General features: G+C 42.4%; 8 protein-coding genes and 2 pseudogenes across 30 annotated transcripts; 4 read left to right on the top strand and 6 right to left on the bottom strand.

Moving 5' to 3' along the window:
• The first annotated feature begins 13,700 nt into the window (after nucleotides 1-13,700).
• On the top strand, nucleotides 13,701-32,307 carry LOC134471912 (protein diaphanous homolog 1-like). Its single transcript, XM_063232271.1, has 9 exons — nucleotides 13,701-13,886; nucleotides 17,729-17,823; nucleotides 18,177-18,278; nucleotides 18,868-19,107; nucleotides 19,230-19,359; nucleotides 20,196-21,059; nucleotides 21,143-21,278; nucleotides 23,449-23,535; nucleotides 30,436-32,307. The coding sequence occupies exons 1-6, from the start codon at nucleotides 13,709-13,711 to the stop codon at nucleotides 20,390-20,392; spliced, it is 942 nt and encodes a 313-aa protein (XP_063088341.1). The 5' UTR covers nucleotides 13,701-13,708; the 3' UTR covers nucleotides 20,393-21,059; nucleotides 21,143-21,278; nucleotides 23,449-23,535; nucleotides 30,436-32,307.
• Nucleotides 32,308-34,302: 1,995 nt separating this feature from the next.
• On the bottom strand, nucleotides 34,303-207,989 carry LOC100715635 (protocadherin gamma-C3). Of its 23 annotated transcripts, none has more exons than XM_063232257.1 (4): nucleotides 200,706-207,989; nucleotides 50,616-50,674; nucleotides 41,666-41,754; nucleotides 34,303-36,315 (listed from the first exon to the last, which is right to left on the bottom strand). In XM_063232257.1, exons 1-4 carry the CDS (start codon nucleotides 203,127-203,129, stop codon nucleotides 36,089-36,091), a joined length of 2,799 nt encoding a protein of 932 aa, XP_063088327.1. In that variant the 5' UTR covers nucleotides 203,130-207,989; the 3' UTR covers nucleotides 34,303-36,088. The 23 variants fall into 23 exon arrangements, 22 of the variants coding, with proteins under 22 accessions (XP_063088327.1, XP_012996327.1, XP_063088330.1 ...); XM_013140873.3 differs by lacking the exon at nucleotides 200,706-207,989 and adding an exon at nucleotides 187,862-192,438; XM_063232260.1 differs by lacking the exon at nucleotides 200,706-207,989 and adding an exon at nucleotides 182,882-187,843.
• LOC111753792 (U6 spliceosomal RNA) lies at nucleotides 97,362-97,462 on the bottom strand (annotated as a pseudogene).
• Nucleotides 98,686-103,494, bottom strand: LOC106025109 (ferritin light chain-like). Its single transcript, XM_063232272.1, is given in 2 exon segments — nucleotides 98,686-101,692; nucleotides 101,695-103,494. Coding segments are annotated over 2 exon segments (594 nt in total). The 5' UTR covers nucleotides 101,881-103,494; the 3' UTR covers nucleotides 98,686-101,284.
• On the top strand, nucleotides 103,260-103,604 carry LOC100723856 (elongin-C-like). Its single transcript, XM_063232273.1, has one exon. It carries the CDS (start codon nucleotides 103,275-103,277, stop codon nucleotides 103,560-103,562), a length of 288 nt encoding a protein of 95 aa, XP_063088343.1. The 5' UTR covers nucleotides 103,260-103,274; the 3' UTR covers nucleotides 103,563-103,604.
• LOC100720280 (protocadherin gamma-B1) lies at nucleotides 162,030-163,571 on the bottom strand (the record flags this gene model as incomplete). The annotated part of the gene is given in 4 exon segments (XM_023560499.2): nucleotides 162,030-162,881; nucleotides 162,884-163,086; nucleotides 163,089-163,322; nucleotides 163,325-163,571. Coding segments are annotated over 4 exon segments (879 nt in total), but the record flags the coding sequence as incomplete, so codon positions are not given.
• LOC134471890 (protocadherin gamma-B3-like) lies at nucleotides 162,030-164,452 on the bottom strand (annotated as a pseudogene).
• Nucleotides 175,130-182,875, bottom strand: LOC134471910 (protocadherin gamma-A4-like). The gene is given in 3 exon segments (XM_063232266.1): nucleotides 175,130-175,683; nucleotides 177,955-180,422; nucleotides 180,425-182,875. Coding segments are annotated over 3 exon segments (2,883 nt in total). The 5' UTR covers nucleotides 180,468-182,875; the 3' UTR covers nucleotides 175,130-175,311.
• A 7,344-nt stretch (nucleotides 207,990-215,333) lies between the features above and the next one.
• On the top strand, nucleotides 215,334-217,857 carry Taf7 (TATA-box binding protein associated factor 7). The gene is made up of 2 exons (XM_005006959.4): nucleotides 215,334-215,837; nucleotides 215,980-217,857. The coding sequence occupies exon 2, from the start codon at nucleotides 216,326-216,328 to the stop codon at nucleotides 217,373-217,375; it is 1,050 nt and encodes a 349-aa protein (XP_005007016.1). The 5' UTR covers nucleotides 215,334-215,837; nucleotides 215,980-216,325; the 3' UTR covers nucleotides 217,376-217,857.
• A 4,651-nt stretch (nucleotides 217,858-222,508) lies between these two features.
• On the top strand, nucleotides 222,509-228,839 carry LOC100726504 (mitochondrial ornithine transporter 2). The gene has a single exon (XM_063232251.1). The coding sequence runs from the start codon at nucleotides 222,837-222,839 to the stop codon at nucleotides 223,998-224,000; it is 1,164 nt and encodes a 387-aa protein (XP_063088321.1). The 5' UTR covers nucleotides 222,509-222,836; the 3' UTR covers nucleotides 224,001-228,839.
• Nucleotides 228,840-256,524: the final 27,685 nt, after the last annotated feature.

Below are 256,524 nucleotides of genomic sequence, written 5' to 3'. Positions count from 1 at the left end.
GGAGAGACATTTTTGAACTCCTTAGGAAAATGATTTCAAATGTAGGTCAAAGAAAGCTGGGCCAGTTTTTCATTGCTAGCACGCAAAGAAGTGCTTAGGGATTAATAGGATCATGTCAAAAGGATACAAAGTAAACTTGAAGGAGATCATTTAGGCTATATTATTGGTGTAAAGAGCAAAATGTATTATAATTATATACTAAATGAAAAAATCCATAACAGACTGGGAAAATGAGAACTTGATGAACTCTGGTATGCTTCCCAGTGAAACTGCTGCATTATTTTTTGAAATAGCCATTTAAAGCCTGTAGAGCCATGCATGGTGGTGCATGCCTATAATCCCAGCACTTGGTAGGCTGAAACGGAAAGATCTCTGGGACTTCAAGGCCAGCCTGGCCAACAGTGAATTAAAGGGCTACATAGCATGATCCTGTCTCAAAAAACAAAAGAAAGAAAAAAAGAAAGCCTCAGGAAATGGTCAAAAGGCAAACAGCAAATGAAAAAACATCTATTAAAGAAACTCTACAAAAATTCAATTAAAAAAGTGTCTGTTGATGACTTAAAAAAACACACAAATGCTGGGTGTGGTAGTGCACACCTATAATCCCAGCACTCAGGATGCTCGGGCAGGAGGATTGCTGTGAATTTGAGGCCAGCCTGGGCTATATTATGGACTCAAGGCCATTCTGGACTCTACATAACAATACCCTGTCTCCAAAAAATTAATTAATTATATAAAAACACAAGAAAATATTTATTTAATGATTGAGTCTAGTGATACACATCTGTAGTCACAGCACTCTAGGAACTCTGACAGGAGTTTGAACCCCGGGCTGGGGATTTAGCTTAGAGGCATAAACGCCTGCCTTGCAAGCAGGCAGTCGTGAGTTTGATCCCTGGTACTGATAAAAACGAAAAAGACAAAAAAAAAAAAAGAAAAAAAGAAAGAAAGTTTGAACCCAGTCAGAGCAATTTACTGACTTACCAGGACCCTGTCTCAAAATGTAAAAAGGGCTAGAGGCTCCCTGCAAAGGCCCCGGGGGAGATAAGAGGAAGGGGAAATGTTTTCCTAATGCAAAAGAAAACATTGAAAGAACAATAGAGGAAAAGTCATGGAAAACAAAAACATACAATTATATTGATATATAATGACTTTAAATATGAGTGAATTAATCCAATCAAAAGGCAAGGATTGTCAGATGGGTTAGAAACATGATTAGGCTATGTGTTGTTATAGGAGACACGTTTTAGATTCACACATACAAATAGATTGAAAGTAAAATGCCCAGCTTGCCAATGTTTCTTATTTCATTTATATCAGTGTTTCTTTCTTATGTTTTAAAGGATTGGTGTTTGGTTAAGACTATTTTCCTAGGTGGGCAACCCTTTACTTTTATGTATGTCTTTGTGTCTAGTTACTTTCTTGATACATAGTTTACTAATTTGATATATACTCATTCTGTTTTTTTTAAAAAAATGAATGTTTGCCTGTTTTGTTTTCTTTCAGCCTTTTACTGTCAACTAACTTACATCTTTTTAAAATACATATATAAAACCACTTGATGATTTAAAAATCATTTTAAAAAATGCTCCACAAATAAAATTTTGTTTGAAGGTTTTTATTATGAGTTTTTTTAAATGGGAAAATATGGTAAATATACATATAATTTTGTGGCTGATTTAGAGTCAGTCTCTAATGTTCTAAAACTTTTAAATGTGAACATTATTGGTTGATTCTTAACACTGTCTCACAAGGGTTATTTTGGGCCAGGGAAGGAGGGAGCTAGTTGCACTTTGTTTTGTTTTCTAAAAGTTGTCCACTGTTGGTTTTAGAAAAAACAAGACGTTTTTTCTCTCATACATGGAAATGGGAGAGATTTCTGTAATAAACATTTTAGAAGACAAAACAGTAGCCTCCAATGGGAAATGGTTTTGTTTGTAAATAAAAAGACTTTAAAAACAGAAGCTATGCCTTCTCTGCTTTGGCTCTGTATAGCTGCGGGAGAATGAGTCACAAGGTCATGCTGACTCTGGTGCTGATGGCCAAGGCCATGAGTACTGTACAGCTTTCAGCAGAAGCGGCAAGCAAAGCCCAGGCGGTTTGAGTGTCCTGCTAGCTTTTCAATGTTTCAGTGTCACAGAGTGCCACTTGCTTCTAGGACCACTATGTGTACTTCAAGGCAAACTTGTTTTTCTGAGACAAGATCTCACTAAGTTGCCCAAGCTGGCCTCGAACTGAGGATCAGCTCAGGCAGCTGAGATTTCAGGCCTGCACTACCATACCCAACCTTAAGAACTTTCTAATGGGTTGATATTAACTCACCCATTCCACCTCACCCCCAGAAAAGGTAGTACATAAGAGCACCCTGCAATCATTTGTGACAGTGGCAGAGACCTCAGAGGTGCTCTCCTGAGAATGAGTCTGACATTTCTAATCTACCCAGCCACCGCCAAGCCATTATTCAAGACCAAGCTCCATGCCCCTCCTTGAGGGCAGTGCCTGCTCTAAGTCGCCATGTACATGGGCCACAATTGGCATTTGTTCTTACCTAGTCTCTCTGATGGGCGTTGTCCCCCCCCCCCCGCCCCCGTCCCTGTCCTTAGCATTTGTCATTTGGCACATTAAGAACTAGCGGCCAGCGAATTGAGTAGGTACTCCTTGCCCAAGTACCGTGTTGCAGAAGGACCAAAGTCCCACCTAGGGACTGAGCAGGCTTTCATCACTCCCCTCAGAGAAGCTGGCAGAATCCTACTGCCCCGGACTGACAAGGACCGTCTCTGGTTGTGTTGCACATTCCAGAACTGGACAGAGTAGTAGTAGATGATGGGCTGCTCTGATGTTGGTTTTCCTGAAGATGGGTATGGATGTGGCCTGTTTCAGTGTTCCCAGGAAGGGAAGTGTTAGTTTTGCCTTCCTAGTATTTCAGAAAGCCTCAGGCTCTTGCTACTCATCTCTGTCACCATAGTAGAAGCCACCACTGTCTGGAGCTTCAACTATAGCAACAACTCTCAGTAGTCTGCTACCTTCCTGTCCAACCCATCTCCACATTGGTACATTGAAAGATAACTTTGAATATTTTCGTCTGTTGCTTAAAACTTTAGTGTATTCAATGTCAGGATAAAGTCTAAATGTTGCCTTTAGGCTTTTTCACTCACTTTTGACCCTCTGCTGACAGCTAACCTCAGTTCTGCTGTCTCTGGGCCTTGGACCTTGGTTGTTCTCTTCCTTGTGTGTAGCATACCTTCCTTAATTTACATGTGACTTCCTCTGGGAAGTAACCTCCCACCACTGATTCTAGACTGAATGCTCCCAGTGTCTTCTGGAGTCCAAGGTCAGTGTCCCCACTTAGCCTAGAAACTCTACTGGACAGAAATGAGGCTGGAACCTAGACAGAGCTTGGCACGTAAGAGGCCCAGGAAACACTGAGAAATGTTCCCAGAAGCTCACTGAGATATACAGAGACCCTTCCTCCAGATTAATTCACCTTTTCATCACTACTCTGTTTCTCCCCACTCCCTGGCTGGCTTTGAACCTTTTGTCTCAGCTTCCCAAGGAACCAGGATTATAGCTGTTTGCCACTGCACTGTCTTCTTTGTAGCGAGTGTGGATACTACTTAGGCCTCTCTGTTGGAGGGATGAGGGGGACTCCCCCTCCTTTCAGTACTGAAACATTAAACCCAGGGCTGCATCCCCACCCACCCATTATTTTGAAACAGGCCCTCACTAAGTTGTCCAGGCTGGGTTCAAGCTTGTAATCCTCTTCCCTCAGTTTCCCAGAGGGAATCCACAGGCATGTACCACCACACCTACCTAAAGCCCATTTCTTATCTAGGCAGCATCTAGCATTTAGTTAGGGATTAATTATTCTTGGTTATACACAAAATTCTTTTTTTTTTTTTTTTGGTCTTTTTTCATTTTTATCGGTATCAGGGATCGAACTCTCGACTGCCTGCTTGCAAGGCAGGCACTTATGCCACTGAGCTAAATCCCCAGCCCCTATACACAAAATTCTTAAGTAAACTTCCAGGGGCATCTAAACGCAGAATACGACTATATTGGTATTTGTTTGGTTAATTGTTTCTCTTGCTGTTCAGAAGCTTTTTAATTTGATGTGACCCCATTTGTTTATTCTCAGTACTATATTCCAAGCAATCAAGGTTCTACCTATTTTTTTAAAACCATCTTTATTTATTGATACTTTAGATATATATAGTGGATATTCATCCTGCTACTAGCATCTGTAAAGTACAACCTACATCTTTGAAGTAATTTTTTGTTTGTTTAGGACAAAGTCTGGCTATGTAGTCTAGGCTGTAGTCAAGGCCAAGTTGGCCTCACATTTAGAGATATCCTCCTGCCTCAGCCTCCCAAGTACTGGGTTGAAGTAGATTTCTTTTTTGGAGGAGTAAATGGGGGCTTGAGACAGGATCTCGTCATTGTAATTCACGCTGGCTTTGAACTCACAGGTGATCCTTCTGCTTCAACCTTCCAAGTGCTAGGTTTACTGGACCACCACATCCAACCTAATTTTTTTCTTTTTTGAGACAAGATCTATCTGTGTGGTTCAGAATAGCCTTGAAGTCACTGTGTCGCCCAAATTGGCCTTGAACTCATTCATGGCAGTCAGGCTCCCAAGGGCTGGGATTATAGATTTATACCACTGTGCCCGGTTCTTGGAGTAAATTTCTTATAGAAAACATCGTATTAGTTTTTTCTTTTTCTGATTAATTCATTTAGCCAGTATTGTTCCCTTTGTTTCTGTTTCTTGTTTGCTATGAATTCTTGAAGCATTTGTTAAAATTTTGTTTTGGTTCATTTATACCATTTGAATATATTAGTTTACATAGTTTTCTTGGATGCTACTCTAGATGTTATAATATGTATAAAATATATACCATATAATTGTGTATAGTATATATACATAATTTTTCTTAGTTTACTGATTTCAATGTTTTAGTAATTTGACTATAGAAGTATAGAAGTATAGAAATATAATTTCTAATTATTTAGGTTCTTTTACCCTTTGAGTTTTTTTTTTAATTTTACTTTCAGTGCATTTGTAATACATGTTTATCTTCCTTGTGTACAGTTGGTACATGTGCATAACATAGTTTAGTGACTTTTTTCATCTGCTTTCCCTTTCCTCCATCTCTTGGTCCCCTCCCCCTTTGAGAAAGATCTGTCTCCCTAGTTCCATTATCTATCATTTATTTTGCTCTTTAATTCACTTATATTTTGGGTTTCTCATGTAGGAGAAACCATGAGATACTTAAGCTTGCTTGTCATTTATTTCATTTAACATTATGATCTCAGGGTGCATTAATTTTTCTACAGATTACTCAAGTTCATCTTTCTTTATGGCAAAACAGTGCTCTGTTGTGTCTAAATACCACATTTTCTTTCATTGGTCCATCTATTAATGGACCCACAAGCTTCTTCCAAAGATTTAGATATTATGAATTACATATACTGCTACAAAATGAGTATATCTGCATCTCTGTGATACGATGTCTTTAACTCTTTTGGGAAGATACCTCGCAGGGAAGTAGCTGATTCAAATGGAATTTCAAGTTTCAGTTTTTTGAGGACTCTCCACACTAAGTGCCATAGTGGTTGTATTAGTTGACATTCTCACCAGCAGTGTAGAAGGCTTTCTCTTTCCCCCACAATGTCGACAGTATTTGTTACTATTTTATTTCTTGATGGCCATTTTTTGGGTAGTAAGATGAATCTCAATGTTGTTTTAATTTGCATTTCTCTAATGGCCATCAATTTGAGCATTTCTTTAATGTGTTAATTGGCTATTTGTATGTCTTCTGTGAAGTGTTTCATTTGTCTATTGTTTGATTCTTTCGGGGTGGGTCTAATTTGAGTTCTTTATATAGTCTAAATATGAGTACTCTGTCTGAAGAATGGCTGGCAAAAATTTTTTCCTATTCTGTACGTTGCCTTTTTATTTTATTTTTTTGGTACCAGGGATTGAACTCACGTCCTCATGCTTGCCAGGCAGGTGCTTATGCCGCTGAGCTAAATCCCTTGCTACTGTAGGTTGTCTATTTGCTTGTTTGGTTGTTTGTCTTGCTATTCAGAAGCTTTTTAATTTGACATGACCCCATTTGTTGATTCTTGGTACTATATCCTATACAATTAGGATTCTACCTATTTTTTAAAAACTATCTTTATTTATTGGTACATTTTAGATATATATAGTGATAACATTTGTCATAAGGAATTTGTACCTGTATGTAGATGGTATATCTTGCTTCTCCTTTTTTCCCAAATATGTGTTTAGTTTTTCTTGGGACTAATGTGAATGGTGATTTTCCCTCCTAATTTATCTTTCAGCAGGTTCATTATTAATGTACAGGAATGCTGTTCATTTTTGTGTGTTGACTTTGTATTCTGTTACATTACTGAATTTGGTTCTTAATTCTGAAAGTCTCTGGCAATTTTTTGTATGTTTCCTATGTAGAGGATCATGTCATCTGCAAATAATGATCATTTGACTTTTTCCTGCCTTATATTCTTCAATTTCTTTTTCTTGTCCAATTATCCTTAGTAATGTTTGGACAGCTATGCTGAACAGGAGTAGTAATAGTGGACTCCTTTGTCTTGTTCCTGATTTTAGAGGAAAAGCTTTCAGTTTTTTCCATTTTATTATGATGTCCGGTAGGTTTGTTATAAATGGCTTTTATCAGATTGAGATAATGTCCTTCTGTACCTGGTTTTTTCAGTGTTTTTATTAATGAAAGCATATTGAATTTTGTCAAAGGATTTTTCTGCATCTATTGAGATGGCTTTTGACTTTGCCTCTGTTTATATATGATGTATTGCCTCTTTAGATGATTTTATTTATTTGCACGTGTTGAACCATCCTTGCATACTTGAGATGAAGCCTAATTGGTCATCATGAGTGATCTTTTTGATGATTGTATAGTTCTTTTTTTTTTGTTGTTGGATTCTTTGGTTTGGAATCAAGGTAATGGTAGCCTCCAAGAATGGTTTTGGGAATACTCCTTCCTTTTTAATTTCATTAAAAACCTTGAGTAGTGTTGCTGTTAGAACTTCCCTGAAGTTATTGTAGAGTTTAATGGTGAACCTGTTGGGACCCTGGCTTTTCTTGGTAAGTTTTTTACTACTGTTTTCATCTCTTTGCCTTTTTACTGGATTATTCAGAGTTTTGAAGTCTTTTGGGTCAGTTTTGGTAATTTATAAGTACTAGGAATCTATCAGTTTCCTCTGAATTCTCTAAATTGTTGGCACACAGGTTGGCAAAGTAGTTATTAATAAAGTTTTGTATTTCAGTAGTGTCCCTTGTGAGTTCATGTTTTTCATTTCTAATTGTATTTACTTTCCTTATACCAGCTTTGGGTTTGAATTGTTCTTGTTTTCTAAGACCTTAAGGTGCATCATTAAGTTAAGTTATTTGGCTGTTTTTGAGATAGGGGCATCACAGCCATAAATTTACTTCTTAGGACTGTTTTCATTGTGTTTCAGTTCTAACAGCTGTCTTATTTCTACCTGAGTTTATTTCTTCTGTTATCCATTGTTGAGTTAAGAATATATTGTTTAGTTTCTGGGCATTTGCACAATTTCTGTGTTTTCTTTTATTGTTAATTTCTTCATTGTACTGTGACCTACTAATGTGCATGGTATAATTTCAAGCCTCTTATATTTACTAACTTTGCTTTATTGGCTAGCATGTGGTCTATTTTGGAGAAAGTTCCATGGGCTACTAAAAAGAAAGTAAAAAAGTTTTCAGCGCAATAAAAGACAGAATATAAAGTAGAGATAGCCTTTATTCCAAGGACGTAGAGAAAACTCCATGACCCCTGGTGGCCTGGCTTTCTCTGGCTGGAACATGGGGCATGGGATATATATATATACATATGAAACCTCTGACCAGGAGTGGCATTTAGGGTGGGCATTGATAAGGCGCGAGGAGCTGATTGGAGCTGATTTCTTCATGTGCAAACAGGAGGGGGAGTTGCAATTAAGCCTGAGGAAGAAGCGGGAAGTGATAGGCATTTCCGCTTTGGTCTTCTGCCACATTAGATCGCTGCCATAACCATACAGTAATTTATTCTAGGGCAAGATCCTTTCATTCCCATCTTTTTATTGTTAGGAAAAGGGCGAGGTCTCTCTCTTCCTGCTGAAAGAGGGCACTGTATTGGGGTTTAGGAAAGTTGACGGGATGATGGTTGATGCCCATGCAGAAGCTGATGCCAGGTGTTTCAGCCAGGGACAGCTTTATCGTTGGTGAATGCCCACATCTTAGACTGGAAAAACAGAGAGACAAGATGCTATGAGGAGGCATGCCACTGTCATATTTAAGGACCCAGGTGAGGTAGAAGGAAAGGTGCCTTTGATTTAAATATGCCATTCCATCAGGACCATGGCGAGGTAGAATTCTGAAAAATAAGTGTGGGGTTAGGAGTGAAGTTATGAGAGGTGATTATTCCCCCATCTGAAAGGGTAACAGTTAAAAGTGTAGGTAGGTAGGGCTTGTTTCTGATATAAGAGTTGAGCTGGAAAGAATAACAGGGGTGGGAGGGCCATGGCTGTGTCCCTATAAGGGAGACAAGAGCCTAGGTCCACAGGGATCTCATGTTTAACTAAACAGCTGAGGGTAGAGAGAACTAAGACAGTTGTTACATAGAGCAAACTGAAGACAATTTTATGTATGATGTGGGAGTCTTTAGGAAAGACTGTCAAGAGTCTTGCTGTAAAAAATAGTTAATAGAATATAGGGAATTAGGGACCAGATTGGATAACAAAACATGACTTAGCCTGAGAGTTGTGGCTTTGAGGCCTTGGTGAGACAGAGATGGTGGTAGATAGAAGATGAGATGACCTTTCAGAATGTGTAGGGTCAGGGGAGTTTGGAGTAGGAGGGCACCGCTTAGCTTGAGTGTTGTGGAACCAGGATGGCAGTCCAGTGATCTTGACCACTGTTGAAGTTCTGAGGAAGACCGGGTAGGGGCTGCTCCACCTTGGTTGTAGTCCTTGGGATGATTTTCTGTAACAGGACTTTAGTAACTGCATCAACAGTCTCCCTGGTTGTGGGAAAGGTTTTTATCCATCCTGAAAAAGTACAAACAAAGATGAGAAGATACTTGAGAGTTTTATGGCAGGGCATGTATGTAAAATCTACCTGCCAGTCCTGACCAGGGTTGTGTCTGTGAAATTGATGAATAGGAAAGGAAGGGGTGTTATGTGTCCCTGAGGAGAGGTTTTACTACAGAGATGACAGGAGTAAGTTGTTGAGACCTCAGAGTGTCTGGATCAGTCTACATAAACACAAAGGAATAAATAGGCATTTTTAATGCCTATGACTATAAAGTGAGTGGTGGAGGGAAAGATATGAGAGAGCATGGTATAATGGTTTGGCACCACTGGGTGGATTGGGGTAACGGCACTATTGATTACCGTAAGGTCCTGCACTACACAGTAAGACCCATTAGGCTTGAGTACAGGGAGAATGGGAGTATTGTAGGGTGAATGGGTAGGTTTAAGAAAACCATTGTCTAAAAGGTGCTCAATTATAGGTGTCAGTCCCTGTAAATATTTGTGAGCTATGGGATAATGGGGAACACAGGGAAAAATTGAAGGATTTTTGAGACGAATTAAAATAGGCATGGCATGGGTACCATGGGTGGGATTGGAGGTATCTCAAACTATGGGATCGACCAGAGAAGGAGGAGTCCGGAACCTGCATGGAATTGGCCCTGTCTGTAAAGGCCACGTAGGTTGGCCGTCAACATCCACTATAGAGACTGAGGACCTTATATAGTGGCCTGAAAACTCAGGAAGAACACTGTACATGGCCTCTATGTCCACCAAGTACAGAGAATGTCTTGCCTGAGACCTCCAGTGCGACTTGGGGCTCTGAGAAGGATATCTTAATGGAGGGCTGTGGGCCGCAAGAAAGAACTACATAGTAACCACCGCCATAACCATACAGGTTATGCCTGAAAGGGCAAGAAACTTTCAGAAAGTATATTCTGTTGTTGGGTAGAACACTAGACATCTATTAAGTTCATTTGTTCAAAGGTTGTGTTCAACTCTAATATTTCTTTGTTGATTTTTTTTTTTTTTTGAGGAGGGGAGGAAACAGGGTTTTACTGTGTAGTTCAAGCTGGCCTTGAACTCGCTTTTGTAGCCCAGGCAGGCCTCTTGCAGCTGTCTCAGCCTCCCCAAGTGCTGGGATTACAGATGTGCACCACCACAGCTGGCTTGTGTGCTTCATTTCTTGGGTTTTTTTGTTTAGGTGATCTATTTGTGATGGGGGGGGGTATTGAGGTCACCCAGTATAATTGTGTTTATGTATCTTGTAGTACTTGTTTTATGAAGTTAGTGTACTGTTGTGTGTCATACTTCTTATCTCTTCCCATTGGATGTTCTCTTAACCACTATGTAAGGACCTTCTTTGCCTCTTCTGATCAGTTTTGCCTTGGGGTCAAGGCAAAACTGCCTCCCCCCATACCTACCTACCTACCTACCTTTATTTCTTTCTTTCGTTCGTTCATTCGTTTGTTTCCATTGCATGGAGTATTGTTTTCAATCCTTCAGTTTTTTTAAAGTTTCTTTTTGGGTTAAATATGTTTCCTGGGTACAGTATATTGTTGGAATTTTGTTTCTTGATCATTGTGCCAGTCTACTTCTGACCAGGGAACTGAAACCATTCATACTAAGAGTTCTTACTGCTAAGCATTGTCTTATGGCTGTCGTTGCCCTATTTCCTGTTGCTGATTCCCTATCTTCTGTCTGCTTAACTGCTTGCCCTACCTGTTGTATTCACTCTATTAGACTTCATGATATTGTTCTACGTGGTGTATTCATACTGTTAGACTGTATGTCTTTGTTGGCATCATTGTCTCTAGGATATTCTTGAGAATTATTTGGAGTGCTAGTTTGATGGCCATGAGTTTCTTAGGGTATTTTTATTATGAAAGTATCTTATTACTCCATCAATTTTGAAAGATTTTGCAGGATGTCAGCCTGGGTTGGACTTTTTTTTTTTTAAGGATTTGAAATACTTCACTCTCTGGCCCTTAAGATTTGTGTTGAGAAGTCTGCTAAAATTTTAATGAGTTTTTCTTTATAAGTGACTCACTGCTTTCCTCTAACCACATTTAAGATTCCATTTTTGTGTTGAACTTTTGGGGTTTTGACTATGATGTGTTGTGGAAAAGATTTTTTTCTGACTGTGTCTATTTGGCCTTGATTTTAAAATAGAATTGCCTTAAGATTTTCTTCCTGTGAGGCTACTCCATTTTGATGGAACTGGAAGTCCATGCTTGTCTTTTAATCTGTCAACACTTGCTGGACTATTAATTAGTTCTAGTAGTTTTTCATTGGACTGGGCATATGTTCTGCAAAAATGAGTTTCATTCCTTCCTTTCTTGTATCTGTACCTTTTTATCTTATAACAAACAAATAAAATTGAGCATGGTTTTCCATTTTTCAATATTATTAATGACCAGGCCTGGTGATTCCAGAATTTGGGAAGCTGAGGCTGGAGAATCACTGTGATTTTGAAGTCATCTTGGGCTTCATAGTGAACCTGAGGCCAGCCTGAACTACAAATAGTGAGGCCCTGTCTCAAAAAACAAAAAATTAGAAAGCAAGAAAGAGGCCAGGAATCTCACTCAGTGACTTAAATGCCTGCCTGACAAGCATGAGGTCGTGAGTTCAATCTCTGGTCCAAAAAAATGTAGATTTAAAAAAAAGAAAGAGAGTATATCTTTTTTATACCAAATGAGAAATTTGCTTTGTTTTTCCTGCTTCTGAAGTTTTGTGATATAATCTGAAAGTCTTCAGTCTCTGTAATTTCCATTTTTTTATATGATCTCTTAAAGGAAACTTTATCTCCTACTCTTCTCACACTCCATGTACTGCAGCCAGAGTGACCGTTTACTTTTTCTTCAGCACAGCAAGCATGCCCTGTCTTAACCTTTGTGATTGTTTTTGGAGGTTTTTTTTGTTTTTCTGAGATACGGTCTCACTGTGTAGCCCAGGCTAGCCTCAAACTTAGGGAGATCTTGCCACAGCCTCCAGGTGCTGGGATCACAAGCGTGTGCTACCATGAAAATCTTTGTAATTGTTATCCCTCTGCCTGAAATGCTTCTGTACCCCACCCCAGATATTCTTGGGTTTATTCCCTCACCTTCTGAAAGTTCTCACTCAAATGTCTTAATTATATAACCCTTGACCACTTCTCAAAGTTGTAATCCATTGTGCCGTGTTTGCTTCCCTACTTGATCTTTTTTAGCACTTATTATCATCTGACATCTCTGTAACTGGTTTATTCTCTTTATTAGAATGAAGGCAAATTCTTTCCTTTCTTTTTTTTTAGTTCTTTTGGAGACTTTCTGGAGATTGTTTTAATTTTTGTTTGTTTGAACCAGGTATTACTCTTCACATGGTATAAAAAGGTTTGTGTTGTAAAGTATTTCTTTTGCTTTCATGGTCACGTACTACATTCCTCTGCTCAGGTGCAATGGTCTTCGTCAGTTTTTTGACTTTCCCTTTAGAACTATTCCCCTATGGCTTCCTAAAAAGTTGATAATCAAGTTATAATGTAGGACGAAGTATTTTACACTTTGATCTGTCCAGAACAGTTCCCATTTCCTTTTCTGTTTACTGCTTAACCTTGTCACAAGCCACTGTCAACTATTTTTAGTGAATATTTGCTATTATGGTAACTGCTGAGGAAGTGGTATAATAAAATACTATTTCCCCAAGGTCTTGAAGTTTGAAATCTAGGTTGAATGAGAAAGTATATATATTAGAAAGTAGCAATGCTTTTAAAAGATCCAAATGATATAAATGAAATGCTTTGTAATTGTTGGCATAGATAGCAAATACCATGAGCATTAGTTTATCAAAATAGAAAGTGAGTACATTTATCAGAGGAAACTTCATGTAAAGGGTACTTGTGTTGGCTTTGGCAAGTTAGAAAAAGAAGGAAAAGAATGTATCTTCTGTGTGTTCACCTACATGATACGAGGAATACATTTTTATGCCTTGGGATTTACAGTTACGAATAACAAAGGCCCTATCTGGTAGAGAAGAGAACATGATGTAATGTCAGTGAGAGGAGGTGCTATGAAGTAGCATCATATTAAGCAGAGATTAGCAGAAAAATCATAGGTTGTTGAAGAAATGAAGAAAAATGTTACAGGGCAAGTACAGGGGATGGCAAGCTATTCTTTCTTTCTTTTTTATTTATTTATTACTCACAACCTTGTGCTTAGCAGGCAGGTACCCTTGGCACCCTGCCCTTGGCAAGCCCCCAGGCCTTGGCAAGCTATTCTTCATAGGCTGTTTTTGTGAATAGTTGCAGATAGTTTGCTGATCCTTGTAAGTAGATAGGAGATAGGTAAGGAATCATTGATAACTATTAGAAATATTTAAATGACATATTTATTATATTGGGGAGTGATCAACAACAGAAATGTGGCTAAAGAGAAGTTAGCTTTGAAAGAATACAATGGCAAGACTGTTATAATATAGAGAGAGGGTGAAGGCTCATTTCCAGCCTGAATAATATTAGTTCAGTAAGTAAGGCACAGAGCCAGGTATGGTGGGGCATGCAAGTTATCCCACCACTGGGGAGGCAGGAGGCAGGAAGATCACCATGAGCTCAAGGCCAGCCCAGGCTACATAAGTGAGTTCAAGGCCATCCTGAACTACATACTGCCTCATGAACAAACAAAACAAAAGGCACAGAGGTGGCTTATCTTTACTCATGTTTTTCTTTCTTTCTTTCTTTTTTTGCTTAGCCAAGAAGGATCAGGAAGGTGGAGAAGAAAAAAAATCTGTACAAAAGAAAAAAGTAAAAGAATTAAAGGTGTTGGATTCAAAGACTGCCCAGAATCTCTGTGAGTAACTCTATAATCCCAACTATTTGAAATATGAAGGAATTCTCAGGAATTTAATTCTGTTGCCTCTAGCACTCTATTTGTTGAATTCTTGCTCTGTCCCAGGCATTGCATAGTGAATTTCCAGTTTTGTGTTTTATCCTTCGGTTGTACCACAGGGTTGGTAAGTAACCAGTTTTATGCCAAGGAAACGGGTTAAGACTTTTAGGTCTTTGTCTAGCCATAGAGCTAGTAGAGTTGTGAAAGAAGAAGCTCAGACTTTCTTTCGTTGCATCCACAGCAAAGTATTCTAGCCTCAGTTCATTTTTTCTATCTCATTTTTTGAAAATGAATGCAAGTGATATTTTGGCTTTACTTAAATCTAAAATTACTTTGTAGTTTAGAGTAAATGAGGTAAGTCTTACATTCTGAGTGGGATCAGTAATTCCAGAAGGTTCTGTTGTGAACTTGTCACCTATACTCAGAATTGTGATTGGCAGAAATTTTTCAGATCAGAAATTTCTCTGCACATTTGAAAAATTTATTGATGGTCTAGACGAATGTTAATTTTTGTGGTTGTTGTTCATTTGAACTGTTGATCCACTTATTTTATTTGGAGTAATATAAATTAAAACTTTTTTTTGGTATTGGGAATCGAATCCAGGACCTTGTGTTTGCCATGCAGGTGCTGTGCCACTGAGCTACATCCCTAGTCCCTTTCTTTTATTTTTTGAGGCAGGGTCTCACTATGTAGCTTGGGCTGGCCATCAACTCGCTTATGTACCTTAGGCTGGCCTTCAACTCACGCCAATCCTCCTGCTTCAGCCTTCCAAGTGCTGGGATTACAGGCATGTGCCACCATGCCCAGCATAAGTTTAAATAACTATTCAACAAATATTTGATGGTCTGCTATGTGTCAAGCTCTAATAGGCACACACTGCGCATGTGTTCCCAAGATGAAAGGGTACATATTCTGTAAAACTCACATAAAATCTTGGGATGTAGTTATTGTTCTTATTGTTCCAAATGAGAAACTAAAGTTCAAATGTTGTGATTTGGCCAAAAATACACTAATAAGTATACATACCTATAAGTGAAATCAGTGATATAAAGAAGGCAGTAAGGAACACTGTGATATAGTAATTATTATTTCTCGTGGAGTGATATTGATAGGGAAAAAAGAATTAAGAAAGAGAATTGAAATTAATTTTATAGTAAGATGGCCTGGAAGATGAAGCTGAGTCCACAACGATTCAGTACCTCATACGTGGTTAGGGTATGAAGCTGAGTCAGGCATGGTCCATGTCCTCTTGAACCATGGACATAAAGGCAGATAACAACAGCAGACAAGGGCTATGATCAGAGGCATGCTACAATGCTTATGAGAGTCCTAGAAAAGGGGACATCTAAACCAAGTGCGGAGTATTTTGGAGGGCGAAATCCATAGAGTATTCTCATGGAGATACTTCCTAAACTGACTAGAAAGCACTGTTACGGAGGAGTTAAATGAAGGATGAGGATGGCTTGGGATGGCTCCTCTTCAGGAGAGAGGTCAGCCCTCTGAAGGCTCAGAAGCATTGTGCATTTCAACAACTGCAAGTCATAGAAGGTTGAGTGAAGCTGTAAACAATATTAAAGGAATTTTAATCAGGAAAATAAGCATTCCAGCTCCATGTCTTCTTAGTGGTTTTCTCACTGGGTGCTTACTAAAGGAAGACTCAGCAGAGGCATCAGTTATGTTACTGCTTTTAAATTGGATGAGAGGTGATCAGGGCTAAAACTAATGTGCTGAGAATGAAAAGACACAGAGTAGTAGGAAGACAGAATTAGTGATTGGCTGAGGGATAAAGGAGGTGTTTACTAAGTCTAGATCACTCTATGGAAAGTAGTAGCATTTACTGAAATGGGCGAATGCCCCAAACCAGACTCTCCTTATTAGGGAGCTGTGGCGGTAAGTGAGGCGGCAGGGTGGAGTCTTTACATGCACTCAGTGGATGCCATGTCTTCATTAGCTTTGTGGGGAAAGAATAAATGGAAATTGTGAAAGTGAGAGAAAGTAAGACTGTTTTCAGAATGCTATGAAATAGAAAAGGTAAAGAGAGAGAGGAAAATTGAATGAAGAAAGTTTTGTGGATTTTTTTTGCTTTTTGTGGTACTGAGGATTGAACCCAGGACCTCTGCACTGAGCTGTATCCCCAGCCGTTTAATTTTGATACAGGGTCTTGCTAAGTCACTTAAGTTGCCCAGCTTGGTTCAACCTTTGAATCTCCCATGCCAGCCTGTCACACTGCTGAGATTATAGATATTTGCCACTGTGCTTGGAATCTTTTAAAATAGGAGACTTGATGTGTAAATGCTAAAGAAAAGGGGCATTGGGGCACTTCTTATGTTGAAACATGAGGAAGAAAGGATGAGTCCATGAAGATGCACGCACACCCCCCCACACACACACACACACGTGTGTATGAGTACACAGTGATAAGCTTACAGGAGTATCGACACACTTTCCTTCCAGGTGTTTCTCAAGTCGTCCTTTCTAGATCTTTTCTAGTCTATAGCTAAGAGCACCCAGTGCCCAGTTTTTAAATGGCAGAAGAGAATGCTGGCCATGTAATTTGATAATGTCTTTGGTTTTTCTCAGGGAAGGAGTAAAGTTTTCTTAAAACAAAGGAAGAGGTGGGACAGCTGGGAGATAGGTTGTATTTTGGAGGAGCTGCCAAGATAGGTGGGAGAGAATGGAATTAGGGAAACACAGAAAGGGATTGATACCAAAGCCACAGCTATCTTTGATGTTGGTGCAAATGCATAGACTCTAATCTGCATCAGCCCAGTGTAAGGGCAGAGAAATTAAATATTAAGTTAGCCAGAACTGGAAGGAACCGGCAGCAGAGGGATAGTAGTAGTGGCAGTAAGGGAGTAATAGTGGAGAGCGAGTGAAATGATTAGACCATATGGTCTGATCAGGACAGACAGCTGGCTGGAACTGGTGCGTAGAAAAGGGAACGGTCAGGAGACTAGAGAGCGCCGCTGAGAAGATCAAAGATCGAATAGTCAGAGATTAGAAAATAAGAGAACTTTCTTGAAGGGAAGGTAGGGGATGGGGGAAAAAAAGTCGTTAGGTCATGTACAGGTACAAATTTCCTGTGATGAATGTGATCATTATGTATACTTAAAATGTACCAATAAACAATTAATAAAAAAGGAAATGAAAACAGAGAACTTTGAGGATAAGGATATGTTTGTTAGGAAAGAGGTCATAGCAGTTGAAGATTGGAATAGGTTGGCCAGGCATGGTGGCATGTACCTGTATTCTCGCTGTTTGGGAGGCTGAGGTAGGTGGGTCACAAGTTCAGGACCAGTTGGGCAATTGAGCAAGACCATATCTCAAAAAAATGTGGGGTTGAGATGCAGTTCAGTGGTAGGGCCCTTGCCTACCGAACCTGAAAACTTGGATACAGTCTCCAGCACCACAGAAGAGAAGGAAAGGAAAAAAAAAGGAAGAAAGAAAAGAGAGGGAAGATCAAGGCAGTGGCAGCTTTTAAGGCGGAATCGTGGGAGTGGGGAACTAAAACAGAGTGAGGTTAAAGTCTATACATAGAGAAGATCAAAGACTTCCTCTGTGAGCAAAGGCAGAGTTGTGATGTTTGTGGGATGTGGTGCATGGAACAGTGTAGCTGGTGTGTGACATAAATGTGGAATTGAGGAAGCTTAAATGCTAGGTTTGGGTTTGGAGCTTGGGTTTTAACTGGATAGGCAGAGTGACTTTCAAGCACTTTCTTGGGAAGATTGTCTAGCATAGGCTTGTAGGATGGCTGGGCAATGGGGAAGAGACTGAGAAGAACGTGTCTTACCTCTTCTGGCAGCAATCTTTTTGGGTTCCTTCCGCATGCCCTATCAAGAAATTAAGAATGTCATCCTGGAGGTGAACGAAGCTGTTCTGACCGAGTCTATGATCCAGGTAAGGAGCAGGGTTGACCTGCAGGAGCCGGCTCCCCTTCATAGCTGTGCACTGGCCTCTGCTCCTCCCTCCTTAGATGAGGAGGACCCTCCCTTACCCTTGCTGACTTACAGTACTAGCTTCAGAGAAATTGCCATTTCTCTGGTGGTCAGGTGATTTTAGCGTATTGCTCAAAAGTCTTGCCGTCACATCGTCACATCGGCTGTTCCCCCCACCTGCCACTGCCCCACATTTCCTTTGAAGTAGTTGTTGGCAGACACAGTGTGGGACTGATAAGAAAGTAAAAATGCTTAGACTTGAGTTGAAAGAATGAACCCACAGATGCCCTTTCTTTGTTTCTTTCTTTTGTTTAGAACCTCATTAAACAAATGCCAGAACCAGAGCAGTTAAAAGTGCTCTCTGAACTGAAGGATGAGTACGATGATCTGGCGGAGTCCGAGCAGTTTGGTGTGGTGGTGAGTTTGGCTGTGGTGCTCTGCTCTTCTCTGGCCTCCTGGTTCCCTTTGCTCTAGAGACCAGCTTGCACACTTGCTCCTTACCACTTGTCTGTTTTGAATCTGTCCTTTTCTTTTTCTTTGCACATGTTTGCAGTGTAATAATTAGATTCGTTGCAGGGAGTCGGTATATGTACTGACACATTTAATTCTTTACATCTCATTCCTCCTCCATCTCTTAGTCCCCTTGCCATTTACAAAAGATGTATCTCCTTTTTCTTACTGTCTCTTTTATTTATATCTGGGTTTCTCATATAACAAACCATGCAATATTTAAGCTATGTCTGATTTATTTCACTTAGCATTATTGTCCCAAGGCGCATGCATTTTCCTACAGATGACTTAAGTTTATCCTTCTTTATAACAAAGTGGTAGTTCATTGTGTATAAATATGATGCTTTTTGTATGTTGATAGGCATTCCATTGACTCTATCTTTCTCTCATTCTTTCCCCTGCTCTGCAGCTCATCCTCCCAGAGGAGGCTGCAGCCTGTATGTTTTTCTGACTTCTTTCTCTTAGCTGTAATGGACCTGCTTGTCTTCCCAACTAGATGGGCACAGTACCCCGGCTGCGGCCTCGCCTCAATGCCATCCTCTTCAAGCTACAATTCAGTGAGCAAGTGGAGAATATCAAACCAGAGATCGTGTCTGTCACTGCTGCTTGTGAGGAGTTACGCAAAAGCGAGAGCTTCTCCAGCCTCCTAGAAATTACCCTTCTTGTTGGAAACTATATGAATGCTGGCTCCAGGAATGCTGGTGCTTTTGGCTTCAATATCAGCTTCCTCTGTAAGGTGAGGCATGGGGTTAGACCAGGACACCTGAAAGGAAGGTGTGCAGGCCTGTATGTGACCAATGTGGGCCTTGAGGCAATCTTGGGCGGGTCAGGACTGATGATTTTTCCTCTTGCCCCAAGCTTCGAGATACCAAGTCTACAGATCAGAAGATGACATTGTTACACTTCTTGGCTGAGTTATGTGAGAATGATTATCCTGATGTCCTCAAGTTTCCAGATGAACTTGCCCATGTGGAAAAAGCCAGTCGAGGTGAGGCAGGTCAGGGTGAAGAGTGAAGGTGACTCTGAGCCTCGAAACATTCAGAAATAAAAAAGACACAGTCTGTATTTTTCATTGTTGTTTTTGTTTTTTGAGACAGGGTCTTCCTATGTAGTTCATGTTGTCTTTGAACTTACTAGGCTGGCCTCAAACTTATGGCAGTCCTCCTGCCTCAGCCTCCCAAGTGTTATAGGCATGCACCACCAATAATCTAGATTTTTGAATGATTTTCAATTCAGACTGCAGTAAATAGGAAGGGTTTTGTAAGTGAGAGGGTTTAGTCATAGTTTATAAGCCATAGGGGAAAGAAGTAGGGCTAAAAGAAGATTTCTGTGTGTTGAAATGGAAGCAGTCTTTCTCTTCCTAGAGAAACACTGAAACACTGGAAAGGCAGGTGTTTTCAGTCCATGATTTTTGTGATTCAGAAAAGCACAGACCAAATTAACAAATATCACGTCTGGCTATCCTGGAGTTAGGCAAAGCATTCAGTAGAAATAGGACAGATTTCTAACGTGCCTCTGTAATTCTATGTGTCTCCTTCCTCTAAAATGATGTTCTGTAAAATAAATGAGACCAAGGCCCTAGGGGATTTTTTTAGATTAAACGTCTGTCCTCTGTTCTTAGTATTATGGAGACTGAAAGTTAAGTTACCAAATAGTTTTTCTAGTCTTGCTGCAACGATGAAACCTACGTGTAAAATGATTAGAGGTCGGTAATAAGAGAACTAGTTAAGAAGCAGAATATATATCCAAAATGAAGAGTGAAGCTGGGGGGTCTGATGCCAGAGTTGCTATTACGCTCTTGTGCTATTTTTGTGTTTCCTGTAGTTTCTGCTGAAAACTTGCAAAAGAACCTAGATCAGATGAAGAAACAGATTTCTGATGTAGAACGTGATGTTCAGAATTTTCCTGCAGCCACAGATGAAAAAGACAAGTTTGTTGAAAAAATGACTATATCCTTTCTGGAAAGAAGGGTGTTGCTTCTTAGGGAGGAAAAACTTACCCTAAGGGAACGACTAGGATAGATGTGGCAATGTCCAGCCTCTCTTTTCTCCCAACAGTGATTTTCCATTAAACACATAGTTCCTGAAAGCACTCTCGTTGTTGTGGAAGTGAAAGAAAGCCAGGCGTGCAGATACACTCAAAGCTTCCACTGTTTCCTTTCCCGTCCCCATTGCCACTGCACACACATTAATTATTCTCTCCAGCCTTTTGGGAAATTAACACTGCTACTGGACTTGTGTCTGATTTACCCCCGATGAATTTATTTTAAAGCCTATGTTGCTTTTTACTCAAAACGCCTTCGTCATGCTTCATCCTGTATGTGCTGAGCAGCCTCTTGCTGTTCCTGTTGTGTCAGTGTATCGTAGTTTGTTGCCCACCCTTTCCCTCTTTGGGTACTTAATTGCTTCTGTGTTTGCTGTAATGCATGATGCTGTATTGAAGGTCATTGTGCATGCTCATGCATCTTTGAGTCATTCTCTGGGCTAGGGAACTGGGTCTTCTTCCTTTACTCCTGGGCTGCACAGCTTTGTGAAGGACGCACAGGAACAGTATAATAAGCTGCGGATGATGCATTCAAACATGGAGACTCTCTATAAGGAGCTGGGCGAGTACTTCCTCTTTGATCCCAAGAAGTTGTCTGTGGAGGAATTCTTTATGGATCTGCACAACTTTCGGAATATGTTTTTGGTGAGCATAGGCAACCTGCTGTCTTTGCACAGGGGTCTTGTTTGTTGATGGTGAGTATACACGTGTTCTGCCTCCTCCCCCAGCAAGCAGTCAAGGAGAACCAGAAGCGACGGGAGACAGAAGAAAAGATGCGGCGAGCAAAACTAGCCAAAGAGAAGGCAGAGAAAGAGCGACTGGAGAAGCAGCAGAAGAGAGAGCAACTCATAGACATGAATGCAGGTCCGTGCAGAAAGACTGACAAGCTCAGATAGGAACAGCCATTAAAGTCTCTGACTAGAATCTAGAGGCCGAAAGAAAAGCTTAGGTCTGAGCTTAGCTCTTGGCAGATGATGTTTGGCAGCTTTTCACCTCCAAGATCCTGATGCTGGACTTTAACCCCAGTTCAGTTACATGCTTATTCCAATTTTCCATGTTGAGATCTTTTTCTGTCCTTTGGTAGTTCTTGCATGTCTCCCTCAGCAATTTTAGTATTGTTGTAATATGTATTCTTTCCTTCTGCCTGGCCAGAGCTTCCTCTGCCTGTTCTCATTCTCTCCACTAAATCTTTTGGGTTTTTCCCTTTTCCTGACTCTCCTCCCTTGGTGGCTTGCCTTCCTTTTCTGCTTGTTTCAGTGAGAACCGCATCTCTAGTGCCTTAGCATAGTTGCACACACCTATGAGATCATAACTGGATTGAACTTTGGAGGGGGCGGAAGGCTGGCCAACTTCTTTTCTTCAGCAGAATCTCTCCTTCACTACCAGAAGCATGTCTTTGTTGAAACATGTGGTCTCAATTACTCGGCCTCTGTTTCCTGTGTCTGCTTCTTTCCTGCTGCGGATTCTCTGCCCTCCCCACCCCCACTCACTGGCAGCAGAAATGCACCAATACAGCATATATTGCTCATGGTACAGAAATGAACTTGAGGGGCCATGAACCTTCTGCAAATGAAGGGGTCTTCAGAGCTGTTCAGTCTGGTAAGACTCAGAATGCAGAGCAGGACCATAACTAACAAGCCTCAAGGACTACTCCACTGCCTGTTGCTCCTGGGAACTGTTAATCATACTTTTCTGGAAAGTAGTCTCCTTGCCTTTATGTGAGTAACGAACTTTGTTCCAATAATGCTCTGAAGAACCATATTGAGTATCCTTACCTTCTTTCCCATTCTCCCTGGGCCAGTTTTTCACCTAGGAACTGGCTTTTAGGCAGTGAGGGAAGGTGAAGTCCAGTGGACAAAAATGGGATAAGAACTGTGCCCAGTCAACAGGTGGCGTAGTGGGCCTGGCCCTGTTCCGGTACCTGGGTCAAGCAAGTGAGGTTGGAATGTAGGTCAACTGCACTAGTGATGTTCAGACAGCAGGTGGCGCTGGGATCAATGAGCCCTGCCTTGGAGCTGGCAGCCAGCTGGCTCCTTGGGATTTCACAGTTTCAGATTTCGCTATCCTGAGCTGTTGCCATGGAAACTGAGCCAGGCTAGAACAAGGATTCTACTTAACTCTTTATATTCCAGCCAGGCTGCTGCTTTAAAATACAGAGCTGGCTTCAGGAAGATGCAGCCACTGGAGGTAGCATTTAAGTGAAATGCTTCTTTTGAAGTGATGATAGTAGTTGTCCTGGGGATTGAACCCAGGGCCTTTGCACTGAGCTACACTCCAAGCTACCATCCCTCCTTTCAATTTGAGACAGTCTCACAAAGTCTCTTGATTGCCCAGGCTTTGCTCCAACTTGCAGTCCTCCTGCTTCAGCCTCCCAGTGGGATTACAGATGTATCCCACTGGCCCCAGCTGGAGCACACTTACTTTTAATTAGTACATGTTTGTAATACATAATGCATAAATTTGTCCTGGGGAGTTGGTACATGTACATATAGCATCTTAATTCTTCTTGTCCTTCTCCTTTGCTGCTTTTCCTCTCTCTCTGTCTTGAAATGCTGTCCTTTTTTTTTAAATGCTGTCTTGAGCTGTGTTTTTTATCCCTTAGCCATGCTCTGGAACCTGCACCAGGCTCTGCATGAGTTTGCAGCTGCAGTACAACCCTTTAGGATAAAGAGGGAGTTGTATGGTTGCTTGTTAATTTTAGCATTGCCATCTTGATATTCACTCTGGTCTTGGAGTTGGGTAGTTGTGTAATTCTGTGTGCCTAATCCTGGTTAGTGCAGGGAGGGTGACACTGGAGGAACATAGCCCAGGGTTTGTACTGAATAGTAAGCAAAGAATCTTTTCTTCTGGCCAGTTTTAAACAGACACACCTAAACAGGGGCCTGTAAGATCTGAAGGGGAGCCTTCCTTGTCCTGATTTGTCAGCCCCTGTATGAGGGGGGAATCCAAACAGTGGCTTTGCATTTTGTGGAGCTTGGCCTTTGCTATGCTGTTCTGGTTAAACCATTTGCATATCTATCTTTGTTCCTGACAGAGGGTGATGAGACAGGGGTGATGGACAGTCTTCTGGAAGCTCTGCAGTCAGGGGCAGCGTTCCGACGGAAGAGAGGACCCCGTCAGGGTAAGTAACCAAATGGAGCCCAGCTAGGGTATTGGAGGGTGAGGCTCCTCTGCTGTGGTCCTCCTAGTGTTGAGCAGATAACAGTGCTCTGCAGGGTCAGAATCTTCCTGTATCCCCACATCAAGTGTGACTTAACTTGTTCCTCTAGCCACACTGGGAAGTACTGAAAAACCAGGGTTTGGGGGCTGGGGATTTAGCTCAGTGGCATAAGCACCTGCCTTGCGAGCAGGCAGTCGTGAGTTCGATCCCTGGTACCAATAAAAAGGAAAAAGGCCAAAAAAAACCCCAAAAAAAACCAAAAAAACCACCACACCACCACAAAAAACAAAAAAAAACAGGGTTTGAGGGAATAAAAGCAAATCAGTTATATTTGACTCTTCTTGCATTTCTCTCATTCTCAATCAGAAATTTGGAACAAGGGAACCATGTTGTAAGACACAGGGTTTGAGTGGGCATTTGTGAAAAAGAACTGACCTACAACACACAACTGTATTGTTAGATGTAGATTGAAAAATGAGTCCTTACTCTCAGCTTCACAAGCAGAAGACACAGCAAACATGAGGTGTCATTGTCTTCAGACATAAGAATGTCTTGAGAGCCCTTTCAAGGATTATATTGTATTGGAGCACTGCCTTTCCCTTGTGCACAGTGACACACACACACCCCCCCCCCACTTTCCTTGCCCTCTCGAGACTCCTTTTCCCAACTTGCAGATTTAAGTGGATTACACTGGGCCAGACCCTCTAAAAGGAATTGTGGAGAGAGAAGACAGACGAGCCCCACATTAGGATGGAGAAGGATTAATGAGTAACTTTCTCTTGAAGGAAGGAAGCATGCAGTGACCAAGAGGTAGTTCAAAAGACAGTGTGGCCAACATGGCCCTCATCAGGAGTTGACCTGTACCATGGTGTCTAGCCTCTAGTGAGGCTTTCCCAGGTTGAAGGATAAGACCGCGTTAAAAGATTTCTGCTTCTAAAAGAAGTTAAATCTGTGTTCCCTGTGTTGGCTGGTACACTTTGTAGGCCTGGTTGATAAGAGGTTTCCTTGGAAGTTACTTTAAAGAGATGAAGTTTGATGCCTGGCCTTCGTCATTGCTGAACTGTTAATATGCCAGTGTCTCTGAGGCCTGTGGTAACTGTTAAAGCCTGGGAAAGGAACCTAAGGTTCCAAGTGGAGGGCATACAAGCCCACATAAACTCAGGCTCCTGGCCCATACATCACAGATCACTGGAAGTTTCATCTGTAATGACTGGCTGGCTGCCTACTTCTACCCATACTGAATCCCTCTAGGGAGATTTCCCTTCTGGGGCTCTTCTATATAACCTTAAAACCTTCCCTTAACAGAAAGGTGTATAGTCAAACTTGTCCATTTTGTGGCATCCTTCAGTACAGCCTCTCTAGTCGGAAGAAGAGGTAGTGTGAAGAGTGTATTTCTCTGGGTTAGAGCATTTAGTCTTACTGATACAAGTGCTTGGGTAAGAGTATAGCTATTAGTGCTACTTTGTATTTGGACTCAGAGTTCTCACAGCATTGTTTTCTACTCGGTATATAAGATGATGTAACTCTACATTCAGTACGAAGCCTGACGAAAATACATTACATTATACTTACTGTCTTCTACAAACCCCTTGGTTAAGTGCCAGCCTTCCTCAGACTGATGGGGAATTCCCTTTTGAAGCCTCTTCCTGTGGAACTATGCTCGAATCCCAGATGCTTCCTGTACAGAGGCAGCCAGACAGCAGTGGCTTTCCTCTGCGTGGGAGGTCCCAGTCTCTACCTCTTTCCAGGTGGGAAAACAGGACTTACAGGCGGAGAAAGAAGGAAATTTGTCAGGATTCAATATTTTAGCAAAGACCCAATAATGAGAGTACTGTCTCCAAGTGCAGAGGGAATGCAGGGTTGCTGTTAGGAGATACTGAAATGAAAAGAAGATGAAAACAGGAATTGTGTAATTTTAAATAGCTTCACTTTATCTTTCTGGGTTCTGGATTTGCTAAGTACGCCTGACCATAAGGAGAATCTATCAGGGGAGACATTTTTAGTTACTTTGTGACTTTTTAGACTGTGGCTATGTCACATTATACAAACTTAAGCAGAAGGTCAGGCATCAAAGTAGTGAACAAAGCATGTTAAGACTAATGTGGGATCAAAAGGCACAGTCAGATCAGCAACCGTGTGGTGCCGTCATGTTACCTTAGACAAGTCACTTAAAGTTTCTGAGACTTAGTTTCTTTATATATAAAGTGAGAGTTCATCTAGAAGGGTTTCTTAGGGTCGTTAAATAGTGTTTTTACTTTGTGATTTACAGTGACAGTAAGATTACAAAGAGAAGAGAAAGACTGGAATTAGAAGGCTCCATTCTCAGAATACAGACTTCAGAGGCTTCAGGTTTCTGCTAGGCCTGCTGGACTCAGCTGTTCTGCCCCTTACTTGGCTATCTGTGGCTGCCCCTTCTGGCTGCTTACTAAGAGCCAAAAAACAGAAGTACTGTCAAGCAGATCTGCCCCATAATTCTCCTCATTCCCAACCAAAGCAGCTGGCCCTATTCAAAGACACTAGCCTTTTCCTTAGAATTTAAAGGAATGTTCAAATCTTCCGGTCTTCAGAGACATGAGGGAATAACCAGTATACAAAGACCCATTGAAGAGCTAGAAGAGGAGAGTTACTATCAGGGCTGGTTCATTAAAGGCAACACGTAAACTGCTGTGACCTGCTGAGTGTGGCAGAACAATGGTTTAAGTGTCGGGGAGAAGAATCCATGTGATTGTGTTACAGCTACTATTTCAGGCCCATGATTGAGTCAGCTTGTGGTTTTAATGACTCAACTTTATCTCCATAGCTGAATTATATAGCCTGTTTTACACACAGACCATTTGCTCACTGAGATACAGCCATGCTCCCCTTCCTCCCTTCATCTCTTCCTTTCATTTGCCTATTTATTTAGGTGTTTTGTTTTGGCTTTTTGAGACACAGTTCCGTTATGCAGTTCAGGCTGGCTTGAACTCACTTTGGAGTCCAGGCTTGCCTTGAACTCAGAGTGCTCTTGCCTCAGCACCTCGCAGGCTGGAATTACAGGCATATGCCTCTAAGCCCAGCTTCCCTGTATTTATTACTTTACAACTTCCCAGTGACCTCTACCTATACTATAAAACATTAGTATTGGGAAGACTCTTAAGATTCTTCATGATTAGTTTCTAGCCTGCTAATAGATGAATGGTATTAAGACCCAGGTAAGGTCTTGACCAGCTCTCCATAGCTGGCTAATGATACAGCCAGAATCATAGCCCATTTTTGTGAACCCACATCCAGGACTGTTTCCACTGATCCTGCATACTTCAATATGAGACAAGTGGTTCCTTGTAGGGGCTAGAAATATTGTGTCATGTGGTCTAGCAAGAACAGCCCTGGACATGGTGAAGTTTTTTTCAGGAAGATTTTCCAATGATCATCTGTCTTTTTTTTTTTTTTTTTTTAAGACAGGGTCTCACTGTGTAGTCCAGGCTGGCCTTGCACTCATGGCTGTCCTCCTGCCTCAGCCTCCCAAGTGCTGGGATTATAGATGTTCACTACAATGCCTGATCACCTTCTTGCAAGAGTGATATAAGTATTCCTGAACCACTGTTTCTCTTCTCTCTTTGTAAAAATAGGACAGAAGGTATAATTAGGAGAGCTTTGGATAATAATGAGTTATTTAGAATGGTAATGATTGCCCCATCTGTCCCAGTTTCATCTTCCCTAAGGAAGTTTATTAACAAGAGCATTTCCTCTTAGTAGTGGTTCCTAGCCTGTCTTTTGAAAGTTTTTTTCCCCAAATCATTAACCTTTTCCTATCTAAGTCAACTATACTTCTAGTGCTATGTGATTGGTTTTGCACATATTTTTATCCTAGGCTAATCACAACTTCTGAGAACCTGGCCTCAGACAGCGTTGAACAGTATCCTAAGATTGTTCCCTTCCTCCACAGTCACAGGACCACCTTAGGCCATCAGCCCGTAGATCCCCTCTAGTCAAAGATTGATCAGGTTCCGGGACTTACCTGCTAGTCTTATTAAGTACTCAAGTTCAGGAAAGAAGGGATGGTCAGTTTTTCTTGATTGTTAAAGCTGTGCACCATAATGATGGCAGTACAGATGATGGAAGCTGAGAAGCCTGGGTTTTGTTGGTTATGTTGCCAATTTCAACAAGAGCTTTCCCATCCACCTTTCAATACTTACAAGGGAAATCTCTGCCTACTGACCATCTGCTTCTGATTCCTATGAAATCCATAATATATCAGAAGCTTCTTGAGTCTAGGAAAATCCTAAAATCCTGCTGATTAGTACAAAGGTGTCCCCTTGGTTTACAGAAAGAAACCAAAGAAGGATGCAGCTTAAGACTTGCTACAATAGAACTCTGACTTCTGCGTTGCCAGGACAGTGTCCCCAGAGGCCCATGTTTTTTTCCCAGGGTCCAGAGCCAGAAGTTACATATTTCAACACGTACACTAGATGTACGTTAGTGTCACACACAAAGATGGTTGCAGTATTTTTCAACTGCTTCCTAATTTGAAGAAGTGACGAAGTGGCATTGATGGCCACAAATGTAGCTCAGCCATACAGCACTTGCTTAGCACATGTAAGGCCCTGGGTTCAATTCCCGGTCCATCAGAAAGAAAAAGAAGGGGCCAAAGATGTAGCTTAGTGGTGCAGCACCTGCCTGGCAACCACAAGGTCCTGAGTTCAATTCCTGCCCCCCCCCAAAAAAAAACCCAAAATCAAATCACAACCTTTCTGGGTATGACAAGGGGGGTCCTGGAGCAAGTACTTCAGAAGACAGTGAACATCAAGACGGCTGAGGGAAGGGTTTGCCATTGAGAAGAGACTTAAGGGAGGTGGGAGAAGGGCACACATGTAGAGCATGATAGTCGCAGTTGAGTGCATTCCTTCTCATCACCCGTCACCTCCTGAGGCGATAGTTTGTGTCCCTAACCCAGCGAGTTGCTTGGTGAAGTCCCCAGAGTGTAGGTCACACCCCTCTGATCCCAGTAAGCCCTACTGGGGCTACTGACCATCTGCTTCTGTGGGTGTCGGTCAGCATCTTTACTGTTCTTTCTCCTCTTGGTAGACAGCCCTGTGTGCCCCTGGGAGGAGGAGGAGGAGACCTATAAATTGGTAACCAGCAGGCATGCTGTGCCGTCCCCGTGTGACCTGCGGTAGCCACTGCACATGCAAACAGTGGCTCTGGGGCAGGACTGCAGGGAGACTGATGAGTCCCCGAGAAGACTTGGGCTCTTAGACTCTGTTTGGCTTCTTCTTGCCTAAAGCTTTTCGCTGGTCCAGAGGAGGCCCTCGTTGGCCTCTGTGGACTTGTGTCTGTAGCTGTCCTAGTCCTGTAGCTTTCACTTGAGGAGCATTAGACCCTTTCATCTCCTCTTGCTGCTTTGCAGCACAGGCATGATTTCTCCACTAAAGCTTTTCTGGGTCTTCAAGAAGGTTTAGGTTTGGGGTATATGTGCATGTGTAAATTAAAACACCATTTTAAAGTACAGTATACAATTTACTGATTTTAGTATACTTATACGATTGTGCAACTGTCAGTATTTTCTAATCCCAGAACATTTTTATCATCTCTAAAAGAAACTTTTTAAAAATTAGCAGTCCTTTTTTTTAAACTCATATAAAAAGTATATATTTATAAGGTGATGATATGTGTGCCCATATTGTATAATGTTCAAACCAAGGTAAACGTAGCTACTCAGACATTGAAATCCCTTTAAGATTGCAATCACTTCTTCCCTTCAGCCCCTGGCAACCAGTGTTCCACCATTTCTCTGGAGTTGCTGAGCTGGACATTTTATGGAGAGGGAATTATAACATACATTATCTTTTGTACGTGGCTTTTTTCACCCAGCAACTCTTGTACATATCCAGTGTCAGTGCCACTTCTCAAAGGGCCTGAAAGAGGGGGATGTTATGAGAGGGGCACAGTTACCCCCAAGGAGCTGTCTTCCTGTTGAGGAAACTGGGGCCAAAAGTTTGGATTTTGTGAGCAAATGTGGAAGTTTGGAGGACACATCCCCAGCTGAACAGAGCGCATGGATGAATGGTTCTCTTTGCATGCAGGATGACGGCTGCAACTGCACACTTCCTAGCCAGGGCTTTTTTATAGGGTCCTCCCTTGACCATCCTTAACCCCAGCTCTGCCTTCTCTGACATACACGGACACACTTTCAGGCCCTTTGAAGAGGTGAGAAAGAGTCAGGTGTGTGGGTATTAGTTGGAGGATCACATAGGAGTAAGTGTGCAAGTGATGCCAGTTTCTCTTACCCCAGCAACCGCCAAAGTGTAGTTACAAAATTGCACTGGAAAAAGCTGTCTTGTGGGCAGGCTGAAATGTGTCTTGGCCTAGGACAGTGATGAGGGACTTTGGAGAGCTTCGGTCCTACAAAGAGCGCGCTGCAGCCCGCACGCCTGACAGGTCACCCCCCGCCCCCAGCCTAGGAGTTTCTGAGGACTACCTCAGAAAACAAAAATTACACTATACACTAAGCTTTTGCCTTTTTAATTCCACCAACCCTATGATGAGAAAGGGGATTTTTGAATATCTCATTACACAACCATATTCAGATCTTTGTGCTGTTGTCACCAAGGAGTGAAGGCAAGGCGTGCTTTTTTTTTTTTCTTTCTTTCTTTTTTCTAAGTTATATAAGAGCAGAAGGGCGTGCTTTCCAGTTATACCACATCTTATATTCTTTGCCACCCAAACCTATGTCCTACATGCCTCTTCTTCAAAATAAGGGCCTTTGTGAAGCTGAAAAGGTAGCCATATTTGCATGGCTTTTGGCTTAGTGTCTGCTGTACACTTTTTGAAAGAGATTAAATTAAATGTTCCATGGACGGGATCTCATGTCTTCTCTTGCAGGCAATAGGAAAGTCGGGTGTCTTGCATCTATGCTACCTTCAGACCTGATCAAAGATGACGTCATAGCTGCTGTTCCTACCAAGATACCCAAGAACAATGAAGGAGTCCCCACAATCCTTGAGGAAGCCAAGGAGTTGGTTGGCCGTGCAAGCTAACCTGGATCCCGTGGCCATGGCAGCTCTTAAATGGAGTCCAGACTGTCTTGCCCTGCAGCATATGCTAACGGGTCAGGGATGTTCATCTGGAGCAGCCACTCCTGTCACCCTGACCCTGTCTTTCTGTCTGGCCTGCTGCTCTCTGAACATCACATACATCTTCAGCTGCCCAGAGACCAAAAGGGCAGTACGGGGGAGGCCTGAGCCCAACCCAGCCAGCCCTGACCATTGTGTTACCAAAGCAGGGTCTGTGTTTGCTGCCTTAACCCTGTCTCCTCTGTTACTCGGAGGGCCTTACTCAAACGAGGCCCATCCTGCTTTCCCAGCCCAGCTTTCTAGTGGGCCTTCCCTTGGTCAATCTTGCTGGCTCTGTGCTTTTCTTTTGTGGTTTCTCTGGCCCTGAGAACAGCATGGGGCTTATGAACTTCGGGCTAGAGCCTTCTTTCATTGCTGTCACCTCTGCTTTTTCCCCTGTTGGCCATTGTTATTTATTACTAATGCTGTGGCATTGGGAGCTGCTTCTAAGGAAGCAGGGAGCAAATCCCACCTTACCCACCTTCCTGGGAAGGGGCTCCCAAAACTAAAAGAATCTGGACCGTTCGACTTGTGCCCCAGTGGCCTGTGGGCAGGTGCCTAGGGCATAGTGACAGCGTGGACCATGTCCCCAGCTTGCTGCCATGCTTTGTGCCCCTGCCTCCCTGAAACCTTGGTACCAGCCGCAGGCTGCTGAGCCAGGGTCTTTCCTTATGCCTTTCCCAGAGCTTCGGTGCATCTCATCTGGAGTATGGGCTATAGCGTGACCATCCTACACCTCACCCTCTGTCTCCAAGGAAATGGGAGGTGGAGCCTCCTGGCTGAGAAATTGTTTTGCAAATGGATCTATTTTTGTACAAAAAAAAATTTTTTAAAGAAAAATAACTTCCTTTCCCCTTCCCTCTCCATAATCAAAGAGGCTTTGATGTAAGATTCAGAGTTCCTGGGGTTTCTCTTCATAGGCCTCAATGCTGCGCATGCCCTTGGACCTTGGCCTCAGCAGTCAAAGCCTCTGAACTCTGAGCCCAAGACAGATCCTCTGCAGCATGGGTCCTCGGCAAGAGGAGTCTCTTCTGGTTGGGCTGGGCCAAGCCTACAAGTAACAGGAGCTCTGAGGTCACAGGTTTTATGAATTTAATAAACTACCGCGCCAAATGTACAGATGCTAACTGGATATCCTAAAAGTAGGCCCAGAGGTGCTCACACACTGTACCACACTTCCTTCCACTGAACTGCTTGGTGGCCCTCCACCTCAGTAAGCTTGGGATCGCTGGCTTAGGGTGGCACCTTTACCCGCCATGTCCCTTAGAGCTTCCCACACCAGTTAAGGAGAGAATGACATTGTTAAAGATTGGCCCAGAGGTTCATTTGCTAAGAGCAAGGGGAAGCTTGGGAGGGCCTGGAGGGGGCTTGGGACCAGGAGAGAGGGTTCTGGTTGCTAGAGTTTGTCTCTTAAGGGGCACGGGCAGCGGTGTTGCTCTCTAGGGTCAGCTTCCTCTTGCTCGCAGACGTCTAGGGCTTTGACCCTTCCTTTTTTAATGTACTTTTGCTAAGATGCATTTAATTTAAAAAAACGGGGTTTGGGGACAAGATTCAGAGGTATTCCCTCACCTCTTGGGCTCCTGGGATGTTACCACCTCCAGTTTGACAGGTTTCCAACTGTTAATAAAAACACTGAATAGCACTGCTTTCCAGGCTCCTTTGTGAAGTTTTGCACTGTTTTCACTCTAGTGGAGCGAGCGTCCTCTACTCTTGTACATCACACCCCTGGTTGGCCCGATAAAGCTGTCAAAAAGCTAAAGGTGCCAGGCACTGCCCACAGGGCTAAATTAATCCTTGGTGGCTTCTGCCTGGCCAGAGCGCACCTCAAGGCTGTTGCCTTTCCGTAAAGAAGCAAGATGTCCAGTTGAGCCTCCGCCTCTCCCGCTGCTGCTTGGGGTCCTGTTCTCATTCTCACATCTCACTTCCCGCTTCCTCGTGCCTGAGGTGTGCTGTAGTCTGCCAGCACTATCTGTGCCTTTCTGTCTCATGGAAGTCTGACTCCCATTTTCCTATCCACACCGCTGGCTCGCCGCAGCCCACACAGGGAAGGTAGAGGAGCTTAGGCTGGGCTGGGCACCTCCGCAGCAGAGGTCAGAAGCCGAGGTCAGGCTCCAGACGACCTGCCTCACAGCCCTGCCTGCCTGGCCCCTCCTCTCCAAATTCGGATAAACGGGAATAACAAACCCCCTGAGCAGCCCCTGGAATTAAATGTAAAAACGTTTTAAACAGCCCAAGACCTGGGCAGCTGCCTCCCACGTGGCCGGAGGTGTGGGGGTGGGCTGCCTGCCACCTTCCGTCCTCTCCCCCAGAAGCCATGCGTTTCTGGCTTGCTTTATAGGTGCACGTACCAATTAGGGGACCAACCACAGCTGCTCACGCGCTTGTGCCTGGAATAGAACCCAGACGCCAGGCACCCCGCCCTCCGCAGCGGGCCTTTGAGAAACAAAACCCTGCTCCTGTCTCGACAACCGTGCACACCACCCTTCCTCCCACGCAAGAAGGTCTCTCCCAGATGCTTCACTGGAAGGGTTGGTTTCCATGACAGCAGGCTATAGGAGGTGGCAGGGTGGCTGACCGCCTCGGAGAACCAGAGGAGGAAGCCCAGAGACCGCCCCCTCGCCTCCCTGGTTGAGCTAGTACTTGCTGACCCTTCCGATAATCCCAGTGGGTCTGTTTCGGATCCTTCCGCCCTCGCCCCCCCCCCCTTTCCGGCGGCGGTTTGGGCTGCGGCGACTGCAAATTTGCTGTTGGGAAGCGGGTGGAGGGGGCGAGGAGATGGGAGAAATGGGAGTGAAAGAAGCCAAGAGAAAAAGGAGCGGGGACGTGCTGGACCTACGGGCCACCTTATGTATTGCACACTCTTCGGTCCCCGCAGCCCTCTCAAGAAAGCGAGGTGCCCTCCAGTTTATTAGGCTTTTGCTGAGAAGAGGTGAGGAAGAAGGCAAATTCCAAATGGAGAAACTGAGACCCAGGCTACCTACTCGGCTTCGGAGAATCACCTCCCGTTTCCCCGCCCACTTGCACGGAGATTTCAAAACCTCTAAGCAGCTTGAGTGGGTGGAGGCGGGAAGAGTACGCTCTCCCGGTGGCGAAGCCCCCACCTGGGCGCCTGGGGAAGACGAGATTCGCGGCGGAGGAGCGGGAGGCGGGGGCTGTCCCCGGCACCCGGCCAGGGCTGCCTGCCCGCCCCGCGCCGCCCCGCCCGCTCCGGGTCTCAGCTTCTGCCTGGAGACTGGCGCACAGGGTCCATCGTGGAAGGCAGCAAGCGCAGAAGTGCGCACCCTGTACGTGCACAGGGATACGCCACACTCAAACTCCCCCCCCCCCACAGAGCCGGAGGGCGGACCGCCCACCGGGATATACAGAGCCACCAGCACAGTTACAGCCCACCGCACACTTACAGAGGCGCAGCGCTGTTGCAAGCATGCACAGCCGTATTGCACAGTCATACAGACACGAACGGCAGCCAGCAACACACGCGTGCGCACGCACACTTCGACATGCAGATACTCAGTGACCAAACCAAGGCGCCAACCGCGGCTGCCGCCCAGTTCCACTCTTCCAGCATTCACTTCTCAGCGCGTTTCATTCACACGTACCAGGAGCTCCAGCTCTTAAACAGAAACGTTCAACCCGCTCAGAAGAAACCTTTTTATTATTTTTTTGAAGAAAAAAGCCATATAAATATTAGAGTATAAAACTTGCGTGAGATACAGGAAGGGGGTGGCGTGGGAGCTACGTGACTATGCGAAGAGAAGCGCTTATAGGAGTCAGTATCGGGGAGGGGGTCGCCGCAGGGCGTGGACACAGCACAAAACACAGCACAGGCCGCTGCGGGCAGACTCAAGGACAGACGGCTGCGCCAGCCCGCCCCGATGCCCGCTCGCCATCACGTGAAAGCACACCGCACTAACTATTGGCTACTCTAACCAGCCGGGGCGGGGGACTGAGCTCTACACTACCGAAGGGCCGGGGTGGGGTTCTCCTGCAACCCCACTGGAGAAACAGGACCGCAGGGACAGAAGGGATGGACAGAGGAAGGTCTATGCACAAGGAGGCACTGGGGGATTTTAACCAGGCTCTGGCCACTAGGGGGCGGATTGGGGGCCTGGGCAGTGGCCTTCGCAGAGAAGAAATGGCACCTGGCAAGGTGAAGGGCTGGGGCGTGAGTGCCAGGACCCAGTGGAGAAGCCGGGTCATGGGCTGAGACTTTCTGCCCATTGGTCTGGATCTAGCTCCTTGCCTCCCAACCCAAGGGCCAAGAATGGCCTAACCGGGCCTTCTTTCCTGTTGGGGCTCCTCCAGCCCTTCTACCTGTGGCACCTCTCTGGAGTACCCAGCACCCACAGAGACCAGCCCTTCTGACCTCTCTAGGGGACCTGCTTCTAAACCCCCGCTCAGCGCGTCCTTGCACTGAAATGCCAGTTTAAACCCATTGGTCCTGGTAGCTCAACCCAAAGCTGGCTGCCTGGGCTGAAGCCTATATGCATGTGTGTGGTGAAGGTCCAGCCTACTGTTTGGTTTGTGGCTGGAATTTGGAGATCTGGCCAGTACCCTAGGGACATACAGAAGCTCCTGCAAGACTCTGTTAACTAACTGATGGATCAAGCTTTGTCCATTGCTCCCCACCCACACACACATGCTAGCGCATACTTCTCTTCTGTATGTTACCACCCCCTACCGTCTCAGAACATGCAATGGAGTTTCTCATTTGAGGAGGGGAATAGAGAAGTCACAGCATGCAGTGGGAACATTAAACAATGAAAAACAAAATAAAAGACTGGTCCCCAGGGCCTGGGGAAGAGGCTTGGTAGCAAAATGCCCTCCCCAAATCCAGCAAGCAGTACCATGGAGATGGATGGTGACTTTTTCTCCCAAAACTTGAGCACTGGTCACAGGCTCTAAGGAGATGAAAGGATTGGCACCAAAGCATGCTTTGGGGGAAGACGGAGAACTGAGGGAGAGGCCAACGAGGTCATGATGCTCTTCCAACTCTTCAGAATGATGAGCCTTTTCAGGTCACCTGGTACCTCAACACCCCAACCACCTTACTGGAGAGGAACTTTGAAGGACTGGGGTGGGTGGGATGGATGGGCCTGATTGATTTGGAAGATGAAGGAGTTCAGCTGTAAATAAGGGGGCGTGGCAATGGTTCTTGGTGTTGTACTAACCCCACTACCCCATGGGTACAGCAATTGATTGGATGGGGGTTCCCTGCAGAACTCCCTTTGCATATTCAACCCCCTGGGGGGAGAGGGGGTGTTGACTCTGGGCACTTGTTTCTATTTCTCAAGGGGAGCATGGCCTTGGCCCCTACAGAATCCTGGGAGTGGGCCCTGGAATTCTGAGGCCTGGGTACAGGTAAGGAGAAGCTGGTTGGGGAGAGAGGCTGCTGCACTGTGGCTCTAGGCCTGGCCTCCACGTTACTTCTTTTCCTTCTTCCCAGACTTCTTCTTGTTTCCATTGCCACCTGCTGGGGTCTTGCCATCCCGCTTGCCAGCTGCATTGGTCAGTGTGGCATTGCTGCCAGGGATGTACACGTTCTGGCGATAGTCAGGCACATGCTGCAGGGTGAACTGGGGTCCATAGCGGGCACTCAGGCCCATGGTGCCAGCTCCCCCTCCCAGGGTGGAGCTCCCATCAGCAGCTTCTGCAAAAACAGAGAAAGAGCAGATCATCAGAGTGGGAGCCATGACTTTTCTACCATGAGCAGTTCATGAATGTGTGCAGAGCTCTATGGATCCTGAAGCACTGGGAATACAGTGGTCATCCAGAGAGTCTGTCCACAAGGGTAGAGGTTAAAAGGGAGAAAGCCTCGGTTTGATTCCTGGCTGTCTTTTTCTAATCTGCAAACCAGGAGTGACAGTACCTACCACCTCCGGTTCAAGTGAAAGTCAAACATGAACATGTATGTACTTTAAATAGTGCCTGGTGCATGGTAGGTGCCAAATACATGCCAGCTAGTACTTGTCAAATCCTTGCCCTTCTCAGTCCTTCAAAAGGAGCCTCTGGCTTCCACACTAGGCCATGGTTTCTGTATATGCCTTTCGTTCTCCAACCAGAGCCTAGCACAGGGCGCAGTTCAATAGTTCTGCTACTGGGGTGGGGCAGGGTGTTGGGTATTCATCCATTTCCTGGTACCATTTGACTGCCTACTCTGAGCTGAGCACTTTGCTAGAGGTTTTACATGCATGGACACTTTTAACCTGAGCACAACATGCAGTGAAGTATGTGGAATCTCTTCACTTTACAGGGGACAGAACCAAGGCTAAGGGAATGCAGATAGCACAGAATATGTTATCACAAGATGCAGGTCGGTGTGCCTAGGTGCCTGCTGGAGGGCAGTTACTCTCCTCTACCACCTACATTGGCTTGGACCTTATCCCTACTCTGAGGGCAAAGGAGGTGGGAGGGAATGGAGATTTGCCATGCTTTAGGTGTGAGAAGAGAATGTAGGACCCACTTCCCAGGATACAGGCAATGTCAATTCTGAAAAGTAGGGTCTTAGGAAAGTTAAACTTAACCCCAACCAGGTGATCCCATTTAGGGGAAATTGAAACTTAGAAAACAACAAGCCAGGCATGGTGGTATACACCTGCATTGCCAGCACTTGGGAGGCCAAGGCAGGAAAAATATTGCCAGTTCAAGGCCAGCATGGGCTACATAGTGAGTTCAAAGAGCCTAAGCTGTGTAGCAAGACCCTCTCCTTGGTTAGTATTTCAGGATTACACAGCTCCTCCAGCATTAGCCACCCTCTCTACCCTTTCCAGGGTCCAGGAAAATAAAAAAGAAAAAGAAAACAGAACTCAGTTTAACCTATCAGGTTACCCATTTTTGTTCCCTCCTGCCCAATCACTGGTATCCTTATCTCCTGAATCCAGACCCCCATGTGTGATTCCTCAATCCTGACCACTCTTGGCTGGTGATGACTCCTAGATTTATGAGCCAGGTGTGTGGTTGTTGGAAGCAGTAAACTTCCAATTTAAATTTCCTCCAAGCTGGCTATATTTTTGGTTTCACCACAGGTCTTCTTTGATCTAACACCAGGAGCTTGACATGATGATTCCAGGGATCAGACTTCACTGATGCAGTGCAGGCAGAGGCTCATTGTCCAACCTTGGTGAGATGAGAAAGCATCTCTAGCCCAACAAGCCACTGACCAGAAGAAACTGGGACTCGGATATGTACACGGTCTGGCCCCAGCTTAGCATCATGGGGAACTAGTTTAAAGTGCAGAGTCCCAGGCCAGGGATTTAGCTCAGTGGCTTAAGCGTTTGCCTGCTAAGCGAGAGATTGTTGAGTTTGATTCCTGGCACCAATAAATAAAGTGCAGAGTCTCACAATCTGCATCATAACAAGATCTCCAGGCAATTTAACTTGTATGTGCAACAAAGGCCGAGGCATGGAAGTACACATCAAGGGGCTTTTGGAAGGACTGAACCAGTCAGGGCTTCATGCCAGTTCAGGGACTTGACAAATGCTCAACAATTGCTGTTGTTGTCCTCATTGTCTAATGTGTCACCTTTTTTACTCTACACCATCCCTGTTTCGGTACAGCATGGGGCGGGGAACAGGCCCCAACTCCTAGTGGCAGAGAGGGAGTTAAAGCGTCAGGCATGTCCAGCCCAGCCCTCCCCAGTTAGCAGAAGAGCCTGCATCCCAGTCTCCCTCTGCCCCCGCCCTGGACCCTGGAAAGGGTAGAGAGGGTGACTAAAGCTGGAGAAGCTGCGTAATCCTGGGATGCTAACCAGGGATTGAGAAATAGAGAGGCAGGAAATATTTCAGTGCCCGGGTCGGAGGGGGAGGGCGTAAGAAGAGAACAAAAATGCGCCTCTAGCGCTTGGTTTTCCACAGCTTCTACTCAAATCCTAAATCCTCGCAGCTGTGGCCTTCTGGGGGCGGGGAAGAGAGCCCGGGAGGAGGGAACAGCTGCCCACCTCCTTCCAGCCTTCAATGGCTGCCCCTCCCCCAGCCTTTTCATTCGTCTTGACGTTTCCTTGTGTTCCCTAATTAACTCCAGGACGCAGCCTGGTCCTCGGCGCCTGCCCCACCCCTCCAGCCTTCTAGAGCCTGGGAATGGAAGGAGAAAGGCTCAGATCCGCTTTCAAAGAGCCCGAATTGCAGAGGTGATTTAGGGGCTATGGAGAGAGAGGAGAGAGAGAGAGAGAGAGAGAGAGAGAGAGAGAGAGAGAGAGAGAGAGAGAGAGAGAGACAGAGACAGAGACAGAGAGACAGAGACAGAAAGAGAGACAGAGACAGAGACAGAGAGAGACAGATATATATATATATATATATATATATATATATATATATATAGAGAGAGAGAGAGAGAGAGAGAGAGAGAGAGAGATGCATCAGAAGAGAATGAGGAAGGAATGCCTAGAAAGAAACTGGGAGAAGGGAAGCAGAATTTAAAGATAGAAGTCAAGCCCACCCACACCCTATGTGTACCCAAGATCACTGAGAAGCACCCAGAACGGATGAAAATGACAAAGCAAATTCCTGCTTGCCTTTTGGGGTTCCACAAAATTGGGGTAGGCAGAGAGGAAGAGAAGATGGGGACCTCAGCGTAACTGACAGTGTCTGACCCTGGAGCAATATCTGCCGGGCTCTGCCATTAAGCTTTGTGATCTGGCCCAGGTGCTGGGTCACTCAGGTCTTTTCCCTGTCTATAAATCTGAGAGGAAGAAGTCAGATCACCAGCTTTCACCTGATATAGAATCAGTTCTCCAATGGCCCCTCCCTCTACAATCTCCTGCCTCCAAGACCCACACTGGGCAAGGACCAGGATTTTCTCTAAGTCAAGTCTCTAAGACCATTTAGAGAAGCAGGAGGAACCATTTTCTGGCTGGAGGAGGTGGGGGTAATGCTGGTTTCACCTCCTGTGCCAGCCCCATGGCCACCCCCACAACCCCCAGATGAGCCCAAGGCCAAGTCAAAAACCTTTGGAGTGGCCAGGGAGGCCTGAGGAAGCTAGACTGAGCTGGTCAGCTGCAAACCACAGCTTCCTGGAGAGCACACCTCCTCCAAGTGTTTATTTAAAAAGCCTCCAAGGGTCCCTCTTAGCTGCCTTCAGCGGCCCACAAGACTGGCTGGGCTGAGCTCCAGGAACCTCTCTGGTTCTGGTGCTAGGAAGTGAGTGTGAAAGTGAGAGCAGGGCCTGACCCTGCCACCTCCACCCCAGAGTCCACTCCCTAAGGCCCCCTGTGGGCTGCAGGGGTGGCTGGAGGGCAGGGGGGGAGCCCCACAGGGGAGTGTGCAGCCTTGGCCCTGCTCCAGGGAGACCTTTGGGGAGGATTTTAGGCCATAAATATTGCTTCCGTGTCTGTTTTTAACATCTGGATTTAGGCTCAAAAACTTTTTTTTTGGCTTGGGGTTTAAGGCCACAACAGCTAAATAAACCTGTTTATTTCTCTCAAGGGCTGGACTTGGCTCTCCCCAGGCCCAGCTGCCTGCCTCGTTCATATTCAGTATCGGCCCTCTCTAGGACCACAGCCCCACCAGACCTGGGACAGCCCTGCCCCAGGAGGCTGGCAGCCCCCACCACCTGACATCTACCACAGCCTGGCCCCACAAAGCTACACAGACATCTCAGGAAGGGTTGCCAGATGATAGCAAATAAAAATGCAGGGTGTCCAGTTGTATGTGTATTTCAGGTAAACTACAAATTTTTAGTGTAATCGATCTCATGCAACATTTGAAATTTACTTAGGCTACAGGAACATTTGTTCATCTGAAATTCAAATTTAGCAGGGCATCTTGTATTTTATTTGGCTACCTAAATCTGAAAGAATTAGGAGCATTAGAAGTTCAGCTTCTAGCTCAAATTGGTCAAAAGGGAAAATGAGGCTGGATCAAAATGCAGACCTGTACTAGAAAGGGCACAAGCCTGGGAGTAAAGGTGGGTTAGAATCAGAGCTAAACTAGGGGTCCTGGGAAAAGTGACATCTCACAAGGTGTATCTAGGGTGAGCCCCGACATGATGACAGTGGCACCATGACTTCTCCTGGTTCCTTACCACCAGCCCTCCAGATGTGCTGGACAGCTGGGCTCAGTTCACTGTGTAAGGCCAATGCCTTACCCTCTGCAGGCTTGGCTCGAGGCCTCCAGAATTTAATGTTTATTAATAGGCATTGTTCTAATTCTGCCTTTTACCTGCATCAGTCAATAGATACAATGTTCAATCAATTATAGGCTCTACTCTCTGCCAGTCCTGTGCTGAAGGACTTACATTTGGTCCACACAACATCACAATGAAGTCTACTAATGTGTCCATTTCATACGTGAAACTGAGGCCCAGAGAAGCTTAATAACAGCTGAGTAGTAGCAGCAGGATTCGAATCCATACTGGCCTGCCTCCAAAGCCTGTGCTATGAAGTACTAACGTTATTATTTTGCTTCCCCTGTCCAGGACCAGTGTGACAACCTTCACTGAATCCCTAGTACACGTGAAGTTCTTTGTTAGCTTTGTGAGAAGACTAAAGCCCTGGTGCAGAGGTGTGGGCAGCAAAAAAGCAGTCTTCTCTCTCTTGGGACTACTCATGTCCGCTCCACTGATGGAGGACTTGCTTTGCCAGGCTCAGGACTCTGCGCTTTATGGAAGCTTCTCCTTCACAAAACCTCTCTGGGGTTGTCATCCCCAATTTCTTGACTGAGAAAACCAAGGTTTAGAAAAATTGAGCAGAATGATCCAAGTCACAAGGAAGGTAAGTGGCAGAGCTGGGACCTGACCAGTGCTGCCCCTTCCAGAGCTACATTTGCAACCACTACCCCACATCTCGAGATTATTCCTTGTTCACCCCTCTCTGGGCACTGTAGGACCCTCAGTTCCTCTGCTGTTCTTTAACTCAGCTCTACATCCTGGAATCATGGGTCCTCTTTCAGCAGCTGCAAAATCCAGAGAGACTGTGCCCTTTGACACCCGGTTTCCGGGTACAGCGGTTGAGGGAGACACCTGAGCCCCGCATCTCCAATCCCACCATGCAGTGGGCGCCACTTACCGCTGGCAGAGGCCAAGATCATGGCCTGCAGCATCTCTGTGTCGAACTGGTTGTTGGGCCAGGTGCCGGTTTCATCGCCGTTTTGGGAGCTGGGGAGACAGGGGGATGGTAAGCAGAGTCCCAGCTCAGTCTGGTTTATGCCTCTCCCTAGCTTCTTCCCAAGGTCCCCAAATCTAGTGGACCATGTGCACCTCATGCTGAAAACCTCCCTCTGAGCAAAGTGGTTGCGGGGTGGGGGACTGACTTATACAATCTTTGAGTCCCCCAAACCAGCTCTCTGCTCTCAGGTGCAACTGATAAGCTGCATTCCCACCCCTCCTGAGCAGATAGGATTTGCTGTCACAGAAAAGGACATTAGACTCTCTGGAGGCCAGTATGTGTCAGAACTAGGGAAAGGGGTGGGGACCAGAGAATGTAAGGGAAGACAGAGTCCCCAAGAAACCCTTCAGCATGGAGAAGGAAATAATAACTCAAATCGGATATAAGAACCTGCCTCTTCTATTTCATGAGATGCCCCATCCCTAGCTCCAATCTCAAGCCCTCTCTCATCAAAGCTTTCCCAAACCCCTTCCCTGGCCCTTTCCTTAACAGAAATCCTGGGAAGCTTCTGATTCTTAGAACATCAGCCCTGAAACCTGGACCTTAGTGATGTAAAATTTACCCGCGGGGATCTGTAAGCCCACACTGGCTGGGTCAGTGGTGCCATGTCACCCAGGGACTGCCCTGTCTGCTCCTCCACCCCAGTGACCTCTGTGAGGCAGGGATGATTGTGCCCATTTCCCACTGAGGCATCTGGTGTAAAAGCTGGAACATTGACCTGATTAGGATTCAGAAACTTTGTGTATTGAAAAAGCATAATTTTTAAAAATACTAAACTATAAGAGAGCCCTAAGGAATTCCAAGTAAATTTAGATTTTTTTCCTACCATGACAATTTCTATGCTGCTTCTTCCTTTTCTCCTTCTTTTTTTTTTTTTTTTATCTTTAAGGATCAAATCATTTCACATTGCAGGAGGGAAGCAGCCTGGCACACTTGTGCAGCCTGTCTATTAGGGCCCTGTTGGCACCATCTGGTTCAGAGAGTTCCTCACTATACAGCTGTCTGAGTGGATGGGAAGAGGCTGGAGGAAAGAGCAGAGTCCCTATGATGGAAGGGCTGCAGGGCAGGCCTGGAAGGCAAGAATGTCTGTGAGGGGTGTGTGTGTGTGTGTGTGTGTGTGTGTGTGTGTGTGTGTGGTGGTACGTGAACAGTGCCAAGAACTCCTTTACACTGTGCAAGGTCTGTCTCTGCTTATGGTTCCTCCACTCCCAAGTAGATGTTCGCAGTCTGAATCTCAGAACAAAGGACACAGCTTCTCTGTGTCAACTCCACAGTGTCACAGCAAACATAAAGTTAAGGTTGGAGGGGAAGGCAAGAAGGCCATTCCCGCCTCCCAGGAATGGGAAGAGAGGGTTGTAGGTGTGCGTGGGGCAGAAGTAGTCTGTCTTGATGGTGCATGGCATGAGGTGGATTTAAAAGATTAAGCAGTGGTGACAGGTGCAGAGGAGGCAAAGAGCGCGGCACTGTCGGACTGTGTAAGGAAAATCCGGTGGGTCTAGGCTTCTCCAGAGCAGACAGCAAATTTAAACCTGAGCAAATTGCCCAGGTGACTTTCAGGAGAATGGCAGCAGGAGAATGTGGATGGGAATCACTGAAAGTCACCACTTGGTAACAGTGACGTGAAAACAGATTCAATCTAGGGTCATCAATGAATATTAAATTACTAAAATTGGATGAAGTATCACTCCATAATGCAATGTACATCAACCACAAATACTTTAATGCATCCTTATATAAAGCTGGCAAAGATATAAATAAACAAATAAATAAATAAACCTGGCCACAGTGACGCGTACCTATAGTCCCAGCTATTTGGAAGACTGAGGCAGGAGGAGGTGTTAAGCCCAGGATTCAAGGCCAGCCTGGGCAACATAGGGAGACTTAGTCTCAAAACAATCAATCAAACAAAAAAATGCTGCACTGGGGCTGCAGCTCCATGGCAGAGTGCTCACCCAGCACATAGGAGGCCGTGGGTTCAATTCCCCAGTGCTGCAAAACTAAATAAGTAAACAAACAAAAACCCTTAGAATGGAGAATTTTTTTTAAATTGGGGAATTTTGAGACACTACTTTCACAAGTGAACAAAACTGTACATTGCTCATAATGTGACAAGCTGATGTGGGAAATACATGACATCACACAGTGATAATTCTTTTTTTTTGGTCGTTTTCTTTTTTATCGGTACTGGGGATCGAACCACATACTTACAAAGCAAGGCACCTATGCCGCTGAGCTAAATCCCCAGCCCCACACTGATTATTCTTAACAAGACTGTTCAACTAGACTCTAACCATGAGAGAACTAGCCAGCAAATCCTGTTTGTGGAACATTTTAAAGGACAACTGATCTAGACTATTTTAAAGTATCTATGTCATTAAGAGAGAGAGAGAGAGAGAGAGAGAGAGAGAGAGAGAGAGAGAGAGAATTCTAGATTAAAGGAGAAGTAGCCAGGTGTGGTTGATAAACACCTGTAATCCCGGCACTCAGGAGGCTGACATGGGAGGGTGTCTTTGAGTTTGAGGCTAGTTCGGCTACATGGTGAGTTCAAGGCCAGCCTAATCTACATAGTGAGAACCTATCTTAAAATCCAAAATAATAATAATAATAACAGAGAAGGAAGAGGCAAGGCAACAAAATGCAATTCATACTTATTGATTTGATCCTGGATTAAAAATAAAAGAAGTTGAAAGGTTTTCCTGGGAACACTTATATGATATGCTAGTGGACTATAAATTATTGCATTAATGTTATATTCTTCAAATGTGATCATTCTTGTGCGGTTACATAGATGTCCTAGGGGATTTACACTAAAGTGTCAAATGCTATGATGGCTGCAACTCACTTTCAAATGATCCAGGAAAAATAAAGTGTGTGTGTGTGTGTGTGTGTGTGTGTGTGTGTGTGTGTGTGTGTGCCTGAGAGCACAAAGATAAATGTGCAAACTTTTGGCAATTGATGATGCTAGGTAAAAAGGGTAAAGGGTGTTCAGATGTCCCTCATACAATTCTTTTAGCTTTTTGATAGGTTAGAGGAGGCCCAGTGTCATGGGAGAGACCTTTCCAGGCAGAGGGAGGACCTGTCCCAGCCTTGAGTCCCTGTGGAAGGAGTTCAGAGACTATGAGAGTGTGTGGCTGCCACAGGGCAGGTCAGGGAGGGGCAGCAGACTGGACACTACAGATTTTGCTATCATCCTCAGCACTCTGGAAAGCCACTGAGGTGTTTCCTGCTCCCGTGAGAGGACCCAGGCTGGGGGTTCCTCTAGGAGGGCAGGAGCCCAGAGCTGGGGCCGCAGCTACCTCTGTCTGTGAACATCTGGGAGTCCTCAGTTCCCGTCTGACCGAGCTCCCTGCCAGTGGGCTGAGGCCCAGGGTGGGTGTGATGGCATAGCATAGGGAGAGTGGTCGGTGGGGGTAGCAACGGGGAGAACTTTGGGCTATTGGGGGAGGTGACAGGGCGGGTGGCAGCACAGGTTAGGAGGATGCTGTTGGCGATGAGCACTGAGGGCTAAGGTGACCGAAAGGGTGGCCTGAAAATAGGATGGGCTGGGCTGAGGGAAAAGTTTGGGACAGGATGGGTAAGCTGCCAGCCCTCTGATGCTGGGCAAGAGGTGAGTAGAGAGTTCTATTTTGCTATTTACTGAGAGCTCCCTGTTCTCTGAGTACTGAGTCAACCAGATTATATATTTATCTCCTGTTTCATCCTCAGAACCACCCTGGAGTTGAGGGTTATGACTGTCCTTATTAGCCCTGGTTTCATCTGGGTTCAGAGACTCCAAACACACTCAGCTGGCAAGTGGCTGAGTGGAACCTTAAAGTAGGCCTCCTCTGGCTCCAAAGTCTGTGACCTTAGTCCAACACCAGGCTAGGCCTCAACAAGGAAGCGCTGGGGCCCCCGCAGCAGGTGCAGGGCCTCTTCCAGGGTCTGGGGAAGAGTGCAAAGCGAAGGCACCATTCAGCATTTTCTAGTGAACGCCTGCAGGAGGCCCTGGGATTTAAGAGATACGCTTCTTTCAGGAAAGAATTTATATTCTGGTAGTGTGTGTGAGAAAGAGAGAGAGAGAGACAGAGACAGAGATAGAGACAGAGAGACAGAGACAGACAGAGACAGAGATCTCATGGGCTGAGCTATAATAAAATATTCTCTCTGCATCATGCTCAAAAAAGTGAGAAATCTCAGAAAGTCACCTTGACAACAGTCTGGGTATAACTGTGTTAAATATAAATACACGTGTACCTTTTTTCCTTTTTTGATACAAGGTCTCGTTATGTAGCCCAGGCTGACCTTGAACTCATGGCAATCCTCCTGTCTCAGTCTCCCAATTGTTGGAATTACAGGTAAACACCACCATACAAGGCCAATATGTTTACCTTTTCAACATAGCAAAAGCTTATTAGCATCTAAAAATATACATATATGTCCACATGAGAGGCTATGATGTAATAAATAATTTTATTGATATGTGTAAATCCGACATATATATATTTTTTCTGGTATCAGAAATCGAACTCAGGACCTTGTGCTTGCCAACCAGGCACTGTGCCACTGAGCTATGGTCCTGGGCCTCCTGATACATTTCAAAGAGGAAAAAATAGGCTACAACATTGATAGGCAGGATGACCTCAATTACTATTTAAAAAATAAGAAACTAGTAAGAAATATACCAGCTGACTGTGAGTGCAAATCCTTGGTATTCCAAGTGTGAACAAGCATATGAACAATTTGGGTGAACTAGGTTTTAAAAAAGAAGATGTTTGTGTATTCTGTTTGGTTAAAAAATTGAATATACACATACAAAAATGTTAATGATTCAGTAAATAAGAAGAGAAATTTTTACATTAAAAGGGTTAGGGAAACTTAAGAGACATTCAACCAAATACTAATGTAAATATTAAGAAAGAATTCATCTAAAGCCAAGTGGAGGGGCATATGCCTATAATTCCAGCATCCTGGGGGCTTGAGATAGGAGATCACCATGAATTCAAGGCCAGCCTGGGCTACATAGTGAATTCAAGACCCGTTTATACTACATAGCAAAAAAGCAAAAAAAAAAAAAAAAAAAAAAAAAAAAAAAAAATCATAAGAATAGTAAAAGCACAAATTAAATTATATCTGAGATTTGCTTTAAAAAATCCAAGTTGGGAGGGGGGGCTGGCATAAGTATCTGCCTTGTAAGCAGGTGGTCGTGAGTTCGATCCCTGGTACTGATTAAAAAAAAAAATCCAAGTGGGGTATGAAGGAGGGTTATAATTGACACAAGATAGGATAACAGTTCTGCAGAGGTTCATCACACCATCTCTCTACTTTGTATAGATCTGAAGATTTTAATACTAAAAAGTTAGTAATGGTTCTTATGGGGTTATAGCATGATGGATTATTTTTCTTTCATTTTTTTCTGTGTCTCATATTTCTATAATAAGCATGTAACATTTTATAAACAGAAAATGTAAGCCGCTCTTCAGAGAAGAATGATCAGTTTGAGGGAGGGTGGGGACAGAGGCTGAGGAGGACTGCGGAGCTGGAGAACTGAAGTGCTCACTTGGAGCTACCAGAGGGAACAGGGGGACCAGAAGCCAAAGAGTCTGTAAGCTCCTAGCCTGGCTGGGGTAGGAACAGCTGCGGGACAGGGTGGGGCCCAGGTTACAGCCCAGAATGGGAGATGCTGCCCTGGGCTCTGAGCTGGGGCAACAGCTGTTGGTATCAGAAGCCGAAAGGAAGAACTGGGTTACAAGTCTGTACCCTGGAACTCTAGAGGCTGAGGCAGGAGAGCCACCCTGAGTGCAAGGCCAGCCTAGACTACCTAGCCACGAACACCCTACCTCAAAAAACAAGAGCAAAACAAAACAAAGCCTGAGAAGGAACAGTAAGGAGGAGGCAGAAGCTGGCAAGTACTTGAGAATGTGGGGCTTTTCTTCTCTTTTCTTTTTTTGTCTTTTTCCTTTTTATCAGTACCTGGGATCAAACTCACGGCTGCCTGCTTGCAAGGCAGGCGCTTATGCTGCTGAGCTAAATCCCCAGCCCCTTTTCTTCTTTTCTTCTATGTTTCTATCAGTGTGTCCTAGCTTTGGTTTGATCTAAATTCACTGAAAACCTCAACACTGGCCCTGCTGTAAATTTGGTATGACTGAATGGGATGTACAAAATGGGCTACAGTGCAGTGAGCAAGAAAGTGGGCCAGGGAAGCCATGGAGGGCTGGAACCAGGGTTAGGCTGGATGACAGAAATCTCCCTTCACTCCTATCTGCTCATTGAAATGGCAGCAAAGGGAAAACTCTGCCATTCTGCTAATTCTGAGAAGTCTCTTCCCAGGACCTTTGCATATGTTCCTCCCTCTACAGCATGCTCTTCCCTTGTCTTCAATCAGTTAATTCATATTCATCCTTTAGCTCTCAACAGGGCCTCATTTCCTCTGAGGTGTCCTCTTATTTTCTGGCTAGGTCAAATCCCTTTGTATGCCTTTACCTCCAAGTAAAAGCACTTATGATAATTGTAGCCCTACATTTCTTTTTTTGTGATTATTTGGTTAATATCTGTCTCTCTCAACACACTGCAGACTTTTTGAGAGCAGGGACTATGTCTGATCTCTCGCACACCTGGCCCACAGCCTGGGCTACAGAAGGTGCTCGGTGATGACTGAGTGAAGGAGGGAACTTGCAGGATGAACCCCTGACAGCAGAATCAGAAACATCCCTCTCATCTTTAGCAAGTTAACTAAGGGTGAGAGAGCATGGAGCCTTCTCTCTGTCTCCCCAAGAGCTTCCCCATAGATTCTGGGCTGCTGAGCCTCTCACTGTTGAGAAGGGATTTGAAGCAGAATAAGGTGCTTACCCTATGGGGTGCACGGGAAGCAATTTGTGGGGTTTGCAAGTCCAGGACTTGTGCTGGAGATTCCCCAGGGCTTCTCATAACTGCAGCTCAAATGTCCCTTCCCACTAGGCCTTCCCTGCCCACCCCGTTACACTCACACACGCTCTTGTCCTGCAACTTTGTAATTAGATATGTGTGTGCACATGGGTGATTTGTTGTCAATTTTCTCTCCTCTGCTGGCCTCAAAGGTATGAGTTCAGGGATCCTGTCTGCATGTTCAATTTTAAAACACGAGACCTTGCTCGCAGTAAATGTTTAACATTTGTTGACTGGATGAATCCATGAATGATTTAATGGTAACTATGGGGAGGCAGAGCCTGGGCAGCAGGAGAAGAGAAACAGCTGGGAAGGAGGGAGGGACAAGGGCAGCCTCAGTCTCTTGGTTTGCCACTGCTCAGAGGCCTCATAGGAAGTGCTTGGCATTCCTGCTGCCAGGACAGGACTGGGCCTGCCCAGGAGCTGGAATCTGCATCAAGGGCTCTAGTGCTGTCTTGGCAGGGAGGGATGGCTGGGGAGGGGGGAGAATGGCATCCAGAAGCTCAGCATCTTAGCATCTGGGCAGATCTGGGCAGGGGAGGCAGCCCAAGCCCCTGCCTCTACACCAGCTCATTGGCTGTCTCCTCCCAGCTCTGGAGTTCTACCAGGGAGGCCTAGCCCTGAGCCCACAGCTTTCCTCGACCCACTGAAGCTCTTTCCGCTGAAGTCCCCCACCCCGCAGGGGGTTCCTGTCTCCACAGGAATTCGTAGGGGACTGAAATGAGCAGCTGGGGCAGCTGGGATGGGAGGGGGAGCCGAGGGAGGGGAGCAGCCATCAAAGGCTTGGTGTGTGGGGGCAGGGAGCAAGGGCTGCCGGCTACAAGCACAGAGCGGGAGAGAGGGAGAGAGGCTCAGAGACGGGGATGGGTGGGGAGAGACAGATCAAGTACAGAAGGCAAGAGACTCAGAGAAGCAGAAAGACACAGAAGGCAACAGAGGCACAGGCACAGTAAGACTGAGAGCCCAGCGGAGAGCAGAAATCTTGTGGCAGAAGAACAGGAGACTGGGGAGAGAAAAACAGACCAGGAAATAAAGGGCGGAGAGACAGAAAAGAGGTCCAGGACCAGGACAGGGAAGCAGAACTGAGGCTGAGCCTAAGGAAGAGTCCCATTGATCCACTCCTTCCACAGCTGTGGAGCAGCCCTGAAATCGCCATCCAGGTGGAGCGCGAGGCAGGCGGCCATCAGGGCAAGTAAACACAAATGGCGGGGATGAGGCGCAGCAGAAAGACAGAACCTGAGAGACCAGAGAGGGAGAGGCGGAGATCACTGTAAAGGAGATAGAGACCGAGGGGAGCAGCAGGTGAGACACAGGTGGAGACACAGGCAGGCTGCAGGGCAGGAGCAGCGGGGCCAGGGCCAGCTGGAGGTAGCACCAGACAGGGAGCCTTGCCCTGGCCCTCCCCAGGACGGGTTCCTCCGTCAGCCTCTCCTCCAGCTGTGCTGTCTCTGCACTCCCACAGCTGCCTGTGGGAGTGTCCTGCTGTCTACCATTCCCTTTTTCCTCTCAAAGGTTCCCTGGGTGCTGACTGTGGACAGCTCCCTCCCTCCATCCCTCTTGGCCTCTGTCCCTCTGGCCCAGCCCCAGGTCAGGCTGGAGCCCAGCTCAATTTGGAGCAGGGGATGCTGGCAGCAGGTGGGTATACCCATCCTCCCCTCCATCCGGAGACAATCATAGAGCCCCCAGAAGGTAGGAAAACAGGCAGGTGGTGGGAGAAGGGGAGGAGGAAGACAAGTGTGTGTTTGGCTTCCGAAACAGGGCAGGCACCCCTTCCTTTGGGTTCTGAGCATCAGTCCTCCATACAACAAAAGGTTCCTGAAATCTCAAACTGAACAGAAGCAGCCCGTGCTGAGCCTCCTTTCATCTCTTCCCAGCCCTCTCCTCCCACATCATCGTCATCGCTGAGAAAATGCCGCAGAGAAGAGGGTGGGCTGGAGAAGCAGTCACCTACCCACTGGTGCCGGGTCTCTGGGCCTGAGAGAAACGCCAGTCCGTGTTGGGCGGGGCTTGCTGTGGAGAAAACAGAAGGACAGGGGCTGAGTACTGAGAGGGATCCAAATGTCACCTGAGTCCCTGGGGACAGCCTGGACAGAAGGAACGCAATGCACTCATCTCCAAAGAGAACAGGAAAACAAAACAAAAATACTGTGTGTCTCAGAGTCTCTGACATAGCGTAGCAGAGTCTAACAGAAAATAACGTTTTATCTGTCACAGGGAGCAAGTCTAGATTCTGTTGCTAAAGAAATGACCTCTTCTCCGTTCCCAGACTCCGAGCTTCAGAGCCAGGGACTGAACAGACCCTTTGTGCACTGGAAGGAGGAGCACACAGAAGGCCTCCAAGAGAGCCAGAGGAGGCATTTCCAGGAGAATCCCACCAGTCCTCCATGAAATTATTCAGACCCTCAGTGGGTAACAAAGCATCCTTTGCAGCAAGATGGCTGCTGCTCTGGGTAACCCTTTTCATGCCAAGTTGTGCTGTGACATATTCAGAGGGACATCTCCTCCAGCCCTTGGCTCTCCAGGCTTTCTTCCCACAGCTAAACACATTATTAATTTAGGAGTCATGCCAGCCTGGGCCTTTGCAGGGCATCCAAGCCCCGGGAAGCTTCTCACCCCCAGAACTCCATGCCAGAGAGCGGCCTGTGACTGAGGAGGAGAGAACAAGGCTGCTCTGTCTGGGACAGAGAAATGGCTGGGATAGAGCCCAGAGGATCAAGGGCCCTCAGTCTCCAAGCAGAGCCAACTAAGTCTCCAGGGCTCCAAAGGGGCTGATCTGTTGTCACCCGCAACCAGACTGAAGGTGTGCGGGCTCTGCCAGCTATTTAGTGGCCAAGTCAGTCCCAGGCCTTCTAGGGTGAGAGCTGTCACACTGTCTCAAGGAGCGCTCCACCAGCCATGTCTGCACTGTTTCTGGGTGTGCTGCTAATTGATTCTCAAGTTTGCTCCTGGGAGCAGAGTACGCAAACACATCAGATTACACTGGGGAGAAGGAAGCCCAGGACTGCCAGCAACTCACACACAGACCCACAGGTGACGGATGTGTGCGGAATCCAGAGATCTAACATCCTAAGTGAAAATGGAGCCACGAGCACCATTTGGGGACAGCCATAAAGAAGAGCAGAGGAGCAACCAGGCTGTGGCCACTGTATTCTTTTTTTTTTGTCCTTTTCGTTTTTATCAGGGCCACTGTATTCTTAAACACAGCGGAACCTTCATGGAGGTACAGGGATCATCATGGGAGGAGAGGGCCCATGGTGGGCTGAACACAAGGCACCTGATGACAGGTTGCCAAAGATGAGAAGCCCCAAAGAATAGCCTCCGCAGGAAAGGTCCTAAGAGGGACAGAACTGCACCCTTACCTCTTCCCAGCAGATGCCAACTGTCTCCTGTCCAGCTTTACAAGATCCAAGTGCCAAGCCATTCAAAGCACTCGGAAGTTAGGTTTGGGTTAGTTTAACATTTACTCTGAACTTGAGTAAGTCACTTGACCTCCATGAATTTCAGTTATAAGATGGGGGTTAAGGATCCTCCAGCGATGGTAGTGGGAAGATCAAATAAGATGCTGTGGTTTTCCAGGACAGTATGTGGAGTAATATCTCTCGGTGTTGTTTCAAACTAATCCTGAGTCAGTGAGGGCAGGGTGGGGCACAGATACATTTGCATAAAAGCCCCCAGGGTTGTAGGAACTTGTGCCTTTATTATTGCCCTGACACCTGGCAGAGGCTATGACTTTCCATCTGCCTCAGCAGGAAGGACTTGCCAGCAGTCTCGGATACCTTTTTGTTTTATTTTTAAATGCTGAGGATTGAACCCAGAGTCTCCACATTGAGCTGGTCCCCAGTCCTTCTTGATATTTTTAGTTTGAGACAGAATCTAAGTTACCCAGGTTGGACTCAAACTGGTGATTCTCCTGCCTTGGCCCCCCAGAGTGTCCATACTCTGTATGGTCTCAAATACTTTGGTTACTCCCAAAGCCTGACCCTAGGTCACTGAGCACACTGTGGTCATGACATGCCAAAAGCCTATTTATGTGCATGTAGAATGTGTAACACCCACTTCCTGTGAGAAAGAATTCACTTTCTACAGAGGTCAGGCCTCTGGCTTCAGCACCCTCACTTCCCCGCCCCACCCTGAGCCAAACCAGCTCTGCCTGCCTGTCTGCTCAGCCAAGGCTTCTCGCCTGTTAGAACCCTGCCCTCAGTACTGAGCCCCAGGCCCAGCAGCATCACTGGTCTGAGGGTCACACAATTCTTCTCTCCCTGCACCAAGAAGACCCGGAATCACATTTGTAGTTCAGGAGTCCACACAAGGCTCAGGTCAGCTCAGAGGTGACAGTCTCCACCCTGGGTGCCAGCAGGAGGGTGGGAGGCTTCTGTGCCCACACCAGACCCTGGGCTACTGGGACCTTCAACCCTCACCTGGGCATCACAGTCAACCACCCATGAATGCCTCTGCCATAGGGAGCTGTGAGTGGGTGGGGACAGTCCTGTGACCCTGGCAGTGCCCCAGTGCGCCTGTGTGTTGGCGCAGCTGAGATGAAGGAGCAGGTGCACAGTTTGGGATCCTGGTGTGGCTTGCAGGGAGTGTGCTCCATCAGCCCTGTGCTCAGGTGGGAGCTGTTGAGAGGCAGCTGGGAGTAGTGGGGATAGGGAAGGTTCTGGGAGACTCAGAACTCACAGAGGAACTGAGGAGAAACTAAACCTAAGGACTGGCAGAGAATGCAGAAGCAGGTGCCTTCGAAGCCTCCACCCTGGACCTCATTGAAATCGCTAAAAGTTCACCGGAAGCTCAGGGATCCCCTTTTCTTTTCTGAGCGCCAGGGCGGGAGCAAGGGTCCCATTATACTCTTTGCCCTTTATTACCACCAACTCCCACTGCCAAAGTCCCTAGCTTGCCCTGACCGCTCCTCTGCCTGGACCACTCCGCTGATTCCGCTCCATCAGTCCAAATGCTCCGGTGCATCCGTGGAGCGCAGCCAGCACCCTGAGAAGACAGATGTGAGATCCAGGTCCCTGGGCTGCACCAGTGGCTTCTCCAACACCGCCCCTAGGGGACGCCCTGGCTGGTGCCCAGCCCTCACCTGGTTCCGCTCCCGCAGCGTGTTCGCGCGGGAACGGAAGACCTCTGGCTCCAGCGCCAGAGTCGAGGGCTGCTGCGCGCTGAGCGGCCTGAGGAAGGTGAAGTCACTGCCGTCCGAGGCTGGGGAAAAGCACGTCCTGTAGCAACGGCTCTGGGAGTCCGTGGGCCGCAGCGTCACCTCCATGTACCTGAGCGTGCCATCAGAGCTCACCTGCAGGTTAGGGCTGGACTGCTTATAGAATTCCCGGGAGGGGGAGCTCTGGCGCCTGCAGCACTGCCCCCCATCCCCATCCCCGTCTGCTTGCCCCCGAAGGCACTTAGCTGACAGAAAGGTGAAGGTGACTAAAGACAGGAGACTGACGGTTGCTAGAGCCACAATGAGGTAAAGGGTAAGGTCTGACCGCTCAGGAGGGTTTGTGAGGAAGTCGCTGGATTTGGGCATTTCTTCAGGGTCCTCATTCTCCAGAACCAGCAGCACTGTGGCTGTGGATGACAGTGATGGGTCACCATTGTCCCTCACCAGGACCACCACCTGCTGAGTGTCAGAGTCATCCTCCAGTAAGGCCCGGGCTGTGCGCACCTCACCAGTGTGGGCAGACACAAGGAACAGTTCTGGGGCTGTGGACTGTGGCAACAGTGAGTAAGAAAGCCATGCATTGTGGCCTGCATCAGCATCCACAGCTGTCACCTTGGTGACCAGGGAGCCAGGAGGAGCAGAGCGAGGGAGACGCTGGGGTGTTGAAAACTCCCTGCCTGGCCGTGGGTGCAGCACAGCTGGGGCGTTATCATTCTGGTCAAGGACAAATACATGTAGAGATGTGTTAGCATGTAGTGGGGGAGAGCCAGAGTCTCGGACACCAACCACAATCTGCAGCATCTGCAGCAATTCATAGTCGAAGGTACGCTGGGCGAACACCCTTCCATCCTCAGGGTTGACATACACAAAGGAGGAGGCCGGGGCCCCCTGAATCTGACTGCCCACAATGGAGTAGGTGAGGCGGGCATTGTCCCCAGCATCTGGATCTGAGGCAGCCACAGTGCAGAGAAGGGAGCCTGGAGGCCGGTTTTCTGGAATGTAAGCAGTGTAGAGCTGCTGGGTGAAAAGGGGAGCGTTGTCATTAACATCTGAAATGTTGACCCTGATGGTAAGACGCGTGTGCAGGGGAGGTGAGCCGGCATCGCTGGCCAGCAGCTCGAGGACATAGTGGGGCATAGCCTCTCGGTCCAAGGGCCGGCTGGTTAGCAGAGAGTAGTGGTTCTCAGAAGGCTTAATTTGAAATGGCAGTTCAGGCAAGATAACCAGGCTCACTTGACCATTTCTGCCTGAGTCTCGGTCCCGCACATTAATCAACCCCACTACTGTGCCCACTGGTATATTCTCTGGAACAGGGTTGACTAAGGAGGCCAGCAGCACCTCAGGAGCATTGTCATTGGCATCTCCTATGTCCACCTGAATCACACAGTGGCCTTCCATGGCTGGCTGTCCTTGATCTCTGGCTTTTGCATGAATTTCATAGAAATCTGATTCCTCAAAGTCTACGGGACCCAACACATGGATTGCTCCACTGCTGGGGTCCAGGCCAAAGAGATTCCGCACTGCCTCAGATGTATGGTCTCCAAAAGAATAGTCCAGTTGGCCATTGGTGCCTTCATCTGGATCTGTGGCATTGAGGCGGAGCAGCAGTGTGCCTATGGGTGCGTTCTCTGGGAGTCCCACACGTAGAGCTGAGGACTGGAAGGTTGGAGCGTTGTCATTGATGTCCAGCACAATGATGGAGATAAGGCTGGTCCCTGAGCGGGCTGGGGTGCCCCCATCCATGGCCGTAAGCACCAGCTGATGTTTCGCCTGAGTTTCACGATCCAGCTGCTGCTCTAGCACCAGCTCTGGGAACAGCTTCCCATCTTTTAGGGTCTTCACATTCAGAGAAAAGTGGGTGCTGGGGCTCAGAGTGTACAAGCTCACAGTATTGGTGCCCACGTCCGGATCTTGGGCACTGTCCAGTGGGAATCGTGCCCCAGGTGCTGCTGATTCTGAGATGCGCATCTCCCGCTCAGGAGTGGCAAAGCTAGGAGAGTTGTCATTGAGATCCAGGATCTCTACCTCCACACGGATGAGCTCCAGGGGGTGTTCAGTCACCACCTGCACTGGCAGCAGGCAGCTGGTGCTGGCTCCACAAAGGGTCTCTCGGTCAATCTTTTGATTCACTGCTAGAGCACCACTCATTAAGCTCAGGGAAAAATAACGCCCATTCTCCTCAGAACCCAACCTCAGATGGCGGCTCAGCAGATCTGTCACCTTTAAGCCCAGATCTTGAACAACATTCCCCACCAGCGTCCCCGGCTCAGACTCTTCCACCACTGTGTAACGAAGCTGCCCAGATACCCAGCCCCAGCAGCACAAGGACAACATGCACAGCACTTGCCATTTCCCAGGGAGCTGTGGGGGTGTCTTGAGCCCCATGACCCAGAAGTCCCTTCCTGGAGAGTAACTGTGTGCTGTTCTGTCTCCAGCGTGGACCCAGGGCTTGGAATGCAGCAGCTAAAATCACTTATGCCTCCTTTCAGCCTCTTAAAAACTGCTCCGAGGTTTGCCTGCCTGCAGCAGTTCTTAGTCACCAAATGGCGGGGGTGGGTGGGGGGAAGGGGAGCTAAATGTGAGTGGAGCTGGGGAGCTGGAGGAGAAGAGGCGGGCAGGAAGAGCAGATCCCCCACCTTGGCTCTGAGTTTGATTGGCCAAAAAGTCTGTCTGCTTGCAACCAATTATAAAGTCGCCTCAGCCCTGGAAACCTTGGGAACGGGCATTGCAAATCTGTGTCACAGAAGTCTGTTACCTCCCCACTCATTTCGTGCTGCAGGTTGATTCAGCCCCCTTGGCAGCAAAGTTTGACAGCTCAGATGGTGTTCAACAGGGAAGACAAAGTGATACAAAACTACTCAGTGTTCCGTCCCAGCAACTTCCTGCATGACTTCAGAAGCTTCTACTACTTTGCTTGGACCAACAAAACTTCTTCCTTCTTGGAGAGGCAAAGCCCATGTGTTTCCTCTTTCCCCACCCCCACTGTGCCAGATGCTGCTGGGGTAAGAAAAAAGATTTGTTAGGACCCTCTAAAGTCTTGCTCTGAGACTGAAGCAATGCTTTGAGGAAAATCTCAGTGTCTGCTGATGATTACAAGTCTTAGCTTTTCTGAGATCCCTGACTCAGGATGTAGAATGAGTGTCAGCTTGTGGGGAAGGAAACATTTATGAAGCTGATCTAGGACACCTAGGAAGGTGGCGAGGCATGGCCTCTAAACTTTATGGTCTCACCACATTCAGGAGAGCTTCAGTCTCCTGAATGTACAGTGGATGCCTCTCCACATTCACTCAGAGTGGATGTCTTTGAGTTCCTTAACTGTAAGTCAGTTTTCTGACATCATGATTTCACTCACAAATCCCAGCAGGCATTGGATCCACAGTCCTAAAGACATGGACAAGACTTCTATTCTTACCTTTATTTATACCTCTCTACTCCCTCGGCTTGCTCTCTAGTATTCTTTGTTTTCTGTTGTGTTTCAAAGTAGAGACACCTTTTTCCTACTAGATCAGAGAGTACTCAGTTCTACAAGGCAGATTTCAGGCTCTTCTCAATCCAATGGGAAACTGAAATCCCCAGACTCTGACTCCTTCATTGAGGAGGAGCAGAGGAAGCAGCCCCGGGTTTAGGTGATTACGTGGCTCATCCCACCCTGTGCACTCCAGGGTTCTATGCTCCTGCATCCCACCAGCATTCCTCCCTGACTGCCTGGTTCTTGACCATCAATTACTTTCATTCCTTATGCTCAACAATGGGCATGACCCACCCCCAAGTGGTAACCTGTTACAACTTTCTGATTAACTCACAAAACTTTTAAAACACAGCATCTTATCACATAGTTACTATTCACAAAGACAGTGACATCACTATGAGCTTTTACAAGCAGTCCAGTACTTTCTGGGACGTGGCCCAGCCATCTACCTAAATCAGAACAACACTCAAGCATCTGCTGAGCCTGCAAAGGTCTCACCTCTAGCCCATAGAGAAGATCAGAGGGTGGACAGCTTGGGCGAACAGGCTCCCCTGCCATAGGTGCACTGGGTGACTTCACCATCATGAAGCTATCACTCCGAGTGGGTGCAGAAGCCAAGGGTGTACAGCCATGAGAGTGGCCTCCCACATCAACAAACTTGATAGGATCATCTGACCCTAGTTGGATTCGGAGGATCCCATTGGAAGGAGGAAGTCCCTCCCTCCTCCGAGATCTGGTGAGACAGGCACAGGTGCCAGCAGGAAAGCATGTCACCCCACAGGCAGCTCCACGAAGACACTTGGAGAGTAGTGCCACAAATGAGCCAAAGGACACAAAACAAATTGCCACAAGAGACATAGCCAAGTATAGAGTCAGACGGGATTCTCCTTCCCTGGGAGCTGAAGATTCTCGAAGATCTGGGACAACTGGATGAGTGTCTTCCTCTAAGGACACTAGGAGGGTAACAGAGGTAGAGAGTGGTGGGCTACCACTATCCTTCACCACAATGACCAGCTTCTGTGGTGGAAGATCAGCTGGGATGGGAACAGCTGTCCGTACCTCCCCAGCATAGCGAGAGACTGCAAACAGGCTGGGATCTGGGGCCTCCAGGAGCTGGTAAGAAACCCAAGCATTGTAGCCTGAATCCAAGTCCACAGCAGTCACCTTTGTGACTAGGTGGCCAGCACCAACTGATGGAGGCAGTGCTTGAGGGCATAAGGAACCAGGCCTGGCCCTAGGGCGGAGCACAGCTGGGGCATTGTCATTGAGGTCCAGCACAAATAGACGAACTGTCACAGTGCTGCTAAGGGGTGGGTTGCCTCTGTCCCGGGCCTGCACCTCAAACTGCAGAGTCTGGGTTTGCTCATAATCAAAGGATCGAGTAGCATGAACAGCTCCTGTCTGTGGGTTCAGAGAGATGAATGAGGAAGCTGACACATCTCGATTTCTGGGCTCTAAGAGAGAATAAGAGATAAGTGCATTCAAGCCAGAGTCAGGGTCAGAGGCTGCAAGGGAGCAAAGCAGGTCCCCTGGGCGATTGTTCTCAGGAACAAACACCTCATGTGACCTCTGGAAGAAAGAGGGTGGATTATCATTCACATCAGAAATATTGAGGAAAATGGTCCTGTGAGTACTCAGAGGAGGGTTCCCAGCATCAGAAGCAGTGACCATGATGTCATAACTAGATTTAGTCTCTCGATCCAAGGGCCCAGCAGTCACCAGGGAAAATTGGTTCCTGAAAGCAGACTTGAGGGCAAATGGCAAGTGGTCAGGAATCCGAAGGCTCACATCTCCATTTGACCCAGAGTCAGGGTCCTGCACACTGATAAGTGCCACCACAGTGCCAGGTTCTGCGCTCTCCGGGAGAGTTCCAAGCTCTGAGGTCACCGTGATGTGGGGGGCGTTGTCATTTACATCCAGCAGATCCACCCGAAGGCTGCAATGTTGCTCCATAGCTGGAGAACCCCCATCGCGAGCTCGCACATCAAATTCATAGTAATTCTCACTCTCAAAATCTAGGGGCCCTTGAAGGGTAAGCTTTCCAGTGGTGGGATGCAGGCTAAAGAGGTTTCTCACACGGTCAGGGGTGTGACCACTGAAAGAAAAGGTGACGTTACCACTCGGACCCAGGTCCGGGTCAGAGGCATTGAGCTGGATGAGCACCATCCCAGCAGGCGCGCTCTCCAACACACTAATCCTGTAGCTGGCTTGCTGGAAGGCTGGGGCGTTGTCATTTACGTCCAGTACTGATACCCGGAGCTCTGCAGTGCCAGATCTCGGGGGGTTCCCTCCATCCACAGCGGTTAGCACCAGGCGGTAGTCCGACTGCTTCTCCCGATCCAAAGGCTTCTCCAGGAGCAGCTCTGGGACGAGGCTGCCGTCGCTTCGCTTCTTGACATCCAGGGCAAAGTGTTCATTGGAGCTCAGTCTGTAGCTGCTAATGGAATTGCTCCCCACATCTGCATCCTGAGCCTTTTCCAAGGGGAAACGCTGTCCTGGCGGAGCTGCCTCTCCGATTTCCAAGTCCAGCTGCTGCCGCGGAAATCGGGGGGCGTGATCGTTCACATCTACAATCTCTACCTCGGCGCGGTACATTTCCAAAGGCCCTTCGGTTACAAACTCCAGGGGCACGATACAGCTGGCACTAAGCCCACACAGTGCCTCCCGATCGATTGGATTCTTGATGAGCAGGGCTCCGCTGTCCAAATCCACACGAAAGTGTCTTTGGTTCACCTCTCCAGCGACCTGCAGCCTACGAGCTGACAGACTCTCTGTATCCAGCAGGAAATCTTGGGCGACATTCCCTACAAAAGTCCCTTCCTGTGACTCCTCTGGGACTGGGTAGCGGATCTGCCCACAAACGTAACCCAGGTGGCAAGAGAGGAACAAAAGGGTAGCCCCCCGCCAGACTGCCACCCAGCTTCTCACCTTGCGGAGCATTGCTGCAGCCCGCTAACTCGCTATTTGGTCCTGAGAAGCAGAAGCAGCCGACCCGCCCCAAACAGCCACAGCAGCTGGAGACACCTATCTCCCTTTCCCCCGCCAGCTCTGGCGCGGCTGGGCCGGCGCCGCAAGGGTTACGCGCCGTTTTTTGCTGGTGGCGGGGTAGATTTGTCTGCCTTTCATAACCCGATTGGCAGACAGCGGCTCCTGGGCTCAGCCAATAGGCTGAGCAGAGAACGTCCCAATAGCAGCGGGGTTAATGCGTCGCAGAATTGGTAAGGAAAAAAAAAAAAAAAAAACCAAAATAATAAAATAAAATAAACCCCAACCTATCGTCACCATCCTACGGCTCAACGGCATTTCTTTCCACGAATCATTACCTCTGTGGAGAGGCAGACTACATTTTTTTTTTCCTTACACATCAACCCACCCCGCCCCTTTTCGGCGGGGAAAATAGCGACAGCCCAAGCCCTAGCAACCTGCAGCCCCGGGAGCGCGCAGCCATTCGAGACTGGTCACTTTGCTCAAGCCAATGTTGTCATGAACCAATATTCTAAACGAGTAGACTTTGTGTGTTTGACTGTACGTATTTAAGCAACCGCGAATAAGAAATACTGCCATACACTAAAAAATTGCCCCTCCGCGGATTATTCAGAAGCTTATCTATTTCTGCAAAAAAGCCTTCCACATGGATGTAGCCCGTTAAATTTATGCAGCGCACATTTTCATTGTAACAGAAGGCACAACAAAAGCAGCCCTCTATTATTCAGACATTTGCTAGTGATACACTAAATTACTATTCACTGACTTCAAGAACAGAGAGGAAGCAGGGTGGTGGAAACCAGAATAGAAAGAGGTCCAAATCTGTAAGAATCAGTGTGTCTGGGAGGTGCCAAGGACTAGATCTCATTACCTGGCAGAATGCTAATGTTCACAGAGTTAACAGCCTTCTTGAATAAGATTAGGATCAGCTACCAACAGCATTGTGCCTACAAATCCTCTTTATTTGACACCGCGGTATTCTTGATATGTTGTTAATTACCAACAGAGACCATTTCAAAAGAGCCAGCTTTCACTTAGCCCCAGGGGACGCCTTAGCTGGAGACCTGACCTCACCCCACCCCCACCGTTATCCAGACATCTTGGCAGCCGGCTGCTATCTTGCACGAGCACAGAGACAGCACAGTGTATACAATAGGTAACTGCGTGCTGTAATCTGAGTAGCAACCACACCAGAACACAGAGAAAGAGAAAAATCCAGGCTGATCTGGACATGAGATGTTAATTCATCTAAATTCTTACCTAGGTTACCACTGTTTGCCAAAAAACCAGCAGTGGTGTTCTTACCCTCCCCCAGTTTTTCCTAAATCTTGAATTTCAGGAATATTGTTTTGAGTGTGGTGAAGCAACTAATATTCTAGTCTCAGAAGGAGGGACTTAGCATCCTGTGTTTTTAAAAACATAAACCAAACAACTTGCCCCAAGACTCTCAAACCCTAAACTTTTTGCCATGGAAATGATGGAGGTGGAAATCAGCCCGCCTACCAAGAGGCTCATGTCAATATTTATTATCTTAGTGAACTGTGTCATCATTCACCCAGCTGCCCGAGTCAGAATCCCAGGGTGTCATCCTGACTCATCCCCGTCCCTCACTCCCTATATCATGTCAATCAAGAGGTCCTGTTGATTTTATTGTGGTACCCTCCCTTCACGTGCACTATCACTGTGCCGGGTCAAGCATTTATCAATCTTCTTAAATTTTGCAATAGCTTTCTAAACTGTTTGCTGTCTTGAATGACAAAGTCCCCAATCCATTTTACTAGTGGCGGCCAGAATAATCTTTCTACAGCAAATGAAAATATTCTGATGTCAGCTCAAAATTCTGCAATGACTAATATACATATGGCATAACATACAAATCCCCTGGCATGGTGTAAAGGCAATTTACACCACGGATCTAACTCCTACCTACTTGCATTTGTAAAGACTATTTTACACATACACTATAAGGTTCAGCAATAATGAAACAGCCTTATCCCTTTGCATGGGATTTCTTTCCTTGCCCCTTTACTATCTGACAAGCAACCCCTCAACCTTTAACTCTTAGCTCCAGCACGAGTACCCCTCAATGATGTCTTACTGGTTTCCCTAGGCTGGCTCAGGTATTTCTTCTCTTTTGTGCCCACTGCTTTTGCATAATGCACATCTCATTATCTCTTTGCATGTCTGTCTTCTATGGTACTTTGTGTATCTTAAGGGCAGCATGGGGTCTTTTCATCTTTCATAGTGTCCAGCACATAGGATGCCAATAAATGATATATATTGATATTATCATTTATTAGAGCAATCAAAATTTATTAAATATTTGCGAAGTAAGTATTACCTTTATTTTGTAGGTGAGAAAACTTCAGAGAGGTTAATAAACTTGCCTAAACCTAGACAACTATCTGCAGCACCACACTTACATTTGCAAGTTCACACTAAAACAAGCAAGTATGGTATACTTTACTAGACTTAGAACACCATAAAGCCTTCATTTTACATAACTTTTTCTTGATGTTTTCATGCCAAATGTGTGATTCTTCCTTCTCTAGATTTTTTAACAGCTTTCTTGAGATATAATTAACATAATGTACAATTCACCTATTTAAAGTGGATTTTAGTATATTTATGCATACTTAACTGATGTAATTACCTCCACAACCTAATCATAAAACTTTTTGTCACACCAAAAAGAAATCCAATTTCTACTGCCCAACTCTAGATTTGGGGGAGGGGAAGTTGAGACAAGGTCTCATTCTGTAATCCAGGCTGGCCTTGAACTTGAGCCAATCCTTCTGCATCAGCCTCTTGAGTGCTGGAATTGCAGGTGTACACACCATGCTGGGTTACCCAGCTCTAGAGTTTGAAAAGCAAATTACCCAGAGTTTGAAAATCAAATTACCTAGTTAGGAAGATCTTCTCTTTAGGTGAGACTGAAGTTCCATTTTATGTCCTCCCTACAATGCTCTGCTAGAGTTATTTTGTGTAATACTCTGATGTTGGGAAATGACATTATAGTATATTTTAAATTTGGGCTTGGCCCAAGAAGATTAGCTCTTGGTACTGTGTACACAGTATGGCACTTTGCTTCACAAATATGCTAAATGAAGAGCTGGTAAGTTCTAGCACAGTGTTAGAAAACTGTTGATGCCTGAGATCCCCCAAGAAATTGTGCTTTAAATGTGCATTTGAATTTGCTCATTTCCAAGGTGTGCTTAGGATTCTGACTGGGTGAATAACTACTTAAATAATAGTAATCACTAATAATTTTAGCAGTTATTATATACTAGACACTATACCAATCATCTTATGTACAATATATTCTGTATTACTATTATAAAATCCATAGTATACCCTTTTTGCAAAGGAGAAAGGCTTAAAAAGGAGATTAACTTGGTAAGGTAGGTGGCAGAGCCTCATTTGTATAACTGGTAAATCCAAGATTTGATACCAATAGTGTACTTAGTAACAAAGTAACAGTGGTTCTCCTATAATTGAGAGTATGTGTAGGTTTCTCTCCAACACAAAGGCCCTGTGGTTACCAGCTTGCTATCATGAATAAATTAATTCTTTACTTTGCTAAGGAAAGAGATTTATCTACCTTTTGCATTATATGCTAAGAGAAATAATGCTGGAAGATCAAGAATAACATTAGAGGCACATTTGTGTGTTATGTTCTTGGGTTGGCTACATTTATTTTCAAAATAAATTATTACTTTTTATAATTAAGGGGGTTGTCTTTGAGTTTGGGGATTATAGTTTCATTTTTTTGTTTTTCTGTATTTTTCAAATTTTCTACAATGCTCATGCATTACTATAAAAACAATTAATATTTGGTAACTAATGGGCCATTATTTTCAGCAGTGTGCTCCAAATATATTTTTAAAATGTTAGAATTTTATTTCCTTGCTAGGAAATTATTTGAGATCAAGAAATAGGATTTGTTAAGGAAAGTCATAAAAAAAACCCATTAACTTTAAAGTAGATGGGAAAATCATTGGAAAGGTAGTTTAAAGAGGTAGCTTTCAATGATCCTAGCAGCTGCCACTGGTTAGAGGTACCCAGTGGATTGTTTGCCACAGTGATACGAAGCTAAGCTCCGAGCACTGAGATCTTGGGTTACCGTTCAAGTACCCCCACAGCAAGACATAATAGATGCGGTGGTGAATGAGTGCTGAAGGTGGGAACTGGGGTCACAGGTGAGTCAATGCGACCACAAAGCACACTCTAGTGGGCCACTAAGTTTGATCTAGAAAGGACCAGGTAAAATTGTGGACTCATGATCAGATCAATATCTTCCTCATTAAAGAACAGCTCCATACTTTCCGGAACAGGGTGCAGCAATGAATAAGCACTAGACATTTCAGGATGCCTGCTAACCCTTACCTGTCCGGGAGGGGCGCTCTCCGCACCCAACACTTGCCTATAGAACACCGGATCGCAGCTCCTCAGCGTGTTCTGGCGGCTGGCCAGTGGGCTAGCGGCGCCGGGTTTCTTCAGCAGCGGGTCGCTGCGGCGCGAGTCCGTGGTGAGGTACACCTGATGGTAAAGGTGCGGTGACATCAGGCCCCCCCGCACGGCGTCTGCGTGCAGAGAGGGCCCCGGTGTTCTGTACAAAGAGCTCACCGGGGCTCGGTATAGGTCCCTTGATTGCTTCCACTTGTAAACTTTGAATATGATCACTCCCAACACTGTGGTTGCAAACCCCACAGAAACCAGGATTAAAGAAAGAAGTAGATAAAAGGTGAGATTTTTATTCTGCTCCCGGGAATCAGAGCCAGAGGGGAACTCAGCCCGGGCTTCCGGAGATTCCTCGGTTACAGATACAGTTAGGGTAGCGGTGGTGGACAAAGATGGTTCCCCATTGTCTCTGATCAAGACTGTGAGAGTCTGCCTGGGCGAATCTGTGTCCTGGACTGGGCGAGCAGTGCTGATTTGACCTGTGTGAAGCCCCACGGCAAAAAGGCTGTGGTTGTGAGCTTCCAGGAGGCTGTAGAAGAGCCAGGCGTTGTGTCCTGCATCTGCATCCCAACCTACCACCCGCGAGACCACGTGGCCTGCAGCGGTACCTCGAGGCAGCATCTCCACGGAAGTCTGGCCAGGCCGTGGGTACAGGACTTGAGGGGCATTGTCATTGCGGTCAGTGACAAATATGTTCACACTGATGTTGGTGGCCAGGACGGGGGTGCCCCCGTCACTGACATGAGCTGTTAATTCGAACTCCCTCCGATCTTCATAGTCCAGGGCCACTAAAGATGACAAGACGCCACTGTCACGATTTATGGTGAAATAGCGACCTACTAGCCCGGTTTCAACTCCTGGTTCCCAGAGAAAGAACGAAAGGCGGGCATTCTGCGGGGCATCTGGATCCCAGACACTTAGGTTTAGTATGGGAACCCCAGGGAGGTTATTTTCCTCCACGTAAACGTCATAGGAAGACTGGGAAGACTGCGGAGGGTTGTCGTTGATGTCAGACACTTGGACCCGCACTGTGGTAAGGGCTGAGAGAGAAGGCGACCCTGCGTCTCGAGCGGTGATGCTGAGGTTGTATTCTGGCACGGTCTCCCGGTCCAGGACTTCACTGGTTTTCAGAGTGAAGTAATTCTTGAGGGAAGAAGTAAGGGTGAAGGGGAGACCCGGCGGGACCTCACAGGTCACGAGCCCGTTCTCACCAGCATCCAGATCCGTCACACTGAGAAGCGCGATGACAGTCCCCAGAGGGGCATCCTCGGGGACCGGGGTGTACACGGATGTTACCGCGATTTCCGGGGCATTGTCATTCACGTCCACAACCTCCACCAATACTTTGCAATGTGCTCCTTCGGGATTGGAGCCCTTGTCTTTGGCCTGGATGTAAATCTCGTGGAGTTTTGTGTCTTCAAAGTCCAGGCGACCTTTGATCGTCAGGACCCCCGTTACTAGGTCTAAGGCGAATAATTCTCGCACGCCAGCGCGGTTGTGGCTGCCGAAGGAGTAGACGATTTCTCCGTTGGGGCCTTCATCCAGATCTGTCGCAACAACTTGCGCCACGCGAGTGCCGGGGGGTGCATCCTCCAAGACGCGCGCCCGGTACAAGGACTGGTTGAAGGCGGGCGCATTGTCATTCGCGTCCAGCACGGTGATGCGAATAGGCAGACTTGCGGAACGAGCCGGGGTCCCTCCGTCCAACGCGGTCAGCACTAGCTGGAGACTCTGCTCTCGTTCCCGATCCAGGGCCCGTTCCAACACCAGCTCTGCGTACTTTGTGCTGTCTTCCCGCGTCTGCACGCGGAGCGCAAAGTACTCGTTATGGCTCAGCTCGTAGGTTTGTAAAGAGTTGCTTCCCACATCGGGATCGTGCGCGCTCTCGAGCGGAAAGCGCGTCCCTGGCGCCATGGCCTCGCTAATCTCCAATTTCATTTCCCCGGTGGGGAAAGCGGGATTATTGTCGTTGATGTCCTGGATCACCACTTCCGCGCTGAACAGCTCCAGCGGGTTCTCCACCACCAACTCCAGAGTTACGGTGCAGGAGGGCAGGGTCCCACACAGCTCCTCTCGATCCAGACGATCGTTTACGAACATCTCTCCGGTCTCCCAGTTCACCTCAAAGAACCTACGGCTGGCTCCGGACACCACACGGAGCCTGCGGGCCGACAGGCTGCCAAGATCCAAATCAAGGTCCGCGACCACGTTACCCACAATGAACCCCTTCTCTCTTTCCTCCAGGATCTCATAGTGAATGACGGTGGAAGCCTTGTTCAAGGCACCGAGCAGAAGCAAAACTCCCACCACTCTCCCGGTGCTTACCAGTCCGCCCCTCCAGGCCTCTGGGACCATCTCACACAAAGCAGCTCCTCTTGGCGGGGTCCAGATCGTCCCGGTGATGCCGCGGAGAAACTTTCAGCGGGTTAGCGCTTGGGCGCTGAGCGCCGAGTCGGACATGGCTCTCCGGGTGCCTCTGATTTGCTCGCAGGCTGTTCAGTCTCTGCCTCATCCCGGGGCGCCGAAAGGGGACGGGCCGGGGCCAGATCTCCAGCGTCTTCATTGGCCGACAGCGGCACACAGAGTCCCAGCCAATAACTGCACGAAGAATGCGCTAGCGCCCAATTTTCCAGCTGGACACGCGCTAGCGCCGCGAACTTACTTTTCCTTTGGCCCTTTGCCAGAGTTTCCGGCCAAAGCGCGCCTCCAGGACCGCACGGAGAAACCTACCTCCGCCCGGAAGGCGACTGCGGGCGGTGCGGCCGGCTGTCGACAGTCTCCAAGCCATATCAGGGCCCCCTACACACTTAAATCGCTTTCTTTGATCACAAGGATGGGGATCAGGCCAAAGCAGAAAGACACAACGGTGTCTGGAAAAATGCCAACAAGTCAGGTTTGTCGGAGGACAGCAAGTTGTAAGGAGAAATTAGTACGACGTCGATCTTTGCAGTTTTCTGAGCTGGGAGTGCAGCGCATTGGCAGGCGCTCTAGCCCAGTGGTCACGAGGCTCTGGGTTCGACCTCGGCCCCCCTCCCTCCGATTTTATCTGTCATTTCCTCAGCAGAGCAAATCAGCAGGAGCTATTGTCTGTTTGCTTAATCCTGTCTTACAAAGTTTTTGAAAATAAAATTCAGGGTTTCTTTCCTCTAAAACTGGCTGTCTTTGCTCAGTTTTCATATAAGAACCTGAGAGCACTGTGAAAATTTTTTCCTCCCAATTGATTAGAACATAATTTTTCAAATGTTTTCCTTTATATAATCACCTTTTCTCTGAAACCTTAGGCTTTATGCAAGAAAGCATAAAGCATATTATGCAAGAAAGCATAAAGAAATTCTTTATGCTAATAAAGAATAACACTCCCCCCTCTTTAAATAAACAAGAAAACGATTTCCATGATAGCAGCAAAGTTACAGTAACTTCTTAGAGAAATATAAAGCCATAACCAAGGAATAAAAAGCCTTGATTTTTCTGCATTAAGGGTTGTAATCACCAACCAAACAGCAACGATTAGGATAATAAGAGTAAAGTGCTGTTATTCCAGCACTGGGAAGGCTGAGGCAGGAGGCTCACTGCAAGTTTGAGGCCAGCCTGGGCTACACAGTGAGTTCCAGACAAGCCTGAACTGCATAGTGAGACCCTGCTCAACAAAACAAAACAACCAGTAAGGCATGAAATGAATTGAGTTGTATGTCTCAGACAAAAAATTAACCTTTAAATGTTCCTGGATTTATGTTCTAGTAAATGAATAAGACACATAAAGTGCTTGATGCAGAGTAAATCTCAATTAGTGGTGCATACCTCCCCATTAGATACCATAGAATTTTAGTGCGTCAAGCTCTTCCTGTATAGCTGCCCTGGACATTGCTTTGTATATAATACTTTTCTTTCCTTTCTTTTTTTTTTTGAGACACTCACTAGGTAGTTCAGGCTGGCCTTGAACTTATGGTAGCTCAGGTTGGCCTCAAACTTACGTGGGTCTTCCTGCCTTAGGTTCCCAAATGCTGGAATTATGGGGGTACACCACCATGTCTGGCTTGTTTGTAGCACTTTCTGAACTTAATTTTAAACATAGGGGTGAAAGGAAGCACGCAAGAAAGTGAACATATAGGATGTCTGTGGATGAGGCAAAAGGTCATATGCATCCATGTCCTTAACACTTTAATTCACCTCTTAAGCGCTTCAGTTTTAAATGTTTAAGTTGCTATTTGGCCAAACTAGAATTTAGAACACAGGTCCAGTCACTTGCTATTCGAGGTGTTAGAACCAACAGCAAAGGCATTGGGAACTTGTTAGAAATGAAAACACCTTTTATTTTAAGTCTACTCTACTAGAATTTGCATTTTAATAAAATACTTGGGTGATTTGGAAACACATTACACTTTTTTTTTTTAACTGAGACCATTCAGGGCAGATGGAAACACATTACACTTTAAGAAGCATTAATCTAATGAGTTATTCATAGACATACTAATTCACTGATTGTTTTCTATTTCCCATCGATTCATAATCTGGTTTGTGAAAAACAACTTTAAAAATTTATGTTGTCCTCCCATTAATAATGAAGCCCATAGTTTTTGTAAGTCTTTTACATAAACTAGCAGGAACCTCTGGGATTCACTCTCAATAGTAGCTAAGGTGAACTTTAAAAATTTTAACTAGATCATATAATTCTCCAGCTGTTTCTCAGTACCATACATTGCTGCTTTAGGAATGAAATGCCAAGTCCTTTGCGGCTTACCTGAGGCTTCAGGCCTTCTTCCCTCTCACCGTATTCAGTTTCACAGCTTTCAGTGTGGTCCAAAGCCCAGCCCTTTGGGCCTCAGGGCCTTCCCCCAAGCTGTTTTTTCCTAGGAAAGCTTCTTTCCCCTCTTTCTCTTTGTCTTGCTAATTCCACAGGAGTTTCTCAAGTCTCATCTTAACTATTATTTCCTAACAGAGGTTTTCTATTAGGCCTCAGTTAAAAGCAAGATTTTTTGTTATATTTTCTCAGAGTTCTTTATTCTTAATCAATTCAGCAAAATTTAAAAATTCTTTTTGTGGTACTGGAGATCAAACCCAGGGCCTTTGCATGAAGCTAGCCTTCTTTCGTATTTTAAATTTTAAGACAGACTTCACTAAGTCACCAAACTGCCCAGCCCAGGCTGGGCTCAAACTTGCCATTCTCCTCCTGCCTCAGTCTCCTAGAGTGCTGGAATTATATATATGTGCCACCACATCTGGCTACAATGTGAGAATTCATAATTCTTTTTGTTTAAGCATAATGTCTGCTCTCTCTCTCTCTCTCTCTCTCTCTCTCTCTCACACACACACACACACATACACACACACACACATACACACACACACTCTGGGAGGACAGAGACCATGGCATCTAGATGGTGACTTGTATCTTCACTAAGCACTGAGGACTGAGCTCACTGCCTATGATGTCCCAGTGATTATAGATGCTAACTGAATAGTAACCATAACATGTATGCATGTATGCTGTATATGTGCACTCATTTGTGTGTGTGTGTATCCATTCTCCTTGGGAGTAAACATTTTTGGAAGATATATTCGTTGTTTGCTTTTGGTGCTGGGATTGCGCCCTGGGCCTCCCACATGCTAAGCAAGTGTGCTTCCCTCTGAGCTGTGCACCTAACTTCCCAACTTTTTATTTTTAACTTGTTTGTCTATAAAAAAGGATTAATAACAGTATTCACTGATACTATCACAGGCACCTCATTTTTTAAAATGCATAATAGCTTCATATATAGCATACAATGCACCTATACAATTTGAAGGTTTTTACTAAATTTATATATTCATGTAAGCAACCTTCCAAATCAATATTCTAGTTTTAGAATACTCCCATTCCCCCTAAAAATTCCCTCCTCCCTATTCTTCTCTTCTGCCTCAGGCAAAATCACTGATACACTTTCTATGTAATTTTGTCTTACCTTCTTTTCATTTCTTTCATGGGGCTTGGGATTGAACCCAGGGCCTGATGCAGGCTATGTACGCCAGGCAAGCACTCCATATCTCGCTGCAACTCAGTCCTGTGATTTTGCCTTTTATAGAAATTTTGTTACAAAGAAATTTATAGACCCCACTGCACTGTGCTGAGCTCCACAGAGACAGGCACTGGGTGACTGTGTGCTTGAGTAAGGAAGAGTAATTAAACACGGTCAAAGGAGATCCTAAGAAGCCAAGAAGAAAATGTCCTCATGTTCACTTTTTGTGCAAATTTACCAAGAGAGTACAAGAAGCAGCACTCAGATGCTTAAGTCAACTTCACAGAGCTAAGAAGTGCTCAGAGAGTGGAAGCCACAACTGTTAAGGAGAGAGGAAAATCTGAAAACATAGCAAAAGTAGACAAGGCTCATGATGGACAAAAATCTACTTCCCTCCTAACGGGAAATCAAAGTGAAATTCAAGGATCCCAACACATCAAGAGACACTTTTTTGGTCTTTTTCTGTTGTTGTTCTGTTCTGAGTATCACCCCCAAATCAGTAGAGAACATCCTGACCTTTCCATTGGCAATGTCTCAAAGAAACTGGATGAGAGGTAGAATAAATGGCTGCACATGACAAGCAGCTGTATAGAAAGAAAGCTGCAAAACTGAAGGAAATATATGACAAAGGTATTGCTACACACTGAGCTAAAGCCTAATGCAGAAAAAAAAAAGAGTTAAGGCTGAAAACAGGAAGAAAATGAAGGAGGAAGAAAAGAAAGATGAAGTTGATGAATAAGTTGGTTCATCTTTTTAAAATGACTTCTCCTTTTCTTTTATACCCCCTACACACAACCAACTCCTTTTAAAGAAAATGCTTGAAATGTAAAGCTGTGTAAAAGTTGCTTGTAAATTATGCAGTTTCTTTTTCTGTATTTAACACAATACTGGGTGTGTCTTTCAATATTACTCTAATATTATTTTCAATAACCACTAAACTGCATGGCACAGCATGGAAATTTAAAGCAGGTTCTACTCAGTGAACAGTAAAAATTAGTGTAATAAGAGGAAGGTAGTTTTTTTTATCTTCAGTTGTTCCCGATGTAGCTCAGATGAAATAATTGTTTTGTTAACTAAATACCACTTTGTAATTGCAGAGAAGATCGCTGCTATTCTGTTGACATTCTGAAGGCCTCTAGATAAGAATACTTTTTATTGGAGGAAAAGGGAATTAAAATATGTAGGCTTTCAAATCTGGCTTGTTTCCCTTAGCACTGTCATGGTTTACGTCTGTGTCCCCCAGGCCTCATGAGTTTGAATTGTGCATTTGTGATGGGTTCATTGTTTAGTGCTTGGATTGATGGTGTCAGTGCTCCACCCACATAGGGGTGGAGCCAGGATGTGATGTAATGGCAGGAAGAAGGTGTGTCTTTCTCTTTGCTGGTTGGAGTTTGTTGTTGGCAGCCGCCATGAACTGCAGCCCAGCCATGCCCGCCTGTCTTGGAGCCAACTGAGTGTGGACTGAAACCTCCAAAAACTGTGCCCAGCCATGCCCGCCTGTCTTGGAGCCAACTGAGTGTGGACTGAAACCTCCAAAAACTGTAAGAAATAAACCTTTCCTTTCCCAGCTTTGGGCTTCAGGTATTTTGTCTCAGTGACGAGTAAAAAGTAACTAAGACAAGCACCAAATACACCTCTTTTTTTTTTTTTTTTTTTTGTCTTTTTTATCAGTACCGGGGATTGAACTGACGATTGCCTGCTTGCAAGGCAGGTGCTTATGCCGCTGAACTAAATCCCCAGCCCTCAAATCCACCTCTTGACTACACTCCTAAATCTGTTCCTTCTCCAGATAAGCACTTCGAATCCAGTCTGAAATTCAGAAGCCACTTTTAACATCTTCTGGGTGCAATTAATTACCTACATACAGTTAATTACTAACCTATACCAAGGTTTACTATCTCCAAATTATATTTTGAAACAATTAATTACTTTCTCTGTCTACTGCCACTACCTGAGTCAAAAGCTACATTAAATAAAGTGGTACCTTCCTCTGTGGTATTCTGACTTCCTCATTTGCTTTCATTTTAAATCCACTTTGCACACAGAAACTTAAGGCTTCTTTCAAAAGTGTACATTAGATTATATGTTTTCCTTGGTAAACACAGTGTTTGGCATTAGGACTGGCTAGATGATTTGTGGGTGTAGTGCAGAATAAAAATAGGGGCTTCCTGTTCAATGCTTATTAAGGATTTCAGGATGGTGATAAAAGAACGTTAACCTGCGTACAGGTGCCTCATAAGCAAGAGGACCCAAATGTGTGTGCGTGGCACAGGCCACATGCTCATGGAGCTGGTCCTGCCTGGCACTCTTAAGAAACTCAATGCATATTACCTCATATTATTTTTAGTATTAATTGTCCAATTATTTAATATTTCCCCAGAGAATCCTATTCAAAATACTTTAAAAACACTACACTTATGAGTATATATATATATATATATATATATATATACACACACACACACACACACACACACACACACTCCCTTAAAAACCCTAAATATGGGGCTGGGGATTTAGCTTAGCGGTATAAGCATTTGCCTGACAAGTATGAGGTCGTGAGTTCAATCCCCGGTACCAAAAAACAAAAACAAAAACAAAAACCCTGAGTATCAGAATGGTAAGGTCATATTATGACATCATTGTGGAGTGGTTTTTTTCTCTTTTTCCTTTTTTTTGGTGAGAGACAGGGTTTTTTTGTTTTGTTTTAGACTTGCTATGTAGCTCAGGCTAGCCTTTAACTCACAGAAATCCTCTTGCCTCAATCTCCAAAGTGCTGGGATTACAGGTGTGTGTCACCATGTGACAAGATCTTATTTTAGGAGAAACGGAATATACAGCCCTGTTGTCAAACATCCATCCCAACTTAGGAGATTCAGGATTTGATGAAAAATCTGAATAATTTAGCCTTAATATGTACCTGAAATGCACCTGAATATTTTCCATACTGTAAAAAGTTGATGTTAATCCTAAGTACATACATATACAATCTTCAGTAGAAATTATTTCACGAACAGATTTAGGAGCAACAGTGATTTTAGAGGATAAAACCCATGGAAGAGAGATAGATGTTTATGCTTTGTTCTGTCTGAGTGGTATTTTCTCCTGCTCTTGATCACATTAGGATGCTCTTATTGCTTATTATATCACAAAGCTTAAATGTGGCAGGAAACTACCTGTAAAATAGTTGCTAAAATTTTCCACAGGAAACCTTCCAAGAGGCCTTCATTCTCTTCAAGAGATATAATGTCTTAATTTTGATCCAGCTTGCTACTATTACATTTCTATCTAAATTATTATTAATTCTCACCAGGTGGGTACCCTTGTTTACTTTTTATAGACTAAGTAATTCAGTTCACTACATACTGGTAACTTTGAATAAGAAGAGTAGCTTTTTGATCATTAAAATCTCCTGGCACTATAGAAACTTTGTGAATGATAAAGATGTTATATCACTGGACAAAGAATAAAATTTTAAATAAGTGGTACTGGACAGCCACTTGTAAAACACAAGACAAAATTAGGTCCATACCTCAGCTTATGAAGGAATAAATTTTACATAGATTAAAAATCTACATAAATGTAAAAGCCAAATAAATTAATGTAAATGTAAAAGTAAAAAATACAAATACTAAAGCTAACCAGAGGAACAGTGATGACTGTTTCTATAAACTAGGTATGAGAAAACGTACTTGAACTATGACTCAAGAATTAAATGGAATACAGGAAAAGACTGATTCATCTGATTACACAAAAGTACAGAGCCAGCTGAGGTGGCCCACACCTGTAATTTCAGTTACACCCAAGGTAAAACAGTATGATCACAAGGTCCAGGGCACTCTGGGAAATTTAGCAAGAGTCTGTCTCAAAAGAAAACGTAAAAAGGGCCAGGGATGTAGCTCAGAGGTACAGCATTTGCTTAGCATCTGTCCAATTCTTAGTATCAATAAAATAAAAAAATCTCCAGGGCCAATCCTAATCAAATTACTAAAAATCACTGGCAAAGAGAAAAATTTATTTATTTATTTATTTATTTTTTTTTTTTGGTCTTTTTCTTTTTTATCGGTATCGGGGATTGAACTCATGACTGCCTGCTTGCAAGGCAGGCACTTATGCCACTGAGCTAAACCCTCAGCCCTAAGAGAAAAATTTAGAAGTAATCAGAGGAAAAGATGTATTAAATATAAAAGAACAAAAATAGGAAAAATTGTAGATTTCTAATCAGAAAAAATATAAGGCAGAAAAGGAAAACATTGTTGTAGCATTGGAAAAAAAGTTCGATTTATTAAAAATGAAGGTCAAACTAAGCATGGAGGCACATGTCTGTGATCTCAGCATTCAGGAGGTTGAGGCAGGAGGATCACTGCTCTTCAGTCAGCTATATTGTGAATTCAAGGCCAGCTTGAACTACACAGCAAGACTCTGTCAAACAACGTACCAAGCACAGTGGTGCATGCCTGTGATCTCAGTACTTGGGAGACTTGGGCAAAAGGATTGCTACGAGTTTGAGGCCAGCCTGGGCTACAGAGTAAGTTCAAGGCCTGCCTGAACTTACTTAAGGTGAGCAAGACTCACCTTAAAAGCAAGCAAGCAAGCAAGCAAGCAAGCAAGCAAGAAAGAAAGAAAGAAAGAGAAATGAGCATAGTGGCTCATTTGCAATTCCAGCACTCTTGGAGGCTTAGGCAGGAGAACTGCAAGTTCAGTCAGCCTGTGCACCTCAGCAATTTAGTCTGAAAGAAGAAAAGAAAACGGGGCTGGCTAGGGATGCAGCGCAGTGCCAGCGCCCTCAGTTCAGTTCCTAGTGTTGCAATAATAATAATAGCTATTATCATATAGTTTTTATTACAAAAATGTGAACGTGAAGTAATATGTATACATGTTAAGTGGCTTGATTTAGCTGTGCTACAGTGTATATTTGTCAAAACGCACTGCACACCACAAATGAGAAATTTATGTACACCTTTACAAAGAAACTAGTAGAAACAGGATAAATGTTAGAAGTTGTTCATTTTTTACTTTCTTTTAAACATAATTATTTAAAGCACAAATAATACACTGTAGAGCTTATATTCAGAAGTAAAATGTAACTACAGTAGCACACCAAAAATAAAAGGAAATGAGAGCACATTGTTATAAGGTGTTTACATCATATGTGAAGTGCTATAATAGTATTTGAAGGTAGATGATGATAGTTACAGATGCATATTGTAAATCCTATAGGAAACACAAAGTTAAAGAGAATATCCAATGATTAATACCAGGGACAGAATAAAATACTAAACTATATTCAGTCTAAAAGAAGGTAAGTAAAAGACGAAAAAGGAATCAGTAGAAGATGGGAAAAGATAAAAGGCAAGATGGCTAAACCCCATCATGTCAATATTACATAAATATAAGTGGTCCATCTGCATATTGTAGTTAAAAATTGAATATTTTCAAGCTGAACAAAAACTCAAAACTCAACTATATCCTAGCTATTGAAAATTCATTTTGTATACAAAGAGTGAAAACATGCAAGAACTAAGTATAAGAAGGCAGAGGTGGCTGAGCATGGTGGTGGACACCTGTAATCAGAGAACTCAGGGGACAGAAGCAGGAGGATGGCCATGGGTTCAAGGCTAGCCTGGGCTACACAGGTGAGTTCAAGGCCAGCCTTAACTGCATAGTGAGACCCTGCCTCAAAATAACAACAACAAAAAGAGAAAGCTAGGATGTCAATAATAATAATAATAATAATAATAATAATAATACCAGAATAAAGTAGGTCTTAGTATAAGATATAAAGATATAATAGAAGAAATAAAGAAAAAAACATTTCAAAATGATGAAAAGGTCAGTTCATCAAATCTCAAGAAGATTTAACCATCTTAAATGTCTATATATCCAAAGAAAGTTATCAGTGACAAAGAGGGACATTATGGAATGATAAAAAGGTCAATCCAGCAAGAACATACAGTAATTTCAAATGTGTGTCTGCCAAATAGTAGAGCTTCAAAATACATGAGGCAAAAACTGACAGAATTGAAAAGTACACTAGACAAACCTTCGTCATTATGGTTGGAGACTTCAGCTATTTGACAATTGATAGCACTGCTAGCGAGAGCAGGGCGTGGTGGTGCATGCCTGTGACCCCAGCGCTCAGGAGGCTGAGGCAGAAAGACTGCCGTGAGTTTGAGGTCACTCTAGAGTTCAAGGCCAGCCTGAACTCCATAGGGGGACCCTGTCTCAAACCCCCAGCTCCCAGAAAGTTACTAGTAAGGATGAAGAAAAGGTAACAGAACATGTATTCCCTTCAACATTCTGTGGAGCATTGTGAATGTATCTAGGGTCAGAAAACAAAATTCAACAAACTTAGAAGTGAAACATAAAGAACACACTGTATTCTTTGACCATATTGGAGTTCAACCAAGTATCAGTATTAGAAAGATAATAGGAAACTGTCCCAACCTTGGGGCATAAAACCACACAATTCTAAGTAATTAATGGGTCAAAGAGAAAATCTCAAAGAAAACTTCAAAATACATTGAGTTAAATGAAACTGAAGATACAACATATCAAAATACGTGGTATGTATCACACATGGGTGCAAATTCTTTGTGATGAATGTGATCATTATGTATATCTAAAATGAACCAATAAAATCTGACTGGGAGAAAACTAAAGCATACCTGAGAGGGGAATAAATAGTATTAAAGACAAGAGAAAAGGTCCCTAAAGTTAGAAAAAACAACTATGTTTCTAACTGAAGAAATAGAAAAGAACAAAATAAACATAAAGCAAGCAGAAGCAAGGAAATATAACAGCAGAACTCAATGAAACTGAGTTGCTAGATACATACCCAAGTCAAGTTAAAATATAAGCTCATGCAAATACTTGTAGCAAGTCTCTCAAAGCAACATTTTTATAATAGGTAAAAGCTGGAAACGCTCAATGGATACACATAGAGAAGCAAAAGTTGGACCATCCCAACCATGGAACATTACTGTCAATGGAAGGAAAAAAGTCCTGACACATGATACAACCTGGTTGAACTTCAAAAATATGCCAAAAGAAAAAAGTCAGTTACAAAAATACTATTTTGCATAATTATATTTCTATGAAATTTCTAGAAAAGGTAAAATTATAAAGACAGGAAGCAAATCAGTGATTGTGTGGGGATGGGAGTGCAAACTGACTTAAAACAGGCATGAAGGAAACCTTTGGAATTAACGGAAATTAATGGAAATGTTCTAAAACTGGGTCACGGAGGAGGTTGCACAACTGCTCTAATTTACTAAAACTTGTCTAAATGTTCTCTCTCTCTCTTTTTTTTTTGGGACAAGGTCTTGCTATGCAGTTCAGGCTGGTGTTGAACTCACTATGTAGGCCAAGCTGGCCTCAATCTCATGGCAATTCTCCTGCCTCAACCTCCTGAGTACTGGGATTACAGGAATGTGACATCATGCCCAGCCTTAACTACTCTTAAAATGAGCAAAGTTTATGCTATATTAGTTAGGTATTAAGAAAAGTATGTTTTCCTTTTCTTTTTGGTACTGGGAATTGAACGCATAGATCTTATACTTGCTAGGCAGGCACTTATGCCACTGAACTAAATCCCTGGCCCCAAAATCTGGTACTTTTAAAACCACTTAAATTGGTAAGTCAGTAAATTGACAAAGTCTAGGAAGACTGATAAACCAATATCTAAAGTGAAGTATCACTACAGACCTTACAGACATTAAAATAAAAAACTCCAGAATTTTATCAAAAACTATATTCATAAAAACAATTTATAGATTAAATGGATGAATTACTTGAAAAGCAAAAGCTACCAAAATTTACTCCACATGAACTGGACTGTCTAGGAGACCATCCTATGGAGAGCAGAGAAACTGAGTTCATGGCTTTACCACCACTTATACACATGATTTCCAGAAAATAGAAAACTTTCTAATTCATTTATATGCTCAGTATTACCTTCACATCAAACCCAGAAAAAGCATAAAAAAGAAAACCTACAGACGAATATCTCTCATGAATACCTACAAAAATTCTTTAGAAAAATAAACAATTCAGCAAAACATAAAAAGAAGTATACATTATGAACAGAGGATGTGAAGCTGGTTCAATATCTGAAAATTTATCAGTGTAACCTACCATATCAACAAGATAAGGAAGAAAATCATATGATTATGCACATCGTTATGTCAAAAGCATCTTACAAAATTCAACACCCAGGCCTGGGATTTAGCTCAGTGGTGTAAGCGCCTGCCTGGTGAGTGTGCGGTTGTGAGTTCGATCCCCGGTACAAAAAGAAAAAAAAAAAATCAACACCCATTCAAGATAAAAAACCAATCTGAGCAGTCTATGTATAACATGATCTCCCCAGTTTAAGGAGCACCAAACACACAATTAACATTACACTTTGTGATGGAAAACCATCCCTAAGGTTAGGGACAAGGTAAAGATGTCTGCGCTCACTATTCTCAGTCAACATAATACTGGAAGTTCTGGCCAATTAAAGAAACAAAATAGATTCTAAGGAAGAAATAAAATGGTCCAATTTGCAGATGACTTGATATCATACATAGAAAAAGTTCAAGGAACCTACAGAAAAATTTTAAGAACTAATAAGTAATTTCACCAAGATCACAGAATACTAGATCAATTTGTAAAAACCAATTATATTTCTATATATTAACAATGAATATGTGGAAACTAAAATTAAAGCTACTATCATTTAGAATTGTTCAAACAAAATCAAACACTTAAGTATAACAGAAGTTTCCCAGAACTTTTGGACTGAAACCTACAAAATACTGGTGAAAGAAAAAACTCAAGAATAAATGAGCAGAAAGACAAACATCCAACATTAATGGTTTGGAAGACTTATAACGATGTCAACTCTCCCCATTTTGATTCCAGGTTTAACATGATTCCTATCAAAATATGAGCAAAAAATTTTAGGTAAATATTGACACTCTTATTGTAACATTTATATATAAAACACAGGTCCTAGAATACCTAAAAAATTAAAGGAAATTACTCCTCTAAATTTGAGAATTGTAATAGAGCTATAGTAATCATGACATGGTGGTACTGGCAGAGAAATAGACATAATTCAGTGAAATAGAATAGAAACCCAGAAATAGACCCATCTCAGGAAGGCCAAATGATTTATTAAGTCTTAATGATTTAGTGGCTTACGTAAATTGGAGTCCAAAAGTAAGTTTCATGATTAATTTCATTTCAGGGCATAATTATATTACCGAAGACCTGATTGCTTTTTTCTCTCCTTCCTTCCTTTTTCTTCCCTCTTTCTCCTTTCTTTCCTCTCCTCTCTGTATTTTTTTCTAGTGCTGGAGACTAAACTTCAGGCCTTACACATGTTAGCAACTTCTCTACCACTGACATACATCCCTAGCACCTCCCTACAACACACTTGGCTTAATTGCCGAGGCTGGCCTTGAACTTGCAATCCTTTTGCCTCAGCCTCCCAAATAGCTGGGATTATAGTGTGTGCCACCATACCTGGCTATGATACAGCTTTATGCTAAGGCTACATCATATCCTGTCAACAAGGTTGCCACCAACTTCTGCATACTTTCACTTCCTGAAGAATAAAATTGGATATCTACCCACATCTTTAGCACAACCCCTGCAATATCCTTGTTTGGTCAATTCATTTTGCTTATTTTTTTTTTTTTTTTTTTTTTTTTTTGAGGAAAGGCCTCACTATATAGTGCAGGCTGGTTTTGAACTCTCTTAGGTAGCCCAGGTTGGTTTTGTACTCAAAAAACAATCCTCCTGCCTCAGCCTTCTCAGTGCTGGGATTATAGGTGTGCACCACCACGCCCTGCCTGGTCAACCAATTTTTGACAATAGGCCAAAAGTAGTGTCAATGGAGGAAAGGAAGTCTTCAGCAAAGAGTATTATTGAAGTGACTGGTCATCCATACACAAGCTATTAATTCAAAACAGATGATAAATGCCAATGTGAAATTTAAAATAACTTTTAGAAGGAAAACAGACAAACTTCAGGACTTCAGGAAAATAAAGTTCTTACCAAGCACATGGTCTATAGAGAAAAGAGTTGGCAAGAGAAAAAATCCTAGGTGGGTTTCATTGAAACTGAAACATTTTACAAATGTCCCAGCTGAGTTTCAAACGGGAAGAAGGTATTTCCAAACCGTGTATCTGACTTATGTCTAGAATATACCAAAACCTCCCCAAATTTAACAGTGTCAATAATTTTAAAAATCCAATTAGAAAACAGGCACAAGATACAACGAGGAAGACACACGGATAGAAATAAAGAGACAGTGGACATCACTAGCCATCGTAGGTATGAAATTTGAAGCCACAGATATGGGGGAGGGGTGCAGCTCGCCTGCGGATTATTTGCCACAGCCCTGGGTTCTATTTCCAGCACTGGGAAGGGGCAGACACAATGAGATATTTCATACTCATTAAAAAATTAAAATAAGGTAAAAAATGACCGCATACATTCTGTTGAGAATGTGAGAAACTAGATCTGTCATGTGCTGCTGGTGAGAATGCAAAATGACAGTGCAGTCCTCTGAAACACAGTTTAGGTGCCTCTATGATATCAAACATACACTTACCATGTGACAGCAATTGCACTCCTGGGCATATATGTCAGAGAAATAAAAACTTATGTCACAAAAGCTTGTATGCAATGTTTATAATGGCTTTATTTGTAGTAGCCTATAACTGAAAATAATCCAATTTTTTAAAAGAGGTGGACTAAACTACTTGTGGTATATCCATATAAAGGAATACTACTCAGTAATATGAAGGGGCACATTCTTCATACCTGCAGCAGATTTAGTGGATTTCAAGGGCATTCCACTGACTGAAAAAATGTATGGTATGTCTTCCAAAATAATAAATTACAGGTATGGTGAACAGATTAGTGTTTTTTGGGTTAGCATGAAGAAGGTATTTGTGGGAATGGGACATTCTGGATTTGACTGAGGTGAGAGTTTAGCAAAGCCAATATGTGATAATTTTACAAAGAACAATTCTTCTGCACATGCACACACATGAGTATGTTGCTTGAAATCTTTACTAGGCCTATAGGCTGCAGCAATATAAATTTCTTGGTCTTTGCAGGGGATTTAGCTCAGTGGCATAAGCGCCTGCTTGGCAAGCATGAGGTCATGAGTTCAATTCTTGGAACCAAAAGAAAAATTCTTGGTTTTAACTTTATACCACAATAACATAAGACAGTAAAATGGAATAAGTTAGACACCTGGAACCTCTCTATATTATTTTTGCAATTTCTGAGAGTCTATTGTGATTTTAAAATAAAAATTTCAAAAAGCTTATGCACTTAATAATACATATATAAAACAAAACCAGGATAACTTAAGAGAGAAAGAAAAATCTATAAGAAACAAAAACTAATACAACTGAAAAGAAAAAGAAAAATCCATATTAAAGATTTCAGTTTGAGTCTGCCAGCAATTGATATAACAAGCAGACAAAGAATCAGTAAAATACAAACGGCTTGAACAACACTAACAACTGATCCTGTTAACAACCACCACTAACAGCAGATCACTGACAGCCGATTACAGTTAATATTTTTTTGACATAGGGTCTCACTGTGTAGTCCAGGCTGGCCTTAAGCTGCTAGAATCAATCCTCCTGCCTCAGTTTCCTAAATTCTGGAAATACAGGTATGCACGACCATGCCTGGCAGCAGTATACAGATTTCAAGTGTACTCACCAAGGTAGACCATATTTTCTACCATAAATTTTTTTTAACAAATTAAAAAAATACCAGTAGAAGTCACACAGTACATATTTTTGGATCACAATAAAATGAAAATATAAATCATTGTTAAAAATATATTAGGATAATCTTCAAATATTTGGAAATCAACACATTTTTTTTCTGAGACAAAGTCTCACTATGTAGTGTAGGCTGGACTCGAACTCACTGTGTGGCACAGGCTGGCCTTGGACTTGAGGTGATCCTCCTGCCTCAGCCTCCCAAATGATGGGATAGCAGGCATGCACCACCACACTCAGTTTAATACATTTTAAAATAATCCACATATCAAAGAAGAAATTGCAAAGTGTGTCAGATAAAACTGAATTATAATGGGAACATGACATGTAAAATAAGTTGAATATAGCTAAAATTCAGAGAGAGATTTATTCATATGTTAATATTAGGAAAAAAAGAAAGATAAAAATGAGTAATCTATCCTATAACCCAAAGAAGCAGGAAAAAAAGGGCTGGGCATGTAGCTCAGTGGTATAGTGCTTGCTTAGTGTGCAAAAGGCCCTGGGTTTAATTCCCATTGTTGATAAAATAAAGGAAGTCAGAGAAGTACATTAAAAACAGCCAACAAACAATAGAAAAAATCAATGAAATCAAAAGCTTCCACTTAATAAAACAAGGAAATTATAAGAAAAGTAAACCAACCAGGGTGGGGTACATGTGGCTCCGTGGTACAGCAAGCACTTGTCTAATATGCACAAAACCCTGGGTTTGATTCCCAGTACTGAGTGGAAAAAAGAAAGAAACAAAAGACAAAATAAACTACACACCAGTAGTCTTCATAGACACAGAAGCAGAAGTCACTGTACAATGTTAATATAACAAAACCACTACTATAAAAGGTCCAGTACATTATGATAAAGTTGGGTAAACCAGAACAATGCAAGGCTGTATAATTAACTATATTAGTAGAGTAAAACAGAAAGGTGATATGAGCATCTTAACAGATGTACAAAAGTATCTGACAAAATTTAACACTTATTCATTATAAATACTCTCAATAAATTAAAAAATAGTAGAACTTCCTAAATCTGCTAAACAGTATCTGTAGAAATTTAATGGTGAAAAATTGAATGCTTTTATCAAGTAAAAATTACAAACAAAAACAAGGAATTCCATTTTCATTATTTCTAAAAACAAAACCCTGGCATAGTGGTTCACACATATAATCCCAGCACTCGGAAGACTGAGACAGAAGGATTGCTGTGAGTTCTTGAGGCCAGCCTGGGCTATTGCAAGCTGAAGGCAAGCTTGGAATATATAGAGAGACCTTATCTCAAAAACAAAACAGAAAATAAACTAAAAATTATTCAACTTTGTCCTGGATTTCTTAAGTCCTAGCTAATGCAATAAGGGAGAAAAAAACTGCAGGGCAAGAAAGAAATAAAGTTGCCTTTATTTGCAAAAAACATAATGCTGGACATGGTGGCTCATACCTGTGATCACAACACTTGGGAGGCTGAGGCAAGAGGATCACCAAAATTTCAAGGTTATCCTGGGCTACATAGTGAGTTTGAAGGCAACATGAACTATATAGTGAAACCCTGTCTCAAAAAACCAAAAATGAAACCAAACCAAAACAAAACAAAAACCCATGAAAACATGTTTGTTTGTGTAGCAAATTCTAAAGGGACTACTGAGAAAGGTACTAGAACTAATAAGGCAATTGATTTTTTATTTTTATATTTTTGGTACCAGGGATCGAACTCCTGACTGCGCTTCCAAGACAGGAGCTTATGCCGCTGAGCTAAATCCCCAGCCCATGAGGCAATTTATTAAGGGCTCGTGATGCACAGTCAGTTCCAAAAATCAGTTCTAGTTCTATATAGTAACAATGATCAATTGTAAAGTGAAAAATTTTAAAGTGCAATATAGAATAACAGAAAGCATTTAATGCTAAGCAATACATTTATCAAAACATGAAGGTCTACAAACTGAAAACAAAATCTTGCTAAGATAAAGTAAAGAACACTTGAATAAGAGAAGAGATATACTATATTCATTGACTGGAAAATTCAAAATTGAAAATACCAAAACTGAAGGTATAGCTTCAATGAAAACCTAATTAATATCCAGAAATCTTTTCTTTTGTAAGGAAAGTGACAAGATGTTACCAAAAATTATATGAAAATTATGGACTGTCGAATAGTAAAAATATGTCAAAAATGGAATATGTAGTTGGAGAACTTACACTACTTGATTACAAGATTTTACTACTAACACTACACTAATCAAGATGCTGTACTTATGTGTGTGTGTGCACGCGCGTGTGTGTAAACACAGAGAACCCAGGTAAAGACCCACTATGCATATTCAAATGGTTTTTGATGAAATCACCATGATTATTTAATGAGGAACAGGATAGCCTCTCAGCAACAGGTTAAATATTCCTTTTGAAAAATGTAGATCTTCATTCTTGGTCCATACTACATAGAAATATTAGCTAAAAAAAATCACAGACCACATTATAAATAGTAAACCATTCAACTCGTAGGAGAAAATAACAAGATAAAAATGTTTTCATCAGGAAAAGACTTTTTAAACAGAACAAAGAATAAGGGGCAGGGATGTGGCTCAGTATTAGAGCACTTTCCTAACACATATGAGGACCTGAGTTCAAGCCTCTGCACTGATTGAACTCTTAAGAAAAAAGTAGTAAATTGAGCTTTATCAGAATTATAACTTCTCCTTTTCCAAATAATACTAAGAAAATGAAAAACCAACTCATGTTCGAGGGTAAAATATTCACAAAATATACATATGACAAAGAACTCATATTCAGAATACATTTTTTAAAAAACTCACAAGCTCAGTTTTAGAAGATAATCAACTAACCTGAAAATGAACAAAAACATTTAAGCAGAAAATTCAAGAAAATATACAAGTAGGGGCCAGGGATTTAGCTCAGCGGCTAAGGCATTTGCCTGTTAAGTGCAAGGTCATGAGTTCAAGCCTGGTACAGAAAAAAGAAAATTATACAAGTAAACAGTGAATGCATGAGAAGATAATTGGTATCTTTAGTCAACAAGAAATACAGATTGAGGAGGTGGGGATTTAGCTCAGCGGCATAAGTGCCTGCCTTGCAAGCAGGCAGTCGTGAGTTCCATCCCTGGTACTGATAAAAAAAAAAAAAAAGAAATACAGATTGAAACCACAATGAGATAGTATTACGGACACAACAGAATGACTAACATGTAAAAATTTGATAACAGGAAGCACTGATGAAAATGTGAAGCAAGTGGAAATTGTCATACATTGCCAGTAGGCATATGAAATGACTGGGCATAGTGGCACATGCCTGTAATTCCAGCATTTGGGTGGCTGAGGCTGGATGGTCATTGGGAGCTTGAGGCCACCCAGGGCTCCATAGTGAACTCAAGGCCTAAACTTCACAGTGCGAGCCTGTCTCAAGAAAAAAAATGTCAAATTGTACTAATGTTCTAAAAATAATTTTTAGAGCTTCTTATAAAATTAAACATAAAACATACATTTGCTATTTTACATGAGCCACATATTCTGCTTTTTTTTTTAAGCCCTAGAGATTAAACTAAGGACTTTCTCATTGAGCTACATTCCAGCTCTTTTATTTTTTGAGACAAAGCCTCATTCAATTGCTAAGTTGCCCAGGCTGAGACTGAGTTTGTGATTCTCCTGCCTCAGCCTTCCAGAGTGCTTTGGTAGGATAACAGGCCTGCACCACCACAGCCAGCCTGAAATTGTTTCGAAGCAGTTAAGAGCAATAAAAATGTAAGGCCCCAAAAGCATTTGTACATGATTGCTCATATCACTTTAATTCAGAATAAAGTAGGAATAACTCAAATATGCAGAGCAACTGGAAAGGGCCTGGGCTATTTCCGTATAATGAATAGTGCTCAGCAATCAACAGGAGCAAACTGCTGCACATGTAAGAGCAGGGATGAATTTCAAAATGGGCTGAGAAAAGAAAGTGGACACAAAGTGCATGTTATAGGATTTCATCTTGATGAAATTCTGAAAGGGCAAAACTAATTTATAGTGACATACTGGTTATTGCTTGGAGCTAGGCATGTGGGAAATCAATCGTTAAAAGCGGTTGGGGGAATATTTGAAGGTTACAGAAGTGTGTTGTATTTTGATTGTGGTGGTAGCTACACAGATGTAAACATCAGCATTTATTGACCATATAACTTTAAATGGTAAATTTTAATGCATACAAATTATACTTAAAGTCAATAAGTTTTGAAACACAAAGTGTAAAGTACGTACAGGCAGACCTCACTTGGTACAGTCATACACATCCTAAAAACTCTGCCAGCGAGGTGCAGCAGTGCACACTGTAATCCCAGCTACTCAGGGGGCCTAGGTAAGAGGATTGCAAGTTGGAACCCAGCCAGGGCGATTTACCAAGATGCTATCTCAGAATAAATAATAAAAAGTGCTGTGAGCACCTCAATCAGTGAAGAAAATCATTTGATAAAATTTAATACTTAATTCATTATAAAAAAGCTCAACAAGAGATTGTGGCTTCTCTCACAATTTCCCTCTGGCACTTTTTCTTTTACTTTCTCTCCTAGAAGTTGACTGCCATGTTTTGAGGACAAGAAATTAAGGTAGAACTCCAGCTAATGCCCATAAGAAACTGAAGCCCTCATTCCAGCAACCCACGAGGAACAGAATTTTATCAATAACTATGAGACTGCATTTGGAAGTGTATCCTTCCTTACCCAACCCTTAAAACATAACAGACCTACATGACACTTTCATTCTAGACTTGTGAGAAACTCTGAGGCAGAGGCAGCCAGAAAGACCCTAGAAATGTTCCTGACCCAAAAAACTTATGAAATAATGTTTGCTTTAAGCCATTAGGTTTTACGATAGTTTCTTTTTTTTTTTTTTTTTGTCTTTTTATTTTTTTTATTTAAAGAAAAGGAAACAAATGAATACATGGAGATAAAAAAGGGTAGAAATAATACAAACTTACAGAAAAACAAACGGTAAGAAATTGCTGGTTGATAAGTTACACATTGTCATCTTAGAAATAGCTGTTCATGTTATAGAATTAAAGTATTTAGAATGACATTCATAAAGTGACACTACAAACCCGTTTGCTCTATGATCGAACAAGAGCTCAGTAATATGGTTATCAGTCCTACACATTTGTTTTATATCTCAAAGAAGGTAAGATTAAACATATCAAAACAGAACAAAGCAATGGATAACTCATACACTACTAAAAGTGTGTAGTTTAAATATAATAACGAGGAAACATAACACCACAAGCTAAGGGCATTATATCAAATAAATGACTTACAGCCTATAGAAGTGTCACTTTCATATAAACAAAACAGGACTGAGGGAAAGTCTCAAATTAAAAGAGGACTAACGAGACATAATCTCTAAATGCAATGTGTAATCCTAGACTAAAAATACCACTACAAAATAATGCTAAAGTCTGATTATAGACCATGCATGAGATGATCGTATCACATCAATGATAAGTTTTCTGATTTTCAGTATTAAAATTCAGTTATTTAAAAGAATATGCTGTATCCGATGGCATGGGCAAATATTTCAAAGACAGCAAGATACATTATGGTAGCTATATTGGATTTATTACTGTCTTATTTTGAAGTCCTTTATTGCATTCATTGTTTTGTTTTTACTGGTTCTATTCTGTTCTGTTCTATTTGATTTTTATTAAGTCTGAAGGTATCTGAAGCTATTTTAAAGACAAGAGACATTTTGGTAACTACTGTTGATTTTGTATTGTTTTGAAGTCCTGTGTTACTTATACTAGTTTGTTTTTTATTGGTTTTATTGTTTTATTTTGCTTGGTTTTATTCTCTTTAAAATAAAATAGAAAATACACAATGATAACAGGCACGGTGGCACATGCCCATAATTCCAGGGCACATGAGGTCGAGGCAGGAGGATCACTGCAAGTTCGAGGCCAGCCTGGGCTACAAAGTGAATTCAAGGCTGGCCTGAACTTCATCGTGAAATCCTGTCTCAAAAAGGCAAAACAAACAAACAAACAAACAAAAAAAAAACCCAAGGAAAAAAATACACAATGAAGTATTTAAGAATAAAGAGGCTGGCTGATCCTAGTGCAGTGGTGTTTACAACTAATTGATCACAACCAGTTACAGATTTCTTTGTTCCTTCTCCACTCCCACTGCTTCACTTGACTAGCCTTAAAAAAATAAATAAATAAACAAAAACAAAGAATAAAGAGGCATTATATATATGTGTGTGTGTGTGTGTGTGTGTGTTTTTGTATACTTATATAACTTACTGCCAAGTGGTTTACAAAAAATAACTTGGTATATGCACACAAATATAAATATTACATATATATACACACACAATTGTAGGTAAGCAATACCATACCCAGATATATGCAGCCAGGCCTTTGTACCTGTGGGTTCCATGTCCATAGATTCAGCCAACCACAAATCAAAAATATTTTTATAAAAGTTAGTTATGTCTGCACCAAATATTAAATATTTTTTCATTTCATCATTTCCCAATGTCACAGCATAACAACTATTTACATTTAATTTACATTGTAGTAAATACTATAAACAATCCAGAGGTTTTTAAAAAGTATAGCAGGATAAATGTAGATTATTTGAAAATACTACATCATATTTGAGCATTCCCAGATCTTGGCATCCACTGGGGATCCTGGATGCTGAAGGACAAGAATATATACACATAAAGATATGAATGATACATACATATATGTGTACATGTAAATATGATTGTTTATATACATATATAAGAACAATTCAGCACAACAGATTTGACAATAAATGCATCTGGCTACAGAGCACACAGTTCTTTACGTAGTTCTTGCAACTGTTCTGTAACTTTGAAATCATTTCAAAACTAAAAGTTTAAAACTTCATGTGAAGATATTATTACAATTACAAACCTATTTAATCTTTGACTCAGAAACTCACCAGATAGATATACAGCATATATACAAAATGATGCAGGTAAAAGGCTATTCAGTGCAGTTGCTTGTGATGCCAGAAACGGACTGGAAAATAACCCAATGCAATGCTAAGTAGCTATTAAGAAGAAACTTTCTACGAATATGGAAAATTTTTTGAAGATTACCCTAGAGAAAGCAAGATATATAGCAGTGTATGGTATGCTATTTTTGTGAGAAATATGAAATAATAAAAATATATATGTTCATATTTACATGAAGAAATGAAAGGATTCTTAATACTAATAAAATGTTTACTTATGGGGAGAGGAGAAAATAGGGTAGAATAGGAATAGGATCTGGAGGGAAGTGAGACTTAGCAATAGATCCTTATTATATTACTATTTTGATTTTCAGCCATTTAAATGTCAAAGAATGAAATGAAAATTACCAAAATTGAGATATATGGTAGACCTATAAGGCTTCAAATACAAATGTTCCTTTAGCTTTATTAAGGAATAAATATCTGTATATATTAAGTTGCATGATATTGTATATGCTGTAAAATGATGCCCATTGTACAGAAAAACACACATAGTATATATATGACATATATGTTTGCATAGCCAGATATTAATAGCAGTGATCTCTTGAGGGTGACTGAAACATGAAAAAGGGAGTTTTATTTTATTAAATTTCTTTTAAAATTGAACTACAATGCATAGACAATCAAATGCAAGAGGTTTAAGTTCAGTGAGTTTTAGAAAACACATACACCCACATAACCATAACCTACCTCCATCATGACGTGGGATATTTCTATTTTCTTGGAAGAGAAAAGTTCTACCATTATTTGTGTTATCAGTTTGAACCTTAAAATGCTGAGGACTCCATGGGATGCTTGTTACATGCTGACATACACTCTTTCAAGAGTACTCATAATATTAAACTTCAATAATTTTGTTAGAATTACTATACGCTTTTAACATTCCTCCTTTGAAATTTTACTAGTTGTAAGACAGTAAGACAGTTGTGAGAGAAACTGAGATTAAACATTCCCATGGATAGCTGGGACCGCAGCTCCCTGGTGGAGCACTGGCTTGGCATACACAAGGCCCTGGGTTCAATCCCCAGAACTGGGAAAAGAAATTCTACAGAGCATATGCAATCATGTGAAAGCAGTTTAAATCCAAAAAATAACAATAGCTCAGTAAGTTATGATCCAAACAAAAATACAGAAGGAGAAAATAACCAAGTACTAGGACTAGTCTGTTGAATGGAGTAAATATGAATTAAATACAGTACTAAGGTTGTACGGGTGCTGGAAGTTTTTTGTAGTGAAAAGAAGACCAGAAAGAAAAATAAGAGTTACTCATTCACAAACCCAAACACATACCAATATAGAGCTATCAGGAAGCTTATCATGCTCAGCCTTATAAAGACCTACCCAACTGAATAGGTCATCACACTGGAATAAATCAAATATTAATGAAATTGTAATCATATGTCCAACTACACAATATGTATACAAGCATGTCTCTCAGAATTGCAAATTGGACATGCCTACAACTCAACTTGAGTTCTCTTAAATCCACCCTTCTTTAGTTTTTCACATCTTATTAAATAGTACTTTTAACAACACAGTCACTTAATTTGTAAACTTGGAAATCATTCTTTTGGTTTGTTTTTTGTTTTGGGTTTTTTTTGGTACCGGGGATCAAACTCACAATTTTGCGCTTGTGAGGCAGGTGCTTATGCTGCTGAGCTAAATTCTCAGCCCCCTGGAAATCATTCTTAATACCCTCCTGCATCCACTGTCTTTATTCAGTAGACAATATTTTTTGAGAATATATCACTTAGCAGGCAATGATCTTATCAGACACTGAGGAACATAATAATAAAATAACCCCTGCTTAGAGTTTATATTCCACCTATTCCATCATAAGGTCTTATTGAATCTATGTTCTTTTTTTTTTTTTAATTTTATTTAAGGAGAAAAGAAAAAAAAAAGCAGGGCAAGGGTACAAGTTATACAGATTTACAGAAAAAAAAATGAACAGTAGGAAATCACTAGTTAATGGATTACATATTGTCATCTTAGAAATAATTGTTCAAGTCACAAAATTAAAGCTTGTAAAGTGGACATTCCATCAATGATACTGCAAACAGTTCTGTTCATTGATCCAATAAAACTCTGTGATATCATTTTCTATCTTATACACTTAAATATACATGCAGTTATATAGTTTGGAGCACTTTCTTTTCCTCTCTTTTGTACCATGACTATTACACATTTTGGGTTTCATTGCTCCCACGGTTCTTATTACTTTTTTGGAAGAGAGTAAAACCAAATGTGACATAACAGAACAGAATCGGTCAAGTCAAAAGGGTGGACATAATAGATAATGTAAAAACATAATACAAGGTGATCAACAATGGTTACTACAATGCCTCCCGCTATCTCTAATAGAATTGCCTATATCGTTAGTTATAATACAATTGAACAAAACAGTAAAGAATAAAACCGACAAAACCAAAACATTGGAGACATTGTAGGTCTTCAAAAGTAGATAAAAGTCAACAAGAATGGGCGTCATAATGAATCTCATTATCTTCACAGCTGATGCCTAAACTTTCGAACCTGATACTATCCAGCAAAACAGAATAGGGGAACATCAGTTAAAAACCAGATGGTGAGAGTAATACAGGGCTTTAAATCAAGGTAATGAAAAGTCAAAGTGGGTTACTATAATATATCCTGCTATTTTTTTCCTTTAATTAAAAGGATAAAGATAAAAAAGTAAATAATGGAGTGGAGATTGAGATATAAGAGGGCATAACAACAAAACAGCGCAGATCAAAACATAACCATTTAAGCAGAATAGTGTTTCACCACCAGATAATCCTAACCTAAAAGTAGTTACCATATTGTCTCTTTCTTTGAAATCCTTGAGTACAACTTCGTATACTGTAGCATTAAGTATATCAAAACAATGTAAAACCATTCAAGAGAATGACAGCATTACAGAGTATTTAGAATCGACTAACAGAAAATGAATAATGGTTTCTGTATAATCTCCTTGTCTTTACAAGGTTTTTGCTTATACTATTGTACATAATAAAATCCAGTAAGATACAACCTATTTAGACCATTGGAGACAGAAGGACAAAAGCTAGATGAGACTTCAAAACAAGATGATACTAAATCAGTATTACCTATTAAGATGTCATTTTCTCCAAAATAGCTGTTCCTATCATCCAATCTTCTCTGCCTCATTTCTGTTGAGCTCTTTTTCTGTCAGTAGCTGTCAGTTTGTCTTCTTCATTTTGTTCTCTGCTCCATTCGTTGTGGCCTCTCTGCCATTATTTCTGGATTCTTTGTATTTTTCTTTTTTTAGAATATCCTGCAATGCTCTCTGTAGAGTTGAATTGGTGGTTGCAAATTCCCCCAGTTCCTCTTTATCCTGGAAGCACCTTGTTTTTCCATCAATTTCCAGGGACAGTTGTGCAGGATATCTCAATCTTGGCTGGAGATTATTATCTTTCAAAGCTTGAATTATTTCCCCCCACGCTCTTCGTGATTTGATGGTTTGTGCCGAGAAATCTGCTGTAATTCTGATGGGTGTTCCCTTGTAAGTGGTCTGTTTCTTGTCTCTTACAGCTTTTAATATTCTGTTCTTGTATTGAATTTCTGGAATTTTTATTATTATATGCCTGGGTGTTGCTCTGTTTGGGTTGTAGGTAGCTGGGGTCCTGTATGCCTCATACATCTGAGTATCTTTACCTTTTGCTAAATTAGGAAAATTCTCCTGGATTATTTCTGTGAGTAGCTTTTGTAGTTCACTTGTTTGTGTCCCTACTTCTTCTTTTATGTTCTTAATCCTTAAGTTATGGATCCTCTTATCATCTTCTTGTCTTTGTATTATTGCTGTTTGTTTCTTTGTTATTTTTAAGAAGTTTTTCATTTCATTCTCCCATATTACAAGTCTGCCCTCCAGTTCAGATAGTCTGTCCTTAGTTTCTTTCAAGCTGTTATGCCAGTCTTCTATAGACTTCTTAGTATCTTGGTAGTCCCTTTGAACCTGCTTCACGTATTCTATGCTTTCTCTGTTTTCTCCATCAAACAATTTTCCCCTTTTTTTCTGTTCTTCCATTCCACCGCCTGTTTTTTCTTGGGTGGTACTTAGCATTTCTCTAACTATTCTGCATACTTCTAGCTTCAGGTCGTTGATAACTTCATTCCTGAATTGGTCTATGAGGCTCTCTATATGGTGCCTTATGTATATTGGTGCGGTGTCTGCTATTGCCTGTTTCTCAGAATTGGGGGCCGAGGAGCCTTTCTTGTTGCTGCCTCTTCCCATGCTGCCTCTTCTTCTCTGTTCCTTATATATGCAAGCTTATATAAGAGGCCCAGCTTCTCTCCCAGTCAGCCACAGCCTGATCGAATTGCGCCAGTTAGGTGTTCCCGCTCACCGCTGTGCACCAGGGATTTACGCACCAGGCAGCCTACGCGTCTTCCCTCCCGGCCACCGTCAGGCTCTGGGATCTGGGTTGGGACAGCCTACCAGGTCCGCCGGCAGCGTCACACAGGCCAGGCACTTTTCACCAATCCCGCCCGAGAGGGGGATGTGTGGCTGGAGTCGCCACCGCACCCTGCTCCCGCAGGACTGCTCGGGCCCAGAAAGTCCTCCGCTGGAGTCAAACTGTGGTAGAGTGTCAGCTTCTCTCACTCACCTCACCACAAGTCAGTGCATGCCTCCCTGCCGTTCGCAGATTGCCGTTCTCAGAGCTTCTGCGCGTCTCTCTCCTTGCCGAGCCACTGTAGAGGCAGCTAGCCGACGCGGGAAACCCAAATCGCGGCTTACAATGGCGCGGGGTCCAGCCTCCACACCGAGGCTTTTCTGTTCCTGTTTTAGCACCAGGAATGCATTCCAAGTTGGTTTCTCTCAGCCCAGTTCGTTCCTGAGTCAGCAGAGCATATCTCCACCTGCTTATGTCTCCTTAGTCCGCACCATTCCTGGCTTCTGAGCCGAGTCTTTCAGAGAGCCTCCGGTAGTTGCTGTTATCTGTCCGCCATGTTCTCCCGGAAGTCCGAATCTATGTTCTAAATATATCTCCAACCCATGCATTTATCCCCATATTGGCTCCCTTTCCTGTAATCCAGCACTGCCTTGCACCAGGAACACTGCCATAGTCTCCCATCTGGACTTCCTGTTTCCATTTGTAACTCTCATAAGTCAGTTCTCTATATAGTAGTACAGTAATATTCAAAATTCAAACCATATTTTGTCATTGTCTTACTTAAAAGTCATTAACAGCTCCTAAGTACAAAGATAAATAAAATCCAGAATCTTTAATGTGGTTAACAAGGCTCTACCTTGTCAGTTTTGTCCATTTATTTTCCATTTCCAGCTTCCCTATCCCTTTTCAAGTACTTGAAGTACTTGTTTTTATGACCTTAACACTGCTATTTACCCTGCCTGACAATTTCCTTTTTTACTTTCTTTCTTTCTTTTTTTTTTTTTTTTTTTTTTTTTTTTTTTGGTCTTTTTTGTTTTTATCGGTACCAGGGATCGAACTCACGACTGCCTGCTTGCAAGGCAGGCACTTAAGCCGCTGAGTTAAATCCCCAGCCCCTTTACTTTATTACATAGCTAACTTCTACTCATCCTTTAGTGATTACTCTATGAGGAGTGATCAAAATATACAGTGAATGTTTTGCTATGCAAACAGATGAATGGACCACTGCTAGACGCAGGCAGACATCAATGTTTACTGCTTTAGGAAGGGCTTTGTCAACTATACACCGAAGATAAAGGAAGCCTCAACTTACGCAAAATTGATGTAGGCTTAGCGTACTTTTAAACTATACTCTCACACAATATAGTGTGAAGATAGAGGGCCCTGAATCTTGTATTTTTGACAGCAAACTAATATTTTAAAAATAAATAGCTTTTTCATAAACTAACACAGAAAAATCAGAAAAGGAAACAATACAATACTACTTGTAAGGATACCCAAGAACACCAAATAAGTAGGGATAATTATTGAAAAATATGTAACATCTCTGCACTTTTTACAACAGTAAGGAAATGTAAACAGTCAAAGTGTCCATCAGCTAAAGAGTGGATAAAGGAAATATGGTACATATATACAAGGAAGTACTGTTCAACCATAAAAGGGTAAAATCCGGTTGTCTGTGACAACATAGATGAAACTGTAAATTATATTTGGTGAAATAAACTAGGCACACAAGCTAGGCACTACGTCATCTTACTCTAAAAGGCTGATCTCACGGAAGCTGGGAGAATACTGGTTACCGCAGGCTGGGGAGTGTGGAGGGAGGCGGAACAGTTATAAAGGAACGAGAAGTTCCGCGGGGCTATTACACAGGAAGGCGGCTACAGGTAACAATAAAGGACAACGCAGTTCAGAAAGCTGGAAAGAAGTGCTTTGAAAGTTTTTATAAAGAGACGACAAATGTTAGAGCAGGTGGGTATGTTTGAGCTATTACAAACACTATATAATGTATATGTGTATGTAAACATTATGTAGCATCCCATTAATATATAAAATTTTATTTTTTATATATCCATTGAAAATAAAAGTTTAAAAAGAGGACCTTTTCACTGAAACCTATAAAACATAGTTCAGGGAATTTTAAAAGATCTAATTAAACAGACATATATACCATGTTCATGGACTGAGAAGCCTCAATATTGGTAACATGACCTCTTCCCTCTCTGCTTTAGATTCAGTGCAATCCCATTGAAATCCCTGGAGGATTTATCCCCTGGAAACTGGCAAGATGGCTTTATTTGGAAAGACAAAGGCCCAAAATTGTAAAAGTATTTTTTATATGGAAGAAAAGACTTGCAAGACTTATCTACTGATTTTAAGATTTATTATAAGGTTGTAATAATCAAGAATGTATAATACTGGCAACATAATAGAAAAATAGATCACTGTGTAGACATTGAACCATATATCAATGAAATAATTTTCTTTCTTTTTTTGTCTCTTTCCTTTTTATCGGCACCAGGGATCGAACTCACGACTGCTTGCTTGCAAGGCAGGCGCTTATGTCGCTGAACTAAATCCTCAGCCCCAATGAAATAATTTTCAATGGAGGTATCAGGACAATTCAATAGATAAAGAAAATTTTTCAATAAATGATGTTGAAAAATATAGGGAAAAAAAGACCCTCAATTCCTACCTCATTAAATTGTTACCTGTTCTACAGTGAAAACTACTTTAAATAAGGTAAATACAAAGAAAAAGTCACCAGAGATATTCACTGTCTCTCCTAACATATTGTTAGGATGAGGTATTACACATGCAAATCACACATATTTGTTGAGAAGCTTGCCTTTCTTGAATTACAAACTGTAGCAGAACGTTCAGGTAAGCATCAGAATCCAGATTAAAAACACCAAGTTATCCGATTTCCTGAGTTCCTTTTAGAGACCAAAACGAAGGTAGGATTTTACAATAAAGTTAACATAGTTTAGGCTTCAGAATCCATGACAGTAAGGAAACACATTGCAAATAATCACAATTTTATGTATCTTCCTATTAATATTCTTTTGGTCTTGACTCACAAGTCAGTCTTTCATTTTTTCAGAGTTTCTATATTACTCACTTTACTTAATTTTGTTCTTTAGAAGTAACTGCTTTCTAATTTTTTTGTATGGGGTATCAGACTTATGACCTCAGGCTTGCCAGGCAGGCACTTGTGCCGCTGAGCTATATCCCTTGCGTGGGCAAAACAATCTTTATTGGGTTCAGACCAGGAGAGTCCGTGGGTCTTGAGGACCTCTGAACTTGCTGATTTTCTTCTTTACATTTGTTCAGTCTGTTTCCGTAGCCTCATGATCTGCTTGTTCTCTCAGTAATGGATCTTGGCCTTCTCCTAAAAACATTTTTTAAGAGAAGAATGCTTCACGAATTTGTGTGTCATCTTGCGCAAGGGTTATGTTAATGTACTGTATATTTTTCAAATTTTAACATGTACTGCTGAAGCAAATATTCTAATCTTTTTTGTTTATGTTTTAAGTTTTAAGCTTCTAGTTCACTGGCAGGGAAACAATGGGAAATTTTTTTTTGCAAGAATTATTCTGCAATTTTTGAAGTGTTTGTAAAATGCTAGTTCAGGAAAATGTCATGCTAATACCTGGATGTATTTGTGCAGTTGTCTGATTAGAAGGAATAAAGTTCACATCCAGCATTCTATGCTAACTTGGATTCACTTAAAGCATTTGAATTGGCCTAATTTCCCGCCTCAGGTAGATTATAGGGAGACAGACTTTTTGTACTATACAGAATGATGGATTGGACAGTGGTGGGAGACAGTGCAGTGTCCAGTGATGTTCACAATCTAGTTTGAAAAGCAAAGTTCTGTGTGAAAAGGAGCTGAGCACACTCAGTCGTAAGAGGCTCTTCTGTGGAACGATAATTTCTGAGGCTTAGGTTTAGCAACTTTCAAAGAGTCTTACCCTCACATTTATTGAAACCATTGGCTAACTTTTCAGCCAGAATGTCTACTGATGGTGACAGAATTCTCAAGTACAAAGTGAAAACGTCATGCCTTGAATGAGAAGTGCTAAACAGTGATTCTGAGTTACAAATGTACAACTTGCACAGTGCTATGATCAAAATTTGCCCTTCTGTTTTTGAATCAACACAATTCAAATATCAAAATAAAATTTGAAAGTATAATCAAATATTTAATCAAAATGTTACCTACTTACAAGATCCTAAATACTGAGACTCATCTAATATTGCCATCGAGCTGTATACTGTCCCAACTTAGGACCTTGGATCTTACCACCAGAGAGATTTTTCCCTGAGACCTTTGAAAAGATTTCATGCTAAAAGAAAGCCTGTTTATGATTGAATTTAATTTTATGACGATTTTCTCCCTTTGGAAGGTAGACTCTGGCCCAAGTAATCTGAATCATCCCTGTCTTCAGAGAGGATTCCTGCAGTGAGGCTGCTATTGAGTCCTGAGGAACAGGGCTTCCAAAAGGGGAAGTTACTGAGGCCTGGATTAGTAGGAGTGGCACACACCTCCTAAGAATATGGCATGGCAGAGCTACAGTCACTTTGAAATCTGGGGCGTAGTGTGGGATAAGGTCTGTGGGAAAAGACTTTAAGATATGGCCATTTTTGCGTCTTCACTTCAAAACCAACACAAATAATGCAGGCAGGAGGAATAAAGAAAAAAAACTAAAGCTAAGGAAATCACTAGGTAGAAATTACTTTTGGAATCGGAATATAAATCTGCAGAGCTATCGAAGGAGGTCTGGCAGCGTCTCTTGTAGCAGTCAACGAACACCAGATGCAGCGTGGTGGTGCACGAAAGAAGCAGCCCACCATCACACACAGAGATCAGCAGGCAGAGTCAGGCAGCGCCCTGTCGCGTAAGAAGAGCCCAGGGTCACTGGCCTGCAGCACGCGATAGGACAGCCAGGCACTATGTCGTGAGTCAGCGTCCACTGCCACCATCTTGGTGACCAGGTGACTGGCCGTCATCGCGCAGGGTACAGCACGTTGTCGTGGTTTCCCACCAGCACGCGCAGGCTCAAGCTGGCGCTGAGCGCGGGCGAGCCGTGGCCGTGGGCCTGCAGCGCCGTGGTCGAAGACGCGCTGCTGCGAGACCACCACTCCGTTCCGTGCGCTCTCGGACACGTAGGACAGCAGCGCTCTTGGCTTTATGACGTCATCCAAGACGAAATAGGAGACTAGGCCACCGAGTCCCAAATTCAGGTCGCAGGCTCTGATTTGCACAACTGAGGCTCCAGGTACATTGCTGCCTGCCATGCGGACCATATAGGAGGCCTGCTGAAAAACTGGAGCGTTGTCCTGTGTCAGCAATGTATAACGTGATGCTTGTACTGGAGGAGAGGGAGGGCTTGCTCTTGTCGTGGCAGTGACGATGTTGTACTTCAGGGTCTGTTCAGTGTCCTACGTGTTACAGGCTTAGTAATAATTCTTGGAGGAAGATTCAGTTTTGAAAGGTACATTTTCTTGTTTGAGACACGAAGTCCCCATTTTCTTGTGAATCTCGATCTTGTGTTTTAAACAGAGTGACTTTGGGAACCATTGTGGAACTAGAAGTGAAAATCACCCGTGGGACATTGTCACTATCATCTAGAATTTCTCTGTCCCTTGTTTCCAAAACCATAGACTATTTTTTAATCTCTTTGAAGTCTAATGTATTTAAAGTTTTAGTTTCTGCAATCTTATTATCAAGACCAAAATGGCTATGAGTACTCTGGACTTTGAAGGCATACATGATCTCTGCATTGGTGCCCTCGTCCTGGTGGGTGGCCCTTACCCTCAGATGGAGGTGCTTGGTAGCACATTTCTTGAAGGCTGACCCTATACACATCCTGACTGAACACTGGGGGTGGTCGTTGGCATCAACCACCAGGATCGGGATCTGGGTGGTACCACTTTGTGATGGGTCACCACCATCTAAGGTTATCAGCACTAAGTGAAGGAAGCTGTACTTCTTCTGGCTCAGTGGCTTCACTAAAATAAGAGCAGCATATTTCTTTCCAGAGTTGCTGATAATTTTGTAAGGAATGGTTTCCAACATCAGGATCCTGTGCAGGTTCTATTGCAAATCTTGCTACTGGCTGGAGATCTTCAACTTCAGTAACATTCCTGCTAAACCGTGGAGCCTGAATCTCTATATTAATGTGAAAACCACTACAAGGACTTCCAACTACAGTTCCTGAACATATAGTACAAACTATATCCTGTGGGCATATCTTCTGATCCATCCTGTCAGTCACAAACAGGTCTCCACCTGCTTCACTCAGAGTGAAGTATTTTTGTTCTGAATTAACCTGAAACTTGCAAGTCTGTAAGTGCTAGATGTTTGAGCCCTAGATCCTTGGGAAGGTTTCCCATGAATGAACCCTTGGTCAGCTCCTCAGGGACTAAATACTGGTTCTGCTGGGAGGATACCTGGCAGCCCAAAATCAGCAGAAAGGGAAACAGTACTTGCCTCTATCCCGCCTGGCCTGGTAGACCTGTGCTGTTCTCCATCTCTCCCAGTCAGCATGTCTGCTGGTTCAGCTCAGATCAGGCCCTTTTCAGACTATCTTTGAATTATGGAGCTCCAAACAAACGGGAGCAGAGCTTTCTGCCGAGGCATATTCACATGAGGTCTTGGTTGAAGAATGTTTCTGGTCTGCTTCTGTATTTATATTGAGTTCCATTAAGAAAGTCACCAAGCAAGACGGTTGGAGGGATTTCAGTTATCTTTTTCTGCGTGGGCCAACGTGGAATTTTGAGTTTCTACTCTAGAATTGCAGCCTGAAGAAAGCAGAATACAATGTTCTGCAGTTGAGAGCAGAAAGATGTTTCTCAATGAATTTGCAAGTTGAAAGGTAGTGTACAGTTTTGCTCTGCAATCAAACATTTCTGGGAATTTAAAATCTTAGTTACTGCAGCACAAAAATGGATGGCTTCTTTTTATTTCTTCTGGCCAATGAGTTTTTTTATGTTAACATGTTTTCTATTTATACTCCCATCCCAGTCTTTCCTTGTATTTATGCAACACAGTCTCATGGCCAACTGCTGGCTGAATCTTCAGTGGAAATTATGATGGAAGCATTGAAGAAGTTTCACAGTATGATAATCTTAGAAACAAGTGCATTTATTTGAGAGATCAGAAGTTTGGCTTTCATTAGGGGATTGATATAGACGGAAAGTACATGTAAAACCAGCGGTTTTTTGTTTGTTTGCTGTAAAAGGCTTTATGTTCTTTTAGTCCAAGATTTGGGAGGGGGCTCCAAAGAGGTGAAAAAACTGCCTAGTGGCTGAAGGGAAAGGGTCAAGCCAAAGCCCTGATGCCAGGTGATGCAGTAGCCCCTCCGAGACTGCTAGGCTCTGGGGCCTCCTCATTGTGCTTAAGGATGAGCCTTTCAAAGAGGTATTCGCCCAGCCCAGCCTGGGGGCCCGCCAGCCTTTGGAGGTTAGCGAGGTGGTCACCTATCTTCTTGATGTGCTTCACTTCCTCATCTAGGAAGTGGTTCTCCAGGAAATCACAGACATGGGGGTCTGTCTTGGCAGAGCCCAAGGCATGAAAATCCAGCAGAGCTTGGTTCAGGCTTTTCTCCAGGCCTATGCAGGGCTGCCTGCATAGCATTTTACCCCAATCATCCTCGGAAGGCTTCAGCACGTCTTGGAAGAGAGCCCAGCCACCGCGATGGCTTTGCATCTTTAGGAGATGCTAGGCTAGGCGCCCTCATGTTTCTCCTTGGCCAGCTCATGGAAGAAACGGTCCATGCCCGCCATAGCCACATTGTCGCGGTCGAAGTAGTAGCCCAGAGAGAGGTAGGTATAGGAGGCCTGCAGGTGCAGGTTCACCAGCGGTTGATGGCAGCCTCCACCTCGGGGGGAATAATTCTGACGAATCTGAGAGGTCATGGCTGATCAGTGGGAAAGAGCTACCCTCAAAAGAATGGTGTTGGCTGTCCTGGAAAGAGCAGATGATCAAAAAGATGGTCCCAAACTTTGTGCCTGGAACGTGGATGGGAGATGAAAAAAAAGGGAGTCCCGGGTCTGTTCCATCCAAACACTGTTGAAGCAAGAGACAGATCCGCGGGACCTCCCCTGAACGCACCGCTCAAAACCAGCGATTTTGTAGCATGATTCTTTTCCAAGAAACTGCTTTCTAATCAGTTAGCTCAGGCATTTTATTGAATAACTAAGTGTGCAAACCACTGTATCAAATGCTTTTGAGGTTTAACTACTAGCTAAGAAATTATATGTCCTCAAATAGATTACACACAGTAGATTTCGCTATGAGTTCTCTAAGAGAACTTATGGTGATACCAACTTCTTTTATAAAGTAGATTACTTGATTCAGTGGTCTATTTGATGGGAATTTTCTTCACATTTTCCTGAAGCAGAGTCCTTCTGTTTGGTATCCTGAAATATCACCCTCTGTAAAATTTTTTCCATTTGCTTTCATCATAGGCTACCTTTTGCTATTAGTGACTTATGGATGTGTTACAAAGAGTATGCACTATTTTTGGTACTTGTTATATAGGTTTTCTCAAAAATGCAATATTGGAGAATATATTTTTCCTGAGATATAGACTCATTAGCTTGACCAATCCCTTCATTTGCTTTCTTGAACCTGGTATCTTTTATGATGAAAAAGAAGATTTTTCATCAGAATTATTCAACTCATGATCAGTGGTATTCCATTACACATCACTAAGAAAATTGGGATATAGCACACTAATCGATAGGTAGACTTCCAATTAGTTGAAGAGTGTTTATGATGTGTATAATTTCAGCAAGGTTCAATCTCACCTCTAGGGTGAATGTGGTGAAAGCTGACAGACTACAGTCAAATTTTCACAGAGGCACAACTTCTAAGTTATAGCTGAATGGCTTTGATTTACTTACTAGATGAAATGAATGCACACCCATCAGCCACAACACATAGGAAGGCAGGCAGAGCCCTTAACACAGTGCTTTCATTACTGGCTCCAGAAGAAACATAAAAGGATAAAGAAACATAATTCTTTTTATGAATTAGAAGATGATGTTTATATACATCTAAACCCACTATTCAGTTACTCTCAGAAAACAATCAGCAAGTATCGTAATTATCAATTATCAACAATTATCCTGACGGTTAGAGGGGCGGCCCTGAAGTAGGGGTTGTGGCGGTAGGGGGAGACTTGGCTGCAGTCGTTGTGGGGCCGACAAGAAACTACTAAAGTTCCTGTGGAACCAAAGTAGGATTATATAACAACATAACGGATGGGGAGGAGAAAACCTATGGTGGCTGTGAAAGCCCCGATGCAATGTATGGCAAATTGATATCTTCTGACGGCCATGAGTTTATTGTAAAAAGAGAACACACACTAACATCAGGAACGATAACCATGTTGAGTGGCCCAGGTCAGTTTGCTGAAAACGATACCAGTGAGGTCAATTTTAGAGCGATCCCTTCACATGTACTTTGGAAAGTCTGCATTTATTTTACCTACAAGGTTCCCTACACCAACAGCTCCATCGAGATTCTCGAATTTCCCTTTGCACCTGAGATAGCACTGGAACTGCTGATGGCTGCTAACTTCCTAGATTGTTAAATAAAATAAATTATAATAAACTGTTAATTTTTCAGTATTTAATATTTGTAGTTCAGTTAGTAAGTTTTTCATATGTAGCATGTTGCCTGTATGCAATTGAATTATAAAGTTAATTACAAAGCAGATTATCTTGTTTTTTGCGTAGCAGAGTTGATATTTGTTTTGTCACATCAGCAAATTAAGGATGTTTTCACAAACAAATAAACAGATATGGCAATTCATAGGTGGTTTTGCCTTATCTTTTGGATGTAACTCTAAAAATTAGAACAATGATGTAGCAAATGCTAAAATATAAGCATAAAGGAACATGTTCTACCGGTAAATAATGGGGCTAAGTATTTTTGTTTTTAAAAAATTTGGGTCCCATAGCTGCTGATAAGTATTACTAGTTGTGCAAATAACTGCATGATAAACATTTATAACAATCAAAACATTTTTATAACTCAAAGACTAAAGAGTTTTTCTCAAATTTTTTTTTTATAAACTGCAAAAGACCCCAATTATCCTAAGTATTTTAAAATTAAGATTGGTATTTTGTATACTCATTCACATCAATTCTCATAAGGCCCAAACTTCAACCTGGTTTTGGTGATCCATTTTTCTGTTATATCATCCACAATCCCATTGGGGTAAACTCCTCTTCAAAAATAAGTTTCATAGAATCCTTGTTTAGGTTATACTGTTCAGATGGAGAAAACTTAATGCCCCAAAATTGTCTCATTCCAAATAACATTTCTCCAACATACTATTGTTTATGGCCAGAAACTGTGGTTTCTCAATCAAAAACATGCCTGGGCACGTCAGATTTTAAAATTACCTTCGCAAATGTTTTAGAAAAGTTTCATTTTCACCTTCAAGTCATCCCATAGTACCAACTGGTAAAGCACTCAATCCATTATTTCTTTCCTCAACAGAATGTCAAACATGAATCCTTTTTCTGTCCACCATGAAAAATGACTACAGTTAACTACCGGTAATGAACTAGAAGACATATACATTTTCTGTTGTCCTTAGCACAATCTTTCAAATTAAATATTACCCACATTTCGGTGAAACTCAGAGGTTAAATAACTGGTCAAAGGTGACCCAGTTAGGAAGTTCCTAGTTGCAAATTTACTATCTTCAGAAAGCTGGTACCAGAGAATCCTCAGATCACATTCATGTTCTCTTTCATTAATTAAAGTACTACGTAATCAGAGCTTTACAACCCAAGTTGAAAGCACAGTTGAGATTACTAGTTTTTTGAGATACAGTCTAAGAGTCATGGCTACTCAGTGCCTTATTTCTCAATGATTTGTCCCTAAGTCACCTTAGATAAACAGTAATGAGCATAATCTTACTATGTTAGCGTGGTTTCTCAATTTCTGTTTTCCAGTTATATCTTTAATTTTTCAGTTGCTTCCCACAGTACCATATGAGAACGGGATGTTTGAAAAACATCGTGATAATTCCTATATAAGAGGGATGTGCATTGCCTTCTATTTCTCTTAGTAATGCAGAACATTACAATTAGTAAATGTTATTAGAAACATAATGTAAACATAAATTTTACATTTTTGCCAGGCATGATGGCACATGCCTGTAATCCCAGATGCAGGAGGCTGAGGCAAGAGGACTGTCATGAGTTTGAGCCGGCCTGGGCTACATAGTCAGTTCAAGGACAGCCTGAATTAGATAAGAGAGACCCTATCTCAAAACTTTTTATAAATATTTTTGCATAGGCAAAATATTTCCTTTTAAGAAGCACACAAATATAAACATAAAATCTATGTTTCATTTTGGTTTGTGTGTGAGGGAGTCTCAGTTGTCAAGAAGTCTAATGTAATATGTGAATCGTGGTAGAATTTTGGTCATTAAGTGATTTGTGATCTCTTTTATAAACCTAGGTTTTAACTATTTTGTTTTTATAGGCAGCAAATAAAAAGAAATGAAAAAGAATTATGTTTCTTTATCCCTTTATGAAATTCATGAAAAGAAATCAGGCAATGTTCCTCAATATAATACATTTTTGCATCTGATTCCTAATAAACATTCTATAGCAAGTATGGAGTTTTTAGAAAACACAGTCTGTGTAATTTTAAGAAAAAAATTTTATGTTTGTAAAAGTTAATGGGAAATTTAAGGTACAAAGCAGAAGGACTGCAAATTTTCCCACAGTACCAAAAGTATGCTCAAAACATATGGAAATGTTAAAAAATTATTTCTTCCAAGAAATTGTCAGTGGGATAAATGGCAAAGAATGATTTGTCATCACTGTGGTACATTTTCTTAATTCTGAACATTTCAAAAGCCATCATTAACAGAGGTAAACTGAACAAAAAGGTCTACTATATTATCTAATAGTATTTTACTATTGGAAAGTATAATGACAGTTCTTCACAACAACACACACACACACACACACACACACACACGGTATGTTTGAGAAAATGTCAAATGCGTAAGAAAGGAGCTCACCACATTTGGAAGCTGAATGATTTAAAGACATGAAATGACTTAGGACAGCAAGAAAGTATAAATGACTGTATCCCCAACAACCAGAAAGAAATAGTGTACTTTAAAAAGACAGTTTATAAATTTGCCAACAATCTCAAGTGTATTTAAAGCCATTGTTGTCTATTGAGGCGAGGGATGTACCTAGTGGTAGAGGGCTTAGTATATTCAGGTTCTGAGTTTGATCCCACATCTGTCATACATATATGCATATATATACCATATATCTCACTCTTTTTAAAGGTTTATTAAAATTTTCATTCATTCTATTCATATTTTCCATTAAATTTAATTTTTCTTCTCTAGAAGGATCTGGTTTTTTAACAGATAAATTGGCATCATATGCTTGACACAAAACTGCTGCTAATAAGAAAAAAATTAAAATATGAATATTATAGCTGATAAATTAAACTGGAAAATTATATAGAGTATTTATAAGGTTCTTTAGAGATTGCTTACATATTATGTAGTAGCATAACATCAATAATATGGTAATATTATTTATATTGCTTTTAATATTATGTTTACATACATACATATTTAGAAACATGTATACCTGTATTGGTATCTGCTTTATTAATTGCATATACACACTAATCTATGCTACGGGATATTTGCTTCCAGCTCAGAAAATAATATCTAATATGGACTCACCTGAATCAAAGCATGATTGTCTTTAGAAAACACTGAGTCGCCTGATAACAAAAGAGGCTCGCTTTTCTCGCAGCTCTCCTGGCTGATGAGTGTGTCTGCGTAGTTGGGCTGCGGGAAGATCAAGTGGCTCTTGCGAGAGTCCGCGGTGAGCGAGACTTCATGCGAATAGGTCTGCAGGAAAGCGCGCACCCCGTCCACGCCCACAAAGTGCGAGGCGGGTAAACCGGCCAATCCGTTTCCCGCAGCCTGGAGCAGGCGCGTTGAGTGCCAGCGCCGCAGCTTTAGCGCCAGCAGCACGATGACAAAAGCTAGGAAGACGCACGAAACTGCGGCTACTGCTACCACCAGGTACAGCGTGAGGCCTGAGGTTTCAGAGCTGGCCGGAGACTCTAGGCTGCTCAGACCCGCTAGAACGTCGGGGATGCTGTCGGCCACAGCCACGGTAATAGTGACCGTGGCGGACAGGGGAGGCTGGCCATGGTCCTGCACAGACACCACCAGGCTCTGCTTGAGCGCATCTCGGTCCAGCAGGGCCCTTGCTGTGCTCACCTCGCCCGTGTGCAGCCCCACTGAGAAAAGCCCCGGCTCGCTGGCCTTGAGCAGGCGGTAGGACAGCCAGGCGTTCTGACCTGAGTCTCTGTCCACTGCCACCACTTTGGTCACCAGGTATCCAGGCTCTGCGGAGCGAGGTGCTAGCTCCACCCCAGTGGAACCGTCGAAGGGGATGGCTGGATATAGGATTTCGGGGACATTGTCGTTCTGGTCCTGCACAAACAAGTTCAGTGACACGTTGCTGCTGAGGGGCGGGTCCCCACTGTCACGTGCCAGCACTTGCAGCTGTAGGTGCTGCAACTGTTCATAGTCAAAGGACTGCAGTGCATACAGGACGCCGGTGTCTGAATTGATGGAGACATAAGAGGCCAGAGGTGACCCCTGGAGGGTGTCTTCAACCAAGGAATAAGTGACCTGTGCATTCTCATCACAGTCCGAGTCGTGAGCAGTCACTGAGAAGATTGGGGCGCCTCTGGGGTTGTTCTCTGGGATGTAGGCAGAGTAGGAGGCCTGAGGGAAGACGGGTGCGTTGTCATTGGTGTCCACCACGACCAGAGAGATACGTGTTTCCATTGACAGTGGCGGATTTCCCATGTCAGTGGCGGTTACTGTGATGTTATAGTTAGGAACCTGTTCCCTGTCTAAGATTGTATCTGTGACTAAACTATAGTAATTTCCATAAGACTTTTCTAATTTAAAGGGCATGTCCCCTGGAATGGAACAGACTACCTGTCCATTTTCCCCAGAGTCTTGATCATTGACATGTAAAAGCGCAATTAATGTCCCTTTGGGAGAGTTTTCAGGAATGGAGCTGGTGAGAGAGGTGACAACCACTTCGGGAGCATTGTCATTCACATCAAGCACTGTGATCAGGACTTTGGCTCGTGCGGAATATCCTGCGTTATCCATGGCTTGCACTTCCATCTCGTAAAAACCTGATTCCTCGTGGTTCAACTCGCCTGTTGTTGATATTATCCCTAAATTGCTATCGAGCTTGAAAACTTGGGCCGCCTTGTGGTCCACGTACCGGAAGGAGTACATCACCTCCGCGTTGGCCCCCTCGTCTGGGTCGGTGGCGTTTACCAGGAGCAGCTGAGTGCCCACCGCCACGTCCTCCGGCACACTCACGCGGTACTCGGATCTGGCAAACGCTGGTGCATTGTCGTTCGCGTCAACAACCACTACGCGGATGCGCGCGGTGCCTGTGCGGACCGGGTCGCCCCCGTCCAGAGCCGTGAGGACCAGCTGGTGAGCGGCCTTTTCCTCGCGGTCCAGGGCGCGCTCCAGCACCAATTCCGGGTATTTATTACCATCCGCGCCGTTTTGCACCTCCAGCGAGAAGTGAGTATTCGCGCTGAGCTCGTAGCTCTGGAGAGAGTTCTTCCCAATATCTGGATCCCAAGCGTGGGGAAGAGGGAACCGCATCCCAGGGGCTGCGTTTTCACTCATTTTTATTTCTAATTCGCTTTCACTGAAATAAGGGGCATTGTCATTAATGTCCCTCACCTCTACTTCTACCCCATATATTTTCACTTTATCCTCCATTAGAATCTCTAGATTTAATTGGCACTTGGTGGCCCCCATGCAGAGCTCCTCCCGGTCTATGCGGCCCGCCGTGACTAAGCTGCCGCTTCGCGGGTTCAGGGTGAAAAGTTGCGTCCTACCTCTGGAGACCAGGCGGACCCCGCGCTCCGCCAGCTCGCGGGGCTCCAGCCCCAGGTCCTTGGAGATGTTGCCCACCCTGGAGCCTTTCTCCAGCTCCTCAGGAACTGAATAGCGTATCTGGGTGCCTCCGGCTTCCCACAAGATCCCCAAGAGGATGCCCAGCAGGACCAGCCCTTTGAGGTCTCGGCACAGTCGCACAGGAATCATTGTCACTTTCCTCCAGGATTATTTCCAGTTCAGCCCTTGATCACTGATGTCAGGACCAGCTCTTCAGGCCCTGGAATCGGAGGGTCCGGGGGCGAGGGTCGAGCGTCTCAGCTGATTCCTCACAGAAATAGTTTGTTTCGATCTGCGCTTTGTGCTTCAGACGCATGCAAGGAGAGCAGGATCTCTGCATTTCTCTCCCTGATTGGTGAACAGCGGCGCTCAGAGTCCTAACCAATTACTGCACAATATTGGACTGCCTGAAAGGAATTTTGGTTTTTATACCTCAAAGAGCTCCACCTACTGTTTGTTCTTCAAGTAGGAAGGGAGACTAAACCAGAATTCGTTTGAGTAGAAATCTCTGTAAGCTTCTATTTCCTAATTTTTTTCAGACAGAACCACCTTTTTGAGATTGTTTTCTGTAGATGTCTATATTATGCGATTCTTCTAATCTGATTTTATATGAACTTAGTTTTCATGTACAGTAATTTAAACGCACTTGTTTAAACTACACATCTCTTATGAAGGAGCAACCTCTAGGAACTTCTTGTTTTGAGAATTTATATTATAAAATTAAACTTTTGGCTTCAGCTATAATTTGGGGCAATTTTTCAATAGATTTTTGAACTTGCCTAAATGGAAGACTGATATTTAGCACTTGTTTAAAAATTGAATTTTCATCACAAAATGGAAACCAAAAAATGAGAAATGCGATTGTACACATTATCAGAATGATATCTGGCAAGTGAAGAAGACATATTAACAGGTTTTGAACAAAATTAAAGCATTCCAGTGTGCATTTACTGGAAATAATGGTAGTACTCTACAATGCCACTTGTACATTATGTTTCAAAAGAATGTTTAGTGTTTTGAATACAGTAAAAGAAAATCAACAATACAAAGAATATTACAAATTTACCTTTTCCTAGTTAACTACTGTACCTGTACTTTCATGAATGTAAATATTTATCTTTTGCATAAAAGCACTTTTTTTTTTTGCAAGGGAGAATGCTGGATATTTGGTGGGAGGGGAGTACCAGGGATTGAACTCATGACCTCATGCTTGCCAGGTGGGTAGGTGCTTATGCTGCTGAGCTAAATCCCCAACCCAGAATGCTAGATATTGAACCCTGGACCTCTTTAAAGCTAAGTATGTGTTCTATAACCAAACTACATCTCAGTCCTTGATACACATAAAATAAAAGGTTATCTTCAAAATTGGAAGAAAATTTACACAGCTATGAAAACAATCAAGCCTGAAATTGACTATGAGAGTCCAAGAATCTCTGATAAACCTGAATATTATTAATGTTACCAAATTATTAGTCATTTAAAGTATTTTCTTATGCATTTTATCCCTATTCAGTTAATAAAGAATAAAACATATATGCTCAACACAAACTCCCAAGAAACATTCACAGAAAGAAAAAAATCATAGTTCAATTAAAAATATTTGAATGGTAGCAGCATCATAATATACACTTCTCACTGGAGTGTATTGTTTTTTTCGTGTGTGTGTGTGTGTGTGTGTGTGTGTGTGTGTGTGTGTATAAAATATTTCAAAATACTTAAAGGGTAGGTGAAGTTACAGGGCATCGAAAAAGGGCCAGAAAATATTCAGAGTGGATAGGCAAACCGAAAGCAACCGTAGATATGATTGATGAAAGATTTTTCTTGCCAAAATGTTGGTTTGAAAATGAAACCAAACCATTTCAAATGAGACTCATTGAAACTCACGTGAATAGAAGCAACGGAGTCAAGGTTTATCTTGCTCTTCTCACTGAAGTTTACTGCCAAAGAAGCTTCGTTAGAAGGATCTTGTGGGGTGACCAATTCTGGCATCATGGTGAGAAGATCAAGCCTTGTTTTGTGAGAGTCAGATGCAACGTACAAATTATAGGAATAAGGCAAAGTTCCTTCGCTGTAGTTTAGAGTGGCACCTGGTTTCGTCTTAGAACAGAGATCAGACTGAAAGCAGCCCCAGTAATTGGGACCGGAAGACTGTCGCAGGCGAAGGGCGATGGCCAAAATCACCGCGAGAAGGAAGAGCACTGAAATCGAGGCCAAGGCCACCACCAGATAAAACTGCAGTTCCTCCTGAGGGTCAGAGATCTCCGGACGGTCGCTGATGTCTGGCATCACCTCCTGCAGGCTGTCTGCGAAAACCAGGAGCAGCGTGGCGGTGGCCGAGAGGGGAGGCTGCCCACCATCGCGCACCGCGACCAGCAGGCGGTGTCTGGCAGCGTCCTTATCGCCCAAGGCGCGAGCCGTGCGCACCTCGCCAGTGCGCAGCCCCAGGCTGAAGAGGCCCGGGTCGCTGGCCTGCAGCACGTGGTAGGACAGCCAGGCGTTGTGTCCCGAGTCAGCGTCCACCGCCACCACCTTGGTGACCAGGTAGCCGGGCTCCGCGGCGCGCGGCACCGTGTCGAAGAGCGCCGAGCCGTCGGGCGCCAGCGCGGGGTACAGCACGCGCGGCGCGTTGTCGTTGAGGTCTCCCACCAGCACGCGCAGGCTCACGTTGGCGCTGAGCGCGGGCGAGCCGTGGTCGCGGGCCTGCAGCGTGAGCTGGAAGGCGCGCAGCTGCTCGTGGTCGAAGGCGCGCTGCGCGAACACCACTCCGCTCTGTGAGCTCACGGACACGTAGGACAGCAGCGCTCTAGGCTCCAGGTCGCTGTCCAGGATGGAGTAGGAGACCTGGCCATTGGGTCCCAGGTCAGGGTCAGAGGCTCTGATTTGCGCAATGGAAGCTCCGGGAAGGTTGTTCTCAGCCACGTGGACCGTGTAAGAGGCCTGCTGGAAAACTGGAGCGTTGTCGTTGACGTCAGCAATGTGTAAGGTGACGCTTTTGCTGGAGCATAGAGGGGGCTTGCCCTTGTCTGTAGCGGTGACAGTGACATTATACTCGGGGGTCTTCTCTCGATCCAAGGGTCCATCTGTTACAAGCTTATAATAATTACTGGCAGAAGTTTCTATTCTAAAAGGAACTTTTTCTTTTATGAGGCATGTGACCTTTCCATTTTCTCCGGAATCTTTATCGTATGTTTTGAACAGAGCGATCACCGTTCCCGGTTCTGCGTCCTCCGTTATGGAACTGGACACTGAAGTAAAAACCACTTCTGGGACATTGTCATTCTCATCTAGAATTTCTAGTACAACTTTACACTCAGTGGCCATGCCTCCACCATCCTTCGCTTCTATGCTCATGGTATAACTTCTACTGATTTCGAAGTCTATGAGATCTTTGGATTTAATTTCACCATTTTTATGGTCTAGTATAAACTTTTCTCCAATGCCATCTCTTAGGGACTTGAAGGAGTAGGTGATCTCTGCATTGATGCCCTCATCCTCATCAGTAGCTGTCACCTTTAGCACAGAGGTTCCCGGGGGTACATTCTCTCTAAGGCTGACTCTATACACATCCTGACTGAATACTGGAGGATTATCATTGGCGTCAGTGACCTCGATTTTAATTTGAGCAGTGCCAGTTAGGACAGGGTCTCCCCCATCCACTGCAGTCAGGAACAGGAGATGGGAACTCTGTTGTTCCCGATCCAGTGGCTTCTCCAACACCAATTCTGGGACAGTCTTGTCTTCAGTCTTGTCCTCCACCGTGAGAGAGAAATGCTCACTAGAGCTGAGCTGGTAACTCTGAAGAGAATGAGGTCCTACATCTGCATCAATAGCTGATTCTAAGCCAAATCTAGTGCCTGGAACTGCCAATTCATTGATTTGTAAAACAATGGTATTTTCGGGGAAATGAGGTGGATTGTCATTTATATCTTCTATTATCACATTTATGTGAAAAACATTCAGAGGATTTTCGGCTACAATCTCTAAAGGTATTACACACAGAGGGCTCAGAGGACAGAGCATCTCCCGATCTATTCTGTCACTTACAAGGATGTTCCCATTCTCAGTGTTCACGGAAAAGTACTGTTTCTCTGCACTAACTCTGAGGTTGCGGGCAGGTAAATTCTCAACAGGCAGCCTCAGGTCCTCGGCAAGATTTCCTACCACTGAGCCCTTGGCCATTTCTTCCGGAATAGAATAGCGGATCTGCTCCGAGAGCGCTGCGCTGAACAAAGGCAGAAGAAAGGGAAACAGTACTTGCCGCCACCGGCGCCCCTGCTTTCCTCCGTATCCCATCCTTCTTCAAGGTTGTTGCGGCTTCCGATGTAAGGGAAAGATTCTTCACAAATGGCTTTGAAAGTGTTTACTTCGGCTGCATAGAAATCCAGTGACCCCAGTTTGAGGGTGTCCAAGCCCTGTGGAGTTAGATTTGCCAAGCGGAAAACCCAAGTCCGGGGCACTCTCCTTTCAGCCCGGCGTCTGTGACTGCGCCGATGAGCTCCGGGGATCCTGGGAGCGCAGTTCTTGCAGCGAATTGGTCAACAGCGGCGCTCAGAGACTATTCAGAAAATTGCAGTCTGACGCTTTTGCAAATTCAGTGGGATTCCATATTCCACAGATAAACTGGGTTTATATATAAGGTCTCAGGACCGTTTGTGAGTTTTGAATGTGTCTTTTTTCCAATGTTTAGTATCAAAGAAAGTTTCTTAGAGATGGGATCCATAGTAGAGCCATTAATCTAGTTAAAAGAATTTTGTCTTTTCTTAATCAAAGGAAATGGACAGGTGGAAGAATCAGGGAAAGTCTTCCCTCTAGATTAACAAAGACCACCACGTGGAAAAACAGCCCCACCAAGTGGTATAGAAAAATTTTGACAATGACCAAATGACACCCTGTATTTTCTTCAACTCAATAAGCAAATAATGTTCTTTTATCAAACAAGTACTTCAAGTTATATAATGCATACTCAGAGTAAAGATGGCCATAACAATCTTCCCAATTACTTATAGTAAAGATTTATGAAAATGATTATTATGTGTCTACATGTTCATCATAAACAGAATGTAAATGTATAGCCTCAGAGTTTGTCATAAAATTTTAATGACATGAAATTAAGGGTCTTTTTATCCTTTTATTTAAATAGATTATATATTATATCTTTCCAAAAGTTTATCATTACCTCCAAATCAAAATAACCTTAATACTTAGTTTCAAAGCCAATATTTCTGTTTTGGTCTCCAAGATATTAGTTACCAGCTGTTAGCTCATTCAGACTGTGAATGAGCTAGTCAGCCTTAGAGAGAATTTAAAAATGGAATGACTTACCTCTTGCAGTCTTACATATATTACATATTTTTTACATATTTATCTTACATACTTTCACTAACTTTTCTTCACTTTCAGACAAATTTAGGCATCTGTTGGAAGACTTTCCTTTCCTGCAGCTGCAATTTTTTTGTTCAAGAACTAATCAATTTTCAGTTAATTATATCATGGTTATCTTCAAGGAGATTTGAAAGAGAATATAAACACACACATAATTTCAGTCAAAGACTTAGAAGCCGATAGGAGAGTGCTAAGTTGAATTGATTATGGAAATGATTCCTGTGATCAAAGAGCACATATATGTGTCTGTCTCACCTGGCTTTCCTAAACCTTGCTTCAGATAACATATATATCATTAGATAACCCAAAAGCCTTCAGTAATGAGTAGTTTCTGAATACAATAATTGAATTTACTTATATGTAATACAAAAATTTGCTTATGAAAGAAAGAAATCCATCACTCCTAGGAAAATTGAAAATGAACAAAAAATATTCAAAAGAATACCACTCAGTCGCTTTATCTCCGTGTGTAGTTTGCTTCCAGGACCTCGTGTATGCTAAGCACATGCTCTATCACCGAGCCACACCTCTAGAATTTATATCGGTCTTTTATAAAGTCTGAACACCTTCTCCCACCTCTTATCTTCACAAACTGTTCAGTAGAGAGAAACTGAAAGGTGAAACCATCTTTTTTTTTAAAAACGGTGAAACTATCTTTAAAAGATGTGAAAGTAATTTTTTTATATACTCTGGGTCAAAATGATTTCTACACTTTACTATAATAAAGATTTCTATGAAGACACTAAAGGAAAAGAATGAAAGGAATCCATCATTTCAACAATTCAGTTATTTCTTCAAGACAATCTAATAACTTCACTATAACAATAGAAAAGATACCTGGAATTTTAAAAAAGGCATTATTTTATTATTTTCCCTCCCAAGAAAACCAAGCTAATATGTCTGTTTTGATAGAATAAACAAATGAGATAATGTTGAAAGTCAACAGGATCCCAATATGTTGCCATAAAAATCAAAATAGAATAATTTCATGGTCAGAAAAAAATCTTATATATATACTCATGTGTGTGCAGATAAATAAATCAGAAAGAGCCAAGGAAAGAATACTATGAATCAGGGTTAAATCTGAACATTCGAAGCATGTAATGCTAGGATATAACTACGACTATAAATCAGTGGAGACACGGTAAAACTGAAATAAAAATGTTTGTAAATCATTAGTTTGAGTCGTAGTTTACACTGAGTGATAGAGAGTGATGATAGAAAAATAATACTAGATAGAAAAAATAGAAAAAGATAGAAAAAATAATACAAAATTCACCTTACTACAAAGCAAGCCAGAGTAGTTCAGTTGATCCTTTGAAATCAAAGGAAAATATGCCAGGACTAAAAATATAAATGTGATTTTCATGAAGCCTTTCTGAAAAATGATGATAATCTGATAAAAGATAAAGTACACAAAGGCGCATGCATTACTCAAAATATGTCTGAACTATGTCCACCCAAAACCAAGTTTTCATAACAGGTTCCGCAAAAATCTCCTTTAAAACGCTTGTGACAAGTCATCAAAATTGGGAGGTAGAGAAAGAAATCTCACCTGATTATCTGTTGGCTCATACTTGCCTAAAACGGTAGCTGAATCTATTAAGAGAGGCTCGCTTTTCTCACAGCTCTCCTGGCTGATGAGTGTGTCTGCATAGTTAGGCTGTGGGAAGATCAGGTGGCTCTTCCTTGAATCTGAGGTGAGAGAGACTTCATGGGAATAGGTCTGTAGGAAAGCGTGCACCGCATCCACACCCACAAAGTTTGAGGTGGGCACACCTGCTAACCCACTACCTGCTGCCTGGAGAAATCGAGACGAGTGCCAGCGCCGAAGTCTCAGCGCCAGCAGCATGATGATAAAAATGAGGAAGATGCAGGAGACTGCAGTGATGGCCACAACTAGATAGAGTGTGAGGCCTGATTCATCAGGGTTGGCGGGAGACTCCAGATTCTCTAAGTCAGCCAGAACTTCTGGGATGCTGTCAGCCACAGCCACAGTAAGTGTTATGGTGGCCGACAGGGGGGGCTGGCCGTGATCCTGCACAGACACCACGAGGCTCTGCTTGAGTGCATCTTTGTCCAGCAGTGTCCTGGCTGTGCGAACCTCACCTGTATGCAGCCCTACTATGAAAAGCCCTGGCTCACTGGCCTTGAGCAGGCGGTAGGACAGCCAGGCATTCTGTCCTGAGTCTCTATCCACTGCCACCACTTTGGTCACCAGGTATCCAGGCTCTGCTGAGCGGGGTGCCAGTTCCACACCGGTGGAGCCATCTGTAGGGAGGGTGGGGTACAGGATCTCAGGGATGTTGTCATTTTGGTCCAGCACAAACAAGCTCAGTGAAACATTGCTGCTGAGTGGCGGGTCCCCGCTGTCACGTGCAATCACTCTCAGTTGCAGGTTTTGGAACTGCTCATAGTCGAAGGATTGCAGCGAGTACAGGATGCCAGTGTCTGAATTAATAGATACATAGGAGGATACTGGCACCCCCTGGATAGTGTCCTCTATTAGGGAGTAAGTGATTTGGGCATTTTCTTTGCTGTCCAGATCCACAGCAGTCACTGAAAAAATGGAGGCCCCTCTGGGGTTGTTTTCAGGAATGTAAGCAGAGTAAGATGACTGGGAGAAAACTGGAGGGTTGTCGTTGTCATCTGCCACATTCAGCAAGAGGTGAGCTTCTGTAGACAAGGGCGGACTTCCTTGGTCTGTGGCTGTCAGTGTTATATTGTAGCTCTGGATCTGCTCTCTGTCCAGCTCGTTGTTTGTTATCAACTTGTAATAATTTCCATAAGTTCTTTCTAATTTAAAAGGAAGATTATTAGGAATGAAGCAGGAGACCTGACCATTTTCTCCAGAATCTTGATCTTGCACATTTAGAAGAGCAATTACTGAACCTGGAGGAGAATTTTCTAGCAATGAGCTAATAGAAGAGGTAACAGTTATTTCTGGGGCGTTATCATTCACATCCACAACTGTGATTAAAATTTTAGCAGTAGTCAAAAGACCTCCACCATCTTGGCCTTGAATTTCCATCTCATAGAATCTGTATTTTTCAAAATCCAGAGCTCCTTGTACTAGAACTTCTCCAGTTCTTGAGTTCAACTGGAATATTTCAGAAGCTTTGCTTTCCATATTTCGGAATGAATACGTCACTTCCCCATTAGTCCCCTCATCTGGATCTGTTGCGTTTACCACAAGCACCCGGGTTCCAGAGCTGAGGTTTTCAGGAACACTCACCTGATATACAGATTGTGTGAACTTTGGGGTGTGGTCATTGACGTCAAGGACCACCACACGAATGGGAATGGTGCCCTTGCGAATGGGATCTCCTCCATCTAGGGCTGTGAGGAGGAGGTGGTGAGCTGCTTCCTTCTCCCGGTCCAGGCCTCCCTCCAGCACTAGCTCCGGATTCTTGACCCCATTAGCTCCTTCTCGCACTTGCAAAGAAAAGTAACTATTAGCGCTGAGCTGGTAGCTCTGAAGGGAGTTCGGCCCCACATCCGGATCCCTAGCGTTAGGAAGACGAAATCGCGACCCCGGAGTGGCGTGCTCGCTGACTTTTATCTCCACTTCCTCTTCCCGGAAGCTTGGGGCATTATCGTTAATATCAATTATTTCCACCTCCACGCCATAGATTTTCAAGGTGTCCTCCACGAGAATCTCCATACTTAAAAAGCAGGCGGACACGGTCTCACAGAGCTCCTCCCGGTCTATCCTGCCCGCCGTGACCAAGCTACCGCCTCGCGGATTCAGAGCGAAAAGCTGCGTCTTTCCTCTGGAGACGATGCGGACTCCGCGCTCCGCCAGCTCCCGAGCCTCCAGCCCCAGGTCCTTGGAGATGTTGCCCACAAAGAACCCTTTGTTGGTCTCTTCTAGCACAGAGTATCGGATCTGCCCGGCCCCCAGACCCCACAGAGCTCCCAGGAAAAAGCACAGCAGTAGCAGCCTGGCGCGATCCTGGCGCGGTGACGGATTCGCCATGGCAGGGTCTGAGCAAACAATCCGTAGTGTCTTGAGCCGGTCTGTTTCCCAAACCTTCCGCATACAAAATAAATTAGAAAGCCGAAGACAGCGCCTTTGTTTCCAGCATCAGGATCAGTGAGTATCCATCTCTTTCTGCTTTGTGTGATAGAGGTCGGGAGGGGGACGCAATAGCTCGCTGCCTCCCATTCCCTGATGGTGAATAGCGGCGCCTAGAGCCCAATCTTATTATTGCAACGATTGAGAAAAATCTAGAGTCTTATAACATAAAAAATTATTACTTACCTTTTCGTGAATCATTCGTATTTGTAAAGCTTAAAATCGCGAACAGTAGCTATACAATGTGATGGCATAAGTTTGCCTAGAGCGCTTATGAAAGCAGAGACTGTTAAAAGGGCTTGTTTAATTTTTAAAAAAAGTTTTCAAAAACACTACTGGAACTAATAATTTTGAGGTTAGAAAATTCATTGTACCGAATGAAAGGATCTGGAATTTGTGTTTGTAGAAATATCATGGTACAGATAAGATCGTCAGGTAGTTATTACCAATTTTTTGAGTAATATAAAGATGAAACATTTGATAAAATTTGAATAGCACTGGGGTTGTCATTTGAAATAACGTAAGACTATAACTATATTGTACCCCTAAGTAAATCCATATTTATGACAATTTTCCCGCAGATTTTATGTGCACGCATTCTATGTGTGGTGCTGGGGGTGAAATCCAAGGCCTCGAGCATGCTAAGTGTGTGCTCCATCACTAAGCTACAATCCCAGGCCTCAAAAACTTACCTTGAAATGTTTTTGTACAGTAGGGAGACTGAGCACTGCAAACTTTTGTCTTAACCGTGATACACAAAGGTTTCACTTCGTTTTATATGAGGACTTTACGAATTATTTAATATTTTGCAGTAACAGTACAATATTGGAATACGTTGGCATACTGGAATATAAAAAGCATTATTTTAAATACCTGGTTAAACGTCATCTTGTCTGCTTCAATACTGGGGGTTAAAATGCTAGCCAGTAGCATGGAAGAGTTGTCTTTGTTGAGAATCTCTTGTGCAGCTGGACAATGATCAACAGATGTGAGAAAATTAACTTCTGGATTAGTTTGATTCCCTGGCACACATAAATTATAGGCATAGGGCAAAGTTCCCTCGCTGTAGTTGGGGGGAAGCACAGGTCCAGGCTTTGAGCATAGAACGGATCCAAAGCAACTCCGGGCTGCAGGGCTGGAGCAGTGGCGCAAGCGGAAAGCAACAGCCAGAATCACAGCAAGGAGGAAGAGCACTGAGATCAAGGCCAAAGCTACAACTAGATAAAACTGCAGCTCCTCCTGGGGGCTTGAAGGGACGGGATGATCTGCGAGATCCGGCAGCGCCTCTTGTAGGCTGTCCGCGAAGACTAGGAGCAGCGTGGCGGTGGCCGAGAGGGGAGGCTGCCCACCATCGCGCACCGCGACCAGCAGGCGGTGTCTGGCAGCGTCCTTATCGCCTAAGGCGCGAGCCGTGCGCACCTCGCCAGTGCGCAGCCCCAGGCTGAAGAGGCCCGGGTCGCTGGCCTGCAGCACGTGGTAGGACAGCCAGGCGTTGTGTCCCGAGTCAGCGTCCACCGCCACCACCTTGGTGACCAGGTAGCCGGGCTCCGCGGCGCGCGGCACCGTGTCGAAGAGCGCCGAGCCGTCGGGCGCCAGCGCGGGGTACAGCACGCGCGGCGCGTTGTCGTTGAGGTCTCCCACCAGCACGCGCAGGCTCACGTTGGCGCTGAGCGCGGGCGAGCCGTGGTCGCGGGCCTGCAGCGTGAGCTGGAAGGCGCGCAGCTGCTCGTGGTCGAAGGCGCGCTGCGCGAACACCACTCCGCTCTGTGAGCTCACGGACACGTAGGACAGCAGCGCTCTAGGCTCCAGGTCGCTGTCCAGGATGGAGTAGGAGACCTGGCCATTGGGCCCCAGATCTGGGTCCCGAGCACCGACTTGGATTATGGAGGCACCCGGCTGGTTGTTTTCTGGTAAGTGGACTAAGTAGGCAGACTGTTCAAAAGTGGGAGCGTTGTCGTTAACGTCAGCGATGTGCAGGGTGATGGTTGTGCTGGAGGAGAGAGGAGGCTTCCCCCTGTCGGTGGCTGTGATGGTGATGTTGTACTCTGGAGTCTGCTCTCTGTCCAGGGTCCCATCTGTTACTAGCTTGTAGTAATTACTGGAAGAAGAATGGATCTTAAATGGACCATCTCTACTTAAGCTACATGTGACCTCTGCGTTTTCCCCGGAATCTCGGTCTCGTGTTTTGAAGAGAGCCACAACCATTCCAGGAGGGGAATCCTCCAAAATGGGATCAGAGAGAGAAGTGAGGATTACTTCTGGGCTGTTGTCATTTTCGTCTAGAACTTCTATAATTACTTTACACTGTGTAGAAAGAGAACCGCGGTCTTTTACTTCTATGTACATTGTATATCTTTCTACTTCTTCAAAATCCAGGGGCTGATGGGTTATAATGATGCCTGTGCTGGAATCCAGAGAGAACACATGTTGAGCTTTGTCAGTCACATCAAGGAAGGAGAAGGTGAACTCAGCATTGATGCCTTCATCCTGGTCGGTGGCCCTCACCCTTAGGACAGAGGTCCCTGGAGGAGCATCTTCCCGAAGGCTGACCCTGTAAACGTCCTGGCTAAACACTGGGGCGTTATCATTGGCATCCACCACCTGGACTCGGATCTGAGTGGTGCCACTGAGGGCCGGGTCCCCACCGTCCAAAGCTGTCAGCACTAGGTGATGAGTGCTCTGTGTTTCTCGGTCCAGGGTCTTCTGCAGCACTAATTCTGGGTATGTGCCACCATCAGGATTATCTTTCACCACCAATGAGAAATACTCATTAGGACTTAAGCGGTATTTGCTCAGTGAATTCATATTTATATCGGGATCTTCTGCAGATTCAAGAATTGTTACCATTCCTGGACTAACGGATTCACTTATTTCTAAGTTTATTTCATCTTTACGGAATCGGGGAGCATGGTCATTAATATCCTCAATCACTACAACGATATGAAAAATATTTAAGGGATTTTCCACCACGGCTTCCAACTGCAACTCACACCTTCTCCTCCCCTTGCACATCTGCTCGCGGTCTATGCGGTCCTTCACCAGTAAGTCCCCGCTCTCCGCGTCTACACTGAAGTGCAGCTTCTCTGCGCTGACGCGCAGCTTCCGAGCCGACACGTCCTGGACACTCAGCCCGAGATCCCCGGCCAGGTTCCCCACCACCGAGCCCTGGGCCAGCTCCTCGGGAACGGAGTAGCGGATGGGCTGGCACAGCGCGGGGCAGAACAAAGGCAGCAGCAAGGGAAGCAGTACCTGCCCGCGGCTGGCGCGTCTCCTCTGCGCCTCTCCGCAGCTCCCTCCCATTGCGCGCCGCGGTTCCCGGTTCCCTCTTCACACTTGCAGAAAGTGCGCTGTGCCGCGGTGGAAGAGCATTAGTCCCAGGCCGGGCGGAGCCCCGTTTCGGGGCTGGGAATCCCTGTGTTCAGGGAGGTCCGCGCAGCCCAGAGTCTCAGTGGCTGAGAGGCTTTCCTTGTGTGTGTGTTGGTGTCTGCGCAGGAAACCGTAGGCGAGAGGCTGAAGGATGATCCCAGGCGTCGAGCTTGCTCTGCACTGGCCGACAGCGGCGCCCAGAGGCTCTGTGTGGAACCGCAGGCTAGGTTTTCTATCATGGAAATCTTTCTTTGCAAAGTACAGTTGATAGCCAACATAGTTGTCATTATGAAACTTTTAAAACCTCATCATTATTATTTTTATATATTAAACTTTTAGGGTGATTTTGAGGGAAATATTTCCTTTTAATTTGCAAAATTAAAAAAGGCATGAAAGAATATGAAATGAAGACCTGCAGTTCTCCTATCCCATTGCCCATTGCTTTCAAATTCCTCCATCCAAAGGCAACCACTATTTCTCCTTCCCAGAGAAATTATCTGGTTTAGATGTAGCCCAGTAGTAGAGCTCTTTCCGAATATCTGCAAGGCTCTACATCGCACCCAGCACCACAGCGTAATTTTCTATGAAACTGGGAGTATAGAAGATAAGAAGAAGAAAAAAAAAGTGTTTTGTCTTCAATCTCAGATTATGTTTGGTTAAAAAGTAATTCTTTTCATTTTCCTATTTATAAATATTCCAAGATGTCTTCTATTGCTTTTTAAAGGCTGATATACAGAAGTTTGCTTAAAAGGCAAGAGGGCATTTTAAACTTGTAGTTTTCCAAACAATAGAATTACCTGAGATAGCTCCACAATAATTTTGATTCTCATAGGCAGAAGATTAAAACAGAGTTTCAAAGATTTAAGAACTAATAACTATGGCCCTGGTGTGTGTGTGTGTGTGTGTAATAATTCCACAGACCTATAAATAACCAAATGCTGATTGACATAAAAACTTCACGGTGCCATAAGTATTTTGAGACACTGTTGAGTACTCTTGGATGTTATGCTCCCAAGTTTAGTAGAGTATTAATAAGAGATCTAACCAAATGTATCATTATCTTCATTGAATTAAACACTATCATTAATACCTCCACCGGTCATTTATTTGGAACAATTTAGTGTATTTCTTTAGTTATATTCTAATGTCTTACAGAATAGGTATTCTTCATCCTCAGTTTAAGTTTCACTGTCAGAAGTTTCAGTTTCAGATAGGCTTTCTTCTCTACATTAATGATATAACTTGCCTCAAATCCCTTGCTCCTATTCTTGGGAATACATACAAGTTTTGTTCTCCCAATCTGTATTTATTTTTAGCTTTAGTATTGGAGGATTTAATTTTTAAAAAGAAAACAATAGCAGAACCCCAAATCTCCTCAGTTTAATCCTCTGTTGACTGTTTAAAATCCTTGTTAAGTCAGGTGTGGTGGTGCATGCCTGTGATTATAGCATTCAGAACGTTGAAGCAGAAGGATCTCCATGAGTTTGAGGCCAGCTTGGGCTACACAGTAAGTTCAAGGCCAGCCTGAACCACATAGTGAGACCCCATCCTAAATAACAGAATCCCTGTTGAGCAAGGAAAGTCAAATTCAAAGTTATATCTTTCACTGAGCAGTATGAAGCGACAATCATATGTGAAAAGAATACCAAAGTGTTAATAAGTATGATTACAGTTGGAAAAATCTAAGTATACATTGTAATAGATTAATTAAATATTAACAGAAAATTTGGATATTTAGGAAATGTATTCAGTGGCAGATGTCACTACAAGGTATAGTTTAAAAACTATAGCCGCAAAGACATATTGCTGTTCTCTTTGGGAGGAATATACTGCATAAACTTGAGCTTGATTTGCATTTCCAATGACGCTAATACATTTGGAATTTTTTTCTTGTACCCAGAATTGAACTCACAATTTTGTGCTTGCAGATGCTTGTGCCACTGAGCTAAATCCCCAGCCCTACTTTTTTTTTTTTTGATACCAGGGATCAATCGAACTCACAAACTCATACTTAGTAGGCAAGCGCTTGAACCACTAAGCCCAATCCCCAACCCTACATTTGGTTTTTTGACATTTATCTATTTCTATCAGATCTGCCTTAAAAATGAGAGCTCAGTTTGTCTAAAGGGCCAGTTTCAGCATGTTGCCACCTAAGGAGAAGACACAAATGGACAGATATGTCTGTATGAAAGTCTTTTGTAGGAATTGAGAATACTGTATTCAACAACACTATAAAACCTAAGATTCTGCAAAGCTAATCATAGCAACAGGTATTCACTGGAGTTGGAATGCTTACTAGAAAGTTTAACAAGTCAGTATAAATCATCAGATTCTACTCTTCCATCAATGTTTTAGCTAGAGGCAAATGTCATAGAAACAGAACAAAATGGGTTTTAAAACAGATAAAACAGATTTAAATTTTTAAGGAGACTTTTTTTTTTTTTTTTGGTCTTTTTCATCGGTACCGGGGATCAGGGATTGAACTCATGACCACACACTTGCAATGCAAGGCACTTATGCCACTGAGCTAAATCCCCAGCCCCTAAAACAGATTTAAATTTTTTAACACCATACTGAAAACCTAAAAGTAAAGCCATTCTTACTGTTTAAAAGAAATAGAAAGTAAAAATAAAACTCACTGGAACCAAAGGAGTATCTTCTATAGGAAACTTGGAATCATCTAATAAAGACAAAGGATCCTTTTTCTCACAGCTCTCCTGGCTGATGAGTGTATCTGCATAGTTTGGTTGTGGGAAGATGAGGTGGCTCTTCCTCGAATCAGCAGTGAGGGAGACCTCATGAGAATAGGTCTGCAGGAAGGCATGAACTCCATCCACACCCACAAAGTGGGAGGCAGGTACACTTGCCAATCCATCTCTAGAAGCCTGGAGTTTGTGAGACTTATGCCAGTGCCGAAGTTTGAATGCCAGCAACATGATGACAAAGGCCAGAAAGACACAGGAGACAGCAGCTACAGCTACCACCAGGTACAGAGTGAGGCTGGAGGTGCTGGAGTCCTGAGCAGGCTCCAGGCTGCCTAGGTCGGCCAGAACTTCAGGGATGCTGTCAGCCACAGCCACGGTGAGCATGACAGTTGCTGAGAGAGGAGGCTGGCCGTGGTCCTGCACAGACACCACGAGACTCTGCTTGAGGGCATCTCTGTCCAGCAGGGTCCTTGCGGTTCGCACCTCCCCTGTGTGCAGTCCCACTGAGAAGAGCCCTGGCTCACTGGCCTTAAGCAGGCGGTAGGACAGCCAGGCATTCTGTCCGGAATCTCTATCCACTGCCACTACCTTGGTCACCAGGTATCCGGGTTCTGCAGAGCGCGGTGCCAGCTCTACCCCAGTGGACCCGTCAGTGGGGAAGGTGGGATATAAGATCTCAGGTGTGTTGTCGTTCTGATCCAGCACAAACAGGCTCAGCGATGCATTGCTGCTGAGTGGAGGGTTCCCGCTGTCACTGGCAGTCACCTGAAGGTGCAGTTCATGAAACTGCTCATAGTCGAAGGATTGAAGCGCATACAGGATGCCGGTGTCTGAGTTAATGGATACATAGGAAGATAGTGGTATGCCTTGGATGGTGTCTTCAGCCAGAGAGTAAATGACCTGGGCATTCTCTTTGCTGTCTGGATCATGAGCTGTCACTGAAAAGATGGAGGCACCCCTGGGATTGTTCTCTGGGATATACGTAAAGTAAGAGATTTGAGAGAAGGTGGGTGGGTTGTCGTTGATATCCGCCACTTGCAGGATAAAGTGAGTTTGCACTGACAGAGGCGGACTTCCACCATCTGTGGCTGTTACTGTGATGTTGTAAGAGGATACTTGTTCTCTGTCAAGGATTCTCTGTGTCACTACTCTATAATAATTGTCTATGGACTTTTCTAACTTAAAAGGTAGATTCTCTGGGATGGAACAGGTTATCTCTCCATTCTTACCAGAGTCGAAATCATGCACATTTAAAAGAGCTATGACAGTTCCCACGGGTGAATCTTCTGCCACTGGACTAAAGAGAGATGTGATGGTCACCTCTGGACTGTTGTCATTTACATCTTCTACTGTAATCAGCACTTTTGTAGTTGCAAGATATGCTCCTCCATCTTCTGCTTGTATTTCTATTTCATAAAAACCTGTTTCTTCATAATCCAGATGGTCCGATATTTTTATTTCCCCAGTATTTTTGTTTAGCTGGAATTTCAACAATTGTGTGTCAGGTAATTTTCGGAACGAATATGTCACTTCTCCATTAGCCCCTTCGTCCTTGTCAGTGGCGGTGACTGTTAGCAGCTGAGTGCCTACCGGCAGGTTCTCGGGAACATTCACTCGGTATTCAGGCGAGGTGAAGACCGGCGCGTTGTCATTTGTGTCAAACACAGTCACAGTGATGAGGACAGTGCCGGATCGGAGAGGGGCTCCCCCATCAGAGGCGGTTAGAACCAAGTGGTGCACGGCCTCTTCCTCGCGATCCAGAGCACGCTCCAGCACCAGCTCCGGGTACTTGACGCCACTGGCCCGGCTCTGGACGCCTAAGGAGAAGTGCTTATTGGGGCTGAGCTGGTAGCTCTGTAGGGAGTTCACGCCCACATCCGGATCACTGGCTTCAGGGAGAGGAAAACGCATTCCTGGGGCAACGTTTTCATTGATTTTTACATCTAGATTTTCTGCTTGGAATTTTGGGGCGTTATCATTGATATCAGTTACTTCTATTTCTATCCCGAAAAGTTTCACCCTGTCTTCTACAAGGATGTTAAAGTTCACCAGGCACCGCGCGCTCTGGGCGCACAGCTCCTCCCGGTCTATCCTGCCCGCGGTCACCAAGCTGCCGCTGCGCGGATTCAGAGAGAAAAGCTGCGCCTTACCTCGGGAGACGATGCGGACTCCGCGCTCCGTCAGCTCCCGGGGCTCCAGCCCCAGGTCCTTAGAGATGTTGCCCACGAACGAGCCTTTCTCTAACTCCTCGGGAACAGAGTAGTGGATCTGCCGGGCTCCGGATTCCCCGGGCATCCATAGGAAGAGACACAGGGTGACCAGCTTGGTGCGGTTGGGGAGATTCCTTTGAGAGGCCATTGTTGTCTGATGACGGAATCCTGCCCAAATCCCGGACACGTATGTTGCAACTCTTCCTTTTTTATTTTATCCTCTGGCTGCAGGGATTCTCCGTAGCTTGGGCGCACCTTAGAGTATTCCGGAGTGGGTTTCGTTGCTGCCCAGTAGAGGATTTGTAGGAATTGTGGGGCTTTGTGCGGCTGGAGTCCTGAGAACCTGAACCGAGCTGCGTTCTCTCCCAGTAGGTGAACAGCGGCGCTCAGAGTCCTAAAAAGTTACTGCACCCGTTACAGTCCTAGCAAAGGCTTTTCTGTGTTGGATTATTTTGACATTGATACTCTGGTTTCTCGGCTCATATCTCTTCGGGTTTTTGTTTTTGCAGTTCTGGGGATACAACTCAGGGCTTCACTCTTGCCGCTGTACCACTGAGCCATATCCTCGGCTCTGCTCCCCTCATTATTTTTTTTTTTAAAACATTTACTTCTTTTTCCTTCTTTCTTTCTTTTTTTTTCTTTTTCATTTTTATCGGTACCGGGGATCGAACTCACGACCGCTTGCAAGACAGGTACTTATGTCGCTGAGCTAAATCCCCAGTCCCACCCCTCATATCTTTACTCAATCACCACTTGTAGGTTTCTTACTCGGGTGTGGAATGAACATACTATAATATATTAAATGATAATGCTTGGATAAATATACATTTGCCCAATAGGAACTCATGCACTTAAAACATAAATAATGCTTGTTTATGTTCTTTGAGCTTCTACCCATAGCAGAAAAGTCTTACAGAATGACATGAAATTATGATGTACATGGCTTAATTATGTTTAGTGGAAATTCCTAAAGATTCTATATTATTCTGCTTATCAGCTAAGTGACTTTGAAGTTTTTTATTTTGGATTTATTAGTTTATCTGAAGGTTATCTAAGTGGTTATAAAATATTCTTTGTTAAAATAGTTTCACTGAACCTTAATGAATCTTTTGAAAAGTGTACTTTTTCTTACAGTTGTATATTAAAAGTAATATGACTCATTTAAATGAATTCAATAGGTAATTATAAACTCAAATGTACATGTATTATAGTTGTCTATTAAGCTGTTTGTGTTGTAATGGAAAGATATATATATATATATATATATATATATATATATATGATTTTCAAGTGTGAAGAAATTTAAAAGTAGACACACTGATGTAGGTGTTTTCTTTTTCCTTACACTGAGTATTGAACCCAGGCCTCACACATGCTAGACATGTGCTCTGTCCCTGAGCTACAGCCTCAGCGTGTGCTGTAGATTTTTTGTTTTGAACTAGTATCTCACTGTGTAGATCAGGCTGATCTTGAGTTCACTATGTAGCCCAGGATGGCCTTGAACTCTCCCCCCACTGTGATCCTCCTGCCTCAGCCTCCCTAGTTCTAACATTATAGGCATGTGCCATCACATCTGGTTGTGCTGTAGAGTTTTAACAAATCATTTTTGTGTCAAATAATTTCTTGGTCAAAATATTGGTGTCAATATAGATGATCTCTTAGGCAGTTCATTTGGAAGTTCAAAGTGAAGTGATTCACACATTTTCACCTGTGCATAGCCATCAATCCAATAACAGTTCTTCTCTCAAATATGAAGGATATAGAGCTTTTCATCTTTCACACAGATTGTTCCAAAATGTCTATGTCACGAGCTCACCAAATACCAAAGTTTTCACAGATTTTCTTCCTTGCCTCAAAGAACTTAAAATATTGACAGCAAAGGACAACAGCATTTCATTTGGTTTTTGGAAACTTTTCTTCCAATATAGAGGCAAAAAGATTGAGAAAGAATAAAATTTGAGCTTTAAGAACAGGTAAGGAGCATAAATATAAAAGAAAGCCAAAAAGACCAAAATTAGGTAAAAAAAAAAATCACTGTTGGATTGTTCCTAAGTCTTGAGTACCACAGAAACCTTGGAAATATGGATGAGGTTTTGAATTCTTTCCCAAGAAAAATGGATATATCAACAACTTTGTGCACAATTTCAGATTTCATAGATCTGCTGGCGATCACAGTTGAACAACATTATTAAAATAAATAAAGAGAAATGCTAAATATTATCCAAGAGAATATTTGTAATAAATGATTCTTCAAAGGAGCAACTGTCTGGATATTTAATGCATATCTGAATATTTCAAGCATTAAAACATATAAATAGCATATGGAAAATTCATTTTAAGTCTTAGCAAGTTGAAGTCGGTAAGTTTTTTATTTTTATTTTTATTTTTTTTTTTTTTGAGACAAGGTCTCACTATGTAGTTCAGGCTGGCCTTGAACTCATGGCGATCTTTCTGCCTCAGCTTCCTGAGTGCTGGGATTACAAGTGTGCACCACCATGCCTGGTCCAGTAAATTATTTATTAGGTACAAGAAAGACTACAGCTGGATTTGCTAATCAGAGCTTGACAAGATATTTCCAATTTTTTTCACTCAGTGGCAAAGTAACTTACGAATCAAATAAATCTTGAAAACTATATTCAACAAGAGGTAAACACTAAGAAGACAAGATGACGATTAGCTATGATTTTTCAAATATGGTCGTAGCTATGAAAAATGAAGTGCATACTATAGTGAAATATGAGAAACTAGAACGTTAAAGACAAAAGTGAAACTCACCGCTGTTAGAGTGTCAGGATGGGAGGTTAAGTCATCCCCAACATGAAGCGGAATCAAGGTCCCCGGAGACTTTGTACCTACTGTGTCTTCAGCGGAATTCAAGGGCGCACTACATTTTAAGAAATTAAACTCCGTCTTCCCCATTTGCGCAACACACAGATTGTAGGAATACGGCAAAGTTCCCTCATAGTTGATGGGAATTCTAGGTTCTGACTTGGAACAAAGACCATGCTGTAAGCAACCCCAGGCAATGTGGCTGGAGGAATGTCGCAGGCGCAGAGCAATTGCTAGAATCACAGCAAGGAGGAAGAGCACAGAGATCAAGGCCAAAGCTACCACCAGATAAAACTGCAGCTCGGCCTGGGGGTCAGAGGGCACAGGCTCTTCCCTGAGGTCCGGCAAGACCTCTTGCAGACTATCAGCGAAAACAAGGTGCAGCGTGGCGGTAGCTGAAAGAGGAGGCTGCCCACCATCGCGCACCGCGACCAGCAGGCGGTGTCTGGCAGCGTCCTTATCGCCTAAGGCGCGAGCCGTGCGCACCTCGCCAGTGCGCAGCCCCAGGCTGAAGAGGCCCGGGTCGCTGGCCTGCAGCACGTGGTAGGACAGCCAGGCGTTGTGTCCCGAGTCAGCGTCCACCGCCACCACCTTGGTGACCAGGTAGCCGGGCTCCGCGGCGCGCGGCACCGTGTCGAAGAGCGCCGAGTCCTCGGGCGCCAGCGCGGGGTACAGCACGCGCGGCGCGTTGTCGTTGAGGTCTCCCACCAGCACGCGCAGGCTCACGTTGGCGCTGAGCGCGGGCGAGCCGTGGTCGCGGGCCTGCAGCGTGAGCTGGAAGGCGCGCAGCTGCTCGTGGTCGAAGGCGCGCTGCGCGAACACCACTCCGCTCTGTGAGCTCACGGACACGTAGGACAGCAGCGCTCGAGGCTCCAGGTCGCTGTCCACGATGGAGTAGGAGACCTGGCCGTTGGGCCCTAGGTCAGGGTCAGAGGCTCTGACTTGAGCAATGGAAGCTCCGGGAGGGTTGTTCTCAGCCACGTGGACGGTGTAGGAGGCCTGCTGGAAAGCTGGAGCGTTGTCGTTGACATCGGTTATATGCAGAGTGATGTAGGTACTGGAAGAAAGAGATGGCTTCCCTCTGTCTGTGGCAGTGATGGTGATATTATACTCTGGATCCTGTTCTCTGTCCAAGGCTCCATCTGTCACCAGTTTGTAGTAATTTTTGGAAGAAGAATAAATTTTGAAAGGAAGGTCTCTTTCTATATCACACGTGACTTTTCCATTTTCTCCAGAATCCTGGTCCCGCGTTTTGAAGAGGGCAACAACCATTCCAGGAGGGGAATCCTCCAAGATCTGATCAGAGAGGGAAGTGATGACTATTTGAGGGCTGTTGTCATTTTCATCTAGAATTTCTATGATTACTTTACACTGGGTAGAAAGACCACCTCCGTCCTTTGCTTCCACTTCCATGGTGTATCTTTCTACATCTTCGAAATCTAGTGATTGGTTATTCTTAAGCAGACCTGTTTTCTCATCCAATGAGAACACATCTTTTGTGCTCTGGGGAGTGCTCCGGAAGTAGTAATTTATCTTTGCATTAACTCCCTCATCCGCATCAGTGGCTGTTACTTGCAACACGGAAGATCCAGGGGGCAGATTTTCACTAAGGCTTATTCTATATTCGTCTTTGGTGAATTTCGGGGGGTTGTCATTTGCGTCTCTCACAAAGATTTCTATTTGAACAGTAGCACTTCGTGGCGGGTCCCCTCCATCCAGGGCAGTCAAAATCAAGCGATGAGATCGCTGCTCTTCCCTGTCTAAGGGTTTCTCCAGTGATAACTCTGGGTATTTTTTACCATCGGAATTAACTCTAACTATTAATGAGAAATAAGGGTTGGGGCTTAACTGATAGTCTTTAATTGAGTTTAGGTTTATGTCGGGATCAGTAGCAGGGTCAAGAGATATTCGTGCACCAGGGGATACAGATTCAACAACTTCTAAATGTATTTCCTTTTTATCGAATTGAGGAGCATGGTCATTAATATCCTCAATCACTACAACGATATGAAAAATATTTAAGGGATTTTCCACCACGGCTTCCAACTGCAACTCACACCTTCTCCTCCCCTTGCATATCTGCTCGCGGTCTATGCGGTCCTTCACCAGTAAGTCCCCGCTCTCCGCGTCTACACTGAAGTGCAGCTTCTCTGCGCTGACGCGCAGCTTCCGAGCCGACACGTCCTGGACACTCAGCCCGAGATCCCCGGCCAGGTTCCCCACCACCGAGCCCTGGGCCAGCTCCTCGGGAACGGAGTAGCGGATGGGCTGGCACAGCGCGGGGCAGAACAAAGGCAGCAGCAAGGGAAGCAGTACCTGCCCGCGGCTGGCGCGTCTCCTCTGCGCCTCTCCGCAGCTCCCTCCCATTGCGCGCCGCGGTTCCCGGTTCCCTCTTCACACTTGCAGAAAGTGCGCTGTGCCGCGGTGGAAGAGCATTAGTCCCAGGCCGGGCAGAGCCCCGTCTCGGGGCTGGGAATCCCTGTGTTCAGGGAGGTCCGCGCAGCCCGGAGTCTCTGTGGCTGAGAGGGTTTCCTTGTGTGTGTGCGTTGGTGTCTGCGCAGGAAACCGTAGGCGAGAGGCTGAAGGATGATCCCAGGCGTCGAGCTTGCTCTGCACTGGCCGACAGCGGCGCCCAGAGGCTCTGTGTGGAACCGCAGTCTGTCTTGTTTTGAAATGTTTATTTCCAAAATATATGTATAATCATTTAACAACATAGCTGCCGGTATGTAATTGCCACAAAGCCTAGACTCACAATATCAGTACAGTGGGTACTTATTTTTTTAGTGTCTTAAGGAAATTTATTATCGACATCAAGCATATACAACGATATGGAGTGGTACATATTACACCATGAACTTTCACAAACCCACCCTCCAGCTTCAATAATAATTATCACAAAGCCAATCTCCATTTAAAATATACTGCACTCACCAAATAACTGAGATGAGTCCAAAATATACCATTTGAACAAATACTTAAAAAGATGCAGCATTAAAATAAAAACCTTATATTTCAACCTATTAATGCCCTATAATCTGTTACCAATGGATAGTAAGTCCTATACTGTTTAAGAAAATTAGAAAAAAAAACTAGAATCCAGCTATTTCCCTAATTTTTCCAGTCATCCATCCAGTGTACGCTGTGTTCTGGCTTAAGAGACAGGTGACATTTTTTGTGGAATAGTAGTTACCATGAGATACATTTGTATCTATACTATTGTAGTTTGAAGATTTATGAATACTAAACAAGTTAGGCACCAGGACAGGTATTTAAACAACAGTATTCTTCCTGCATGGTTAAAATATGATCCTGAATGCCAAGTATGGTGGCGCACACCTGTCATCCCAGCGCTCTGGACCCTGAGGCAGAAGAATTGCTGCATGTTTGAAGTCAGCATGGCCTGCAAAAGGAGTTCAAGGACAGTCTGAAGTATTCAATGGGTCCCTGTCTCAAAAGTGTGACCCTAAATGATGCTTTAGTTTTTTTCCTGTTAGCTTAAAAAATATCAAAAATAATTAAAATGTATCTTACTGGTGGATTTCCAAATACATTAGTTCTTATTTTATTATAAATAAAAACATAGAAAAAATAATTATGAAGACAAACAAAATATTACTCTATGTCCATGGAAACTCCTGCCAGGAGTTATGAATCATGCTTAGACTTCTCAGTAGACGTCAAAGTTAGTTTTCAAGAGTCTCCACAAATGTAATTTATTACTCAAAAACAAGCATTATATTTCCAATTACATTCAATAATACAATACTTATAGTTAAAAGTCAGTGAAGCATTTTTAAAATCTCCCAGAAATTCATTCATTTATTCTTTCTTTCTTTCTTCTTCTTCCTTTTTTCTTTTAACTTTTTGACATATGGTCTCACTGCAGTTTGGGCTTGCTTTGAACTTACTATATAGCGAGCAGAGTCTGGCCTCAAACTTGTAGTGAACCTCCAATCTTAGCCTCCCATGTACTGGGATTACAGGCATGTGCCACCATGCCCAGCTTCCTTAACAATTCTTGAGACTATTTTCCTTATTTATATCCTATATAGGTACATTCCTAAGTTTTATCAAAGGAAGAATGGAGCTCAAGATAACATAGATCTGAAGAATAATTTTAATTCCTTTTCTTTTATCCTTTCAGTGTTCAGTCTTAGAAAGTTGTCTCAAGCAATCATATACCTTAGGAAAGAAGAGTGTCAAACTGTTTTTTGTAAATTGCCATTATAGCTTTAGGAAATAAAAACCATTGAGGAAATGAGCATAAAGGGTGCCACACTTTTCACTATTAAAATATTAAAAATGCTTTACTAGGGTTTGGAAATTGATAGCTAGATTTGATTATCCCCAGAACAGATCTTTAAGTGCAAACCATCTCTACAGGCTTGGCATCTGAAAAACATCAGCTCAGTGGGGTGTTTGCTATTAGAGAAACAGAAAAATGCAAACCCAGCATCTGGGCTTTCAGTTGTCTAAGGAAAGAGCATCTACTTTCCTATTAGGTTACACTTGCCAATAGTATTAAAGCTGTAGGAATGCTTTAGTAGTAAGAATTTTACAATGGGCACTGAAGATAACAATAATCAAACTCAGAAGATATAAGTAACTGGAGAACTGGTAGTAAACCACTGCAACAATCAATCAACACCTCTCAAGTCCATGCAGGACAATGAAAGCTGTCCCAGGAAGAATGGTTTCTGTTGACAGGAGGTTAATTTTTGGGAGAAAGCAAAATATATTAGTGAAATAACCAATAAATGCCTATTTAAGATGTTGGGGCAGAAATTAGGCTCATTGAAAACTTAAATGGTAAGAAATATATCAAGTAGTGCTATGTTAAGAAGGAACACTTTATGAGAAAGCCAACTGTTATAGATAGTAAATAAAAGAATACAACTCACAGGAACCAAAGGAGTGTCGTCAATAGGAAACTTGGAATCAACTGAGCTGCACAAAGGCTCGTTTTTCCCACAGCTCTCCTGGCTGATGAGCGTATCTGCATAGTTGGGCTGAGGGAAGATCAGTTGGCTCTTCCTAGAGTCAGCTGTTAAAGAAAACTCCTGGGAATAGGTCTGCAGGAAGGCCTGTACCCCCTCCACGCCTACAAACTGTGAGGTGGCCATGCCAGGCAAGCCGTCACTTTCAGCCTGCAGTAGTCTTGAAGAGTGCCAGTGCTGCAACCGGAGTGCCAGAAGCACAAGCACAAAGGCCAGAAAGACACAGGAGACAATGGCCACGGCCACCACCAGGTAGAGTGTGAGGTCTGAATCATCAGGGTTAGCAGGGGTCTGGATGCTGCTCAGGTCGGCCAGGATATCAGGGATGCTGTCAGCCACAGCCACTGTGAGTGTGACAGTGGCTGAGAGAGGAGGCTGGCCATGGTCCTGCACAGCTACCACGAGGCTCTGCTTGAGTGCATCTCTATCCAACAGGGCTCTTGCAGTGCGCACCTCCCCTGTGCGCAGCCCTACAGAGAAGAGCCCAGGTTCACTGGCTTTGAGTATGTGATATGACAGCCAGGCATTCTGTCCTGAGTCTTTGTCCACTGCCACCACTTTGGTTACCAGGTATCCAGGCTCTGCAGAGCGGGGTGCTAGCTCCACACCAGTGGAACCATCAATGGGGACGGCAGGGTATAAGATCTCAGGTCTGTTGTCATTCTGGTCTAGGATAAACAGGCTCAGTGACACATTGCTGCTGAGTGGTGGGTTCCCGCTGTCACTTGCTCTCACCTGCATTTGCAGATTTTGAAACTGCTCATAGTCAAAAGAGCGCAGTGCATACAGCACGCCAGTGTCAGAGTTAATGGACACATAGGAGGAGAGAGGAGCCCCCTCGATGGTATCCTCTGCCAATGAATAAAAAACTCTAGCATTCTCATTGTCGTCAGGGTCATAGGCAGACACAGAGAAGATGGAGGTGCCCCTTGGATTGTTCTCAGGGAGGTAAACAGAGTACAGGGATTGAGAGAAGGCAGGTGGATTGTCGTTGATGTCCGCCACATACAGGGTGATATGAATTTCTGTGGATAGGGGCGGGATTCCTCTGTCTGTTGCCATCACAGTAATATTATACTCAGAAGTCTTTTCCCGGTCAAGAATTTGGTCCGTCAACAATCTATAGTAATCTTCTACTGAATTTTCTAATTTAAACGATAGATTGTCCTGGATGGAACAGACAACTTGACCATTCTTCCCAGAGTCTCGGTCATGAGCATTGAAAAGAGCTATTACTGTTCCCTGCGGAGCATCTTCCCTCACTGGGCTAAACAGAGATGTAATTGTCACTTCCGGTCTGTTGTCATTTACATCTTCCACCGTAATTAGCACCTTTGTCCGTCCTTTCAGTGCCCCTCCATCTTCAGCCTGAATTTCCATTTCATAAAATGAACATTCTTCATAATCTAGACTTCTTGCGACTGATATTTCCCCGTTGTTTTCATTAAGCTGGAATAAGGAAGATTGTTTTCCATTGATTTTCCGCAATTCATATGTCACCCTCCCGCTGGTTCCTTCATCCGGGTCGCTGGCGCTTACTGTAAGCAGCAGGGTTCCTGGGGGCACGTTCTCAAGGACTTTGACGCGGTAAATCGGTTGAGCAAAAACCGGGGCGTTGTCATTTGTATCCATCACTGTCACCTGGATGTGCACCGTGCTGGAGCGGCGCGGGTCCCCGCCATCGGAGGCGGTGAGGACCAGGTGGTGAGTGGCCTCTTCCTCTCGGTCCAGGGCGTGCTCCAGCACCAGCTCTGGGTTTAGGGTTCCATCATCTCTGGTTTGCACATCCAGAGAGAAGTGGCGACTGGGACTGAGCTGGTAGCTCTGCAAGGAGTTCACGCCCACATCCGGGTCTACAGCTTCTGGGAGTGGATAGCGCGCTCCAGGAGAAGCGATTTCGTTAATTTTTACTTTTAGATTTTCTGCCTCAAATTTTGGCGCATTGTCGTTGATATCAGTTACTTCTATTTCAACTCCGTAAAGTTTCACCCTGTCTTCAACCAAGACTTTAAAGTTCACCAGACACCGCGCGCCCTGGGCGCACAGCTCCTCCCGGTCTATCCTGCCCGCGGTCACCAAGCTGCCGCTGCGCGGATTCAGAGAGAAAAGCTGCGTCCTACCTCGGGAGACGATGCGGACTCCGCGCCCTGCCAGCTCCCGGAGCTCCAATCCCAGGTCCTTGGAGATGTTGCCCACAGTATATCCCAGCTCCCTCTCTTCTGGCACTGAGTAGCTGATCTGACTGGCCCTGGCCTCCCACAGCGTCCCCAGCAGCGCGCACAGCAGGGCCAGTCGTCTGCAGTGCTGGTGTTTGGTGGGAGCAGCCATTGTGCTTTGCCAAGGAATTGTCTCCGAATGCTCTCTGTGCACGCAGACTCTAGATTCTTCTTTTCCTCCTACAAAGCCTGGTTATCCTTTTTCTCAAAGGAAAGCCGGAATGCCTGTTATGAGGTAGAATTTTGTTGCAGCCCGGGATCCAGTTTGTGGGAGAGGAGGGGCTTTACGAAGATGCTGATGCGGATCTGGAGCTCTGTTTTTCTTACAGTTGGTGAACAGCGGCGCTCAGAGTCCTAAAGCGTTACTACACCAACGGAGATATTCAACTTTTGCTTTTTTTCTTCTTTTTGAGATGGAGTCTCGCTCTGTTGTTTCAGCTAGACTCCTTTCTTGAGCTTCCGATGTTTTCGCATCAGCCTTCCCAGTAGCTGGAACTCCCCAGTAGCAGGTGTAAGCGATTGAGCCCCAGCAAAATATACACATTTGATAATAGATGATAAACACCACTCTCTTCTAATTAGGATTTTAGATTTGTCTAAAAGCTTTTTGCATTCATAGCTTAAAAGCGATTATCATTTGTAGATATCTGAGTTGTAAATGAAGTGGAATGAAATTTCCGTAATTATTATATCACCATTTTTTCTTAACATCTACATAATTTATTTTTAGTAAATAATGTTCTCAGTCAACATGTGTAAAATGTTATAATTTTATACTCTTTATTTTATTTATTGTTTTGATCAGGACCTTGCTATGTAGTTCAGGCTGACCTTTAAGTCACTGTTTAATTCATGTTGGTCTCAAATTCATGATGACCCTCCTGCCTCAGCCTTTTCAGTGCTGGAATTACAGGCATGTGCCATCATGACTGGTTGCTATAATTTTGAATGATGTTTCTTTTTTCTGTATATCTTTATCAATCTTCAGAAGTAATCAAGATGTGAAATCCTGTCTGAAAATTCATTCATATTTTCACATTTTTCTTTTGTGCTTGTACATTTTCATATATGTGCAATATATAATTACGTCAAATGAATATATATGAATAGATCACTAACTTTAAATTATTTTATAAAATTAACATTTTGATGGTAAAATTCCAGAAGGAAGTTTCCACTGGGGTAATAAAAATAATTTTAATTAGTCAATAGTTACAGATTTTTTAACCTACTATTGTTAAATTTTATTGTCAAGATTAAGGTTCTAAAAATTCACATTTTTGTCATTATTTCAACTTCCGCTGTTTCAAAGAAAGGCTAGATTTCCGTTTGAATGATGACTTGATGGGTGCCCAGTATATGTCATCTGGAGGACTCAAATGAAGTTATTGGGGAAATGAAATTCCCATTTGAATTCTCTATCAAGGAATTATTATTATTACTTTTGCACTGCTAGGGATCAATTTCTGGGCACACACACACACACACACACACACAGAGTTTCTCCCAAACACAAGAAAAGTAAAAAATAAGTCATGTAAGTTTAAAGTGGTCTTATACTTCTTATCCTACAAGCCATTTAAACTGATGTAATAATTTAGGAAAAAGAATAAAAATATAGAATAAATGATTACTTAAAAAGTACATGATTTTATAAAAATCTTTTCAGCAGTTTTTAAAGAAGCCATTTAGTATATCACATGCTACAGGAAACCATACTTGAACTTAGCCAAAAGGCTGAAAGGCAAACACCAAGGGAAACCATGCAAAAGACTCTGATTGTGTAATGGTAATTTTGTAAGAACACCAGCCTAATAGTTGCCTTAGGAAACAGAAAAAAATCAGGATTCTCCTTCCTTTCTAAGGGGATGATAAGAAAACATTTGATCACGTATATTTAAGATTTAAAATGGTAAAAGTAATCTAGTGTCTCCTCCACCTTTGTTTCTTCAAAGAATGTTTGCCAGGCATTAGAGCAGCAGAAAGGAAACCCCGTAGCATTTGCCTTTTCTCTCTTCTCCTCTCCCTCCTCTTCTCTTTCCCCTCCCTCCTCCTCACCCTATCCTGGGGACTGAACCTGGGCCCTGGAGCATCAAAGCACACGCTCTATCACACCACCAAGCTGCACAACCAGCCCACCATTTCCTCTTTCTTTTTCATTTTCATTGGTACTGGGGATCGAACTCACGACTGCCTGCTTGCAAGGCAGGTGCTTATGCTGCTGAGCTAAATCCCCAGCCCCAGCATTTCCTTTTCTTTAGGAGTCTGCATCCAAACCAAAGTAAAAGAATGTTTTGGTTCTAATGAGTTCAGTGAGTCTCCATCTACGCCTACATAGTATTTTTTATACATTTTCAGAAGAGTCAATATGTCCATTAATGAAGTACAAGGAAGTAGGCCTTTTTTGTGCAGAGCTACCATCTTCTAGGAATTCCCCTAAATGATGAATTCAAAGGGAAAGATAATAGACCTCTGATGCATGTGAATCTACCAGAAGGCTGACATTGTACACTTCACGAGAATGGATAGCATTGAAAAAAGAATCTGGAAGAACCTACAGTGTCACCAGCATGTTGTGGACATTGTTACAAACAGGCAAGTTAAAGACAAGACTATTGCCAAGAGTGCTGTGTACTGAGTACTCTAACAACCCAGATAGCTTTTAGAAATACGTGATGGAAAATGATCAGAAGAAGAAGAAATCCAAAGAGAAAGGTATCTGAGCTTCACTGACGCTCATTCCAGTCAGCATATGTGAAAATGAAAGGGAACACAGCCTGAGTTGCTGGAACCTGTTCCCTATAAATTTCTGGTATAATAGACATAAAAAATCCTAAGGACTATGGAGGACAGAGAGACTACACATAAAGTATAAACACAAGAAAGCAATCTGTCAATGAAATTAGTTTTTTTCTTTAAATGATGAATTAAATGTTTACCTACTCTAAACTTCGTATTTACTTACACAAATGAAATTTAAATATATTTTAAAGAGTGAGGCAGTTAAAGGGTTTCATTGGTTTTGAAAAAAGACACACAAAAAAATCGTCCAGTCCTTTTTCTGCTTGCTAATAACACACGCTTAGTAAATCTGCATGTCTCCCTACTTCACAAATATGTAACCTTTCATTTCCCCTGGAACGTCACACACTCATTCACAAATCATCCTGCCCCATGAAGAATGGCAACACACCTTTTTGATAGTTTATAGTTTTCCAAACACAACTCACTATAGCAGGCAATGCACCGCATTTTCATGTAAGTATAGACAATTGGGTGGGTGACAGGAGTAGACACTGAAACGGAACTCACCGGTGTTAGAGTCTCCGGATGAGAAGTCGACTCACTGGAATTACAAAAGGGAAACAACGCTCCAGATGAATCACCGCAAAGGATATCTTGTCTTGAACTCAATGGATCACTACATTTTTGGAAGTTAAATTCTGTCTTCCCCATATGCTCAACGCACAGATTGAAAGAATAAGGCAGTGTCCCCTCGCTGTAGTTAGGGGGAACTACAGGTACTGGCTTGGAACAGGGACCATTTGGAAAGCAGCCCCAAGTGGTGGGGCTGGAGGTGTGTCGAAGGCGTAAGGCAATAGCCAGAATCACTGCGAGGAGGAAAAGCACTGAGATCAAAGCCAGAGCGACTACCAGGTAGAACTGCAGCTCGGCCTGGGGGTCAGAGGGCACAGGCTCTTCCCTGAGGTCCGGCAAGACCTCTTGCAGACTATCAGCGAAAACAAGGTGCAGCGTGGCGGTAGCTGAAAGAGGAGGCTGCCCACCATCGCGCACCGCGACCAGCAGGCGGTGTCTGGCAGCGTCCTTATCGCCCAAGGCGCGAGCCGTGCGCACCTCGCCAGTGCGCAGCCCCAGGCTGAAGAGGCCCGGGTCGCTGGCCTGCAGCACGTGGTAGGACAGCCAGGCGTTGTGTCCCGAGTCAGCGTCCACCGCCACCACCTTGGTGACCAGGTAGCCGGGCTCCGCGGCGCGCGGCACCGTGTCGAAGAGCGCCGAGTCGTCGGGCGCCAGCGCGGGGTACAGCACGCGCGGCGCGTTGTCGTTGAGGTCTCCCACCAGCACGCGCAGGCTCACGTTGGCGCTGAGCGCGGGCGAGCCGTGGTCGCGGGCCTGCAGCGTGAGCTGGAAGGCGCGCAGCTGCTCGTGGTCGAAGGCGCGCTGCGCGAACACCACTCCGCTCTGTGCGCTCACGGACACGTAGGACAGCAGCGCTCGAGGCTCCAGGTCGCTGTCCACGATGGAGTAGGAGACCTGGCCGTTGGGCCCCAGGTCAGGGTCAGAGGCTCTGACTTGAGCAATGGAAGCTCCGGGAGGGTTGTTCTCAGCCACGTGGACCGTGTAGAAGGCCTGCTGGAAAACTGGAGCGTTGTCGTTGACGTCAGCAATGTGTAAGGTGACGCTTTTGCTGGAGGAGAGGGGTGGTTTGCCCCTATCAGTGGCAATGATGGTGATATTGTACTCTGGAGTCAGCTCTCGATCCAAGTTGTTGTCCGTTACCAACTTGTATGAATTTTTGGAGGAAGAGATGATTTTAAAAGGAATTTCACCTTCCAGCTGACAGTTAACCTCCCCATTTTCCCCAGAATCTTGGTCATGTATTTTTATAAAAGCAATTAGTGTTCCCGGCACGGCGTTTTCCAGAATCATTTCCGGAAGAGAATGGAATGTGACTTCTGGATTGTTGTCATTTTCATCCTGAATAGTAATTTCAACTGTACACTGTGCAACCAGTCCTCCACCATCCCGTCCTTCTACCACTAGAGAATACTCCTTAATTTCTTCAAAATCTAGTGTCTTTTGCAATATAATTTCTCCACTCTTTGCATTCAGGGTAAAGACTTGCCCAGTTCTGTAAAAGGCATAAGTAATTTCCGAGTTGACACCCTCATCTTGGTCAGTGGCTGACACCTGTAGCACAGTGGTGCCCAGGGGCATGCTTTCTGGGAGACTGACTCTGTACACTTTCTGGTTGAATACAGGAGGATTATCATTGGCATCAGTGACCTGGATTCGGAGCTCAGTGGTACCACTGAGGGGTGGATTTCCACCGTCTAAGGCAGTCAGGACTAAACGATGGTAATTTTGTTGTTCTCGGTCTAAGCTTTTGTCCAATACCAGCTCTGGGTATTTGCTACCATCTTGTCTCTCCTTATTTACTAGCGAGAAACTAGGGCTAGGAGACAGCTTATAATTCTGTAGAGAATTTAAGCCAGTATCTGCATCTTCTGCTACTTCTAATATAAATTGTGTGCCCGGCTGTGTCGATTCACTTATTTGGAGCTCAAAGGAAACATGCATGAATTTTGGCGCGTGGTCATTAATGTCCTCGATCTCCACACTCACATGATAAAAGTTCAACGGGTCTTCAGAAACAGCCTCAAATTCCAGCACACACGCCGGCCTCTTCCCACACAGCTGCTCCCTGTCTAGCCGGCTGCTCACAAGCAGCTCCCCGCTCTCTGTGCTCACTGCGAAGGAAGGTTTTTCAGAACTGACGCGCAGTTTCCGAGCCGGTAACTCCTGGACACTGAAGCCCAGGTCCTTGGCGAGATTCCCCACCACCGAGCCCTTGGGCATTTCCTCAGGGATCCTGTAGCGGATCTGCTCTGAGCGCGCCGGGCTGAACAAAGACAGCAGCAGGGCAAAGAGCACTGGCCGCCTCTCAGCCCTGCCCCTCTCCAGAGCGCTGCTCCCCATCCCTCCTGCTCGCCCGGCTTGCTCACCAGCCTGGAGACGCGCGGTCACGAGTATGTGTGTATTGCAGGTATTCGGAGCTCCGCAGGGGCTTTAGTTCTCAGATCCAGTCCAGGAAAAGGTTCCTTTTCCAAGGAGCAAGCGGTGTAAGGGCTGGCCCTGGCGAGTGTGAGGGCTGCCCTGGAAAGCGCGGTGCGGCTGCGCGAGAAGACCGGGAGCGCCCAGCTCTCCTCTTTGGCCAACAGCGGCGCCCAGAGTGCACACTGGGAAACTGCAGCCTCGGCTGTTTTAGCTTAACCAGTCCAATTGTTAGAAATAGCATGTTGGTTTCAGTAAAAGTCTACAGATACTGGGCTACTGTTTCACCATTCTGTATACATTGAGCTCCTACCTATAGCTCTTCTGAGTGGCGAAATCAGATGTAGGTCTTGCCCTTCGATACGTCATGTTCTGCTGAGTTCACAAATTTGTTTCTTTATTAGTTGCCCTACATCGATATGTTACTGATTCCTATGATTTTCACCCAGACATCTCTAACACTATTTCGCGTCACATATATTAAAGGACAACAATACTGTTGAAAATTATTTTATGAAGTTATGCAGTTTGTACCAATCCTCAGATATCTCCTCTTCCTTATAATGTCAACACTTCATAAAATTATTTCTTCATATTCTTCTACTTCAAGGAGTATTTATTCAAGAAAACTGACTCTATGGTGAAGTCAAGATATGATATACCTTTTCAACTCCCTGCTCTTCATATTTCAAAATTAATTGGCTACATCCTGATCTTCATATTGCACAAATTCATTTTAAAAGTCACCAGGGAAATGACTACTCTGCAATACAGAATCACAAAGGGATACTGGAATAGAGTATTTCCATATCTATGAATATTATACTAAAGTAAGACTGGAACTAAAGTAACTGAGTTATGATAATTTAAGCTATACATGTATATACTAGGTAACTTAATATGTGTGATGGATTACTGATTCTTAATTGAATGAGTGATAATAGAAATAGTGGAAAGCTTTAAAAGATTGAGAAAAAAGGTTGAATAATCTTTCCCAAGTCTTTCAAAAGCAAACGAAACAACTATCTATGACTATTAGTGCTCTATTTTAGTGTCACCATTAAAATATACACAGAAATTATTTTTCAACTATTGTCACAATGTGGGTATCAAGACACATGAATTTATATTGAATAAAATTCATCTGAGAGATAAAAGCAAAGAACTGAACTCACCTGAGCACAAGCAGCTTCAGCTTTCAATTCTTGAAAATCTACAGATGTTAATAAAGGATCATGTTTCTCACAGCTCTCTTGGCTAATGAGTGTGTCTGCATAATTTGGTCGAGGAAAGATAAGATTGCTTGTTTGGGAACCTGCAGTGAGGGAGACCTCATGGGAATAGGTCTGCAGAAAAGCTTGTACTCCATCAATGCCCATAAAGCTTGAGGGTGGTACACCCGCCAACCCACCTCCAGAGGCCTGGAGTAGGCGAGACTTCTGCCAGCGCTGAAGCTTGAGCGCCAGCAGCCCAATGACAAAGGCAAGGAAGACACAGGAGACAACGGCCACTGCCACCACCAGGTGGAGCGTGAGGTCAGACTCATCTGGAATCCCAGGGGTCCTGATGTTGCTTAAATCAGCCAATACTTCAGGGATGCTGTCAGCCACTGCCACAGTGAGTGTGACAGTGGCTGAGAGAGGAGGTTGGCCATGGTCCTGCACAACCACCACAAGGCTCTGCTTCAGTGCATCTCTGTCTAGCAGGGTCCGTGTTGTGCGCACTTCACCTGTGTGCAGCCCCACAGAAAAAAGCCCTGGCTCACTGGCCTTGAGCAGGCGGTAGAACAGCCAGGAATTCTGCCCTGAGTCTCTGTCCACTGCCACAACCTTGGTCACCAGATAACCAGGCTCTGCAGATCGGGGAGCCAGCTCTACACCAGTGGATCCATCAGTGTGGAGAGCAGGATACAGGATTTCAGGTGTGTTGTCATTCTGGTCTAGCACATATATGATCAGTGACACATTGCTGCTTAGTGGTGGGTCTCCACTGTCAGTGGCAATCACCAGTAGCTGCAAGTCGTGGATCTTCTCATAGTCAAAAGACTGTAGGGCATACAGGACACCAGTATCAGAATTGATGGAGACATAGGAGGCCAGAGGCACTCCTTGGATGGCATCCTCAGTCACAGAGTAAGTGACTTGTGCATTTTCCTGGCTATCAGGATCATGTGCAGTCAAGGAGAAGATGGAAGCGCCTCTCAGGTTGTTTTCTGGGATGTAAGCTGAGTAGGAGGCAAGAGGGAAAGTAGGTGGGTTGTCATTGGTGTCTGCCACGATCAAGGTGATGTAAGTTTCAGTAGACATGGGTGGGATTCCTAGATCTGAGGCTGTCACTGTGATATTATAGACAGAGACCTTCTCTCGGTCCAAATATTTCCATGTCACCAGTCTATAATAATTATTTATCGATGATTCTAATTTAAAAGGTAAATCATCACGTGTGAAACAGACAACTTGTCCATTCTTTCCAGAGTCTCGATCATGCACATTTAAGAAGGCAATTACTGTACCAGGAAAAGAATTTTCCAACACTGGGTTAAACAAAGATGTAATGATCACTTCGGGTTTATTGTCATTTACATCTTCCACAGAAATGAGCACTTTACTCCCTCCTACAAGTGCCCCAACATCTTCAGCCTGAATTTCCATTTCATAAAATGAACATTCTTCATAATCTAGACTTCTTGCGACTGATATTTCCCCATTGTTTTCATTAAGCTGGAATAAGGAAGATTGTTTTCCATTGATTTTCCGCAATTTGTACGTCACTTTTCCGTTGGTTCCTTCATCCGGGTCGCTGGCGCTTACTGTAAGCAGCAGGGTTCCCGAGGGCACGTTCTCAAGGACTTTGACGCGGTAAATCGGTTGAGCAAAAACCGGGGCGTTGTCATTTGTATCCATCACTGTCACCTGGATGTGCACCGTGCTGGAGCGGCGCGGGTCCCCGCCATCGGAGGCGGTGAGGACCAGGTGGTGAGTGGCCTCTTCCTCTCGGTCCAGGGCGTGCTCCAGCACCAGCTCTGGGTTTATGGTTCCATCATCTCTGGTTTGTACATTCAGGGAGAAGTGGCGATTGGGACTGAGCTGGTAGCTCTGCAAGGAGTTCACGCCCACATCCGGGTCTACAGCTTCTGGGAGTGGATAGCGCGCTCCAGGAGAAGCGATTTCATTAATTTTTACTTCCAGGTTTTCAACATGGAATTTCGGGTTATTATCGTTAATATCAGTTACTTCTATTTCTATCCCAAAGAGTTTTCCTTTCTCCTCAACTAGGATGTTAATATTTAGAAGACACCGCGCGGTCTGGGCGCACAGCTCCTCCCGGTCTATCCTGCCCGCGGTCACCAAGCTGCCGCTGCGCGGATTCAAAGAGAAAAGCTGTGTCCTACCTCGGGAGACGATGCGGACTCCGCGCTCCGTCAGCTCCCGGGGCTCCAGCCCCAGGTCCTTGGAGATGTTTCCCACAAAGGTGCCTCTATCCGTCTCTTCTGGCACGGAGTATTGAATCTGCCCGGTGCCGATGTCCCACAGCGTCCCCAGCAGCGCGCACAGCAGGGCCAGCTCACAGCATCCGTGGTGATTCTTTGGAGCCGCCATTGTTTTTTCGCTACAAAATAGTTTCCAAACCCTAGCTGGGCGTATGTCTCTTGTATACTCGTTTGCAGCACTTATGGAGATCACAATCTCAAGCAAAGCTGGAGAGTCCCAAATTTAGGCAGCGAATTTCTCTGCATCCTAGAAGTTGGTTTAGGAGATCTGCCAGTCTTTGTGATGCGCAAGCCCTGAGAATTGGATAGGCTTTCGCTAGCATTTCTCTCCCAGTGGGTGAACAGCGGCGCTTAGAGTCCCAAGCAGTTACTGCACTTAGGTACAAATTACTTATGTATCATTGCTAGATTAATGTGAAAAAAATGCTACTAGCTTTTTAGTACTTCATTTTGAATTGAATTTGTCACTATATCTATATTTTAAAGTAAGTTTTCAAAGGGTGCAGGATAAAAAGGGGTGAAGGTTTTATAAAATATTAAATATTATCAAATGATCAGATTTGACGGTTAGCATATAAAACTACTCACATTTCTGTTATACATTTGCTTCCCTTATATCAATATGGTAATTATTGTCCATTGTGATTTCATACATTGCAAATGTCTTCGGAATATATGAAGTTCGTTTTAGACTAAAATACACCTATTGACATCATTTAATCATAAATTGTTTTTACTTAAACTCATTAATAATTGCAGTTGTTTACTGTTGAGTTATTTTTAGATTTTCATTCTAGGTATCTTTTCAATTACACACTGGTAACATTCCAAACGAACAGGGTGGCATTTTAACACAACAAATGCTTTTAAAATTCAAGTTTTGTCAGAGATTATATGGTCTGACTATTTTATAGAAAATTTTCATATTTTTCTCAATGAATAGAAAGTACTTGACAGCATTAGTGAATGCGCTACCAAAAGCAAATCTCCCCCATTTCTTTCATCAAAGAGAAATTACTACATTTAAAAGCACACAACTTTTAAAGTAGACATATCCTAAAGTCTATTTTCACTTCCTTATTACTTTGATCAAAAGAACAATGAAAACAAGGAACACATAACTAACTTGAACAATAAGCATTACTACAAAACTCTCTTTCCTTCAAATTGTAAAGCAGCAATTAACTGAAGCAGGTGCTATAGGATACTTAAAGATAGCTGAGAAGATGTATTATAATCTTTAGACTTCATGTGTACATAAGATTGGCAATTTAGCTTAAAAATTGAAGAATTCAAGATTTTTTCTATTTAAGGAAGTACAATGATTAGATTTTTAGATATATTAGCTGAGGGTTGCAAGAGAGTTAAAATTATATGTTAGGAATGTGGAAAGAACAACACAAAGTATTATTTATGTCCTCTTTGATGGAGGAGCCTACTAATGAGCTTCAATACAGACGAATCCTGAAAAACCTATTCTGCCAGCAAGGAGAATCTGCTTTTGATCTTCTGATGAATACAATGGATGTTCTGCTAAGTAAATGATCATGCGCATGTGCGCGTGTGCGCACGCGCACACACACACACATACAGAAAATACACTGCATAAAATTACGAGGTGTATGTGAACATAAAAACCCAGTTTAAGAAATTATTTTAGGTGATTTTGAAAAAAAATAAAAATAAAAATAAGAACAGCAAATTAGTGTAGAAAACCTTTCAGTTAAACTACCCACAGGAACATCTAATTGTAGCTGAAATTCTTTAGCTTTAAATGAAATTAAATGACTTTTTATTTGTACAGTATGTATCACCTAAAAAGTATTCATTGCATACAATATTAAGAAAAGAAAATTTTATGAAGAAATTTTACTAGTTTCTTACAGGAGAGAGTCAATAACATTGCCGAAGAACTTTGCATTTTGTTAAAACCACTGCTGCATAAATGTAAGCTTGGAAAGATGCACTTAAAAGCCACACAAATACTCCTATTGCGTCCATTATTCCTATTTTTTACTTTTGGGTGGTGGATCGTGCCAGGATGAAATCCTAGACCTTTGGCATGCTAGGTAAATACTCTATTACTTAGCTACATTACCAGCTCCTCACTAATAATTTCTTAAAATAAGTCAGGACATCAGACATTCGTATACTTTTCCCGTGAATGTAAAGAATGTGAAGGTAGAAAATAAGGTTATGTTTAAAGGAAACTCACTGCAATGTTCTTAAGATAACTCACTAGAGCTGAAAGTTATACATTTATTTTCTGTGAATATAGAGAACTGAGTAGATGAGAGGAAGGTTTGCTTAAAGGAAACTCACCTGTTGGGAGGTTGACTCGCTGAAATTACAAAGTGGAAATAAAGCTCCAGGCGAATCGCTGCAAAGTATGTCCTGTCCTGAACTAAACTCCTCATTACATTTTAGGAAATTAAATTCCGCCTTCCCCGTTTGTGCAACACACAGATTGTAGGAATATGGCAAAGTTCTCTCACTGTAGTTGGAGGGAAGCACAGGTCCAGACTTGGAGCTGAGACCAGGTTGAAAACAGCCCCAGGCAGGCGGACTGGACGAGTGTCGCAGGCGCAGAGCAATTGCTAGGATCACAGCGAGGAGGAAAAGCACTGAGATCAAAGCCAGAGCGACTACCAGGTAGAACTGCAGCTCGGCCTGGGGGTCAGAGGGCACAGGCTCTTCCCTGAGGTCCGGCAAGACCTCTTGCAGACTATCAGCGAAAACAAGGTGCAGCGTGGCGGTAGCTGAAAGAGGAGGCTGCCCACCATCGCGCACCGCGACCAGCAGGCGGTGTCTGGCAGCGTCCTTATCGCCTAAGGCGCGAGCCGTGCGCACCTCGCCAGTGCGCAGCCCCAGGCTGAAGAGGCCCGGGTCGCTGGCCTGCAGCACGTGGTAGGACAGCCAGGCGTTGTGTCCCGAGTCAGCGTCCACCGCCACCACCTTGGTGACCAGGTAGCCGGGCTCCGCGGCGCGCGGCACGGTGTCGAAGAGCGCCGAGCCGTCGGGCGCCAGCGCGGGGTACAGCACGCGCGGCGCGTTGTCGTTGAGGTCTCCCACCAGCACGCGCAGGCTCACGTTGGCGCTGAGCGCGGGCGAGCCGTGGTCGCGGGCCTGCAGCGTGAGCTGGAAGGCGCGCAGCTGCTCGTGGTCGAAGGCGCGCTGCGCGAACACCACTCCGCTCTGTGAGCTCACGGACACGTAGGACAGCAGCGCTCGAGGCTCCAGGTCGCTGTCCACGATGGAGTAGGAGACTTGGCCGTTGGGGCCTAAGTCCGGATCATAGGCGCTGACTTGAGTGATAGAGGACCCAGGTGGGTTGTTTTCAGCTATGTGGACTACATAGAAAGCCTGTTTGAAAACAGGTGCATTGTCGTTTACATCACCAATGTGCAGAGTGATACTGGAGCTGGAGGAGAGAGGTGGCTTACCCCTATCGGTGGCTGTTATGGTGATGTTATACTCTGGGTTCTCCTCCCGGTCTAGAAGCCCATCAGTCACTAATTTATAGGTGTTTCTTGAAGAGGTGAGTATTTTAAATGGAACCTCACCTTCTAATTTACAAATAACTTCTCCATTGTGTCCAGAATCCTTGTCACGGATTTTAAGCAAAGCAATGTGTGTTCCGAGCTCCGCGTCCTCCATTATTAGGTTGGGTAGAGATTGGAATATTACTTGTGGGACGTTGTCATTTTCATCTAGGATTTCTATCTCCACTGTACATTGTGCAATCATTCCCCCACCATCCCTTGCTTCCAAAATAATAGAATATTCTTTTACTTCTTCAAAATCTAATGTGTTTAGAGTAGTAACTTCCCCAGTATTAGAATTCAGGTCAAACATGGTGATCTGGCTAGCTTCGCTGAAAGAGAACGTGATCTCAGCATTGACACCCTCATCCTGGTCAGTGGCAGTCACCTGCAGCACGGTGGTTCCTGGATATACGTTTTCAGGAAGGCTCACTCTGTATATGTCTTGACTGAACACTGGAGGATTATCATTGGCATCAGTGACTAGGACGTGTATCTGTGCAGTGCTGCTGAGGGGTGGATCTCCACAGTCAATGGCAGTCAGGGTCAGATGGTAGAGGTTCTGTTTTTCTCTGTCTAACGGTGTCTTCAATATCATTTCTGGGTATTTACTGCCATCTGATTTCTCTTTATTCGTGAGTGAGAAATGATCATTGGGACTGAGCTGGTAATTTTGTAGTGCATTGGTACCAATATCTGCATCACGGGCGGACCCTAATATAAATCGTGTGCCCGGTTGTGCAGACTCGCTTATTTGGAGCTCAAAGGAAACATGCATGAATTTTGGCGCGTGGTCATTAATGTCCTCGATCTCCACACTCACATGATAAAAGTTCAACGGGTCTTCAGAAACAGCCTCAAATTCCAGCACACACGCCGGCCTCTTCCCACACAGCTGCTCCCTGTCTAGCCGGCTGCTCACAAGCAGCTCCCCGCTCTCTGTGCTCACTGCGAAGGAAGGTTTTTCAGAACTGACGCGCAGTTTCCGAGCCGGCAACTCCTGGACACTGAAGCCCAGGTCCTTGGCGAGATTCCCCACCACCGAGCCCTTGGGCATTTCCTCAGGGATCCTGTAGCGGATCTGCTCTGAGCGCGCCGGGCTGAACAAAGACAGCAGCAGGGCAAAGAGCACTGGCCGCCTCTCAGCCCTGCCCCTCTCCAGAGCGCTGCTCCCCATCCCTCCTGCTCGCCCGGCTTGCTCACCAGCCTGGAGACGCGCGGTCACGAGTATGTGTGTATTGCAGGTATTCGGAGCTCCGCAAGGGCTTTAGTTCTCAGATCCAGTCCAGGAAAAGGTTCCTTTTCCAAGGAGCAAGCGGTGTAAGGGCTGGCCCTGGCGAGTGTGAGGGCTGCCCTGGAAAGCGCGGTGCGGCTGCGCGAGAAGACCGGGAGCGCCCAGCTCTCCTCTTTGGCCAACAGCGGCGCCCAGAGTGCACACTGGGAAACTGCAGCCTCGGCTGTTTCTATCTGAACCAATCTGGATTGCTACGTGTACATTTAATAACGTTTGACATCATCCTCTTAGGAAAGCTTTTATCCCACTTTCGAGATTTTAGGTTCTCCTGTTTACAACATTTAACATTAATTTTCAAAGTTACCAGGGAAATCATATTTTTCTCTGCCATACTGCCTGCCTCTTCATTTTACATTCCATGATGACCTCAGAATTCGAAGGAACCTGTCTGTTGAAAGTGTCTTTGTAATAGTTTTTTAAGTTTAATGATGATTTCTCTTGTCTGAAAACATTTTAAAGCTGCTAATAGAGTTTGATTGGAAGTGTTTTCTTTTCAAAATACCTGATGACCATATTTCTGACACTGGACTTTCCTCACAAAATCTCAGTGATATTGTCTTCTTCCTAGGATGATTATGCATGTGAACAAATGAAATACTCTGCCATTTTATTATCCAGTCCTGTTAGTGCAAATCATGCCAAATACTACATTTCAAAATGTCTTTAAATTCATGCTAAAAAGTCCTAGGAGTCAAGAATATTTTGACACTTACCTGTTACCTGTTATGATGATCATCTGAAGTACTTAGCTTACCAAGTTCCCATACAAATAAATGTTTTATTCAATCCCAAGTTGGTTATTTCTAACCAAATATTTTAGTAGACCCAGTAAATAAAATTGATTACAGGTCCAAAGTTTGAATGTGTGAACTGGTGGTTTCACGGTGCCACCTTTTTCAGAGCCCACAGATACAACTCACATAGATATACCATAAGCACACTGGAACTGTGTTAAAGCACACAACTGCCTGTTTCATAAATGCTTATGCTCCTGAAATGACATTTTATTTTATATAGTTTATTTTGGATAATGACCTTAGGTGGCATTTGACACTGTGCTTGTCTTTGATATAGATCTTGATGAAGCTTGACATGTTTCATGCTTGAGGCATCAATTTAACTTTCTAGTACTATGCTATTTTAATAGATGGTTATGCTTTAAATAACTAATGAAGCAATGACAATGTATAGGACAGGACCACTGAGTTGAGGTGCATGCAAGCAGAGCTAGAACAAAGAAAAGAGCCTCACTGGAAAATCTTTAAGAAACTTTTAAAGATCTTACTCCTAAAGAGAATCCTTATGAGAAAGCACATGAGTTGTGTTTTACTCTTCCTAATCTTGTTCATGGAGACTCAACAATTTCATTCTCATTTATAAAAGATACAAGAAACCAAGTTAAAATACAATTTGATGGACAAAAATATGATAACCCACTTATTCACAATCATACTCATGTACTTTTATTAAAGGAATATATCATAATGTACACGTTCCATGCTAAAGTATCAACCACCAAAATTAACCAGTAAACTTGTGTTTACCACTAGAAGGTTTATTAACCCTTATATTCAAAATACTTGTTTCATACATAAGAGACATTTTATGCATAATTTAATTCTTTTTTCATAATTTAATTCTTATGGAAATAAATATAGAGGAAAAATGGAACTTACCTGAACACTTGTGCCTTCCCCCTTACATTCATGGAAATCTATGGAGGTTAACAAAGAATCATTTTTCTCACAGCTATCTTGGCTGATGAGTGTATCCACGTAGTTGGGTTGGGGAAAGATAATATGACTCTTTCCAGAGTCGGCAGTGAGGGAGATCTCATGGGAATAGGTCTGCAGAAAAGCTTGCACCCCATCAATACCCACAAAGTGTGAGGCAGGCATATCCTCCAGCCCAGTACTTGCAGACTGCAGCAAGCGTGACTTGTACCAGCGCCTCAGTTTAAGTGCCAGCAACACAATGACAAAGACAAGGAAGACACAGGAGACAGTGGCCACTGCTACTACCAGGTAGAGCGTGAGGTCTGAGTCTTCAGGATCAGTGGGAATCCTAATGCTGCCCAAGTCAGCCAGGACATCTGGGATGCTGTCTGCCACAGCTACAGTGAGAGTGACAGTGGCTGAGAGAGGAGGTTGGCCATGGTCTTGGACAGCCACCACAAGGCTCTGCTTGAGTGTGTCTCTGTCCAGCAGGGCTCTTGCTGTACATACTTCACCTGTGTGTAGCCCTACAGAGAACAGCCCTGGTTCACTGGCTTTGAGCAGGCGATAAGACAGCCAAGCATTCTTGCCTGAGTCTCTGTCCACTGCCACCACCTTGGTCACCAGGTATCCAGGCTCTGCAGACCGAGGAGCCAGTTCCACACCAGTAGAGCCATCAGTGGGGATAGTGGGGTACAGGATCTCAGGTGCATTATCATTCTGGTCCAGGACAAAGAGGTTCAGTGACACGTTGCTACTGAGAGGTGGGTCTCCACTGTCACGTGCGCTCACTCTTAGTTGTAGCTTTTGAAATTGTTCATAGTCAAAGGACTGGATTGCATACAGGACACCAGTGTCAGAATTGATTGAGACATAGGAGGACACTGGTGCCCCTTGGATGATGTCGTTGCCCAAGGAATAAGTGACCTGGGCATTCTTTTCACTGTCGGGGTCATGTGCAGTAACCGAGAAGATGGAGGCACCTCTAGGGTTGTTCTCAGGAATATAGACAGAGTAGGAGGATTGGGAGAAAATGGGTGGGTTGTCATTGGTGTCCGCCACATGTATGGAGATGTGAGTTTCCGTGGACAGGGGCGGAGTTCCACCATCTGTGGCTTTCAGGGTGACATTGTACACAGAGCATTTTTCCCGGTCCAAGTGTTTTGCTGTGATCAATCTATAATAATTATCTATTGATCTTTCTAATTTAAAAGGCAGGTTTTCTGGAAGAGTGCAGGTCACCTCACCATTCTTTTCAGAATCTCTGTCTTGGAGATAGAAAAGAGCAATTACGGTCCCAGGAGGTGTGTCTTCTGGAATCGAGTTGCTTACAGATGTCACAGTCACTTCTGGAGCATTGTCATTCACATCTAAAATCATGATTAGTACTTTCGCTTTTGTAAGACTACCAGGGCCATCCTGAGCCTGAACCTCCATTTCATAAAAGCTGGATTCTTCATAATCCAGGCCTTCTAGTGTTGATAATTCTCCTGTTAGGGAATTGAGATGGAATATTCGTAGAAGTTTTGGAGTTATTTGCCGAAAAGAATATGTCACTTGCCCGTTGATTCCCTCATCCAGGTCGACAGCATTTACTGTGAGAAGTCTTGTGCCTATTGGTATATTCTCAGGCACAGTCACTTGGTACTGGGGCAAAGAAAAGACTGGTGTGTGATCATTCACATCCACCACTGTCACCTGGATGCGGGCGGTGCCAGATAAAGGTGGATCCCCACCATCGTAGGCCGTGAGGACCAGGTGGTGAATCACCTCTTCTTCCCGGTCCAGCACCTGCTCCAGTACTAGTTCCGGGTTCTTTTTTCCATAATTTCCACTTTGCACAACCAGGGAGAAGTGGCGATTGGGGCTGAGCTGGTATCCCTGGAGGGAGTTAGTGCCCACATCTGGATCTCCAGCCTCATTCAGTGGAAACCGCACTCCAGGAGCTGTATTCTCCATTATTTTTACGGTTATTTCCTCAGGCAAGAATCTAGGTGCATTATCATTAACATCCATTATTTCCACTTCTACAGGGAAAAGCTTCATTTCGTCCTCCACAAGGAGGTTAAAGTTCACCAGACACCGTGCGCTCTGGGCGCACAGCTCCTCCCGGTCTATCCTGCCCGCGGTCACCAAGCTGCCGCTGCGCGGGTTCAGAGAGAAAAGCTGCGTCTTACCTTTGGAGACGATGTGGACTCCGCGCTCCGCCAGCTCCCGGGGCTCCAGTCCCAGGTCTTTGGAGATGTTACCCACAAAAGACCCTTTGTCTGTCTCCTCGGGCACGGAATAGAGAATTTGTCCGGCCCAGGTTTCCCACCAGGATCCCAAGAGGGTGGTGAGCAGAAGGAATCTTCTGTAGTCCCCGCCCCTCTGCAGAGGCGCCATTGCAGTCCTGCAGAGCTCGGTTTTGATACCGAACGGTCTCTGGCTGTGCGTCTGACCGTGTGTGTCCGTGTGGATCCCCTTGTATTCGCAAGAAGGCTCAGGATCCAGCAGTATAAAAGCTTGAGTTTGGTGCCGCTTGGAAGAGGGCTTGTCTCTATCTGTCGCTTCTTTGTGCTGCAAAACTCGGTGGTTCTGACGAATCTCTGGCACCATTTCCCCCTGGTTGGTGAACAGCGGCGCTCACAGTCCTTACTGAGTTACTACACCACATTCAAGCAAAACGGATTATACAGACAATCGTTTCATCCTTCAAAATATACGTTTACTTAAGAGTCTTCATTTCAGGTATCGCTGATATGCTTTAACAATCCGTTTCAAGAAAGTGAACACAACCGCATTCACGAGTGGTTATTTGATAATTCCACATAAATTTTAAAAATCTCTTTTGCCTTGCACTTTTAAGTTACCCTTTTGGGTACCGACTCACACTTCGTCGCACGTAAAGCAAAGTGCACCATTGCAGTAAAAGAGGTAAGAGTTATTTAAGTACATACATTTAATATCTAAGTGGCTTCCTTCGCTAGTATGCATTTTCTAAATTATCTCACAACATAAAAGTAAATATTAGAAATCACTACTGGACAACCAAGAGAAGTTTAATAAAATATAAGCGATTACATAAAATTGAAATAACTTTATAGTTTTAAAGACAGTATGTTCTGATGACTGAATTATAGGGCAGGATTCTGACCTCCATTTGTTTACTTTTATTAAAAAATCTATGGTAAGTCTATTTGATTTTCAAGAAAACAAATTGTTTATTTTCTTTGTGGTACTTTTTTATTCTGTTGAAGAACCATGAGCCTGGAGTTTTGTGTAATTCATTCTGAATTATTTTTCAGTAATTCTCTCATAGAGTTTTATTTCTCTTGTAACAAATGTCACACAGTGAAGTTTGATAAGAAATAGATGGTCTTCACACACAATAAAGGTTCGATAATTTGGTAAGGTTTTCGAATGCTTTAACATTTAGTATATGCTCAAAGTCTTTGGGAGCTTGTCTTCATATTAATGATCTGTATGATGGGTAGATCAAGGAGTTTCAATGAATCAGAACTTAGCAAATTCCATAGTTGCCAGGGTATTTAAGAGTTGATCAGTCTAAATGAATAAATGTCTATTGTGTGAGCATAATCTGATAACTTTTTCCATCAGTGAACTACTTTGTTTAAATGAAATGGCCACAGCTAATTGAGGTCCAAAGAATACAACAAACCAACCTACTACCATAAAATTTAGTTAACTACCTCTATTACTGATGGATGGTCAAGACATAGTTTAAACATTAAAAACTGGTGATACAGCAAAGGACATTCATATCTCAGAGTGTATATCGTACTCTTTTTTTTTTTTTTGGTACTGGAGATCGAATTCATGATTTTGCATTTGCCATGCAGGTGCTTTTGCTTGCTGAGCTAAATCCCCAGCTCTGTACTCTTGAGTGTATAAAACATGATATTTATATGAGACCATGAAGCTCACATGATTATTAATAGTCAAGATTCAACTTGTTTATAATTATAATTCACTATTAAATTCTGATAAAAATCATCAAAGAATAATTTCAAAAATATCCAAACAAATCAGTTTTCAAAATATATGGTTGAAATCTTTGGGTGAGTCACATATATTTGGAAACATGAAATAAAAGCTTCTATAATAACTGCGGAAATATTATATCACAGTATTGATTTAGAAAAACACATATTATGCTTATCATTTTATTTGAAAACATCAAATCAATATTTTTGCATTGGTAGGGTTCAAACCCAGAGACTCAGACATGATAGAAAAGTTCAATATGATGCTTTATTTGAAAGCCATGCTGGAACGCTGCAGATTGAACCCAGGGCCTTGTGCATGGTAGGCAAGCACTTTATTTTATTGTATTTTGGTGATATGAGGGTTGAACTTAGAGTCTTCACACTGAGCTACATACCCAGCCTTTTTAAAAAAATTTTGAGACTAGATCTCACAAGTCATTAAGTTTACCCAGGTTGGGTTTGAACCCACCATTCTCCTGCCTTAGTCTCCCAGAATTCTGGGATTAGAGGATTGTGCCACCATTCCTGGATCAATAGTATCCCTATGAAGACTAACAAAGTCAGGTTACAAAGGAAGTCCTCAAACATTTTCAGTATGTCTCCTTAATTATTTTTCCTACCTATACATATTAAATTAAGACATATAAATGGTAACGGACTCTATCATCAAATTATAGAATTCTCTAAGACTGGAAAAAACTTCTGCTATAATTAATTGAAAAATTTAGACACTATAGAATCCTCCATACTTCATTAATTACACCAACTTACTTTTGAAACATGTTAATAGAATCTCCTTAGCAATGCATTTACTATTAGAACAACTTTGAGAATTAAAATTCTTTCTGCTTTCTGTTCACTAAGCATTAATTTAGTTGGAATCTTTTGGGCATATGAATAAAACTAATCATTCCTTTAAATGATAATCCCCTTTTCTTCAAATATTTGAATATGAAGTGCTAAATTATTTAAATTTTTATTTGAGGTCTATTAATCCTTTATTATCCCATTTACCAGTCTTCTGTTTTTAGAGATATTTCCTTTAGTGGTCACTATCAAACTTATATTAACATATATTTTCAGTACTAAATAGTATCATGCACGCAATATGCAAAAAATATTATAATAGGAACATAGCACAAGATACTTACATTTAACAATCTAAGACATAATAATAGTGTTGTCAACAGGTACTTGTTCATTAAAACAATTTATAGTTTGAAAAAATTCATAAAATTGTTTCATTTTCCTATAGTTATAAGATACAGATGAGGCAAGTCTTTTAATTTTACTCAGCAAACACAGATTTTGACTGGCTCAAATGAGTGACAGATAGTTGTAGACATATTATTCAGGTCTTTTAATACCACAGATCAGGTATTCCTTGTTACAGCTGTCAGTGATTCTTATATTTCTTTTTTTTTTGTCTTTTTCCTTTTTATCAGTACCGGGGATCGAACTCACGACTGCCTGCTTGCAAGGCAGGCGCTTATGCCGCTGAGCTAAATACCCAGCCCCAATTCTTATATTTCTTAATATGTGTGTGTGCACACATGTATGTACCTGCACATGGTGCTAGGGGTAGAACCCAGGGTTTCACGCATGCTAGGCAAGTTCTCTGTTACTAAGCAACATACTTAACTCTCCCCCCTGTTTTTTAATTCCTAAGAAGTAAAGAATAGCTCTCATATGATGACTCTTCATCATTGTAGAAACACATTGAATCATTAAATAACAATGAGAACTAAAGTCTTGATCTTATGAAATGTAGGCAGTAGTTCAGGTTTTCTTCAAATTAGAAAGGTGAAGGATTTGTCACATAATAGGAAAAATGTCACATAATAGGAAAAAACTCAAGAGACGAGATATATACAATCAAAGGCACATATAATTTTCCAAAAAAAGAACAGTTTAAGCCAGGTGTGGTGGTGGGTGTTGTTATTCCAGCACTCAGGAGGCTGAGGCAGGAGTATCATCATGAGTTTGGGGCCAGCCTGGGCTACTTGTGAGTGCAAGGCCAGCTTGAACTGCACAATGAGACCTTGTCTCAAAAAACACTTAACCCCCACCCAGGAACACACAATATTGTTTTTCAATAAAATTTGAGAAAACTAAGATTTAGGAGCATGCTGTTGATGTGAAAAACCAGAATTATATGAGTTACAGTAAGAGACTAAGAAAATTTAGCTCTGATGGAAGACAATTTTACAATCTCTTGTTTAAAGAAACAGTAACAGCAATAACCTTACCTGAACAAGGGAGTCTTCCTCTTTACAAAAACCAGACCCTTCCTGTATCAGAAGAGGCTCACTTTTCTCACAGCCCTCCTGGCTGATGAGTGTGTGGGCATAGTTGGGCTGTGGGAAGATCAGGTGGCTCTTCCTTGAGTCTGAGGTAAGGGAGACCTCATGAGAATAGGTCTGCAGGAAGGCCTGTACACCATCCATGCCCACAAAATGTGAGATGGGCACATTGGACAAACCTCCCTTCGGAGACTTCATCAAGTCTGATTTGTGCCAGTGCTTAAATCTGAGCACCAGCAGCACCATAACAAAGGTGAAGAAGATGCAGGAAACAGTGACCACTGCCACCACCAGGTAGAATGTGAGGCCTGAGGCATCGGAGTCATGTTGGGGCTCCAAACTGCTCAAGTCAGCCAGAACATCTGGGATGCTGTCGGCCACCACCACAGTGATTGTGACAGTGACTGAGAGAGGGGGCTGACCATGGTCCTGCACAGCTACCACAAGGCTCTGCTTTAGTGTGTCTCTGTCCAGCAAAGCTCTTGCTGTGCGCACCTCACCTGTATGCAGTCCCACTGAGAAAAGCCCTGGTTCATTAGCCTTGAGCAGACGATAGGAGAGCCAGGCATTCTGACCCGAGTCTCTATCTACTGCCACCACCTTGGTCACAAGGTATCCAGGTTCAGCAGAGCGGGGTGCTAGCTCCACCCCAGTAGAGCCATCTGTGGGGACAGTGGGGTACAGGATCTCAGGTGTATTGTCATTCTGGTCCAGCACAAATAGGCTCAGCGACACATTGCTGCTGAGTGGTGGGTTCCCACTATCTCTGGCAGTCACCAGTAACTGCAGGTCTCTAAACTGCTCATAGTCAAAGGAGCGAAGTGCATACAAGACACCAGTGTTGGAGTTAATAGAGAGGTAGGAGGACAAAGGTACACCCTGGAGAGTGTCCTCAGCCAGGAAGTAGGTGATTTGGGCATTTTCCTCACTGTCAATGTCTACTGCATTGACGGAGAAGATGGAAGCGCCTCTGGGGTTGTTCTCAGGGACATAAACAGAATAGGATGAGTGGGAGAAAACAGGTGGGTTGTCATTAGTGTCTGCCACACTGACAGAGATGAGTTTTTCTGTGGACAAAGGTGGTGTTCCTTTGTCTGTGGCTGTCACAGTGATGTTGTACAAGGACACTTGTTCCCGATCTAAAGCTGCATTTGTCATTAATCGATAATAATTGTCCACTGATTTCTCCAATTCGAATGGGAGACTTTTTGAGATAGAACACATCACCATGCCATTCAGTCCAGAGTCTCGATCATACACTTGCAAAAGAGCAATTACTGTTCCTGGAGGAGCATTTTCAGCAATTGTTCTGCTTCCAGGTGTAACGACCACTTCTGGTACATTATCATTCATATCCAAGATGGTTATTAGGACTTTTGCTCTGTCTTGAAGACCTGGCCCATCTCGTGCTTCCACATCCAACTTATAAAAGCTGTAGTTTTCATAGTCTAGAGTGGCAGAAGTTGAAATTTCTCCAGTCAAAGCATTCAAGCAGAATATCTGTGAGATCCTTTCTGTGGTCTTCACAAAGGAATATGTTATTTCTGCATGCACTCCTTCATCCAGGTCAGTGGCATTTACAGACAACACTGGTGTACCTACTGGCAGGTTTTCAGGAACAGTGACACGGTACACGGGCTGAGTAAACACTGGAGCATTGTCATTCGCATCTAGAACAGTAACCACAATTCGAGCTACACCTGAGCGGACAGGGTCACCACCATCCATGGCAGTAAGGACCAGATTGTGAATGGCTTCTTCCTCCCGATCCAGGGTGTGCTCCAGTATGAGCTCTGGGTACATGGTCCCATGCGCTTGGCTTTGCACATCCACTGAGAAGTGCCTGTTACTGCTAAGTTTTAAGCCCTGAAGAGAGTTAACGCCAACATCAGGGTCATAGACCTCCATTAGTAGAAAACGAGAGGCTAGAGCTGCGTTTTCAGTAATTTTCACTTCCAATTCTTCCCTTAAGAATCGGGGTGCATTGTCATTAATGTCCACGATTTCCACTTCTACAGGATAAAGCTTCATTTCATCCTCCACAAGGAGGTTAAAGTTCACCAGGCACCGCGCGCTCTGGGCGCACAGCTCCTCCCGGTCTATCCTGCCCGCGGTCACCAAGCTGCCGCTGCGCGGGTTCAGAGAGAAAAGCTGCGTCCTACCTCGGGAGACGATGCGGACTCCGCGCTCAGCCATCTCCTGGGGTTGTAGCTCCAAGTCCTTGGCGATGTTGCCCACGAAAGAACCCTTCTCCAGCTCCTCCGGAATAGAGTAACGGATCTGCTCAGTCCCACCCCAAGCCCCCCACAGCGACTGCAGAAGAACTAAGAGCAGCAGCAGCCCGCAGCGCTGCAGGCGCCTCTGCAGAGCCGCCATGACTGTTTTATTGTGGGTTTCCTGGGGGTTAAGAGTAAAAAGAACAGGTCCGCCCCACGTTGTGCTCATCAGAATTAGAAGTCAGGGTTCCTAAATAAGCAAAGACCAGTTATGAATCATTTCAGGTCAGAATTTCTGCTAAGTATTGGTGTCTGACCTGCTCTGTGATTGGAGGATGCAAGTTCCCATGATTTTTGTGCCCGGGGTTAGTGAATAGCGACACTTAGAGTCCTGATTTAGTACTGCACTAGCTTAAAACTATCATACGGAGGACTTTATTTCTGTTAAATGCAAAAATGACATTCATAGTTCTCTTCCCAAGATAGTGAAACAATTAGAAGAATAAAAGATTTGATCTCAAATAATTTTAAATGTTCCCTGAAACTTGCCACTTATTTTGGAGAAAATTTGAAGTATGGGAGAGCTGAAATACTAGTTTTTTGTAAGTCTTGAATTGTTACCCCCTATCAATTACATTTGCCTCATTTTTAATAAGGGGACTAACAATCACAAAACATTTTTGACCCAGTATACTACAGTGTCAGTTATAGGTTGCCATTTTTATTTTACTTATTTTTATCAGTACTGGCAATCAAACTCATGATTGCGTCCTTGCAAGGCAGGCGCTTATGCTGCTGAGCTAAATCCCCAGCTCCAGGTTGCCATTTTTAGAAGCCACTATTTTTATTAACACATTAAGAACTGTCCTCACATAGGTAACATTTGTGTACACTTAAAAATATGCGAAGGAAGCACAAATATACAGGCTAATGTTTAATGTTTATTATATATTGTATATAATATATTTTGGGATGGATTGCACTGAAAGGCAGTAAATCTTTTAACTGTATATAGTAGCATTTAATTGAAGATAGATATCTCAATGACAGTGAGATACTACTGCATAAAAGATGTTTCTGATTGTCTTGTTTTAGGACTGACAAAGATTTCAAGAAGAAAAGTTTTTTTTTCTTTTTCACAAGGAGACTTCCCATAAAAGAACAACTGTAATAGTTGTTTACAAATGACTTCCCAGGCCTATTCTCTGTCTCCAGAAAAAAAATTCATACTGTAAAAAACAATGAAATAAAGACACATTTTATCTCTATACCTTTTAACTGTAAGTTAATTGAGAATTAATTATATTTATGGAGGAAAGATGTAAAGAAATGCACCTGCTGAAAGTTCATTGAGTAAGAGGTAATGTTTGGAATGTCATTACTGTCACTTTCAAGCCAAGAACCTGTATTGTATAGAAGAGCTTGTGGTTGAGCATCTGTGGGCATTATATTGAAGAATATAAACCGACTCTTTGAGGAAGGTGATGCAGATTGTAGGAATAAGGCTAAGTTCCTTTTCAGGAATTAGTGAGAAACACAGGCACAGGCCTGGAGCACAGACCAGGCTGAACGCAGTCCCTAAGCGTGGGGTTGGAGGCGGGTGGAAGGCACGGCAATACAGCCAAAGCCAGAACAAACAGGAACAAAGCAGAGACTGAGGACAAGGCCACTACTGCAGATCAGCCTGTGGTAATGAACTCCGCGGAGTGGTGGCCAAAAGTTGGATAGAACCTCTTACAAGCTATCAGCAAAGATCAGGTGCTGCGTGGCACGGCGGTGGCTCAAAGAGGAGGCTGACCTCCATCTTGCACTGCGACCAACAGGTGGTGGCACCCACATCCCTGTCGCTCAAAGCACACACCGTATGCACTTCGCTTGCACAGTCTCAGGTTGAAAAGTCCTGGATCACTGGCCTGTAACACGTGGTAGGACAGCCAGGCACTGTGCCCCGAGTCAGCGTCCACCGCCACCACCTTGTGACCAGGTAGCCGGGCTCCGCGGCGCGCGGCACCGTGTCGAAGAGCGCCGAGCCGTCGGGCGCCAGCGCGGGGTACAGCACGCGCGGCGCGTTGTCGTTGAGGTCTCCCACCAGCACGCGCAGGCTCACGTTGGCGCTGAGCGCGGGCGAGCGGTGGTCGCGGGCCTGCAGCGTGAACTGGAAGGCGCGCTGCGCGACCACCACTCCACTCTGTGCGCTCACGGACACGTAGGACAGAGCGTTCTAGGTTCCAGGTTGCTCGCCACGATGGCCACCATGGAATAGAAGACCTTGCCGTTGGGTCCCAAATCAGGGCCCCAAGCACTGACTTGAGCGATGGAGAGCCTGGGAAGGTTGTTCTTGGAGTTAGGGACCTCATAGACTGCTCCGTGGGAAACACAAGCGTTGTCATCGACATCAGCGATGTAAAATGTGACATTGATGCAGGAGGAGTGGGACAGATTGCCTTTGTCGGTTCTATGACGTTACATTCTGCGACCTGTGCTGAGTCCAGCGACCCATCACACCAGCCTATATGTGTGTTTTGTGTCTTGAGCTATTTTAAATGGGACTTCCGTTTTAGTTGACCTAAAATTTCCCCATTAAATCCAGAATCTAGATCATATGTTTTGATCAGAGCAACAGTGGTCCCAACTCAGCACTTCTGGTACAAACTGGAATTCAGAAGCCAGGATAATCTCTAAGGGCATTGGTGTTTTCATCTAAGATAGCTAGCTGTATTGTACAATGTGCAGTGTGACTTTCACCTTGGGCTTCCACACTAGTTGTGTAGCTCGCTCTTTCTTCAAAGTCCCACTTGTCATCAGCGGTGAGTTCCCCTGTTTTACTTTCCAGTTTGAACAGCTGTCTCACTGCGTCACCAGTCCTGATGAAGAAGTAGGTGATCTGGGCACTGACCCCCTCATCTGGACCATGGATGATCACTCGGAGCACCGAGGAGGGTATAGGCAGACTTTCTGGAACACTGATCCTGTACAAATCCTGGGCGAACACTGGTGATTTATCACTTAACTATACAAAGATCATTTTGAATAGGTAGTGCAGCTTCTAGCCAGTTCATCCCTGCCCACAGCTGTGGGGACAAGCTGGTGGCTGGACTGCTCTTCTCTGTCCAGGAGGACCTTCAATACCAGATCTGCATAACTACTGCTACCCAGTTTCTTCTACTGAAGCAAAGAGAAACGTGAGTCAGGGCTGAGGTATTACTGCTGCTGTGTATTGGTATCAGTATGTTTCATGGGCTCCAGGGCAAAGGTGATTCCACTTAGTGCCATTCGCTGATTTCCATCTCAGTAATATTTCTGCTAAAGGTCGGTGGGTTGTCTTTGATGTTTTTGATAGCAAAGATTCATGAAAAAAGCTAATGGCTCGGGGAATGCTGGGAAAACCGTTGTTGCCTAAATGAGGACTGTCTGATAGGATATAAGACTCTTGTGCTCTTGTTTCTAGGAGGATCTTCAATCAGGAAATATTTTTCTTCTTCCTTTCACTGTTTCTATGTCCCTGTTCTAATATAAAGCCTGAGCATTTCTTCTTTTGTGTTAGCAAATAATTTTATTTAGTTGAATTTTTTGCTCACATTTCTGGCATTAGAAATGATAGCACCAGTTTAGCCATTTTTTATGAAGTGGAAATTTGCGTGTAACTGCTGCGGTGGAAAATGTGTCTAGAAGAATGAATTTGAAAGTTGGCACAGGATTACAACACACTGTCTGGTCACAGGAGGCTGTATTCTAACCTGGTGTTAAATCATGCTTCTGCCTGTGCCCCTTTATTCGCAAGGTCATTTTCACACATTGTGAAGTTTATGGTCACACACAGCTGGAAAGAAAAGGAAATGTGTAGGTACCAGATGAAGAATCTCAAAGGATCTTGACAGGCTGAAACAATGGATTCAAACTGGGACAAGATTTCAAATTGCCTTTACTTCCTTCTAAAAAGGCAATTGACAGGTACACAGTTGGAGAGAAGAGGCTTCTCAGCAGCCTTTTCAGAGGCCCCACCCAGTACATGATGTGGAAGGAAATGCAGTTCACTCTCTCTCCAGGTATCAGTGGGTTGGAACTGTTGGTGCCCAGGGCTGGTCATCGGTGGGACCTCTTCCGGCCCGGATTAGCTCTTCAGAGGTGACATGGGGGGAGTCTTTTCAGCAGTCATTTTAAATTCCAAAATACATGTTGACTTCTTGCCACAAATCTGCTCCCATCTCATTCTCGGTGTTCACATTACAAATTTTTTTTTTTTTTTGCACTAACTCGAAAGTTCTGAATAAGTAAATCTCCCACACGGAGCCCCAAATCCTTGGCAAGGTTTCCCACCACCAAATCCTTGGCCAGTTCTTCAGGAGTGATGCAATGGATCTACTCCACAGGCGCTTAGCAGAACAAAGACAGCAGGAAGAGAGAGGGCACTCCGATTAGTCCTGCCTGGTCCTTGATCTGGCCCGGTTTCCCATCTCCCTGTCTTCTGATTTGGAGAAGAGGAGATCTAAAGAGTTCTCTCAGCAGGAGCCAGCCCTTGCCTTTTCTGCGTGGTGGAAGGGGTTGGGAGGGCGTTTTCTAAGGATAACTCCGCAGCAGCAGACAGCTGAAGACAGCAGAGAGTGAGTGTCCTGTTTCCCATTCATCATCTGCTAATTCCACTGAGTAGGGAAGAGCTCAGTGGTAACCAACAGCAGCGCCCCCGCGCCTCGGCTGCAGAACTGCAGTAGTTGTGACTAAATTCTAAAGAGCTAACTGGAAGAAAATGCTACCATCTGCTGATACTGAAACACATCTTCCCATTGCAGAAGGCTTTTTTTTTTTTTTTTGGATACTGGAGAGCAAACTCATGACCTTGTGCTTGCCAGGCAGGCACTTATACTGCTGAGCCAAATCCTGGGCCCCTTCACAAGGATTTTTAACATTTGGAATATTTTCTTTATCTTCAGCCTCACTGTCATTTTTTTGTACTTGAAATTTATTTACCCAATTTGAGTTTTTTATGCAACAGAAAGCAGAGCTATAATCTTGCTCAAAATGTTTATTGACCTAAATTGGGGCTCTTAGTTTTCATTTTCATAAAGTTGTCATAATAACATCATCTCTGTTTACCTTAGTAAAAATAAGAACTGGATAAAATAATACAGAGAAAAGCAGCCAGGTATGGTGATATGCGCCTGTAATCCTAGCACATGGGAGGCTGAGGCAGGAGGATCATTGTGAGTCTGAGGCCTGCCTGGGCTGCAAAGTGGGTTCAAAACCAGCTTGAACTGCATAGTGAAACCCTGTCTCAAAATGACAAAAATAAGTAAACAAGAAGAATAAGAATAAGAAGAAAAGCATACATATGAAAGTGTTGGTGATGGCATATGCTAGTATAAAATTTTTTGAAACATCAGCTTAATGTGTATTGCTATTTATCTTTATTTACTTTTCTCCTAATTTGTAAAAGCTATAAATCTCAAGGCTGTTCATTTTATCAGATGTTTCATTTTCTGTACATGTCTTCCCCCAAAAGCAAGGAAGACTGACCTTATAAAGTAGAAGTATAGTGAGAAGCAAGATACGTTCTTCCTTAGCTTACTAATGTCATTTAAATTAAATGAGTACGACTGAAAAATTATTTCAAAAGTGAATTTTTCAACAATACATTACCATTGTCCTCAACTGTACTGTTTCTTCCCAAGTAAGATAACAAAAGTGAGTTATCTAAATTTGAGGGTGAAGTATGAGTTCTTACATGTTCCAAAGAAAGGAATTTATGTTGTCTAATTTTCTTGGTCCCTAAGTTACTACATGATCATCCTCAACATTTTTTATGGACTCTCTTCCTTTGTCAATAAGCACACCAATTTTCATGCCTCTGACAAGTGTCTTACAATTTTAAACCATTTCCTAACTGGAAGATCTCCACAAATGAAATATTTTTAGATTACATAATTTATTGTTATTCTAAAACTTGGTATGGATATAGAAACATGGATTCACTTTGTATTGGAAATGTATTGGCATATCTTGAACTGTTCATTGTATTCAGGGTTCTAGACAGCTATACACTGGCATCGTTATATAAACATAAAAACATTATTAACTGAAGACTAGCATACACAAGCAAAGAACATATCTACTAATATATGAAGATTTAAATTACTACAAGAAAGTTACCTTCTCACATCACATATGAAACCAAAGATTCATGGTTTAAAAGTATATAATACGTACAAATATATGTATATATCAAGGTTATGTGAGGAAGCACTTTATAATGTAAAGCTCAGAGTAGTTTGTAGAGGTTTAAAAGATATTTTTCCATTGCCCAAAAAATTAACTCAGGACACATACTCAAAATTATAATCTTTTCTTTAAAAAATACTGGAGAAGTGTTTTTACATAGGAATGAAAGACGTCAACATCTACCATACAGCCTCTTGTTACTATTTGGATGTATCAGCTATTCAGTTAATCTGCACATTTTGCAACAAATCCAGACTATCCCACATACACATATAATTTGATGTCCTTTAAATAAATATTTAAAAATAAAAATCAAGTAGTCCTGGTTTCTGTATGTGTCATTGAAACTTCCACGTGATTAACATACTCTATAATTTCACTAATCATATTTCATTGTCATTTCCTCCTAGTTATAACTTGTAGATGCTTTTCAGAGCATTGAAGGCACAAAATAGGAAAGATTGAAAATCTTTTAATGAGAAACATCTGAAAATCAACTTCACCAAACCAGATGCAGAAAATGAATCAAGTAGATGTTTCCTTACACAATCCATGCTCCTGGAATTTGAGATTCATAGACCAACATTTCATTAAAATAAGTCTGCCACTGAAGATGAACACATCCCTAAAAAGTGAATGATAAAATTTCAAGCCACTCTTAAAGTGCACTGAGTTTTCAGGCACAAGTCTTAGACTCCGTAATGAAGCATAACTGTACCAGCACTTTCAGAAATGCAAACATTTTAGTAGATATTGACCTGATAACTGAAGGAGCTACATGTAAACCAGCAGATGCCAAGTATTGGACATGTTTATATTTGTCAAGTGTAGCAGTATCTAACTCTTTGGAGACTTTCACCTACATCACAGAATAAAGCACAATTCTAAGGTTCCCTTTGAATCATTTTTTCACTTCACAAACACACATCCATGAATTGCATGAGTTAACCGAACGTTCCCAGAGTTTGAAATGTTACCAATATTACCATTATAAATTTAATCTATTTCTGATATTCACTGTGCAGAAGTTTCCTGTACTCTTCTATTGATTTATGCAAGTACTGTAATGTAATTTTCTTATGTAAGCTTCAGATATACTAAAATACAGATCTTGTACAATATTTTTTCTAAAAAATTCACTAGCAGTGTCTAGGTAAATATGTATTCAAAAAAGAATACGTCTAACCATTCACATTAATAGAACAACTCTTCTATTAGTAGAATAGCTTCCAAATTAGAGCTTCCAAATAGCTGCTAAAGTAATTATCATTTTAAGGCATGTGTTTCATTTAAGGCTGTTACCAGATTTTCTAAAACACTCTGAATTGAGAAAATGTTAAGCTCAAAAGAAGAGTTGAAAACCTAAGAAAAAAAGCAGATTATCAAACAAAACCAATTTAATCTACAATAGTACAAATTAAAATTTTCTATATTATTAATTGATTTAGTATGTGGCAGAAAATGATTGAGGAAAGAAAATGTCACAGTATTTCTTAACGAAAGCAAACACTAACCTGAGCAGCCCCTGGCTCTTCTCTGTTTGCATTTATCTTATCAGGTATCAGGATAGGCTCACTTTTCTCACAGCTTTCTTCACTAATGAGCATGTCTGCGTAGTTAGGCTGGGGGAAGATCAGGTGGCTTTTCCGAGAGTCAGTGGTGAGAGAGACTTCATGGGAATAGGTCTGCAGGAAAGCCTGCACCCCATCCACACCCACAAAGTGGGAGGTGGATATGCTGGCCAACCTGCCTCTGGAAGCCTGAAGCACACGTGACATGTGCCAGCGGCGCACCCTGAGTGCCAGCAGTACAATGACAAAGGCCAGGAAAACACAGGAGACTGCGGCCACTGCCACGACCAGATAGAGTGTGAGGTCTGAATCTTCAGGGTCAACAGGAGTTCTGATGCTGCCCAAGTCAGCCAGGACATCTGGAATGCTGTTTGCCACTGCCACAGTGAGAGTGACAGTGGCTGAGAGAGGGGGTTGGCCATGGTCCTGCACAGCCACCACAAGACTCTGCTTGAGTGTATCTTTGTCCAATAGGGCCCTTGCTGTACGCACTTCGCCTGTGTGCAACCCCACAGAAAAGAGCCCTGGCTCGCTGGCCTTGAGAAGGTGATAGGACAGCCAGGCATTCTGTCCCGAATCTTTGTCCACTGCCACCACTTTTGTCACCAGGTATCCAGGCTCTGCAGACCGGGGTGTCAGTTCTACTCCAGTGGAACCATCAGTAGGAAGCGTAGGGTAAAGGATTTCGGGGGTGTTGTCATTCTGATCCAGCACAAACAAGTTGAGTGATACATTGGTGCTCAGCGGAGGGTTCCCACTGTCCCTAGCTGTCACCAGTAGATGCAGGTCTCTCAATTGCTCATAGTCAAAGGACTGCAGAGCATACAGGACACCAGTGTCAGAGTTAATGGAGACGTAGGAGCTTAGAGGTGTTCCTTCAAGTGTATATTCAGCCAGAGAGTAAGTGACCAGAGCATTGTCTCCACTGTCTGGGTCATAGGCAGTCAAGGAGAAAAAGGAGACACCTCTGGGGTTGTTTTCAGGGATGGAGGTGTCATAGGAAGCACGAGGGAATGCAGGAGCGTTGTCATTGATGTCTGCTACTTTCAGGAAGATCTGTTTTTCTGTAGCCAGGGGTGGGGTTCCACTGTCAGTGACAGTTACCGTGATGTTATAATCTGAAGTCTCTTCTCTGTCCAGGGCTCTGGTTGTTAACAGGTGATAGTAATTATCAACTGACTTTTCCAATTTGAAAGGCAAGCTCTTGGGAATAGAACATGCAATCTCACCATTCTTTCCAGAATCACTGTCATGTACACTAAAGAGTACAATTATAGTTCCAGGAAGACAGTCTTCAGAAACAGAACTGCTGAGAGAGGCGAGTACCACTTCTGGAGCATTGTCATTCACGTCCTGTACTGTGACCAGCACTTTAGCACTGGCAAGAAGAGCACCTCCGTCTTGAGCTACCACTTCCATGAGGTAGAATCTGGATTCTTCGTAGTCCAACGACTGCATAGTTGAGATTTCCCCCAGGTTGGAATCAAGTTGGAAAGTCTTGGAAATTATGTCTTCTTCATTGCGAAAAAAGTAGGTCACCTTCCCGTTTATCCCCTCATCTGCATCCGAGGCGGTTAGTGTGAGTAGCCGAGTGCCCACAGGTATATTTTCCGGGACACTTACTCTGTATTCCGACTGAGTGAACAGGGGTGCGTTGTCATTTGCATCGAGGACCGTCACGCGAATACGCGTGGTGCTAGAGAGGACTGGGTCTCCGCCGTCTAAAGCTGTGAGGAGGAGATCGTGCGTGGCCTCTTTCTCACGGTCCAGGGGCCTTTCCAACACCAGCTCCGGGTACTTTTGCCCATCAGATCCGCTCTTCACATCCAGAGAGAAATGCAGATTGGAACTGAGCTGGTAACTATGGAGGGAATTCACACCCACATCCGCATCTCGCGCAAAGGGAAGCACTAACCGTGTTCCTGCAGCCGCATTTTCACTAATTTTTACTTTTAATTCTTCATCACGGAATCGCGGGGGGTTATCATTAATATCAATTATTTCCACTTCTACTCCATAAATTTTCATTTTATTCTCAACCAATACGTTAAAGTTCACCAGGCACCGCGCGCTCTGGGCGCACAACTCCTCCCGGTCTATCCTGCCCGCGGTCACCAAGCTGCCGCTGCGCGGATTCAGAGAGAAAATCTGCGTCCTACCTCGGGTGACGATGCGGACTCCGCGCTCCGCCAGCTCCCGGGGCTCCAGCCCCAGGTCCTTGGAGATGTTCCCCACGAAAGCGCCTTTGTCCAGCTCCTCACGCACTGAGTAGCGGATCTGTCCGTTTCCTGGCTCGCACAATGTCGCCAGGAGCATGAAGAAGAGAAGCCAGTCTCTGCAGCCCCAGAGCCTCAGGGGTGCCGCCATCGCGGCCCTTTCCCTCCGTTTTCTCTTACTCCTGGTTCAGCCTGCAGTTTCCTTATTTCCCTAAAGCAAGGAGCGCATATTCTCGGGCGGAATTGAGGTGGGGTGCTTTCCCCAGGAGCCTAGCTGGTCTGCGTTAGGTATGGAAGGAGCAGATTTGGCGACAGCTTCTTTTCCACTTTGGTGAACAGCGACGCTCAGCGCCCTAACCAATTACTACACCCATCCTATTTTTATTTCCTGTAAACTTACATTTTTATTTACAAAGTTTTTGCACTACCGTTAATGTGTTACTTTATGACACTGCTTATTCTTAAGGTTTAACTATGAAATAATGAAAGACCACCACAAAACTCTGAGATCAATATAATTATTTCTTTACTTCCTTAGGAAAGTTTTATTCTACATGCCATTGAGCTTATATCTTTATTTACCCTTATCCATATTACATCTGTTTATTCTGGACATTGGAATTTTAACTGTTGATAATTTCAGGATTTTATCCTTTTATTGTATGTTATGAAGCAGCATTTGCATATAAGAATACCAACAAAACAAACTGAGCTCTGAGTATGCCTTTGAAAAAAGGTCTGTTGGTTTATACAAATTATATTAGCTGTCATATGAAGAAAAGGACAAGTTGTTGCTATTTTCGACATCTTTGAGAAAGAGTCCAGACTTTCCACATAAAAATACAGCACTACGTTAGACTGAGAGTTTGAGTCGGGGTAGCTGTGCATTATTTGTGTTTTCTATTATCATATTCAAATACTTATAGTTAGACCTTTTACAGTGACAGCTCGGTGGTGATCCATATAGAGATAGTGAGGCACAGGTAGCTTGTGATTCATGCAGAAAAGTAAGCCTTCATATTTACAGAGCAGCAGTGAGTAATGTTCTGTTGTTGGTGCAACAGATAGCTAATGTCATGACCTTTACATGGTAATAGAGAAAACCTCATGGCTGAAAAAAATTGACACTTCAGAAAAGAGTCCATCAAGTGAGAAAAATGATTTTAACTTAATGACACCCTGATAGGGAAAATTTTAAATAAATATATTTTGTATAATTTTAAAATTAAAAAATGTTTTAAAGTAAAATTTTGTAATAAATGACATAAAGTTTGTAAATTTTTATCAATGTGCAACTTTTCTCTAGAGCAGATTATTAATATGCATGGGGAGAATGATTTTTTATATTTATTAAAATATACCTTTCATAGCAAACACTTCAGACCTCACAACTGTCCATCCTTTAAAAATAGATATGGGATCCCAAGACATACAGCTTTGTAACACATCAGGTGTTGATCTTCAAGTTAGTGGAATACCCATGCTCTCTTGTTAACAATTCCATCCTTGTATCCACAAAGTTAGTGGTATCCACAAAGTTAGTGGTCCTTCCCATGCTCTCTTGTTAACAATTCCATCCTTGTATCCACAAAGTAGTATGATGAGGACTTTCTTTACCTTGAAGCACTATAAATGTTAAAGGAAGTAAACCTAAACTTTAAGAAAGACCCTCAAGGTGAAATGAAGCACTTACAGCCCCAATATGGACAAAGCTTCAGAAGGGAGGAATGTGAAGATGAGGAAGTAAAAGAAGTATCAACAAACAAAGCTCACACTTCAGATAGCCTGTCTTTAGGATGTGGTTAGCTAAAATTAAAATAGTTAAGACAGAACATTGTACAAAACTGATTCACAAAACAATGCAAAATGTAATGGAGTCTCCAACTTCAATTACGTGATTTGCTAAGAACCTTTCAAACCCTAAGTGAAAATAAATGAATTAAAGTAAAACTCACCTTTAAAATAGTATCGGACCCAAAGGGCACCACAGTGTTTCCATGATTGGTACTTTGAGCCCAAGAAGCATCTTCACAGAGGAGATCCTTAGGAGGAGCCATTTCCGGAGTCACGTTGAGAAAATTAAACTCTGTTTTAGCTGATTGCGAGGCAACGCATAGATTGTAGGAATAAGGCAAAGTTCTCTCACTGTAGTTGGAGGGAAGCACAGGTCCCGACTTGGAGCTGAGACCAGGTTGAAAACAGCCCCAGGCAGGTGGACTGGACGAGTGTCGCAGGCGCAGAGCAATTGCTAGGATGACAGCGAGGAGGAAGAGCACAGAGATCAAGGCCAAGGCCACCACCAGGTAGAACTGCAGCTCGGCCTGGGGGTCAGAGGGCACAGGCTCTTCCCTGAGGTCCGGCAAGACCTCTTGCAGACTATCAGCGAAAACAAGGTGCAGCGTGGCGGTAGCTGAAAGAGGAGGCTGCCCACCATCGCGCACCGCGACCAGCAGGCGGTGTCTGGCAGCGTCCTTATCGCCCAAGGCGCGAGCCGTGCGCACCTCGCCAGTGCGCAGCCCCAGGCTGAAGAGGCCCGGGTCGCTGGCCTGCAGCACGTGGTAGGACAGCCAGGCGTTGTGTCCCGAGTCAGCGTCCACCGCCACCACCTTGGTGACCAGGTAGCCGGGCTCCGCGGCGCGCGGCACGGTGTCGAAGAGCGCCGAGCCGTCGGGCGCCAGCGCGGGGTACAGCACGCGCGGCGCGTTGTCGTTGAGGTCTCCCACCAGCACGCGCAGGCTCACGTTGGCGCTGAGCGCGGGCGAGCCGTGGTCGCGGGCCTGCAGCGTGAGCTGGAAGGCGCGCAGCTGCTCGTGGTCGAAGGCGCGCTGCGCGAACACCACTCCGCTCTGTGAGCTCACGGACACGTAGGACAGCAGCGCTCGAGGCTCCAGGTCGCTGTCCACGATGGAGTAGGAGACCTGGCCGTTGGGCCCCAGGTCAGGGTCAGAGGCTCTGATTTGAGCAATGGAAGCTCCGGGAGGGTTGTTCTCAGCCACGTGGACCGTGTAGAAGGCCTGCTGGAAAACGGGTGCGTTGTCGTTGACATCTGAGATGTGTAGAAGGATGCTTGTGCTGGAGGAGAGGGGCAGTTTACCTCTGTCAGTGGCTGTGATGGTGATGTTGTATTCGGAGATCTCCTCTCGGTCTAGAGACTTGTCTGTCACCAGTTTATAATAGTTCTTTGATGAAGATTTCAACATAAACCCTGAATTTTCCGAGATGCGGCAGTACACGTCTCCGTTTTCTCCAGAGTCTCTGTCTCTCGTTTTAATCAAGGCGATAACTGTCCCTGGAGGTGAATCTTCTGGTAGTGGAGTAAATATGGAAGTCACAATCACTTCTGGTGCACTGTCATTCTCATCAAGAATTTCGACTTGAATACTGCAATGGGATGCAAGATCGCCAGGATCTTTTGCTTCTACATTCAACGTATAACTATTAGCAATTTCAAAATCCAAATTATCCTTTGTCGTGATTTCTCCTGTTCTTTTATCTAAATTGAAAAGCTGCTCCACATGTTCATCCACATTGTGAAAGGAGTAGGTGATCTCCGCATTAATGCCTTCGTCCTGATCAGTGGCTGTCACCTGAAGCACTGAGGAGCCCGGGGGGACCACCTCCGGCAACGTGACCCTGTACACATCCTGGCTGAACACTGGAGGGTTGTCATTGGCATCAGTGACTTGAATCTGGATCTGGGTGGTGCTACTTCGAGGAGGGTCTCCCCCATCCACAGCTGTTAGGATCAACTGATGAAAACTGTGCTCTTCTCTGTCCAGAGAATGTTTCAGGATCAACTCAGGATATTTATGTCCATTTGGAGTCTGTTTCTCTGTGAGATCAAAGTACTCATTATCATTAAGATGATATCTTTGCAGTGAATTAAGACCAGCATCTGAATCCAGGGCTGGATCTAGAGGAAATGTTTTACCTGGCTTAGTGGATTCTCCAATTTTCAAATCAATCTTACTTTGTTTGAATAGTGGAGTGTTGTCATTTATATCCTGAACAATTACTTCGACATGGAAAATATTCAGTGGGTTTTCAGCGACAGCATCGAAATCCACAATACACAGAAGCTGCTTCCCGCAAATCTGCTCTCGGTCTATCCTGTCACTCACAAGCAAGTCCCCGCTCTCTGAGTCTACAGTAAAGTATTCCTTCTCTGCACTGACCCGCAGCTTCCGCGCAGGCAAGTCTTGGTCACGGAGTCCCAAGTCCTTGGCGAGGTTTCCTACGACCGAGTTTTTGGCCAGCTCCTCTGGAATCGAATAGCGGATCTGGTCCGGGAGAGCCCGGCCGAACAAAGACAGCACAAAGGGCCACAGTACCTGCAGCCGCAGGGCCGGGCGGCTGGTCCCCGCTCTTGGTCTCATCTTCTGCCTCCCTCTGCTGCTGCTCCTTTGTGGATAGCAGGAAAAAAGCCCTCTGTGTACAGCTGATTCCCAGGTGGGGTTGCTTTTCCTGATTTTGTTTCCCGCATCCGAATTCGTACTGGTCTCTTCTGCGCGGTGGTTTAAGCAGGAAGTTACCCTCCGAGCCTCCCAAATGCATCACCGTCTCCCTTCTTTGGACCTATAGCGACGTCTAGAGGTTTTCTCAGGAAACTGCATGATTTGTAAACGTCTCAAAAGATAGTTTTCAGTTTATAAAGAATATTTATTTGCTTTTAAATTAAAATGTATTGATACTGGTTCAAATTCAAAAAGTATGTGTGCTGTAGATTCTTACTAGCATCTCTAAATTGTGTGGAATATTATACCAAGACAAATTTACCCGTCTTGTGTATCTTTCCAGATGTTTCGTATAGTGTGGCAGATTTTGAAGCAAATGTAAGCACACAACATACAGACTTTTGCTTTGTTACATTCATCATATATGTGTGTGATGTGTACATATATGTCATATATGTATATATAGTAAGGAATCATATCTTGAAGATCATTTAAAATCAGTACATAAAGAAGTTTCTTATTGATTTCTAATAGCTAGGTAGCAACCACCATATGGATAAATAATAATTTGCTTAGTTAGAACTATATGCTAAAAGAAATTCAGTGCTCTCTGAACAAAAATGTATTTTTCCTTATGATAATAGGTTATGTTATCTGTTACTTTTAGGCATTAAAATACTTACTCTGATTCTGGAATATAGTCTTCATTCTGGAACCTGAATATGGTTGACCAACTTTAGGCCAAGTAAACATTTCCAAATTATATTTCAATACTTTAGTATTTTAAATAATCTTTCCTCACATATGAGTCATCTCTTAACATTCATTTATTATTTTGTTTCCTTGACCCAAGTCAGCTAAATGCATCATCTCTCATTACCTTTTATTGTTACTGAACCACAACTTCCAATGTATAAAAATTATGAATAAACTATAACTCTTTTCTTTTTGAGACAGGGTCTCTATGCAGTTCGGGCAAGCCTTGAGCTCACTTTGTAGCCCAGACTGGTCTCGAACTTGCAACGATCCTCCTGCCTCAGCCTCCTGAGTGCTGGGATTACAGGCGTGAGCCACCATGCCCGGCTACTATAACTCTTTATAAATTTGATTGAGCCATAGTCCACAATTTTGCTATACTTTTCTGTCACAAAAAACACAAATTTGTGTAGACACAGGCATTCACAAACTCTGCAGTAACTCACAGAACTATATGAAGGCACAAAGAACAAGAATTTCATATTCCTCAAACACAAAATATTTTATCCTATATCAGATCATTGCAGGGCAACATAGTGACAGACCTGTCTCAGACCAATTTGTAGGGGCAGCAGTGGGTAGAGATGAGGCCAAATTATTAAGTAGCATGAATCACAGCAGTCCAGAATCCAACTTATCCAACCTTTATACAAGGCTTATTCAATGAAAACCAGAAAGATGCCAGAGTTAGACTTTCCTTAGAAATCAAAATGGAACTCAATAATGATGCCATGATAAGCAATTTAGAAATTATTAAAATGAACCCTATAATCTACTTACATATATGTGAAATAGAATGGGAAACATTTTTGGTAATCATAGGAGTAAACCAACAGAATCACACAAAGCCAGAGTCAGTGTATCTCAGATCAGTAACAACAAAATATTTGAAGTATACCAGCCCACTGAGACAATATGCCTGTTAAAATTGTATCTAAAAATTAAATGTTTTCTATAAATTGCCACTGCCTTTATTTCCAGAAAATAAAACTTCAAGCAAAGCACAGTTGATGGTAAAAAGGAGGAAATTTAGAAATACCCAGTCTTAGTTCAACATTAGCATCATGAGAAACAATGCCAGGCAGGTGCTTATGCCCCTGAGCTAAACTGCTGGCTGCAGGAAACAATGCTATAAATATGAATCTTTACAACTGCCTTCTATTTTACAGGTCTAATCTACCCCTTCCATAATTCATATCGGAAAATGGCATTTTAAAAACTGAATAATTTAGATGTGTAAAATGAAGAAATTGTTTGAGAACTGCTGGACTAAAAAGTGAATTCAACTCCCATGAAACATAAAATGAAGAAGTTTCTGCTGAAGGCATGACTAAATGAAGACTAAACAGGATAGTAAGTAGGTCTGGGGTTGTGGCTCAGTGATAGAATATTTGCCCAGCACGTTTAAGGCTCTGCATTCAATTCTTACCATCTCAAAAGAGAAAAAAGTAACAATGATTTTGTGGAGTAAATGTTATTGACTATTATTGACCTTCCCTGTAAAGCAACAGATTATCGATAAAGAGGTGCCTTTATTTGATACATTACATACCTTAATTAACTGGAGACTTTTTCAAAGTCTTGTGCCTATATTTATTTCACTGTTATAAAATACATAAAAGATTGAATGACTCACCTGAGGAAGATTAGGGTCTCCTTTTGTTTCAAGTAAATCCTGAGTTATCAGAAGAGGCTCACTTTTCTCACAGCTCTCTTGGCTGATGAGTGTGTCTGCGTAGTTGGGTTGTGGGAAGATCAGGTGGCTCTTTCTTGAGTCCGCAGTGAGTGAGATCTCATGTGAATACGTCTGCAGAAAAGCCTGCACCCCATCCACACCCACAAAGTGAGAGGTGGGCATCCCTGCTAACCCACTACTGGTAGACTGAAGGAGACGAGTTGTGTGCCAGCGCCGCAGCCTGAGTGCCAGTAGTACAATGACAAATGCCAGGAAAACACAGGAGACAGCTGCCACAGCCACCACCAGGTAAAGGGTGAGATCAGAATCATCAGGCTTGGTGGGGGTCCTGATGCTGCCCAGGTCAGCTAGGACATCTGGGATGCTGTCAGCCACTGCTATGGTGAGAGTGACAGTGGCAGAGAGAGGGGGCTGGCCGTGATCCTGCACAGCCACCAAGAGGCTCTGTTTGAGAGCATCTCTGTCCATCAGGGCTCTTGCTGTGCGAACCTCCCCCGTGTGCAGCCCCACTGAGAAAAGCCCCGGCTCACTGGCCTTGAGCAGGCGATAGGACAGCCAGGCATTCTGACCTGAGTCTCTGTCTACTGCCACAATCTTGGTCACTAGATAGCCAGGTTCTGCAGATCGGGGTGCCAGCTCCACACCAGTGGAGCCATCAGTCGGGGGAGCAGGGTACAGGATCTCGGGTGTGTTGTCATTCTGGTCCAGCACAAACAGGTTAAGTGATACATTGCTGCTGAGTGGAGGGTTCCCGTTGTCCCTGGCAGTCACCAGTAGCTGCAGATCTCGGAACTGCTCATAATCAAAGGAACGCAGTGCATACAGGACACCAGTGTTGGAGTTGATGGAGACATAGGATGACAGAGGTGCCCCCTGAATGGTGTCCTCAGCCAGGGAGTAGGTGACTTGGGCATTCTCTCCACTGTCAGGATCCTGGGCTGTGATAGACAAGATGGAGGCCCCTCTGGGGTTGTTTTCCTGGATGTAGGCAGAGGAGGAGGCGTGAGTGAAGGTAGGTGGGTTGTCATTGATATCCACCACCTGCAGTGAGATATGAGTCTCTGTAGACAGTGGTGGAGTTCCCTGGTCTGTGGCAGTTACTGTAATGTTATATTCTGAGACTTCTTCCCTGTCCAAACTTCTGTGTACCAACAACCGATGATAATTTCCATAGGTCTTTTCAAGCCTGAATGGTAGGTTATCCTGAATAGAACAAACGACAAGGCCATTCTCTCCTGAGTCACTGTCATGCACATTGAAAAGTGCAATCACTGTACCTGGAGAAGAATTTTCTTGAATTGAGTTGATGAGAGAAGTAACTGTGACTTCTGGAGCATTGTCATTCACATCCAGAACTGTCACCAGAACCTTACTTCTGGCTAGGAGACCAGGTCCATCATGGGCTTCTACATCTATGTCATAGAATCCAGAGTCTTCATAATCTAGCTCTCCCACTATTGTTACGTCTCCACTCAAAGAATTCAACTGGAATAGCTGGGATATTTTGTCTCTTGCTTTCCGGAAAGAATATGTCACTTCTCCATTGGCTCCTTCATCTGGATCAGTGGCCTTTATAGTGAGGAGCCGAGTGCCAATGGGCAAGTTCTCGCGAACACTTATGCGGTACTCAGGGAGAGTAAATACAGGAGCGTTGTCATTGGTGTCCATAAGTGTTACGTGAATCCTGGCAGTGCTGGAGCGAACCGGGTCTCCTCCGTCCACAGCAGTGAGAACGAGATCGTGCACGGCCTCTTCCTCGCGATCTAGGGCGCGCTCCAGCACTAGCTCTGGGTACTTAATCCCGTCAGCCCCGCTTTGCACGTCCAGGGAGAAGTGACTATTGGAGCTGAGCTGGTAACCTTGCAGGGAGTTTATCCCTATGTCTGGATCGAAAGCTTCTGGGAGAGGAAATCTTATCCCAGGAATTTCATTTTCAGCAACTTTAATTTCCCTCTGCTCTGTTCCAAAGGTGGGCGAGTTATCATTAATATCGATAATTTCCACTTCTATTTCAAAAATCTTCACTTTATCCTCTAAGAGAATCTCTAGGTTTGCCACACACCTTGGAGCGCGGTCGCACAGCTCCTCCCGGTCTATCCTGCCCGCAGTCACCAAGCTGCCGCTTCGGGGATTCAGAGCAAAGAGCTGGGTCCTACCTCGGGAGACGATGCGGACTCCGCGCTCAGCCAGCTTCTGGGGCTCCAGCCCCAGGTCCTTGGCGACGTTCCCCACCACAGCGCCTTTCTCCAGCTCTTCGGGCACTGAGTAGCGGATCTGTTCTGCCCGGATTTCCAACAGAGCCCCCAGCAGTATGCAGATCCAGACCAGTCCACTGCAGTCTGGTGAATACCGAGGAGCCGCCATTACCTTCCGGCCGCGAATGTCCTCAGCTGGGTGTCTCTCCGTGAGCCCTGAGGAGTCTTAGGATTCTTGCCTTCCAAAACGATGTGCATTCGCCATGGGGTGCTGGAGCTCGCGGGGATCCGGGCGGAAGGTCTCCTGAAGCCCCAGAATCAGTGCTTTGTGCTGCAGAAATCTCCCTGGGGATGAAATTTCTGGTTGTCTTTTCCCCGGGATTGGTGAACAGCGACGCTCAGAGTCCTAACCTATTATTGCAATTTATTGTTGATGCACGGCTTTTAATGTACCTTTCGTATTTCTAACCCTATTTCTCCCAAATAGAACACAACTCAAAATTCTGTTGTTTAACTTGCAGTGAAAATATAGGAATGACCAAAATTTTCCTGCATGGTAAACTTTAAGCTATTTATTTTCTCAGGAAAGTGGTGAGTTTGGCTTTTTTTTTTTTTTTTTTAAAGATAGGGTCTCGCTATGCAGTTCAGACTGACTTTGAGCTCACTTTGTAACCCAAGACAGTCTCGAACTTGCAACAAACTTCCTGCCTCAGCCTCCTGAGCTTGGCAATTTTTTTCCTGTATTAGGGTCTTGTTAGAGAAGAGTTTGGCAATTTTTAAAAACATCCTTTCAGCTTTTGCATTGTTCACTTCCCACCTCTGTAGCCCATATTGTGTGTGTGTGTGTTTAATATGTTGTGTGTTGTGTGTGTGACACATCCACTTCTCCTAGGAGCAAGAGTGAACTTGAAGAGTGGAGGAAAAGGATGGGTGAAAAGACAGTAGTGGCTTCTAGCTTGGAAGTCCAGCTCTAGTCACAATAATTGCATAAATGTTTTTATTTTTACTTGAGTTCATCTTTTAGAACCTGGGGCAACTTTTCAATTCTGTTGCAGCAAGATACCTGTAGTTCAAGAGATAATCTTACCTTTCTGCAAAATGGGCTTGGCAAAAATGATTCGAGACTTGGAAGAAAATTTGCTGATTAATTTTGTATATAAGAGAGTCTAACCCACAAGCCATGTCTGCGACTACTTGGTTCACAGTAGATCTTTAGAACAGCAACTTTCATAGAGTTTTTCATCGTTTAATGAATGACGTACCAAAGCAAATGTAACATCTCAAGCAATGGATAAAAAGCAGCAGGCCAAAGTACTATAAAGAGCAGATAATATTTCAATGATTTTATAAAAATATAAGATGCCTCCAGGAGCCTTGTTTTACCATTACAAATGATAATCATTTTGTCATTACTTTTATTTCCTCCTTTTTTGAGACGTGGTCATGCTATATAGTCTAGGATGTCCTTCAACTCATGATGATCCTCCTTCCTCACCCTCCCAGCTGCTAGATTACAGGCATGTATAACCATGCTCAGATATTTTTATTTCTTTAGTTTTGATTTTAGAGACATCGAATAAAAAGAAATATTTTAGTAGTTGTGTATGCATTGTTATTGAATATATAACTTTTTTTATAATTCAGGATAATTCAGGACCTCAAGCATGCTAGGCAAATGTTTACCATTGAACTATATCTGTAGTCTCCTCATAGCTTTTTTGAGTATAACAATGTGAGAAAATTTGAGATAAAATAAGTTACTAATTTTATCTCTTTAGATTACTCCTCACTTAGTAATTAGCATATAGAGTTGACTTAAATTTTAAGTTGACAAAAACATTTACTAACCAACAGAAATTTTACATCTTCACATTTTCAGGAAGTGGATTAATGGTGTTTTATTTCACAATCCTTAAAAGAGTTGCTGATTACTGAGGAAATTACAATGAAATATTTTGGAAATAAATTCGATAATATGCATAAAAATCTCAGTACTCATAGATTTGACTTATTTCTCAGAAATCTGAACTAAAGAAACCAGAAATGTAGAAAATTATAAATAAAATGTTCATTACATTACTTATTATAACAGTAGCAAGAGCATAAAATCAATGACTAAAGGTTTGTTAAGAAATTTATGGAACATACTTCAGTGAAATCATAAAGGAATTGTGGGATTCAAAGTTGGTGATCTAATGTAAAATGTGAATTTTTGCTACTTGTAGTAACACAAATCAGTGTCAAGCGGATTAGTTACTGGAAGTTTGGGCTAAAAAGATATTTTCAGCAAAAAACAAAAACTACAAATGAAATTGATGAAGATGAACATATATTTTAACTTCAGTACACTTACAAAGAGTTAAGTATATGACTACTTAAAAAACAGTATCACTTCAAGGAATGGGTACTGGGATTATCTGAAGTGCTGACATTCAAAAAATCATTTGTCTACAAGATTTGCCAACCCTAAAGAAATGCCAATAGTAAAAACCAAAAATTAGTAAGCAGGTAATTTCGAAGACGACAGAGCAATCAAAAAGCTAATTTCCACACATCCAATAAGCTCCCATCCCGGGTACCACCATTAGGACTACCGAAAACGACTAACATTAGTTATGCATGACAGAACCAAATGCAAAATGTAAAATTCAAACTGGATTGTGAACACTTACATGAGAAGAACAAGAAGAATCATAAACTAATTTGGGATCCTCAGTATTGGTGCATGCAACCGTAGAAGGATCATCACACAGGAGGTCCTGAGGCAAAGTCACTTCCGATGTCATGCTGAGAAAATTAAACTCTGTTTTAGCTGATTGCGAGGCAACGCATAGATTGTAGGAATAAGGCAAAGTTCTCTCACTGTAGTTGGAGGGAAGCACAGGTCCCGACTTGGAGCTGAGACCAGGTTGAAAACAGCCCCAGGCAGGTGGACTGGACGAGTGTCGCAGGCGCAGAGCAATTGCTAGGATGACAGCGAGGAGGAAGAGCACAGAGATCAAGGCCAAGGCCACCACCAGGTAGAACTGCAGCTCGGCCTGGGGGTCAGAGGGCACAGGCTCTTCCCTGAGGTCCGGCAAGACCTCTTGCAGACTATCAGCGAAAACAAGGTGCAGCGTGGCGGTAGCTGAAAGAGGAGGCTGCCCACCATCGCGCACCGCGACCAGCAGGCGGTGTCTGGCAGCGTCCTTATCGCCTAAGGCGCGAGCCGTGCGCACCTCGCCAGTGCGCAGCCCCAGGCTGAAGAGGCCCGGGTCGCTGGCCTGCAGCACGTGGTAGGACAGCCAGGCGTTGTGTCCCGAGTCAGCGTCCACCGCCACCACCTTGGTGACCAGGTAGCCGGGCTCCGCGGCGCGCGGCACCGTGTCGAAGAGCGCCGAGCCGTCGGGCGCCAGCGCGGGGTACAGCACGCGCGGCGCGTTGTCGTTGAGGTCTCCCACCAGCACGCGCAGGCTCACGTTGGCGCTGAGCGCGGGCGAGCCGTGGTCGCGGGCCTGCAGCGTGAGCTGGAAGGCGCGCAGCTGCTCGTGGTCGAAGGCGCGCTGCGCGAACACCACTCCGCTCTGTGAGCTCACGGACACGTAGGACAGCAGCGCTCTAGGCTCCAGGTCGCTGTCCAGGATGGAGTAGGAGACCTGGCCATTGGGTCCCAGGTCAGGGTCAGAGGCTCTGACTTGCGCAATCGAGGCTCCAGGCAGATTGTTCTCTGCCACATGGACCATATAAGAGGTCTGCTGGAAGACAGGTGCATTATCATTGACGTCGGTGATGTGCAGGGTGACTCTTGCTCTAGAGGAAAGGGATGGTTTCCCTTTATCAGTTGCTGTAAGGGTAATGTTGTACTCTGAGGTCTCTTCCCGGTTTAGGGCTCTCTCAGTCACCAGCTTGTAGTAATTCTTGGAGGTGAATTCTAATTTGAAGGGAACTTCTTCCTGGATATAGCACATCACCAGGCCATTTTGCTTAGAGTCTTTGTCTGTCACTTTGATGAGGGCTATTATGGTTCCAAGGTCTGAATCCTCTGGAATATGGTTAGAAAGGGACACGAATGTCACCTCTGGAGCATTGTCATTCTCATCAACAATTTCAATCTGAACATTACAGTGAGCTGTGTGCACACCTCCATCCTTGGCTTCTACTCCCAAAATGTATCTACTCCTTTCTTCAAAGTCCAGTGTACCATTGGTTGTGATATCACCAGTATTTGGATTGAGGTTGAAGAGGAAGCTAGTGCTTGTTGGAGCATTGAGGAAGGCATAAGTGATCTCTGCATTAATGCCTTCATCCTGGTCTGTGGCAACTACCTGCAGCACGGAGGTTCCTGGGGGCATGTTTTCTTGGAGAGTAACTCTATATATGTCCTGACTGAATACTGGAGCATTATCATTGGCATCAGTAACTTTGATCCAGATTTGCGTGGTGCCACTTAGAGGTGGGTTCCCACCATCAATGGCAGTCAAGATTAAATGATGCAATCTCTGATGTTCCCTGTCTAAAGATTTTTCCAGCAGTAATTCTGGGTATTTACTTCCATCAGGACTTTCTTTTGTTGACAGAGAGAAATGTTGATTAGGATTGATCGTGTAGATCTTCAGTGAGTTACTTTCAACGTCTGCATCTTGTGCAGAATCCAAAGGGAATTTTACTCCTGGTAACGCTGACTCACAGATTTCCAATTCAATGCTTTTTGCAATGAAATGTGGTGCATTGTCATTAATATCTTGGATTACAACAATCACATGGAAAATATTCATTGGATTTTCAGTGACTGATTCAAATTCCAGCGCACACTCAGATTTTCCTCCACAAATCTTCTCTCTATCTATTCTGCCACAAACTAACAAGTCCCCGCTCTCCAGACTCACATTGAAATAGTCTTCCGCACTAACCCCCAGTTTTCGAGCTGGCAACTCCTGGACACTGAGCCCAAGATCCTTGGCAAGGTTCCCCACCCGAGAGCCCTTGGCTAGCTCCTCTGGAATGGAGTAGAAGATCGGCTGGGAGATGGCCAAGCAAAACAAAGAAAACAGGAAGGGAAACAGTACCTGATTTTTCATGGTTTCAGCTTCCCTGGAGCTTCTCTGCGTTTCTCTCTCTTTCTCTGGGAAGCTTCGTTTCAAGGTTTCTCTGAGATTCGTTTTAAAATCAATGACAGCACCCTGGGCTTTTGTAATTTGAGGGTATCGCTTATTTAGGCGTTTGAAGGTGCACGGGAGTAGCTCCTCAGTTTTGATAAATGCAGGATAAAGGAAGAAAGCACTAGCCAGCCTCGTCCTGCAGAACCAAGAGCCCTCTCTTCCCTTTGGTCAACAGCGGCGCCCAGAGGTTGTTTTGGAATACTGCGGACTGCCCAGCTATTTATCCTTAACGTGCAAGCTTGATTTTACTTTGTCTTTTAATTTGCTTGAAAGAAAGAAATTTTTGCATTCCCAGAAGTTTGACATTTCCTTGTTTGTCATCATCTCATAAACATCTTCATCATTTTACATTCTTCTTTTTCATTTCTCGGGCATGGTTATTTTTTCAATTTTGGTGGCAAGAGTATCTTCCAGTGATTTCACTGAATGGTATTTATAAATTTGGGTGTGATGATGTATCCAAATAAGTGAATGGATTTTATCTATCTTAAGTGCGCTATAGTGTTTTATTCAAATTCACTGGAATAACTTTCCTTATTTATGATTTTTGTTTATTTTTATTTTATTGAGGATTTAGATTTCTCCATATACATTTTGTTTATATAGATTTTAAAAAGGGGGAGAATCAAGGTTCTGAAACTATTTTAGTGTATTGCTCTCCTTTATAAAATATAATATTCCCAGCTCAATAGGGCAGAGTTAAAACTAAAGAGACCAACTTCATATTTAGATACAAATGCTTTTATAATACTGAAATTTCATAAACCATATTTATTTCTATGAAACCGGTGCTTTCTTTCTATAGGGATGTATATGCAACACTTGATAATTGCAGCTCTAAGCTTCGATGAATTTATGCCATTAACGAATTCAATGAGTTTGACTTGAGCATTGGTAAATATTGGAAAGATGTTGAGAGTTCTTAGACACTCCATTTAAAAACTCATTCTGGGCTCAGGTATTCAAGCAAACAAATCTTTTTATTTCAAGAGCACTACCAACTTAGATACAGTTAGTTTGATTTCATCCTGTAATTTCATGTATTGGAAAATGAATCTGAAAACCACATTTTAAGATATGAACACGTGAGAATTTTGGGAGATGTCCTGAGAGCTCTGCCTTCATTAATGAATTGATCTATGAGTGGATTATCAAATAAGAGGCTTTGTTGTAAAAGCAGCTGTCTCTGACTCATTTTGTTTTCTCATAAGCTACCCTCTGTCATGTGTGCAAGAAAGTGCTACCAGATGCTGACTAGATGATGGCACCATGTTCTTGGGCTTCCCAGCCTCCACTAGCTAAACAAGCATCTATTCTTTATGAACTACGGGATCTCAGATATTTTGTTAAAGCAACAAAAATAGATCAAGACGGATGCCAACTCAGCAATTTATTCTATTATTTTGCAGTGCTTACTTATACTCCAGTTGAAAAGACTATTATCTATTTTCTACGACAAACTTTCATTTTTTTAATTCTAGGAATCTTTCCAGAGATTGAGATTTTGATTTTTACAAAATCCTCCTCAAAGAGCAATAAATACTACTCAAAGGCTCATAATGGCATATTCAACTGAACTTTTAACCTTCAAGCAAAAGGCTGAAATTAATGGGAACACACACACACACACACACACACACACACACACACACACATTTTAGGCACTAAAGGTAAACAAATGACCAATGTCTATATTTTTATAATATAATTTTTTTGTCTTTTTTGTTTTTTATCGGTACCAGGGATCGAACTCACGACCACCTGCTTGCAAGGCAGGTGCTTATGCCGCTGAGCTAAATCCCCAGCCACTAATATAATTTTTATATCCTTTTGATGAAAAGATTGTGGTCTGGTTTGGAAACAGAGCACAAACATCTTGTATTTATACATATTTGTGACTTGTTTGTATAATGCAGGATAGAATATGTAGGCTGGAGTGAGAAAATTTATATCACAGGGACTTAAAATGTAAAAGGTATGGCTAGGGGTGTAGCTTACGAATACAGTACATGCTTAGCTTGCACCAAGGCCCTATGTTTACTTCCCAACACCCAAACAAATTAAATTGTAAAAAGCCTATTTATCACAAGTATGTAGACCAATGCTGGATAAACCACAGGGCTCTTATTTCATTATAGTTACTCGAGGACACAAGCAGAAGAAGCAGCCATTATTTCAAAAAGATCGGGAAATTCTCACAAAGGCAATCATACCCTTTCCAGGAAGAGATGTATGTATGGTAACTGGCACTCAGAATAATATTTTGACAGAACTATTTACGTAGGCCCACAACTAGCATAACCCAGCCAGGAAGCACAAAGAGAGGGGCAAATATTTATACGACAGAACTAAAGACAGTTTCATTACTTTATTTGCTTTTTACTATATTATGTTTACTTACTATACATTACGTTATTTACTATATTACGTTCATTTCTCAAATAAACGTGTGTTAACCTTTATAACAATCACTTTGGCATACTTGTTTTCAAGTTATTCAAAAAGTGAACTCACCTCAAGCAGCTTAGGATCCTGTTTCGTTTCAAGCATATCTTGGGACACTAAAAGAGGCTCGCTTTTCTCACAGCTCTCCTGGCTGATGAGTGTATCCGCGTAGTTTGGTTGAGGGAAGATGAAGTGGCTCTTTCTGGAGTCCGCAGTGAGCGAGACCTCGTGGGAATAAGCCTGCAGGAAAGCGTGCACGCCGTCCACGCCCACAAAGTGTGACGCAGCCGCTCCAGCCAATCCGCTGCTCGCAGCCTGAAGAACGCGAGTCCCCTGCCAATGCCGTAGCCTGAGCGCCGCTAGCACGATGACAAACGCTAGGAAAACACAGGACACAGCAGCCACAGCCACCACCAGGTAGAGCGTGAGGTCTGAATCATCGGGGTCAGTGGGGGTCCCAGTGCTGCCGAGGTCTGCTAGAACGTCAGGGATGCGGTCAGCCACAGCTATGGTGAGTGTGACAGTGGCAGAGAAAGGAGGCTGGCCGTGATCCTGCACAGCTATCAGGAGGCTCTGTTTGAGGGCATCTCTGTCCATCAGGGCCCTTGCCGTGCGCACCTCCCCCGTGTGCAGCCCCACTGAGAAAAGCCCTGGCTCACTGGCCTTGAGCAAATGGTAGGACAGCCAGGCGTTCTGTCCTGAATCTCTGTCCACTGCCACTACCTTGGTTACCAGGTATCCAGGTTCTGCAGAGCGGGGTGCCAGCTCCACACCAGAGGAACCATCTGTTGGGACGGTTGGATACAGGATTTCAGGCATGTTGTCATTCTGGTCTAACACAAACAGGTTCAGTGACACATTGGAGCTTAGTGGAGGGTTCCCACTGTCACTGGCTGTCACCAGTAGCTTCAGGTCTCTAAATTCTTCATAATCAAAAGAACGCAGAGCATACAGGACACCAGTGTTAGAATTGATGGTGATGTAGGAGGACAACGGTGCCCCTTGGTGGATATCCTCAGTCAATGAATAAGTGATTTGGGCATTGCTGTCACTGTCTGGGTCCTGGGCAGTCACTGAGAAGATGGAGGCTCCTCTAGGATTATTTTCAGGAATGTAGGCAGTGTAGGAAGCATCAGAGAAGGCAGGTGGGTTGTCATTGATATCTGCTACCAGTAGAATAATGTGAGTTTCTGTGGACAGAGGTGGATTTCCCCCATCTGTGGCTCTCAGAGTGATGTTATAAACAGACATTTGTTCTCGGTCTAGAGCTCCAGCTGTCACTAAACGGTAATACTGATCTATAGATCTTTCTAAATTAAAAGGCAGATTTCCTAGAACAGAAACTGTGACTTGTCCATTCTGCCCAGAATCTCGGTCATGAACATTGATAAGAGCAATTTCTCTTCCAGCAGTAGCCTCTTCAGGGACTAAGCCTGTTAGGGAAGTGACTGTAACCTCTGGGGCATTGTCATTCACATCCAGAACTGTGACTAGAATCTTGGCTCTTGAAAGAAGACCTGGGCCATCTTGTGCTTCAATTTTTATCTCATAGAACATAGAATCCTCATAATCTAGACTTTTTAATAATGATACATCTCCAGTCACAGAGTTGAGATCAAAAATCTGAGCAATTTTGCCAGGCATTTTATCTAGGATATAGGTTACCTGAGCATTGAATCCCTCATCGGGGTCAGTGGCATTCACTGTGACCAGCTGTGTGCCCACTGGCACATTCTCTTGAACACTCACATGGTATTCAGGCTGAGTAAACACTGGGGGGTTATCATTTGCATCCAAAACTATCACGTGGATGCATAAGTTGCCAGAGTGGATGGGGTCACCCCCATCAGAGGCAATTAAGTCAAGTTGATGAACTTCTTTTTTCTCACGGTCCAGGGCTCGCTCCAGCACCAACTCTGGGTATGTGGCCCCATCAGACACACTATTGACAGCCAGGGAGAAGTGCTCGCTGGGGCTGAGCTTGTAGTTCTGCAAGGAATTCATACCCACATCTGGGTCAAATGCAGTTTTAAGTGGAAATCGAGTTCCAGGAACTGTTAGTTCACTAATTTTTACTTCCAATTCCTCTGTTAGAAAATTAGGAGCATTATCATTAATATCTTTAATTTCTACTTCTACTTCAAAAATTTTCAATTTGTCCTCAACCAGAACGTTAAATTTTACCGTACACCGCGCGCTCTGGGCGCACAGCTCCTCCCGGTCTATCCTGTCTGCGGTCACCAAGCTGCCGCTTCGCGGGTTCAGAGAGAAAAGCTGCATCCTACCTCGGGAGACGATGCGGACTCCGCGCTCCGCCAGCTCCTGGGGCTCCAGCCCCAGGTCCCTGGCGATGCTGCCCACGAAGGAGCCTTTCTCCAGCTCTTCAGGCACCGAGTAGCGGATCTGCCCACATCCTGTCTCACACAGCGTCCCCAGCAGCGTGCACAGCAGAGCAAGCCCTCCGCTGTTTCGGAATCTCAGGCAATGGAACATTTCTGTTTGGTAAATTATTTTCTCTGAATTCTGTTCCAGTTTTCCACGATGCACTCCAATCTTATTTTCTCAAAGAATTAAGTCTTTCAAGGGTTTATTTCATAGGTCACAGAGCCGGGGTGAGCTTGCTGGCCTCCCGGAATCGCCTCAGTCTGATTTGTTGGTTCTTTGCGTTGTAAGAGAAAGGAAATGGTGGACTCCGTCCCTCAAGTTTTCTCCTTGAGTGGTCAACAGCGACACCCAGAGGCTAAACCGTTACTTCATACACTCGGACTAGCTAGTTTCCTAACACTTGAAATCCTTTTTGTCAGAGGTAATGAAAGTGGTTCTGATTTCCCATAATTGAATTCATATATCTTGTGATTTCAAATGATCTTCACTGGGAAGTCATAAACTAACATTAATTTCAGCAATATTGCTTCAAATATGGTAGTTACTGCTTCCAAATATTTAAGAACTGCACTGAAATACCAGTTGTATTTATAGATTATAATTCTTAAAGTTTGTCCTTGATAGCCTGACATCTTAGTTTCAACACTTTTCATTTAACTAACTGATTAAACAAATACATAATTGGGTGTCAGACAATACGTTTGGGAATTTAAGGTGAACAGTATAGAGACAACCACACCCATCACAAGGTTTGTGAGGATGTTAAAGCAAACCAGAAATTATAATGTGTCAAGGTAACTACTGTAACGGGACAGCCAAGAGGATGCAAGGCCCCCATCCTGCCTGGAGGTTAGCAAAGGCCTCCCCAGAAAATGTAAGGGGAGTGGTCAGGGAAAAGGCCTGGATGTGACAGAACACTATAGCAGTGGTCAAATTACAGAGCTTAAGGGTACTGAAAGAAATTCGCTTTGTTTAAGTCAAGAGTGTGAAGATGATTTTTTTAAAATCACAACTAAAGCTAGTGTAGATAATTTTTTGGTTTTTGTGTATTTATTCTTATGGAGTTAGCACATACACTAAAAGGGACTGTACATTTCCTCTGTTCATGCTTTGTTATTTATGTAAAAGAAAATATATTATGACATAATATTTCACAATGAGTTACATTCTTACCGCAAAGAAAGCTATGTAATAGTAATAAGCACAATGGGATACATTTTCTCAAAATTCCACTCATTAGATGCACTTATACACAATAAAGAACCACAGTCCCCTGAAGAATGTGATACTATTAAAGACAAGGCTCAATTAGTACATAATAACTTCCAAATCAAAATAAAAATTATCCTTGCACATAAAATATTAGTGTTCATTGTTCTCTGTTATTAAATATATGACCAACATACTGAAAGTCAACATGGGAAGAAGAATAGGGGAGGAAGTCTGTAGTTATGAGGGAATACAGTTGAGTGAAGGATGGGGAACATGTTAAACACTTGCTATGAACAGAAAGATTTGAAAAGAAGATGTATTAAGAGGTCTCTAAGATCAATTGTATGATGTGGTTCTTTGAACCCCTTCCATCTTTTCATTAAGCAAACTTACATTGAGTTCATATGTACATTATTTGTAAAAAGAAGGGTAATATGGTTTCCAGAAACAAGAAAAATTTAAAAATACAGCCACAAGAAAACTGTTTAGTATTAATCTTTACAGAGCAAGTGATAAGTCAGTCAATTCTTTAAAGAACACAGTGTGACTTTAATGTGATATAACTAAGCATCAACACCATGACACACTCTCCTGAAACACTGTAATGAGTATGTGTTTCTGGGCTGGGATTGTAGCTCAGTCATGGAATGCTAAGTGAGGCTCTGGGTTCAGTCTAGAGTGCTTGTTCACACATGTTCATGTGCACACACATGTGTACACACACAGTGTAGGGGCTTGGATCTAGCTCAGTGGTACAGTGCTTGCCTAGCTACTATGCACAAAGCCCTATGTTTGACTGCTATTACTGGAAAAAATACATATTTAAATATTTCATCTTTTTAATAGGAATTCACATGCAAATTAAGCAAACTGAAAAACATTGTAAAACTAAAGAAAAATTAAGATCAAGTGAGAACTGATTCACTAAGATGTTTTAATATTCATAACAGATTCAAATATGAAACAAAAACCTTACATTTTAAAGGAAAAAGAAACCTGAATAAATATATAAGTGCTGGGGATCGAACACAAGACCTTGTGCATGTTAGCCAAGCACGCTATCATGAGCTACAACCATATACCCAATCTTCATATTTTTAAGACCGAAAGAATTGTTGATCCAGGCAGATGAGATGATTTGCCTAGGAGTAGAAAATAAAGTATTAGAAACACGCTCCAATACCTAAGCTCTTTTGATAATCTAAATACCGTATTTATCTACTAATTTCTGCTTTATGCTCATCACACAATAAGTCTTGCTTCTCCTATTTCTTACAGCCTAAGAATATGGAAAATTATCTAGATGTAATTTATCAGGATTCATTTCCTTAAAATTGAATAAATATATATATATATATATATATATATATATATCCTCATGGAAATATGAGAAATAAAACAATAAACAGTGAAAGCAACTAAATATCTAAATTTAGCAAAATACATAATAAGTATATCGTGAAAAGATAGTTTACCTGAGCTGTGTCTCCTTTGTCGTTGAGTAGAGACTGAGGTGCTGGTAGAAAATCTTTTTGTTCACAGCTCCCCTGGCTGATGAGCGTGTCAGCGTAGTTAGGTTGAGGAAAAATAATGTGACTCTTCCTTGAGTCTGAGGTGAAGGAGACCTCATGAGAATATGTCTGCAGGAAAGTTTGCAGCCCATCCACACCCATGAAGTGTGAGGTGGGCACGCCTGCTGACCCACCTCCAGAAGCCTGAAGCAGGCGTGATGCATACCAGCGCCGAAGCCTGAACACCAGCAGCACAATTACAAAGGCCAGGAACACACAGGAGACAGCAGCCACGGCCACCACCAGGTAGAGCGTGAGGTCTGAATCATCAGGATCAGTGGGGGTCCTGATGCTGCCCAGGTCAGCTAGGACATCGGGGATGCTGTCAGCCACAGCTATAGTGATTGTGACAGTGGCAGAGAGGGGGGGCTGGCCGTGATCTTGGACAGCCACTATCAGGCTCTGCTTGAGTGCATCTTTATCCAGCAGGGTCCTTGCAGTGCGTACTTCCCCTGTGTGCAGCCCTACTAAGAAAAGCCCTGGCTCACTGGCTTTAAGTAGCCTGTAGGACAGCCAGGCATTCTGTCCTGAGTCTTTATCCACTGCCACCACCTTGGTCACCAGATAGCCAGGTTCTGCAGAGCGGGGTGCCAGCTCCACACCAGTGGAACCATCTGTCGGGAGAGTGGGGTATAGGATCTCAGGTGCGTTGTCATTCTGATCCACCAAGAAGAGGCTCAATGACACGTTGCTGCTGAGTGGAGGTTTCCCACTGTCCAGCGCTATTACCTGCAGCTGCAGGTCTTGGAATTGCTCATAATCAAAGGAACGAAGAGCATAGAGCACCCCAGTGTCAGAGTTGATGGAGATGTAAGAGGACAGGGGTGCTCCTTGAAGGGTGCCCTCAGCTAAAGAGTAAGTTACATGGGCATTGTCATCACTGTCAGGATCATGGGCCAACACGGAAAAGATGGAGGCACCTCTGGGGTTGTTTTCAGGAATGAAGGCAGAGTAGAATGCGCGGGAGAAGGCTGGTGGGTTATCATTTATGTCTGTCACCTGCAGGAAAACATGAGCATCTGTGGACAGAGATGGGTTCCCTCCATCTTCAGCAGTTACTGTGATGTTGTAAAAGGAAAACTGTTCTCGGTCAAGGGCTCCGGTTGTAACCAGTCGGTAGTAACTGTCCACTGACCTTTCTAACTTGAAGGGAAGTTTCTCTGGGAGAAAACATGTGATAAAAGCATTCTGCCCAGAGTCTCTGTCATGAACATTGAAAAGTGCAATTATGGTTCCCGGAGGAGAATCTTCAGGAACTGAGCTAGTAGCAGATGTCATGTAAAACTCTGGGGCATTGTCATTCACATCCAGAACTGTGACGACCACCTTCGTTCTGGTCAGAAGGCCCGGACCATCCTGAGCTTCAATATCAATTTCATGGAATTTAGCATCTTCATAATCTAGACTTTTAATGATTGTTATATCTCCAGAAGTTGACTTAAGCTCAAATACTTCGGAGGTTTCTCCAAGGGGCTTCTCTCGAATGTATGCCACCTGAGCGTTGTATCCCTCATCTGCATCGGTGGCGGTCACTGTGAGCACTCGGGTGCCTACCGGCATATTCTCTGGAACACTTACTCGGTACTCGGGCTGTGTGAAAACAGGGGCGTTATCGTTCACATCCAGGACCCTCACGCGGATGCGGCAGGTGCCGGATCGGACCGGGTTGCCCCCATCAGAAGCGACGAGAATGAGATGGTGAACAGCTTCTTCCTCGCGGTCCAAAGGGTGCTCCAGTACCAGCTCCGGGTACTTGTTCCCATCAGCTCCACTTCGCATGTCCAGGGAAAAGTGGTCATTTGAGTTGAGTTCATACTGCTGTAGAGAATTCTCTCCTACGTCCGCATCATGCGCACTTTTAAGAGGAATCCGGAATCCTGGAGTGGTCATTTCACTGATTTTTAGCTCCAGTTCATCTACTCCAAAGCGAGGGGCATTGTCGTTAATATCTGTTATTTCCACCTCTACTGAATAAATCGTCAATTTATCTTCCAGCAGTATGTTAAAGTTCACCAGGCACGGCGCGCCCTGGGCGCACAGCTCCTCCCGGTCTATCCTGCCCGCGGTCACCAAGCTGCCGCTCCGCGGGTTCAGAGAAAAAAGCTGCGTCCTACCTCGGGAGACGATGCGGACTCCGCGCTCAGCCAATGCCAGGGGCTCCCAACCCAAGTCTCTGGCTATATTGCCCACGATGGAGCCTTTGTCGAGCTCCTCTGGCACCGAATAGCGAATCTGCCCAGCTTCAGCCTCCCATAGCACTGCCAAAAGAAGCCACAGTAGGACTCGTCTTCTGCGGTGCAGCAGCTCTTGCAGAGTCGCCATTTCCCCTTGCCGCGGTGTTTTCTCCAAGTCAACCTTCAGCTTGCAGTGGGGGATTCCACTCTGTGTTCCCCAGGGTCTGAGACGATCAGAATTCACGGGATCCAAGTCACTCTGGAGAGACTCAGTGAGCTGCTGGACTGAATTTCTCTGCCACCGCCAAGCTTATGGTCCTGATGCCCAGCCCTTTGTGCTGCGGGAGCGTCAGCAACCGTCGTCTGGCTTTTTATCCTTAGGTGGTCAACAGCGACGCTCAGAGGCCCAGCCAGTTTCTGCACCCGCTCAGGCAAACCCCAGTCACTTCTTACTTAGGTTTGCCTCAGACTTAAATTGATTTAGAAGTTCTAGGACACCTAACTAACTGTCTTAAGGCAGGAATCTTTTACTTAGAATCAGTAAGAATGGTGTGTGAATGTGACCTTGATAGTAGTTGCTATGAAAACATTATTGAATGCTCAAGGCATTAAGCGATGCCTATACTCCAAACATTTTCCAAATATTTTCTTTTTGTGTATTAAGATAAAAAGATCAATTAAAAACATTAGCTACACTTTCTTCTAAAGTTATATGTTTTGGATTTCTGTGCTTAACGGTCCAGCATTACTGTCAAACCTGTATTTCAATCACCGAAACACAAGTCCATTAACACCATGTGGTTGAGGCTGGAGATGAAAACAGTGAACCTGTTCTTAGGAAGCCTGCAGGCTGGCAGAACGCATGGAGTAATAAAGACGGTATTATTATAGAGTATGACAACTGCTTTTACATCAGGGGACACATTAGGCTTTGGGGGGATTATGTCAAAGGGAATCTGTGTTTGGGAGTCAGGAAAGCTTTTCCAGGAAATGACGGGAGCTGTATCTTACTGAGTAGAGTTGGATCAGTAAAGAGACATGAGTTGTGTTCTAGAAACTCAGAACTAACACTTGGAAGTGAAAGACAGAATGGAACATCATGAAAACTGAAGACGGCTCTATTAGACCAAGCTTGATCATGCAGTTGTTTGTGTTTGCTAAGTCCTTTCTCTGATGTTTAGTATTTCCCAAGACTGTAAAATATATTCCAAGGATGTCTTCTTACTCCTGTTTCATTTTTATGTACTTACCCACAGTACTCTTATTTCAAATAGATATGTATATTTTGAAAAATTTCAAACATGCAGATGAATATAGGATATAATATAACCAGTCTGTATGCAGACCAGCTGACTTTAAAATTTAGCATCTTGCAATATTTCAAGGACATCAATTTTAAATTTTCATTTTCAATAATTTTAGACTTTCAGACCAGATATGGTGGTGCACACCTGTAGTCCTAGAACTCAGGAGGCTGAAGCAAAAGGATTACTGTGAGTTCAAGGCCAGCCTAGGCTACATAGTGAGTTTAAGACCAGCCTGAACTACAAAGAGAGACCATGTCTCAAACACACAAACAAAATATTTTTAGACTTTTAGAAAAGTTAATAAAATAGTACAAAGAATTCCCATATATATTTATAGTTATCTGAGGGAGACTTGTTTCAGAGTTCTCAGACATACCAAAAATTGAGGATTCCCAATTCACATATTGGAATGGTGTATTTTCTGTATATAACCCATGTACATCCTTCTGCATTCTTTAAATCATCTCCAATCTGCATATGCTGCCTAATACAATGTAAATGTTATATAGATTATTACTGACCATATTATTTGGGGAATAATGACAAGAAGAAAAGTGTGTACACATGCAGCACCAAGATATATTTTTTCCCAAACATTTTTAGTCCGATTAGTTGAATTCATGAATAAGGGTAGAAGGATCCATTGTACTATTCATTCACATCACCCAAATATTGTGCTTTCACTTTCTCTCTTTCTTGGCCCAGAATGTGTTTCAGATATGCGGTCTCTTTACTTTTAAATATTTCACTGTGTATTTCTTAAAATCAGTGTCATTCTCTCATTAAAAATATAACAAATTCAGCAAATTGGTATTGATATAGTTCTATTATCTAATCTACATATCTTAGAAAAATTTGGTCATCACTACAATAATAATTTTTTATGGCAAAAGAAGGTACCAACATCCAGAATATATTTAGCATTTATTATTTCCATCCATGTTTTTGTTTCTAATTTTTATTTCACTTTGAGATATTGGAAATTAAGCCCAGGGGCTTGCCATGTGTTCTACCACTGAGCTATATCCCCAGTCCCTATATTTTATTTTTAACTGAATATACCTCATTCATATACTTCTGCCTATTTGAAATTCATACAAAATAGCAACCAGCCACATTTACTCTGCACTGAATTCTTTTCTCAATATTAGACTTTTGAGATTTATTTATGTTGAACATTTTGATGGCTGTATAATATTCTGTATTGAAAAAATAACAGAATTCATTTTCCACATATCTATATGAAGATATTTGTTACTTGGAATTGAACTCAGGACCTTGCACTTGCCAATCAGGCACTTGTATCAGTGCACCATATCCCCAGCCCTAGATTATTTCTTTCATGGGTCTCTCTTTTCTTTTGACTTCCTCCCATTTTCCCTGCCCTTTCTCCCTTGTTATTGCAGATAACAAGGAATGAGCCTTTAAAAAAAGCCAAGGAATGAGGCTTATTGGACATCCTTCCTCCTTAGGTACGCACTGGCCTAGGATACTCACTGGAAAATGGAAGTGCCAAGTAAAATTGTATGCATACTGTTTCAGTTACCTTTGCTATATGATAAGCCATATACACAACACAGTTTTATTTGTTCAGTGATCTATCATCTTATTTGAGGTCAGATGTTTCAGTTCTTCTGCTGTTTTGCAGAAGAACTGTGACTGGGCTTATCATCTGACATAGCTGAGTAACTATCCATGGAATGTCATGGACTCTCTTTGAACAGTTTATTTTTACTATTTTGAAATCTTGGCTTTATGACTTAAGCACATATTATCAGGTTTGTATATCATTGAAACTCTGAAACTTGTTGGGTCCATGTTTGTGATGACTAGGTAGTAGATTATGTTATATTATTCAAACATTCATGTAGAAAGTGGCCATTCTATATATGTAGCATATAATATTCTCTACAGATGTATTACATGATAATTTATAGGTTCAAGTCTCTATGCTGACTAATTTTCTGCCTGTGAGATGCATTACTTCTTATGGAATTGTGTTAAAATCTCCTAGTATTCTATTATTTTCCTTTCCTTTTCTTTTTCTAGTACTTGAGATTAAACCCAAAGCCTTTGTACTGAGTTATATCCTCAGCCCTTTTATTTTAATTTTTAAATTTTCACACAAGGTCTTACTAATTTGATAAATTTCCTAGACTGGGATTGAACATGTGATCTCCCTGCCTCTCACATAGGTAATAGATGCTCATACTTTTATGTCCTTTTGACTATACGGTCTTTTTATAATTATGATCAGCTAAGTTTTAAAAAATCACAATATTTATTACCTATGTGCTAATTTGTTATATTAACATTCCATGTTCTTTTATGCATGTGCACATATATCTTTAATTTTGATATTTCAATGTGATTTTAAGCTTGTGTCTTGTCAGCAAAATGTCAATTAAAAATTTTTTTTATCGTTTTGAGACAAGATTTTGCTATATAGATAAGGTTGTCTTGAACTCCCTTTGTAGCCTGGGCTGACCTTTAACTTGCAGTGATACTCCTACCTCAGCCTCCTTAGTGCTGGGATTACAGGTGTGTGCCACCATGCCCAGTCTCCAAATGTCAATTTTAAAAGTCAAACAATTTGATAAAGTTTATTTTTAATAGGAAAGTGTAGTTCATTTATACATACACAGAAGAAAATTTTAACTTATAGATTCAGAAAATACAAAACTGGTCCTAAGCAGAAAATACAATAAAAATTCAACAGACACCTGACAAAAATGAGAAAGAGTCTTAAAAAACCACCCGAAATCTCTGATACTATCTTTAATAATAATTACAGAAAATTTCTCATTAGCCACAATAATTTCCCAAAGACAGTATATTTTGAAATTTTGAGTTATACATTTAAATGGAAAAGCTTTGTTTTGCTTTTAAAACTCTGTTCTATTTCCTTGTTTCCTCCTGGGTTCACTGCTTTGTCCCTAATGGTTTTGAAATCATTTCTCTTTGATCTCCAGGTCCCAGGCCATAACTAGACTTTTAAAGATACCTTTTAAAGTATGCAGCAGTGATTCTCTGGGTATCAGTTTTCATCTGAGTATTTGTGTCCTTCTCTCTCTCTTTGGTCTGCAGCTTGCAATAGGAATTGGTAAGCATTTTTTAAAAACTGAAATCTTTCTTTCTTTTTAAAAACTGATTGTCTTCATTGCTTCTTTTGGATCCAAGCGGTGAGCCCCACTCAGGCCCTTTTCTAGTATAATGCACTATTATCTTTATTACACTGCTGAGGCTGATCTCTCTTTTAATTTCGGCTTTTACGGCTCTAGACTGGTGAATCACCTTTTGGTCTATCACCAGTCCATTTGGATGTTTTCTTTTTTATGATGCATCTATTTTCTCCTTTTTTATATTTTATGAATTTGTAATTTATTGGGGTAGAGTATGTATACCAAAGCATGGACTTACTTCCATACACTACATTTCTTTTTATGAAGAGTTAACACACATTAAATGGATTATATACCTAATTTTGTTCATTTTCATTACAAGTACATCATTATACAAGTAAGGATACTTCAAAACTATTTCTCAAGCTCCACAGTAAATATTCTGTTGATCATTCTGTTCCCTCACTTTATAAATTATTTAAACAGATATATTCTTCAACATGCATAAAATATCTCCTATGAAAAGATTAAACAAAGAGCTAAGATGTTCAATAGTAATTGAAAATTACAGTTATATAGATTTCTATAATTTATATTAGCACAACTAAAAATATTACTTTAGACAATCTTCATCTCTTCAAATTTCCCCAATTAAAATATCACAGTATCCTGATAAATGGGGTCTACATTAAGCGGAGATAAATTATAAAGTATTCACAACCTAGGGAAACATGAAACTAGCCTTAGTCATACTGGTAGGCCTTTTTCAGTCAAAGTGTCTCTTTTAGAGAAGAGAGCAGTAAACTCAGAACAACGGAATGACTTCCCTAAAGGCAGGCAGAAAATATTAGAAGCTGGATCTTCTTGTTCCTAACACGGTGCTCTTTCCACAAGGAGATAAGGCCTCACACAAACACACCCTTCATCTCAACCACCTACACTATTACAGGCTCCTTTTCAATGTAAGAAACATAAATATAGAAGATGTAAGTATTAAAGCCCGATTAATCCTGCTTCCCCAAATTTCTAATACAAATCTACGAGGGGATATGGAATAAAACGTAATAAGGAGTGAAAGCAAGCAAGTAAGAATCATGAATTATTTTTATCTGAGTGGCTTGTAAATTTCACCACAAGTTTACCTGAGAAAATGTTTCCTCTTTATCTTCCAGTAAAGACTGGGGTGCTGACAGAAAATCTTTTTTCTCGCAGCTCTCCTGGCTGACGAGGGTGTCCGCGTAGTTGGGCTGCGGGAAGATGAGGTGGCTCCTCCTGGAGTCCGAGGTGAGCGAGATCTCGTGCGAATAAGTCTGCAGGAAGGCGCGCGCCCCGTCCAGCCCCACGAAGTGTGGCGCAGGTGCACTAGCCGCCGCTGAGTCCCTCGAAGCCTGGAGCAGGCGCAGGGAGTGCCCGCGCTGCAGCTTGAGCACCAGCAGCACGATGACAAAAACCAGGAAGACACAGGAGACAATAGCCACGGCCACCACCAGGTAGAGCGTGAGGTCTGAATCATCGGGATCGGTGGGGGTCTTGATGCTGCCCAGATCTGCTAGCACGTCTGGGATGCTGTCAGCCACAGCTATGGTGAGAGTGACAGTAGCTGAGAGAGGGGGCTGGCCGTGATCCTGCACAACCACCACGAGGCTTTGCTTGAGGGCATCTCTGTCCATCAGCGCCCTTGCCGTGCGCACCTCTCCAGTGTGCAGCCCCACTGAGAAAAGCCCTGGCTCACTGGCCTTGAGCAAACGGTAGGACAGCCAGGCATTCTGACCCGAGTCTCTGTCCACTGCCACTACCTTGGTCACCAGGTACCCTGGCTCTGCTGAGCGGGGTGCAAGCTCCACACCTGTGGAACCATCGGTGGGAAGGGCAGGGTACAGGATCTCAGGTGTATTGTCATTCTGGTCTAGCACAAACAGATGCAGAGATGCATTACTGCTGAGTGACGGGACCCCACTATCCCGGGCCATCACTCTCAGTTGCATGTCCCAGAACAGCTCGTAGTCAAAGGATCGCAGTGCATAGAGGACACCAGTGTCAGAGTTGATGGAGAGGTAAGAGGACAAGGGTACCCCTTGAATAGTGTCCTCAGCCAGGAAGTACGTGACTTGTGCATTTTCACTGCTGTCAGCATCCTGGGCCATCACGGAGAAGATGGAGGCCCCTCTAGGATTATTTTCAGGAATGTAGACAGAATAGGAATCCTGACTGAAAACTGGGGGATTGTCGTTGACATCTGTCACTAGTAGTGAAATGTGAGTTTGAGTAGAGAGCATCGGAGTTCCCTGATCTGTTGCTGTCACTGTGATATTGTATCTAGAAGTAAGTTCTCTGTCCAGTGTTCTTTCTGTTACTAAACGGTAATAATTATCAACCAACTTTTCTAATATGAAAGGTAGAGTTTCAGGAATGGAACATGTGGCATAACCATTATTACCAGAGTCTTGGTCATGGATACTGATAAGAGCAATTATGGTCCCAGGAGGAAAGTTTTCTGGGATTGCAGTGGTGACAGAGGTGACAGTCACTTCAGGGGCATTGTCATTTACATCTAAAACTTTGATTAGCACCTTAGTTCTGGCCATGAGCCCAGCACCATCTTGAGCTTGAATTTCCAGTGGATAAATTTTATATTCTTCAAAATCCAGTGGTTCTTTATTTGATATTTCTCCTGTGTAAAAATCCAACTGAAATATTTGGGCCACTTTATGGTCCATATTGTGAAAAGAATATGTTACTTCCCCATTGGCTCCCTCATCTGGGTCAGTGGCGTTTACCATGAGCAGCCGCGTGCCCAGTGGGACATTCTCTGGGACGCTCTTGTGGTACTCCGCTTGAGTAAATGCTGGAGGGTTGTCATTCACATCCACCACTTGAACACGAATTCGGAGAGTCCCTGAACGGATTGGGTTGCCACCATCAAAGGCAGTTAGGATAAGGTGGTGAACAGCTTCTTTTTCTCGGTCTAGGGGACTCTGCAGCACCATCTCTGGGTGTTGGAGTGTGTCTGTTCCTTGTTGTACATCCAGGGAGAAATGAGGGTTGGAGCTGAGCTGATAGCTCTGGAGCGAGTTCATACCTACATCAAGGTCTTGCCCAAAAGGCAGAGAGAACCTGGTACCTGGAGGAGTTATTTCGTTCATTTTAAATTCCAGCTCTTCTAACTGGAATTGGGGAGTGTTGTCATTAATATCAATTATTTCTACTTCAACAGGGAAAAGCTTCATTTCATCCTCCACAAGGAGGTTAAAGTTCACCACACACCGCGCGCTCTGGGCGCACAGCTCCTCCCGGTCTATCCTGCCCGCGGTGACCAAGCCGCCGCTGCGCGGATTCAGAGTGAAAAGCTGCGTCCTACCTCGGGAGACGATGCGGACTCCATGCTTCGCCAGTTCCGGGGATTGTAGCCCCAGGTCCTTGCCGATGTCGCCCACGAAAGACCCTTTCTCTGTCTCTTCTGGCACTGAGTAAAAGATACTCCCGGCCCTGGCTTCCAAAAGTAGCCCCAGAAAAAGGCACAGCAGCATCAATACATTGCAGCAGGTCAGCTTCACCGGAATCGCCATTGCTCTCTGGCTTCGTAGCTTTTTCCGAGACTGGATAAAGGTATCCTTTGTCTACTGTTCAGAGCCTAAATTAACTCAACTTTCAGAATAATTTCTAATGGAGAGTCTTCCAGAAAAACTGTTTGGGTAGCCTCCGGTATAAATTTTTCAATCTGGTGGTGATGGAGGTTTTAAGAGGCACAAGACTCCTCGCTCCGCCTTTTTTTTTTTAAACTGGGAGCATTCTCAGTGCCCTGTCCCCTAGATTGGTGAACAGCGACGCCCAGAGTCCTAGCCAGTTACTGCATTCCTAGAAAAACTCAGTAACCTGATAGGTTTTCGTCAAAGAAATATTCGTTCTACAGTATATGTATGAAGTCAAGACGCTATGTCCATTTACTTAAACATATCTAAACGTCATAAAATTTCTTTTTATGTATTTTTGAGATAGAATTTTGCTCTGCGGTTCAGGTTGGTACTGATACTTACACCAATCCTCCTGCCTGAGCCTCCCGAGTGCTGGAATTACAGTGCTACACCAGCACACCTGGCTATTTTTTAGTTTTTGAGACAGGGTCTTGCTATGTAGTTCAGGCTGGTCGTAAACTCACTATGGAACCAAGGCTGGCCCCATTGCAGTGGTCCTCCTGCCTCAGCCTCTTGAGTGCTGAGATTACAGGTGTATGCCACCACACCTGACTAACATCACTAAATTTCAAATGCTGGAGAATCACTATTTCCAAGTGTCAGCTTCCTCTCTTTGCTATTTGGGGAATAACATTTAAGGGTGCTTTAATATTACAAAGGGGAGAAAAGCATTCCTCTGTTTTTCGTGTTGCATAGTTTGACTACATGATAGATTTTTGGGCCACATAAAAGAACTGCCCTTTGAAGGATGAAAATGATTGGAAGAACTGGGTGTGGTGGCACACAACTGTAATCCCAGCACTTGGGAGGCTGAGGCAGGAAGATCGCTGAGTTCAAGGCCAGCCTGGTCTACAAAGTGAGTTGAAGGCCAGCCCAAATTGCATAGTTAAACCCTGTCTCAAAAAAATGATTGGAAGGAAGGAAAAACAAACTTTTAGACTGTGAAGCAGACTTTAAAATTTTGGATTGTCTACCTAATTTCTTTTCCATTATTTGAATATCCAAAATTATTGGATTTTGAAGACTACATTTTATCTATATTTTATTTTTAGTACTAGTGTTTGAGTCTAGGGCTTTGCTCATACTAAGTAAGCATTCTACCACTAGCTATGCCACAAACCTTTAAAAAACTTTAAGACAGGGTCTCATTGGCCTCAAACTTTTGATCCTTTTGCCTCTGCCTCCTGAGTTTCTGGGAATACAGGCAAATGTTTCCTTGCCCAGATGTGAATCTTTATAGAGTTAAGTTTTTAAATTCAACCTAAGGCAATATATTTTGAATAAACCAATAGTATGTTCTCGAAATTTCATTAGAAAATGTGACATTGATACATAATTTAGATTTCAAGTTTCAGACACAGAGAGGTTGTGATAGTCTTCATAACTGGAAAGAAAAAAGGCCACTTATTCTTAGGCAGGTTATCAGGATAACATGTTATTCTGTTATAATCACACAATATTTCTGGGCATGGTAGAACATGCCTTTAATTGCAGCATTCAAGAGGCTGAGGCAGGAGGATGATTGTGAGTTCGAGGCCAGCGTGGGCTACATAGTGAGTTCAAGGCCAGCTTAAACTGCATAGTGAAACTCTGTCTCAAAAAGGCCTCCCTAAAAAATCACACAATATTGTTCCGAGGAAAAGTTTGTTTTCTTAAATAACCATATTTTCTAACTACAAAGAAAGATTAGGACATTGCCTTCCACCTTTTACTCATTGCAGTATTAATAAAAGATTACTAACTAAAATGTTCAGACTTAGAGTGATTTATCTTTACCTAAGAATTAAAGAAGTATGGTATGTGCACCCCAGAATTTGGCATTTTCAGGAACAACTGGAGCCCCATACTGGCAACCAATAATAGATACTGTGGCTGATAAAAAGTTAGTAAATGAGAAAAGAAAGAAAAGGGCTGGGGATTTAGCTCAGTGGCATACATGCCTGCCTGGCAAGTGCAAGGTTGTGAGTTCAATCTCCAGTACCAAAAAAAAAAAAAGATTTAAAAAGCTACAAGAATGTGCTTGGAAAGAGAACATTTTTCTTCTTGTATAACCAAATTTACAGTTTATCAGCTTCTGAAAGACAAGTAAATGAACCCCAAGGATAGAACTTAAAGATGTGACAGATTTTCAATATTTCAAGGAAGAAATTCTTTAACAGGAAACAATTTTTCAGAACATACATTAATGCACACACACTTTTCCTCGAAGGAATTGTAAGCTGATGAGTCAGACCAAAACACATAAATATTAACAACTAAACTTGAGGAGTTCCTGACCTCCAACAACAAAAGACAAACAGGAATTATTTATATAAGTATGTACTAAATAAAAATATTAAAACTCACATGAACACATTTGAATGTAGTGTACATATTATGCTTCATTGGTGATACTATAGAGAACATCCAGTTGAAAGATGTTTCTTGAGTTAATTTGAAGAAACTAAGATAATAGAAGACACACATATGTTGTACAAACATGGAAGATCTCTCTCCTTTTATGTTGGGGGCAACTCCAAATGAAGGCTTTGCTCAAAAACAGGATGAAGGCAGCTTCTAGCATCTGGATAGAGCAGCATTGGAGTTAGAAGCTGATGGCCAGAGTCTCTGTCAGGAGGAACACAGAGACCAACGCCAATGCCAGTTTTATCAGCTAAAACTGTAGCTCTATTGCCTCTCCATGGGTGCTGGCGGTGTCAGCTCCAGCAGCAATGCCTGCAAACTCTTGGCATAGACAGGGGCAGCATGATTTGCCTTTGCATAAAGGACCAGTAAACTTCTATGGGCTCTGTCACTTGCAACAATGCAGTGCACAGCTAGCTTTTCTGTATCTCTAGGTTGAAGACTCAGCTTAGGTATTCTGAAACACATGATAGGACTGTGAGCCCTTGTGACCCAGTTGCCTTCTACATGGATGCATACAGTGAAGTGTCCCAAAGGCTCTTGCCCAGCTGCAACTCCTGGCATAGAATCCTCCATTGCATTTTCTTGGCAGTTACCCACCATCAGCGGCAGTCTCAAGATGACAGTCAAACTGTCTTCACCACTTTTAGAGTCAGATCAAAAGTAGTCTCCACAAACACCACCACTGTCTGCCCTCACTGACAGGACAGTACTCCTCAGTGCCAGGTTGCTGATCAGGAAGAAATAGGAGGGGGAGCAAACTCTAAGCTCTGTCAGAAGCACTGAGATATGGGACAGAGGCCTGGATGGGTGTTCCTGTTGTATGGATTGAACAGGTAGCCTATCTGAAATCTAGAGTACGTTTTTTTGTTGATACAAATGATACTCATGGTGATGATTGTGCTCCTGAAGGAGGGGGCAGTTTGTCCTTGTTGGTGGCTCTGATGGTGATGTTGTACTTCAGAGTTTGCTTCCAGAGTGTGGAATTCCATCAGAAAGTAACACGTATGTAGTAGTTCTTGGATGAAAATTGTTTTCAGTGGTATCATTCCTCTCTACAAAAATTTCAGCTCTACTTAAACCAGGCTCTCAATTCATTTGTTTTGGTTACAGAACCACAGGTCTTATTCTAAAAGGACTAAACACCCAGCTGACAGACACCTGCAGTGCACTGTAGTCCTTAACCCCCATTTTAACCTTACTGTTAATATTGGCTTTTTCTTTTTCATTCTTTTTTTAAATTAAGCATTGCTGTAATTTGGGGGCAGTAGCTATATTCTATCTACTTTGTGAGGTTGGGTGGAGAGTGTAAGAGAACTCTAAGCATGTCATCATGTTAATGAAGGTCAATTAAAATCAATCAAAGTGCAGAAGAGGTGGTGAAGGGCAGGCTCCCCTATAGGGTGGTTCACTGTACACTTTGTGGTTCAATATCCAAGGATTAAAATCGGCATCCCAGCTTCTCTCTTGCCCTGAGTTGTTCTGTTCCATACCCACCATTAAAAAGTTGCAGCTCTGGTCCTGTGTGCAGTTTCTTCTATAACAATTCAGAATATTTATTGTTCTGATGCTTTCCTTCTAAGGGTCACAGATGATTATTGAAACTAATCGATAAATTTATAGAGAGTTACTGCCAGCATCCAAATCCACAGACTGCTGTTGACGATCTCTTCCAGAATCTTCAAAACAAATGTCTGTACCAAAAACCATTATGGGATCATTTATACCATGATATGTTTATATGAAAAAATTTTATACAACTTTCAGTGAATTTGATATTCTTTTTTTTTTCCCTCACACTTGCCAGACAGCCGCTGTGCCGCTGAGCTACATCCCCAGCCCTTGAATTTGATTTTCAAATTTAAGTAGTTTAGGAATTTCCCTTGTCTTCTATATCCATCCTGTCATTTTCAGGTTGGTCTTTGCTCTCTTTACTTAGCTTGGACCGTTCTCAGCACTCACCTGTAGTTTCTGGTCACCAAGCACAGATCTTCTGCAAGATCCCCGATCTCAGCTTCTTTTCAGGAATCTCACAGCATATCTGCCGCATAGTTCTCCAGGCTGAACAGAGGCAGCACGAAGGGAAACAGCGCTTCCTGCACTCCCTGTGCCTCCAGCATGGCCGACTTCTCCACGCAGCTGCTCAGATCCGAATACCCTAGCTGCTCCCTCCTTCCGAATTACAAATGTGCGCTGGAAAGAAAGGGCAGCATCACAACCAGGCTTATTAAACGTTCTGACGTCCCAAGCAAAGTATTTGGGACAGATTGCAGGAGAGAGACCCTGCCGTCTTCTGATGCGTTTCTCAAAGCCTGCTAAGATCTCTGCGTCAGAATGGCTTAGCTTCACCCTCGGATTTGCAGACAGCGACACCCAGAGGCTCAGCGTGGTATCCATTGCAGATTATTTCTCAAAGTCCTCCGAGAGACTGCTACTTGCAGTAGCAGTCTAAAGTTCCGTGATTCCTCTTAGTAGAGTACCAGTTGCTTCTTTTTTTTTTTTTTATGAAAGGTGCAAATCGTGATTTCCTTTGTACAAAATATTAAAGAAATTGTCTATAAAATTTAAATAAAATGTTTAAGTTTATTAAATTTTGATTTAAGAATCCTTACAGATTTTTTTCCAAGACGTTTTTGTTTGTTGGTTTTGTTTCTGGTCCCAGGAATCAAACCCAGGGCCTCGAGCACACTAGGGAAGCACTCTACCACTGACCCACCGACCAGTCCTTGAAATTCATTTTTGATACACTGTGAAACTTTTTTAAAAAATGACTGCTAGAAAATGATCCAAAACTTTTACATTCTGTAAACTCTTGCTAAAAATAAATAAAAACTGTTAATGTAAGTTCAATGATATGAAATAAATTTTTCTATAAAAAGGCAGAAAACCCTGATAAAAACTTAAGGTCACTAGTAATTGCATTATATATAAAGTGTATATATTTAGAGCCTATACATACTTTTCTATACACACACATATATTTTTTAATTCTCAAAATACTCCATTCTTTTCATGGCTATTATGTGCTACTCATGCTCTTTCTTTTTCTCCTCTTCTTTGTGTAGTACTAGGGATTGAATATAGGTCATTCACACCAAGCTATATCTTCCATACAGTTTATCTTATTTTTTCATTTTGGGTCGGGCTCTTGCTAAGTTGCTGAGTTGTCCATACTGGGTTTGAATCTTAGATCCTCCTGCCCGGGGCCTCCCAAAGTGCTGGGGTTACCAGGGTGGGTCTCTACGCCTTGCTTCCTTTCCCCTAATACTTCTTTCTAGTTTATACATATGATGAGTCTAATCTCATTCCTCTTCATTGTGCTCAGTTAGAAACATAGTTTTATTTATTTTTTCTTTTAAAATCTATTTTTATCTTAGAGAAAAAAATTTAAAACAATAATTAGGGGATAACAGTATATATGTCGCATATTATATACATATACTGTTTCAGCTTCTCACACTGGTGAGACAATATGATATTTACACATGTATATCTGATTTAAGAAATATAGGTTTATAACCAACAAAGTAAAAGACTTCTACAAAGAGAACTTCATTCTTTGAAGGAAATTGAAAGATATCAGAAAATGGTAAGATGTCCCCTTCTCCTGAATAGGCAGAACCAATATTGTCAAGTGGCCATAAAAATACCAACAGTATGCTTTACAGATATAGCAAAAACAATTCTAAAATTCATATTGAGTTAGAAGAGACCCAGGATAGCAAAAGAAATTTTGGGCAATAAGAGCAAAGCAGGAAGCACAGCAATACCTGACTTCAAATTATAATACAAAGCAATAGTGATAAAAACAGCATGGTACTAGAACAAAAACAGATATATGGATCAACGGGACAGAATTGAGACTAGAGAAACCTCCCTACACATACTCAACTATTTGGTCTTTGACAAAGGAGTCAAAAATAGCATTTTCAAAAAGTGATGTAGTGAAGACTGATTATCTGTTTGGAAAAGATTGAAACTGGGCCCTTAACTCTTACCATATACTAAATTAGAATAAAAATGGATCAAAGATCTAAACATTAAAATATAACCATTAAACTTACTAGAAGATAAAATAGTAAAAACACTTAATGACAGGTGTAGAAAAGGATTTTCTAAATAGAACTCAAATACCACAAGAAATAGCAAGAATAAACAAATGGCATTATATCAGACTACAAAGTTTCTACAACAAAAGAATCAATCAAGAGAGTGAAAAGACACAGAAAGGAAAAAAATTTTGCCAGTTACTTCTCAGAGGACTATCTAGAGTATACAAATAACTAAAAAAATTAAACCACATAAAATTAAAGACACAGTCAAGAAATGGGCAAGAGAAATGAGCAGACACTTCACAGAGGAAAAAATGCAAATGGTCAACAAATATACAGAAAATGTTAAACATCTCTGGCCATTAGAGGAATGCAAGCTAAAATAACACTAACATTGCACCTTAGTGCAGAAAGAAATAAAGCAATAATGAATTCTGGTATGGCTGTGGTGACAAAGGAATCCTTTTTTATTGCTGGGGGGAATGCAAACTACTACATCCATTCAGTATGGAGATTTCTCAAGGAACAGAAATTAGAAATTACATATGACCCAGCTATCCCCTTTCTAGGTATCTTCTCCAAAAAGTTTAAGGCATCATACTACAGTGAGATATATATATATATATATATATATATATATATATATATATATATCAATATTTATAAGTACACAATTCATGATAGCTAAATCCTGGAAACAGCCTGTATATCCATCAATAGATGGCTGGATAAAGAAAATGTGGCATGCATATATATATATATATATATATATATATATATAATGGAATACTATTCATTTGTAAAGATAACAAATTTGAGACATTTGTAGGAAAGTGTATGTACCTGGAAAATATATTGCTTAGTGCAATACATGAAACACACAAGCTTAAATACCATATGGTATTTCTCATTTGAGTGAGGCAAAGTACAAAGAAAATGATAAAGGATGAATACAAAGGCAAAGGAGGATGGGTCTCTCACATGAGGAGGAGGTCCAAAGGAACAAAAGTGAGGGGCAAGAAGGAGGGGCAGGGGAAATATGGAGAATAAAGACATGCCACGTACAGGAAGCTAACGACCACAACTCATGTGAACATTATATGTCATAGCACGAACTAAGACAAGTAATGTCAAGAATGAAAAATGGGATAGGAGAAATGGAGAAGCATTGAGGGTGGAGGGAAGGGGGAAAGGATTGAAAATAAAAAGCAATATGTCGTAATATGTGTATGTAACCACTTTCCAAGAAAACTGCAAACTACATGAACTCCAAACATGGGTAAATGAAATTTTAAAATTTTTTGTAAAAGAATAGGTTTAAAATTATAACCTTATGGCAGTTTTTTCAATCTTGGTATTATTATTATTATTATTATTATTATTATTAGTAGTAGTAGTAGTAGTAGTACCAGGGATCAAACTCATGACCTCACACTTGCCAGGCAGGCACTTTTGCTGCTGAGCTAAATCTCTGACAATCTTAATATTATTTTGAGCCAGATAAATCCTTTTTGTGGAGGATCTGTCCTGTGCCCTGTAGGATGTGTAGCAGTTTTCTCAGTTTCTTCCAACTAGCTGTCAGCACAGCCTCTTCCTACATTTGTAACAACCAAAAATGTCTTCAGACACTAGTGAATACTACCTCTTCCCAATCATTTTGAGAAATACAGACTTAAGGTATTTTCTCAGTGAGTATTACTGAGTCAGGGATAGATATACGGTTAACATAGTCCAACTGGATCAAAAGATAGACTTTGGCTTTGGGAGAGCTACTCTCTTTTTTTTTTTTTTAACTTTTTTTTTGGTCTTTTTCCTTTTTTATCAGTACCGGGAATCGAACTCACGACTGCCTGCTTGCAAGGCAGGCGCTTATGCCGCTGAGCTAAATCCCCAGCCCCGAGAGCTACTCTCTTAACTTTCCATGGACAAAGAAGAAAGTTGCTCAGGTGCTGCTCACATCTATCTTGTGTCCTCAGACTTTGGAAGTATACAAGAAAAGGAAGGCCGAGTTGAAGGAATAAAAGAAAAAGTATAAATGCTCATTCTTCAAATTTAAAAAAGATTGTATCATATCTAGAACCAATGGCACTCTGAGGCCTACCCTGTTTAATCTAATAACTACTAGGCAAATGTAGCCATTGAGCATTTGAAATGTGGATAATTCAAATTTATATGTTCTTTGGATATAAAATGCACAATATATTTTGAACATTTTGTTCAAAATAGAAAAGGAAATGAATATTACTAATTTTTACATTGATTACATGTTGTGTTTATATCTTGGATATATTGGATTAACGTTGTTGTAATTAATTTTACTTGCTTATTTTTACCACTTTAATGTGATTCCTTAAAATTGTATCTGTAGCTATAACTGATGTTACACATTTTTTATTGGACAGAGCTGTTCTAGACTACCAGTTTTATTTTTACTTTTTTTCCCTACTTTTTGATGCAGAGTCTCACTATATAGTCTTGGGGATAGGGGGTTTAGCTTAACCTCCTTGGCAAGTGCAAGGTCATGAGTTCAATCCCCAGTACAAAAAAAAAAAAGAAAAGAAAAAGAAGAAGAGAGATTACTGTGTAGTCTTGAACTCATCATGTGGCCTAGAATCTCAGTAATTCTCCTGCCTCAGCCTCCCAAGTGTTGGGTTATAGGTGTGTGCCACCACACCCAATTTATTTCTTGATTTTTGATTTAATATATCTTCTTATTATTTGGTTTTTGATTTAATGTATCTTCTTATTGCTTAAACTATCTTAAATTAGGCTTTGATTTTTTTATCCAAGTGTTCTACTTGATACAAAAACTGCCATGTATTTTTAAACTCCTTATTCTTAAAAATAATGACATGGTTTATATAAACTTGCTGTTTTAGACATATTGCTATTTCCTCATGCCTATAATTTTCTATCTTGAAGATATAAGCAGGAATTCCTTCATCACCAGCAATGTTTTTAGCCTTCAAAACATTAGCAGGCCCTTATGGAACTCGAAAGTTTGCTAAAGAGAATTTTCATATCTATACAACTAGCAGTAGCCTGCTTGTCTCTATTTAATAATATAAAGAAAGTCTTTAGAAGATATGTTACCATGGAAATTTATCATTATCCCCAAATCTCTGCTTTATCAGTATTACAGGTATTTCATGGACAAATCACTGAAATGTAGTAATTCTTTAACCAATTCAAGGTTTTTCTGGATGTCTAATGGATTTGGAAAACACAATTTATCAACAGGTACTAAGACAACAATAATGTGGCAGTGCCCTTAATATTAGGGTCAATATAATCCCATAATTGTTTACAAAATGTATTGAAAGTGGGTAACACATTTGAGGATTGAAGGAGGTAAACACCAGTTAATCTTTTTAATTATTGATGACAGCATTCCATTTAAAGGTTTGCTAACTAAAATATATCATAAAACTGGCCAATAAGAATTGCAAAGAATTTATTTCAAGCTACTTTCTATGATAAAAATATTTGAACATAATAAAAATTATAAAGATCATGCAAACTAATAGATCATTTTTATGTGTAAACATGGTCTCATGTTTTAAATATGTAAAGTACCATGCAGAGATTAGTACATTAAACTATTATTTCTATAGAATAAAATAAGGTATAATGGATATTTGAAAAATTTATCTCTGAAAAAGAAATCTATCCTCCTGCAAATTTTAGATAAATCATGTAACATTCTTCAACACATTATAAACAAAGACAGTGTAGTTACTTAGAAAGAAATAATTTTTCCTTTACAGTCCATATAAAAAATCAACCTGTGGCAGGATGACTTCCTCCATGATGTAGCATCATAGTCTCCTCAAACTGCCTTCATATACATTATTCATAAACTTATGTTAGTAAACAAATATTAGCATTTCTTTTAGTAAAAATGTATATTACGTGGCTCTATTTCACTTTAAGGCAAACATAGAATCTATTTTTTCCACAAATTATAGGATTCACAATATTTATGATTATGATTTGTGTCTAGATGTTCCCCCAAAGCCTCATGCATAGTTTTTTTGGAGCTTCATGAATCTAAAGTGTGTGATTGATGCATATCACAATGCTGGGATTTTTTTTTTTGTCTTTGTGAGATAGTTTCACTATGTAGGTGAGAACTAACTTTGCAGCATAGGCTGGCCTTAAACTTGCAGAGCTCATCCTGCTTCTGCTTTCTGAGTGCTGGGATTACAGGGTGCTTCACATGAAATGATTAGCACTGTCCTAAACCCAGCAGATTGGCTAGAAGAAACAGACAGGGACATGCCTCTCTCTCCTTCGTAGCATTTGCTATCTTCCCCTGCTAAAAATGGTTGCCTCTGTGTTATATGCTGCCCTGCCCTGGAGCCAGCCAACTATGGACTGAAACCTCTACAAACGAAGACCCAATATAAACCTTTCCTTCTTTAACTTTGGGTGGCAGTTATTTTGTCTCGGCAGTGAAAAAGTAACCAAGTTATGTGTATCTCTTACGTTCTGGGACAGGCATTGGCATACAACAAACAAGAAAGAAAAGCTTCTTAACTACTGAGCTTTTACTCTTGTAAAAGGAAGGCAATTAACAAGCACACACACACAAAAAATGAATTTTGAAAATGTTATTTATGTTTTAAGCAGGTATCTTAAAGTGCAGCTGTTAATATTTTAAAGAATAGAAATCGTGTTAAATGGCCTCGATGCTCTACCAAACATGTTAAAAAATAAATGAAATGCATATAAGTATAAAATTACATAGTTACATCGAAGTACTATCAATACATGCTGATGAGTGCCTGATTATCCACAGATGTGGCAACCAGAAAATAGTAAAACAGTAAAAGAAGTGAAAAAATTCCAAAGTAATTTACAAATTACTGGCGCGTGGGAAGCAAGACAAAATATTTCAGTTGTATACTATGTTTTAAACAGACCATGTGTTTATCAGACAATTGTGTCAATAAACATGTGCAACCAGGACATTCCTTTCTCCTGTTTACATTTGTATCTTGGTCAAGCACCTTAATAAGAACCGCTTCTGGTCCAAAATAAAACGAAACTTAAAAAGTTTGGCTCCCTTTTGGGCATTTTCACAATTAACATTGTAACATAGGAGGCAGCACGTTCAGACACTTTAAAATCTAATCTGTGGTTAGTTACAAAACCTTGTAGCAGCACCAGCTTGAATATACGCTATGGAACATTTAAAATGTTTCAAAAGCAAAATCAGAGAGGACGCCCTTATTTAAGTACCCTGAAGCCTAGAAACTACTTGCCCCTACGGCGACTCTGTAATGGTCCTGGTTTAGCAAGCTGGGAAATCTAATTTTTTTTTTTTTTTTTTTTGGTCTTTGTGTTTTCGGGACAGGGTTTCGCCATGCAGTTCAGGCTGGCCTTGAACTCACATTGTAGCCCAGGCTGGCCTTGAACTCACAGCGATTTTCCTGCTTCATTCTCAGGCGTGCTGGGGTTACTGGCGTGGGCCACCACAGCTGGGCCCCTACAGCCTTCTTGAATCCTTCATTTCTTTGAAAACCAAAGGCTCTGAAAACACTATAATTTTCTCACAGTAAAGGCAGGTTCCAGCGAAAACAGGAGACAAGCCGGCGCAGGGAAACCGCGTAAGCGCTCCCCGGCGCGCTGGTACAGTGAGTACTTCCGCCTGGGCCGCGCTGTCACTCAGGGCCGCGCGCCCGCTCCGCCCCGCGCCGTGACGCAGGGCTTGCTTTTCTGCTAGGAGCTTAAATCTCCTGACCGCTGCGGTCAGAACGCATTCGTGACTGTGGTGCTTTGTGCATCAGGTCTCGGCGAGATTTCGCACTGCCTGTCCTGGGTTCCTCCCTTAGTAATCAGTAACGATCACTTTGTTAAGCAGCAGGACGAACAAAGAAATCGAAAAAGAGACGCTCGGTTCCCGGCCGCTCCGCGGCTCCGGACCGCTCGGCTGCTAGCGGTCGCTTTGCTGCCCCGGGCTGCTCCGCTGCTCCGGGTGGTTCCGGTATCCCGGACCGCTTGGCTGCTTGCGTCCGCTTTGCTGTTCCGACCGCTCCGCTGCATCTGGCCGCTTTGCTCCGACTGGTTTCCTTTTCTGCTTCGCTTTGGCGTTGAGAGGCTGAATTATAATCATCAGTAGATTGTAAGTATCCAAAGCAGCGAGCGCTCACTGTGCCCCGCTCTCTTTCTGTCTGTGTTTGGGAGAGTTTTCTGATTGGGATTGTTTGCTACGTCTTGCTGTCTCTGCTGAAACTAATTTTTTTCTGCTGAAAATCACTCCGCAGGAGCCGCCATTTGCTTCCTATGCGCTCACTCGCTCGGTCTGCGTTGTCCGGCAGCGGCACCTAGAGGCTGGAAGTTGGCATTGCATCAAACAGACTGTGAACTTTGTGGTTTAACCAGTGTTAATAAGGACTGCTGTTCCCTCACAGCATACAGTATTTACAGGAAAGACTTAGTGTCTGATAAGAAATTAAGACAGGATAGACGCCTAGCTGCCTGGTGTTCTGCTTAGAACTCATCTTAATTAGAGATTTGAATTTATAAGATACTGGACTTTTTAGCTGTTGTAGTAACTGGAATTTTTTAGCGCAAAAAGTACTTTTTGGAGAAGTGAGTGACCAAGTAAAGATGAGTAAGAGCAAAGATGATGCTCCTCATGAACTAGAGAGCCAGTTTATCTTACGCCTGCCTCCAGAATATGCTTCTACTGTGAGGAGGGCAGTACAGTCTGGCCATGTCAACCTGAAGGACAGACTGACAATTGAGTTACACCCTGATGGACGACATGGAATTGTCAGAGTGGATCGGGTCCCTTTGGCTGCAAAATTGGTAGATCTGCCGTGTGTCATGGAAAGCTTGAAAACCATAGATAAAAAGACCTTTTACAAGACAGCCGATATCTGTCAGATGCTTGTATCCACGGTTGACGGTGATCTCTATCCTCCTGTAGAGGAACCAGTTGCCACTGCTGATCCCAAAGCAAGCAAGAAAAAAGATAAAGACAAAGAGAAAAAATTTGTCTGGAACCATGGTATTACTCTGCCTTTAAAAAATGTGAGAAAGAGAAGGTTTCGGAAGACAGCAAAGAAGAAGTATATTGAGTCTCCAGATGTGGAAAAAGAAGTTAAGCGCTTGCTGAGTACAGATGCTGAAGCTGTCAGTACTCGTTGGGAAATAATTGCTGAAGATGAAACAAAAGAGGCAGAAAATCAAGGCCTTGATATCTCATCTCCAGGGATGTCTGGCCACAGGCAGGGCCATGACTCATTAGAACATGATGAACTTCGAGAGATATTCAATGACCTCAGCAGCAGCAGTGAAGATGAAGATGAGACGCAGCATCAAGATGAAGAAGATATAAACATTATTGATACTGAGGAAGATCTAGAGAGACAGCTGCAGGACAAGCTGAATGAATCAGATGAACAGCACCAAGAAAATGAAGGAACCAACCAGCTGGTTATGGGAATTCAGAAACAGATCGATAACATGAAAGGCAAGCTCCAAGAGACCCAGGACAGGGCCAAGCGGCAGGAGGATCTCATCATGAAAGTGGAGAACTTGGCACTCAAAAACAGATTTCAAGCTGTGCTGGATGAACTCAAACAAAAGGAAGACCGAGAAAAAGAGCAACTCAGCTCTTTGCAAGAGGAGCTAGAATCACTTCTAGAAAAGTGAGGCTGTTGGTAATTTCAGTTGGCAGGCTAAGTCTATCCTGTCTTACTTTTCAGCACTAGAAAAGTCTTGGTTATATCACTTAAACTGGATATTAAGACCTAGTATTTCCTTTTTCCTCTAATGCTAGAAGTTGTTAAAGTATTTAGTTCTTTTTTTAAGAAGTATCTTGCTGTGTATTTTCTATGTGTTCACTGTTTAGAAAGTAGGATTGTAATAAGCAAAAAGATTGTTACAGGAAAGTTGTAACATGTGAAATGAATAGTTCAGACTTACAGCTTCACTGGAGGACTTTGTTACTGCTGCCCTGTTTTACCTTTGGACAGTAAGAATACATAAGCTAATTTTAAGAAGGCATAAGTTAACTTTTATGTTTTATCATGCAATAACTATTTTCTAGGCTACTAAAGAAATTTTGTATATGTAGAGATGCAAATCACGAAGTTATTTTTGACAAATAAAAGCAACTACTTTTGGACTTTTAATTTTTTAGTGTATCTTATTTAATAGGTACTGGGAGTTGAGTGGGGTGTCTGGGTAGAGTTTAATGACTGGAAAATGTGCTCCTGGTTAACAGGTGATGAAGGAGTTCTGTCTAGAGGAATAAAGAAATTAAGAAATGTCATGCATTACTCCAATTTACCTGTTCCATTTGGAAGAACATTAAACTACCCTAATTTTTGTAGGTAAACATATGTTTGTTGCTTTCTGAAAAGGAGTAAGCTTTTTTCCAAAAAATTTTGGAAAGAAAAAAAAATGGCTGTCAATATAATCCATTAACCATTCCATTAATTTGGATTAAGATACTTCTAATTTCAGTTTAATCCCTTATTTATAGCATTCTGACAGTTGAGGTCTTTTTATCTGTCAATTCATAAAAATTACCCATCAAGGAAGACAATACCATGGTTTGATGATTCAAGTTTTATTGAACTTCCTATTCTTGAAAGATATTATCTCATATATGAAAGCTAGTTTTGAAAATTGGGTGATAGAATTGCTACAATTCATTTCTGACAAATTGGCACATAAAAATGGTTCAAAATGCCCTCCTGAAGTAAACAAAGCTCATTTTAATTTTGTATCTGACAGGAAGCTGTGTTTTTAAGAACCATGCTATGAAAAAATCATACAATCATAGCATTTGAAAATTTCACAAGGACAATGTTTTTTTCATGTCTGATTATGTGTCTTTGACCAAAATATATTCACAATTTTAAGACTTAAGAACAGGAGTTTTAAGTCAAGTTTCCCTAACTACATAGACTAGAGTTTTTGTGTTTTGAAAATAATAAAATTTTAAAAACCAGTAGGGTGGTAAGTTTTGTTTTTAGTACCTCTTGGTATTTTGCTACATTTGCAAAAGGGACACTGGAAAAGTTGCCACCACAGTTGGCTTTACAGTGGATCATTTGTCAAATAATAGTGATGGTTTAGTTTCGTGAGTAGTAGAAAGGAAATATGTTGGGTTGCGTACTGAACACATTACTTTTTGTTCAGTTATTTACACTGATTCCCACATCCACATTTCTAAGCCTGGTCTCATCTAAGCTCTGGATACAATATGTTGGTTTGTGTCCTTGGAGAACACATACTTCCAAGTACCCTGTAGGCATTGCAGCTCTTTATGTTCAGAATGAAATGTGTCTACCCTTCCCTGAAAATTTGCTTTCTCCTGTGTGTCAATGAAAAGCCACTTCCACACAGCCCAGGTGTTAGAAGCGTATTGGAACCATAATTTTTTTGTTTTCCTTTTTTGAAGATATGGTCTTGCTATGTAGTACATAGTGATCCTCCTCCCTCAGGCTCCAGGGTATGAACCTTAGTTTTGACTTCTTTTTCCCTCACTATGGATTCTACTTTTAAAAAGATGTATTTCCATTCTAATTCCACTCTTTTAGTTCAAGCCATTTTACTTCTGTGTACAAACTACAATAGCTTCCTAACTGGTCTCTGACAGAGGCTTTGGTTTTTTGGGACATAAGAAGGAGTGAGTGTGCCACACAGGAAAAAGAGATTATTCAAAGCAGAGAGGGAACTGGTAAGGACATTTCCAGGGTTGCTGCAACCCTGGCTTATGAAGAATTTTGGGTGGTCTGTTGTGAAGGAGAACACCAGGAAGCCTGGCTCCTCATCTCACCCAAATAAGCTGGCATGAGAACATGCACCTTACTCTGGGTCCATATGTGCATTCAGATGATCCTATTCTGTACCTGCAGATGAAATGTATTCTATTTTATGAGACAATGTCCTGAGTCAATACTATTCTCAAGTTCTTGGTTGTTATTCATGAAAAAAAATATCTCAGATGCACACAAAGTCTTAGAACAGATGCTCAGAAAAGGTACTCTATTGCAGGGTCTATCACAACAGCGCTTGCTGAAAAATTTTGAAATTTCCCTAGCATTGTTGCTTTCATTTCTTTCTCTGCTGGAGCTTGTGTCTTGACTTTCGTTTAATAGTTAATGTAGCATATTTGTTTGTAAAAATCCTAGTTTTTCCTTTGCTTAGGATGTGAATAATATCTTTGTAGTTTTTCCTTGCACAACAACTGAAAGGTGAAAGTCATATTTATCCTTTTTCCTTGACAGATGAACAACTAAATTCACAGCACAAGTTCAGTTATTGTTACTAGAGGCTGGCTGGCTGTGTGAATGAACTGTAGCCCAAATGGATCCAATGCAGAGAGAGCAGATAGGTTCTCAAATAACCCAAGCCGATAAGACACCAATAGAGCAATTAACCCATGTAAGGTTGATACACTGTGTCAGTTTGAGAAGTTTCAGTGACTCGGAGCCAGGGCCCTCACTTTGTAAACAGCCTCATCATGTAGAGGAGGGCAGGGAAATGGTTTGAGTGCTGCACTGGTTCTAGGGGTTGGTAGTCTTGAGATATAAGGGAGGAGAAGAGCCCTGGTCTCCCACCTTCTGCTCCTGCTGCCTTTGCTGTCTTCTGCCGCTCTGAACTGTTGCCCCTCAGTCATGCCACCCTACCTTGGAGCCAGCTGATTACAGACTGAAACCTTCACAAGGTATGACCTAAATAAACCTTTCCTTCCTTAATTTTGGGCATCTGGTATTTTGTCTGAGCAACAAGAGAAAAATAACCAAGAAAATCTATTAATTTACTTGGAAGTTAAAAGATGTAAAATACCGTTAAACATCACTGAGATTAATACTTTTATCATAACTGACTTCTAATTTTATGTTTTAGTCTGTTTCCATAATGAAGTGGTAATGCAGAATATCTGGCAGGTCACTGGGCTCACAATGTCTTGGACTTTTTATATTTGTTACAGGTATTTTAATGGGCTCCTTTTGTTTTAAAGCATACCCCTAATGGCACAAATCACTGGATAAATACATAATTGTTCATTTCATTTGGAATTTAACTTATTGTTAGACTTCTAGGAGGTCTAAAAGGACTTTAGCTTCAGGAAGCTTTAAAGGAAGATTTTTAATTTATACCAGAAGATTTTTATTTAATATATCATTTAAAGAAAAATATATTAAATAATTTCTGCTATTGTTCAGTATTCACTTTAGTGATATAGAACCTTGACTGTAGTCACTCCTGATTAACTACTTAAATGTTATGCATGTTTTAAATGCATGTTCAGCCAAAAATGAGATTACCTGTTTTTTTTTTTTTTTTTTTGGTACCAGGGGTCACATCAAGGCTTTTCACTTACCGAACAAGTGCTTAAGCCACTGAGCTAAATCCCCAGCCTGAGATTACCTGTTTTAATCTTTAAAAATGTAAGTGTACTTATTTTTCTTACAATACAAAAATTTCTAATTTGGCTGCTAGGAAAGTGTTAACTCCAAGTCTGATTCCCAAAATGATCAATAATATAGTTTCTCAAAAATACCTAAACAAATATAATACAAAAGCTGTTGATTATTATCTTGCATTTCTTTGTAGATTTGGTGTGTGTTTCAAAAAATAATGCTCCAGAGATAATTAATGGACATTTAACCATGGTCATTTAAACACCAAATGTCCATCTAGATATTGATAGGCCTCCCACCATAACATTAACATGTGCCTTTCCCTTCTTTTTTTTTTTTGTCTTTTTTAGACAGAGTCTCTCTATGCAGTTCAGGCTGGCCTTGAGCTCACTTTGTAGCCCAGGCTGGTCTCTTTTTTTTTTAAATCGGTACTGGGGACGAATTCACGACCACCTGCTTGCAAGGCAGGTGCTTATGCTGCTGAGCTAAATCCCCAGCCCTCAGGCTGGTCTCAAACTCGCAATGATCCTCCCGCCTCAACCTCCCGAATGCTGGGATTACAGGCATGAGCCACCACGCCCGGCGCCTTTCCCTTCTTGCCCTTCAGTGTTTTTAAAAAACAGAAAAAAAATTCCCTTGAATATGATAGGAAAAATTTAAATATCTTAAAACCGTCTAGCTTAAAATGGCAGATTATTCTTACATGTCTTTTGCTAAAATAAACAAGAGAGGTTTTTAAAGATGGTAATCCCAAAGACAAAGGTAATAGGAGATAACACTGAATGAAAGGTATCAACCCCTTTCCAGTCAGCCAAAGGACAATAGATGGAGAGACGATAAAAGGCATTCAGAAAGTTACATGTCAGATGTCTGCAAGGGGTTAGTTATACTGGAGAGATCAGTCCACTTGGCATAGAATCTGTGAGAGAAACTCCCGATTTTGCAGGGAGACTTCAGGAAAGGTGGAAAGGTGTAAGCTAGACACATGAGATTCATTAAAATGGGCTCAAGAGTTGTATGTTTAACATTGCTATCCTACCTATCCTATGAAACCAGGTGATTTCCCACCCTGCAGAGGATGCAAGGCTTATTTTTTGGATAAATTCACCTAGGAAAAGGCTAGCATGTGGAAGTCTATGTATTTACTGCAGGAATGCCACCCACCCCTCCTCCCGTGTTCGCACTATACCAGTACCTAGGCACACAACCTTTCACTCCACCCCATACGGGCATAGAGTTCAAAGATTCTCTTCGAAGAAACATGGTCCTAGAGAAAATTTCGAATTTCTCTCTCCCCCTCTCCGCACCCCCTGCTCCCCTTCTTCCCTCTCTCCTCTCTGGCCCTCCCTCCCTCCTGGCTCCCCTCCCTCCGCTCCCCCTTCAGCCTTCTTTCCTCCCTTTTCTGTCTCCCTCTCCTCCCTCTCCCTTCTTGCTCGCACTGTCTCCCCCTTCTCTCTTTTTCTTTTGTGTTGAGGATTTAACCCCGAACTTAATACAAACTAAGCAGAGCCCCACCATTGAGCTACACTCCTAATGCACCCCCATCTGGGTTGAATCCACACATTGAGTCTGGCTATAGTTGCAAAAATCCTTTTTTTTTTTTTGGTACTATTTTTACTGGTGCATGTTTGCAGTAGATGGTGATTACATTTATGGGGAAGTGGGTACATACACATAACACATTTTAATTCTTTTCACTTCCCCATCTCCTCCTGGCCCGCAAACTGCTTCCAATGACGACACTACAGTTCCTCAGAGGGCTCGCTTCTGCCCCCTGGCGGGGTGCACTGGCCGCTGCTGCTGGCTGCCCCGCTGCCCCTTCCGGCCCCGTGAGGCCCGCGAGCCCCTGGCCGGGGGTTACTCTCGAGCGCAGAGGGCGACGGTGGCCCAGCAGGGGTTCCGAGGCCTCCTCCGGGTGCAGTGGGGCCGCCAGGCGGGAGTGGGGGTGTGAGCCTCGGGTCCTGCCCGGCAGAGGGAGGGAGGCGGGCACCATGAAGTCCAGCCCCTCCATCCAAGCCGCCATCGACCTCATAGCCGGGGCTGCGGGGGGCACCGCGTGTGTCCTGACCGGGCAGCCCTTCGACACAATGAAGGTGAAGATGCAGACGTTCCCCAAGCTGTACGGGGGCCTCACCGACTGCTTCCTGAAGACCTACAGCCAAGTGGGCTTCCGCGGCTTCTACAAGGGAACCGGCCCCGCCCTGATGGCCTACGTTAGCCAGAGCTCTGTCTTATTCATGTGCTATGGCTTTTGCCAGCAGTTTGTCAGAAAAGTGGCTGGACTGGACGCGCAGACAGCGCTGAGTGATCTGCAGACTGCAGCTGCAGGGTCCCTGGCCTCCGGGTTTGCTGCCCTGGCCCTCTGCCCCACTGAGCTTGTCAAGTGCCGGCTGCAGGCCATGCATGAAATGGAGAGGACAGGGAAGATAGCAAAAGGCCATCACTCAATCTGGTGTGTCGTGAAGAATATCCTTCAGAAGGATGGCCCCTTAGGTTTCTACCATGGACTCTCAACCACTCTGATTCAGGAGATACCAGGCCATTTCTTCTTCTTTGGTGGCTATGAACTGAGCCGAACATTCTTTGCATCTGGGAGATCAAAGGATGAACTAGGCCCTGTTCCTTTGATGTTAAGTGGTGGAGTTGCTGGAATCTGCCTCTGGTTTGTCATATTCCCAGTGGATTGTATTAAATCTAGAATTCAGGTTCTTTCCATGCATGGAAAACAGGCAGGATTTATTGGAACTCTCTTAAGTATTGTGAGAAATGAAGGAATACTAGCCTTATATTCTGGACTGAAAGCTACCCTTATTAGAGCCATCCCCTCCAATGCTGCACTGTTTTTGGCCTATGAATACAGCAGGAAGATGATGATGAACAAGTTGGAAGCATACTGAAATGTCGGTGACCCTGAATGCAATACATGAGTTTCAGAACTAAGTTATTAGGGCTTATGGAGTACAAGACCAACATAAAATTATTTTTGAGTGTGTGGAAACTTTAGTGTTTTTTTTTTAATTCTAAACTTCAAACCATATGGAAGGATCCCTATTTTGAGTCACTTAATGCATCTTTACAATCATAATGAAATAGAAATGCTGTTGCTCTTGCACTTGGTGGGATATATAGGTTGAGCTTTGTGGCTCTATGTTCTTAATCTGAAAGATTAAATATAGTTATCTTAGGTCTTTTTCATAAGCCTGTATGTGAACATGCAGTTTCAATGGTTAGGTGTCGTGAATGAAATGCAGTTTGGCTCCCTATTTAGTCACAAATATCACCCCAAAATCCAGAACTGATAGTCTTTCATGAAGATGGGTATAAATGCCTATCCTTCAAGATGTAGGGTCTGTATTAAAACTTGTTTAACATGTGCACTACATAACATTATGCTACCTTTTTTTAAGTAGTGCTTGAGAACCAAAATATTCATGTAGCGTTTTGGGGGGAATGTAGCAATATAGTGGTGAGTGTTCCACATTCTTGAGTAAAGTTTCATGGTAAACACCTTGAATTTCTCACTCTGTATTTTTTAAATTGTGCCATTTATTTACAAAGTGGGATTATATTCTGCACTGTGATAATATTGTTAGGTGTGGTCTGGAGTATTAGAGGTTTGGGGAGCAGCATGGCCTTTACCTTTCCTTCTTTCTCACAGAGCCAGGTTTTAGATTGAGGAAGGAACTAGTTTCTGTTACTATGCTTTAATGAAGATTCGTGTGGATGAAAACAGTTCTTAGCTTCTGGTCTCTGGGTTTTTGCTTCAGTGGGATTTCAGAGTGCTCTGTAGCCTGTTTGAGGGTATTGATTCACTTTGGGTCACTCACTTTTCCCTGAGCTTCGGGCGTTTAGAAATTCTTCCAAGGAACAGGAAGTGCCAAAGCTAAAAAAAGTTTTGTCCCATTTGGTGACAGAGTGACAGTACTGTTAAATGATATCATCTCCTCGGGCAGAGAATTTAGTGCTTTAACTCCACCTTGAGTAATGTCAGGAGTAACCCTGAAGTTTATATTTGAGTCCATTACTGTTTGCTCTGCATTCAGTGTTAGAGCCTTCTAAATTTGGTACTGGAGGTCAGTGAATTTTAATGATGTGGAGTGTGACCATATAAAGCATTGAAACATAAGAAAAGCAATTTTATTAACTACATTGACAGAACCCTCCAAAACAACTGCCCCACACCGAAACAAAAGAAACTACCCAAATCAGAGTTCAACTGATCCTCACAACTTATATTTGAGCAGTTGTTCTTTGGTGCTAGGGTGTAAGAGGGTTATTATTTCTGCTACTAAAGGAAGCTTCATCATTTGTATTTGGATACAGAGTCTCTTAATCCAAGTGTCCTGAAGCACCTGTAAAACTAAAAGGAAGTGGGTTACTAGTCTTAATAGTCCACCCAAATGTATGTAGCGTTTCAGCAGAATGTAAATTCTGTATGAAGTTTCCAGTTTCTTCAAGCTTTTTGTTATCAGTGAAGTCTCTGTGGTAATTATAGCCATTGTGCCAGAAGTAAGAGGGCCACAGAAATGAGATGCTGGCAAATAAGAGACACGGGATATTTGGGAAGGGGTTGCTCAGTGTCATTCCTTTTTTTGTGTGTGGTCCCGGGGATCGAACTCATAACCTCACACTTGCTAGGCAGGCGTTTGTGCCACTGAGCTAAATCCCTGGCCCCTCAGTGTCATTCCTGATGTGACTAGTCTTTTATTTACTTGCCTTTACTTTACTCTTACATTATTTTTGTATTTGAATTATCTATTCCATACTTAAATAGGCAATAGCTACTGACTGGTGGTTTAGCTAAGCAGGCCTGAAACAAATAAGCATGCACATAGGCTTGACTTTCAGCAGGAACCAAACTGTTTCAGCCTGTACTCCTCTTGTGTAGCACTCAGGAGTTAGTCTAAGTTAGCTCTGTTGTCAGCAGATCTTGTTCCATATGTTGTGCATTAAAAGTTTAACAAAATTCCTTCAATAGAAATAGTATGAGGCAAGTGTGAGTAGGAGTGAGGAATGGAAATCCATTTTATTTGCTTACTTTATGGCTGCACATCTGGTTACACTTTGTGTCATGTCAGATCTATACTCCAAGCAACAATATAGTAACTTGAAATATGTTTAAAGACATGTGAATGTTTCATCATTAAATTATTTATCTTACATTAAAATATTTAGCTTGCACCATTTATAATGTACTATATTGAGTTCTAGGTATTCAGACACTAATAATACTTAGATTTGAGGTCCTCATGTTCTAGATGTGTGTTATGTAGTTAGGAGAGTGATATTCCAAAATAAATTTGAGAGGAAAAATCTTCCCCACAATAAATCTATGATAGAATCTCTGAATTTAAGGAAATATCTCTTTACCTTGTGTTCTTGTTTTTACACTGTGATTGATTCTTTCAATTAATGCCATGATATTTGTTTCTAGGATTGAAATTGGACAAATCACTTTTCCAGATACCTAGCCTTATTTTAAATTTTACTCCAATTCCACATTGCATAGTTTTTTTGTTTGTTTGTTTTGGGTTTTGAGTCTGAGTCTCACTAGTTCAGGTTGGCCTTGAACTCAACACAATCCTTGCCTCAACTTTCAAAGTGCTGTGCTTACAGGAATGTGCCACCACACCTGGCTCACACTGCATAATTTACTCCTTAATTTAAAAACTTTGCTGTTGTTTGCTATCCTTTTTGTCTATTGTCAGAGCTATCTGGTTTGCCTCTTGTAATACTATAGTGATATTGTATCCAGATGTTCACCCTGTGCTAGCTTTTACTAGATACCACATTTCAGTAGTTGAAGTATCTCAGAAGGCTCTTGTATGGCAGTGGAGTATGATTTCGAGGCTGAAATTGGAGGGAAAAAGTGTGTTATTTTGTTTTGGCTTTGCTATCTAAAGAGGAGTGCTAATTACTTCCAGGAAGATGTTGAGTACATAATGTAGTCACTAGAGTTTTCTGATGAAGGCCATAAAATGTCCTTCTGCCCAAGCCTGCATTTTTTAACTTGAGCAATTTCTGACTTTGAAATCTGTTTTCAAAGTCTTTAGTTTGCTAGTGTCTGTTCAATATCTCTGGATTCATATGGAATTGCCTAGGAATCTTCTTCAAGAATCTTTCTAGGAAGTCACTTATGTCGATGTTGGAACTATTGCCAGCCTTGTGATCTATCGTATGAGGTCTACTGTCCACAGTGTGCTTTGCTCTCCCATGACACCAAATTTAGGCTCCTTGTTTTGAAAGGTGAACTACTGTCTCCCATCTCTTGACCTCTTCAGGGTTCATCAGTGCTGATGCTCTCTGTTCAATGCACAAGTCTTGGTGGCTTTTTCAAAACCACTTCAGAACATTTGATATTACCAGTTTTAGTTTTCATGCTAAGATGGAAAATTTCGTAAAATTGGTAAGCAGTTTTGTAGAAAATCAGCATCTCTTGAAATCCTGTTCATTCTCTATGTGAAAATAATGTCCCCAGAAAAGTTATTAAATTTTGCTACTGGGAATCCAGAGACTTGTGTACATAGTAAGTATTACTACTATAATCTAGAGAAGTTTCACTGGCTCCTTCTCAATAACCTGGACTCTGAGCAGATATTAACAAAAGCATATCTCTTACTCACTGATTACTGAGAAGAAATGCACCTATCTGCCTATGGACAAATGGTGAATTCCTTTTGGCAGTGCTGGTAGTTCTTGGTTTAGTTCCTTGGTGACATTGCCACAAAATAGCATTCTTTATCTCATTGGCCCTGGAGATATAAGATCTTCTCAGACTCAGGTTCTCATTTAGTCACCAAGAAGCAGCTTGGCCAAGTTGGTCTTCTGAGCCTGGAGTTGGCTGCATGCCATCATTCTCCTCTGGTAAGGGCTTTATGGGATTTTAGTACACACTGTTCTTTACTCTGTGCTTTACTATTATGTTTTCCTTCCTTCTCTACTTTGACATCTTGAGTTAAAAGCTGATCTGGGTCAATAATTTCTTGTTCTGTATCCAAACATTGTTCCTTAGGTTCGATTCTCTTCAAGCTTCAGAACTATACAGGAAGATTCCTGGATTCTAGACTCTTTTAGTAAGACAAGGACTAAATGAGGCTGAATGTTTTTGGCGAAATACTTCTTTGATTATTATGTGTACTGTCTATCACATATACCTTATTAAAAAATCTTTCTGTATCTCAGATTTATAGAAGTAGATTATGATTGACTTTCATCATTAGTCCATATATGATCCACCTTATTTACTTATACAATAGCATCTTTTTTGTATCTGTGAGTGTATCATGATCTACCTAGTTAACTCTCTCTGTTTCTATTTTTTGTAAGAGAATGGATTTCAATGAGTTGCCCAGGCTGGCCCTGAACTCTTGTGTTCAAATGATCCTCTTGTCTTAGCCTCCCCAATAGCTGGATATATACCACCATGCCTATCTTATTAATGTAATTTTAATTTTTGCATTTTATTATTTTGTTGTTGTTATTTGTTTGTTTTGTGTTTTTTTGTTTTTAGTACTGGGGATAGAACTTACAACCTAGTGCTTGCCAGGCAGGTGCTTATGCTGCTGAGCTGAATCCCTGACAATTTTTGCATTTTAAAGAGATAAAAGTAAACAAAAATAAAAACAATAATATAGAGTTTCAAAACAAGATAATAAGAAATTAACAGTTGTTAATATATTGTGTATTGTCTTCAAAGTAGTCCCTTAGATTATAAGATGTAGATGTGAAAAAATAATCAACCCCAAAGAGAAAAAGATATATATATATATGTATATATATATATATATATAATAGCTAACATAATTGTACTATTGATCCTATTAATTCAGGGAAAGAAACTATGATTGCTTATGTCATTTGATCTGTCTTGCATGCCTATATCTTGTAATCTGAGCAACTATTTTGAAGATAACCATATGCAATATAGTGACTATTGTTAATTTCCTATCAACTTGCTTCAAAATCCTGGATTGTTTCTACTGTTTTATTTTTTTAATCTCTTTAAAATAAAATTAACCAATATAAGCACTGATTAATCCCTTCGATGAACTAATAGAAATTAGTAGTAGGAACAAGTCAGCACTGCCCAAGATCCAGCCATATTGGAACTTGGGGGGCTGAGCAAGAAAGCAACAAGCTCTCCCTCCTGGTGAGCGGTGGCATGAGTGAGCCAGGAGAGAACAAGTCAGCATTTCCCACGAGCCTACTGGTATGCAGGTTAAGAATCAAAAGTCCAGGGATGGTGTTGAGGACAGCCAGAGTTGATTGCAACTAAGGCACATAAAGCAACTAAATACTTGTATTGTTGGGTTAATTATGCTGACCTAGGGCCAGAGGACTGAGCATCTCTTGGGAGGATGATTGTATGTGATATAGCAAATATGAGGGATTTCCTTCTATCTTGTCTTTGAAGACAAACATTGTTTTTTTTTCTTCTTCTTCTTCTTTTTTTTGGTACTGGGGATCAAACTCTCGACCTTGCACTTGCCAGGCAGGCACTTATGCTGCTGAGGTAAATCCTCAAGCCCCCAAACAGTGTTTTCACTGTTTTGCTTTGTTCTGATCAATTGTTTTTGCTCTATTCAACATTCTATTTTGATAGGTTATATAATGTTCTGTTTTTGGTTTGATTTTGCTATACCTGATCGAATGGACAACTATTGTGAAGATAACAAGATATACTATGATACCTATTACTGTTATCCTGGTATCTGAAGTGCTGTAGCAGTTTCACTGTGCTGTCTTGATTGGCTTTGTTCTGTCTTGTTTTGTTGTATTTTACTACCTTAAAAAAGAAATTAGTAGTATAATTATATTCATGTAGTTTAAAAAATTTACAGAAATGGTAAAATGCCTATGTAACAGTTTTACTTTTGCACTCATTTTTCCCATGTAGTATTTTGTTAAAAAAAATCCAATAATCTTGTGGTGTTACTGTAGCTCATTTATTTCAATTGCTGCAAGATACTATCTTATGAATGAAATGCCATAGCTAATTCATTCAGTTGATGGGCATTTGGATTATTTTCTGATTTTTCCTGTGTATGCTGTTGCTATATTTACATCTATCTATCTATCTATCTATCTATCTATCTATCTATCATCTATATTCTAATATAACTGTGAAAAATCTTCTTGGAGATATGTATAACTAAGAATAGAAATTCTCGACCGTCAGTATTTATCTGGGAGTAAAATTAATCCAAATTTAATAGACAATAACTGTTGGGAGCTGTTGAAACTGGAAATTGAACTCATGAGCAGGGCTGCAGCATGGCCTGGGCATGTCTGACCCAAGAACAAGGAGATGTGTCAAAGGGAAAGATAAGGTCACAGCTGAGAATACCTGGCCCCAACTCCAATTAAGTAAATAAAGACTTTAGCTCTAGGCATTTTACTCCTGTAGTGAAATGCAACATGGAAATCTTTTCCTAAGATACTTCTAAATTAACACAAAATAGTTCTCCTAAATTAAATATAATCTGTTACTGAAAAAGTCCTTGAACCACCCCCAAGTTCTGTTTAGTTTTCTGCATTTTCCACTCTAATTCCTTCCTTGTTTGAAAACTAAATTAATACAGGCCACCCAGAGGCATCCCTTGTCTTAGCCCCCAGAGTCTCAAACTCTGCAGAGAGTTTTGATCCTCCTGGAGCCCTCAAATCATGCCACTTGTCTCATTTATTTAAGCTTTCACTGTACACTCATTTGGGAGTTTGGGGATCTAGGTCAAGTCCCCAATAACTGGTGCCTGGAACAGGGATTTGAAATCTTTAGAATAGGGATTTTAACATGAATGAATAAGTCTACCTAAAGTGGAAAGTGTGGGAATGGAGAAGGAAAACTTCACTAGGGACACTGGGAGAAGAGAGGGAAGAACAAAAGTGAGTCTTCCCACTGTGAACAAGCCATTTTACCCAGGAGTAAAATGGGGCAAAAGTTTTCAGCCAAGGGGAAAAGACACATACAGTTGTTCCAAGGCCTGCTTAAACACTCAGGGGTTTATGTGCCAAAGAAAGACCTAGCAAATATAATCCATGGTTTCCTCAGACAGGCACTATAGATAGTTGATAACTGGGAAAGAGTTGGAAAGAATCTTTAAAAAGGTACATAGTGCAGGAAAAATCATTTCCCTTAAGATGTTCTCAATTTGGAATCTGATTTGTTCAGTTTTGAATGTGTTACTGAGCTCATAGTCAATAGCTCTGGTTTGGACATGGAAGAGATGAAAGAGCTCCCAGTGGGAGCTGCCTGCAGCCAAGACAGAGTCCTTGGAGAAGTCACCTCCACAGGAGCCAAAATCTTTACAAAGAATATCCCATATGGCTCTCTCCAGAACTTTATGAGTTTTAAGGGGAGAAGTGGCTCTGAAAGGGGAGAACCTTGCTGTGAAAGGGGCAGGCACTCTGCTTGCTTCCCAGCTGGAATTCAAAGAGATGCTAATGACCATGAGTATTTTGTTCATATGCCTTTTGAAATACAACTACTAAAAAATCTCGGACAAAGTTTTAACAATGAAGTCCAAAGTCCATTATGGGACTCTTATAAAATGTTTCAGATACGTATCAATTGACACCTTATGATAGCAAACATCTGGCACAAATATGCCTGTCTCCTGCTCAATTCCTTCATTTTGAAGTCTTATTTCAGAGCATAGTCACATAAACAGAACAGGTCTTAATACATACCCAGTAATAAGTGAGGAAATGCTTTCTTGGACAGGAATATATGTGCTGCTTGAGTAACAGATTTAATGTCCTAATGAGCTATATTCACAACTGGTAAATTTAATAAAGCATGGAGAACTATTCCAGAGGATGGGGATCCTGTGCAATCCTGTTTACATATTCTTCAAGAACCTCAAGAGCCCTTTACTCAATTCATGGCTAAATTACAAGAAGCTGTTCACAGACCGGTTTCAAACACGAAGCTGTGAACATTTTAACTCTATAATTAGCATATGAAAATGCCAATCAGGACTGTAAACAGGCTTTATGTCCTGTAAAATCAACCAATGATTTAACATCAATATTCAATCTTGTCAAGACATTGGAACTGAATTATATGACAACTATGATGGCTCAAGTTATGGCTGGTGTTGCGAAAGCAAAAAGGAATAATTAAAATGTTTTAAAATGTGGAAAAATGGGGCATACTAAAAATTGCAGAGTTCTTGCTGGATCTAATAGGGAAGATGCTGCAGCTGCAGCAAGTCAAAGAAGCAAAGCCTCTGGCATGGAGAACTCAGGTCCCTGCACTTGGACTCTGTTTGAGATGCCAAAAAGGGAGGCATTGGGCCAAATACTATCATTCTAAATTCCATAAGGGCGTACACCTTTGTCAAAAAAATGATGTGAGGGCCTTTACTCAGGCTCTCCAAACAAAAGAGAAGGCACAGCCTGTGAGTCAAAATGTCAGTCAGTTTTACCCAGTGCAAACTTCCCAGCAGATTTAACAATAGCATCAAAGGTGGCTCCCTGGAGAGATGTTAACTCACTTAACAGGGAAACAATTCAAAGTTCAGGATTGATTAGATCTTCCTAAATCTTGCAGAGTCATTCTCATTGGAAGTGACCAGCCTACAGAAATTTGGGGTTCCCCACCTGAAGGAACAGTTGGTCTTGTCCTGGGAAAGGCTGATTTGAGTCTAAAAGGTGCCTAGTGTGATCAGTGATGATTGTAGAGATGAGATACAAGTTCTTGCATGTGCTGTGGATCTCTGGCTTTTTGAACAGGGAGATTATGTGGCACAGTTGATCTTGTTACCTATAGACAAGCCTTCCTTTTAAAAATATAGACAGCTTAACAGGGAGCAAGACCCTCAGAGCAAGAGTACAAAAAGATATTTAATTTACACAGGAAGTGACTAAAACGAGGCCTATGTGTGGAAAGTGCTTTGAAGGTCTGATAGATACTGGTGCAGATGTGTCTGTAATTGCAACAGAACAATCTCCTGCCATGTGGCTGAGACAAAGGGTTCCTACATCTCTTATCAGGCTGGGAACCCTCAGCATGTGTTACAAAGTGTCTTACCCCTACTTCATAAGGGGACAGACCAACAAAAGGGTTTCTTTTTATCGTCCATGGCACCTATTCCAGTTCACTTGTAGGGGAGAGATTTGCTAAAAGAATAGAAATTAATACTGGCTAGTGATTTTGATTTTAAAACTAAACAAGTACTTTACAGGGAGATACAGCTATTGATTTCCCTTATAGTTTATCTTCTAAGGCTCAAAAAGAGTTAGCTTTAATTGAAAAAAAGTTATTACAATGTCACATTTTTAGAATAAATACAAATCATCCTCTTATTCTTTACAACCTAAATATTCCTCATTCTCCTACATGTCTCATAGGGTAGTATTATGATAAACAACTTTACCTTATTGAGTGGCTTTATCTTTCTAACCAGTTAGTCAAAATTTTTCTGTTACACTTAGAACAAATTGCCAAAGTGGTCACCACAGAAAGAATAATGTCTAAACAACTCTTTGGTATTGAACCTGCTACAATTGTATTGCCTTTTTATTTAAATCAGTATTTGACCCTGCTACAACGAGCTCTATATTGGCAAGTATTCTTTGAAGATTTAATAGGACAAATTGATAATTACTTTCCCAGTGATCTTATCTTTCAATTTTTTCAAGCATTCATATATTATTCTAAAAATTACTAAATTTGAACTTATTACTGATGCAACAACTTATTTTACTTACAGCTCATCAAAAGGCAGGGCTGCAATTTGGAGTAAAGATTATCAACAGATAATAAACACTCCAGGACTTTGTGCACAAAGATCTGAGATTACTACTGTTTTATTTGTCATACAGCAATTTAATTACAACCTTGTTAATGTAATCAGTGACTCAGCATATGTAGTTTACCTTACTCAGCAGGTCAAGAGTGCCACTCTATGGTCACCTTAGATCTACCTCTCTTTAATTTGTTTCTCAGGCTACAAAAAGTGATCCATAATCAACCAACACCAATTTATATTGGTCATGTAAAGTCTCAATCTAATTTACCTGGATTTTTAACATATGGAAACCAAAAAGCTGATTCACTTGTTGCTTTTATTATACCATTTGCTACAGCTAGACAATTTCATTCATACCATCATCAAAATAGTAAGACTCTAATAAAAAATTTCAGTTATCCAGGTCTCAAGCAAGACAAATTGTTATGTCCTGTTCTACTTGTCAAAAAGTTTCTAGGCCTGAGCAACCAAAGGGCAATAAGCTCAGAGGCTTAAAACGTTGTGATATTTGGCAAATGAATGCTAAACATTTTTATATGGTAAGCTATATATATAATATATAATTATATATAATATATAATATATTAATATTATATTAGCTGGGAACCCTCAGCATGTGTTACAAAGTGCCTTACCCCTACTTCATGAGGGGACAGACCAACAAAAGGGTTTCTTTTTATCCTCCATGGCACCTATTCCAGTTCACTGGAAATAATATTAATATATAAGAAATAATATTAATATATATTATATATAATATAATATATTCATGTGTCTATTGACAAGTATTCTCATTTAATTCATGCAACTTGTCACACACACAGGAGAAAAAGTAGCCATGTTCAATAACATTGTCAGCATTCGCTTCTATGAGTGTTCCACACGCCATGAGAGCTGACAATGGGCCTTCATACAGAAGCAAACCATTACAATCCTTTTTTCAACTATAGCATATTAAACACATTACAGGAATTCCTTATAGCCCTCAAGGACAGGCAATTGTAGAAAGAGCACATTTATCTCTTAAAATTCAATTAAGTAGCCAAAAGGGAAAAGCACAGTTACCTCCACAAGCAGTTAGATTTTGCTATTTTTATATTAAATTTTAAAAATCCTGCTACAAACAGCAAATTGACCCCTGCAGAGCTCCATTGGTCAGCATCCAATGCCGATGTCCAAGGTTAAACTCAAGTGCTCTGGAAAGACATCAACACAGGAAAGTGGGAAGGACCAGTACAACTAATAATGTGGGGTCAAGGTTATGCTTGTGTCTTAAGAGGTGATAGATCCATGGGGTGGCTGTCATCCAGGAGTATATGACCCTGGCAGTGACATGGTCAGCTCTAGAGGCAGTCCCATATGATGGCCCCACCAATTTGAGCATCCAAGAGGATGAGCCTATCTGACTAGACATACCACTGGAGGCAATCCAATCAGCCAAAAAATCCACCTCAAGCTTCCCTGAGAGAACAAGAGAGAGGATGAATAATCCAGTAAACTGACATCCAGACAATGGTTTGTGAGACTGAAGACATAGTTACCAAAGGAGAAATTCCATCAACTCCTGAAAATTTTTGGATGACTTAATGACTCTGCTGGCAGTATCTTCTATTAAAAAAGAGCCACAATTTAAATTTCAAAAATAAAAAGGGAAGTTCACCCCATAGTAGGCAGTATATACAGAAATGCTCTGAGGGCATGGGATATTGGAGGTGAACAGGTGTCCCAGCCCTGAGAACACAGGGAAATAAGAATTGAGCTAGTTCAGCAAAGGGGAATGATACAAGTATATAAGTATAGCCCCTGGGGAACTTAGAGAGTTCTCACGGACCCCAACAAGCTGTGTGATTGTATGCCTATCTGAATCTGTATAGACCATTTACCCATATTTGTCCATTTGTCTACTTTGTAAACAGCTATTCTTTTTATTTTGAACTCAACAATTTTTCTCTTTTTTCTTTTGCATTTTTGGATCATTTAATCAGAGGCTTGTTAGGGTTATAGATTTACAAATCATGCTTCTACTTGGGTCCATGTAGCCCAAATGTCACTTTGGTTACCAGCCAGTCCAATGATGCAAAGACTGGGTATGTAAAAGTAATATATATTGTTGTTTTTAAAACAATGATTGTTTAAAAAAATTAATGGGTTATAGTTGAACTAAAAATTAATGGGTTAAATGTTATGATTGGGCTTATCATCATCATCAAAAATGTATTTTACTGAGATCAGTAAACAAAGTCCCTTAAGGTTGGGATTGTTGTATAGGACTTCAATTAATGAATAAGAAAGAACTGCCTGGTAACATTTTAAATCAGTTATTGTTTATTAATCAGAACCCCAATGTTCTCCATAACCTTATGGAAGACATCCCAGCTAAAGTTATAAAATATAATATTTTTCTTTTTCTTTGGTACTGGGGATTGAACTTATGACCTCACACTTGCCAGGCAGGTGTTTAAGCCACTGAGCTAAATCCCCAGCCCAAAATATATTATTGCAATATGTTCACATTGATTATCATAAAAAATAACACAATATGTTGTTTTTGTTATTTAAAGGTACTTGGATACAAAGGCTTTCATGTAGCTATGACAATTAACTGTTATTAACTTTATGATGTATTAAATGTATTCATGCCTTGGATGTATAGGTCTCCCAAATTTTACAACAGATATTATCTATGGTAACAGACTTTTATTTCATATTCAGACCTCTGCTGGTACCAAAAATTTAAGAGATTCACATTTCATTAAAGGCCAACAAGTTAGATAAAAGCTTCTTATGTGTCAGATAGGGATATTGACTAAAAGGGGTATTTTATGTCAAAATGGAAATTTGGATTATTACAAAAATATCATAGTTGTCATGATACAATAATATGTATGGTTTTGATTTCTGATTTTCTGTGTAAAATATGTAACTGTTAACACTTATAGGTATCCAAATGTTAAAATATCCTTGGATAGTAGAACATAAGTTTCATTTAATATTCTAAGGTGTTTCATATTTAACTAAGATAGTAATGTTATTTAGCTAATATAGTAATGTTAATGGCCTCTGACACATTGTGTTGTTCTCAGTCTTTTCTTTTGGATGCTCAACAACTGAGGTTTAGAGACCAAAAATTAGAGAGACAGATGGGCTAAGAGATTAGCCAATATTTTGGTCCTAGGACCTCAAAGTCAATGAAGACCCAGGACATAAAAGAACCTCTTCTTGTATCATCAGAGATACTCAATGAGTCCCTGGTCTTCTGATCATGAAGATTATGAGACCACAGAGGAAAGTGATCTTCAATATATGGTGTGCCTAAGGAGAGTCATCAGGAGAAAAAAATCTCCCAACCTTTCACGGAAAGCAACTTGGTCAAGCAATGGCCATGATTCATCCTGTTGTACTCTACTCAAAAAACAGGGCCCCATGATGAAAAACAGGGCAAGACCCCAAGATGACAAACGGGGCAAGATGTCTTTTTTAAAAGAAGCGCTTTTATTTTAGCTGGCCCAGTGACACAGTGCAGATGGAATTTGCAAAGCTGTGCAACTGAGTTAGAGTTTTGACTGATTTTTATAGCTCATTTATGATTAGCTCATTGATCATTAAGTACATAGTGATGAGAAACAGAAATAAGGTGGGCCTTTGTTCCCCTTTGCTTGAGGTCAGAGGCATTTCACAGTGGGTGGTTAGCCAATTCATAGCCCTTGGTCTGCCAATTCCAGGAACATTTGTCTCTCATGAAGGGAACAATGGTTGACACAGCATCATTTGTCTCTTACAAGGGGAACAAAAGTTGACATAGCACACAGGTCACTAAAGGGAGGGGATGATGCATTACAGAACAGCAGCACGACGCAGTCAGTTAATTTATAACTATGTGGTTGGTGCTTGGTTACTAGGGTAATGAGCTCAGTACAGAATGACAATATTACTAATAACTATCTTTTAAGTAACTATTTTTGTTAATTATCTTTTGATCAATTATTTTAATTTTTAGCATCTTAGCATAACAATCCTGACACTGACTGGAGAGCCAAGAGGTGCTATGCATGGTTCCAAGGCAATTCCTGAGGAGCACTAACTGATCTTGATAGATAGTAAGAAACTGATTGTATTTAATACAGGTCTCATTTTAAGTTGGTCTTGAACCTCCTGCAGAAAAGTGTAACTTCAAAAGGTATAATGCAATGCCATAGTAAAATGTTAGCTGTAAAAAAAATGCTTGGATCACTAACACCTTCTGATAATTGCTGGCTACACTGGTCACTGTGATAGCTCGGACCCCAGAATAAAATCCAAGGAAGCAAGAAATTAAATTTGGGGAGCAAAGGCTTTATTTAGGCCAGGCCTGGCGACGAGTCTCTGGGAGCCAATTTGGAGACTGCACCCCCGAGACTGGAGAAGCGGATTTTAAAAGCTGGAGAAGGGGTGGGGGAACAAAAGAAACCTGCAGAGCTGTTAAGCTGTTGATCCAAATCTGGAAACTGTAAAGCTGTCCACTTAGTTCTGATAGGCTTTATTTAGGCCAGGCCTGGCGCCTTTTACGTTACTCCCATCCTGCAGATAACCATTATCTTGGAATAGCACATCTGCAATAACATCCGGAGAGGAAGGTAGAAAGTTATTTTGGGACAGCTTGTTAACACTAATATGTGGGAAGGGGTGGAAAGTTACAAGAAGCTGAAACTTAGGTTTTTACAAGGATTTGGAACTTAACCCTTTTGGTGCATTAGGGTTAAGCCACAACATTTTTGTAAATTCTTTGAAGTTAAGCATTTCTTAAGAACAACGCAATTAGCACATTTTATGACAGACTACCACCAGGTAGGGAAAGGGGGAAGGCAGTGCGGCGCATTACAGAACAGAAAATATGTCGAGATTACATTCCTTGGGGAGAGAAAGTTCAGGTAAGGGTTGTGCTAACAAGCAAGTCTCCCTGCATACAAGCAAATTTAGATAAGAAGAAATTCTGTTTTCCTCAGCAGAGAATGGGGAAGCCTAGGAGTAATTAAAAACTGTTAGCTTATTTTAGCACCGCATCTGTTATTTGTAGAGGGCAACAATGGTTAACATATCAATTAGGTAAGGTTTTGTAATTCTTTACAGAGAAGAGCATTGATTAACATATCAATTAGGTCACCCAGGGGGAAAAGGAAAACACATATATGGTATGGCCCATGTTACAGGTAGTTTGCTATAATACAAATATAACGAAGCTATTTTTCTTAGAATACAACAGTAACTGATTATTGTTATAGACTGATGGACTGTACATGGTTTAAATTAAATTGTGGGAGTTCTCATACCACAGCTTCTCTAGCTTCAGATCACCACCTATCTTGTGCAACAACTAAAGGAAAAGGAGGAATATGTTGGGAGCTGTTGAAACTGGAACTCGAACACACATACAAGCCTGCAGCATGGTTGGGGCATGGCTGACCCGAGAACAAAGAGATGCCTCAAAGGGAAAGATAAAAATCACAGCTGAAGATACCTGGCCTGAACTCTAATTAACTAAAAACTAGCTGCAGGCATTTTACTCCTGTAGTGAAATGCAACATGGAAATCTTTTCCTAAGATACTTCTCCTAAATTAACACAAAATAGTTCTCCTAAATTAAACATAATCTGTTACTGGAAAAGTCCTTGAACCTCTCCCAAGGTCTGTTTAGTTTTCTGCATTTTCCACTCTAACCCCTTCCTTGTTTGAAAACTAAACAAATACAAGCCACCCAGAGACATTCCTTGTCTTAGCCCCCAGAGTCTCAAACTCTATAGTGGATTTTGATCCTTCTGGAGCCCTCAAATCAGGCCACTTGTCTCATTTATTTAAGCCTTCCCTGTACAGTCATTTGAGAGATTGGGGATCTAGGCCAGGTCCCCAATAAATATACAACTATTTTCCAAAGCATTTACACTGATATTACCTTAATCTGCTGGAAACTTATACTTTCTAACATTTGGCACTTTCAAGTTTTTTAGCTTTTTCCCCCCAAACAACTGTGTGCTTGATCTTGATTTTGACCTGTATTGTTCTGATTAAGCAAAAATTTTGGACATCTTTTCATATGTTTATTGGTTATATGCATTTTCAGTAAAACATCTATTCATGTCTTTTATCATTTTTCTATCATTATTTTTGTTTGTATTGCAGTGCTGGGGATTGAACCCAGGAACTCTTATATGCTAGGTAAGCAATCTGACACTAAGTTGTATCTTCAGGCCTATATATTCTTGGTAATAGTTCTTGCAAGTGTGTTATATTTTTCTGGCATATACCTTATATTTTCAGATGTTTAAGATATCGTTTGCTAAATCAGTATCTTTGACTTCAACATGGCTGCATTTGGCTATCTTTTATTTTGGCTGTCTTTTTAAAGGGGTCTATTTCTGACCAAGCATCAAGGCCTTCCTGAGAATCAGTGCCATGCATGGGCCACTGGAGGGAGAGCCAGACGCCAGCCTTTTTTTGTGAGTAAGCACCATATGTGGACTGCAGGGGAAGAGAACAAGAAACAAGATCTCCCTGTGAATTGGCATCATGTGTGGGCTGCTGGGAGGAGAGCCAGATGCCAGCCCCTTCCTATGTGCACGTTGGGAAACAAGAAGAGCCACCACCCAGCACACTGTAAGCAACCAGGTGATCTGGAGAAACACAATCTGTGATGACACTGTGGTAATATTGTGATGATATTGAGGTAAAATACAATTTAGTACTTGTAGTGTTTAGTGCTTCATTGACCTTGCAAGTCTAAAACTGGTAATGTGATCATTTATTCGGAGGATAAAATGCAATATAGCATCTATGGGGGATCTTTTTCTGAAGGTAGTAGCCATTGTTCATTCCCTATCATCTTGTTTTGAAGTCCTGTATCATTTTCAGTGTTTTGTTGGATTGGGTTTTATTCTGTTTGATTTTATTATCATCTGATGGCATGGGGAGCTATTTCAAAGATAACACAATATAGTATGGTAGCCATTTTGGATTTTTTTCTTACTTTGTTTTGAAGTTCTTTATTGAATTCATTATTTTGTTTTTATTGGTTCTATTCTGTTTTGTTTGATTTTTACTATGTCCGAAGATATCTGCAAGTATTTTGAAGACAATAAGGGGCACTATGGTAACCATTGTTGATTTCTTATTGTTTTGAAGTCCTGTGTCACTTACACTGGTTTGTTTTGATTGATTTTATTGTTTGATTTTGCTTGGTTTTATTTTCTTTAAAACAAAAGTAAAGGAATCTATTTCTACCTGAGGTCTAAAATATTTTGTTCTTTATAATAAGTGCTTTAAAATCTTCCTTTCTTTGTCTTGCCTTCCTTTCTTCTTCTTTTTCTTTCTTTTTTTGACATTTAAATCTCAGCTCTAAACCAGGTATGGTAGTGCATACTTATAATTTCAGGACTGCAGGAGACTGAGGCAGGAAGATTGCAGATTTGAGCCTACTCTGGGTAATTTAGCTACTTAGCAAGACTGTAAAAAAGGATTGGGAATAGAGCTCAGTGTGAAGGTAAATGATTCAATCCTCAGTAACAGCAACATAAAAACATTGAGACTCATTAGATTTTAATTTTTAAATCATGATGTGAACTAGTGATCACTTGAATCTTTTTCTGTAGAGATAACCATTTTTAATTGAATTTTTTCACTTTTCTTGATTGGGTTGTTATGGCCTGAATGTGTCCCACATAATATGTTGAAAATTTAAACTCTAATGTGATGGTTATTAAGAGGTAGGAGCTTTAAGGGATGCTTTTCATGATTTATAGGGATGGAGATCCTAAGAAGGATTAGTGTCCTTACAAAAGGAGGAAGAGACTCCAGAAATTCCTGTCTTTCTACTATGCAAGCATACAGTCAATAAGAAGGCCTAGACAAGGCCTTTAGTAGGACCTGAATCTACAGGTGCCTTAACCATGGACTTTCGGCCTTAGGAACTATAAGAAATAAAGTGTATTGTTAGGTTGATTTAAGAACCAAACAAGCCCTAGGCAGAAAGTTTTATTAGTACAAATGCCATCAGGAGTTTAAAATAGAGACTTAAAATGTACCTAAGAGGCAGGGCAGAAACTTTTAAGCCTGGAGTAGGGGGTGGAGCTTGGCCTTGGATGGGGGATGGAATGAAGGAGTGAATGAGAAAGTTAGCTGACCTTAAACCTAGGTGTGTGTGTGTGTGTGTGTGTGTGTGTGTGTGTATGCCCTCTTTAAGGTAGCCTTTCAGCCTTTTTTAAAAAATAGAGATATAGAAAAAAAAGACAAAAAAGAATAAAATAAGTTTAAAAATTGGGGTACTGTTAAAAAAAATTGAGGTATTGTTGAGGACAGAAAAGAGAATAATGGGCCATTATATTCCTTTGGCTATTTCCTGCTCTGTTGGGGCATAATTTGGGGTTTTGCATTTTTAATTCTGGTAAGGGATTTGTTAGTATCTAACCTTTTTTGAGTAGAGAGATGTTGTCCATCTGGTATTGGGTGAGGTTTTGGACTGTTGTTTAGCTGGAGCACATCATAGTGTGGAACAGCAATGGTCTCTCTGATCCTAGATTTTGATTAGCCACTGTGAGATTCCACTGAGGGTCTCCTGTAGGTCTTATTGTGGTAGAATGTGAGAGATGTGGTCAGTTGTCTCACCCCGGTGGCCACTTTTGTGAGTATCTCTAATTTTGTTACAAGGAGGACAATAGTGAGTGCCTTTTTTAGTGGATGTGGTCACCAGTGGAGAATGTCAGAGGGATTGGTTATTGGGGTGGCACACTCAAAATAAATAGGATAAGGTATATGTCTAATTAGTGAGAAGACATAGGATTTCTGGCCACAAAGGAAATAAAAGCCTGATTGGAAAAGGCATGTCATGAGAAACAGTGAGAAGAGATGTTGTAAAGTTTAGGCCCTTGGTATAGAGTTATTGGAGGGTGCAGTGGTTTTTTTTCCTACCTGGGATCAAACTCATGACCTTGCACTTGCCATCCAGGGAGGCTGCAATGTTAATGAGATCCTATTGGAAGAGCTTAAAGGGCTGATGAATAATTAATTCTGGGGAAGAGATTGAGGTTGTGTGTGGTCCAGAAAAAAGGAGTGGTTGAATGGACTTTTTACTTGTCTTGGGAGAGATGTCATAATTGACCTTACGAGACTGGTAGCCTTAGGAGCACTTGATAGTGATGGTTTGGTTATATTGAGGAGTGTTTTCCATGAAGAGACAGTTAAGTGTTGACTCATGGTAAATGTAAAGGAGGGGCTTGATTAATAGAGAAGTTTCAAGGCTTATGGAACTGTGATAATTAACGAATTGTGTCAACAGGAGTAGGAAACAATCAACTAATTGGATTAGCACAGGTAGTAGGAGATTGGTCACAGTTTGTCAGTTGGATCATGCTGATTAGTTTTTTTTTTCTGGAAGTTGAGAAAAAAAGATGTAGAAGTTAGGAACTGGAATTTCTACTTGTGTGGGATTGATAGGGTTGGGCTTTCTTTTGAGAGTTCTATTCTGGAGAAATAGATTTAAGAGGAAAGTTTTGTGACTATAAATAGAATTAAGAAGAAAGTTTTTAGGTTGTTGGCATCATAAAGATAACTGTATAGGGTCCCTATCATGTGGGCTGTATCTTTTGGCAGGATTGATAAAAAGTGGCGTTGTCATCACTTTTTGGCTGTGAAGTTTTAGCAAAGTTTTGCAGAAGCTGGCCCAGGAGGGCAATGGGCAAGAGGTCTACCCATATCTTTTGTGTTTGTAGCATAAGTTTGGTGAGTGTGTATAGGTTATAAAGAAAGAGATATAGACTGTAAGATGTTGGAGTAGAATAAGCCTGGAGCTTTTCTTATGAAGAGAGTTGCTGCCACTAGAATGTGGAGATAGCATGACCACAGGGTCATTTTATCTGTTTTAATTATTAAGATATAGGTTGTATGTCTGTTCCAGCTAGGAGTATGATAGCTTGGACCCCAGAATAAAATCCAAGGAAGCAAGAAATTAAAATTTGGGGAGCAAAGGCTTTATTTTAGGCCAGGCCTGGTGATGCAATCTCTGGGAGCCAATTTGGAGACTGCATGCCTCACAGCTGGGGGATTAGGCTTTTAAAGCTGAAAACCACAGGAATGTTGCAATCGCTGACACAGTTAGGTAGCATCTGGGCTTTACAAAACTTCCTGTAATTTCCTTGAAGTTAAGCATTTCTTAAAGAACAGCACATTTATTACAGATAGCTGGATGAGGGGTATGGGAGGGGGTTACAGGAAACTGAAACCTAAGGCTTTTACAGATTTCTTAGGAAATAGAAAATTAACCTAAAAAGATAAGGGCGGGGGGGGGGGGCGAGTGGCGCATACAGAACAGGAATGAGGCGCAATGGTTAGAACTAGGCTGTAACAGGAGTACCAATAGAAATTCCATTTTGGCATTTATATATAGTTAGAAAGATTTATTGAAGTTAAAGGGATTGAATGCTGACACAGAAGTGAGGGCCAATTTGAGTTGATTCAATGCAGAAGACAGAAACAGGGGAGATTGAGAGTGGCCTCATATAGTGGGCTAGCTACGAGACCAAAGTTTGAGATCTATAGTTGAAAGTAATTAGTGAATCTCACAAAAAATATCAGATCTGATTTTGATTGGAGTAAGGAGATTTGGGGTTTTGTAAGAGTAAGAGATGAGGGTTTTGCAATCTTATGTGATTCCCTTATGAGTAGGAATGATGTGAAGTCCAAGGTAAGTGACTTCAGTCTAAAGAACTAGTCCTTGTCTGGAGATATCTGGTATCTCTTTATTGCTAGGACGTTAAGTAACCAAACAGTGACTGTTATGCACAAATTCAGAGAATGCTGTACAATAAAAGGCCATTAACATATTGAATAGGCAGCTAGGGTTTAGAGGAAGAGACAGGAAGTCTTAGTTAATGTTTGTTCAAAAAAGTGTGGAATGTTTTGGAGAATTTCTGAGGAAGTTAAGTTTAAATGAGTTCGGAATGTTTAGTGTTGGGATCCATCTAGGTAAAGGTAAAAGGATTTTGGAAAGTGGGGTCATGAGGGACAGTAAAAAAAGTTATCTTTGAGGTCAACTATCAAATTAGAGATATTGGGTAGTATGAGGACATACTGTATGGATTAGGCACTAGGGGGAATGATGGGTAGGGAAGCTCCATTGATAGTCAGTAGGTCCTAGACTAGATAATAAGTTCTATTTAATTTTTTCATAGTTAGGATAGAAGTGTTATAAGGGGAACTGGTAGATTTTAGACGTCTAGCAGAGAGGAGTTTGGGGATAGTGGGTTGGAGTCCCCATATAGCCTGTAAGCTAAGGTGTTATTGTGTTTTGGGGGATGAGATGTGATCTTTCAGAGTAACCTTATTAAGAATGTGCTGAGAAACAATTGAGGGGTGTTTAGTGTCCCGAAGAATGTGGTTGATTTGTTGGAGGAAATGTGAGGTAAAGCTTATGTGATCTGGGTTAAGGAGTGAGATAGCTTGGACCCTGAAATAAAATCCAAAGAAGCAAGGAATTAAGAAATTTGGAGCAAAGGCTTTTATTTCAGGCCTGGTGACACATCCCCCTTAGGACTGACCTAGAGACTGCGTACCACAGAGACTGAAGAAAGGGATTTTAAAAGCGCGCGCGCGCGAGAAAAAAAACCCTGCAGAGCTGTTAAGCTATTGACTTAAGTCTGGAAACGGTAAAGCTGTCGACTTAGTTCTGATAACAACTGGAGCTTTCGGTGCCTTTCCTTACTCCCATTCTGCAGATAAACATTATCTCGGAATAGCACATCTGCAATAATATTCAGAGAAGAAAGTAGAAAGTTAATTATCTCGAGACAGCTCGTTAGCAATAACATGTGGAAAGGGGAGAAAGTTACAAGAAGCTGAAAGTTAAGTTTTTACAAGGATTAGAAACTTAACCCTATCGGCGCATACAGAACAAGAGGAGGTGCATTGGTTAGAGTTAAGCCATAACAGGAGGGAGGTGGACTAAGGAAAAGAAGAGTAAATAAGATTGGGGAGCTGTGGATGGTAATGATGAAATATAATTTTGAAGATATATATACCATCCTATTAATGAAGCAGGATAGGTTGGGAGTGCTAGTGTAAATTCCAGTGGGCCTGGGGGTTAGGGGTCCCAAGATTCACCCTGAGTAGGCTGTCAATGTCTCTAGTATACAAAGAGGAAGAGGAGTCAGAGAAGACCAGTGCAAAACAAAAGTGATTTTATTGTAGGTATTGCTAGAGGAAGTGGTAAAGAGACACTCTGGAGGAGTGGTGAGCTCCAGAGCTGGGACATTACATGGGGCTTGTTTTATGGGGTAGAGATCCTGTCTCCAACCTCCTGAGGATTGACACTTGATTGACTGGATATTGGGCTTATTGCTAGGGTTTTGGTCTTCTGGGCTCTCAGGAGAACTTAGCATGGCAACTTGCACTATGAGGGGACAGGGCTGTTTACACAGAGGCAGGTGTCAAAAGCACAACCTGTCAGCTTCAAACCACAAAACTGCTTGCTGTTCCTAGCCACATAGAGACATAGGTTCAGTTCTTTGTTTTAACCCTTCTAAGGGTCCCTTCTGTCCCTATACTAGAAAAGAATGTGTGAAAACTGTCTTTAGGTTGTAAGGTAGAGGCTTGGTATAGAATGGTTTGGAGATAAGCCTACCCACCCCCATAATAGAGACAGAGGAGGAAATTAAATATCTATATATTTCTGTAAAACCAAATACACTGTTCCTGTACCCAAAAGAAGAGACTAACTTACTAGCTACCTTTAGACAAACGCAGGGTTCTGTTTTGGTGACGGAGGTTGCAGGACCTTTACAGCTGGGAACTAACTAGCAGAGTTGGGAAAAACAAGGTGGAGGTGGCCTTGGATTTGGAACAGTTGGCTTCATTCCCAGAGGTCTGAGGGCAGTCTGTCTCTTTAGCACAGGGGAAGAATGGTTTTTGTATTTACTTTTATCTTGTTATGGTTTTAATCTTCATTAGTATAGTGTTTTATAATTATTCAGCATGTGCTGGGCAGAAATGTGGTATCAAAAAAGTCTGAATGCTGAGAAATTTAACACTTTTGTCATCATATTTTTCTGAATAAAACAAATCATTGACAAGAGATCAAGTTGTCACATCTGTAGCTGCTTTGAGCTGGTGGGAATGTTACTAGGATACTCTTTCGAGTTTGTTGGTCATTGAGGGTAGGGTGATTTTAAGGATAGGATTGAGACCTAAACTGAGTGATGAACTCCAGATGGGCTTTTGTAGTAGGTTTAGGGATTACTTTGTTTTTGAAAACTGTTGAATTCTGAAAGAAACTGGAGAGGACACCTGTGCAAGAAGAACCAAAAAAACTATTTAAGAATAATTATTAGTAGCCACTTTTTACCAAGAATAGTTTGCAACCCAGACCCGTATATATCTTTTATGATAGTTATAATCAAACACTTATATGTGAGAATACTTCCTTATAATCTCTTTATCTTTTGGTAGGGTTGACACAAGTGATTTCCTTTGATTTTGATAGCTTTCATGTTTTTTAAAAATATCCCCTCTTGTCCTGAGCACTGTTAATCAATCATTGCTTATTATTGTCTCTTGTTGCTGGATGCTGTTTCAGTTGTAGATCTATCTAGTCCCAGGCTGGAGGGGAAGTAACTTATGATTTTGAATTATTGTCATAGCCCCTTTGAGCTACATTTAAACAACAAAGAGGTTTAAAAGGAAACAGATTTTAGGCCTAAGCAAACAAACAAAAGTAAAAACAGAATAGAAACATATATTTCCTTTTATAAGACTCATTCTCCACAAATCTTTTGACATAGCTGGATTTCCTAGTTTTGATATAAAAATACTTTCATATTTATAACTTTCTTTACATAATTCTTGTCCTTTTTACTGGCTTTCTTTTTTTATTTTTTTGTCTTTTTTCCGTTTTTATCGGTACCAGGGATCAAACTCACGACTGCCTGCTTGCAAGGCAGGTGCTTATGCCGCTGAGCTAAATCCTCAGCCCCTACTGGCTTTCTTTTGTAATAAGCCCAGTAATCTTTTAGATTTTTAAAATGTTTCTAGTACATGTTTATCTCAGAGTTAACTCAGAGATGTTACATTTCATGAGAACTGGCTGGATAACAAGCCTAAAGTAACCTTGAGCAGTAATCTTAGTAGTAACAGAAAGTAGAACAAAGATGTCACCTTTTAGCTAAAGCTGACAACTCTTTAAGACTTTATATGAACTTTAATGACAAACTATCTTAGTACATGCAAATACCAACAAATTTTAAGTTAACCTAGTTCAAGAATCATCTCATAGCTGTTTAAAAGAAACATTTTAGTTGCTTCAATGCAACAAAATATTAACTTACACCACAGAATTTAAAACAAACTTACCAGTCAGTTATGATGTTTTCCTAATGGAACCTCATTACATTTTTTTAGGCGTTTAGAAAGATTGTTTTCTCTTTTGGTATCCTGAGGCATGAGTCAGTCTTACCTTGTTATTTGCCAGGGTGTTATATAGTCTGTGTATTAACGTGACAACCATTTTACCTGATATTTGGGGTTAGATATTCTCTATACCAGTTTGGCTTTAGATACCATAGATTAACAGACTAGATACATAAGACAGTTATCTCCCTGGGAGGGTATCATAGTAATCTTGTAATATTTATGTTATTTTAAAAGTATTGAGTTACACCAGTAAAAGCATGGAGAGGGAGAGAGACTGAAAAAGTGCTACACGTAGGGGAGACTACTGGCTGAATTGGGGCCTGAGGGTGGACAAACTGTGGCATTTTTAATTTGGGAAAAGTCAAAAAGGAAGACAGAAACATGAACGTGCCACCTATCCTCCACGGGGAGGTAGAGCTGATGTGTGGGAGAGTGTGTAGTGGGCAGAGGAAAAGAGGGTGAAGAGGGAGGTGTGGGGCCAAGGGTCTATAAACAAAAAGATAGAATGGGGGTCTCAGTGAATCTTCTACAAAATCTAGACTAGAAAGAGTTTAAAAACAAATTTTACTAGAAAAATTATCCTGGAAAATAAGTCACGGATGGAGTAGAGAAAGAGAAAAAAAAAACCGATAAAGAAAGGCACCAAATGTCCTTGGGACTTGCACCAAGAGATCAGAAAAAGAGTTGATAGGACAGGGAGAGAAAACGTGGTACACAAGTGGTGAGCTGCCCCCACCACCAATAAAATACAAGGACAACAAATTGGAGGGGGGGCTACCTTTAAGGCAGCATATACTCACACCTATGCACTAACACACACATATATATATGTATATTCACTCTACAGTCACTGTGTTATTTGCTCTAGTGTCATTTTAGAGCTATCCACATGCCCCCTTACTCACTCTAAACCAACCAAGAATAGAGCACTCCCTTGTCAACTAGCCACAAAGAGAAGGCCTGGAAAGGTACACCTAGGAGAAGCAAGTGGGCATAAAGAAGCAGCACAAAAACCACTGGAAGAAACGATGATAGGCAGAGGTACCCAGAAGCCAATCCAGTTATCACAAGTTTTGAGTGGAGAGGAAAGGGTCACTCACCCCTTATAAAAGCAGCTGGAAACAAAGGGTCCCTGGGTCTTCCACCTTTCCAGAGCCCCTACTCTGATTTTTTCTTATCATTAGAGCTACTTATCTTCTTTCTCTCCATTCCATTTCCTCTTCAAAAATAAAGTCCCTTCCTTTTGTTAAATTTCATCCCTCTCACTTTTTATTGGTGGGTTATGATCCCAGTGGGCTTCTCAGACAGCAGAGCTGTGGCTCTCATCTCCCAGATGCAGCAGAGGGGTGGAGGAGAAAACTGAGGGGAGAAGCCTGAGGGCATATGGCAGTGGAGGGGCACTGCCAGGAGGATCGAATTCAGGTTTGAGAATAGAATTTGGGTCAAGTCTAGGTGGATTTTGAATGATAATTTGAAATTAGTACAGGACTGAGATAAAGTTGACTGAGAAGGTAAAAGAAAGCTAGGACATAAGGAACTTGGAGCACGAGCCATTATTCTGGGTATATCTGTTATACCCAGATATCAACAAATTACTCAAAGAATTTGAAAGTTGAAAGTCCTGTGTTTGAATTATTATGTCAATCTGTGTTATACAAGAAACTAATGGGTTTTTAAAATTTCTCCCCTCCCCAGATAGAAGGTTTTTAGGTTTTTAAGGAGACAGAATAAAGGAAGTCCTTGGGCAGTCAGATGACTGTGTTGGAATTGCCCATAATGAAATGTGTGGGGGTCTCCAGCAAATGGATGAGAAAAAAACAGAGAGACAGGTGGCTCTGTGTCTCCAAGTATTCTTAATGTAATAGTGGCAACCAGTAGGAGACCAGTGTCTTGAGCTTTCTGGGGCCAGGTTAAGGGGCCAGTTCCCTGGGTGACCAATGACCAAAACCCAGTGCTGGGATTTTTGGATGGACAGACAAAAGAAAAAAGTAAGATCCTACAGAGCCTTAGAGAATCACTTAACTCCAGGAGATAACTGCCTGGATTGAAAGAATGGCCAGTGTAGTGTGGAGGACAGCAATACAAAGGTCACCTCACAAAGGCCTTCAGCGTTTTGGCACCAAATGATAGGTTGATTTAAGATCTGGACACTACTTATTGTGGCAGCAGGATTTATTAACACAACAAGTACACCTCATATTAAGGGTCTAAAGTAGAGACTTCAGCTCTCCTAACCCAACTCAGGAAGGGAAGCCTCTTTTAATTTTGGGGTGGGAGGTAGAGGTTGGGTCAGAAAATGGGATGAGGAAAGGAATGAAGATGTTAGCTGACTTTAATTCTAGACCAGAAGTTAGGTTGCTGGTGGGGATGGGATGGAGTGGGGTTTTAAACTACCAGTATTCAAGCCATACAGTGTATAGCCAGAAGAGCAGAATTAAACCATCTGACTTGCCATCTTTGTAAAATTCGAATATTCCACGTATGCGTAAGCCTATTTTTGAGCTCTCTGTTTTGTTGGTCATGTTATCAGTCTCTGAGCCAATATCAGACTTGCTTGATTAGTATACATTTGTATAAAGAATCTTAACAATTACTAGGGCAACTTTTTCCCCCTCTTGCCTCAGGCTCCCACAGTGCTGAGATTATAGGCATATACCACCATACCTGGCTGGTTAAATGGTCTTGCTTGATAGAGACACTAGACATCTATTCTTGAAGGATTTGAGTGATCAGTTATCTGGCCCTTTTCAAACTATAATTGGTACAGATGCTCATTTGTTATTGACACTGGCAATGAAAACCCCAAGAGAGATGCTAGTGAATCTCCTGAATTCCAGATATATTTCCACTTATAGGAATTATGTCACAGCAACTCCATATCTTCATGGCAATCAGAGTCAATTTCTAACTTCATCTCAATATTTCCTTTTATTGCCTGCTTCTCCACTGATATGGGCAGCCCACCAGTTTAAAACCACTGAGATGCAGCAGAGCCTAAACATTTCATGTGTGGAAAGCAAAAATGTTGCAGTCACATTAGTGGTGGTATTGGTGAGAGATATTAACCCTATTCTACCTCTTGGTTTATAGCCCCATGGTTTAGATATTGGTGTAGCTTATATGCTGTACCTTAGATGACAGTATCCTAGACTTTCAAGATGATAGCTGAAGCTAGTACCTCAGTAGAGGAGAATAACTAATAGAACTATTAGTTATTAGACTCGCTGCTTATGGGAGTGATGGTGTACAAGGAAAAATTTGTGGATATCTTGGTTGTGTTATCTAACGTTCCACTTAATTATTTATTTCCTACTAATGAACTTTTCAGCCTAAAAAATACAGGGTACTCTTTTGATAGATTAGACATTCTCTATGATTTTGGGTAATATTACTGTCAGGGGAATTATGATGAGAGGGAGAAAGCCACTTTTTAGACTAGATATTATACAAAAGGATGAATGCATTATTCAAAATGGGAAAGATCTGATATAATCAACCTGCCAATAAGTGGCAGGTTTGTTTCTTCAAGACTCAAATTTCCTCTGTTGAAATTCAGAAGTGGTTGTAGTTAAATAATCATGGAGAGATTATATGATACCCTTTAACTTTCTTATTATGGCTTGGCAAAATCTTCATCTCTACCCTAATGACTCTTCTCATGAACTTATTTGTTCATTTGCTCAGTTCTTGGATGGCTAAAGACAGGAGCTTACAGATATTGTCAGGATGCATCATCTACTCACCTGGTCATTGAAGACCTCTATTGTGATAGAGATCTTTGGTGGCACTGAAGGGTGATTAAAAACCTTTTTCCTGCTTTGTGGTCCTTTCACATACATCTCCCCTAGCGTTATTGCCTCTAATATCATAATTGTGTTTCTTTCAGGTGCTGAACCAATGAACCTATCCATCTGCCACTGTTTAGTTATCTATGTGTAGCTGGGTCACAGGATACTTGTTTTTCAAATAAAAGTGAATGACCAAGTGAACTGCTTAAAACTCTACTCAGTAGAAGGTTTCCATTTACCACTATTATTTAGGGTTACCATTGAGTGTGACTGTAATATGGCTGTTAAATATTCGTGGCCTGCACCAACATGTGTATTAACCACTTCCAAACTTTGGTCAAGATATTTTGTTTTCTGTCAGTTGGTCATAAGAAGCCTTCATGAGAAATTACAGATACAGTTTTGAAGAGACTTAGGAGATTCATTCATGAAATTCCTTCTGAATATGTTTAGAGCTAATCCTGAATTTATTGTTTTTATTATAAAAATATTTATCATATACCTATCTAACTTTATGATTAGATGGATCTGATGATGCAAAGGCGATGGTGGGCATTTTTGATGGCATAATCATTTGGTTTTTCATAGTCAGCCACTCAATCTCTGTTGGGATTCATGAGTATGATAAAATTTGTTTACGATACAGATAAATTACCTGCTGTGGAAGAAACAGATTTATACCACAAGACCTGCTCTTCAACTTTCATATTTTGGCTTTCCAGAAACCTCACACAAACTCTTATCCTTCAGAGGGATTTCTAATAATATGAGATTGGCTGGTTGATATCAGGTTGGCTTGTATCATAGTCTGGATCTTCAGCATATCCTTCTTTTCTCCAGGGTCTGGTTAAACCTGACAGCACTTTGAGTTCCAAATATGGTATATGCTGCCTCAAAATCCAACTAAACCCAGGTGACTATGCTTCTTTTTAGTGGCAAGAGATGCAAAGAACAACAACTTGTGTTTTATTACATAGGACATTTCTTGGCATTCCTCAGACTCTGGAATCATCATCTATGTAGTAGGTCCCTGAATGATCATGGAAGTATAATTTATTATTCTTTCACTTTTAGTGACATACTAGGCTATCTGGAGCCCTTGCCACTTACTAAGTCCTATTCATTGGTATTATCATTATATGCTACAGAATGTTCAATGTTGAGGTCATTGTGAAATATGCTAGGAAAGAAAACAATAAAGTTAACTCTGGAGCAATGCAGCGAATGCATTCCACTATTCCCTTACAAGAAAATTAACTCCTTTTGATTTTATTTCCTGATAGCTACCTATCAACTCCCATATTTATATTGGCCTACTTTAGTAAAGATGGCATATCTGGTTTTATGAAGTCCTTGGTTCAGCCCTCAGTACTACAAAGGATAAAAAAGAGCCATCTGGCATACAGATGCCACTGGCTCTATGACATAGTGAAAGTATATTTTACACATAGTTTGAAAAAAGTAACTTAAATGAGAGTATGCTGGGGATAATCACCTCCACATAATTTTAAATTTTAGAAGTGCTAATCTCTTAAATCCTTCTTAAGATGTAGTATTGTTTATGATTTACTGACTTGGATATCTTTCACTGTAACAAAATATCTGGGAAAAACAATTTAAATGAGGAAAAGTTTCACAGGTTAATTTCTTAACCTTACACCTAACCAATGCTAGAGATGACTTAAAAGTTGTAAATTTTTATTTCCATGAGTACCATGTGTGTCCTCTAGGAATGAATTTCTTTTTTAAAAATTTTATTTAAAGAAAGACAAAACAAAATGGGTAGAAATAGTACATCCTTTCAAAGAAAAAAATAAACAGTAATAAATCACTAGTTGATGTTTACATATTGTCCCCTTACAAATAATTATTCAAGACACAAAAGTGGAACATATTAATGGGAATTCAAATAGGGAGACTGCAAATAGTTCTATTCAACTATCTAATAAAAACTTAGTACTATAGTTATCATAGGACTGAATTTCTTATGTGGGAACCCAGAGTATTGTACTTGGGATCTAAAATGTCCCCCAAATGGCTTATTCTGTTGAAGGCTTGGTTGGCAGCTGATGGGTTTTTGGAAGTGACTGGGTCATGAGGGCTCTAGTTTCAAGCAAATTAATCCATAAACAAATTGTGCTGATGGTCAGCTGATTCCATTTCAGGCCTGAAAAGAGGCAGAACATCTTGGCTTATGGTTTTATAGGTGTCAGTTCATGGTCAACTTGTTCCATTGCTGTAGGCCTGGGATAAGGCAGAATATGGTAGAAGCATGTGGTGGAGCATAATTTTTCTCCTCATAGCAATCAGAAGCAAATATATAGGAAAGAACCCAAAAGAAACAGAATGGGGACAAAATATACTCTTCAATGCCATTCAGTGTCCCTATGTCCAGTTATCCCCTATGTCCTAACAAGCCCATTCAGCTAATGAATTTATTGATGGATTAATTCTCAATGATTCTTGAATTTTATTTCATATTTTTTGAGACAGAGTCTCACTATGTAGGTTGGGCTGACTTGGAACCCACTATGGAGCCCAATCTGGCTTCAAATTCACAGGGATCCTCCTGTCTCAGCATCCCAAGAACTGTAATTACAGGCATTTGCCACCACAGCTGGCTCTGATACTTGAATTATGAAACACGCCCAGAATAGGTTTACAAAATCTCCCATTCTTTTAGTCCTGATCATTTATGTAGTGACAAGTCTAAAAGCACAAAGAAGAATAATCTCTTTCTGGGGATACCTACACTTTATTTATATATTCTCATGGCTGGAGGTCAAATCCAGGGCCTTCTGCTTTGCTCCATCCAGGTCCTTCTTTATTGGAGGTACCATCCACACTGAATGTGGGTCTCCCCAGTAGTTTGCTGTCCTACATGCTAATCATCTCTGAAAACACCCTCAAAGACACACCCATAATATGCTTTAATAATTAGATATTTATCAAGTCAATCAACTTGACAACCAAGATTAACCCATTGCAGTTTGTTTAAAGCTATTACAGTGAGTGATTCTACCTTTTACCCTGTTTTATAAAGTTAGGTCACAAATTTAGAGCCCATGTTTGGAAGAGAAGCTACTTGCTGTAAGGAAGGGCAATCCTGCAGTTACAGACTCCTAAACACTCCTTTTATCCTTGTCCTTCTTCCTTTCTTTCTATTGGTTTTCTGAGATAGGATCTCATTATGCAGTTCAGGCTGGACCTGAACTCACTATGTAGCTGAGGGTGGTGCAAACTTGTGGCAATCCTTCTTCCTTAGGTATCAGCTCTACTTGTTCTGCTTGTAGTGTTAGCCTTTGGCTGGCATCTGGAGACAGGATTTTGAGTGTTCCCACAGTCCTTAACTGCTGGCTTTTTGAAACCTTAAATTCACAAAATGTAATTTTTAAAATCTGACTGTAAAACAAAATCTGGCACTATCTCCCACGGACTGTCTCAATTTCCCAATGAGCTATACTAAACTGAAAGCAGTCACAGGCTCAATAACGGGAACATAGATTTTGTGAGTATTGAAGTTTAGGGATACCCTTTGGGTGGGTGCAAACAGTGAAAACATCATGGATTCTGGCTGGACCAAGTATAAAAAATTTCTTACAAATGGCATATGAAAAAGTTTATTTCCTGATAGAACTATGACATTAAGGGGCTAATTAGTTCTATGTTTCTGATATATAAAGAAGTACAGAGATCGTTTGCATTTCTAACTCATAAATATTGTGGGTTAGCAGCCTTCTATCTCTGTGACAAATGAGAAGGAAATGCTTATTTTGGATCATGGTTCAGAGATTTCAGACTTGACTCTGTTGATCTGGGCCTGTTGTAAGGCAGTACATCATGGAGAGAGAGAGTGTGGTTGCAGATCTTGCAATTGCTTCAGTTTGTGAGGATGTCTTCCAGAACAAAGTGTTATTTTTACTGACTGTAACTTGGAACAATGAGAATAGGAGGGAACAAATGTTAAGGGGAACAAGTCTCATTTTTGGAAGCACTTTCTTTATGAAGTTGTTGAGTGATTTCCATAAAAGGAAAATTAGTTACCTTTCCATTACCATGAATTAAATTTCTGAGATAGTTAACTTAAAAACAGAAAATGTTGACTGTGGCTAATGGTTCCAAAGATTTCAGTCCATGACTGAATCGTCCCATAACTTTTGGTCACTGGTGAGACATTACATCATGGCAGATATACATTGTGAAGAAAAACCACTCATCACATCATCCAGAAGAGACCAGGATTTCATAAAGGGCTCCACTATTCCCTTCAAGAGCATGCTCTCAGTGTCCTAGAGACCTCCCACCAGAACTCCATAAAGGTTCTACCAACCCCCAAAATCACTGCTTTGGAAACAAACTTCAAACACATGGAACTTTGCAGACATTTATTCAAAACACACTTTTCCTTGGAAAATATGAAGAGTTTGTTTATTTTCACCTGGAAGATCCAGGATATT

Source organism: Cavia porcellus, unplaced genomic scaffold (assembly GCF_034190915.1).
Source record: "Cavia porcellus strain 051 isolate PalLab524CR breed Dunkin Hartley unplaced genomic scaffold, mCavPor4.1 scaffold_21, whole genome shotgun sequence".
NCBI lineage: Eukaryota > Metazoa > Chordata > Mammalia > Rodentia > Caviidae > Cavia > Cavia porcellus.
Note: the sequence above shows the minus strand (reverse complement) of the source record. Positions and strands in the feature narration are given on the sequence as shown.

Bases quoted from the DNA above. Each gene is read 5' to 3' on its own strand.
- LOC134471912 (XM_063232271.1), top strand. From the start codon at position 13,709: ATGAACAAACAAAACAAAAGGCACAGAGGTGGCTTATCTTTACTCATG. The intron at 13,887-17,728 runs GTGAGTAACTCT...CTCTTCTGGCAG, and splicing joins AAAGACTGCCCAGAATCTCT to CAATCTTTTTGGGTTCCTTC. The intron at 19,360-20,195 runs GTGAGGCAGGTC...TGTTTCCTGTAG, and splicing joins TGTGGAAAAAGCCAGTCGAG to TTTCTGCTGAAAACTTGCAA.
- LOC100723856 (XM_063232273.1), top strand. From the start codon at position 103,275: ATGTATGGCAAATTGATATCTTCTGACGGCCATGAGTTTATTGTAAAA.
- LOC100715635 (XM_013140865.3), bottom strand. From the start codon at position 155,198: ATGGTGCCAGAGATTCGTCAGAACCACCGAGTTTTGCAGCACAAAGAA. The intron at 50,675-152,561 runs GTAAGTTCCATT...TTTTCTCCACAG, and splicing joins GGGAAGGCACAAGTGTTCAG to CAAGCCCCGCCCAACACGGA. The intron at 36,316-41,665 runs GTAAGTGGCGCC...CTGTTTTTGCAG, and splicing joins GATCTTGGCCTCTGCCAGCG to AAGCTGCTGATGGGAGCTCC.
- Taf7 (XM_005006959.4), top strand. From the start codon at position 216,326: ATGAGTAAGAGCAAAGATGATGCTCCTCATGAACTAGAGAGCCAGTTT.
- LOC100726504 (XM_063232251.1), top strand. From the start codon at position 222,837: ATGACGACACTACAGTTCCTCAGAGGGCTCGCTTCTGCCCCCTGGCGG.